Source organism: Halictus rubicundus, chromosome 5 (assembly GCF_050948215.1).
Source record: "Halictus rubicundus isolate RS-2024b chromosome 5, iyHalRubi1_principal, whole genome shotgun sequence".
NCBI lineage: Eukaryota > Metazoa > Arthropoda > Insecta > Hymenoptera > Halictidae > Halictus > Halictus rubicundus.
This window is the reverse complement of record NC_135153.1, coordinates 7,616,303-7,864,924: the sequence shown is the minus strand read 5'-3', so window position 1 is coordinate 7,864,924 and position 248,622 is coordinate 7,616,303. Positions and strand designations below refer to the sequence as shown.

The window sequence follows — 248,622 nt, the reverse complement described above, 5'->3', positions numbered from 1 at the left end:
GACGGTGTGGCGCGTGCCACGAGCCGAGGGGTCACCACACAGGAGGATCCTTTTATTTTCCAGAAGATCGGCCGAGCGCGTGACACGAGCGCGTCCACGTATTCCTTTCACCGCTGGGGAACAATGGGGTCGTGTCCACGAAGGACGTATCACCTCACAGCCAAGGGTAACCGGCACCGATAAATGATCCGTGAACGCAGCTGCGTGTGTCTTTCCGCGAACTTTCTTCCCTAGACTGGCAAACGCCTGGTCCACTCACCACAGACATGAAACAACGCATTGCGTCACTTGCTTCTCAACAATTTTTAAGAAAATTCTTCTCGCAACTTCATATCATATTAGGGGTACTCATTATTTGCAAAGAATTTGTTTTGCCTTTAGTTCTGTACCGATCGTTGAAGAGGAAACGCGTATTCTTTCACAGTTTTCGGTAAAGCAGCCTGTGTTCTAAATATTCTAAAAAGTATCATTTTTGTTTACAACCCTGTAATAAAATGGCGGCGTCCGTACCTTCCGAGGATCGTCGTTGCATACTTTTTTATTTTCATGCGGGATTTAATGCAACGGTAACAACAAAGGAAATTTGCGACGTTCATGCAGATGTATTGAAGGTCAACAAGTGTCAACGTTGGTTCGGAAGGTTTGCTGCTGGCGATTGTGATCTTTCTGACAGGCCTCGAGGTGGACGACCAGTTGAATTTGATAATGATACCCTAAAATTTCTAGTGGAAGCTGATCCAAAATTAAGTATACCTTGGATTTCTATAAGAGGGGGATTGAAAATTTGCAGAGAAGATGGCAAACTATCCTTGATAATGATGGAGATTATATAATAAATTAGAAACAAAAAGTTGGAGTTACTACAAAGTTTGTTTTACTACAAAATAATTGATTACTTACGGGGTCCCCTAATAGTTCCGGTTCCATTAACCAAGTTACATTTCAGCACGTTGAACGTTGACCACGGTGGTCGTTGGTGACCGGCACTACGGAATTCCTTAAAAATGAACATTACTGAATATAAATCTGTTAATGCCGAAATTAACTAGATTATACTGTGAGGTGAGAACTTGATTATCAAGTGACTAACAATTGTAATTGAAACGCTTAAAATTCCCGTGGAACCTTCCACCGATTAATGGACCCAATGCTTTCTTCATTCTCGTCTGAGACCCATCTGTCTCGTAAATGATTAATCATGTCCCTGGTCAGCAAGTTGCAATATTCCCGAAGAACGGAAAGATGTCCTTCGACCAGGGGTTTCAGGATATTCCAATTGCGAAATTTAGTGGCTCGTGATGTGAATAGGCGGTGTCGTGGAGCCATTAATGGCGTCGTAGGTCCATCGAGGGGGTCAAGTATAGTGTGTCGCGCTTGTGCATAGGGACTATCGGGCAAGGCCCAAGAAGCGGGGAGCCGCAACAACAAGTTGCAACCACCTGGCGAGGGTGATGCCGGCCACCCAGTGGCCTCCAGGTGCTCGGCAGACCCCCTCCACGTCCCGCATGCCTGCTGGTAACGCGGACGTGTCGCAAGCTAGGCCGTCGCGTCGTAGCGTTTTGCGACCGGGCCAGCCTTTTACTGATCTTGAAGAGACGAGGCACGGCCCTCTTCGCCGTCGTCTTTGCCTCTCTTTCCCACCAGCCGTCGCCTCCCGGTTTCTCCTCTTTCTCTCGTTCTCGCGTGCAGAGGGCAACGGTATCGTTCTGGAACACGCGCGAATCAACGTTCCAAAATCGATACGTACATCTGCCGCAACGTAGAGTCTATTGACTCCTCTCGCCGCTGCTCCCGAGCATCTCCAAGGCGACTCCGGAGAGGATGGAACGCGGCGCGTCCTGCTTTCCACGAAATTTGATAGGGAGACGAAAGGGACGTTCTCCCGTACGAACCCCGTTCAACCCCCCCCCCCCCCCCGTGCATCGTTTCGCCGGCAACGGTTTAACGGCCGGTCCCCGAGAACCATTTCCGCGGTAGTTATCGAAATTAGTGGACAACGATGTGGACCATGGTCCCACACGGACTTGCCTCGGTTATGCAACCTTTCGCGATATTGACACGCAATGGGAGCGGTCGCCGAGCATCCGAGACCTCGGCCCGACGAGTAATTGGGACTTTTGCTAAGTAGCGGCCAGACGGTCGCCGAGAGAACGTGATTAATGATTATTCGGGACTTTTCGGAAAATAAGAATTGTTTGCGTTAATTTTGTAAGACGTTGGAATTCAATAGGAATTTATTTCCGGCTGTAATGGCTTTATTAAATCGTGAAAAATGTTTTTACGTTCTCAAGTTTATCGGCTTATTCGAGTTATTAAAGGTTGAAATAATTTGATTCCAGTACCTTGCAGTTGCCACAGAAAATTCTGTATTTTGCATTTTCCGCAGTCTAATCGTTACTTTTACGAGGGATGAGTTGTGTCCAGGGTTATTGAACGCTCGATCGAATGAAATTGCAGCCCGCAAATTGAAAGCATCGATCCGAATTCGGATATTTCATATGCGGGATCTCGTGACGATGTTTTCGTGTTAATGTTTGTTCCGTTTTAATGAAACGGGGATACGCTCGCGAATCGAGCAGATTGGCTCGCAACGCTTTACATCCCCGTCGCGATCGTTTCAATGGGGTTTACGCTTTCCGCGAATATTCGCAAGCATTTTTGCGCGAGCGAACGTTGCCGTAGTGTGTGCCAACAGTTATCGTAGTGTGCGAAACGAGCAGAACGTTTGCAGCACATTTTCATGGGTCGCGAACAGCCACGGGACACGGATTGCAAATGCATCGCAGCAATAATTCTGTCGAGGGAACATGTTATTCGCATGGTAACGCGTTCCTGAAACCTTCTCCTCCATTCTTCAACCCTTAGCGAGATAAAAAAAAATAGCAAATGATTCTTCTATCGACAAGTGTATAACATTAAAATTAATTTGCTAGGGGCTTTCAGTGAAATGTACTCGATTGGAAGCGTCTCGATCCGCGAATTGGAGCGCATTAGTGCAAGTCGATCACCGAATTGCAGCGTCGACGTCCACCGTATTAATTTCCGAGATCGATGGAGACGTCACCCGACACCATCGTCCATGGGACACCGTTCATGCAGCGAACTGTAAAAAGAGAATAGATATCCGTTCATCGGCGAGGAAAAACGGTGGTGTGGGAGAATAGGGACAAGTATCGAACGGGACATTGAAATTCGCAGGACGAAGGACCTATTCATCTTTCACTATCATTTTAGAGATGACCATCGAAGAAAGTAGACTGAATTTTATTCGGGCTTGGATGTAAAATTTTTGGAGCTATCGACCGATCTTTTTATTATTACATTCGATTCAAGTACTCGTTCCGGAACAGCGACGCGAAGCGTTAAATTTAAATGAAGAAAAATTTTTAATATACCACGCTTTTAAGGACTAGAAAGTATAAAATAATTTTTCCTAGCCCCATACAAATAGTCCTGAAAAATACTTGTAAGATTTAACACTTTGATCGCCAAACTAGAAACCCCAAAAATTCCATAGAATCAGAGTAAGTTATTTAATGAAATAAAAATTGAAAAAAATTAAATGTATGATACTGAGTAGTCCTCCAACTTTCTTGCATGTTACAGATCCTAATAAAAAATGAATATATCAACGTAAAAATTCATTTTAAAACCTGGACAAATAATTCCGTCACCCACATATGGGTGACGTGGCATTCAACGTGTTAAAACGAAAAACGTGGGGCGCAAGATAATAGTAAGGAGTGTAGAGAGTAGCTGCCGTTGATTTGCAATAAAATGCAAATGATACGTGCAATAAAATTGTTAGTGACATAGGCGAACTATTCATGGACAATTATCTATTGCATGCGCCCCACGTTTTTCGTTTTAAATCGTACAAGTATTTTTGCAGCTATTAAAAATTCACAATCACAAATTTTCAGGACTATCTGTGGGAAAAATGATTTTATACTTTTTAGTCCGTCTTAAAAACGTGGTATATTAAACATCTTTCTTTATTTAAATAACTATTTTTCGCTTTTTGTGTAGCGTGTGTTGTCATTCAGTTCCGAGCTATGTGCAAAGTTTCAAATGCAAAATTAGTACCGAACAGACGAACAGACAAGAAAGCGAGTTAATAAAAACGTGCTAAAATAGGGGAGAGTAGTCTAATTTGGGTTTCCAAAAAGTTGATTCAACAAAAGACGGTGAGAACAAGCTTTCAGTTAACGTGACTGCTATTAGTAGCTTTTCAAATAATTTGTGCGACGACATTCTTCAATTCTTTAAATATATTTACAGTTCTGCTTTTCACTCATCTTAGTTTTCCCATAAACGCATAAAATCCGCAGTCTACATTAAGCATTGCGTTCGATCCTTTGCAAACCAGGATCACCTTTAATTTCCTAAAAGGGCAATATCATTCAACTGAACAGCGAAGTGTACGCAACATAAAAAACACTAGAACGGTACGGGAACCCAAGGAAGCCAGTTATCAGGTCTGTGATACTGCCACCGTTCCATTAACCAAGCAATTACAGCAGGAACGATTCTCAGGTTATTTATCTATCCTGTCCTAAACAAAACCGTCCCTTTCACGCCACCTCTCCCCTGCGCGTAGAAAACAGACAGACAGTGAGTATTACGTGTGGGGTAGAAGTAGTTGGAGGGGGTTTAGGGGCGAGACAGAGAGAGAGAGAGAGAGAGAGAGAGAGAGAGAGAGAGAGAGAGCGAGAGAAAGAGAGTCGCATGGTGGGGAGGTTGAGGAAGGAGGCAAGAGAGAGAGGGTGGAAGAAGAGAAACGGCCGGTTGGAAGGAGGGATGAAGCTAGAGGGAGCGAGAGAAAAGCAGAGAGAGAGAGAGAGAGAGAGAGAGAGAAAGAGAGTTGATGGCACAGGTCGCGGGGGTGGTTTCGAGACGTCGCGTTGCGGGGCATCGATTTCGGGCCAGGCCGATGGCATCGGCGGGGCATCGAGGGGGTGTCACGACGTGGTGAGCGCGTCGCGGCGCTGCTGCTGCCACTGGCGGCAAAGCGGAAATCCGAGCGAGCGAGGCGGAGCGAGGCGAGGCGGAGCGAGGCGGATCGAGGCAAAGGCGAGCCAGAAGCGAGCGAGCGAGGCGAACGTTTCGTTGTCCGAGACCGCTTCTACACACCGTTCGGGACACGTTCTCCTGCGGGCGGAGTTGTTCGCGCGAGAAAGAGAGCGAAGTCGCTCGCGTGCGTGCGTGCACGCGTACAGAAAAGAAGGCGAATAGAAGTTTTGCGGCCGGCGCACGAGCCCGCCACGGAGGTAGCCGAACCTGGCGGTCGTCGACGATACACACACAGAGAGGGAGAGAGAGAGAGAGAGAGAGAGAGAGACAGGCCGCGCGCGTCCCTCTGTCAGCTAAACACCGCTGACAGTGTACGGAACGCTTCGAAGGGGTACAGAACAGAGAGGTTTTGTCGGTCGAGGCGTGTGTGTCCCCGGTCAGTATACGTCCAAGTGTTCGCGGCGACGGAGCTTCTCCCCTGCCTCTCTTCGTACGCGAGATCGGCAAAGATTTCTTCCCTCGAAAGACAGCGCGAGATCGAACGAGATTTCTTTGCAGGAATCGAAAAGAAGAGCGCAACCTCCCGGACATTCCGTTGGTGTTCGCGTTCGATTGTTACTTGTGAATGTTTGGTACCTTCAGGCTCGCTCTAAGGGAAGATCGTGCGAGGAGAAGGAACCCGAGGTGTACGATTGTCGGGAAAGTTGTTGACCGAGAGAGAGAGACAGAGGGAGGTGTATCTGAGGACGGCGTGCGGCTCCGAATGGTGCTCGGTGCAAGCGGATGCGCCGGTGCACCAACAGCTGCAGCTGCCACTGCCGCTACTACCGCCACTGCTACCAGCAAACACACACCACACCGCCGGTGCTGCTGCTGCCGCCGCCGCCGCTCTGCCTCTGCCGCTCTGCCACCGCTGGTGCTGCTGCCGCTGGCAGAGCCTCGCAGAGGTGTCCACCTCGTGGCAGTCGACACTTCCTACCGGACGGTGGTAGTGTCCAGGCGCGCTGGACACACGAGCTGCAGCCGGTCGCTGCTGCTGCTGCTGTCGTTGCTCACCGAGCATAAGGATTAAGAGAGGAGGCACGACGAGCAGGAGAAGAAAGAGACGGAGGAAGAAGAAGCTGGTCTCTCTCTCTCTTTCTCTCTGTCTCTCTCTCTGACGAGCTCGCTCGCTCGCGAGGACGGTGCGGTTGTCTCGTGTCGGTGTGTCGTCGTCGTCGTCGTCGTCGTCGTCGTCGCCGTCATTGGGTTCTCTCGCGAGTATTTTACACCGAGTAAATAGTTTTGGATCCCCGGTGGTTGAAGTCAGTCTTCATCGGTCTCTTTCTCTTTCTCTCTCTCTCTCTCTCTCTCTCTTTCACTTTTTCTCGCTCGAGGAGCACGGGGAAACCGAGGACGGCAGCCAGAAAGAAGGGCCTTTGGAAAGGGGTTTCCTCGGGGTTGGAAGGAAAGAGTGCGACGAACCCTTCTTCCTCCCTTCACGAGGCGCACCACTCTCGCATACTGACGCGCGACGTGTCGCCGGTAATATAGCGTGCGCGCTTTCGTTTAGAGGGTTTCTTCCCTCCGACTACGCCGTCGTCGTCGCCGTCGTCGTCGTCGTCGTCGTCCAAGAAGAACTCCCGTGCCGGGAGTACACGCGGTGTGTCCGCGTTCCTCCTCCACCATCACCACCTCCTCCTCCTCCTCTTTTTCTTCACACGGTCTAGTCGAGTTTTCCTTTTTCTTTCTTTTCCACCCGTGAACGCACGGGGGTGGAATCTCCGTGCGCCTACCAACCAACGACGCACCGGTGCGCTCCGAAGGGACAACCACGAAGAACAGACACAGGGACGCCACGGAGGAGAATCGTAATCCGTGGTACGGAACCGAGAACGGAGAGGCTGGTACCACGCGTACGCGAATTTCTTTTTCGCCACTAGAGAGACATGAAAACACCGGAAATCTATACCGAGGCCGAGTGGTGAGCAGCAGGCAACGCGCTCGCGTGTTGGCCGACCATAAACAACGATACGATTGGACGGGCCGGCCCTTACGAGCGGGTCGGTTTGAAAATTCGAACTGTTACGTGATTCCTGAGGGAGTAGTGCGGTTCGTACACTGAAGGTTCCGTAGCGAAGGAAAAAGCAAGAAGAAGAAGAAAAGGAAAAAGAAGTGGTATTTATTTGGTGTGCCGGTGGTGCTGGTAAGATCTCGGTGGAGCCAGGTCGTGGTGATGCCTCGCGGATCGGCTAGATCGCTGGGTGTTGTTGGTTCGGACGTCGAGGGTGCAGTCCCGGTCACGTACCAGGCTGTTGCGAGGAGGATACGCTGACGAGTGCAGCCCCCGGTGGCACGGCAGTCGTCGCTCCTGCAGGCCATGTATTACGGTCCGGCAATCGACCGTACCGGCAGCAGCTGCAGTGCCAGCGACCTTCAGCAGCCGCGATCACCACGTCGACGCGGCGCCGCGACGACCGGCGTCCTGCCCGAGAACGCCGACGCCGAGGAGGAGCAGCGTCGTCTCTTCCTTGTACAACGAGGAACGATCGAGGAGCCGGCGTACATCGTACACGAGGTGCAAAACCCTACACCGACCGCCGACTGTCATGGTTCTTCGCGCGACACGACCTTACGGTCCCGGTCCCGTGCCGGTCAAAGGCCAGGTAGAAGACGGGCCGGCGGGTACGCGGTTAGGATACTCGTGCTCGCCGCGGCCGCTGCTTTCCTCGCACTCGCCGTTTCGCCGGGTGAGTACCATTCTTATTTTTACTTTTACAATCTACATACGATCTCGATCGATCCACACCTTCTTTGTCTTTATCTGCCTCGATGGTACCTGAAAACATCGGAAAATGTTCGAGGGTAATTATTGTTAAACGTTTACGTTCATCGGTTTGCGACCAGGATTTTCGATATAGCAATTCGAGATTAATTCCGAGGGCGCATTACCGCTCAAAAGTCAACGGACACTTGTGAAATATGTATTAGCATTGCATAAAAGTTATTTCAGTGCCTAAAATAAATTTTTACTAGTTTCTTGTGGAAGATCTAACGTTTTAACGCTAAACCTACCAAGCGTTAACAGTACCCGGTAAATGTTGCCTTGGAAAAATGGCAAACCTAAATTTATTAAGATTGTCCGTAATTTTCAATATAATAACTATTTTCCATAAACGAATTTTTATAGTTTCAATAATTGTAAAATATAAAACCGGTCATTTTGACCGTGGTGGGTTTAGTGTTAAATTAAAAATTACGCATGTGGAACTTACCAATACTACACTGAAGTATGCGTTTGGCTGGCGCCAGATTTTTCTTTGGAGTCTCCGCTTTGCGATCGAACAGAAACCAAAGTGTCCGAAAAATGATTCCACGATTTTATTATACGACTGCTCTTCAGAACACAGGATTCAAATTTTCTGCGTGTCTCTGCTTGACACGCTGAACAGCTTTCATTACTCGTTTGATCTTGTTTGGATCTTGTTCGTGTTTGCCGTGCTGTAGATTGTTGTCAGGTCAGTTTCTCTAGTAATTGTGTCGTCGACGATTTTTAGTGAGGTCTGCATAGCTAGTCCGACTTAATGGTTGAACATTGACGGCACTGCACGCTGAGCAAGTCATCGGATAAGCTGATTGTTCCGAGAGACTCGTAAACATGTCTGTTTATTAGCGAGTTTGTATCGAACGAACGAGGTTGCCTCGGTTGTCGAGGATTTGTCGTGTCGTTGGATCTAGGAATAGACGAATAAATTTCTAGATCGCATTCTCCCTGTCGAGATTGAAGGTTTGCAACTGACTGCTCGCAGAATTGTTGCGTTTTCTGCAACCATAGAAACGTGGAAGTTCATACTTCATAGCTGGTATTTCAAATCAGAGAAATACTTGAGCTAATTTTCTAACGCGGGTACCGGGTTTATTAAGAAACCACTGTACTCCGAAAGAGCAGGCTTTCTTTCTGATTAGTCTGCGAATTTCAAAGCATTCGTGGCACATGCAAATTTGCGAAAGACATCTCTTAAAATTTCTGCGACCTTCCGTAAAGATCAAAAGTGATACTTCTGTTTCATCTTGACCAGGAGGAATGTATGCCAGTAGCAGTTATTCCATAATAAATTCGCAACCGTTTCAATCGGAACGAACCCCGTTCACAGCGATCACGCTAAAAAGGTGAAATACAAAACAGCGACGAGACAATGGGAAAGGAAGAATCCGGCGTGCATTCGCGAGAAGTCGCGCGAAGGGGTGAAAGGACGATTGTGCCGCGATTACGTCTGCCGAAGTGGTTCTCCTTTCGCCGGGAACGGCAACCCTTCCCGTCAGACTTCTCGAAGGCATGGTGTCCCTGTCGCTCGCCTAAGTGGGCGCTCGCGAAAAAGTAAACAGCGGGGGCCGAGACGCTCCGGCGAAAAAGACCAGAAAGATATTCGCGCGGCATGTTGGCGCCTGCGGCGTGTCCACTCGAGCATGCAGATACGCGTATTATTAAAATGCTGCTCCGTTTCGCGATTCGCCGGCGATCCTCGTCGCCTTATGAGCGTTATGCGAAACCATGTCCTGTCGCGCGAGTCGGACAACACACAGTCTCCCACGGAGCCGGCTTCGCTCGACAGAGCCGGACAAACCTCCGACCTGGAATCTGTTCTCGGATTGTCGAGGAAAATTAGGTGAAATTCATTACGGGGGAAGAGGGATAGAAACGGCGCACTAATTGCGGATGATTCGCAGGCGGCGCTCGCGCGAGATCTAGGCGTGTGCATTCAGCTTTTTAGGTCGGCTTCTTACTCGAAGAACCGCTCAAGCTAGTCTGACAGTGACCATATGACGCATTGCGTCAAAATCCAGTGCCGAGGTAACTGTTGCGCGAGATCCGTTCCGTTTGCCCGTTCTCTAAGCCTTCCGATCGATTACTTTTCTTTTTCTGTCCTCCCTCCCTCCCTCCCGCCCTCTCTCTCTCTCTCTGTCTCTCTCTCTCTCTAGCTTTTCACTTCGGACCCTTTCGAACACACGGTTTTGTTTCGAACGAATGCCTGATGAGGAATCGATCTCTCCGGTCGCGTGGCTCTCGGCTCGTACATTATCCGAAACGCAAAAATATTTCACTGCTCGGATACCAGGCTACCTCTCTCTCTCTTTCTCTCTCTCTCTCTCTCTCTCTCTCTCTCTCTCTGAGAACCACGGAATCGCCCGCGTGTGTTCGATTTTGTGCACCTGGAAGCTTCGAGGCGCTCCATGGATCGATGCGAGTGCACGCTTCTCTCCGAGTTGCCGCGAATCGTTTTCTAGGGAAATCAATTTCTCCCGTGGAGGACAGAAATTCGAACGGGAAAATCCAATCAATTATTGAACCTGACCTTCTGCTTTATTGAGTGAGGCGGAACGATCCGAGAAAGCGCCTCCTCGTTCCTGGCGGATTTCCCGAGACAGAAACGATTCGGCGCGAATGCCTTCAAATTTTGACCAGATCGGTGGTTGCAGCGTTGCTATTTCGAGTGAACCTGCGAGAGCTCGACCGTACACGTTTCTTGCGCGAAATTTCGGGAGATTCACGCCGGTTCAAACGGAAATATTGTCTCTCCCTATCAGGAGAAGAGGTACGCGCGAGTATTGGCCCCAATAGGTCTATTTAGCCATATCTTTTGATAGCACTTGGATACAGAATAACTTACCCTTGTTCGTCATGTGAAATTTGACGAGGTTCGCGCTGGTTCAAATGAAAATTAGCTGTCGTTTCCGGGAAAAGAGGTACACGCTATTGTTGGACCCGATCGAGTCGTCGGGTTTCGTCAACTGCGTCTACATTTCTGTTGAATATTGGGGAACCGGATGAGGTGTGCAGGTTCTTCCTACGGGAAATTTCTCGAGGTGTTTCCCGTGGAAATAGGCTGTCCGGTATCGCGGGGCCCGTGTTTTCCTTGGCCCCCTCCTTGCCCCCTTCGTCGCTGACTCGTTCCGGTGGAAACGTGGCGTGTGGCCCGTAGACATCGCCGAGCCGCACCCACGCGCGCTATTTATCTCGTCGTCTGCCGAAGCCAAGTGCCAAGAGTGTATTTTTTCGCATACCTCCTCCCCCCTCTCCTCGAACCTTTCCTCCCTCGCTGTCTCTCTTCGTTTTTCCTCTCGCGCGTTGTCTCCGCTCCCTGTGTCTCCGACCGCGTCCGTCCTTCTCCTATTCGTCTATCCGTCTATTTCCGTTCGTCTCTCTATCCGCTTTCCATCTCGCCAACACCCCCCGTCCTCGTCGCCGCTCGCCTTTTTTCCACGATTTACAAGGAAACACGCGGGCCAGACGAAATAGTGTCGAAGGAAACACTCCGCCGCCTCACCGCCCCGCCACTTCTTAAATTTAGATATTTTCGAGCAGGAACTCCTCGGTCCCCACCCCCTCCCCCTCCCCCCACCTGCGTGCGATTTAGGAGCGCAGGGATAATAAACTCCTCTCTCGCATCGGCTCGTGGCCTTGGACGCCGGAATCTTCGGCCTCAATGGGAGAATCGCAGACCTTTCAATTATTTTTCGAAAACAGCCTAGAATCTGCAGCGGACCGACCGAAGGAGTTCGGAAAATTGGTTAAAATTAATCGACCGGGAGAAGATAGAGAATCGTTTTTATTTGATTTCTCGCTCGTCAGCTGACGCTATTGTCAGAAAATGAAAGAATTCGGGGCTTTGATGTGCTCAGAATAATTACAGAATTCACGATCAATGAACAATTGCCGAGCCAAAACGTCGCGTCGTGGAATTGGTCAATTTTTGGAGGAGATATTCTTTGTAAATTGTCCTACGTTCAACCGAGGATTAGAACTATTCTGTAAAAAATTTTCGAACGAAAGTAGGTAACAGGAGGATACTAAAAGAATTCGCTATGCGTCGATACGTGAAAGGTTACTCGTCTGTGCGACGATTTTCCAAGAGAGGCACCGAGAAGTCGACAGAAAACAACAGCCCTAATTAGGAGATCGTATCCACGAATTTCCCTGGAAAATGAGACGTCAGATCGTAGCATGATCTAACGGACAGTTCAGCGGTTCCGCGAACGTTGGCCAGCACGTGTCGGACCACGTTGTGTCGCGATAACGTGGGTGAAATGCTTCTGGGAAGACCCTGGCTTCTCTTTCGCAGTGATGCACTTGTGCTAAAGGTTAGGCGTTTGTTGCAAACGCTCCGCTCTGTTCTTACATTTTCACTGTAAACTTGGTGCGTAAACTTATCAAGAATTTTCATTGATCAAATTGTCGAATAAACGCGGGGTTTCCATGACATTTTTGCAACGGAAATCATACACTGTACGAAGACAAGGCTCTCCGTGTAATCGTTACTAATTTTTGCCGTGAAAAATTAATTAACCGGCCGGGAAATAAATTTTTAGCGATGGCGCCAGTCGGAGCGTGTTTCCGTGTCTCATCTGTGCATTCTAACGCCGTGGATTAAGAAACATAAAACAGAAAAATATGATTATTATCCAGAATAACTGGACCATAAAACCCAGAATCTTTGGTCGCCGTATTGCCAACAGTTCCCGCCGAAAAGGATCATAAAGATCCCATAAATTTCGAACGATCTTGCCAGGAATCTCCTCTCCTCGACTCTGCAATTTTTTAACCAATTTTTCAGCTTTAAATTAACCGATCGTTGTTGTGTCTGGTCACGGAACAATATTTCAGTTTCCCGCACAAGGGTAGCGTGCGTGCGCGGAAAATAGCGAAATAAATGTTGAAGAAACGGTTGTTCCCGTGTGGTCGCGAACTATGAATAGCCTCCTCCGGTTCCCTTCTTGTCGGTCATGTTCGCCATTAGCATTGCGTAATCGTAAGCGATCCCCGATTATTCCGTTGCCCCCGGGAGAGAAGAGGCCGATCGTCGCCGCGCCGGTAGCATGAGTTTTTCCCTTTGGTTCGAGTAAATGTGGACTTCTAAGAAAAACCTCGGATTTCTATGAGACCGGGTCCGCTCTCTCGCATTCGACAGCCATAATTCTTTCCCCGCGAGGAGGGTGAGTCAGAGAGAGAACCGTCACACCAATCGTTCCTCTGTTCCCCATCTTCCCGAGACACGAGCCTCTCTCTCTCTCTCTCTCTCTCTCTCTCTCTCTCGGCCGATTTTACTTTATCGTAAATTAGATCCTGCCGGCTGCCGCCTTTCGCTAGATCGATACCCATTCGTCACCGTTCCTTGTCGCGAGACCTCGATCTCCTCCTCTGCTCTCTGTTTCCTCGCGAGGATCTTAATTGACTCGTTACCCGGTACAGAAATTTAAACCTACGTCCCTTTCGACGAACCGCCTAGCCCTCCAGCTTCCGATCACAATCGGATTTCTCGTGAACAATGCCATTTGACAGAGCGTTAACCGGTCAGGTAAAAAATCCGGGTACCGTGACTTGATCTTTGTAATTAATCCTTATTTTTCGGATTCTCAGAGGAATGAAGACATTTAATTAAATGGATTAGAAACGTATGCGCAAGATATTGAAATACGAAGTATTCCATTTTTTGGGGTAGCACTATTTTTCATTCTCAAAAATTAACTACCCCTGTCGCAGTGAACAAAAGCCACTCGCAAATGTCTTTCTTGTTTTCATAATTTTAATAAGCTGAAAATAGTACTGTTTCTTGTGTTTGCCGTGAATGCATAAAATCCGCATTCTAATCGTTAGTAGACAGCGGGACGGGTTTGCGTCTTTAAGCAGATTCCAACTTTCATTGATTATTTTATACAAATTTCTGATGATAAGCGTAGAGTAAAGGTGTCATGAATGTTTCTTCATATGAATACTATAACTATAAACACATACTGATCTAATGATTGGGCTGAAAGCATTGTGACGAGAATTAACACTTTGACTGCCAAACCAGAAACCTCAAAAATTCCATAAAATCAGTGTTATTTAATGAAATAAAAATTGAAAAAAATTAAATGTACGACGTTCAGTAGTCCTCCAACTTTCTTGCATTTTACAGATCCTAATAAAATTTGGCGCGATGAATATATTAACGTAAAAATTCGTTTTAAAACCTAGACAAATAATTCCGTCACCCACATATGAGTGACATGGCAGTCACCGTTAAAAGAACTTTTAAGGATTTCTGTTTCGAGAATGTACGAATTGATTTGGCAAATGAGGGGCATAATTAGAGAAGCCGCCGATGAGACCGTAGACGTGGCTCGTTTCGGAGAGAGTCGGCGCCGCCGCGGTGCAACTTTAAAATGGAACGAAGTTTACGCGCTTGCTCGTCGCCACGGGGTGTTCCGCAGTTGTTTTGCGTCCATCATTCTGAAAAGTTTCTCCGTGTCTCTCCAGCCGCCAAAAACCCCGAAATTGTTTTCTCGGTTTCGGCCGCGGGGGAACATTAAATCGTCGCTCCGCGGCCCGTTTCGTCCGTCGCCCTCGTTAACGATCGATCACGGGCCCCCGATCCCCGAGGAGCAACGCTGTACAAACACACACACACACACACACACACACACACACACACACACACACCTCGACTATTTTCTCCTTTGTTTTCACCCGACGCCGCACTGTGGTCCAGATCGAGGAATTAGCTGTTCACAAAGATTTTAGCATTGTTTCAAGACTTAAAGCCATAGTAAAGTGGGTCATTGGATACGTCTTGACGTTAACTATAACATTATTAAGTAAAAAATATGTAGTGACGATTAAAAAATCAAGGTGACATTAGTTTTTTATCTAACAAACAAATTTGTCTTTTATTTTCTATATTGAACTTTGTAGAAGGGTAATTACGGATTCATTTTTGCTGGAAACATTTTCTTGTCAGAATACCGGAAATGTTCGAAAAATTACGATAACATGAGAATAGTGAATGACATTTAGGGTGGTTTTCCACTTTGCGCTAGAATGACACCATCGAACTCGAAAATTGCCTAATCGATATTTATTCGAAAAGGCACAAATATTCGGCAATTTGCTATTCGAGTTGCTCGTTTGGCATACTCCTTAATTCCAAAAAATGAAACGTCCAGGAAATTGGCGAAAGCATGAAGTCACCCTTTCTTTGTTGAACTATTCTCACGTTCCACGAAGGGAACACGTTGCATTTAATAAAGTCCATACGTAATTGCAATTATTCAAGTCGCTATGACCGTAAACAATCCTAATCCATTTTCCTAGATCATTTTAAATATTGTAATTATTAGACTGTGCAAAGCAGCAGACAGGTTAAAACATTTCAACAGTTTCAGTGTAGTAGTCCCAGCTTATCAATGTTATTAACATGTAAAATGCCAGAAATCAATCCCAGAGATTCTTGCAAAATCAGTGTAGTTCAATTAATGAAACCGAAACTAGACATTTAAAATGTATCATAGGGGATGCTGTCTTAACCCTTTTGAATTTTAAAGATCCTAATAAATTTTGGTTTATCTGGATATGTCACAATAAAAATGAATGTCTATGTGACTGGCGTGGCAGTCAACGTGTTAAAAGAAGAAAGAAATTTCTTTTTGGCTTCCCGTTTATTGTAATCGATGCAAACAATTTTTCTTTCGCATAAAAATCCGCAGTCCAGTAATTATTCACCCAGCTAGAGGCCTGATAGGTCATTTCACCTTCACCCCCCCCCCCGTTCCTACAAGGGAGATCGAAGCTTTAATAAAATGCTTTTAAAGTGACGCGAAGGAAGTAATAACGTTTGGCAAGAGCATGAAATTTAATGCATTGTAATATGAACACGCGAAGTCTGAGTTTTTACGAACCGGTGTATCAGGGTCATTAGCGACAGTTTAATATTTTCCCGAGTCTCGAGCCACCCCCGGCGTCGTCGCTCGCATCATTTATTGTTCGTACGGCCAACGCGCGTCGTTCGGAGTGAGCCACAAATGTTCCTTGTGCTGAAACTTTTCACGACACGTTTAAGGGCCGCCTTTGTGCGTTGCCCGGCGCCAGACCAGCCAACGGGACTGGTTTATTGTAATGGATTCGCACATTTACAGTATGATCATTGTACTGTTCCGTCGGCCGGTACCTCCATTCCGACGCGAAATGGCTGGCCACTGAATAACTAAATGGGCATAATTCACCGAGCCATAATAGAACGCGATTAGATACGGGCGGGCCGGTGTGAACGGGCCTTAATTTCGATCACGACGCCCGGGTCCTCGTAAACGAGCTATTACAGGCACATTTCGCCATTCTACTCCGATTCAAGACTTTGGGGTTTCGGCGCTTCAGATCGTTGTTATTAGGGGTATCCACAAGTAATCAATTATTTGCAAAGAATTAGTTCTGTACCGAACGTTGAAGAGGAAACACGTATTCTTTTACAGTTTTCGGTAAAACAGCTTGTGTTCTAAATATTCTAAAAAGTATACATTTTTTTTACAACCCTGCAATAAAATGGCGGGGTCTGTACCTTCATCATATTCGTCATTTCATACTTTTTCATTTTCGTGCGGGATTTAATGCAACGGTAACAACAAAGAAAATTTGCGATGTTTATGGAGATGTATTGAAGGTCAACAAGTGTCAACGTTGGTTCAGAAGGTTTGCTGCTGGCGATTATGATCTCTGTGACAAGCCTCGAAGTGGACGACCAATTTGATAATGACACCTTAAAATCTCTAGTGGAACCTGATCCAAAATTAACTATACATGAATTATCGAGAAGCCTTGGGTCCACATGGTCAATTGTACAAAGGCACATACACGAAATGGAAAAGGCATATACGCAAGGAATATGGGCACCGCATCAATTATCTGAGACCAACAAGAATATTCGTCGATCAATTTGCACTTGATTGCTATCCAGATTTCGTAGAGATCCATTTCTCAGCAGAATCGTTACCGGAGATGAAAAATGAATTCTTTATGATAGCATAAAGCGATCGAAACAATGGCTTTCTGCAAATCAAACCGCAATATCAACCCCTAAACCTAGCTTATCACTTAGAAAGGTGTTACTGTGCATTTGGTGGGACTCTTGTGGCATAATTCACTTTGAGTTGTTGAAATCTGAAGAAACAGTTACCGCTGAGTTGTATTGTCAGCAATTACAACGGCTGTATTCAGAACTATTGATAAAGAGGACATCTTTAGTCCACAGAAAAGGTGTAATACTGCAAATTGACAATGCCCGGCCCCATACAGCGAAACTCAGTCAGGAAAAAATCAAAGAATTGCAATGGGAAGTTTTACTGCACCCCCCGTACTGATATTGCTCCCTCTGACTATCATCTTTTCAGATCTCTGGAGCATTATTTAAGAAATAAAACATTCACTTCCGTGGAAGATGCAAGGAGGTACCTCGAGTCATATTTTGCTTCACGAACCTTGGATTTCTATAGAAGGGGGATTGAAAATTTGCAGAAAAGATGACAAACCGTCCTTGATAATGATAGAGATTATATAATAAATTAAGAAATAAAAACTTGAATTTACTGCAAAGTTTGTTTTAGATTTGAAAATAATTGGTTACTTATGGGTCCCCCTAATACTTGGCCAATTTTGGGAATTTTTCGCGTTTTCTCCAAGTAAGAAAATGTTTAAGAAAATGCCAAAAAATTATTTAGAGCCTGTTGGTTGCGATGATTCTCAACGCGCGGCAAGAATGGTATTGTAGGCGATACATAAACGGTGCGACGCGACGTTTGACAGATATTCAAATCGAATTCGATCGTGGACGACCTCGAGCGGAGTCGTGTTCGTCTCGGATCGGTCTATCGTTTCCAGCCGAGAGTTTCCCGCGCTCGGGTTTCGTCGGCGATACGTATTCCGCGGTTATGCAATCGAATTCGATTCTATTCGATTCGATTCGATCCGTGTCGTGGCCTGGCGTTCGGTTTTTGTCGTGGTGTCAGCAGCCGTCACTTTGAATTACTTAACTTTTCATCGAGTCGTCGACGTCGTTTCCGTGACTATGGCTCACGTGCCCGTCGTTCGATATAATTCAAAATTCGATGCATCGAACCACCGTGTCGGATTCGTCCGAACGAACGTATCCGTTTTAACTGTGCCGTGTTACCAAGCAATTGTTCGATCAAATCAATTATCGCGAGAAGGATCTTTTTATCGAAAAATCGTTCGTCACGTTTATTGTTGAGAGAATAGAAGTACAACAGATTTTTAACCGTTTGCTATCCTTTTTTATCATTTACATCGAACATACTATTACGCAGCTCAAAACTTCGAAGCGAACCAGCGAATTCAATTATTTTTAAAAACGTTATTAACGAAGGGATGTCGCTAAAAATTTATGTTCACACTGCTCGAGGTCCAGACTGGCTCGTAAAAGAGTTGCAAGTCAAAATAGGGGATGTAAAGATGTAAAAAAAAATGACCAAACCCTTGGCGAACGGAATAATTGTTAAAAACATTGTCAACGAAGGGATGTCGCTGAAAATTTATTTACATACTGCTCGACGTCCAGACTTGGTCATAAAAAAGGTGCAAGGGGAAATGGAAGGTGCGAAGGTGTAAAAAGCATGATCAATCGGAAATGGATTATCGAGGTTTTTTCAAGGAGGTTTTCTGAAGTGGTTGAAACGACTCGTTGCTCGATCGAGCGATTATAAAATTTCTTTGGGGGATTGGGAGAGGGGGGGGGAGAGGGTTGTGGGGGCGTAACGGGGGCGCGTAACTTTTCCCGTGTCGGCGCAAGGGGGGACCACTTTCTCTGAAAGGAGGCATTATCGTACCTGTCACCGAGCGGTTTCCATTCCCGGTCCGAAGGGATCCGTTCTTTTCCATTGTCAGGCCTTCCTCTCTGAACTGGTTTGAAAATACTGAAGGGCAACCCTTTCCCTCCCCGTACAAAAGACAGCGACCCAAATTCAGGACCTGGATTCGTCGCCGGTGTTCACGCGACCTCGAAACGTGAACGCACGACGTGATGCACCCCACGACGAATCCACACACGCGCGTACATACATACGTAGATGCGAGCCAACGCTCACAACCACCTACGCGAAATGACCTCACTCTCGCGGCTCTCGCTTAATTTTCCGGGATCTCGACAAAACGACGCGCTCGTCCACCAACCACAATGCCAACATAATTTATTCGAAATCCGATACTTGGGAGACTGATTCACTCTGGTTGGACATTCTATATATTCGATAATTCGCGTATCTCGATGTAAATTAATTTTTAAGATATACGAGTTATTGATTCTCGAATTAACGCGTATACCAATGACACCTAGATACTTACTTTCAATTTCTTTTTAAAACTTCTTCAATATTTTTGTTGACAGATATCAAAATTATTATAGATTTTAATGTTCACAGATTAATTTATAATAAAAATACGTTTTGGAATCAGCATGTGCAACGGCAAAGAATATCATGGAAAATTTTAATTATCGACACAGGGGTTAAGGAAAAATGATTCTAGCGGTGGAAAAATAATCTGGATAGAATATTTATTTGGATAGACATCGAGCTGCAATGTTTGTCCTAAATGTATAGAGATTTGAATCGCGATAGTAAACCGTGGTGGGTGAAATATGTAGCAGTAGAAAAGCGTTACAAAGGGTCCAAGTCGTTTATGGGCGTTTTTCGGGAACACCTTCCGTCCATTGGTTCTTTAAAAGAATTTCAGGGGGGTGTCGTGGCAAAAGCAAGTCCTCCCCGAATCCCGTATCCCCAAAAAGGCCTGCCACCCCATTAGCCAGTGCGTTAGGTCGCTAATCCCCGACACGGTGCTCCTCGATCCCAATTAGTCGGTAGTGATTCACGCGAGGCAGCCTTGAACCTTGTCCATTAATTAAATGACGCGAGTTTCGAGGGGGAAGAATAAGCGGACGCGTCGCACGAGGGGTTAGGGGGTTGGTGTAGACACCTGCGAGCCGAAGACCACGAAAAAAGGATCGAAAAATGGACGACGACAGTGCATGACAGCTGGTGTCACGGGTGGTGGTCCGACCATGTGCTCGGTGCACGCTCAACGTTCTCTCTCTCTCTCTCTTTCTGCACCCTGTTTCGTGATTATGGTGGAATAGGTATTCACGTGGCTATTGGCCACGTTCGTTATTGATTTCGTGATTAAATTCATTTCGCGGCTAGTAACGACAGAGATTACCGAACCTCCTTTTTCCGAGAACACAGAAATCGACTTCCGACGGTAATCGCAATGATCACGTGACAGAGACGGACACACACACACATGTGTCCATGTCGTAATTGCCGAGCGTTTCCAGCAGCGCGTTATGCGCATAGATATCGGCCATGTCCCTCCTGCTTTCCCACCGCCATACCTACCGACAATCGGAATTTATTCTACAGCACTGTCAACGACCACTGGCCCGTGAAACGTCAACGAATTTCTGCGCTTTCCGGGTCACTGCCAGAGCAGAAACGCTCGCTAAATATCCCTCGGTAGGCTAGGCGAATCTCTGACCGTGGATTGCCCTCTGGGGCTCTGCTCCGGCTCCGATGGGAGCGGAGGCAGCGTGACCACGCCTACTCGAACCGTTCTACACAAAGGAATTACATTTACTTTCAATTGCGATTTAAATTTTTTCCTGGTGCAAGTTGGTCTGAGGTAGGACCCCCGGAGGCAATTTTAGAGGGTCGATGACCTTGGAGAAAAGAGCAATCTTTCCGGTCTGTAGAACTGGATTTTTTAGTGGATATTCATCCACTTTGGAAATTGAAATCGATTACGAGTCGCGGATCTTTGCGCAAAATAGAAGTCGTATGCATTAATTACAGGACTTCGTTTCTCTTTTCAACAGGTTTATTACTAATAGATTATTAGGTTGTGAGATAAGACGCTGATAACCTTAAACTCGTTTCGTCTCTCTGCTGTTTGAAATTGCAGCCACCAACTTTTCTGATGAATGCACTAAACCCTGAATCATGGAAATCGTGTAATTTCTGGAGTTACATTGGGTCTAGGGTGACCTTGAGTTACACTGTCCGGCAGAATACTGCCAGGTAACAAGAAACGGTCGCTTAGAAACTAAACGAAAAAGCCCACCCCTGTACATAAGAGTTGCAAGTTGACTAATTCAGCGATTGGAATGGGACAATTTTTCCGGCTTGATTGGGTCAAGGGTTGGTCGGTCGGTCACTGTTTATGATCGCCGCAGTACTGCCAATTGAGATGCGGTTGCGATTCTCGGTGGCCATGCGATCGTGGCGTAACTGAAGTTGCCAGAGCTCGCACAACTCTGTGATAGTATAGCGCGTGTATGTATCTCTCTCTCTGTGTGTGTGTGTGTATAGTGATGGTGGCAGTGCTTCCGGTGGTGGTGGCGGCTGCGTTGGCGGTGGTGGAGTTTGTAGTTGGAGTCGGAGGTGGCGGTGGTGGTGGCGGAGGGCGCTTCGACTGGTCGTTCTGGGAGGGTTGCATAATACACCGACCATCGAGCTGCCAGGGCGTTGACTTTGCACGGCATTACGTTTCTTACGCTTTGCTTCTCTCCCCCATTGCTAATATCGGTCCCGCTGCTGCTCGTCTTTTGCGCGCCGAGAGCTCCCACCCCCCATCCCCCACCCCCTCACCCCCTCCTTCCCACCCGGATTACAGTGGCAGAACCGCGCCTCTGCTCTGGCTCGACCGTGCTTTTCCTTTGATTACCACCGTCACCATTACCATCCAGTCGCTCAGACAGTCCGACAAATTGTCCCCGTGCGCGGTTATCCTTCGTCCTCTGTCCCGTCTCGCCGGGCGAAATTTCTTTATTTCAATTACAACCCCCTTTTCTCTTGCCTCCAAGCCCTTGGAACAATGTTTCCCCCGTTTTCCTTTACATTCGTGTGCCTTGTAAGCTGTTAGAGAAGAGAGAGACAGAGCTACTTTCAATTTCAACGGAGTTGCATCACCGTCGGACAGTGAGTAACGCTCCTGTTTGTCGAATAAGGGTTGTATAACCTGATGAGCAATAAGCTTTCAGGGCGTTGAATATTTGCAACGTGTTCCCGCACGTTCGCCAACCCCTCCCCGTCCGGCAGTGTCGTTGCTCCTGTTTGCACACCCTTAATGCACTTAGCCAATGCGAAAACACTCGGTCCCATAATTCTACCCGGCGACGAATTACGAGCATACGGGACACCATCGGGGTCTGCGTCACTTTCATCGCAAAATGCAATGTATTGTCAGGTTGGCGATCGAGTTCGCGACCTCAGGAACGTTATTTGTTCAAATAATTCTTTTGATGGAAATACACTTCTTCCGCTTTGATAACTGAAAATTTCCTCTAAAGTGCACGAAACGCCCTTCTTCTAGATAGTCAGATTAAACACCATCAGGTCCATCAATGGCCGACGACCTTATTCCGTCCCGATAGTTTCGAATCGCGGTGCGCAACGCCTAGGCGGCATAGCAAGCGCGATCCTAAATTCAGGCTTATTGATTGGCGATGACGGTGTGGTTTCTTTTATAGTACGCTGCCGCGAGACGGGACTAAATCTCTCCCCGGGCATGGAATCCTCGGTGACCTCGCGTGACCCGTCGCTCTTCCTCGTCCCGCCCAAAGGAAGGATCGTTGCAATTTTCCGAGGGCGGAGATGAGACAGCTCGGTCTAGATTCGTTGTTCGAAGAATCCTCCTTCCGCCGAGAGCCGCTTCAATTAGACTGCTAAAAGCCTTCGCGCCTCGGCCCGGAAGTCTTCGCAGGACTGTAGCTCCCTCGAAGCACAATTTGAAATTCTTATAGTCGGATCACACGGTGATTAAAACGTTTCTACGCTGGCCCAGTTTCATTCTCGAAGAACCGTAGTCCCTTTCAGTCGCGGCTCTTTCAATTTTCTCCCGAATAGTCCGCTGTTCTCCAGATTATTCTAGCTCTTCGAGAGAGCTTTCACATCAAAATTTCCTAATGTTGCTGTAAGCGCAATGTTTGATAGTTGCAGGCGTGGGAGTGAAGTTCTCCAAATTATCATAACTCGTAGTTTTACGAGAGAGAGCTTTGATACCAAAATTTCGAAAGGCTGTAAGTGCAATTTTTGATGGTTGCGGGAGTGGGAGTGAAGCTCTCCAAATTATTCAAGCTCGTAGTTTTACGAGAGAGAGAGAAAGAGCTTTGATATCAAAATTTCCAAATGTGGCTGTAAGCTCAATTTTTGAAGGTCGCAGGACTGGGAGTAAAGTTCTCCAAATTATTCTAGCTCGTAGTTTTACGAGTATGTGTGTGTGTGTATGAGAGAGAGAGAGAGAGAGAGCTTTGACACCAAATTTTCTAAATGTGGTTGTAAACGTAATTTTTGAGGGTTGAAGAAAGACAGTGATATTGAGGAGAATAGCAGAGGATTGAATTTTTATTATATTTTTCCGGTGAAACTGTGGGACGGTCGGAGCTGCATTTTCGTCGTCGAAGTAGCAAGAAGCTGAAAATGCGGCGGGCAACCGGAGCGAATCGATTCCATAAGTCCGCCACATCCGTTCGAGGGCGAGCTGGTTCTGTCACGGGGCCGCGAAACGTGATATCGCACGGTCGATTTGCAAGCTCGAAGGCGATTCGCAAGCTCCGTGAAGTCAATGCCCCCCGATTACGCTCCACGATCCCGTTCCCCGCTGGAAAAACGAACTTGCAACACGCGTGCCATCTATGCCGAAGATCGCTTCGAATTCCCGAACCGCTTTAATCGAACGCAACCCCTATCCTCCCCCGCTATCCTCATCACCGTAAAAACGATTGCCGAATCAAGGAGAAAATCGAACAACGATATTCTCTTGAAAAATCGCCAGCACTCTGGTAGCCTAAACGGCTTCCCCAGGCTGTCCGAGCAGTCTCTACTCGAACAATCAGGACGAGGAGACGGGGCCGATGGTGTCCCATTAATTTCTATAGCGCGATGAAAAACGGCCGTCGGAGTCGCGGAGGGTCTCGGTGTCGCAGAAACGATCATGAATCGACGCGTGTGGGCTCCTCGAACAGGAGAGCCTAACTTCGGTGGTCCCGAGGAGAGGGAGGGGGCAAAAAAGTGTCGGGGAACCGTCTTCTCTAGCACGGGCAAGGCACAATCGACCTTTATACGCCTCGGTGACCTCCGTATATATATGTCCTCGCCTGGATGTCATATTACTTATTGATACCGACGGAATCCGATGCGTGGCTGATATATTACAGAATGCGCCGACCCTCTTAAATGGAGGCAATATTCGTCGGCTGATTTGGCAGTGGATCAAGCTGGCGGTGAATCAAGCGACGGTCCTTTGTGCTTGGGCCCGGGCCGCGCGCCGCTCGCACACGATTCGAATCCGAATTCCCCGATGGTGATGTCACGATTTCGATTGGCGAGAAGATCCACGGCCGTGAGAACCACGAAACGAACCGAGACTCTCGGCCCTTAGCCCGGACACCGTTCAATTGACCCGAAGGTACCCCCAACCGAGGCCATTTTCGAGCGACGTTCTCCGAACGGTACTTACATTAGGTGTGCAAATAAATTCGGTGCATTTTCTAGTGGTATTTAGCTTTTACTCGTAAAGGAAACATAGAACTTTTCTTCTAGTACTTTTTCCGATCTAGTTGGCAGATTTTTTCCCGCCGGGGAAATGGGTATTTGTGATCCATTTTGCAGGATATTCTTCCTTTTGAACCTAGAAAGCAAACATTTGGTTTCTTCGCTCGGTTCATGGGGGTCCCAAGAGCAAGCTCTCGAATTTTACCTATAACTTTCCAAGGCGAGGAGATATCGATTCCACGTAAGAGGGTGGTTTTAAAGCTGAAGATCGGCACTTTAAAACGCCACCAAGAGCAGGGAGAAAGCACAGTTTAAACTGGAGTTACGGACCGATTGAATAAAAAGGCACCGGGCTTATTTGCACACCTATATACTTTTCTCTGCGGAGAAAAATGGTGGTCTCGGACGATCGGCGGATAGTCGAAGCCTAATTGCTTCATCCCTCCGGAGACGGTCCCTCGAGGGGCGAATAATATTTGAACGGAAAGAAATTGCATAGGTGAGGCACACAGCTAGAGTCGAGTGACCTCCTGCCCCCGGCCTATCGCCCCTTACATCCACCGTTCTCCTCGTGGCACCCTCGTGGCACACGCCCCTCTCCCCGCCCCTCTGCTACCCCCGTTCTCCTATTCTCCCCCCTCTTTCTCCCCTTTCTCCTACGTTCTCGGCCCCGTCGGCCCCCGTTCGCCGCAAGCCCAGCTTTTTCTCGGGGGTTCATCGATCGCCCCCAATCACCCACACCTGCCATCTTGCCTCTCTCTATCCCCTTAAAAGCCCGAAAGCTTTCTTACCTCCTCGACTCCTCGTTTTCTTTCTCTTGATTCGCTTTTTCTCCTCACTGTTGCCTCCACGGACCACTTTATCGACACGTCGCGGACTCTGGTCACTCTTGCACCCCCGACACCCCGAACACCACCGTCTCGAATTTCGAATTTTTAGGGCGGGGACAATCGAATCAGCCTGCCCATTTCTTCCGAAAGGAACTTGCTCGGTTCGTTGACCCCTTGCGGAGGAAATGAAACGATTTTTCTGCAATCAAATTGCAATCTGTACGGTTCAATTAAAAGGTGGGCAGACCCATAAAATTGCCCGAAACAATTAACTGGGAACAGAAGAGTTGAGACTTATTTTACATCTTACTTCCCTCAAAAAATTAATTTTCTAAGTCTAATAAAAAAAAAAAGGATTGTGTCGCCCGCGTTTAGCTGATGCGTCAACCAAGCCGTTAAACAGACAACAAACAGAGTTGAAGCATTGCGAAAATTAGAGTGCTTGAGCGTCCCATCGAGTGTGATCCTCTCAAGGGTTGCGTCACGATCCAACAGCCCCGTAGGACTTCAGGGAGCTTTCGAAACGGCCAAAGAGATTCTCTTGTTCGGATTAATAGCGCTCGTTACGGCAAGGAAATTTCTTTTAATTGTCCCCAGGTATTTGTAGCCCCGTTGCTCTGTTTGCGCGAGGGAAACAATCGGTGTTTGAACTTTGACTCGTGTTGTAGGTGGCGCGGTGACGGCGGCGCCGTAACGCTTTCCCCGTGTTTCGCCTCGCTTTCCTCTCGCCGTTTTTCCACATTCTTTCAGTTCCTCGAGCACCATCTCGGTGCCTCGGCTCTGGTCTCTTTATCTTCCGCAAACACAAACTTTCATTTCACGGCTTTGTTCCCCTCATCCCTTATTCCATTCCCGGATCGGTCGACCGTGATTCCTCACTTTCCATCGAAATTAGTTTCCCACCTAAACCCGCGCCTCTTTCCGAAAAGAATCGCGATGCAAAAAATGCCTCGCAAATTGTCTTTCTCGTGATGCTAATTAACCTTGCCGATCTACTCAATTCGTTCTCGCCGGGAAGTTGTGTGCCAGACGTAACGGAGGAACGTTTTTTCACATGGAAAAATGTCAAATTTGCTACAGCTACAGACTCCTAACCCTTTGCACTCGCCGCTACTTTCATTCTAAAACTAAATATTTCTTCCGTCTTAGAATATTTTCATTTTATTCATACGAAACCGATCCGATTTCCACGTATAATATTTAAATGTTTAGTAATCAGTTCAATACAAATTTTGTCATGTAACAAATATTGCGTAATATTTTTTGTGATTTCTTTGAAATAATGTCACAACAATTTCTAGTGGTGCTTCACAGTCACCACTCGAGTGCTAAGGGCTAAAAGACACAATCCTCTCACTGTCACAAATTTCGCCTGCTCGTTTTTATCGTAAATGCATCAGACCTACTGTCTAGCGATGATTACGACGTACATCTAAAATGTAACTAACCAGCAAAAAAAAAACCCCCCACTAAAAATCAGTAGGTGTAATTTGAAAATGTTTATTCTGAACCATCTACGCGTGAAAAAGTGTTGCGAGATTCCCGAGAGTGCAGCTCGTAGAGAATTCCCGGGGCCTCGTAGGTGGCGAATTCGTGAGATTAGGGACGATCAAAGGCGATTGCCGAAATCGAAGTGTAACGATCGTCGGGCCTAGGTGGCGGCGGGGCCACCGACTATTAATGGACGTCGCGGCAGCTCGCAACAATTGCCGTTAATTAGCCGGGCACGCATCCTCGTCAATTGAGGCTCGTTTCTCTGCGCCACCCTTCGGGTTCGCCACCGTGCCACCGCGCTCTCTCCAACACACTTCGCTGCCGAGGCACACGCATTTGGTAAGGTCACGGTCGCAACGGCAGCAGAGCAGAGCCAGAGCAGAGAGCAGTAGCAGCAACGAGCTTCAGAAATTTCAGTCTCGGGCCGACTCTATGCCTACACGGCCGCGCCACTCCATTCCAACCCAATTCCTTTTCTTTCATAAGCTCCCCCCACCCCTCACCCCTACAGCCCCGTGACACAGCCCCTGGACGATTTCCAACCGGCCAGGCGGAAATTCATTTTCATGGGGGGTTGGCGGGGGGGGGGGGCGAATTCGGCCGCGTTCGAGCCCCTTAAAAATACGGAAATTGGAAAAAAATGGTCAGTCGAACAGCCCCTCGACGAGACTTCCGTAGCGTGGGAAATTTGTTGTATCATTCGAAATAATTTACCGGTCACACTGCTGCGGAATTTTTCGTCTGGAAATTGTACAATATGCGTGCCCTTAATAATTGATTCGAAACCAGACAATGCTCGTGAGAAATGAGTAGGAGAAACACAAGATAGAAGCAAGATGAATTTAATATTACCGATCAATTATTTACAACCGACTGAAATTATCCAGAGCAGAAATAAATTTGTATGTGACTCGATTTCTTTTTGCAAACAATTTTCATTTTGCACAGAGATCTGCAGTCGATTTATAATTATTTCTGGGAGCCAGTACAGACCAGTCACTTTTCATTTGCTTTGAATCTCTGGCACTGTAATGAAAAGCGGTTGATTACGAAACCGATGGAAAGTATTGCAAAAAGTTACTCGATAAAACGGTGTTCCATTGTGTACAATATATTGTATTCTAAATCCCATTTGAACAGAGTGTAATCGTTTCCAACATCACGTCAGTTAATACTTTACTACGATTCTATTTGCACTACGACTTAATATTTAATAATTTTCTAGAAGAAGAAGAAAGCTTGTGTATATAATGCTCAATAATATATTTTCCGAAGGCTACACAGATATATACAAAGAACAGAAAAGTAGAATTTCATTTCAGCTTGAAGGAAATTAGCCTGACTGTGATAGTGCAAGGGGTCAGAAATGTGATCTTCCTTGAAACCGATCGATCGTGCTGACTCCTCCGATGATCAGAAATAAGGTTAGACGTTAGAGGAGAGAGAATCGCTGGCCAATGAAAACGGTGCCGGTAATTTCAAGCTCGGACTCGGTTCACTCGGTTGTTTAGCCGGGAACGCCTAGAGTCAGGTGTTTGCATAGCTCGAATTGAATTAATTATCGCAGGAAGGAACTGTTGATCGACTTTGCATGTGAAATATGCAGAACGTCGGGTTCGTTCCCGCGACGAGGACAGCCGAGGTGCGAACGAGCGAGACCGCGAAATGCATTTTGCAGTTCGGAGAACCGTGTTTGTACACAGCGGGTCTCGTTCCCAAGAGACATTTTCATTCGATTGTGATTCGACGAGCGCGAGCGGCCTGCTGACGACGGAGAAAAACAGAACGATCGGCGCGGAGGAGACCACGGCGACGACAATTATGCAATCGTGACATAGTAAATCGGTTCGAAACGAAACTAGACCGCGATCGTGTGCCGTATTAAATGCGACGAGCAACGAGGAGAGGTGAAAACGGAAACGCCACGGGGACGTGATAAGCGTTAACGTTCCCCGGGACTGGTTCCACGGTGTTTCGCACACCGTTATGCCTGTCGTTCGATGAGGGTAGCAGATTTACATTTCGACGCGATAACACCTTCTGTATCACCTACGAATTAGATATGCCGGAAAAAAAAGTTTTCTTTAAAAGTTGACAGTTGTGCGAACGCTTGACGGTCACGATCGAACGGTTCGAAAACTCGCCGCGTAATCTATGGCTTTCCGGAAGTCGTGCACGGTCTCGCCAAACTGCTACGAACGCGAATCGCGATTATAAAGTTGTGCGCGATTATATAAAACTTTAAAGGTATCTACAGCCGGACGAAGTTGGTTAAAATGTTCACAAAATGTAACCAGAGATCAATGGGCCAAGGCAGCCTATAACGGTTGTTGATGGCGACCATATTGGGCTTCAAGAAACTGCTATAAACACACATCGCAATTATAAAAGTTGTCTGCAATTATATCAAACTTTAAAGGTATCTACAAAGTATCTACAAAATGTACATACAATGTAAACAGAGATCAATGGGCGAACGCAGTCTACGATGGGCGCTGATGGCGGCTAATTTAGACTTGAAGTAACCAGTTGCAAACACGTCTAATCATAATTGCACATATAAAACTGCAACAGTCTTTGAATACATTCGCAGTGGCGTGGGAACGGTTAAAAATATTGATTGCACGCAGACAAAGATCGTTAGATCAGTATACTCTACGATGGACAGTAGCTAGGCGGCCGTGTTGGATGCTTTAAACTAAAAATATCGTTCCCTTCAAGCCCTTTGGAATATGCTAAACAATTTGGAGATACCACATTTTTGTTCCGGAATGGAGATGTTGGAAATTTGTGATGGCTGCGAGACGCGGAGGACTTCCGGTCGCGGTATTCGGCGGGTCGTGATACTATATATGGCTCTTGTCCGTCACGCTGCGACGGATACGACGCACGCAATTTTCTAGGTCGACACGACGCAGCAGGGAAGGTCAGGATTGGTTCAAGTCCAAGCGAGCGATCGTCGTGGCCGTCGGCGTCGACGGCAACGCGTTCACCTCGTCGCTAGTCGAGCTATAATTAGCGAATTTCCGCGGAGCGCTCTGCCACTCGCTGGAAAGAGAGAGAGAGAGAGAGAGAGAGAGAGAGAGAGAGAGAGAGAAGCTAAGCAACGAGTTTCTTCCTCTCATCCTCTTTCGATTCGTCAAACGGGTCCCACTAAATCGTCTCTAACCCCCGAACGCGTAAATAAGTTGCTCGGAGTACCAGACCTTATCCGAAGAGTTGCTTCCACTTTTCATCTAAAAATACCTGGGAGACTTCTACGAGCCTCTTCGGACCCTAGCTAGGTCTAGGTTCGAATCTAATCCAGTCGGAGCAGGGGCTCTTGTTCCTCGGGCACTCTAATCTGTCTGTTTCGCGGTGCATGATCCACGATCATTGATCCCGAGTCCTCTGGCTGATGCTAATGGGTCCTAGAATTAGATCCTTAACCCGTGTTTAATCCAGTCGGTGAGCGTGGACGGTGTTGTCCAGGTGTTGGGGTGAGTTATTAGAATGGCAACTGGGACTCCGATCAAATCTGTGGAACCACAATGAACTGCCATAGATCTGCAGCCTTCTGCTAAGACACTGGGACTAAAAGGATCTCCTAATTCATCCCGAATTGAAACCAATCCCAAATTCGCATACGTGCGTCCAGGCCCTGCTCGAAGGATCCGAAAATATTAGGGGTACCCATGAGTAATCGATTATTTGCAACGAATTTGTTTTGCCTTTAGTTTTGTACCGATCGTTGAAGAGGAAACACGCATTCTTTTACAGCTTTCGGTAAAGCAACCTGTGTTCTAAATATTCTAAAAAGTATAATTTTACATCCGTGTAATAAAATGGCGGCGTCCGTACCTTCCGAGGATCATATTCGTCATTGCAGGAAAGATGGCAAACTGTCCTTGACAATGATGGAGATTATATAATAAATTAAGAAATAGAAACTTGAATTTCCTACGAAGTTTCTTTTAGATTTCGAAATAATTGATTACTTATGGGTCTCCCTAATGTTATGGACCACGTGTCCAGGTGTTCGGCTAGTCAAAGATGCAAGTATCATCGAAATGATCGAGTGGCATTGATCTTCGACGCAGCATCGCCTCAGCCTTGCAGCCGACACGGCAAGCTGGGAGTCCTTCGCGCGGAAGTCGTTTGGAATTCGTAAATATTTGCCGGATGGACTGATCACATCCACGTGCATATCACGAGCGCGGCACACCTTCTAGGAAAAGTAGTCGGTCGGTTTATTGACATTAGCTCGGTTCCATGCGCGTTGACGCATTCTGCTCCCGTTCCTCTGGCTAGAAAGCACCGGCAGCGCCGACTATTCGCTCGCGGTCCCTTCTTCTACTTCTTCTTCTTCTTCTTCTTCTTCTTCTTCATGCTCGCAGCAGTAACAGCAGAAGAGCAGCAGCCCACGCTGAGACTCCGCAGGTGGCCGGATGCCGCGAAAATAGAGGCCCCAGTCCCGGCGAATCGCGTCCAAGATGCAAGGCTGACTTTGATTTGCGACGTCACACAGTGCGGACAAACCTGGCATATCTCACTGTACACGTGTATACCACGATGTACGATAAATTCCTTTGGCAAAACTGCATATTAGGGAATTGACATCATTAATCATATAACGATCATTTTTATGCAGAAATATTGTTAATTTTTTTTATCATCTATTAATTTTATTGTTAGATTTCATTTTCTGTGGATAAGCACAACTACATGTACGTTAGTAGCCAAATTTAGATTTTTGTAATAAATTTTGCCATGTTCCGCACGCTCTAGAGTGCCAAAAATCGAATAATATTACATTAATTGTAGACGAGCGTTGCAATAATAATTGTGTACAATGGAAAGTGCACACCAAGGTATTCTTTTTACGTTTAACAAAGTAGATTTATTTTTTATATAAATTTTCAACGGTGGTTTTATTTATTACTTGCATATAAAACTTCAAAGTAACATATAACAAGAATGGAAAAGTTATTCTGAGATTCTTACATATTCGGATATATTACTTTGTTATAGTTTAAGAATTTTATAGTTTTGTTTGCAATTGATACACTTGATTTTATAAACTTCTTAAGAAGTGCCCATATCTTCAGGATCTATTGTGGAAAATTTGTTAATTTCTTTTTAAATTTATTAGCTGTATTGGTAAATTTCATTTTCCGTGAATAATTAACAATACATATATATATTGGTAAACAAATGTGGATTTTTGTCCAAAATTTTGCCATTTGTTCGCTACAGAGAGAAATTTACTGGAAAATTTCAATATTCGTGTATATCACGATATGAAATACATTTCTTTTGCAAAAAATGCGGTACTAGGATGGAAATTCTTATTAATAATCACATAATAATCATTTTTATGCGTGATAAAATTTTGCAATAATTATGTCAATCATTTTTATGTATTCTTAATTTGTTCTTTATATACGTTTTATTGGAAAAGTAATAAGAACGTAAGAATAGATCGAGATTGTTCGGAAGAACGCGAATGAGGATCACATTAAAAGTACTGAGAATGATTTGTTGTATATTAATTTCGTTTTAAATTTGTTAGTTTCTAAAAATAGATTTTTTCTCATAAAAATTGTTAATTTCTTGTTGTATTTATCAATTATTCTGGTAAATTTCTGTGAAGCATTACCTATATGTATACACATTAGTAACCAAATTTCGAGAAGTGCCGAATATTTGGCCATTTGTCCGCACTGTCCGTCATAGTGATCCGACGCTTTCGTTGCGCTTTCCGAGAAACACGTGACACCATGGACGAAACATGACTCGTTGTCGCGTAGGCCTCGACGTATACATGAAAATTACTAGCATCGGCTCTTTCGTCTCATAATCGCTGAAATGATCTTCTAGAAAAATTCTTCGCTGAACACGCGCATCCGTCCGCTTGTTAACCCTTTGCGCTCGAAGTTGTTTCAACGCGAAAACCAAGACGTTCCTAGAATATTTCCATTGCGCTATTACTGTATAAAGTTGAACATGAAGAGGGCATCATAAATGTTATTTTTCCGTTTCATATGAATTATGTTTATTCACTGGATAGGTCACTCTACATGATTTATTTCCTATCATGCATATTTATCGCTATTACTCTTACTTACTGACATTTTTATCAATTTTTTAGATATAGATATAGTAATGTAAAAATGATCTCAAATAACAGTATGGCAATTTTTAGTGTTGCCTTAGATTCGCCATTCACAGACTAGTCCCCTTATAGACTGCAGATTTCATACACATCCGATAAAAATGATTAGTTACAAGGCGCCAAGAACAAGTCTTCTTAATCCTGTCTCATCAATAATAAAAAGCAATTTCACCGCAGCATTAACGCTAAACCTATCACGGCCGGTCAAATTGACCTTTTCAAACTTCTACGTACAATTTCGTACGTACAACATTATCACATCGTTATTTATCTTCACGACTTTTCTTAAAGTATGTATACAATCTATTTTCCAGTATTTATTTCTCGTTTTATTATTTTTTTTTCCACGAAATATATGTATCCTGTCCTACCTATCACGGCCGGTCAATTTGACCGCACGAGATAACATGCTATTTACTCTTCTAAACCTAAACGATCAGTATAAAATTATTACTCAATGTAATAATTCTCAAACTGGCTCAAAGGCTATTCTCAATGTGGCAAGGTCAACTCAAAATAAATGAGCCACCTTATTGAATGATACGCTATCAAGTTACACACGTGCCTGGTTGATAGTACTGTTTCATGGCAAAGGTGGACGACACAGTACAGTTTTGTAAATCGAGGAGAGAGCATCGCAGTATTTTTTGTACAATTGAAATTACACGAAAATAAATTTGTATCGTCGTTTCATGGAAGTTGTTCATCTACTAGTTCATTCAGCAGCAAATTGACTATTATCTATGTTTGTATTTACAATAACTTTGTTCAAGGACCGGTCATTTTGACCACGCACGGTAGGAAGGTAGGTCGGTAGGTTTAGTGTTAACATTCCCTCGTTACAAGATTTTTCTTATTAGAAGATTATTCCTGTACGCACGGACTTGTCTTTCGGTGTAAAAAGGAGGGAGAAGGGAAAGTGAACGATGCAAGTATGCTAACAAGAACGGTGAACCGTTATTTTCGTTGTCAGTTTCGTATAAATAGAAACGTGGAAGAGAATCCGAGAGTCTTGTTAAATCTCGGTCCACGCCTTCCTCGTTTCGAGCGGTTCTGTTTTGATTCCTCCAGAAAAAGAAAATGGTGCGGAAGGCGGAGTGGAATCGAAGGATTCCGAGGGTCTTTAATTCTCTTAATTGAGCCGTGCTTCCACGGAGCTTCTCTGAAACGGTCGAGCTCCGGTTCGAGCATGGTTTCGCTCTTAATTTTTCCTTTCTCGTAGGCGAGCCTTTAATTTTCCGAAACTGTTCGAAGCTGGACTTGGAGACGAAGAAGCGACTTCGACGCGCGCACGTTACTCGCGAGCAATTTCGCGGCACTTGACCGACTCGAGCCTCTCGTAATCCTCTAAATTTACACCGGGGCCTTTGTTAAAGTATGAGTTATGGCGGCGCAGTCCTACCGGTAACGTCGACCGTAACCCCGCGAATTGTTGCAGCATTTCGTTCGAAAACGTTGCCGCGGCGCGTGCGCGCGTGCGCTCGATAACTTATGCACGATCTGTGCACCCCGTCCGTGGAAAAACCTTCGCAACGGCGTTGTTTCAGCCCACGTGGTCCTGAGCCGGTCTAATAAACTTCCCATGAATATGCCCCGAGTTACGTCTGCCATTGCATTATTCCGCGACGTTTATTCATCCGAACCGTTTTATCTCGAAAACCGGAGCTGGCCAACGCAATCGAAACTTTTCCCGTATTTCCGCAGCCCTATACCCGTCATCCCTGGTTACAATTTTTTTACATGATAAATTCAACTCTGAATTACACGCACAACAATTCCCAGCAACTTCCATTCATTGATAATGCTTCCTAAAATTATTTTTGATATTTATCTTGATAATGACACGCATCTGCTGATTTTATGCACTCGTGACAAAAATGGTAAATTCCAGTGACAGAAAGATTGAAAGAATTTTGGAATATTGGTAGGCGATTTCCAACTTGACCAAACTGTTGAAGAGAGAAATAAATATATTTTTGGCTCTCATGCCTTGCAATTTTTATTTTCCACGAAGATTCGCAAGTTGAGTGGTCAAGATCGATGGCAAAGCGGTGCGATTCGGGGATCGAGGGAGCCCGCTTACGTAAATCTGCTCGGATTCGATCGAATTTCCTGGCCACCCGGCGGCGAGGTTCTCCTACGTGTGCGACTATTACGTCGCCTTTACGATCTCCTCGTAAACGTCCAGGTCCGCGAAATTGATAGACCACTACGTTACACGCACGCACACACCGAGCCGGCACCTCGTCTCATCGAGACGTCGATGTCTTCTTCTAACAGGCCGGGGACCAGCATCGCTCCGGTCGCGGCTGGATTTCCATCGTAAAAAGGTCGACAGCCGACGGAATGACAATCTCTCCGTTCGAGTCGAACGTTTCTTTATGACGAAGGCGATCGACGAGTGGAATACCGAGCCGGGCCTCGGAGAAACGGCCGCTGCTCGACACCACGGCTACACGGATCCCAGAATGCATTTTATCTGCTTCGTTGCATAGTTCCGCGTAATTCAACCTCCCGCGAACGCTTTTCTTGTCTTGTCTGCATCCTATCGGTTTCGTCGTTTTTTCCCCGTGTTCGACTGCAACGCGGAACGAAAAGGGACGCTTATCCGACGCCATCTTGGATCCCGTGGAACTTGGGTTTGGTCTTGTTTCGTTTTACGGCGTTCCTATACTATTTTGGAACATTTGTAACAGCGATCGTCAATCGTTGCCTAATGAATAATACATACTGTGCGTATACACCACGTGTAGGTTCAAATATATTCGTGCGAGAAATATTCAAGCGAGCGCATTGGAGAAAGAAAGATGGCCGCGTCGCAATCACCGCGTCATGACACGGTCCCAATGAATGAATATTTCTCAGTCCCACGATTTCAGAGGGCAATCGTTCGATCTAAAACCTAATCTAATTTCATTTTGATTTCGATTAGAAATTGCTGTGTTAGAGTATTATTTGAACCCAAAGTCTGCAGACTTTGCGGAGGATGCTGTTTGCTCTGGAGATGAAAAATCGCGCGGTATTCCGCGACGCGCGCGATTAGTCAGGCGCGACGATGGAAAACGGAGTTTATCGATCGTCGGGGGAACATTGTTAGGGATGAACGAGCGTTCGGTGTCACGTTCAGCGCGTGAAGAAGCTTCTGAAAAGGAGGCAGAGGCGCGAGAGAGCGGACCGCCGTCGTAAGAACGAGCGTAATCGTTCCGAGCGATGATCGGATGACGCCCGGGGTGAGCGGGTTGATTATTTCCCGGTGATTTTACGAGCGGGACGCGACTCCAGACGCCGACCAGACGCGAGTGGTTCAACTGCGATATAAATCTAGCTCGCCTACGCTCGTTGAAACGCTCGGCGCCGCTTCTCGTAGAACAGGCGCGAAATGATTTGCTGCTACTAGACCCCCTCTCTCACTCTCTTTCTTTCTCTCTCTCACTCTCCGTCTCTTTCTCTCTGGCCGTTTTTATTTAAAAATACGACGATCCGAGCTTTCGAAAGCCCGCCGGTCGGACCACCCGACGATACACAGCCACGGCAGCACGAGCACGTGTAATTCTACAATATTAACCTTCTAATTATGGTTCTTGTACACTGTGACTGTGTTTACTGCTTCCAGCGAGGGATTTATGCGCACCGTGGACCAGTCGATTCCTCGGTTCTATATTTATTTCCGACGAGAAATATAAACGTATCGCGACAATTGTTTATTAGCTTCGAACTTATTCCGTGCGCCGCCAGGCGACGTTGTTTCTTCTCGGGTGAAAAATTGGTCTCGACCTTAAGGTACTGGATAAAATAAATTTCGAAGACGGTGCCACCGAAATAAGCCGACGGCAGTCTCGACCACGAGGCTTCGATTTCGTTGGACCTAAAAACATTTTTCACCGTTGGTAATAATTTTTAACATCGTAGAATCTCAGAGCACACCAATCACTGTACATCGAAAGATGAATGTCATCCGAGCAACGTGTCGACGAGGCGGATCGAAAAATTTGAATTCACGTCGCTCTGATTAATTACTCGAACGAGCTGAATGGCGACGGATGATCGCGCGCCAAATTTGAATCGCCGGACGGTTCTCGCGTCGCAAAAAAAAAAAAAGAAAAAGAAAACGTGGGGAAAGAAACTGCAGGTCGATATCGAAGGGAGAGGGGGAGAGACAAGAACAAGAAGGGAACTGTAAAGTCGTCATAATTGATTGCGTGTTCCGCGAGTGGAGAGGAGAACCTTGAAGAGGAGGCTGAAAGGAAGAAGACAGTGGATGAGGACGAGAGCCACTCGGGCCGATACGAGTGCCGTTGACATTACTACGTTCCGCTCCTCCCCGCGCGGAACCGCCTCGCGATTTTTATTCTGGCTGGCAATAAACAGATCCATCGCACCAAGCCTCCTACTTCTCTCTGGTTTTTACGGCCCTCCCGCGACAACGGGCTCTCCTGTCGTCGCGCTGGGAAATTATTAGGAGTGCGAGGGGCACGCTCCCAAACTTCCAGCTACCTTTTAATCCTCCCGCTTTCTCATATTGTTACATCCGATCCACTCGTCGCAGATCCCAACAACGACGAAGAACGTACCGAACGATTAGTACGTATGATTTATATTAGGGGGACCCATAAGTAATCAATTATTTCGAAATCTAAAACAAACTTTGTAGTATATTCAAGATTTTTTCTTAATTTATTATATAATCTCCATCATTATCAAGGACTTTTCAATACCCCTCCTATAGAAATCCAGGGTTCGTCAAGCAAAATATGACTCAAGGTGCCTCCTTACATCTTCTACAGAATGTTTTATTTCTTAAATAATGCTCCAGAGATCTGAAAAGATCAGAGGGAGCAATATCCGGTGAGCACGGGGGGTGCGGTAAAATTTCCCATTGCAATTCTTTGATTTTTTCCTGAGTGAGTTTCGCTGCATGGAGCCGGGCATTGTCAATTTGCAGTATTACACCTTTTCTGTGGACTAAAGATGCCCTCTTTTTCAATAGTTCTGAACACAGCCGTTGTAATGGCTGACAATACAACTGAGCAGTAACTGTTTCTCCAGGTTTCAACAACTCAAAGTGAATTATGCCACGACAGTCCCACCAAATGCACAGTACCACCTTTCTAAGTGATAAGCTAGGTTTAGAGGCTGATATTGCGGTTTGATTTGCAGAAAGCCATTGCTTCGAACGCTTTATGTTATCATAAAGAATCCATTTTTCATCTAACGATTCTGCTAAGAAATGGATCTCTACGAAATCTGGATAGCAATGAAGTGCAAATTGATCGACGAATATTCTTGTTGGTCTCAGATAATTGATGCGGTACCTATATTCCTTGCTTATATGCCTTTCCCATTTCGTGTAGGTGTCTTTACATAGGTTATATTATAGGTTATGTATCTTTACGTAGGTGTCTTTCATTATTTATGGGGACCCCCAAAATTATTCTTGTATACTTCATTTTGGATCAGCTTCCACTAGAGATTTTAAGGTGTCATTATCAAATTGGTCGTCCACTTCGAGGCTTGTCACAGAGATCATAATCACCAGCAGCAAACCTTCTGGACCAACGTTGACACTTGTTGACCTTCAATACATCTCCATAAACATCGCAAATTTTCTTTGTTGTTACCGTTGCATTAAATCCTGCATGAAATGAAACAGTATGAAATGACTAAAAAAGTGTTACTTTTTAGAATATTTTGAACACAGGCTGCTTCACCGAAAACTGTAGAAGAATACGTATTTCAACGATCGGCACAGAACTGAAGACAAAACAAATTCTTTGCAAATAATTGATTACTTATGGGCACCCCTAATAATTGCACGGCAAAATTCCGCTAATTTTTATGGCCACCGTAGGAACCTCGGCGATCATCGTAAAACACTAGGACACCACGTGCGACACAACAGTAAGCTGCGACCGGCTGAGTGGTTGTAAATCACGACATCGACAAGACGAGACAAGACAAAACTAAACTCTCGACAATTTTGACGACAAATTCAAACACGACGAGAACGCAGCAGAACGCTACGACACCACAAGACATACAGAATTTTTACGAACACACAACCTTGCGAAATAGTGCTTTTTACAACGAAAGTCCTCAACTCAAATAATTTATTAACACGTTAACTGCCACGTCAGTCACATATGACTGACAGTGAGTTTTGACTAGGTTTAGAAATTCATTTTTGTAGTGACATATCCAGATAAACCGAATTTTATTAGGATCTTTAGAATTCGAAAAGGTTAAGACAGCATCCCCTATAATACATACTAAATTTTTAGTTTCGGTTTCATTAATTAAATTACACTGATTTTGTGAATTTTCCTGAGATTGATTTTTGGCACTTAACGTGTTAATAAATCAGTGTTCTACGAAACTCTCGCGCCGAGTCTATTACTCCGATCGGGACAAAGACCCAACCCTTTCACGGAAAACCCTTTCGTGTATTGCGGCAACGTAACACATACTCTTTTCAAATCAATTTTTCAAGAGACTTTTGCATCTCTCGCATTGGCTTTTATTTCCTCCAAATATTGCGTTCGATACATAAGTCAATTGATTCCATTGATTTTTTGTTCCCGTACAAAGAGGAACTGTGCTTGACGAATAGACCGTAGATGTTCTTGCAAAATAAAAATGTATAAGCAATTTTCGAAATTCGATTGAATCTTAACAAATAGTCGGCTTTTTACTATAACACTCTCTGTCCGAGGAGTTACAGTTTTTTTATTCTCAATGTCGAGTAGCCGACCTTTAAACCGCTTTTACAACAGACGGTTCATGCGCAGGTTTTTATTTTCCTGGACGTCGGCTGCATTTTTGTAAAATCCACGGTGAAATTAAATCCGGCACGGTGCACGTCGCGTAAAATGCGCAGAGGCACAGCGAGATTGGGGATCGGGCTGTTTCCGAAGCAGAGGCTGAATTTGGGGATGCAAAAGTTGCGTGGAACTTTGCCGGATCGTCGAGGCGGTTTATCAGAGAGGCACGAGCGAGACGTTCATTCACTCCGGTGCTAAGTACGGGCCATGCCAGGCCGGGCGTGTCTCCTCTTCTAAATAGACACTTCGACACCGGGACACGCTCTTCGGATTGTTATTTCCGTCGAGGTTACCGGATCGCGCTTGCGGTTTTGTTTTCCCGGCTACGCCCGATGAGAAGACACATCTCCTCGCCGTCTCGCGTCGGCCGAACGCATGACGATCGATGGCAGGTGCCGTTTTTCTCTTGCCTTCGAACGTGCGAACGCGTCCGTCGCGGCGCATCAAGGACGGACGAATCGTCTTCGCGCGCGAGACCAATCCGCGAGGATCGGACGGTACAGGCTCTAGAGAACAGCTACCCTCCGATTTCGATGATTTTTCTATAGTGTGCGCTGCTACAGACGCAAAAGCGTAGACAAAACTCGGGGACACCACCGAATATCTCAGGAAACTAAGCGAGACGGTAACTGTCACGTACAAGGAAGAGTTGTTCCGTCAATAATGATCAAAATCGGAGGGTAACAAAGTAGAAAATAGTCGGAGGTCGAAACGAAGAAAATTCGATGTACAATATAAAGCAACGGTGACCGAGAGAGATCCTCCGGGGATTAGCTCGGCGTAGGGTGGAAATGTCAATAGCAATATACCAGCCTTGACATTCGTCCTGTTTATCCCCGCCATTGCAGAACGATCCGTGGGAACTCATTCCGGCTCCTCCGGCGTTCTCGAATCCTTTCTGTGAAGTGGCTATGATTGATGCCAACAGTCAGCGCCCTGGGGGGCCGACGATCTCGTTTCAAAAAGGCAAGGACGACCTCGCGGCGTCTCGTCAAGGACGATCCCTATCGCGATAATGGCCGCGAAGGATTTTCGTGAAAATACCCGCGCAAAAACACGACGAAGCGCCCTCCCCCTCTCGCCCCGGCAAATAAGATAAACCTCGTCAACGGCGATTCTCCGCGTTCTCTGTTACTGTCAAGGTTTCCGAGATTGTCAGATGGTGTGATTGCCGAGCATTATGGCCGGAATCTCCCGACCGCCCGGAGGACAATTTCTTGCGAAGGGACACAGCAGATTGGAAAAAAAGATCCTTCTGTCCTGGCGGCGATCGCGGTGATTCAGCCTGATAACGAGGGAACTAGCCAATTTTGTCCGACGATCTTGCAAACGCGAGGCAAACAGTCAATTACGCTCAATCTTTAATAGGTTCGCGTTCGAACGCAATCTCTCCGTTTTGTTTTGATCGCCTGTGGCTCCATCTCGCTTCGAAATTGCTTTACCATCGCGTACTTTGGGTCTGAAGTCCTCAAGTGGGGACAGCGTCGACGAAAACAAAGATGTCCGCTGGGAACCTCATTACGGCACAGCGAATCATCGATTACATTTCGGTTTCACGCAAATTTTTCGGTTGCTAGCGATCAGAGTGCATTGGTTCCCTTTAGAAGATACATATGTCTCCTCAACTGTAACTAAATGTTGTTCTACTGGTGTTATTTTCAACAGAGAAGTCCGCAGGTGAGCACGTCGGTATGAAACAAAGATGGCCGCTCGAAAATCTCAACCCTGTCCAACGATTAATCCACTACATGTCACTTCGAGCGCAGCGTTCCCAGTTTTCCCGTTACCGGAGGACGAAAGTTCCGTTTAGAAGCGACGAATTCGACTTTGATTCCAACTTGAACTTGTCTCGGCGTTGTGCTTTTCGAGAGAGAAGTCGGAAGTTGAGCGCGCGGCGCGGCGTGAAAGAAAGATGGCCGCGGCGAAATTACGGTCGAACGAAAGCGAGCGCAATTACGGGGGTCGTGGAAACGGGAAATAATGAATTCAAGCCCCGTTTCTCTCGTGCTCCCGAGGGATTACAGGCGCAGGGTTGCGATCGGGGGGGCCGCGCCGGCGGCGGGCGAACGGCGAGATTATTCCGGCTCGCGAAGTAAAGAGAATCTGGCAGCTATGACCTACTTCGATTTGCTCTTCCACATTCGTAGGCTCTCCACGTTCCTCGCCTCTGTCGTCTCCGGTGGCCGACGTTTGCCTTGTTGCTCGCTTCAACGTCCCCTTTCTCCCCTTTTCACCGGCACTCGTCCGAGAGACTGCCGTCGAATAATAAATTCGAGGGGAAATCATTTCTTTCGCCATTGTCGCACCGCGCTGTGCAGCGTGGGCTATGCGAATCGGTCGGCGATTCGATCGTTGATTAATCGTACCGGTAAATTCATTATTCGATTATCCAATCGAGAACGAGCGAATATCGAGGGAATAAAACTGTTTATTAGTTGACGGAACGAGCGTCTAATTTATGTGAATTCCTCGAGTGCCGCCTCCCGCGAGGCAGGTGTTGTACGAGTAGATTGCGCCGGCACACCTGGTGCCCCGCACAGTCCCCATATGACATCGGCCCCCTTCCAAATACAACAGGATCTGCAATTTCTACTTCGTTAGGACGCTAATTACAAAGACGGTTTTCTACCGCTCTTGCGGCAAGGAGGAACCATTATTTTCGTTTCGAACTCAACAACGATCTCTAGGCTACCGAAGGCAAAGAATCTGGATAGAAGTTACTAATTTATCAGGGGTACCCATAAGTGATCAATTATTTGCAAAGAATTTGATTTATCTTTAGTTCTGTACCGATCGTTGAAGAGGAAACACGTGTTCTTTTACAGTTTTCGGTAAAGCAACCTGTGTTCTAAATATTCTAAAAAGTATAATTTCACAACCCTGTAACAAAATGGCGGCGTCCGTATCTTCCGAGGATCATATTCGTCGTTGCAGGAAAGATGGCAAACTGTCCTTGATACTAATGGAGATTATATAATAAATTAAGAAATAAAAACTTGAATTTCCAAAAAGTTTCTTTTAGATTTCAAAATAATTGATTACCTATGGGTCTCCCTAAGTATTGGCTCGGGCCAATTATCCTCGTTACCGAGCATCAACGTGAACGACACCGGGACGGCAATCCAGGCTCCATTGGCGTAGCTGTGACCCGTGCAGCCGAAAATTCTGCTCAGTCTCACCGCATCGTCGGCGTCGCGTCGCGTCGCGTCGCGGCAATCGTGGCCGAGTTGCCCGTTTCGGGATTGATTTCGGGCCGCGTTTTCCGCGTAATTTGCTCGCGAATTGGTCGCGCGAGGCCGGCCTGAAATCCGATAACGATCGGCCACGCGAAACACCGTTATTGGACGCAGGTCTGGGGGCGGTAGGTGCCGAAACAGGGGCGGAGAAAGGAGGGAGAGGGCGGGGGTCTTCGGGCTCATAACAAAATCGGTGAAAAAGGGAACCGGCCCGAAGAAAAGAGGCGAGAAGGAGAACGTTCTCTTGAGAAGAAACGGCAGAAGATGCGGGCGGCCGGGTTGCGTCCGGGATTTCGCCGAGTTCACTGGCGCAATGCGGGGCGGCCAGACAACATGGCGCACTCTTCCACTGCACGTTGATTCGCACGCACACAGGTACTGTCTTTCGCAGGGTACGCTCTTTTCGAATCCGCTCGAATCGACGGAAAGCTGGTCGCGAAACGGCCGAATTTGTTTGCCGACCGTTGCACGTTTCGCTCGGCGTTTCCGGTTCGGAAAGTTGTCGAACATTCGTAGAATTTGAAGGATACTGTTTATGCATCGGAGCGTAGGGTATTGTTGGTTTTTAATATTCGCTTGATTAAAGTTATCCGAAGCCAGTGGTAATGGGATAATGGGTGGTTCACTGTGTGGAATTATTTCACGATCGTTTAGGTCGGCGCACGACTGCCAGGCACATGGGGGATCGAGGTTCACGCACCGGTACCTTTAAAGTACCTTTTTTTTTTCTTGGCACGTGGCTGGTGCGGGCCTCTTCCCCTCACGAATCCTTTTTCATCGTGACGCCGTGAAATAATTCCGAACAGGTGTTACCGCACCACGGACCATTCGCGCGCGTTTGTGGGGGGCTTGGCCGTTGATTCCTCTGCGCTAATGGTAAAACGTCCCAACCTAACACCATCGTTACAAATACACTAACGAGCAAAACTGAGTCTACACTATTTGAAGCAACATAACTTTTTAAAAATGAGATCAAATGACTTGAATTTTATTGAGAAGTTAGAAGGATTAGTTTATTAGACGAGGTGTAAAACATTTTTGAAAAAAATTTGAATTGGTCGGAATCGCAAAAGAAACAGTAAAAGTTGGTTTTTTCAGCTTTTTCGCTCGAATAAATTATATCCATGCTGAAAATTTCACCGATATTGGTTAATTCGTTTACGAGTTATAAACGATTAAAAGTGCGATTTTAAGTCGAAAATCTTTTAAGCATTTATAACTCGTAAACGAATTAACCAATATCGGTGAAATTTTCAGCATGGATATAATTTATTCAAGCGAATCAAACACATTTTTTAAATTTTCAATACAGGCTCAGATAAAAAAGCTAAAAAAACCAACTTTTACTATTTCTTTTGCGATTCCGACCAATTCAAACTTTTTCCAAAAATTTTTTTCACCTCGTCTAATAAACTAATCCTTCTAACTTCTCAATAAAATTCAAGTCATTTGATCTCATTTTTAAAAAGTTGTGTTGCTTCAAATAGTGTAGACTCAGTTTTGCTCGTTAGTGTATGTGAAGTCTACAACCTCGCAGATCACTTGCAGCTGGTTGAATTAATTTTTTACACTCCGTTGTTCAGAGTCATTTCACGCAACATAATCGGAGAAAAATACTCGGATCCGGCAACGAAATTGTTTGAATATTTCGTAAAGAAAGTATGCTGCATTTAACACTTTGACAGCCAAACTAGAAACCTGAAAAGTAAGTTATGTAATGAAATAAAAATTGAAAAGTATTAAATATATGATATCGAATAGTCTTCCAACTTGCTTACATTTTACAGATCCCAATTAAATTTGGTACAATGAACATATTAAGGTAAAAATTCATATTATAACCTGGACAAATAATTCCGCCAGCCACATATGGGTGACACGGCAGTCAACATGTTAATACCACATTTTCAAAATGAAGAGTACTCTAGCATAGACTATTTAATCGAGAAGATACACAGCGAAATAAACGCCGGTAGCGAACGTGTTAACCCTGTAATGAATTACAAAACTTGACTAAACGTTCTGTTGAGCCTAACTTTCATAATGTGAGAACGAACACACAGTGTGCCATTTTACGCTAGCACTAAAAATGTCCATATCCCAGCTACGGCTTCCTCGAGAAACCATTTCTCGCGTGTGTTTCGCCGTAGAAGTTAACAGAAACGATTTCAGTAACCGAGTACAGTTAGCTTTTACTCGAAATCCATTCGTCGCTACCAGGATTGCCTTTTAAACTCGAACGCGAGCATGCGAGCGTGCGCGCGCGCGCGCGATGGTCTTCCGAATATTGCGAAACCGTTTTGCGCCAACGAGAAAATTCGATGTTCGAAAAGTCCGCGTCCAATTACCGGGAGCAGTTTGCATTCTTCTCGAAGCACGAACAGGAGTTTCAGCCAATTGCTTCGGCCTTGACCCGAGGTTACCGGTGTACAAGAATTATTCGGTGTAAAGCGGTCGTCTGGAATTTTTAATCCCTCATGCTCGGTCTTTTCCTCGCGGGGAGGGGATCACGACGATTCTGGAGCAGAAAACTCGGTGGAAACAACGGGCACGGGAGTCCTCGATACGAGTTTATCGACGTTCGTCCGATTAACTGTCAATCATTGTCAGTGTTCCACGATATGGAGTCGATCGAGGACGGTGGACGAGCGTTTCGAGGACGTCGCCATCCCGATTCGCCCTTTAAATAATCGACCACTCGGTGGCTTCAATAATTAACTGCTCGGTCGGACAAGAGTCCATACGATGTATCTGAAACAAGTTAAGAATCGCCGAAAATAAGAATTGATAGGCTGTAGACCCCTTCACTGCAGCAATGTACAACAGTATTGCAAATTGTCAGACAAGCATCCCTAGTGCATACACATTTAGATTTCACTCTCGATGGGCACACGTGTTTTTCGCACCTTCTGCGTGGACCAAAAATTTCTGCTGGAATACTTTCAACGAAAAATGAAGGGTTAATTTTGTTTTAGATTTTAGAATGAATTGTATATTTATTATATAGATTACAGAAGTATTGGAACGGCATTAAACATAAAGTCGTCGTTTTATATTGATACAGTGGAGTGAAACGTATTTCTAGTTTGCACTATGAACTATCGCGGGCATCGAAGCTATCTCGATGATCGGATCTAGCCGGAGAGCCGTTAGCCATTAGCAATCGGGGAAAAGTCTCGAATTCTGGGGTCCCAGGACCGTAATCCGAAATTCACCTCCCTCGACGAAAAGCCCACCTAACGAACATACGGTGTCCCGTAGGAGTCCCTCGGTGGACGCGGGGGCGTATGGGGGACCGGCACGCGTCAACAAAGGGACGCACAAAAGGCTGGGAAATGGAGAGCGAATTGCTCATTATCGAGTGGTCAGGACTTGCCGAGGGGGCGCTCGGGATTTCACGGCCGCTCTCAGGGATAAAAAGACTCGGCTAACCGAAGGAGGGATGCAGGGCGGGTCTGGATGAAGGAAGTTCAGGTCCAGGAAGGGCTCCGGGAATCCTGGATTCGACGCCGGGGGAATGAATCGCGTGAAAATTGTCTCTCTTCCCCCGCCCTCCCCCCTTTAGGGGGCTCTCGAATCCTCCGTAGGGAGTTTCGCGTCTCGCATGGAACCTGAACGGTCGTTTACGACAGACTCCTGTGTCTTTGTTCGTCGGGGAGGATCAATCGAACCCCGGGGCCCCACCCCTGTCCATGGTAAATACGAAGGAGGGTGGCGAGCGAACAACGGAAGTGATTCGTACGATTTTACGAAAGTGCACAGCCTCCCCTAGCCCGTCACTCTTGACTAAACTTTCGTTTCATCCTCCTTTGTCGATGGACCGGGGAGAAATTGCCGGGCGAGTTCTGTTTCGTTTACTTTGGAGACGTTTGCTCCGGTCTGGTCATCTTCGAGACCGTGTGCTTAGCGACATTTTTCGTTTTCTTTCATTTCACTTGGCTAGTAATCTTCTTGAAGCTTTTGTGAAGTGAAGTAGTACTTACTAAAGTACACGCTGGGTTCAGTATAGTGCGGTGCATGCTGGGTGAGTTGCGCAGTGCAATTGCGCAGCGAGGTGGAGCAGCAGCCATTTCTCTAACGAGAAATCGAACTTTTACACGTAAAAGTTCTTACTGGGATGTTTAAAATCGAACGAGGACATTAGACTGCTCCTAACAGTACTGAAAATGTCTAGAAATGATGGAGAAATGGAAATACAAGTCAGATGTACCCATGGTGATCAGTAACTTTCCGAGAATAATTCAAAACTAGCGAATTCTAATCCTGAGAAAATAGCACTGCTGATTTTTAACAAAAATAGTTTAGAAAATTTACGAAAGAGTCCTACAATGATAATTTTGAGAAAGGCTATTGAGAATATTGCGCAGGGAGGGTCCTAATTCAGAAAGAACGAGGAACGTGCGTCGTTTGACGAACGAAGCATTCCTAGACGGATACACGATGTCGGATCGATGGTGGTCGGTTAATGTTTGAAGCGCATCTTGAATATTAACGTCCTGCACGGTCGTGTATCGACGGGCATACCGTAAATCCGACAGTTGCGTCGATTTTATCCACCGGCCTTGCACGAAACGTAGCGCGGGTGGCATTCTCATGTTAATGTACACTTTCAGATAAAATTCTGCCGGTGGTCGGCGAGGAGCGGCCTGATTTATGGCCGGGCCTAAAAATATCCTGAATAGTTCACACGAAACAACGGCACACGGCCGGTAAATGACTCCTTCTGGCCGCTTCCTTGTTCGCCGCCATTTTTCTTCCCTTTGTTGCTCCTCCTTTTCGCGAGACACCCATTTTTCCTGGCTCTCCGGACGATTTGCAACAGCGAAATCGATTTCAGTCTTCCATTCTTGCACAGGAAACGCATCAATTGTTCTGAAAGAAACTAACCGGGGTGTGCTTTTGCAATTTTTCCATGAATATTTAGCGGGCATTAAAATTGTGAAATAGTTGATAACGTTCGTTCAACGCGAAGCGAGACAATCGAGTTGGGTTATCACACGTCGATCGGTAATTTCGGTGCGCGCGCGACACGTCGGGCAATGACGAATTACTTTTCCGCGAGTGAGTACACTATTGCGATACTTTGCCGGGAGTGTACTTGGATATCAAAAGCCCCCGTGTGCTCTAAAGCGGTTCGCTCGAGTACGGCCATTTGGGGCTCGTTCGTACGTAAAAGGAAAGCACTTCCGGGGAAGGAGTCAATCCGGAAGTGAGCTAAAAGCCTGCTTGGAAATTGAAGCGTGGAATTCTCTTAAAATCTCCTCGGGATTACGTTTCGCGTTTGAGGGAGTTCCTGTCGAATTGAACGTCGGCTAACTATCATTCTAGCCACCTATTATTCGCTTCCCCGAGCCCTCTTTTAACCGCGAAAAATCGATCTATTTACCCAGAAATCTCGTTATCGTTTGCTCTGCAAATTTCCGATAATATTCTCGCTCGCGGATTTATTTACCTTAAAAACCTCCCGGAAATCCTCCCATTAACATTCAAATTGCGCGCTCCCTCGATTCACAATTTCAACGATAATATCCTCGGTGTTCCTCCGACACTCCGGCAACGTGGAGCACGACTACTTCTCGAGGAAATTCCGAATCGATCACAGGAGGCCCGACGATTACCTTGAGTCACGTTCAAACGAAAGTTCGAGCGCCAGGGGGTCGGGGGTTCACCGCGCAGGCCGAGTTTCTCTTTCATTTTGCCAGGCCGCGAGATTTTCCCCGATTATCCGAGCCAGCGACCGAACCGTTTCACCGCCGACGCCCTTCCGTTTTATTTCCTTTTCTTCTTTTCAACCGCAATTCCCAAGTTTCCTCGCGACGCGTACGTCGACGTCGTCGTCGTCGTCGGGTAATTTCATCCCAGTCCCTGTTTGTCCTCTTCTTTCTGAGGTGTTCTTCAGCGTCTCGTTTCCCCAGCCGTCTCCATCCGAGAAAGAAAATTAAACCTTTGTTTACTTCATCGAAATCAAAACGTTTCCGCTTGCTTGTCGGACGACGTGCTTAATTCTAGGACACACTATAGACACTTAGCACTTTGTAACTAAGCATTTCCCAAAATATTAGGGGGACCCATAGGTAATCAATTATTTTGAAATCTAAAACAAACTTTGTAGTAAATTCAAGTTTTTATTTCTTAATTTATTATATCGGTATAATTGATTAGATCGGTACAGATCTAAATGCAAAACAAATTCCTTGCAAATAATTTAGTACTTACGGTTACCCCTAATACATAACTGTGAAGGACTTTTATTGGATCGACGGTAGTTAGGGGATGATTTCTTGGATATAATTTTAGATCACCCTGTAGAATGAACAGAGTGTCTACATAAGATCGCATTTTCGACGACTACGGAGACAGACCTTATCTAGTAGACGACGTTTATTAAATAAATATACTTAGGGGGTGATTGAATAGATTTCTATTTAAATCTAGAACCCCCCGTAGACTGGAAAAATGTCTACACGGTGTGTAGAACGTATTTTCTGCAATCACGACATTGAAGCAGGCTACCTTTTTAAAATCAATGACGTGGAAGATTTTTATTGGACGAACGTTTCGCGCGTTTCGTTCGGAGACACCGGGTGGATGGAGCGAGATACCTCCAGAGTTCACGGAGGTCGGGTAAACGATTGAGTCATTGTATCGCGCGTTGCGGTCCGTCAGGATCAGACGGATCCCAACGATCCGTGCGCGCCGGTGATCTATAATTCGCGTCAGGTGCACGCGCCGTTGTAATTGGCTCGCTCCGGTTGCAGAGCCCGTTGCTCTGTCACGAGCAAAGCGATATCGTAAATTCGAGCGTGTCACCGGCAACGAGCCACCGTTTCGTTTTGTATTCGCGAGCCGTTCCTCGCTCTGTTTCCGCCATCTTGCGACTTTTTCTTCTCGCGAAGGGGCGACGGTTCCTTCCATCCTACCGGAAGATGTCGATCGATGAAGCGCTGGAATTGTTCGCCGCAAAATTGTTTGAAATTCTGGTTCGAGGTTCTCCGGCGAGCAGTCGTTCGCTTTACGGTAGTTGCGGATTTACGAGAGGCCGGGCGGCGATTATTTGGCGGTGCTAAAATTTATTGGACCCTCGTAGCACCGGTCGTTCGGTTCCGTTCGACCTCCGCGTGAATATTTGATGGGACACGCGACGAGAGTGCTTGATAAGATCGAGGTGGTTATGTGTGGGGGCCCTTGGTGCCATCGGATCGGGGCAAACCGTTCGGAACGCGTTCTGTTTACCGGCCGGCACATAAAACGCCGCGGTTCGCGCCGCGGCGAAATGAAATGTCGGCCGGGATCGAACGCCTAGGGAAATTTAATAATCGGCCGGCGCGCGAGCATGGCCGATATAGTGCTCGTCCCACACGACCAATGAAATGTGTATCGAGGTCATAGGCGGATTCGTGGGTCTCTAATAACAAAGGTTATACCACTTATTAATAGCCCCGTTACGGAGATTAAGGCTCGAACGCGAAAACACGGCGATCCGGAAACGTTAAAATAGACTCATCGATCGGCCACCAAATATTTTCGGGCTCGCTAGAGGCGTGCTCTATTTCAGCCGAAACACTCACCACTTTATTTTCCCCCTCGTGCATTCGTTCGGCATCGGGATTGAATCGTTGCATTTTTACGACCGTCACCGTGGGCTTGATGCCGCGATTATTCCCGGTTGTTCGCGTGAGAAATCGTTGTTATAATTTTGCACCGGGGGAGCGGGGGAGGGGGGAGAGTCGCGTTCCTTGCTCGAAGTTACGAGCTCTTCCGACACAGTGTCACCGCGTTTCCTCGCGGTTTATGCACAATGGAGAGGTTCGGGCGTGATTGCACTCGGCGCCGCGACGTCGGGAAGCTTTGCGAACGATTCGAATCCTATATCGACTCTTCTATCATCCACGGACTCGAGCACACTCCAATTTTCCCCTAGCCAACGCCGGTTACTAGGAAATATGGCAACGTCGAGAGGCTTGATCGGGACTGTTCCAAAGAAACTTGGGCGATTCGTTACTTTGGATCGTCGCATCGGGGAGGATACTAACGCGCGTCCTACTATATTGGAAGTCTGGAGCATCAAATTATACTTTTAGCTGTACAACAAATCAAATACTCGACTAGTTTCCCCGTTATTCTTCTCGGAAGAGACATTTTCATTGGTTTTTTCTCAGTAGGAGAAGGATCCTCCACCTCGATGCGCAATAGCTCTGCGCACATTACCCATGAACGCCGGGCTTCGAACTAAATTTCGCGTGAAATTCAAAAGGGATACGAATGACGATGTTTTCGGTTCGAGGAAACGTGGCAGAGCGGGATTTTCTGGTCGACAGGCGAAAGGTCAAACTCGATTGCGTTGCCGCGAGGCGCCAATGCGAGCGACGACGACTGAACGCTGGTGTACGGCGACAGACAGAAAAGAAACGACTCGACGCCGGGAGACGACACGGTGAGAATGCGTTTCACGGGCAACAAAAGACTTTACGAGCCGACGACTATTTTTGAGGCGTTCTCTCTCGCGAGAGAGAGAGAGAGAGAGAGAGGGTCCACTCGAACGACGCGACGCGCGACGCCCCGTTTTACGAGACGCGTCACGACGCGACGCTCTCTCTCCCAAAATGAAGGTTCCCGCGCGTTCCGGCTGAGAAAACGCCGCCCCTTCTAGGTTTCGTTCTGTCCTATTAATGGCACAATAAGGCAGTTTGTAATCCCTCTGCAACCTTTGATCTATATTCTCCTGGAAGATCGCCGAACGACACGATGACCGCACGCCATTGTTCGCGGAACCGTGTTCTCCGCGGCGGACATTTCTCGCGTGTGCTAAAACCGGACCATCGGTTAGGGTTGCTCTTGTGCCCGATGCGATTTTTGATTCGCGGACGTGTCTCGCGAGCGAACTCTCCCGCGGCTGCGAACGGCACACACGGCCACCGAATCGATCACACAAGTAAAAATACACGCCGGCCACGGGACACCATACATTTTTCACGAACGGCTTTTATGCCCGGCCGTAACGTAATCGCGGCACGCGACGCCGCCGCGCCGGAGCGGATTGCACGAGAAAAATAAATATTCGACCGGCACACGGCTCTGCCCCCGACGACCAATCCGATCTCTTTTCCGGCTCTGGTCGACCGACTCTCACGATTCCTTTACCGAACCTTTATTTTTAGTTACCCTAATACGTTCGATCAAACGGAGGGAGAGAGACGGACGACTTGTTGAACCGTGATTGAAGATGCACTGATACCTAATCGAGAGAAGACAATTTTCATTTTGGATAAAGTTTCGCAGTGGAACAGGTTTCGAAGAAATCTAGAAACAGAGGAGATTGAACTCCGTGATAGTCTTTGACTTTTCGAATTTCGGGGACTCTACTTGAGTAGCATGATGGCCAGTGTGGTCCCTTCGAAACGTCCCAAGACGCCACGGGGCCCATTGTTAAAGTATCATGAGCAAATTCCGTCCGAGTGACCGATCGAGCAACACCTCCATCAAGAATAGCCCAAGGTGGATTGAAATATCCGTGGGGGCTATCGTCGCTCGCGCGGCACCTGCCCGAACGTGTGCCGGGGTAAAATAGCCTAATCTCTGGTCGGTCGTGTGTACAATCCCGGCTTTCGGCCAAATATTGACCAGTCAGGTTAACGCGGTCGTTTAGAGTGCCGCGAAGAGAAGGGGCTTGGTTACATTGGTGCATTCCTGGTGCTCTTATCTCGTGGGCCCGTCCATCGTTCGTGATCTTTGATCAAGATCCTTATCGTTCACGGGCACGGGTTTCGCTTATCAGCTGACTCGAACAACGCTGACGACGGCGGCCGCTTCCTGTCCCCCTTTTTCTTTCCATGGGAAAAGTCCACCTCCGAAGAGAGAACTCGTCTCGCAGCTCTCTCGTTCTCGCGACCCGCCGCGGTGGTTAGGTTGCGGCCCCCAAGGTCGTGTCCAAGCCGAACCAGCCCCGTTTTAATCGCCTTTGCAGCCTGAAAAAGCCGCACGGAGCCGCCTTCAGGGTAATCCCTTCCTCAATCACGACGGCTTTTGTGCCGGCGGCCCCGATCGATCCTCGAAAACGCGATTTTCACGCGGCCTACTCGATCGATGCAGCTCTGCACGACACCTGCACCCTTCTCGGAACCAGTCGAAACAGAATGAAACCCGTTCCCCCTCTACCTTCTACGCGATGCCGGGCTCTTTGCAGAATTAACCCTTTGCACTCGAGTGGTGACTCTGAAGCACCACTAGAAATGGTTCTGGCATTATTTCAAAGAAATTAGAAAAAATATTACAATGTATTTGTTACATTAGAAAATTTGAATTTAACAGATTACTAAACATTTACATATTATATGGACCGTTCACCGCACAAATCGATTAACTCCACTTTTTGAAAAATCTTAAATTTAAGTGTCGAAGCACTCGGTATAATCATAGTTTAATGATGAAATGTTTAGTAATTTATTAAATACAAACACATTTAATAATGTGAAAAATATTTTGAATAATGATACAGCAATTTTTAGTGGTGCCTTACAGTCGTCATTCGAGTGCTGAGGGTTAATTATACTTCTTTTTAAAGCATAATGAATATTAAAAAAGAGATATTAAATTTTTTCATTAGAATTAGCTCCTTAGTTGACATGTATCATAAGTCCACAATTTGAAAAGAGTTGTACGCCATTGAAATAGAAAGCCTCACGAATGCTTATTTTATTTATCGACTCAACTTACTTATACTTCGTGTTTTTGATTACAAAAAATTAAATTCAATTTTACATCGTGAATGAAATGATCATGAAAATTTCTGCAATAGCGGCTTCAATCCAATGTTTTGGACTTGTGCGATTTTTATGTCAAGTTATACTATCATAAATACTACATTTTCAATTTATTTTCCTACAATAAAGCTACATTCTGCTCCTAAATTCTGGTGAAGTTATTACATAAAAGTTCCACTAGTGTGATATTAAGAAAGTGGACTTTATTCACTTGTCAACTAAGGGGCTCACATTATCTCTTTCTCAATATTCATTATGCTTTAAAAATAAGTGTAACTAATATCGTCACTGTAATTGGTACCCCCACAGTATTGGGGTCCCATACCCTAGTCGGTATCTTTTCAGCGATTTGAAACTGCCGAGCAGTTTATTTTTATGGGAATGTAATGGAAGAGATGAAAAATCTGTTTACAGGTCATTATACAGACTTTGAAGTTCATTATAATTTTATTATAAAACGACTACTCGTGCAGTTTCGACTATTTCTCCTGCAAAAAAAAAATCACACATCTACATGAAGTACCAATAAATCTGCGTGAAAATGTCCGATGCAAAATGTTGGATAATTTTCGCGAAAAGAATTGCTAAAGATCCTGGGGAGACCAGAATACCGACTTGACAGCGAGAAATCTGTTTAGGATTGAAAACAAGGGAATCCCGTGGTCCGCGGTGTCGGAAGGTATCGCTCGATAGGCGAGCGTAACTATGGCGACCTTGACCCTTCGGTAACCGATGATCAAACCTCGCGGCCTCGCACGAGGAGGCTGTTTTTTGTCGGCACGGCGGAATTTCTGCCAGGGGCAGAGTATTCGTTCGCTGGTGTGCGATTGATATCCGGTGGCGACACGGCGAGCTCTCCGCGGTGTCTCACGTGTCCTCCTCGCACCGGGCAAATTTCAATGATCGCGCGAAATTTCGCGCCACGCGATCCCTCACGCCACACGCTCGGCAACCGTGTCCCGTGTCCCGTGTCCTGTGTCCCGTCTCGCCTCGTGGAAATCCGATCGTGAGTGGTTTCGGCGCGCGAATCGGGACACACACGGCCCTCTCTTGTCTCAGTCGATCTGGGAGTGGCGTTGTCGATAGTGGTCGCGTTTCTGCCCGGTGCCTCGCTGTTTCTCCCAGTTTCCGGTTATGTCGGTCCTGTTCATGCCGGTGGTTGGCATCGCGTTCTGCTGGCTGATGGTCACGCCGGTCACCCATGGGCACCACGACCGTCTGCGAAGCAAGCCTGGCAACCGTGAGTACAGATCTTGTGCTCCGAATCTCGAGAAATCTACTGCGAACATTGTGAAATCGTACCACTAACCAGTACCGATCTTCTGATCCAAGTCTGTCAAAATGTAGTACAAAAGTTGCAGAATCATTTGTTTCGCGAGTTCCGATCTTGTGCTCAAAATCTGTCTAAATATAGCGCAGACGTTGCAGAATCATTTATTTCGCGAGTACCGATCTTGTGTCCAAATCTCTCAAAATTGACTGCAAACGTTGCAGAATCATTTGTTTCGCGAGTACCGATCTTGTGCTGAAAATCTGGCAAAATATAGTACAGACGTTGCAGAATCATTTGTTTCGCGAGTACCGATCTTGTGCTGAAAATCTATCAAAATGTAGCACAGAAGTTGCAGAATCATTTGTTTCGCTAGTGCCGATCTTGTGCTCAAAATCTGTCAAAATATAGCACAGAAGTTGCAGAATGATTTGTTTCGCGAGTACCGATCACGTGCTCAAAATCTGGCAAAACATAGCACAGAAGTTGCAGTAATCATTTGTTTCGCGAGTACCGATCCTGTGCTGAAAATCTAGCAAAGTATAGCACGAACGTCCCTGGATCATTTTTGCCAGAATGTTCAAAATCATCTGCTGCCAATTTAACAGAATTTACAAGAATCGAAATCATCAGAGTCACACAAGTCGGTACGTCGATCGGTCGTGAGCGAATTAGCTTCGAGGGTCGCAATCGTCGTTAACGATCAGTCATTTTACTCGCTCCTACGCCAGTGCGTTCGACGAAACAGATTAATTAAGTGTCCGAAAAAAGAGAAAATCGGTTTGGGCAAGGAGTGATTCATCCCCGTGCGTTGTCACCTAATTATCGGGGCTGACAAAGCGAACAGTTAGCAGAATTGCGTGCCGAACGAACGAATCAATATCTGGACACGATGATACTAGTTACGATTGACCGGCTGTTCCGGGAAGTTACGTGTCCAGCCGAACTTCCAAATAATGCACCATTGTACCCTCAATTATTCCGAACCTCGTAGAAATATGGACATTAAGGTGAATCTCGCGTTTCTTAGAAAACACGACCGAGTCCGTGGAACCCTGCCGTGACTATGAAACACATTTGTAATGTATAATAATCTAGAAATTTTCTTGGAGTTCTCAGAGTCGCCGCTAATTCTTAGCTTCGATGCAAACAAAACCTATAGAAAATTACATTCCCTAAGGAACATTAACACTAGGTTTACGGAGCACTAAAAATGACTATTTTACATTTCCTTATAAAAATAACATGAATATATCTATCAAAATCTGTAGCCATTTTTTAAATAATGTATACCCAGAAAAATCAATTTGTTAAATAATTCCACATGGATCCATCTTTGCAATCTCAATATTCGTGAATTAAAAATATTAGAATCCGTCATTTTGTCGAGTCCCGTAAATCTAGTGTTAACTCTTCCCTAGATTCCCAACAGCTAGAAGTCTACTTCAAAGCTAAACAACTATTTCCAGACAACACAAATTTAGCGAGAAATATTTAATTTCGGAATAGGAAATATTTAATTCAATTGGCTTTCGAAGCTAAACCAACCACGGTCAAAGGACCGGTTTTATATTAAAAAATTAACATGAAAATTCACTCGTGGAAAATGGAATAAATTTCCTAGGCTCGGCATTCAGTAAAACGAAAATTACGGACAATCTGAATAAATTCAGTGTCGCTATTTCGGTAAGGGTTTTAACGTTGGATGGGCTTGTTGTTAGCGTTAATCTAGATTGAGGTGTACGGGCGGTGCGGTTAAGGGTTCCGCGTGTCCAAGGCTCCGCAGCAGAATGGAATAATAAGTGGTAATATTCGCGCAGAGGCCGAATTAGCAAGGTAATATTCGTTACGAGGCGAAGACACCGCGAAGCAGAGCGCCGGCGAAAAGGGGGGCGTTGTAAATCGGACACGCGAGGGTCGGCGTTTTTCATTCACCGCTCGAAACGAAAGAAAATCCGCTTTCGACGAATGCCAGGGACTGCTCGAATCGATAGCACGCGGCGACACGACGGTCAGGCGGTTGTGTGTCCGCCTAGGAGAGCCGTCCTCGTGGTGCACGACTCCTCGTGGATCGATGCCGAGACACGTTCCACGAGTCCAACGAGTCCATGAGTCCACCAGCCATTCGTGTCCGCCGTCTATGGGGGTCGCAGCCCCCGGAACACCCCGATGAATTTCTGCTGATACGCACGTACCGGCCCGGAGTCGCAAAAACACTGACGAAATTGTGCACATTATTAATCATCGGACAGCGGCCCTTTTTGTTAACCCATAAGGAAATACGAAAAGAAGGCCTTTAACACCAAACTTTTCGAAAAATCATATTTGAGTACAAAAATTACTGGAAGTAAAAGAACTTCATATTTCAGCATCATAAGAAAAATAAATTGAGCGTTAAGTAAAAAATGTCTTACACGATACAGGAGCCACGTATTTCGTTGTTTGATGTCTTTCGTAAGTTGGAAATGATAGAATAATATTTTGTAATTGTTGGAATATTTTCACTCGTTTAAACTTCATCTGCTCGTTCTTGTTATAAAGTCTATTAATCACAAAGAGAAAATAATTTCAGGGGTTTTTTGGGATCGTAGAATCTGATTCTGGTGATTTGCTTGGAATAGAAACTACCCTTTCTTGGGGGTTGCTCTACTCCGAGAAGTTTTGCTGGTTTATTCGAAATGTGATTTTTAGTGATGTTTTATGGAAGTCGAAATGTTAGTATTAATAGAGGCTTTTTCGATCGAAGGTTTCGTTGGTTTCCTAGAAACAGACCGGCCCGGCCCGGCCCGGCCGGTCCGTTACTCGCCCTTGTCGCGTCGTGCATCACGCGACACACCACGTTAATTATCTTCATTAGCAGCCGGTGATTGGATTTTCGTCAACCGGCCGATCGATCGTCCAGACGCTGACTCGCGGCGTACAATCTATTAGAAACGTTTTCTCCGATAATTAACACCGCTGTTTCCATTAATTATCTCTTGGAATTTTAACTGAAACATATCCACCACCAGAGAAATAGAGATGCTCAATTTAAATTAGCGTTGCCTTCAAATTTCGTGTTAACGATATCTGTAGCTCGTTGAACAATTTCCAATAATGACAATAGTGAGTATGTTGCTTTAGTGGAGCTCGAACCAATAGCTAATGATTGAGAAACGATTCAGAATCGTTCATTTCATTCACGTATTCCCCCATTTCGCAGAAGTCTAATTTTAAATTATTAATTAGTTGGTGCTGATTGATGAGCGTGTCAGAGCAGGAAGCTGCACTATCAGAATCGGAAATGTATAGTTGATGCGGGGGTTAGGAACGAACCATCAATGTTTCAACGATAGCCAGGAAAATTGATGAACGGTTAGGATCGTTGGATTCATTCAGTGTAACACCGCGTCGCTCTTTAATGAACACATTCTACACGCGAGGATGATGACCTTTCGCATTCTCGCGCGAGAACCAGGCATTTATCATTCATAATGCGCCCACGGAATATTATCCGCGGCTGTAACAGTCATTTAACGTTATCGGATTTGCAACAGTTGTTGGTACACATTGCAAATCAGTTGTTCAAGTTTAATTGGAATTCGTGTTTGGCTTGGCTCTAGCGCTTTGATAAACTCGCCTACTGGAAATCCTGCATTGTCGAACAAACCGTGTTCTACAACTTCCTGCGGGAAAGTAGTATGCTCCAGTCACGGTCAGACACGGCAACACGGTGGCTGGCTGAAACCACGGCCTTAAAAAATCCCGCAAACTTGAACGGACTTAACCAAATTAGGACAGAAACGTTGACAGTAATCCTTGTCTTTAAATCGACAACAAACCTTTACGCATCGAAATTGACAGGAATTTTTATCTCTTTAAATTGACAACAACCCTTGCGTCTTTAAATTGACAGCAGCTCTTATGTCTTTAAAGTAATTGAAGGAAATTTTTATCTGTTTAAATTGACAACAACCCTTACGCCATTAATTTGACAGCAACTCTTATGTCTTTAAAATAATCGACGGAAATTTTGATCTCTTTAAATTGACAACAACTCTTATGTCTTTAAAATGACAGTATCCCTTATTTCTTCCAACATTTGTGTATTTCAATTGTGTATTTAAATTGATCTAGTTTTCTATTTTATTGAATCGAGAAGTAGCAAGACGACTGAAATATTATCGAATATCGTACAAAAATTTAAGAATTGTCACAAGGATAAAATTCTGAAAATCCTAATCGAACGTTTTATCAATTTTCTATTTTCCACGTGTAATTTTTGAACCCGACAAAAGCAGTATGTCTTACAAAATAAATTTCTCTTTGGCTCCTGTTTCTTGCGATTGAATTGACAGCAACTCTTATGTCTTTAAAATGACAGCAACCCTTATTTCTTTAAACATTTTTGTATGTTCTTGTTAAAAAATCGAAAAATTGATCTAGATTCCTATTTTATTGTATTAATCTAAACTATTATCGAATATCGTACAAAAGTTTAAAATCCTAATCGAACGTTTTATCAATTTTCTATTTTCCACATGCAATTTTTGCACCCGAGAAAAGCAGTACGTCTTGCAAGATAACTGTTTCTTTGGCTCCTGTTTCTTGCGATCCAAGCAGACCATTTTTCCTTCGCAGAAATATTCTAGCGCACTCATTGCATTAAACGTGGCTTTAAAATCCAACAGCAATCAAGATAGCATGAAAGAAAGCTTCCCCAGAAAGCTAGGCAGGAAGAATAAATCGTGATTTTTTGCAAGAGGAGACGAAACAGGAGCACGGACTTTTGTAATTTTCCCTGGCGTTAACGATAAATTAGCTCTGTCCTACTTGGGCGTCCAGTTGTTCCTCCTTGTTTGCGAGTTATTCCTCTCGCGGGCTCGCCCATCCCTGCGTCGTCGCCACCCTTCCTCTCGCCTCTCTCTCGCTCTCTCTCTCTCTCTCTCTCTCTCTCTCGTTCCCTCTCTCTGGCGGGTCTCTCGAACTAAACGATAATGCCACGTACGGTTCGATAGCGGGCGTCGCGACGCCCGGCAGTCTGCCACCGTTCCATTCCGTCCCGTTCCGACCGTTTTCGGACCGTGCCCTCTCTCTCTCTCTCTCTTGCTCTCTCTCTCTCTCTCTCTCTCTCTCTCTATCGCACTGTGCTATAGCATAGAGCACGGTATATAGCATCTCCGAGCGCCGCGATAGCCCGTGTGCCCCTAAGACGGGCCATAGGCGGCGCCTTTTCCAAATTTCCGACGGTTCGTTAACCCGACAACGCCGAATCGATCAGGCGTGTGCCACTTTTCCGACGCCGACGACAGGGAACGACCAAACCAGTCCGCAGTCGCATAATCGCGGGGGTGGATACACGATTATTCCGTCTGCACGCCATTGTTCTTCGCTCTGCCTCCCCCGAAACCGTAAAAAAATTTCTACGCCATTATTCTGACGATTTTCTTCGAATTCTCTTACGAGTCATTCGAAATCTTTTGATTTTAGTCGATGACAAATGCGCGCTGGGTTCTCAAGGGTTGAGATGGGAGGCTTGATTTGCGTATGAGTTGCACCACCCTCTGCAGAAAATATTTAATCAGTATCGAGAACATGATCGTTGGTGGAATTATTTAAGAGAAGCTTCGTTTCCATTTTCTTGGACATTTTAATCGAGCCAAGGATTTATAAAAATTGCGCATACGTAATGTTTGTTCATTATTGGACTTTCCATTGCGCCAACAAGGAATCCTCATTATTTTCAATTTATATCATTTTAAGATCACTCAATTCCGAAATAACATTTAATTGCCGCAATGTCTTTTTGGTTGCACGATTTGCGTCTTCAGAGCCGATTCGATATCCAAGCGAGTAAACATCGGTGGACCGTTTCAATGAACCCTACGCCAATGGATCAAAGGTGCAGCAGGTATGCGTTTGGCACAACGAACCGCTTTTAGCGGTGAATGCTGCCGCGCAACGCCATTAATTTACCGGGCGATTTGGCTCGATTAATGCTTACAAAGCTCCGCAAGCGAATACACACACACGGGCACACACACCCACACAGACACACGCGCGAGGGATTCAGAGGATCGTTTCCCCGCGAGCAATCGACTTTCCACGGTTTCCCTTTTCCGGCTTTCTCTTTGCGCGCAGATAAAGGAGAGAACCGCGATTCGCGGTGATATCAGTCTGGCTCCGGAGACGGTTGAATAACGAGCGTCTGGATGTCGCCGTTAATTGACAATTAAGATCGTCCACGGGCGCGGGATTATTAGATTAGGACCGCTCAAATTTAATGGCCACAGCTATCCCCCCCCCCCCCGGATTCGAATCGGTGAGATTCCTTTTGATTAATGCGATTGGGAAAGGGGGCTCAAATTAATGAGTGCTCATCGTTGATCCGGTTCTCTCTTGCAATAATTCTCTCCGTAATCAGAGGCTCAAGTGAACATCCATTTTCGTCGGATTTCCTTGTTAGGTTTACTTTTTTAGCGTGGAAATGTCTGTACCGAAGGATAATACATAAATTCATTACGGTTTTCGAGTAGTCTTTTTGTTGTATGCTGTTCATTTAAAAACTGTAAAAACGTTCACAGCCTAAGGGCTCAAAGAAAATGGAAGAGGGATGATTTTACAGAAAATATTACACCACGAATTGAAATGTTGGATACATAAATTTGGTCAATTTAAGTACGTTACTATCGCAGGGGTGGTTTTACAAGCCATCGAACGTTGTCAAGGGTTTACGAGAGGAAGGGGTTGTTTTAAATGATTTCAATGACACTGGAAATTAAGGGAGGTGGGCGATTTTTTACAGAAGATTGTTTAAATTATATTCAGTTATTAAATGTTATAGTAAATCAAGGAGGAAACAGCGTGAAACAAATTTAAACGTGGAAGTAGAATAGGGGTAGCAGTACAGTCCATCGAACATTGTCACGGATTCACGAGAGGAATGGGTGGTTTTAAATGATTTCAATGATACTAGAAATTAAGGGAGGTGGGCGACTTTTTACAGAAGATTGTTTAAATTATATTCAGTTATTAAATGTTATAGTAAATCAAGGAGGAAACAGCGTGAAACAAATTTGAATGTGGAAGTAGAATAGGGGTAGCAGTACAGTCCATCGAACATTGTCACGGATTCACGAGAGGAATGGGTGGTTTTAAATGATTTGGATGATACTAGAAATTAAGAGAGGTGGGCGATTATTTACAGAAGATTGTCCAAGTTATATTCAGTTATTAAACATTATAGTAAATCAACGAGGAAACAGCGTGAAACAAATTTGAACGTGGAAGTGGAATAGGGGTAGTTGTACAGGCCATCGAACCTTGCCAAAGTCTATTAAAAGAATGTGATATTAAAAATTACGAAAGTGTGATTATCTCGTACAAAAGATTGTCCACCTCAAATTCAACCCTTGAATGTTGCAACGAATCAATGAGAAGATGCAGAGAAGCGAGAAATAAACATGGAAGCAGGTAGTTTCACGGGACACCGATTACATGGGGGTTCGCGCGACCGTACGGGTTGTGTTTCAATCATTTTACAAAATGCTCATCGTGTTCAGGGTTCGTCAACCTTGTGTTGAGTGGCGGAATCAATTGGGTCTCTGGTGAAACGGGTGGAACGCACCCCCCCCCCCCCCGGGGGAGGGGGCGATTGATCCCCGTGCCAAAACGACGAATCCTCGATATTTTTCTCATTTCCACGGTTTCCGTCGCATCGCGCGGGAAAAAGTTAGCTAAAACGAGCGCGCTATAGCGATCGAGATAGAGAGAGAGAGCAAGAAGGAGGGGGATGGAGCATCAAACATTTTTATTAGCTCGGTCAACTGCTGTCGGCTCGCGATAGCCCATTGGCGGCGATCGGACAGAAGGATATTGGCAGTAGGTTGGACGCGGGTGGCGTCGGTTGACGAGGGTTGGAAAAGAAAAGCCTTTTTCCGCGCGACAAAAGGCTGGCGAGGCGGGGGTGGGTTCAATCATCGTTACGTGATCCCGACGCGACGCGACAGAGGCGAAATGGATTTTTCATATACCGAGAGAGAGAGAGAGAGAGCGAGAGAGCGAGAGAGAGACCGATCCGAAGCGGTGTTTACGGGGTTGTGCGGCGAGTCGTGCTGGAAGGGAACCGGGGGGTTCCGGGGGTGTAGCTAGTCGAGGAAGGGGTTGAAGGCCTCGCGGAAACGAGGAAAAGCGCGGAAAGGCCGATAACGACCGTCGACTGTGAAGAGTCGATCGATACCACCCCGGTTTCGAGAGGACTACCTTGTCCCTTCTTTTCCTTATCGCTTCTTCCCCGCCCCTCTCCCTTTAAGCCCCCTCTGTGTTTCCCTTCGTTCCATCCCCCTCCCTCCCCCTCAACACCGTCTTGCTATTCACTCGATGGACGCGTCGATGATGGATGCTTCTTGAACTGCTCTTAGCATTTTTTTTTTCCACCGTTGGAGAGAGTGGAAATACCGCCATTGAACTTTATTGCTGTTCGAGTAGCCGCTGTCATTCGCGGAACCGACTCGTTTAGGGTGGGGAGATGCTAATGTTCCGTCTGGAAACCTCGATCAGATGCTAATCGCGCGCCGACTCGCCAATTTGTTCGCGCGATTTGCGAAGAGGAAGCCAGAGGAAGGGGGTGGTTCTACGAACCGTCGAATACCGTCTAGCGGAAAAACAGCAGTGATTTCATAGTGAGAAATCATAGATAGAGAATAGGTGCCATTTTAGTAAAAGACATTGTCCACTCTTGAGTAAACTGTTAAATATTACACCGTGAATCAATGCGAAAGACAACAAGGAATCAGCTTGAATGTACGAATAGAAGAGGGGTGGTTTCTACAAGCCAACAGCACATTTTCATGTGTACGTTGAAATGACTAGTGTGTCTCATAAATAAAATAAATATTTAAATATTAGGAAAGAGGAACGATTCTTAAATTAGATGTAAGAGTAGAAAAGGGGTAGTTCTGCAAGCCCCATCAAGCTTGTGAGATTAGCCCCTAACGAACCAATGCCGTCATATATGCCGCCGTATATGGTGGCAAAAATCAAATTTAAATCATCTTGTTGTCCTATTAATCTGAATAAGTATGTATTAATAAATTTTCAGTAAAATATAAATATTTTCCTTTCTATACTTGATACAAAAATGTCGAGTCCACAGTTCCTGTTCTTATGAAAAATAGCTTGGACATGGTTGGAAGTAAACTTGAAATACTTCCGGACCGTTAAGAGTTACACAACAATCGTGTCGTGCAATGGTTCGGTATTACAAAATACAGGCACCAATGTGAGATTTCACACATTCGTGCGAAGGGGGCTCGGTTTCGCCGAGACGTTTTGACGTCCGGAGCGAAACAAGCCGGACGTTTGCCAGCGAGCGCCAGCCTATAGAGTCTAGTGTAACGTTGTAATTGTTGTTTGGCAGCTGGCATCCGACTTAACAAGCGTTCTCTTTGGTTTTCGCAGTGTCCGGCACGGCAAACAAGAAAGAGGAAGAGACGCCGGTGGCCGCAGCCGACGTCACAGAGGAGACCACCGGTGTCCTGTCGACGAGATCGAGGACGGGCAGCGATCCTGGCGGCGGTATAGATCTCTTGGCAGCGTTACAGCTGCACAACACGACGCGGCAGGGTGTTACACAGGTGCCGGGGCTGGTTAGGTTAAAGCCGGCTTATTATCTTCAGGGTGAGTCATGGTTTACGTGTGCACACCGAACGGGAACACCGAGTCTCGCGTTTACGACAGAGACATAATCTCCGCGTAACAGTAACCGAGGCAGAAACGGACCGCGTTTATTATTGCATCGCGTTTGTGAGCCCTTCGACGGTGCGTTGCACCCCCGCCCCCACCCCCCACCCCGGCGAAAACAGAGGTTCCTCCAGCCGAGGAAAAGAAAATTTCTGTCAGAGGTCGATGCTCCAGAAGACTCTAAATATCGTCATTCAGCTGTCCCTTTGTTTCAATTGTCGCGTATAGACTCTGGATTTCATGCGTTTATGACGTCAATCGATTGGTCAAATACAAAACTGTGGAGGCATTAACACGTTGACTGCCATGTCACCCATATGTGGGTGACGGAATTAATTGTCCAGGTTTTAAAATGACATTTTATGTTAACCCCTTAACTTGTACGCTCGAGTTAATTCGAGCGCGCTAAACAGGCCAAACTGTACACACTCGAGATAATTCGAGCGGCGTTGTATTTATGCTGCTATAATTTTTCACACTCGAATATAATCGAGAATTGAAAATAATGCGAAAGCAAAGAAAAAAAATCGTTTTACTGATATTTATCATTTACATGGGTTTGTAAGCTATAACACTTATTTATTCAAGAATAAAATATAGCCTTTTTCCATGAAACAAAAGCGCAGTATATCAAAATTCTCCACCCAAAATTGATTTTTTTTGGCCGGTTTTTTTAAAAAAAACTGTGCGTTAAGGGGTTAATATTATATATTTATTGCACCAAAGATTAAGAACTGTAAAATGCGAGAAAGTTGGAGGACTGCTCAATATCATACATTTAATCTTTTTCAAGATATATTTCATTAGATAACTTACTTTGATTTATGGAATTTTTGAGGTTTCTAGTTTGACAGTCAAAGTGTTAAAAGAGTGAAATGAATTATTGAAATTAATAGAAGAGGGAAATAGACTTTTATTTGTTTCTTAGAATAGTCTTGGACAATTTTTCTTTTGCGTAAATTCTTTCGTAGGTAATTGGGGAATATATGTTCAGGATTCGTTTCTATATGGCAATGCTTGTGTTGAATTTTCATTTCACTTTTACCGGAGACGTTCGGGAAACAGCTTTCAATTCGAAGACGCCAACAATGGTCTCGGCAAGAGTCACGTGACTCGCACGTGACACGCACGTGAGAATCCACGAGGACCATCTGATCTTTTATTCAGCACTGTACACATGTAACGAGGGTATAACAGGGCGCATCGAGCTATAGCCCGATTTATAAGCCTCGCTCAGGGATGGCGGAAATACTGTTCCGAATGGTAAATAGTAAATAGTCTGCGTCGCTTTCGGTCGGACCGACAACTGTGACAATATTTTGCTCGAGAGAGTCAGACTTTCCCTTTCAATCAAGCAGGGCAACTGTGGCCCATTTCATTTGAATAAATCATATACCATTTTATCATCCGAATGTTTTTTATCATCCAATATTTTAAATGGCAAGACAGAACTGTTTCGCCCGCCATCAAAATAGGGGTGTGTTTACATCCTACAATTTTATTTCTTGAAAATTCCCTGAACGTTTTCATCATTCAATATTTGAAATGGTAAGACAGAACTGTTTCGCGCGCCCTCAAAATAGGGGTGTGTTCACATCCTGCAATTTTATTTCTTGAAAATCTCCTGAACGTTTTCATCATTCAATATTTGAAATGGTAAGACAGAACTGTTTCGCGCGCCCTCAAAATAGGGGTGTGTTTACATCCTGCAATTTTATTTCTTGAAAATTTCGTGAACGTTTTCATCATTCAATATTTGAAATGGTAAGACAGAACTGTTTCGCGCGCCCTCAAAATAGGGGTGTGTTCACATCCTGCAATTTTATTTCTTGAAAATTTCCTGAACGTTTTTTACAATCCAGTATTTTAAATGGTAGGACAGAACTGTTCCGCGTGCCCTCAAAATAGGGGTGTGTTTACATCCTACAATTTTATTTCTTGAAAATTTCCTGAACGTTTTCATCATTCAATATTTGAAATGGTAAGACAGAACTGTTTCGCGCGCCCTCAAAATAGGGGTGTGTGTACATCCTGCAATTTTATTTCTTGAAAATTTCCTGAACGTTTTCATCATCCAATATTTGCAATGTTAGCCGAAGTATGTTTTCGGTTCGATTTCCCATGGCGTCGTGGGCATATTTTCCACGGGGGGTGATGCGCACATGGTCCCTCGCAATAAAATTCGGCGACGCGAATAATAAATCATCGTGCGAGGGTACGCCCCCCGCGTACCGGTTGCGTGCCCGTCTGTACGCGATGCAGTAAATCCACGGACGAGCAACCGAGTCGAGTCGAGTCGAGTCGAAACCACTTCGGGACTGGCTTCTCTTAACCCGAATACTGGCTGATTTGCATATCGGAGGGTCGTTTTCTAGCACGACGAGGCAATCTCCCCCTCTCCGGCAATCATTGCCAGCAGTAAAGTCGATTATTGCTTTTCGTAAATCACAAACACGCTTCCTGTACCTTCTCGTTGGAAATTAGAGTGCCGACGGAACACGAGATCCTCGAAAAGTTTCCCTGTCCGGGGAAAGATTTATCCACCGTTGTAAAAATCCTCGGCGGCTTCTTCAATTTCCTCTGATTTTCAACTGGCCGTTACTATCGTCAATTGCAACGTTACTCGTTAAACAGTCCGTAAATCTTTCTCAACTCCTGCAATTTCAAACATATTTCTAATACAGTCTCGCGAAATTAAAACTCCGGCGCGAATCAAATACTTAAAGTAACAAAATAAAATAATTAAAGTGAAGGATAAAAGCAATTATGTGGGTAGAACGTTTTCCGGTTTGGTAAATGGAACGACGGATTAAATTGAGGAAGAATTGGAGCAAGAAGCACCGAGCCAAAAATATGGAATTTTCGGAGGGGTTATTTTGGTTTTCGGACGACAGATAATGCAGCGATTAATTTTTCGGGGGCGCTGCCTGACCTCGCGAGTGCAGCAGAATTGAACCATTGACCGCGATCTTGATAACGGTTATCAGTCCTGGCCGCAAAACGAACGAACGGGAGCGATAAACTGGAAAAACAATAGGCGCTTATCAGTTGGTGTCCGATGGTTACGTAACGAGCGATTAATCGATATTGCGAAAGGTCAGTTTCACAGACCGTCGACGTTTCTTCAGCCGTGGGCCTCCGGAGGGAATTCCCTTGACTGTGAACGTCTGCTGCCCTTTCTGCTCAATAATTTTGGCGGTACCCTTTTCGCTAACACTCCCTTGTTCACGTCTCGAAATTTCCTATTTTTACACCTTGCTTTTTAAGTCGATCACTTCAACCCTTGAGAAGGTCTAGGAGCATTTAATCGAGTGTTAATCGTGATAGATCGAATCTTCTTCAACAAACCACGCTGGTATCATTACTATTGCAATGTTCGATATTTGCATAAGGCCTTCGAACGCTTTCAATAAAATATTGCAGAGATACTCCAACAATAACGACAGACAATCTCACACTTTGCATGGAGATAGTCCATGCAAATCCGTTGCATTTTATGCACGTTGTCATGAAGAAATCACTAGTCATTCCAGAATATTCAGACAGTTCACAAGTTTAAACACCTTCTGCATTTCACAGATAAAGTTCGCTGTATTTGGTAAAAAAATGTTCACAAGCGTCGGCAACGGTGTCAGAAAGAAATTAGGTTCCCGAAACTTGATTCCAGAAGAACCATTAGAAAATCACCGCTGGGTAAAGTTTCATTTCGGTCTCTAAAAACCGCCGGTAGTACAGGAAACGTAATTTGCACACTATGCACGATTAGTAGATTTTATGCATTTATGGAAAAAACTTGTACAGCAAAAGCGAAACAATCGAGGCGTTCAAAGAATTAAAGAATACTGTTGGATTGTTCGCAGCTTGTTAACCCTTGGCACTCGAATAAGGCGCCACTAAAAATTGCTGTATCATTATTAAAAACATTTTTTATACTATTAAATTAAATAAACTTAAACACTTCTAAATTGCGCCATTTTCGTATGTACAACATGAAAAAAAATATATATCCATATAGGGAAGGGAAGGGAAAGGGAAAAAAATATATATATATATTTTTTTCCTTATATATATAGGGAAGGGAAATATTGTAGGTCGGAAGAAATGTTTCGTTTCGGGGTTAAAATAGCTTCGAGTGCAAAGGGCTAAAATGATTAAGGAAGTCTGTGCAGCTCGCAACTGATGCAGACAATTTTTAATTTGTATAAAAATCCAAAGACCAATTATCATCAGCTTATTCGAATTGTTAAGGGAGGAGGCAAATGTTGATTCGATTCCAGTAGCTTGTAGTCGACGCGAATCGTTTATATTTTGCACGAAGATCCACAGTCTAATGATCAGCCGGGGATCACCTGTGGAGCGGCGAGTTGCGCCGGTTCGTAACGCGACACCCTGTATATCGGTGGAAACATGCTCGATTAGCGTTCGAGCACGGCCGATAGAGTTTCGTGGCGCGATGATCGGGGCCCGTGCTCCACCCCCGTCGTCATTTGTTGTTCAATTAGCCGGCCGCTTTCGTCCCCTGAAGGGAAATGAATTTTTCAGTTTGGTCGACGTGTCGATCGTCCAGCGAGCCGTGTGATCCGGTCCCGTGCGAACGATCGTCGTCGTGCCGCCTGCGCAGCTAAAGCGCACCGGTGCACACGCCGCTGCATGTGCCGCATTCGTAGTGCAAGATGCATGCTGCTCGATTGGTTGGCTTCTCGCGCGCGCCAACCTACACCCGTCTCTGCTCGAGTTTCAGTTTCAGACGCGCCACGGGCTTAATAAAGTAACCGGACACCTGTGTTCGGCCGAGCAATAAACAACCACCCGCTGGAACCGAGGCCGATCAATCGGCCGGGGTTCACAGTCGGTTAGAAGCTAATGGAACCCTGCAGACCCTGCGAAACGTTCTTCTTAAACTGCCTCGCCATTTTTCCTTTGGTAACGGTGAAACTGACTCCGTGGATGCAGAAGTTCATTTATCCATTTTCCTTCAACGAATTTCTCAAGGTGCTTCTTCTAGATGTCGTCTTCTTAGTTCAAGAATAGCACCCTTGGAGAACGCGGTCCAAATTTATCTATGAATTGATGAAGAATTATAATGATTGAAAGTGGTGGCCATACCGCATAATCAATCCAGAATTATTATATATTGTTGCTTTCTATTTACCGAATCAGCGAGGTTACTAGTTAATGAAAATGGTTCAAGATAAATGATGCAGGTGTATGTCAGGAATGATTAAATGTCTAGGTTCTCCTTGTCATCATCCCTAGGGGGTGAGTTTTTCTGTATAATTAGTAGACAATGTCCTACCGATAGAAGTAGGTTGTAGAACAATTTTCTGATCCGGAACGAATGAATATTAACAAGAAAATACATTTGGGAGTACCCCCAATAGTCACTTTAAGGGCCAAGGGTAGTCACGTGACTTTTGCAGAGTCAGCAGGTCGGCAAGTGCTGTATAATTTCCGTTCAAAGACTTCAGCCACTGACTCAAGATCTCCAGTTCCAGAGAATCGAGATTTTTCGTTCGTAGGCTTCGGTCGAAATAATTGCGACGAACGGTGCGTCGCATAATTAAATTTCGCATTTGCGCAGCGGGCCGGAATTTAATTAATATTTTCGGCCGAGCGTTGTTGCGCCGTGCGCTTCGAATTTGGTTCGCCAGCCCAGATTCTTCGTGGCCCTATAATCCGTGGAATGTCTCTGTCGGATTATGCGAACGTTCATTTAAGTCGCAGTAGGCTCACCTGTCCAGTAAACGAGCACTCGGCTGCGTTGAAATTCGCAAATCATTATTACATTTCTATGCATGACTGGGCTGGGTTTCGCGAAAAATTTCACTGCTCGGACGCTTCAGCCACTGACTTAAGATCCGTCTTGGTCTTGATCCGACGGGTCGTAAGTCTATGACTAAACTTTATCTTATCTTGAAACGTGCTTCAAGTTTTTGGCTTTATTTCGCAGAGAATCAAGACGAAATGTAGCTCAATTTGTAACTGGAGATATTTTCTAGTGCCCGCTGCTCTCGATTTCATTCAGAAAACTCATCAAAATGCTTGGATTTCACGGCATGCTCATCGTCAATTTTTGGCCTACTTCTGACGCTTATATTAGCAAATATCCGCATAATCTCGTCAGCTGATGACCAGCGCGCTCTGGATAGAACCTTTCTCTTTCGAACGAGCCCTTTTTTCCCAGTGAAAAATAATATCATACAAGGACAGTAAAAGTTGAGGCAGGTAAAATCATTTTTCGCTTATTTTTGTCGGTAACCTGGTCGCTCTACCTTATCGCGAATCCTCGGAGTCTTGGCTCAGGAACTTTTAGGCTAACTAATCCGACACAGTGTTCGGAAAACCAGTGTGTCTTCGAACAGATCCGTGAGGACCCGATTCACCGTGTATACGCGCGATCTATAATTGAGAGGTTAGTCAAGTACAAAGTACGAAGTGAAAGTTGGCCAGCGCAAGATCAATGGGGGAGAGTTCGAAGAGTTTCGAGCCGTTAGCGGTGGAGGAAAGTTCCATCAGTGACCCCCCGGGGCATTAATTTAGCATCCGGGAAGACGGTCAAAGCGAAAGTTGCTTCGTTTCTGAAATAAATAACGCCGTTCGCTGGAGATTAAATCAGCCGAACCCCCTGAGGGAAGGGGACCGAGAGAGAGAGAGAGAGAGAGAGAGAGAGAGAGAGAGAGAGAATCATCCTATAAGGGGTCACCCAATTCCAGAACCAGACGCCTTCCCAACCAGCGTTCCCCGCTGGCTAACAAAAGGGGGATCGCGAAATCTTGTTTTCCATGTTCCAGAGAAAACTCGGACACGTGTCCGTGGTCTCTATCGTTCGCCGCCTTTGTTCGCAGATTACAATGGGCTCCCTTGCCTGGGCTCTTCTCCCAGTTCTTCCGGGGGTCTTTGCTCGATCACCGAAATGTTCGGATAGAGAAATAACAGTCTCGCAGCTACGAAAACAACGGTGACTAGACAAACCCATAGTCCAGTCAATGCTTATATTAGGTCGTCCCATAAGTTCGTGCCGTTTACTCTTGTACCATTTAAATTCGAAAAATAAAATATGTGATCACCCTTTCGGTCCACAACCTCCTCTGACCTTTTTGGCAAAGACGTCATACCGTCACTATAAAATTTCCGCGGTTTTTCATTCAAATACTTTTCAATGGTGAATAATATAAACATATCCACGGCACGAACTTATGGGACGACCTAACAGAATATGTACCTTTTTGAGGAAGTCCAAGAGCGATACTGTTTCGATCTTTATGGTAGCTACGTGATGGTATGGTTGTTCCTGAATTTTTTCGGATTTTCTGGTGGGGTGTGTACTAGTTAAAAAATAGACAAATCGACTTTCCTTCCTTGTCGAAACAATCAAGAGATCTATCGGTTGACGTTTGCATTCGATAACGAATATTTAAAGCAACGCTTATGATTACTGCCACACGAAACACACATATATTCATATGTCACATATGACTGGGTTGAGAAATTCATTTTATGAGATATCCAGATAAACCGAATTTTATTGGAGTCTATCGAATTCAAAAGGGTTAAGACAGCATCCCCTATAATGCATTTTAAATTTCCAGTTGTGGTTTCATTAATTAAATTACTCGGATTTTGTAAGAATCTCTGGTGTTGATATTTGGCACGTAACGTGTTAACCCCATAAACGACCGCGAGAATGAAAAATGTGGTCCGAAAAGTCGATATCGATTGAAGCATATTTTTGGTGAAGCTATGCGGTGGTCGAAGGTATTGTCATATTATATTATTGCCACAGCGAACTTGCCGGTCCGCGAACAATTTGCGAAAGAACGGTTGGATAACCGGCGTTGAATAAAGTAGAACGTTACCTGTGAACTTTGGTCGACGGAGAGTCGCCCTCGGTCCGCCGGAAGCAGTAAAACAGCGAAACAGTAAAACAGGGCCCAAATTCGGTCTTGAAACGGAGCCACCGCAGTTTGCCAGGAAACCGGCGTAACAGTACGCTGGAACAATACCAAAAACGATCCGAGACTGGAACCGAAGAGAGCTACACGGCGCGAGAGAAAGAGAGGGGCGAAGGGGAAGAGAGGGAAGGGCGAAAGGGGGAAGAAAAAGTTCCCTTCGGGCCGAGGTTGGAAACCGCAGAGGTTCGGTCGCTTCCGCGAAACCGTGGCGGTTGCGAGAGGGTGCAGGAGGGTGCAGCGAGAGGCGAGGGTGGCTCCGGTAATTGAAATTTCTTTCGGGGAAAGCCACCCTTGGCCCGAGCAACCCCCGTCAAGGCGGTCTGCGCTCGCTTTTCGCGGACGTTGCACCGTCGTCCTCGTCGCCCACGCTTTCTGCCCCGGCCTCCGCGCGTTTCTCTAATACCGATCGACTGACTCTACAGGGTGTCCCAGGACGCGGGGTGCAAGCATGATTCTTGGTCTTCGTACGCGAGAAAGCACGCGGAAAGAGGGACCCAAAAATTCAAAAATTTTGCAACTTGCTTTCGTGCCGATTGCTTATGTCAAAACAATTAGTTTCTGAGACAATTAGTTTGGTGTAATCATTCGAAACAACATTCGGGCACTTTTTAACAAACGCCCGCTTTATTCATATTGGGTCATACGACTTGGACTTTTTGAGGATGTTACAACAATTCGTTTGCGAATAATAAAAGAAATAATAAAAGTTATTGGGCCACTGTTTACAGTTCCCGCAGTGGTGATCAGCTGACGCGTCTGATCATGGTCATCCAATTCTACTTGAACCTGTTCGACGAATCAGTCGAACTTTCAAACTCGATTCTCTCGAGAAGGAAGCGTCGAACGAGAAAATGTTATTCGTTCGTTTCTACTTATTTTTCCGTGTAGAATCACAACGTGTTCTTCCTTCCGAGACACCCTGTGTGTAGACGCATGGGGGACGAACGCAAGCGCACACTCAAGTGGCTGCAGCCGTTTACGCAGCTACACGAGTAATTGGACACGCGATATTACGCGGCGAATCGAAACCGAGAGAGCAAATATCGAGGCGACGATGGTTTGTCGCAATTTGTCGAGTGCGAATGGGGTGGGATCGTCAAGGGCGCTCTTTATGGTGGCCTCTCACGGGGTGTGGATCAGCTCGAATTTCTGTGTGTCGTTGTCTTTGAGAATTTGAACGGGAGAACGCTCACCAGGCTCATTTATTTGTCTAGACAAATTTACCGCGTTAAATGTAGAACGAAGATGCCGTCGGTGTGATTGTAAACATTCCTTAGTGCATCTAGAATTTTTATACCATGGTATTTTGGATCAGACACAGACTAGAATTTAATTTTTAACAGCAGGAGAAAGAGTCGAGTTCTACTAAAACGTTTACGGTACATTTCCCTGAAGATCCGGGGGAAAAATAATTCTATTGGGACGTAAAACTGTATTACTCATTACGTTGGCCCTTCTACCATATTTTTAGGGTGCCTCGTTACCCCCCTCTTGGAAGAGTTCCCAATTTCTTGCGCGGCTCCGCATCTCCGAGAAAACGAGAAAACTTCTCGGCCGGCTCGATAAAAAATGTCTGCTTCTCTGGAGAATTTAGGAGCCAATTTAGCTAATCTTGTTTCGTCACTCTGCATCTCTAAAAAATTGAATCCCGAGGGAAGAATCTTCAAGATAGCACACCATGATATACCGTAGCTTAAAAATTCACCCCAAAATATTCCTCTTCCTTCTGAATAAATTTCCTGCTTATTTACCCTCGAAATATTGCTATCTACTGGCTCCGAATTTTGACTGAAAAACACAGCAGGCATTTCGGTGATCGCGATGCATATATACAACCGTAATTCGACAGTCCAGGCCTGCGGAGGCTTCGGACTAGAAAGGGCCTCGGTTCGTTGGATCGAATTCGAGCGAACGAGTCAGCAACCACAGCCAATCGAATTTCCATGTCAACGTGATTGCGTAACCGGGAAGCGGAGCACCGTGAATCCTAGAGATCGATGTGAGCCGAGAAAAATTTCGGCTGACCTAGATCGGCCGGCTCTTTCGCTAGCAACCGTTCCCGAACTTGCGAAAAACGTTACAATTTGCTGTCATAACTTCAGGAAAGCGCAATGCCTATCCATTCAACCAAGACAAATTTGTCTCTTGTTCTGTCTCGTACAATCTCGTACAAATCAACTTTGAACTCGGACACTCGCACAACGAAACTTGTAAAACTGGTGCAAGCGATTATCTTGGAAATTGGTGTTTAAAGTAATCATTGTCCACCTATTAAAATTATTGGGACGGGAAATTCATTTTTATTCTGCAGAAAAAATCAAAGTTGATCTCGAAATCTACCGAAGGCCTCCGTTTATAAAGAAGTCATGTACACCGCATGATCATAGTACCCATATGTAATCAATTATTTGCAAAGAATTTGTTTTGCCTTTGGTTCTGTACCGACCGTTGAACAGGAAACACGTATTCTTGTACAGTGTTCGGTAAAGCAGCCTGTGTTCAAAATATTCTAAAAAGTTTACGTTTTTTTTACAACCCTGTAATAAAATGGCGGCGCACAGTGGGCAATTTGGACGAAATCGGATTCAAAATCAAAGAACTTTCGATAGAAATGAGGTAGAGAGATGAAATTTTTTTTAAATTGAAGCTGAAACTTTGTAGAATATGGGAAGAATAGGGAGATTATTACCATCCAATCATTTCAACGAAAAAATGATTTCATTAGTTTTTCTTACAAAAATCTATTTTTTGCAAAATCCTGAGGTCGTAGACAAATTTTGAGACCAGATTTGAAATCAGCGTGAAAAAAGCTATGGGAAATGATGTATAGCATGTTAAAAAAAAATTTTCCGCGCGTGGTATTGGAAAAACCACAATTTTCTTGAAATTGTGCAAGTTTAACGAATTTTCTCAAGGTTAAAAAGGGTTCGTACCATAATCTCCCTATTTTTCCCATATTCTACAAAGTTTCAGCTTTAATTTAAAAAAAATTTCATCCCTCTACCTCATTTCTATCGAAAGTTCTTTGATTTTGAATCCGATTTCGTCCAAATTTCACTGTGCGGCGTCTGTACCTTCATCATATTCGTCGTTGCATACTTTTTCATTTTAACGCGGGATTTAATGCGAAGGTATCAACAAAGAAAATTTGCGATGTTCATGGAGACGTATTGAAGGTCAACACGTGTTAACGGTGGTTCAGAAGGTTTGCTGCTGGTGATTATGATCTCTCTGACAAGCCTCGAAGTGGACGACCAATTTGATAATGACACCCTAAAATCTCTAGTGGAAGCTGATCCAAAATTAAGTATACCTTGGATTTCTATAAGAGGGGGATTGAAAATCTGCAGGAGAGATGGCAAACTGTCGTTGATAATGATGGAGATTATATAATAAATTAAGAAATAAAAACCTGAATTTACTACAACGTTTGTTTTAGATTTCAAAATAAATTGATTACTTATGGGTCCCCCTAATATATTTTAGCTGACGCGGAGACGAGTTTAACGACCTACTATAATCTTGAACCATGGGATAACGCTGAAATAAGTTTGAGCGGAAAAGAAAACAGGTTTCCAGCCAGTACGGTGGTTTCGCCGTTGATTTTCCGTATCGGGGAGACTGTCGAGTGGCTCGGTCGGGCTATGCTACCGTCGAACAATCGATGCTATTCGTACCGAGTCGCTCGGAACACGGGAGAACTATCCGCGGCAGCCGGCGTTCCGGCGTAATATGATTATTAGCGCGCCAGGATCGAGCGGAACGCAGAAATGATCGAGTTTTACTACTGTGCAGGCGAGGAGAGGGAGCTCCGACTGAACGAGGCGAGCTTCGAACGAGCGGCCACACTACTCCGGCGGGTTCCGGAATTCACTATAGCCGCCGCTCTGCGACAGGAGGAGGCCAATTCCGGGACGATCGTCGCCTTTTCACATGGGAACAATAGGTAGGACGCGTAATTTCATTCTGCGACCCGTGCGCCGTGCTCCCTTCGTTCCCCGCTCCGCTGGAATTCAAAGCTCTATCGCAACGAACAACGCGAAATAGCGTTCCAGCAATGCGCTCGCGAACAACGCGTCCCCGTGTCGTTGCCGAGGCTCCATTTATCACCGGATTCTCTGGAATATAGTTTTTGCTCGCGGAACCTCGAGCGGATGGGCATAGTTTCCGCGGGATTTACGTCTCTAGAGGGGAGGGGGTCGAGGGAATCGAGGGTCGAGCAGGCCTCGGGTCAATGCCAACCGAGACTACAGTATGTTCTCGCTCGTTACACTCCCGAATAAATGCCTGTTCTTCGCGCGAACCCGGTTTGGCCGGTTGGAGATGCTCGAGCGACACCGGCGCGAGCTGAAAATGGTAGAAAAGCCAGTCTTAAGGAAGTTACTGTGTCAATTGTTGAGCCGGGACCGGTGTAGAGCACTTAACCTGAAAGTAGTCGCAGCCTCTGTTGGCACGCTAGGCGCGCAGTCTAGTCGTTTTGACCCGGCTGACACAAATTGGATGCGCGGCACCTACGTGTCCGCGGCATTAGACGGTAATTAACACGCTCCGCCGAGCGGAAATCGCGGCCGGATCAACCGGAATTTAGCGTTGATTCAGCACGCCGGGACTTCAACTTGGTGGGATCCAAACGGATATACGGCCCCCGAAATCCCCTGGAATTCCGCGGACAGATCGATCGCGACCTTTCGCACGCCTCGGCTAAACGAATTCCAGAACGATACCTCAATGTCGCCGATTGAGAGCGGCCGAGCGACTTCGCCTCGCGATCGATGGCCAACGGGGAAACGAAAATCGTTAGACACACACGCAACCACCCACTGCCCCCTGGTTCAATCGTGTCGTCTATTTGTTGCCCTCGCGTGTTTCAATTAGCACCGATTTTCGGACGTTTGTTTGCGGTTTGATCGATCGATTAAACGATTCGAAGAAATTGACGTGTTTACCGGACGCGCGAACGTCACGCCCACCACGGACCCATTGGGAGTCGCGTCGGACGCAACGCCTGCTTCCCCCCTCCTCGAGCTCACTGTGTACTGGGAGGCGGAGCGGTGGGCGTGGCTTCTGTGGTGGGAGCTGCGACCTTGGTCGGTGAAATTTCAAGGTCGACGCTCTAGAGTGTCTACACTTCGCTGGCCTGAGACCATTTCCACCGACTGATTTGACTGTCAATCGAGCATCTCGGATTTTCGGGCGAATTCAGAGCTGTGACGCAAATGGGTTGAGCGTAATTATGTAAGCTTTCGACTGAAGTGCGTTTGTTCGTGGTTGGCAGATATTTGGAGCTGCAGAGCAGCGGTCGTAAAGACGAGCTTCGACTTCACTACGTATCACGCCGAGACGGTACAGTCCACGTGGAGGCGTTTCCTTTCCGTTTGGCGGACGGAGCCTGGCACAGGGTCGCCCTGAGCGTAAGCGGCTCGCAGGTCGAGCTGCTGGTCGACTGTCATCCGTTGTACAGGCGGCTGCTCAGGCCTGGACCACCCGACACCAATTTCACCCTGCCGCAGCTTCAGCTCTGGGTGGGGCAGAGAAACGCCAGGCACTTTCTCTTCAAGGTATTTATCAATCGAGATCAGACTTTGACACCGATAAATGAAAGACCCTCTGGATCAAAGTGGATCCACTCTATCAGTGAAACGAGATGAGTTTATTGTGGTTTTCGCGCCGCAGGGTGCTTTGCAGGATGTGAAGCTGATCCCGGGCCCCCATGGCTATCTCTCGCAGTGTCCTCAGCTCGACTCGTCCTGTCCCACATGCGGTCAATTTTCTATATTACAAAACACGGTGGAACAGCTGATGCATAATCTGAACGAGCTGACGCGTAGGGTGAGTAGCGGACACTTGGATCACGGTGATCACGTGTATGTATTTGGTGTTCGACGGTGGGTCACGGGGCTCATTGACATCCTTCCTTTTAGCTAGCCGCTGCAGAGGGCAGAATAAGCAAAGTGGAGGAGTGCGAGTGCCAAAAGTCGTGCAGGGCCAACGGCACCGTCCATGAAGACGGCGCGACGTGGGAGAAGGGCTGCCAGCAGTGTTCTTGCGTCCACGGTGAAATCGAGTGCAGGCCGACGCCCTGCGCCCCCGTCACTTGCAAGCATCCCGTCCTTCCTCAGGGGCAATGCTGTCCCATCTGCTTGAGTAAGCTCACCCTCCATATGTTCGACAGTTAACGGTAGCCTCCATTCATTAGACCATCATCCTAACGCGTTTCTCCGCAGAGCAATGTTACTTGCGCGGTGTGATCTATGACCACGGTGAAAAAGTCTCGCCGAAACAGTGCGTCGAGTGCGACTGTTTCGACGGCAGTTTCACCTGTCAGAGGTTCGACACGGAGACCAGATGTCCACCACTGCCTTGTCCGCCTAGCGAACAGATAAGCGTGGCCGAGGAGTGTTGCAAATTCTGTCCAGGTACGTGTTCCAATTTGCAGGACGGGCCCCCGGAAATCTTCCGATCGCTGCCTGTAAAGACTCGTTCATTCGTCGCGCTTTTGCTAGCTCATCTTAACTCGCATGAACCATGCAATAATTGTAATTAACACCAAGCATCGAACCCTCGGCAACGGTCGCTACCAAAAACCTGTTGCCAAGGGTTGTCCTAACTAAGCTTCTCACGAGTCGCTTGCGCCGAGTCGTGAAAGCGATTAATAAACATTAGCATGTCAGATTAACGTGAGACCAACCGCGAACGATCCAATTCCCCGATACCAAACCGAGTATGCTAATCGAATGTTCTAACCGTCTCTTCATCTGCCTGGCTAACCAAATTTAACCAGGGGTGGACTACTGCGCGAAGGGCCACAAGTGTCATGCTAACGCGTCCTGCCTGAATCTCCAGACTACCTACGCCTGCCACTGCGATATCGGTTTCCAGGGGGATGGTCATAACTGTCACGGTATCTAATGCTTTCCTAACTTACTCAACGTATCACAACCTTCTATTCGGTGTCCTGCTGGAAGCGCGAGCTTCGTCGGGTCGATGGGAAATTCCTGCTCGGACACGTGCAATTTCCGATCGACCCGACCGTGTGAAATATTTAAAGGACGATGTGTTAACACGCGGAGAACACGACTGTACACGGGCGGTACCGTTTCACGATGTCCGCGATTGAAGAATCGTACCACTGTCAACCCACCCTGGGGATGATTGTAGTTATCGAGCGACACGAACATTGTGGTTCTATACCGTTTTCAACAGTCTCCTCGTCGTTAACGACTTTTGACGCCGTTCCTAGTACCATTCGTAGCTGTACGATCGTCGCGCAATCGGCTCTTGCGATCGGTCTGACCGAATTTTTGTGCGTTCCCAACGCAGACGTGGACGAGTGCGCACAGCAAGGAGGTTCCGAGGGTCACCACTGCAACGCGAACACAAAATGTGTGAACGTGATCGGCTCCTACACGTGCGAGTGTCTTCCGGGTTACCACAGAGTCGACAAGTTCAACTGCGCCGAGCTCGACGAGTGCGCGACTGGACATCACGCGTGCGACGAGCACGCAACGTGCGTCAACACCGCCGGCAGCTACTACTGCGTCTGCAAGGAAGGCTACACCGGCGACGGATACACCTGCAAACGTACAGTATTCGATTTTCTATCAGACTAGATCGATTCCGTGTGTCGCACGGTCAAACGAGTCTTCAAACTCTGTAAAAATCGTCAAATTCAAGGTTCTAGCCTCGGTACTGATCAATTTATCTTCTCTCTCGCGGTTTAGCTGTCTGCAATCAGACCTGTCAGAACGGCGGCGAATGCGTGGCGCCGGGCAGGTGTTCCTGTCGGCGCGGTTACATCGGCAACAGCTGCGAGCTCGACTTGGACGAGTGCGCCAGCGACCTTCACCGATGCCACCAATCATCGACGTGCTTTAATATGCCCGGCTGGTACTACTGTCGCTGCAAACCCGGCTACAGAAGCGCTCTTCACGACAGCACCCAGGGCACGCAATGCCTGGACATCGACGAGTGCAACGATCAGACGATCGAGAGGAGGCACACGTGCCACCCAAGCGCGAAGTGTATGAACACCGACGGAGGGTACGAGTGTATCTGCCCGCCGCAGGAGGACAACCACACCGCGGAGGAATGTAGTCTCAGTACGTGTTCAATATGCGTCACAAAAGAAATTGACGGTTCAACCTTTAAACTTGCTCATCGATCTGTCCAGGTTGTTGGTTCGAGGACAGAGAAGTGGAGAACGGAGAAACCCTGGCGCCAGCTGGCAACCCCTGCAGAAGGTGCACGTGTAAAGACGGTGTAATCACCTGCAGGGACCCAATCTGCGACTGCAGTGCACCAGGAAGTCGCAGGGACAAGTGCTGTCCCCAGTGCGACCCTGCAGCCTCGTGCAGGCACCAGGAACTTCATCACCTGGTGTTCAGGAGCGGCGAACGATGGATATACCAATGCCAGACCTGCGAATGCCTGGTAATGACGACAACTAAGGCGGCGTAGTTGCCGATTACCCGTTTCTATTCGTTGTAGAGAACACGATGAGTAGCTGCATCCACGTAGAGTACAAGAAGACTCGTTCTTCTCAAAGTGGAAGGGAGATAATCGGTCGATTGTTCACAGTACGGCGAAATAGACTGTTGGCAAATGGAATGTCCACCAGTGACCTGTTCGAATCCCGTCACCGAAGACGGTGACTGTTGTCCGCGCTGCGAGGATGATCCTTGCGCGAGGGAACCCCCAGGAAACGGCACCACCCTTTCGATCCTGACACGACCCAGGCCCTGCAGCTACTCCGGGATCATCCACGACAGCGGCAGCTCCTGGCAGGATCCCCATGACAAATGCACCACGTGCGAGTGCAAGGTAAGGAAGATGTCCGGCCACGAACACAACGAAGGACCGAAGAAATCGTCGGTCCTTTAACCGTACAAGGCCCGCAGGATAGGATAGGGGGGTTCGTGGGAGAAGAGGGGCGAGCAATCGAGGAAAATCGATGGTCCGGATGGTGTAGAGTACGCCCACGATGCGTATCCACTCGTATCAGAACCACCAAGTAGATAGTTTGCTCGGGGAACGAGCCATAGCTATTGAGAGACGCGTTCAGGGCTTGAGGATTCGCCATGGGCGCTTCCATGACAGTTTATGCGCGCCATCTAGCCGTCCGAGTATCAACTGCAGGCTTCCATGACGCTTCTGCTAGGTGTCGCTTGCTGTCTATAACGGCTTCTTATGCCAGTTCTGCCCCGAGGTCCTTTGATCCTTTTAGAACATAGTATTCCAACCCTTTTTGGCCCTTTCCGAATTTTTCTTTTCATCTGCGCCCCCTTCCTCGAGCATATTGAAATCATAAATATGGGAAACATGTCCTGTGGATCTTCTTTGGGTCTACGTTGGGAAACTGTAATTTAGAAACATTGGAAAGTATCGTAAAATGTGATGATTCTTTAAAGAACGTCTCGGCCAGGATTTTCCTCGAGCCCGCCCTCTTTTCGCGCGAAATCAAGAGCTCAAGGTCAGTAAATGAAACGTAAATGTCGCCTTAAGTTAGACGTGGATCTGTCATGTGTCTAATCAGTTGCGTTCATTATCAACTCTGTCGAGATACGACCAGTTGCTGTGCGGCAGGCCTCCATTCAGAATACATTATGATAATACACTGCACACGTGGCAGATTAACCTTGCGTATTAACGTTCTCTTACTCTCTTTGCCTTTCTTATTCTCTCTTGTTATATTACATGCTTCTCTTGCGATTAATATACGAGCGCTCAGTTAATATCGCTTCTTGTCGATGCATGAACAGTTATCCGTGTGTAAATATCTTGGTGTTTACATACTTGAAACCAATGATCAATCGACGATAACTACCATGAGAAAGTACTCGGAGCCAATATCTACGCTTCTGCGTTGTACAGTAACCGTTTACGCAAACTGATCCCTTCGAATACTGCTTGTAAAATGTGCAAGCATGCCTCGCTGCTATTGTACATTTATTTCAAAGAAACTCGGGACTCACGTTCAGCTTTTTCAACTTAAACAAAAAATTATTGGATAATTTGCGAAGAAGAAACTCGGATTGATTTGGTCTGCCACGTGTATAAAGTCACACACACTAGCGTATATATATATACATTTTCGTTTCTCTTTTCTCTCTGTCTATCCATTTTTGTCGCTCTTGTTTAATTTGCCGTATCAGTAGGTAACCCTCGTGTAATACAAGGTACCTGTATACTGATTGTACTTTGTTTCTAGTATGCCATTCATTTCTGCGGTGTGTACAACTCGAGTCAACTGTGCAAAGCTATATTATACGCTATGATCTTGATCCATACAACGCGCCGAGAGAAATCCCGTTGAATCATTCGATCCGTCGCAGCTTCACTTAGGCCAGATTCGCTTTCGATCAACCTAGACCTTAGCAGACTGCGCGTTCAATTATCTTTCACCCTTGAAACTCGAATGGCGACTCCAAGGCGCCACTAAACATTGCTGCACTATGCTTCCACACAATTTTTACACGACTATGATTTCATAAAAGAAAGTAAAAAAAAAAATAAAAACAAAGTGAAAGTAAATCTAAATATTCTAGGTCAAGAAATGTCTTGGTTTAGAGAGAAATTTTCATGAAAATTCGCAGTCTGCTAATTAGCATCGGCTGAGACTCGTTCCCGCTTAGAAGAACGTAGCGGAACAGTAAATTTTCCAAAGTATACCGAGACAATCGTGATCGTGACACCCTGAAGAAGTAGCTCGCGTTTGCAGAAGGCTCGGAGGCTGATTGCTTAAGGCCAGGTTCTCTCGGCGTCGGCTACCGTTGCGTCGTGCTAGTCTTGTCGTTATGCGACCTTAGGCTGTATTCACCACTTGTAAATTACTCCAAGATCTGAACCGCGCGACACCAGCGTCCGAGACACGTTCAGGGGCGTCCCTAAGCTAGCCTTCAGTTTAGATATGTGTACTATTTTTGGTTGGCTGCCTCGCACGCGGCAGTGTTCATTTACTCTTTATAGTATTCCCGTCGTGGACAGAACGAAAGGTAGACCGAGTCGACTATATACATTTGTTCTGCATGTCCTAACCAGTGATCGAAGTGTATAACACCATTGTTCTAACAAGTAGCAAACGGAGAGTAAGATCGTTATGATTATGTTTGTAGTGAGAATTGGTTTTCTGTCGATCGTAATACAATTTTTGCTTTTTTGATCCTACACGCGACCAGGTGCTGAAAGAATCACTATCGCGTTCCATAACCCCATAACTCTTTGTGAAAGATGATCGAACACTGCCGCGATTATAGAACAGACTAGTTCCGAGCTAGATCTCATTCTCGATCGGATTTCGAGTGACAAAGTCTCATTGCTTCGGGTCGGCCCTGCATGGATCGTGTTCAGTACATAGCGGACCCGACCTTACAGCGAATGATCGTGCGACAAAGCCTCGATCCCGTCGATCCGTTCGCTTTCGAAAACTGTGGGTCAGCGAAGAGCGTTTTGTTGATAACTATTCCGGGTTCCTCGCGAACGGATCGACGTGTAGGGGTTGGCTGATGTGCTGAGCAACGCTGAGTAACACAGATAGCGTGTCCGAATGCCAAATAATCGTAACCCATTTGTTGTGAAATTTTAACCCCGCCACATTGCCCGTGCGACGACTAACCTGATAGCCTAACGATGGGTATCCTTGCAGGTGCCGTACTGCGCCCAATTGGTGAGCAATAGCGCGTGTTGTGTGCATCGGTAATCACGTCACTTCTACCTCACCTATAATCTCTACCCGCCTCTTCTACTTTTACTTAATTTTCGTTTTCCTTTCGTTGTTCTTTCTTCTCTGTTTCGTTTCGATTAATGTCTTTCTGATACTCTTTAGAATTATCGTTTACTTTATTTAGCCCACGACTAGTATCAAGCTCTCGAGTGCTTCCGTTTCTATTCCCCGCCTGCTTAGGGTAGCTAGCACCGGTACTGGAACCGTTTACCCGCTTACGACCTTCCCCGTTCTATCTTCTTTTCATTTGATTTCGTGCCGAAGCTGAACAACCTCGAGTAGACTGCGGACAATTTTCCGTTTGTTACCAACATTTTCAAGAAGAAAAACGTTTAAAGAATTTAATTATTCGGAAAGGAGACCTATGCAGCTCCTGTAGCTAGAAACGATTCCGGGCAATTTTTTATTTTGCATTCACCATCCGCAGTCTGCTCATTGGCACTCATAACTGTCCCCGCTATGGGGAAGAACGCGGGCGTGTCTATCAGGCCCCGTGGAGCGGTCCCATAGCGGGGATAACTCGAGACAAGCGCCAGCTAGTTGCCCAGCTCTGGTTTAGGCGAATAGAAATTCGAGTCTTCCTTCTTAGAGGTCTTATCGATCGTATGATCGCCGCACGCTGGTCACCACGCTTCCTCTTAACGATTTCTTGCACACTGATTGGTTCTTCGACCCGTTCTATGTCACTTGACAGTCTTTGTCGGCATAATTTTACTTTATTGGAGGGTTTATTGGAGGTGATTCATCGGAGGGCTTTGCGCGAGAATGTCGAGGAGGCTAGCAAGGTTATGGGAAAAAAAAACACGTGACATAGATGGACCTTGATGTGGTGTCAAGGACCTGTTAAGAGCGAATCGCGAGCACGTCGCATGCTTCATACGTTGACTCCTACTCCTTGTCAGGGGTGATCTTGATCGACAGATCGACGAGACTCGATCCGAGTATGTAATCGTAAATTGTTCAGTACGAAGAGTAAAAAATTTGAAACAAATAAGAATAATTAGACTGCGGATTACGTGCCTAAAAATGAACACCTGCTGTTTGGATCAGCAGAAGGATGAAAAGAAGATGTTGCTGTTTCTTGCAACGGACGCAGGAAATTTTGCATAAATAATAGCAGTCTGTCGATCGATCGATCAAGAGCAGCGTATGGATCCCCATAGTCTGGTAATGGCTGAGTGCACGTTTATAAGATCTCGCATGCGCCGACTCACTCACACTCTCACGACTAAAACCGACTCACCCGACTCGATTCTCTCACTGAAATGAACAAAACTAATGGAAAACGCTGTTCGCGGGCACATACACACACACACACACACACCCACACACGCACACAAGCACGCACACATACACCTCGAGACGCACAATCGTCCGCCGCTAGATCGCAGACTATATAGATCTCTCTCACTGCTGGCCGGTTATTTTCTTTGGTATATTATATCGGTTCACCTGGGAGGGGCGCACGGCGCACGTGGTGACAGACACACACAAATGAGAGAAAGAAGGAACACACAGACTGCATTTTGATTCGTTTCTTTGTTTATTTTGTTGATTATGTTTTTTGGTTACACTTGAGCCTCTTTTGCACCCTCCTCTGATCTGCATTCGAGATTCGATAGAAGCACCAAGAGTCTCTTTCTCTGTTTCTCTCTATCGAGTGTTGTCCAGCGACGATTCTGGCAGAAATGAGCGACCGTAAACGATCCTCCGTTAAAAAATTGTCGAACAATTAATCAATCGATCTTGATCAGAGATAGAACTTGTGATCTTTGCAGACCAGAGAAATGCACAGAGCAACTCCGCCGCGATCTACAAGGCCGAGACAGTGTCGGGACACTACGAAAAGCTCTCGCGAGGATCTATGGTGTGGACGGTGAAGGACTTAGTATGTCTAGCCTGGTGGAACGTCGATCAGGGTTGCTCCCGTGCCTCGCGTTGCCAGAATCGCCGCGAACGTAGTGAAAGCCTAGACACGTTGTCGTCGGGTGTCAGATACATACTATGGAAATTCATTGTTTTGTCACCCCCCCCCCCAACTGTCAGCATGATTGTCGTTAAGAATTCTTGTAACTGTGAGTCCGTGAAGCCTATCAATTGTCCGAGGGAGAACGCCGCGCCGTCGGGACCGGGGCGCAAAAGGTCATCGATCACGGGAGGATGAATATACGCAGGCGCGACGCTCAGACTGGATCGTCTCACGTCGATCTCTCCGCAGCGGAATCCCCTCAGCCGCCGAACGAAACAATGAATTGCATACTATGTGGAGGATTACCTAGTCTCCCTTCCGCGATGCGAAAAGTCTTGGGCTAGCGGCTCGCGGCGAAACAAGCCGGAGAAAGCAAAAACGTAGAATGGCACCGCTTATGGTCCCGCAAATACAATACCACGATCTCACCCCAGCAAAAGGACTTCCTGGACGAACGGGTCTTTTCCAAATTCGAGCAGTAGACGCTTCCGCAAAACGATCCTGAGGACTCGGTGCCACGAAATGTTGATCCTAGTCGAAAAGTGTTCGATCAAAATCCTGATCCTGTGAATCACTTCGGTGTATCAGACGTATATGCGAAAAGAGCTAATGGTAAAGAATATCGTTAAAATGATTAAGTCCTTACTTTTTGAGAAAAGTTTCCTGGAGGCTCGAGAAGGATTAAACCCCTCCACAAGTCACTGTTAAATTTTCAAATTTTTATCTTCGTATCAATATATATCGTGCTAGTTAGAACGACAGAGGTCCGTTTCATTTGATCGAATACATTTTGCCAGGGGTGTACACGATGTAGTTCTTTCACCGTTACACTCGACTATGCTGGCTCAGGCATGTCCGAATCATGCGCTCGTGCGATCCGATCGAGCAAAGTAGAACTTTCTCCTCCCCCTTTCTGCCATGAAACTGTCTACTTTACTTTAGCGGACGACGAGCGTCAGTTGCGGCGAATACTATGCAAATATGACGTTAAGCTGAATAACAATTCATTTCTGCACAGTAGGACGCGAAGAGCAACGCGCTAAGCAAACCACGCCTCCCAAGAGCCAGAGTCTCGTGGTGGGGGTGAGCGGTGGGCGGGGATAGCGAACGGCGCGAGTCCTGCTGTCCCCACCCTTCCGTCGCTTTGGCTCTTCTAGGAGGGGCGTTGCTCGCGAGAGCCCCTGTAGTCTAAGCTTGAGCTGCTCGGACATGCCTGGCCTAATCGTTGATCCTGAATTCTACGCGTTTTCGTCCTCGAGTGGACTCGGCGTGATATCCTCAAATTCTCGAAGGTTTGGACGATCTCCTATGGTGAAATGAATGCATTAATATCGAACTCTATGCGTTATCCCTTATGTCAATAACCACTGGGTACCCACTTTCGATTTCTTTTTCAAACTTCTTCGATACTTTCCTGGAGAAATAGCAATATAACTGTATATATTTTTTTGTCTTCGGATGATCACAGATTATTTTACAGTCGAGGCATAACAATATTAGCTGAAACTATCAAGTGCAACGTCATTGAGTATCGTCGAAAATTTTGGTTATTGACGCAAGGGTTAAATGAATACAGGGTCAGGCACTAACTATTGCCACCTACGATAACTCCGAAAGTGCGACAGTAGCGGAAAAGTTTTCCAAACAAAAGATGCATGGGACAACAGGGGCTGTAATTTCGCGTTAATCTTTTTTTCCTAGGTAGAGTCGCTTCAGAGATATGAAGGTCACCTTTGGTTTTTTTTTAAATAGAACGCTATGTTTTGGTACCTGTTTTCTGATAGCGGCTGTTGAGACTTTTGCTGTTGAGGTATCAATGAAATGCTGCAATATTCTTATCACGGATTGAGTAGTATTTCTTATCACTTCGGCACGTAAATCTGGCAATGACGAATAAACACTTCTGGACGATATCGCAGGACATAAATATTATAAGAATGGTAAGATTGATAGTCGTCACGAGAGATAAAAATCTGATTAGAACCTGATAAATTTCTTAGTCGGACGATCTTCACTGACCTTGAGACTGATTCGTCTCGATAGCGGCTATCAGAAAACAGGTACCTAAACATAGCATTCTATTAAAAAAAAAAAACCAAAGGTGACCTTCACATCTGTGAAGCGGTTCCACCTAGGAAAAGAAGATGAACGCCATATTACAGCCCCTGTTGTCCGTGCATCTTTCGTTTCGAAAACTTTTCTGCTACTATCATACTTTCGGAGTTATTGCAGGTGTCAACAGTTAGCGCCTCACCTTGTAGAAGCGAGGTAGCTGGGTCCACTGGAGAGTGAAATCGCGATACGACGAGGATAACGCGAGGCTCGCGTGGCCAAGACTTTTCGCGGTGTGCCGCAAAGAGGGTACCGACCGTGAAGGGACGAACGCGAAAGACGAAAGCGGGTCGCGTTCTATCCGCCGGTGGCTAACGCAGTGTCGAACGAACCTCTCCGTAGGACGGGCAGCTATGCTGCAGCTACGATTACGGCTGCGCTGGCGATCTGGGCGACAACAAGCAGCAACGTCCTCCAGTCGTTGTTCCTGAGCCTGTCGTACGCGGTCTACCGGGCCCTGCGGGGTCACCGATGGCAGACAGTGCACCGGAAGCAGCTGTACCAGCGGTTACCGCTCCTACCGGTGGCGCGACAGCCTCCAACAGCGGCGGCGGCTACCTTCTGTCGCCCTCGTCTTCTTCCTCGTCCATCTTCAGCGGTTCGAACCAGCCCCGAAAGTCACAGCATTGGAGCCTGCAGAACACGGTGCAGCCGAAGTCCCAGCAGCAACAGCAGCAGCAGCAGTCTCAGCTGCAGCCGAGAGACGATAGACGTCTGCGAGTACAGCAACAGCAACAGCTCGGGTCTACAGCGAAGTTCCATGTGGCTGCCGGAGGAACGACGACGTCGTCGACGGTTCAACGGTCGCCAGCGACGTCGGCGTCGTCGACGACGGCGACGACCAAGGCTTCTGTCAAGCAGCAGGAACCCAAACCGGAAGCATCGTCGCGTCGTCAACGCGGCAAAACAACCGCTGGGAACGGCAACCTCTCCGGTCAACGAACCAACTTGTCCTCGTCTTCGTCTTCGTCCCCGTCCTCTTCGCCGGCCATCTCGATGCCGGTGCCCTCCGGGACTCGGGTGGACTCGAAGGACACCGGGTCAACCAGCAGCAGCAGCAGCAGCACGGCCGCCGACGGTGCCAGCTTCGCTCGCAACGACTATCGTGAAACATCGTCGACCGGTCGTCATCGACGGAGCGACGACATCGCTGACGAGTCCGTGGCGCGCGACACCGCTACTTGAGCCAGGCGACGCTGTCGACAGCTAGAACAGACAGAAATCAGCATTGGCAAGGCATTCCAGGGGGTGTAGAAGCTACACGGGGGTAGCCGGATACGTTAGGAGCGAGCGGAGAAGCGTTCTCTATGGTCGCCTTGGTTATCCGACGGGTACGTCGTCGAGGAAAATGAAAACAACAAAAAAAAAAAAAAAGAAAAAGAAAAAAGAAAACAATTCAGAGGACGAGGGACAAGAGAGCTCGTTCGTTGAGCTCGACAGGGCATAGCCTTTCGGAGAAGAGGACATCCTCGTCGCTGGCTCGTCCTTGATCCTCGACCTCCTCGATGCTCCAGCTTCCATGGTTCATCGACATTCGTCGCAGGAGAGAGACTGTTTCCACACGGGGTCCATCGTCGACGGTGCGAGCCGACAAGATGGCGGGTGATATCGGTTCGGAGGACGATCGGTACGAGTCGGGCCCCAACTTCTAGTCCGTTTTAGAGTCGCGTCGCGAATGGCTTACGAGGGACCGTGTTTCTGTAACGAGAGGGGAGCAATCGATCCCTCGATCGGCAGGGCAGGCTGGCACTAATGCTCGTCCGAATCAGGTGCCAAACGCGAGCCTGCCGAGCCGAGAACCCGAGGACAGGTCCCTTCCGTCGACGACGGGAGGAAATGTTCTTACGAGAGAGAGAAAGCGAAGCGGACTTTTCCTGTTTGTTTTGTTTTCGTTTAGTTCCCGGTACGATCGAATGGGACCGGGAAAGAAAAAAGCCGTAACGCGCGCCGTTGTCGCCGCCGATCGTCGAGGCCTTTCTTCGATGGGTCAAGCATAAAGTTAGTCGCAGCAATAGCACAGCCAGTAGAATCGAGAAACTGAGCCCCGAGAGAATGAACAGAAGCGTCCGAGAGTTGCCCCTCTGCGCTCGTGTCGCCCGCGGCCGACGCTCGACATGCTTTCCGCAATTCCTTCTTGGCGTGTTTCATTGAACAGGTAGCGCACAATATTTGGGCCTTATAAAGTATATAAATTGTTCGATGTTCCGCTCCGCGGCGTACCTCGGCTCGATCGCGCAGTACGATTGCGCGGGCCGGAGGTTGCGAATATGTAAAAATACAGCGGTGTATAATTATCGTAAGGAATTGAATATCCCAACGAGAAGGACAAAGTTATTTAAACATAGGCGAGTTCCGTAATATATATATATATAAATATATATATATACTATAATATATACAAATATATATGTATATGATATATATGATATATATTATATATGTATATGTATGAACGAAATAAGAAAAAAATATATATATATTATATATACATGATGTATATTCGACGAGTATCACATGGGTAAAACTAAACGAAAAAAAAACCCCTATCGATGTTGAGTATGTGAATCGGATCGGCGACTAACGACTATAAAAATAAAATTATTATTGTAATTATGGATGATCATATCTCGTGACAATATAGATGACGCGCGGTAACCTTATCGGATTAAAAAAAAATGGCTATACACAATCAATTATAGCTCTCGTGTTTTCTCTGGCGAAATATAGTCTACGCTTGGAAGTAAACTTAAGGATCATTAGGGTACTGATCGGATTACGTCGAATAATCACGCAGCACAGGCGGCCATATTGGTTCAGTTTCTCTGGTTCCGGACGCTCGCCTGGTTTATGCCTGATCCAGGTGTCGAATAATCATCGAACGCGCAACCTGTGCCTCCGCGGTTTACGAGGCCTTGCACACTCGCATGACGGGCATCGGACGTGTCCGACGATCATCATCCACCTTCAACATCGATTTCCTCGCGAATCTCGGTCGCCCAACTTGGGTCTTCCCAACTTGTCGCTTCTCGGTCGGTAAAGTAGGGCTCCACCTGCGCCATTTTGGTTCCTCCGGAGCTGAAACCTACTGCAAATTATTCTCTGCAAGCTATATTCATGTTCCGAATCACTATGTTTTTGATGGCTTGATCATTCAGAGGATTAACCACTTGCATCCACGGTAATTAGAATTAATTTATCCTTGAGAAAAGAATGACTAGAAATTAGAACCGAGTCGTTTAGAAAGAGAACTAATATCGTTTGCGTTCCCATGCTTTCGCTAATGGCTCAGTATCGAGACATACAATTTTATCTCAGTTTGTATAACGTAAATTTTAGTATAATTATATGATAACAGATACGAGCAAACGATACAACGACCGGTCCAGTTAAACCAGGAACTGATGTGAAAAAAGGTGTTCAGTTCGCAAGACACGTCCGAGCGTCCGCCATGCCGATTAGGTCTCCTGTTCAATTATTAGTTGTACACCGGACGATGAACGTGCCGGCTCGCTCGAACGATTCTTTATCTCGCTCAACCAAACGCGACCACTACGACTACATTCCTCCTTGATTAACAATAAGTAGGCACTAATGAGAGAAACATATATAAAAAGGATAACGAAGGGAGGGAGGTGAGAATGAAAAGAAATTAATAAATAATTAAATAAATGGACGACTAAAAAAATGAGTAAATCTACATACATATATATACGTATATATATGTATACACGAAGAGAAAAAGAGCACGAGTATATACATATATACGTATATATGCATATATGCGTGTGTGTATGCATATTGCAAAGAAAGAGATGGAACGGTGATGTACTCGAGCGAATATAGATCTTATTATAATCGACCTGCTGACCGGAAGGGGAACGAAGTGTGTAGAGGACATTGTGTGTAACATGCATTCGAGGGTTCATCGGTAATCGTTTGTTCAATGTGCAATAACTTAATAACGGTATCGGATTTATTTGTGCAAAGAGACTCCTATTGATCGACGATCAAGACGGATTCCGTTTCAGGCTACACGGTACATCTCGCTTGGATCGCGTGGCTGTCGTTCGCCATAGTTTGCACATTCGTTGCCGCAGGACTGTGGATTTTTCTGTGTTTACAACGAACACGAGAACTCGTTAAACTCTAGAATACAATTTCTTTATTCTTCCGTTGACTCGTTCTGTCGATAGATGAACGATCTTCTGTTCCTGATCTAAATTTGCACGAACGATCGCAGTCCGGTTGCAACCAACGAATACAAAGAACAAGTGTACATCTTGCGTGGGCTAGGACTGACTCTGTCAAGGCCGGGGGCGAAGTTGCCACGCCCACCCGAGTTGCTCTGGCCATTAGGGGTTGGGTATAGTGCATTTCAGTTACCAAAGAGCAAGGTGTGTTTGCTGTAGAGCCAAAGGAACGCAAACTTGAATTATCTAGACCAGGAATGTTCACAGAATACTTTGCAGGGCGGTGTTAAATCTGCGTCAAAACCGAGAGCAAAGACGCCACGCCCACTCAAGTTGCTCCGCCCACGGAGAGTTAAGCATAGCGCATTTTAGATAACGAACAGTACGATGACTTGACCGTAGAGTCGAAGAGACGTTTGTAAAATCCGAGGGTATACAAGAGCCCGTTTTTCCCATGCCAGGTGTACACTTTTCCGTCAATTTTCCGCGATCGAACGTTACCGACCGAACTGTCCTCCAGGTCAGGCCTAAAAGCGAACAAATTGTACGACCTATTTACCTCGTACGCAACGATTAAAGTTATTCTTTGAGCATTTTCCGTGCAGTTTCTCGACTCTCGGTGTCAAAGGATGGTTCGAAGGGGCGGTGGCTAGGAAATCAACGAGATCAGTCAGCGAACAGTCACGCGACCTGTGCCCCGAGCGAGCACGAAGCGGCGGAAACTCGTCTCGCCGTTGTTTAGGTTCGATCGGCGCCTAGGATTTGTCGTTGTCGTTCCTGGTCTCCCGTTCACGAGACAATTGGCCAGGACAAAGGCGAACTGTATCGAACCTTCTTTTGTTTCCATGGAGTGTCGAAGCTCCCCTAACCTTATTTCTTGGGCATCGAATTACTGGGCGGGATTACATTGAACGCAGAATCGGTGGACGATGCATCGGGAACGAACAACGAGCTGATCGAGCAGCTTCAGAGCCTTAGGAGCCCTTCGTGCACGCGGCCAGACGACCACGAGCGTAATTAAAACGGTAGCGACACCGACCGGAGGCGTGCGACAGCCTGGATAAATCATTATAATTAATCTTAATATCGACTAATAACGCTGTGTTGCTCCTGGTAAACTGTATATAGACGTGTAATGTTCTAGTAACAGCCATTAGCGGGGCGTACGATTATATATATTATACATAACACAGAACATATTATAAAAAAAAAAAAAACATGCGACCGAGGCTATCTCGCCGTGCGAATATTGACTGCATAAACAAACGAATAAACGTAAACAGCAACGTGTAACACGAATTTAATGACGGACGGATGAATGATGCTGCTGACGCGGATGACGACGAACACCAGGGAGCGAGAGAGCCAGGGAGAGAGACCAAAGAGGATCAAAGTTTATCGAACCTAGTCGACGGGTCTTCGTCTCAACAAAATAGTCAATCGTTTACTCTCTCTCTCTTTCTCTCTCTCTCATTCTCTCTCTCTCTCTCTCTCTCTCTCTCTCTCTTTCTCTTTCTCTCTGCGATAATCACTCTTCCTCTCTTCCGTTCTCTACGCGGCGCTCCCCGTGTCCTGAGAACGTCGCGAAGAGGTCGGCGCATCGTGCCCGTAAAAACTAGTATACAATTAAACTACGAATAATAGATCGTACTACTTATTGTATTATCGATAATCGTGTTAAGCATTTACGACGACTAATCTCGAGGATCGAGGGTGGAGGAGGGGAGAGAGACCAGGTGGAGCCAGAAATCCACGGGGAGGGGGCAGGTGTTACCACTTACGGGTTTAAGCTGTTCGGGAGTTGAACCTCTTCGGGTTCGAGCGGATCCGACACCACAGGAAAAACAAGAGCATCGTCGGGAGGATTAGAGGATAGACACGAGCGAACGTAACCCAGGAGCAGAAGGCGAGCGGAATGGTTCGCAAGCCGTTTCTCACTTTGATACAAGCGTAGATTAATAAGACTGTTCTAGGGACGCGTTCAACCTTTGCAACGAAACGAGAAAGTTTCCCCTCGACTTCCTTCGGGGATCCTCTTTTTTTAGAAGCATCGCCTAGTCCTCATCAAGAACGCTCCTCGGGGGGGCTGTGCTCCCGAAGATCCGGGGGGCACGTCATCGTCGTCACGAATCCTTCGGTATAGTACTCGCCGGGCAACGAACCGTTCCCTTCGCCCTCTGTTCCGTTAGCAAGCTAGCCAGGGTCTCGTAAATCAGGTAGGTAGGATAGGTAGGTCTGTAGGTAGGGCGTAGCTCTCCCGGGATGAATTGGTCGAAGGAGGGCGGGCCCAACTGGGCGGAGTTGCACCGCCTCCAGCTTCGGGATGTTGCTTGGAGTTGCTCGAGGCAGCTGAGAAGTCGCCAAGATGCCGTTCCAAGCTGAAACTGAAAACTAGTCGGAAGCAGTGGAGATCCGATCTAGAGCCGATCGCGATAGTCTCTGCCCCGTCCTGCCGCTCGGGACAGGAAATGGGAGCAGGGAGGCGGCGCCTAGTGCCCCGCGGCCACGCCCACCGAGCTCCGTTTCGCTCAACTCATTGCGGGACAGGCGTAGGCGTACCCGATGGCAGGAGGCTAGACGAATCGCGGATCGAAAAGCGAAACCGAGCCGAACCGAACCGAACCGTGGATGAACTGTGGTAGCTTGACCCAGTTGGACGACAGCGAGGCCTCGGGAACGACGGAGAACAAAAGCGAACTCTAAACGGACTGTTAAGCAGTAGTTAAGGAACACCACAGCCTGAGGACTTCTTTTATAGTGTTACCTAATATTAATAACAGTTTACCGTTACTCCTGACTACTACTACTACTACTACTACTACTACTACTACTACTATAACTACTACTACTATTACTACTACTACTACTACTACTAGTACGCCTAATTACTGTACCGAAGTAACTACTACAACGACTACTAGTAAGCGCTTAATTAAAGAGGAAAAGAAAAATTGGAAAAAAATGTAAGGGTAAAAGAAGGGGATTCACGAAAGGGAAAAAGAGTGCGAGAGAGAGAGAGAGAGAGTGAGAGGGAGAGATGAAAGAGGTCTACTAAAGCCAGCCTAGTCCCAGTTTAATCTCTGCTAAACCGTAGACGTTACTACCGTTACTATCTACCGGCACTAATGTTACTATCATCGTCACTGTTCCGTTCGATTGCGATTTACGCGTGATCGCCGGTGTGTCCCCGGCTCGCTCCCGTGATCTCCCGTCCTCGCCGAGACATCAAGATCAAGATCCGTAAGAGCCCCTGGTCCCAGGGGACTTGCTCGATCAGGCGGTTCTCTCGATCGCGGATTCTCGGCTGTCGCCACCCGATGGGTCTCGATTGTCGGCGAGGTTATCTCAGCGATCGCGAGCAAAGAACGAAACACCTGCTCAAAGAGGTGTTCCGTTGCGCGGAAGAGGGTTGTCGCGAGGAGGAACCGGGCGGGTCGGCCCGGCCAATCGGCGAGCGTCGTGTGCACGCCCACGACACCAAACAAGATGAATGAAGCGAAGCGCTGCTAGTGTTGATCGTCGAATAGACTCGCTAGTGGCTGGCGCTATCGTCACTGCCGGGACTATCATCGTCATCTTTGTTCATTCGGTCATCCGATCAGGGTACAGGCGGCGGACGGTCGTGGACGTTCGTGCTCACAATTGTTAACCAGCGATACACACCTGACTAGGTTCCGTTTGCCTGCCAGCGTACTTTGCCCCCCGCCCCACCGCGTTCGTTGAACAACATGATTTTCAGTGACTCCGAATGTAGGGAATAGTTCAACACCGTTTCTTCAAGGACGACCGTAGAGCCTACAGTTTGCGCGGTGGGAGGGGCTGCCGAGGACGACCTTGCGTCTTCGGTGAACCTGTTGACCCGCTGTTCGATTGGAAATTTATTTGAGAGAGGAATAGAAGGTTGACAGGTTGACGATGATCGGGTCGTCGAGACTCGGTGCTCCCATTTTTGTCGAACGGTCGTGGTCGCTAGATCGCGAGCATCGTTGCCGGAGAGCTAATTAACAATTGATCCGAGGGGATTCCACGGCGACGTCCATCGTGTTTCCATGCTTGTTGTGCGACGAATGTTTCTATGTACGTGTACAACGTGTATAACTTGATAGCCTACGGGGACGGATCCAGGTTCTGAACACTGAGAGGTGGGGGAAGGATCGGCGGCCACGTGTCCCATGGTTCGGCTACCATAATCGAGCAGAAAGTGGAGGGAAGACGTGGAAGAAAAACGAGGAAGTCGTTCGTCGACGATTTTGAATAAGGCGGTGCTAGAGACACGGGGTCCCTCCTGTTTTTTTTTCTTTTTGTTTTTTGTTCGATTACACTGGTTCGCCAACGATTGGTCCACGATGGCGAGTCCCCGCCTTCCCCCCACCCGGCGCACTTGCTGGACCCGCCCTTCGCCTACGAATTATTGTACGGTAACGCCGTGTTGTAAGAGTGTAAGGGAGTTGATTTTCTAGTCAGGTACAAGTTACGAAGTCTAACTTTTGCGTTTCGGGCAGTCAGTAGTTTTTACATCGCTGTGAATATGTAAGATGATTTTTTCTTCTTTTCTTTCTTTCTTTCCCCGTTTCCGTTTCGATTTTCGTTTCCTGTTCGATTACGATTCGTCGCGTCGAGTCGGACAAGCGAATCGTGGAAATACATATACGACACACATATACGACGACGCGTATACGTTCTCACGCTCATATATACATACACACGGATGTGTACAAGCGCGTACGCGCGCGTCGAAAATCGATGCTGTCGTTGACAGTAATGTCGATAGACGACAGAGACGACGATTACGAAGTGCGATTTTGATCGATATGATTAATTACGAATTAATTCTTCTTCTTCTTCTTCTTCTTCTTCTTCTTATGATTACTGTGAATCCGCGTTATGTGTCAGTAGTCAGGGTCTTGTCAGCGATAGTCTACCGCCATTTACAGCTCGCCGCGGTCGGTAAACCCCTCGTAATTCCTGTCTCCTATGAATTATTTGTCAAGGTCACAGCGGGGAAATGCTGCCGACGAGACCGTACTATTCTTTGATGCGAAAGTAGAAAAGGACAGCGGAGCTCGAGAATTTCTTTATTTTTCATTATTTTTTTTTTTATAGGACTTCCACCAACATATTCGTGGCATTTTTCTAATTAAAATGACATCAAATGTGATGTGATTCCGATGATAATTAGTTGTGTGTAATGAACGATCAAAGTTTCGAACACAAAGAAGGACAGCGTATGGGAAAGACTGGTGTGAGCTCAGGCCTTCAAATCAAAACTTTGTAAGTTAACATTGTAATGGGAAGCACAGTGAGTTCCCGATATAAGTCATTCGCGAGGTTCTGGCGAGTGACATTTAGACGAAATCTGTGGTTTGGTACATGGTATAATGCCACAAATATATAAACAAAAATAATTGATAATAAAAACTCTCCGTGTCTCTTTCTTTCCTTTATGCGGTTCTTCTTTGCGTCCGAAACTTTAATCGTTCATTGCACAAGTAAATATCGTCGGAATGATACCAAATTTGGCATCAATTTCATTAGAAAAATGCCACGAATATGTTGGTGATAGTCCCACAAAAAAAATAATGAAAATAAAGAAGTTTTGTTATTGGATCAGTAGTGGTCATAAGCTTCGGCCCGTCACGGGATATACCCTGCGGTGGTGTGGGTAGTTCCAGTGACCTTTAAACGCGAGGCTTGCCGTGACTAATATCGGGAATTCACTGTAGCTTTCATCGTTCATTACACAAGTGAATATCATCGGAATTACATCTCATATTTGGTATAATTTTCATTAGAAAAATATTACGAGTTTGTTGATGAAAGTCCCATAAAAAAATAAAGAAGTTTTCTTATTGGATTAGTAGTGGTCTCCTGGTCTGACACCGATATACCCGACCCGTGTTATGTTCATACTCCTCGGCGGCGGCGGCTCTCGATCTTCTTGGCGCCTCTCGGGTGGTATACCCCGCGGTAGTGGGGATAATTCGACGACGGCTAATTCAGAATACTCGACGACCTATAACCCGGATTCACTGTACTATGATTACGGCGAGCCATTACGATTATGATTATGGTTATTATTGATTACTACCATCGTCGATTATTAGTTAACTATCACTAGAGTCATATAATACCTTTGTAAATGAGAATCAAGACACTGACGGCTAGGGAAAAAACTTAATAAATTGAAATTCTATTAACCCAAATGCGTTACATCGTTATTCTGTCCGATTCTCCTAATTTTCTTTCAGCTGCGGCGAACGCAAAGAAAACAAGATAATATTCATCTTCTTTTCACTTTCTCTGCATTTTAGTGATCTGGGGAAAAGAAAATTTCAAAAAGACCAGAGCGCAACGCGATAATGAACACTGTAACGTAAGGATTGCGGTGGATGCTTGCGGAATAATAGGAATCGGAGAATCTGGGGACATAGGATATATTTTCCAAAAATGTGATTACAAATGATAGGAGATAGGTTTGTTATACAAAATAGATTTTTTGCGTCAGAGAGAGAGAGAGAGAGAGGGAGAGGGAGAGGGAGAGAGAGAGTTAGCAACGAATTATTTAAAAGACGACGACGACTCGGTTTCGCCTGCTTTCTCATGTCTGTTCGGCGCGGACGGCCATCATGGCCGCCCTTTCGGAAACGTACATACGAACCAGACTCTCTACTCTACGTCTCTACTCTCAGACTGCCAGGAAGCTACCCTGTTCTTCCCTCTCGGCGGGCGACCGGCGTTCATGGCTGTCTTCTCCTCATGTATCCAGAGAGGGTGCAACCCCTCTCCTCTCCTGGATTGCTAGGCGTCCGATAGCATTGCTTCCTACTCTCCCATCCTGCGGGCGGCCGTGGTCTTACCTCGTCCTCGTCCTCCGCGATGATCTACAGGTATTTATACGAAATCGTTGCTAAGTTTACCAATAACGCGTTATTAGGGGTCTAGAAGGCCTTAACGCTATCTTGTTCCTCGTTAAAATTCTAATTTATTTCTATTGCAAATGTTATCTCGTTACAAGCTGGATTTTACAATTTTTGTCATCTACCAATCCAATAATGCTTTGTCACGTGTTTTTTCCCGCGATCCTAACTGTCAGAACCGCAAGCAATACCGGGTATTTATAGTTCACACAATTCTACACATATACAGGGTGAGTCACCAAACGTTAGCACCTCAAATATCTTTGTTGTTTCTAAAGATACGTAAAATATGGTAAGGACAAAGTTGAATGGTACAATGGGGCTGACACGATGCAAAAAAAAAATTTTGTTTTTATGTCATTTTTTTGGAGATATCAAAGTCACCTTCATTTTTTTAAACGGGACCACCTCTTTTTAAACACCTACGATGATAGTCCCTTTCATTAGTTATTCGTGTACACGGATACTCCAACAACAGTTGAAGATATGCGTCAGCGTATCATCACAGCATGTACGAATATCACGTCGGATACACTTATCAGAGTTCAACATTCCTTCAGAGCTCGTTTACAACAATGTATCGACGCAGACGGCCATCATTTCGAACATTTATAAAATACAGGTATTCTGCTTCCATATTTTAGTGTTATACGTTTTTTCTGTCCTTGACCTTGAGTGACCTTGGACTAATTATAGTCACTGAATTCGTAATGAAAGGGACTATCATTGTAGGTGTTTAAAAAAGGTTGGTTCCATTTAAAAAAGTCAAGGTGACTTTGATATCTCCAAAAAAATGACATAAAAACAAACATTTTTTTTGCATCGTGTCAGCCCCATTGTACCATTCAACTTTGTCCTTACCATATTTTACGTATCTTTAGAAACAACAAAGATATTTGAGGTGCTAACGTTTGGTGACTCACCCTGTATAGCGCGGTTCCAGTATTAATTAGCCGGTAGGAGAGGGAGGCCGAGTAGTCTGGCAAAGACAGTGATCAATCGACAGTAATGAAGACACTATCGGTGAACAACCATGACTTCACCGGTCCTAAAAACCTGTCGGACAGTACCGCGGACCAGTTGCGGACCTTCTTGAACTCGTTCGACGTCGTATTGTCAGACTGCGATGGCGGGTGTCTCATGCTTTTATTCGGTGCATCAAGCGGTCAACGATGGTGCTGTCGATGCAGAGGAATTATAACAGTGAAAAGTGAAATGATCGGTTCGATGATCGCACGGTGTTGCGAGACCCGTTTCTAAGCGGAACTGAGAGGGAAACAAAGTATTAGGGGGCCCCATAAGTAATCAATTATTTTGAAATCTAAAACAAACTTTCTGGCAAATTCGAGTTTTTATTTCTTAATTTATTATATAATCTCCATGATTATCAAGGACAGTTTGCCATCTTTCCTGCAAATTTTCAATCCCCCTCTGTCAGAGAGATCATAATCACCAGCAACAAACCTTCTAAACCAACGTTGACACTTTTTGACCTTCAATACATCTCCATAAACATCGCACGTTTTCTTTGTTGTTACCGTTGCATTAAATCCCGCATGAAAATGAAAAAGGATGCAACGACGAATATGATCCTCGGAAGGTACGAACGCCGCCATTTTATTACAGGGTTGTATACAAAATTATTAGAATATTTTGAATACAGGTTGCTTTATCGAAAACTGTAAAAGAATACGTGTTTTCTCTTCAACGATCGGTACAGAACTAAAGGCAAAACAAATTCTTTGCAAATAATTGATTACTTATGGGTACCCTTAATCAAAGATGTAGATTTAGACTGCATCGACAGGACGATCGTGAACGCTAGATGCTGAAATCAGGGTAGGGTTCAGAACGGAAAATTGAGAGGGTGTTTCTGGAGCAGGTGTCCTGAGCATCCTGGACAAACCGATTCCGGGAGCCATGGAGTCGCTGAAGAGGCTCCAGGACCTTGGGAAAAGGGTGTACGTAGTGTCGAACAACGGCACGAAGTATTTCGATCGATACAAGCAGAACGCGCAAGCCGCTGGCCTGGATTTGAAACCGGTGAATATTATTATCGTCGATGATTAACGGGATCCTGGGCATGAGGGCAGTGTCCTTTCAGGCGCGAGTGGTAAATTAGTCTGTCGAATCAATTTTTCTGATATCGCGTGGGCAATTACTCTGCAGGAGCAAGTGGTGTTGCCATCGACAGTGGTCGGCTGGTACCTGAAGAAGATCAACTTTTCCGGCGAAGCGTTCGTGGTCGCCAGCAAGCCATTCCGGAAGGTCCTGACCGACTGCGGCATCAAAATGTCACCGGACGATGTGAGTCGCGTTCTTTCGACGATGGAACTTAATTGACAATTGATTAATTAATCGATCGATGGTCCATTACAGTGGCCACCGATATTCGACGACGACCTAAACAAATCATTGGAGTCCGCGTCGAACATCAGCGCCGTCAACGCGGTAATCTTCGACTTCGACATAAGGTGCAGCTTGTCGAAGCTGGCCTACGTGATTCAGTGTCTGAAAAACAAAGACGTGTTGTTCTTGGCCGGGAGCCAGAGCGAATGGATAGTCGTTAATCACAGAAGAAGGACCCTAGGTAGTCGATCGGATCGATAATAGAAACGATCGATGATATTTTCATTCATTTCCTACGGTTTTCAGCTGCCGGAGCCTTGATCAAACTGATCAGCCATTACAGCGGAAGGACTCCGATTGGGTGCGGCAAACCCGGCGACGTTATGAAGGATTACCTTTTAGAAGTGTGCCAGGTGGATCCTGAGCGGTGTCTGTTCATCGGAGACTCGTGAGTAAATCCTGTTAGGCGAATGAATGCGTTCGTTTCAGCGAGAGGTGCGCTCCTTCGTTCTAGGATAACCACGGACATGACGTTCGCGAGCAAGTGCGGATTCCAGAAGCTTTTCGTCGAAACTGGCCTCGACACGATAGAGACAGCGTCGCGAGACAATCTGACGCGGCCAGATTACTATATTTCGAATCTAGGACTACTGTCGAAGATCGTGGACTCGCGGTGCGAGAGTTCGACGGAGCTGCGAATCGATCAACTATGATTCCGGGCGAGCTTTGCAACCTGATTCGTTACAGTGACATCGACGTGATAGTAATCTCGAGCTGGGCGCGGTTTTGTAAAGGTCATTATGACTACGTTTCGTATTAAGGTGAAAATGTAACGGAGATACAGTGTAATACACAGAGAAAAAACTCCACAGCAATGTTCTACTTTTCACCTTCTTTTTCCGAAATTGAAATCGATCGAACGGGGGAACTGTTCTCCGATTAGTAATCGGCACGTTCGGCAATGATATTTCTCTATTTGATCCCGGAACACGTGTCGCGTCTCAAATCGTATTCAAGTTGCAGCGGATCTGACCGGACGCTGGAATAAATTTGCATGAGATTAATTTTCATATGAAACAGTTACCTCGTAAATGTATATTTCTGTTTCGTAAACTTCGAATGTTCTCGCCATAAATCGTGCGGTATGGAAACAAAAAACACACGCGTTGGCATTATTCATAGATGTTCACGTTTTTCCATAACGGTAGTACAGTTTGCAGTGTCCTCGTACGCTTGTAGTCCGTCTTATCCGAAGACGCGTAGTATTTCGAGTCGTTCGAAGCGATTAGGAAATCCCGAGATAAGGATAGCCAGAGTTTCAATTTTCTTTTGCTACGTTCGCGCTACGCATGACGCGTGGCTTGCTAATGAACACGGGGATAGCCTTCGAGAAACGGTGGCAAATGGCGCGTGTCGGAGAGGCTCAGAATTTTGGCTCGGATCTCAGCTGAACGGTTGCTCCGCCCAGACAAGAAGCTATCGGCCGGTTTGGAAATGGGTTAGGTTAGAACATGGGATGAGATAACGGGCTAGATACGGCCGACCGTTTGGCGCCGTTCGGTCAGCTCCGAGTCAGCCGACATTGGTGAACAGAGCGCAAGATCGACGACGAGCAAGACCTGCGCGGATCTGCAGGCGAATCGACGCGTGGCGGGGGCAGAGAACATTGCATAATGCTCGTGGATTCTATTCGGGAATGATCGAGCAGAACCGGCGAACCTGCGGAGAGGAGGATCCATCATTCTGAGGACACAGGACCATGCAGGGACACCCGGTACGTATCGAGTCTGCTTACGCTTTGAAATTTCGAGCGATTCTTCCCCGATGAATGCATTTCAATTGATTTGAATAACCAACCAACTAATCGAAAAAAACTGAAAGCGATAACATTTCTTTCGCCGATAATAAATCTGCGAGGCTGACGCAAATACACAGTGTCGATTTGAACGTGTTTCTCGAAGCGAAGACATTTTTCGTACCGAGTTTTCCGAGCTTCGGAAGAGCAGCGAAGCGAATAATCCGCTTTAAGCCTGTTTACACGCGGAATTCGATTATGGGAGCGTCACGTGCAACGTTCGCGCTCCTCATTCTGTGCTGGGACTACGTTCTCGCGAAGTTCGAAGACGATTCTGCAACCGAATGTTTATTGTTCGCTGCAGTTTATGTTAGAAAAAGTGCACTCGAGCCTCGGGCGTGCTCGCTTGTCGAAACGTTTCAGATTCTGCATAGCACACTGTATATCGGCCGATCGTTTATTGCTGTTCGTTCAGGTGTATGAAGGATAAATAAAACATTATGCTAATTTTCGACCTGGGGAGGACGATATTATTATATACGCGACACGCGCTCGATGACAAATAAAAGCTACGGAGCTGACCGCCGTTTTTTTTTTTTAAATAAACGTGAGACCCGTGCTACTCGACCGCACTTATTAGTTTAAATTAAAATTCTTTCCTCTTCGTAAGTCAGAGAAGCTTAATTGGGACGAACCGCGCATTTCGAAAATATATGTATCCCAATATATTTTTCACATTAGTAAATTTCTTCGCATGCTATGCATTACTAAACATTTGAATATTGAATAAAAAATGAAATGTTCAGATGAAACGCTGGTCCAAATTCGGCCGCCTTCCTCCACTTTCGCGTCACTCGAAATTAATAAGGGGAAAATTAATGATCCTGTGATGGAGGGGTGATTGACCATTCTGAAAATGGTTGTTTCTCAGGATTGGAGGTCCTCCGTGGCGATAACATGCTCCCTGGCAGCGATCGTGGCAGTGGTAGCGTGGAACATGCGTAGATGCAGATCGCTGAAGAAGAAGACGCAGAAGTCGAGCGAGAGCTGCGAGCAGCCGAAGAACGTCAACGAAAATGGTCACAACAGCGTCGTGAATCAGACAGTTGATACGGCGCGTCGACGCAGCGACGAGATTCCCGAATTACCGGACCCAAACTGGGTGAAAGTGGGTCAAGTGCAAGAGCTATACGTCTATCCGATGAAATCTGGACGCGGGAGGAACGTCACCGAATGCGAGTTCACCGAGCTCGGCATCTGCATCGAGAGCGAAGGGAAATTCACTCTGCGCGATCGGTAAGACGTCATTCTTCCTATTCCGGAGCACCTCGTCAAGGCAGTTCTCACCTGGGCACGTTACGCGCCTCGTTTCGCAGATGTTTAAGATTGATTAACGCTCGTTAGTACGAAGATCCGAGGTGTTTAAGGGGGGCCGGCAGGTCGACTCTGTGTAACCACACACATACATGAAATCCATATACGTATATGAACTTGCAAAGGTCAAAATCTTGACAAATTGACGCTTCGATATTGCAATGAGCAGTTTAAAAGTGGTCACTTGGGTTTCCTAAAAGTCCAATCTAGGTCTGTCCGGAGCCCAAATTGCGAATTTCTACCTCATCGTCGAGTAATTTGCAATATTCGGCAGCATACGTATCGTACATATGTAAACCTGTAATATCGATCTGCATTATCGACCGTATTCTATCGCAAGGTACAGTGTTTGCCGCGGGGAGACCGGGGCGCTAGTAAGCGGAACCGCGAAATGGTGCGTTTTTTTCTAGACATTTTACGCCTTAAATAAGTAAGTAATCAATTAAAAATGCATACCACCGTGTTCGTACATGTCTTTGCTACGTCTGTCCAGAGCGTTTTTTTCGATACGAACACTAGATCTCTCGAAATTAAGAGAATCTCTCTGCGGCAGCCATCTTGTGACGTCATCCTTGCTTCAGAAAGCGAGATTTCTGCCGAATATTACAAATTACTCGACGATGAGGTAGAAATTCGCAATTTGGGCTCTGGACAGACCTAGATTGGACTTTTAGGAAACCCAAGTGACCACTTTTAAACTGCTCATTGCAATATCGAAGCGTCAATTTGTCAAGATTTTGACCTTTGCAAGTTCATATACGTATATGGATTTCATGTATGTGTGTGGTTACACAGAGTCGACCTGCCCTGATCGATTACTTTATTTCATACTGTAGCGCATCAATAACTTTGTCCGAGTATACTATATTTAAAAGGTCCGCGGAATTGAGGACTCCATGTAATTTTCAATTTTTTTGTTAAATTGTTAAAGGAAAAAATTCCCAAGTGGCCGCTGCGCTCTGCGATTAACGCAGACAATTTCTACTCTGCATAAAGATCCGCAAGTCTGATTATTAAGCTTCCTTTCGGTGCGGTGCAATTGTTGAAATTGAAGAGCTCAGGGCAACAAACGGTCAGTTTAATTTAGACATGACTGTCCGCTTGGATTTTCTAATCTTTCGGAGCAAGAAACAGTCAGAGCGACTGTAAACATTCGGAGCAACGAACAGTCACGAACGTCTGACGATATGATCGGTTTGTTGCATCGAACTATCGAAAAATTTCTTCTTTCGCGTCGTAACCGAGCTGATCGTTTGTTGCCCCGAGCTCTTCAATTGATAGGCTTCCGGCTAATGAAGCGTTAAGCGTCGCTGCTTGTACGCAAATCCCGTAGAACCCGTTCCCGACGGAATTGACGATGAACGTTCACTGTTCACCAGAATGTTTCTAGTGTACAACGAGGAGTCCGGTCGCTTCCAGACCGGCAGAAACTATCCGACGTTGATCCTGGTCACCCTGTCCGCGGTGGATGAGGACAAGGTGAAGCTGGAAGCCGTGGGGATGCCGAGCGTGGTCTTCAGCGTGCCGAAATGCACCGAGGAGAATATCGAGGCCGTGCAATGCACCATGTGGTGGGGAGAACCAGTAAAATGTATCGATTGTGGACCGGAGCCAGCCGAATGGCTGTCAAGGTACGCAGAAGTTGACAGGCAACTTCGTAAACTTTGTGCAAGCACGATCATGAATATTCTTCCTCAGCCCAAGTTACCCGAAACTGTTTTCCACCTTCGATCGGTCCGGTAGCCACGCCTACCCTGCACGTTCGACTCCGTTGCCACGCCCATCTACCTTCTCCGACCTCTCTGCGCCGCCCATTTCCACTTTCAATCTGTGTTCCACGCTTTCTCCTTCCGCTGGTCTCTTTGCACCACGAATTCTTCCTCTGCTGTACTTTTACCATGCGTATCTCCGCTTTCCGACCACTTTGCGCCGCCTATTTTCCCTCTCCCACCGATATGCTCCACCCATCGGCCCATTTTCGCCGCCCATTTTTACTTTTAATCTGTGTACCGCGCTTCCTCCTTCCGCTGGTCTCTTTGAACCACCAATTCTTCCTCTGCTGTACTTTTACCACGCGTATCTCCGCTTTCCGACCACTTTGCGCCGCCTATTTTCCCTCTCCCACCGATATGCTCCACCCATCGGCCCATTTCCGCCGCCCATTTTTACTTTTAATCTGTGTTCTGCGCTTCCTCCTTCCGCTGGTCTCTTTGAACCACCAATTCTTCCTCTGCTGTACTTTTACCACGCGTATCTCCGCTTTCCGACCACTTTGCGCCGCCTATTTTCCCTCTCCCACCGATTTGCTCCACCCATCGGCCCGTTTCCGCCGCCCCCTGTCCCTCCCCGGCGCATTTACTCCGCCCACTGGCCCCGGAGAACTGTTCGAGACATTGAACGGAGCAAAACGTTTCAGATTTTTAACCGGAACGAGTTCTGGGCTTCGACTGGGCTACTCGACGATGGACAGAAGAGACCTGAGCGTCTGGGGGAAATTTACCAAAGTGTACAGCACTCTTCAGACTGAAGACACTGTAACGATGAGAACGAGCGCTACCTTTAAAACATTTCCGACATTACCGCCCCTTCTGACAGGAATATATTTGGTTTTCAGGGTTTGTTCAGCGACTTGGCTAGCTACATGCTGATGAATACAAAGTCCGTGGACGCGTTGAACGAGAAGCTAGAGCGACCAGTGCCTGCGCTACAGTTCCGTCCGAATATCGTGGTCTCTGCGCCGGAGGCGTTCGTGGAGGACAACTGGGAGTGGGTGAAAATCGGCGGGAAGGTTGTCATTAGGAACGTGAAACCTTGCACGAGGTACTCAAACCGCATAACCAAATCATTTATTAAACTGCCGGTTCCGAGAGAATCTAACGAACACATCTCGTCCGACTGTTGCAGGTGCAAATTCATTCTAGTGAATCCGGAAAACGGTAATCCGGAAACAGAGGAGCCGCTCAAAACCCTGAAGAGGTACGGATCAAAAAGACAGAGCGTTTTCATCGTCGCTGTGTTGTCACCGTGAAATTTGTCTGATCGTTTCGAATGTTTAGTTTTCGATGTCACACGGATCCCGATCGACTGGCGGTCGAAGGACAAGCGCCGCTTATGGGAATACTATGCGGCGCCTACATCCCCGGAAAAGTGAGAACGGGCGACGACGTGTACGTCCACGTAGCCGAGGACTCGGCCGAGTCGAATCATCAAGAAGCATCGAGCTAGAGTCTGCCGAGCTAACCGAAGAACACGCTCATCCTCCACTGCCCTCGCTCCCGAAAATAGATAATCTATCTCGTTCATCGTTGAACTGTTCACATTTCCCTGACAATAGGAATTGGCCTACCCTGGTTGACAATACGATATACTCTATTCGATAATGACTCGTTGTCGTTCTTATTGTTGGATACGAACAAACAGAGTTTCTATGGCTATGATAATCGAACTACTCGACCCGTTGCAGAATAAAGTGTGATTTTGTACAAGCTGCGACTATGGTTTTCATTGAAACACCCAGACACACGGAGTATTCGTAAAAGTCCTACAAATCGGTCATGTCCTTTGTTATTAACTATTGCCGGAAAGTGATAGTTACGCAAATATGTAAATCCAAGCACTATATTAATCATGCAAATGCTCCTTGGTACCCTTGACCATTGAAACAGGCAATGAACGATTTACATCGTCACGATTTTTTACATCAGAATATTTACGTGAGATCATAATCACCAGCAGCAAACCTTCCGAACCAACGTTGACACTTGTTGACCTTCGATACATCTCCGTAAACATCGCAATTTTTTTGTTGTTGTTATCGTTGCATTAAATCCCGCATGAAAATGGAAAGGTATGCAATTTTATTACAGGGTTATAAAAAAAATTATACTTTTTAGAATATTTTGATCACTGAAGTTTCCTCTTCAACGATCGGTACAGAACTAAAGGCAAAACAAATTCTTTGCAAATGATTGATTACTTATGGGTACCCCTAATATAATCGATACGGTTACACTCTTCAATGATGATCGTATCGGTCATGCGTCAGCCAAGGATTCACTCTCGTTCCACCGGTTTCTGGCGCATGATGTCCATCGTACAGCACCGGAGGTGCATTTACGACAAACATCGGTTTATCAATAGGTGTTATACAACAGGGAGACGTGGGGATTTCTTCGTTGCCGTGGATCGTGTCAGTCGATCCGCGCCCTTCCACCAGGTCCGAGCTGTGCACGCACGAATGACTACACCGGCGATAGACAACCATGCCGACACCAGGCCTACGAACCTGTCGGACATGACCTCGGATCAGCTGCAAACCTTCCTGAACTCGTTCGACGTCGTCCTGTCCGACTGCGACGGCGAGTTGAACGGTTTTCTTTCGCAGCATCGTTTTACGGTTCCGACGATGCCGAAAATCGATATGCAAAGATCAATTTGCAGTTCTTGACACGTCCGCTACCACCGTTTGTTTCGCCTCTTGTCTACGCTGTTAAAGTGTTCGATTAAATGTATTTTCAGTTGGAAAGTGTATAGAATTCGATCATCTTTGGGTAAACTGCGAGAACGTAAACTGTCTGTGCACTGTAAACGTGTGCCAGTGGATAGTGAATCAGAAAAATTTCGATCACTCGGCATCGACGGAATGATCGAGCGAATCTCGTTCAGAAGATTGAGAGGGCGGTTTGACTGTTCGAGCAGGTGTCTTATGGATCATCGACGAAGCGATCCCCGGAGCCGTGGAGACGCTGAAGAGGTTCCAAGACCTTGGGAAAAGGGTCTTCCTGGTGACCAACAACAGCCTGCCGTCCTTCGATCGGTACAAGGAGAAAGTTCGTCCCGGCGGCCTGGAATTGAAACAGGTGGATACTCTATCGATTAAAGATCGATATACCATTATGATAAACTTCAGTAACTTATAATCTTAGCTTCCAAATTAGTCGAACAAGTAGACAGAGCAATCGCAGACGCGTAGAACCTAAGTCATGCGACAAGCGTTTCGTGATAAAGGCCTTCTTTTCATATTTGCTTATGATGCAAATGGGTCAATATTTAACGACTGAATAATCTTTTTATAGGTTTTCTCTGTCTGTAACCTTGAATGACCTTAGGTAATTATAGTCATTGAATTCCTAATGAAAAGGACTATCATCGTAGGTGTTTAAAAAGAGGTGGTCCCGTTTAAAAAAATGAAGGTGACCTTGATATCTCTAAAAAAAATGACACAAGAACAAAAATTTGTTGGTATCGTGCGAGCCTCATTTTACCATTCAACTTTGTCCTCAAGACATTTAATGTATCTTTGAAAACAACAAAGATATTTGAGATGAAAACGTTAGGTGACTCACCCTATATATAGAAAAAAACTTACATTATCTATATTATCTTATATGAACTTATATTAACATATGTTGGTTATTAATAGAATTATAAATATTAATATACAACAATATTATCATACAACACCACCGATCTGTCAGAGGGAACCACTAACTGACTAGACAGATTCTTTTTTATTCGGCAATGTAGTGTTAAAAAGTTTCGTTACATATACTTTTTCTATTAAAATAATAAATTTCAATATTTCAACATAATTTACAAGCAAAAATCATTTTTTCCAGCTTTTCGGTGGAAGCACTCCACCGTTGTCACAATTTTTCAATGGTTTCCAATAATCTGAGGAAAAAATGTTTTAAACAAAAGTGGAACAGTATTTAAGCATCTACAAACTACTGTATATAAAATTTCGAAAAGAAAGTTTTCTCGGCGAAAAATAAAAATCATTTTCATGTTTTAAATATTAAAATATATTTTTGATTTCATAATGTTATAGCTGACGGTAAGACGAATTCAACGACTTACTATATTATGACCCGAAGTCTACAAACAACGCTAAAATAGTTTTGTCCGGTTTTTCAAAATACCCCACGCTGTGCGTCGCGTCGCGACGAGCAGTTCAATCGAAAAAATTCATGAACGTGATATAGTGAATGTTTCTATGCCATTAATTTATCAAAAGGTCGTGTCGGTCAGAATTTGATGTTCTAAGAGATAGCATGTGTGTAAATGTTAATATGAGTGTGGAAATGTGGTTTGTGAAACGTATGTAGGAAGAAGAAATGATTATTACCCAGTCTTATATGATAGAGTTGATTATGGTCGCAGGAGCAACTGTTAATTCCGTCGAAAGCGATCGCCTGGTACCTGAACAAGATCAATTTCCGCGACGAAGTATTCGTCATCGGCAGCAAAGCGCTCCGCCAGGTGTTAGCCGACCATGGCATCAAAATGACGCCGGAATCCGTGAGCTTTCCTCCTTATCGTCGCATTTGCGTCTCGTGGCGAGTCTGCGGATTTAATAATAAAATAGTTAATGTTCCCAGCATCCTGTATCGAACGAAGACGATTTGATGGAGACGATGGATGCTGTATTTGACATCGAATCGACGAAAGCAGTCGTCGCCGATTTTTCTTTGAACGCTGACTGGACGAAATTCGCCTACGCGGTCGCCTGTCTGTGCAACAAGGATGTTCTGTACCTGACCGGCACGATGGACGAGTGGCTTATCTGCGGGAAGGACAAGAGAACACTAGGTTGTCGATCAACTATCAAAAAGAATAGATCGCGTTAAAGATTTCATGAGATTTTTAGCAAAATTGCTTCGGGCAGTGTCGATACAAAATTTTCTAGGCATTTCATTTCAAATGAACTTCTCTCATCGATAACTGCTTCGAGCAATCGAATCGGTTTTTCTTCATCGATGACAGTTATCGAGGAGTAGACTAAAAAGTAGAGAAATCGATATTTTTTAATCGTTTTATTCTTCGAATTTTTCTCTTTATATTAGGGGGGGCCCATAAGTAATCAATTATTCTGAAATCTAAAACAAACTTTGTAGTAAATTCAAGTTTTTCTTTCTTAATTTATTATACAATCTTCATCATTATCAAGGACAGTTTGCCATCTTCCCTGGAAATTTTCAATCCCCCTCTTATAGAAATCCAGGGTGCGTGAGGCAAAATAAGACTGCCTCCTTGCATCTTCTACAGAAGCGAATGTTTTATTTCTTAAATAATGCTCCTTTTCTTTGTTGTTACCGTTGCATTAAATCCCGCATGAAAATGAAAAAGTATGCAATGACGAATGTAATCCTCCTAAGGTACGGGTGCCGCCATTTTATTACAGGGTTGTAAGAAAAATGTATACTTTTCAGAATATTTTGAACACAGGCTGTTTTACCGAAAACTGTGAAAGAATACGTGTTTCCTCTTACAGAACTCGGTACAGAACTAAAGGCAAAACAAATTAAATTTCAATAATAATCAACTATTTATTACTGATTTTTATCGTAGAAAATTTTAGAATGACCGTTACTTTTTGCCTGGTCAGGGTCTCTGGAAGAAAGACATTCGCAAATGGCTGTTCCGATTTTTATTTTGCATGAAGATCGGCATTCCAGTTGCGAAACACGTCTGCGAACGGTAATCCAGACTGACCGGATTGTTTATTGTGTTTTGGTGGTTCTCAGGCTCCGGACCAATCAACGACGTGATATCCAGACAAAGCGGAAGGACGCCGATCCAGTGCGCGAAGCCCAGTAGCGTGTTCAAAGACTGCGTGAGAGAACTATGCCAGATAAAAGACCCTAAACGATGCCTATTCATCGGAGACTCGTGAGTAAATACTTCTGAATCAGCTTGTTTCAGTGTGTGACGTGTTCTATCGTGATTTTAGGACCTCCACAGATATGCCTTTTGCAACGGAATGCGGATTTCAAAAGCTCTTCGTGGAATCGGGTCTTGATAAAATCGGTGACGCAATGAAGAACCCACAGACGCGGCCAGATTACTATATTTCCAGTCTCGGAGCGTTATTGAACAGTGTCGATCAGATGCACGGCAAGAGTAGTTAATGACCACCGAAACAATCAGAGCGATGGTTGCTCGTGCGGGTCTCTTGTTCGTTTTGGAATCGAAAAATTTTGGAACTCGGAAAACGTTGGATCTTTAGGGATCGCTCCTACGATGATTTCTCTCACATACAAATCTTTCTGAAGCCTTCCTGTAACAATTAAGGAAGTTGGTATTAAATCCATTCGATTGCGGATCGAAGAGAATTAAAAATCTGTATTACAAATAAAATTGCGAACAATTGAACCGTGGCCGAACAAAACTCTGTCTAGCTGATTAGCCATAATCTTGTCGTGTATATCCGATTCAGGGAACAGACGTTGTTCTGTCTTACTCGAATTGTAGTGCTTCCGAGAAGACAATGAAATCTTGTAAAATCAGTTTGTGAAATAAATTTGCACCTCTTAAATTTTCCTAAAGATCATTTTCTACTTTGTCAAGACCCACAATTTCTCCAGACTGCTAACACTCGAGACGTAATTGCCCGAGCCGATACAGAGTGACGATGACCGGAAGCTCCAGAAGATAAAGGGAAGCAGAATATAGGGGGGAGAGTAGACGAGCATAATTGTGCAGACTATGGTGCGTTGTCAGGCGGCCTGGCGGTCTCAGTTACCGCGAGACTGTCGTCAGAATGTCAGTGTGGCAGCTGTTGCTTGTGATTCTCGGACTGCTGACGGTGTTCACTGAACAAAATGAAAGGGCGGACTGTATGTAGAACGTAAAAATAATCCTTGTTGTCGACATTAATATATAAACATTTAAGTTTAATCATGTCCATCGTCGGTGAAATGAAATGTCAAGCTTGCCACGGCCACAGATCAGAGTTGGGCAGTATCCGATGAAAAATTTATTTGAACGGCCTTCGGATACAAATTCTCTGTTCTTTTGTTTCTATTCGAAGTCGGATGAATCGCGAGAAGTTATTTGTATCTTTATTCGACGAGCGTCTGGTTTCGAGATTTGTATTCGACGTGCCTCCGGATGATTTTCTGGCTATGTTCAGGATTTATTCGGATGGTCGATTGCAACGCCCCCATTTATTCGACGGATTTATTTGTAGATACTCGGCGTCCGCCGACCATCCGAACGATTTTAGGCGTCGAATAAAAATTAATTTCAGAATGTATTCGAAGGCAGATGTCGCGGCGAAATTTATTCGTAACTTTTATTCGATATCCGAAGCTCGATGTGGCCAGACGATTTATTTGAGGATTTATTCGGGACGAGTATTTGGCAGAGATGAAAATGAAATGTATCTTTTATTCGAAATTGTATTCGATGTACGGATGGCCGACTTTTTTATCCGACGTTGCCAAGCCATAATACGTAAATACGTACCACGGTACAGTGACTACCATTAATAATCGAACACTTTTTATCGTTTAAACTTTTAACGCTTGTTTACATAAATAAATTTGTATTATTTAAACAATTGTTTAAACAAATAAATTTTTGTTATTGAAACAAATGTTTACACCAGTACATGTTTACTAGTCAAATGAAAATCGTGAAAAGTATCCGACGGATAGACTGTGGTGAATATGTATCCGAGAGAAACGAGTTCGAATAAAAAATAGATTTCATTTATTTGCATTCGAAATTTTAAAATAAATGTTTGCCCAACTCTGCCACAGATAAAAGATAAAAAATGTTTTAGCCTTTCAACGTACTCTGGGTCATTTGCGACCCCGGTCCTCAACGCAAGAGCAGGCTATAGCAGCCAGAGACGTTGCCGAGAGGCTGCTGGGCGCCGATCGAGCTAATTTATTTCTAATGAAGGTGGACCCGTTAGTAGGACCAATTGGAAAAGATACGTTCACGGTAATCTTCGTTACTGGTCGACGGACCGGTTTGGAATTCTGTTACTAGCGAGAAAATATTCGTATATAAGGACAAAAACTTGCGGCACGTAAAACCATTTTTTGCCGGTAATGTAGTCACTCTACCTTACCGCGAATCTACGAAACGAAAATCGAGAATAACGAAATTGCGTGGGTAGCTTCGTTTTCGAATTATTAAACACCCTGTATATTCTCGATTTCTAGCGGCCAAAATGGAAAAGTTTGTATGTATCGAAAATATTCTAGATCAGATGAAATGTCCTAATTTTGAAGTCGAAATAACTTCGAGAGCAAATGTTTAACGATTCGAGTGTGAGCGTTAAAATGGCTTTGTTTTGCCTCGGTCAGATCGCACAGAATTCTGACAAGAAAATCGAAATCACGGGCACGTCTGGCGTGGCTGCAACCTGGGGACTGCACTACTACCTGAAGCACTATTGCCACGCCCACGTCTCGTGGGAGGGGTCCCAGCTCGCGCTGCCTACCCCTTTGCCAGACGTTCGTGTGAACGTTACATCGAACGACAGGTGGGTAACACTTTGAAAATCATCGTTGGCAATTGCTGCATCGCATGTGGTCAACATTGAAATTGTTGGACAGGTTTAGGTACTACCAGAACGTGTGCAGCTTCGGCTACAGCTCCGTCTGGTGGAAGTGGGACCAGTGGGAAAAGCACATCGATTGGATGGCATTAAACGGGATTAATTTAGCGCTCGCTTTCAACGGGCAAGAAGCTATCTGGTACTATGTGTACTCCGTTCTCAATTTAAACGTGGCCGAGATAAACGAACACTTTACCGGACCAGCTTTTCTTCCTTGGTAAAATAACCTCCCTCTGTTTTCACTTGGCTCTTCGAGCAGGCGCGTGCGCAGATTGCTCCGTGGAGCAGTGTCTACGCTTGTCGCACAGCAAGAGCAACGTAACCACGCCCACTTAGAGCGTAGGGTACCCTATGCAAGCATGAGCCTCGTCTTAATGTCGTCGCCGTTTGGTAATGTCTACTTAGGTTTAGAATGGGAAATATACGAGGTTTCGGCGGAGGTTTAACCACCAACTGGCAAGAAACGTCGATCCGTCTGCAGCATCGGATTCTTCAGAGGATGAGAAGTTTAGGTATCATTCCTGTGCTCCCAGCCTTCGCGGGTCACGTCCCTAGATCCTTCGAGAGACTGTTCCCTAAGGCGAACATGACCAAATCCGGCGTCTGGAATCAATTCAGGGATAAATATTGTTGGTGAGTAACGCGATCCCGGAACTTTTACCATGCGATTTGACAAATTTATTATTATTACAGCCCCTATATCTTGTCACCCACCGATCCGCTGTTCCAGATTGTCGGAAAACTGTTCTTGAGAGTGGTAACAGAGATTTCTAGTTTTCCAACAAGCTGCGTTTTCGATGTATACAATTTTACGTTTGTCTGGTAGTATATCGCCGAATTTGGGACAGACCATGTGTACAATGCCGACACGTTCAACGAGAACGAGCCGGAAACAGGGGAATTGAGGTACTTGAGAGACATCGGACGCTCCGTCTTCAACGCTATGGCGCAGGTCGACCCGAAAGCAATATGGTATGAAAGTTTGTAATTTTTCAATTATCGTCTCGATTCAATGATAGACGATGCAAGTTCAATGTCCACTCTCACGACTGAGAAACATGAACATTGTTGTTCAAGGTTGATGCAAGGTTGGCTGTTCGTCCACGACCGCACTTTCTGGACCACGCCCAGGGTCAAATCTTTCGTGACATCTGTGCCAATTGTAAACAATATCACGGGAAACCCTTTCTCTCGTTTCTCAGCTCAATCAGAATTCTTTCTTTCCAGGGCAGAATGATCGTACTGGATCTCCAGTCCGAACAGTTTCCACAGTACAACAGATTCGACTCCTATTACGGTCAACCTTTCATTTGGTGCATGCTGCACAATTTTGGCGGGACACTGGGTATGTTTGGATCCGCGGGAATCATTAATCGTGTAAGTAAATCACAGCGAAATGTTACATACGCAGCTTCGCCGAGCGGAATTGAGCTCCGTGGGCGGGACTGAGGGCATTTTGGGCGGAGCCAGGAACGCCCTTCGCCCCGCCCAGTTGCGCTCGGTGGAGCAGGAGGTCTCTCGAAAGCGTACGATTCAGTCGTCTCTTTTCTCAGCGTGTTTTCGAGGCGAGAAAAATGGCGAATAGCACGATGATCGGCACCGGCCTGACACCGGAAGGGATCAACCAGAACTACGTGATCTACGATCTGATGAACGAGATGGCCTATCGCCGGGAGTCGGTCGATCTGGATAATTGGTAAAGTTGATACCGATTCTTCGTGAGAGTGGCTGACGCTGTTGTTTCAGGTTTGCGGACTACGCGACTCGAAGATACGGCGCGAAAGACCAGAACATAACTCTCGCCTGGCAGCTTCTAGGCAGATCGGTGTACAGCTTCACTGGCAACAGCAGAGTGAGAGGACGTTACGTGATCACGCGCCGACCGAGCTTGAAGCTCGTGCCTTGGGTACGTACGGTTCGAACCAATCTTGAACGCTGTTACAGTTACGATTCTGTTTGGCCTAGACTTGGTACAACCCTGCTGACTTCATAAAAGCGTGCGCGATCTTCGTGGATGCGATGAACGAAAGGAAGGCGACCACTCTCTATATGCACGACCTTGTGGACTTGGTCAGGCAACTTCTCCAGATAGAGGCTGATCCTGTTTACGTAGATCTGATGAGCTCCTTCAAACGGGCAAACGTCACTGCCTTTAAGTGAGATTTCGTTTCAGCTACCTTAGAACCTGATATACCAAAAGCCTGTTAATAGGCTTTTCAATAATTACGCTGTACCAAAAGGACCCTTAAAATCCTTCTATTATACAACAATCCTAAACGAAATGATTAGGCCAACTTGCTAAGGACGAGATGCTGGTTTACTATTGAAGTTTCTGCTGCTGTTGAAGGATCTACTATAAAATAATTTTCAAATATTAGGGGGACCCATAAGTAATCAATTATTTTGAAATCTAAAACAAACTTTCTAGTAAATTCTTATTGTAGTAAAGTTTTTATTTCTTAATTTATTATATAATCTCCATCATTATTACGGACAGTTTGCCATCTTTCCTGCAAATTTTCAATCCCCCTCTGTCAGAGAGATCATAATCACCAGCAACAAACCTTCTAAACCAACGTTGACACTTTTTGACCTTCAATACATCTCCATAAACATCGCACGTTTTCTTTGTTGTTACCGTTGCATTAAATCCCGCATGAAAATGAAAAAGTATGCAATGTCGAATATGATTCTCGGAAGGTACGTACGCCGCCATTTTATTACAGGGTTGTAAAAAAAAATGTATACTTTTCAGAATATTTTGAACGCAGGCTGTTTTATCGAAAACTGTAAAAGAATACGTGTTTCCTCTTCAGTGACTGGTACAGAACTAAAGGCAAATCAAATTCTTTGCAAATGATTGATTACTTATGGATACCCCTAATATTATGGAATAATCGCCGGTGATGTATCCACAGAGAGGAAATGAGAGTGCTCACGCCCGGGATTTTAGTGTCCTCGGTATAGTGCTGCCCCTAGTCTACTTTTTAACCTGGACCAGAACCTGCATCATCTTTTTAGCCTGGACCAAAACCTGCATCATCTTACCTGCATCATAGACAGCATATTCCAAATAATGCCACAGTCGATGCTACTTCTATGTTAAAAGAGGGTCTTGTATGTAGGCTCTGATCCAGCCTAAAAGATGATGGAGGTTCTAATACAGGCTAAAAAGATGATGCATGTTCTGGTCCAGGCTAAAAAGTTGATGCAGAAAAATGGGGACACTGTAGAAAGCCACTTATTCACTCCGTCAGATTTATCTGCTGCAGGGTTTTGGGGGACTTGCGTATGATTAGGTTGGCAACGAAATTCGCGACCCCGTATTTTCTGCCTTCTTCTTTTGTTTCACTATTCCGCCGAGGAATTGAGAAATATGGCGAAAGATGATTAGATCAAACGGGGCATATTTCGATTGAAAACTGTTAATTCTGTGACTTTGATAAATAATTCTGTTGAAGAAAATGTGATGGTTGCGAACTTGGTTGCCAACCTAATAGTTAGCTACCTAATCATCCAAATGCTCTGTCCTGTCTCGTTCAGAGCGTCCGCCAAATCAATGTTGTATATCTTTGACACACTGGAGTTAATCCTGGCCAGCAACAAGGATTTTCTACTTGGCACATGGCTGCGAGATGCCAAGAGTCACGCGGTGAACGACATAGAGGAGCAACTGTACGAATACAACGCCAGGAATCAGATCACTTTGTGGGGCCCGCGTGGCGAGATCAGGGACTACGCGAACAAGCAATGGTCCGGAATGATTGCGGACTACTACAAGCCACGCTGGGCCATCTTCCTGGACTCGTTGGACGCTGTTCTGACCAAGGGCGAACGGCTGAATATCACTAGGATCAACGAGAGGATATTCAACGAGGTGGAGAAACCTTTCACCTTCTCGAGAAAGATTTATCCGATCGAGGCGCGAGGTACGTAGACGTTCGAAATGTTTCCGATGTTGGTTTCAACGGTGTGAACTGTTTCTTGCAGGTGATCCTATGAAGGTGGCGATGAAAGTGTTGACGAAGTACGGCAACACTTGGGGTGCTGTAGGCAAGAAGTACGGTCATTGAATTAGCCGAGACGTTTAAACTTTGTAAAGATCGTTAATATTAATAAAAGAGCATTCTACCGTCGGATAGAATTACAGATTGAAACGGCGAAGATAAATTCGAGGGAGAAAGGGTAATCGTAGTAGATCTAAAGAGACGGTAAAAAGGAATTATCGTTAACGATCGAGTGTCTAACTAGATACAGGTACATCGGGCACAGTAAAAGTATCTAGACGCAAGAGAGTCGCAAAAGTATTTCCGCTCGTCGCTGACATCGTTTTTCTTTTTCTTTTTTTTTTTATTTTGTTTGTAATCGCTGGTTAAATGGCGGCGTGGCAGTAGATGATCAACGGAACCGTCTTCGACTAACCGACCGCCTGATCGCTTGTGCGATGCAAGAAACGAGAAATCATCGGTGTGATTGATTGTCGAGGGAAATCAACACGTTCGTTCGGCCCGAGAGATCTATCGCCTTTTTTGGTCGCTAACACAGTCAACGTTCTCTCGCACGACTTCCATACCGACGATCTTTAACGAATTAGACCCTCGATTGGCACTGTTCGGTTCACGCTCTATTCGAACAATTTTATTGCTTTTAGAAATCATAATGGTCGATCCGTTGAAATGAAATCCGTTAATGGCACCAGCGACGCCATCTTGTTGTACGCGCACAGCCGAGAAATTCGCGCGGTAATGCAAGCTCGAAAGTTCAACATTCCAATTTCGATTACTTCGGTCCGGTTGTCAATCGAGGGCCAGCGTTAATTACAATCGACACTTTACAATGTTATCTCTGTTAGAGTAGATTAAGGAACATAGTGCGCATCTAGCATAATATAAGGTACTAGAAGGTAATATAAGGTACAAAATATCTTGTGCAGTTTGTAAGAATATAACGTGTGAGTAACACCTATTATTATAAGAGAACAGTACAGGAAGGACGTCTGGAGGCACGCAACACCTATCTTCGTGGTTGCAATCAGCGACCGTAACATAATCCTCCTCTACTTTGGTGCATCGTTTGTTTCCTCCGTCATATTCGCTATCTCCAAATGAAATTTCTAAATAAAACACTATTCGATTCCACCTGAACCTTCGATCTAACAATTTTCCTACGTCGCGAGTACAAAAATTTGAATCGCTCCCTACGAACTCGAATCGCAGTCTCGCTCGACGGTGTTGCGTACCGTCAGAGACGCCATAAATTTGAGATTCTAGTTTTCCGAAAAACGGTACATGTACCCGTAGTAAGTTGACGGTTTTCTTGCTGCCGCACGAGATCGTTTACATACCTACGAAAGAGATTGTTCTGGATCGTGAATCGATTTACAATAGATATCCACTCTGTCGGTAGCGTCTAGAAATAGTATTCGACTAGAAGTATAGTTAACCAGCAGTGACGTAAACGGGATTGGAAATCAGTTGGCCCGTGTCGGGTTCGAACGAGTCTCTCTAGAATATTCTCGCGGGGAATCCTTGGGCCAGAGTTCGTGAGGTCGGGACGAGATATGATCATCGATTAGCATCCGGTAGTAAACTTGAAAAGCTACCGATCCTATTCATATACGTTTCTTATGGTCCCCCGGATATCTGTAAGGTCCAACGAGATCACGAATCTCACTTTGGTTGCTGTTGCTTGTTGGTCGCGTGCTTACCGAATAGGACTTAGGGCTATAAATCGTACTATAAAACAGGAGTTAATTATTTACAATCGTCTTGCGATCAATGGACGCCGCGTGGCTTCGTTGCACCGGGCCCAGAAACGACGATCGGATAGATCTTGATCCATTGTCTGCTGAATTATGCTTCTCTGTCGCCGCTAGGTACATATTGTGAGATCGTTCATTGTCAGTAGACTCGTGTCGCATTATTTAACATTTCTAATAATATCGAAGATGACTTTAACGGTTTGGACCGGTGTTGCCAAGGTCGCGAGAGCAAGCATGGTTTTAGCGGAAGCTGCGAGAGACTTTGTTTCTATTGCGCCGTTCGCAAGAAACGGATTTTTTCCGTTTCTCGCGAGGCGAACCACATACTTCTGTAACAATATGTAGGAAAGGACGTTGGAACAATCTCGCATGTATTTTTTAGGAACCACAATGTTTGGCGGTTTTTAAATTTCCAAGCGGACGCATTTTGATCGCGCGAGACGCGTACATACGACACCAGTAATTATGCCGAGAATAACCGAGAATAAAAAATGCTGGGCTTGATGAAGGACGAGAACGGTGGTAAAATTATGGCGGAATTTGTAGGGCTTCGCTCGAAAATGTATGCGACTCGCGTGCGCGACAGCGAGGACGCGTGCTGCGAAACCAAAAAGATAAAAGGCATTAGAACGAATGCCACGGCTAGGGATATAAGTTTCGAAGACTATATCGAGTGCCTTCATAATTATACGGAGAAAAGTGTTAGCAATAATCGTATAATGTCCGTACAGCATCAGGTGTATTCGGTATCCGAAATGAAATTGGCTCTGAGTCCGTACGACGATAAACGATACATTTGCAATAATTTGAACAATACTCTTTCTTGGGGGCATTATAGTATCAACGATGACGTCGACTTCCTATGAAAATAGGAAGTGGTGAAACTATTAGCACGAAGGCCGTTGCAACTGCGTTCTGATTGGGGGACGGGGACAACTTCCTTTTGAAAACAGGAAGCGGTGAAGCCGTTAGCGAGAAGACCGTTGCAACTGAAGAAATGTCAATTATTTTTATCGGTTAAGGAAGTGATAAGGCGATTAAGGTATTGTACAAAACGAGGTGTTTCGAGCGTTACGCTTCAGAAAGTATCGCACCCGCGGAGCAGTACATAGTCACGATGCGTCGCAACCAACCGAGCATGGACGAGACGAGAGCCGCCATAGTGGCGAAAAGGCGAAGAAACGTAACGTAAGTACAGTGAAGATAAAACAGAAAAAAATTGAAAACGTTCAACTTTTTAAAAACATAAAATTGATTGCAGGATTTTTCCACGATCGTCGCGGACACTGCTATTTACCACCACCACCACCGCCATCATCACAGTCCTCGTTGGTGACGAGTAGTTCACCAGGTACGAGGATTCTCACCCGAAGATATTCGCTTGCCGGCAATTACTTCAAATGGCTGGAAATTGGCGTGTGCGTCAACGCGGATATTGCTGCCGAACTGGTTATTGGAGATAACCGAGGAAACGAAATTGTGATCCCTCAGAACGCACGGATGGAGCTGATGCGTACAAAGGGGTGTTTGAACAACATGCTGTCGTCGGCGAAAAACTTGGAACAACAACAAGAAGAACAATATGTAAAGATCGGTGAAAATTTATCATTACGTATAGTGGACCTCGACGGGATGTATCTCATAAAATTATCGAGTCCGACAGTAGCATTGTACGTGACTGAGAACACCATGCAGAATTTGTATAATCTAGAGTTTTGCGTGCAAAATATGTATACGCGGTTATTAGACCAAGTTCCCATGGTCATGGAAAAATTCGTAAATTTTGCTGTTGCGGCGCAAACCGTCCCCGTCCGGAACCAATCTTTCGATCGGAGTTCGCTGATCGAGTGCGAACTGGTGGCTTTTTGCGTGGACGCGATCGAAGCGCAAAGGCGGAATTAAACAATTTTACAAAATATTGTGTGTGTGTGCGCGATGTTTTTTCCATGCAACGTTTCATCGTGGTACGACGAAAAATGGCGGGATGTTTGATTTTCTGGCATAACGCGTTGAATCTATAAACACGTAGCGGTTTACCCGTGTGTTCTGGAATAAGCTTGAATTGATTCCATCCCAAACTCATGTATCCGGCAGTCGACGATTACCTGTGCTACGGCACGTCTCGCCGATTCAAGTTTCAAATAAAAGTAACTTCGTATTCTCGAAATCCTTAAGTATTGAATCGCGAAAGTGAAATACGGCGTTCCTTCACGAAACCAGCCATTTCACCGTAACACGTACAGCGACGCGCAAATGGTTCGTGCCGAGTTTCCCATAAGATTCTTAAAATGTAAAATTAGCGCCATCACACGTAGTGGAAAAACGCTCAAACTGTTAATCAATTTTTAGTTCGACTCACTAGGTAATGACACTAGGTAAAATGATCGACTGTTGGTAACGTTTGGCTACCAGTTTCAGCGTGTCGCCGGTACGAAACTTTGTCGGAATTGGTATGTGGCGCCACCTGGGCGGGTGAGTCAAACTAACAATTGGCTAACAGTTTGAGCGTTTTGCCACTACGTGTAATGGCGCTATTTGTACATTTTCCGAAGCAGATGATTCATGCTGCTTCTTACACGGTGTCTTATGGAAAACTCGGCAAGAAATATTTGAACTTGTAATAAATCTTCAATTCTTACTATTTCCTGAACAATAAATAAACTTTTTCTATATTAGTAGGGAATATAGGCGGCTTCTAACCCATTGGGTAATTACGGGTGTAATGGGGTCAATCTTGCGGGTGGAGGGTCGCGTCTCTTATCAGGATGGCCTTATCGCAGTTTTGCACATCCGCTTTCGGGATGCCGATGTTCTTATCGGATCATCCAGATTTTGCATTTTTTCTCATCGACCATATCCTTTTTTCATGGCCGTTGAGATTTGCAACAAATGAACCCCACCACCCTCATTGCCCCATGGGTTACCCGCCTATATTAATTTCCTACTTGTGTGATATGAATGCGGAAAATTCTCCTGCACATTCCTGTATCCGCGGAATATCTTTTCAGCCCTTCAAATGTACGCGATCAGCGCGGAACTTTTGAAAGTGCTTTGTCGAGGTGGTCAGAACGAAAGAGTTTTCGTTAGTCGTCGTTGTGCTGGACCCAGCGCGGACGAAAAGTAAAAATATTCGGTTGAAACAAGCCTGAACAGTGAATCGAACGTACAAAATGATTCTCGCCGAATGTAGAAGTACGGGAAGGTGTTCGATATCGCATCGCGGAACGCGCCAGCAAACCATCGAAATCATTCTCGTTCCTACGCGGTGTGCTAACACCGGGTCTACAATATAAACGATGTCGTTGTCTCGTGTGGCTGCTCGGTCGAGCCTCTTACAAAATACAGCTAAACGTGCATACAAAATACGGCTAAGTTCATCCAGCTAGTTGGGATATCGCCTAGCTAACTGTAGTAAGTAAAACGCCGGATTGCCTCGCGACTCCCGATCGATTCTTCCAAGCGACTTCCATTGTTTCCCGGCCATTTTCGTTCTCATTTTCTTCCATTCGAACGCGATCACGGTCAATCTAAACTCGAATACCTGGTAGAATCGATTCGGAAATACATATCTCTCCTAGGACTCACGCTATACGATTCACGAATACTTCCTTCCTCTCCTTCCTTTCCTTCGATTTTCGAACGTTCCCTGCGTTCTTCCTCGGGCATTGCTGAAGGAGGATGCGCAAGACAATATTTCTACCCTTCTCAACGCGGCTCCGGTCTCGGGAATCGGGTAAGTACGTTCTTGAAGTGTTTTAAGGCGAGTTCTGCCGCGCTGATTCGGTGGATCTTTGATTATTTCTCGCAGGTCTGAAAGAACAGGATCTTCAGGGAAAAAGTTCGACGACGGATCGGGCTGCGAAGTCTCGGCGCTTCGCGTACCTTGCGCGTCAACGGACAGGTCGATGGCAAGTGCTGCTGACTGCGTCCCCGAGTTATCAGCGACATCACCGTCGTTCAGTCTCGGACTCTTGACTGGACGCTTCCGTGACCGGAGGCAGGTCAATGGATATTTGCCTGAAAACGCAAACGATTGAACTTCAATTCTTCAACTCGTAAAGGTGACCATGCCAAACCAACTTTACACCACTGTTCATATTTCATAAATTGCTATAAATGTCGGTAAAGTGTTTTGTAAGATAAATCGTCTACGCGCGAAGGAACTTCCGAGTTCTGCAGCCAGAATAGCTTCGAGCGCAAAGGATTAAAGCTGAAGGAGGAGAATGGAAGGAAGGAAGGAAGGAAGAGATTGCCATCTACTGCTTCTACTGCTCCAGGGTAGCTATCTATCAGGAAACATTGCACCCTACCAGAACCTCCAATCAAGGTACAACGTATCGAGTCCCCAATTCTAGACCCTGGAAAAACGAAACGAGGGACCAACCTGCCGTTTGTTTGCCAGTCGTAGGAGTCCGGAGCAGAGTGGCTTCTTCCGGTCCGCTGGAATCGTGCGGACTTGGCGTTCCTGGCGGATTTCCTGGACACCAGAGCCTCCTCGGTCCTGGGGGACGACGGCAGCTCCAAGCTGTCGACTGCAACGTCCGAGCAGGTCGCCTTGCCGCTCTTCCTCGGCAGGAACGGGTTCTGAAAGCGTCGCAGAAATCGTTGGGAGCCTGAAGAGACAGCGGGTAGGCGTTCACGGAGCTGTGAAACTCCCTCGAACTCGAGCGTTATCGATTGCCCACGCATCAAATAACGAGAGCCGGAGCCGTGGCGCCTGACATCTTACACCCTGACATCATCCGCAAGCCTCCCGAGGCAGGATAGCCCCGAAATTCGTGGCTGCGTCGGTCCCCTGACTCGGGATTTTGCGAGTCAGAAAATGATTCGAAGGACGAGCCCTTTATCGTGGATTAAGCGTTTCACCATGATGGCAACAACCAGAATTTTTGGGAATATTCGATGCTGCAGTAGTTTCAACCCATATCTTTATGCCTCCATTATGAATTCAGAGAATTCGTTTCTATGTTACGCAAAATAGAAATTTTCTGCATTTGTTCCAAACAGACTGCGGATTTTATGCATTTATTACAAAAATAGATTTAGATAGATCATAAAAAACGAAGAAGAAGAATTTAGTGATGTTATATTTTTATTTTCGACTAACTAAAATGCATTTTCATTGAATTAATATTTCTTATACTTCGCTCGGACAATTTTTATTATGCAGAAAGATCCGCAGTCTGGTTGTAAGATGTAGTCTGACGAGCGGTTCGCGTCTGCGAGGAGGCCTGACCTCCCGCTGGAGGATCAACTGTCGGTGCTAATTGAAATTCAGCAGTTGATACTGTCGCAGCGACGAAATCGAGCGGCGTTATTTGACGGGAGGTTTGAATGGAGCCCGCTGCCTCCGAAATTAGTTCCTTAGATGCCTTTCGGAGAGGCCGCATTCGGTAAACTGGGACGCAACGGTCGACGATTCGACAAAGGGCAATTAAGACACCTAGCCGAGGGCTTGGCAGCTTTCGAAATTAGCTGCCGGGCTGCTGTTTGATACGAAATGCGCCTCAACGACCGCGGAGCTCTACGAGACGAATTAAGGCAGGCACGAGCATATACCGAAAAATGCGAGCATACCTTCTATACGTCGACATAACGCGCATCTTCTTGTGACGAGAACATTACAAGGGTGTTATAATACCGCATAAAAAGAAAGATCGCACGAAACAAAATTCGCATAGAAAAGGACCGCACGAAAACAGGTTTGACTGTACGTGTAACTCCACACAATGAAATTTTGCAGAAACTTTAACAGCTTCTGTCTCGATAACTATTTGTTAGCGACATATGGTTCCTTTCAACCTTTTCCTTTCCTCGATGTATACAGGGTGTCCCACGCAACTGGAACAGGCTGTACCTCCTAAACGGTTGGGAATAGAGGAAAATGTTAGAAGAAAAAGTTGAATGGCGTCAGACGGTGCATACGACGCAACTAATTTCATGCACTTTTGTGCATCGGTGCATCAGAAAAATGCAACTGCACTTCTTTTTTAAATGGAAACCTACATTTTTGACTGCACCAATCGATGCAGTTTGTTGTGCTCTACTCAAAACTCTACTTATTCGTTAAGAAGTTATCGAAGCTAAAAGTTCTCTCGGTTTTTGCGGTCGGTCGGCAAGCGTTCCGCAGTACTTACGTTACAACAAGTGTTCGAATGGTCCTCCATCGCAGTCCAACCACTTTTCCATCCGTTTCTCGGTGTTGCGCAACACATTCCTCATGTCCTTTTCCGTAATCTTTGATATTTCGTGCTGTATGGATTGTCGGAGTTCCCCGAGATTAGTGATGGGGCGCGAATACACCCTAATCTTTCAGATATCCCCATAAAAAGAAGTCAAGGGGTGTGAGGTCCGGTGATCGCGGTGGCCATAAGATCGGTCCTCGTGTACCGATCCATTTCCCTTCATAAGTTTTGTTCAAATGTCTGGCAACTATCTGTGAGTTGTGTGCTGCTGCACCGTGCTTGTTGGAAGTACCTCATAATAATTCATAAGTAACTCAGTGAACTTTTAGCTTCGATGACTTCTTAACGAATAAGTTTAGGGCATAAGTACGTCAGTACTTTTATGTAGAGCACGACAAACTGCATCGATTGGCGCAGTCAAAAATGTAGGTTTCCATTAACACTTTGACTGCCAAACTAGAAACCTCGAAAACTCCGTAAAATCAAAGTAAGTTATTTAATGAAATAAAAAATTGAAAAAATTAAATGTGTGATATTGAACAGTCCTCCAAGTTTCTCGTGTTTTACAGATCCTAATCAAATTTGGTACAATGAATATATTAACGTAAAAATTCATTTTACAATCAAATAATTCCGTCACCCATATATGGGTGACATGGCAGTCAACGCGTTAAAAAGAAAGCGCAATTGCATTTTTCTGATGCACCGATCCACAAAAGTGAATAAAATTAGTTGCGTGTTGTGCACCGTCCGATGACATTCAACTTTTTCTTACAACATTTTCCTCCATTCCCAACCGTTTAGGAGGTACAGCCTGTACCAGTTGCGTGGGACATATCCTGTAGATGTAAAGAAAAACTATAACAATAATTTTGCTTTGACAAATGTCCACCGATCCGGAGGTGTCGATTCACTCGTAGAACGGACGAGCATTACTTCTTCTACACCCTGTACATTTCGCAGTATCAGTTTGGCTGCCGGAAGAAGCGATCGAGAAACGATCTCTCGGAGGATCTATTCGTCGCAGCGGCGAGGAAGTTCGCGGAGGCGAGCACAGAGCTTCTGGAATTTTGCGAGGGACAGAAACTAATCATCGAATTCCGATAATTGTTGTGTGCTGTGCGCGAACTTTCTCCTCCTCCTCGAGAGAAAGAGAGAGAGACAGAGAAAGGTGAAAGCCATTGTCGGGAGAACGAGTGTCAGGGCGCCACGCCGTCTGCATTGTTGGCCCAGCCTAATTAGACCCGTCGCGGTCGTCGTCGTCGTAATACAAAGATCAAGTTACTTACTTGGAAACTGTGCTGCTTCAGCATCGTCTTGATGAGGATCAGGGTGTCCAGCTTCGGTATCCTGGTGACCACGCTCTCCTCGCGCACCTCCTCGTCCGTGACGGTGACCGGTAGCCGGCAGTTCTCGACCTCGGTTGGCAGTGGTTCGGCACCGCGACTTGTCACCCACGGATGCTCCTTTATCTCGGATAACAAGATCCTCTCGGCGGGGTTCTTCTCCAGCATTCGCGAGATCAGGTCCCGGAGCTCGTCCCGGAGGAGTGGCTCCTCCGGGAACCTTAAGGGCTCGGTGCGGACCGCTGATTGCACGCCGATTATGCTACCGGACCCGTACCACGGCACTTTGCCCGTCACCAACGAATACAGAGTCACCCCCATCGACCAGACGTCGCATAACTGAAACACATTCGTGATCGCAATGCTTCTTCTTCGCGTGTTACATGTGACGCGGATATTTATGCAAAATCAAACATTTCCGGCGTCGATTCTATGAAATTACAGTCGTGCAGAACTTTCTTTTCTCCTTGAACAGTCTCAATAAGTTGATGGCTATTGACGTTCTTAACACTAGAACTACCGAGTAATGAATTCGACTGATGTACGTTGTGTCACTTCCGGTGGTTCGACCGTCAATGAATAAACCCTCAGATAAAGAATTATTATGAATTATTATAGAAATCCGATGATGTCACACGCGAGGGGAAATATAATACTACTTTATTACTGGCGCGACGTGTCTACTTGTACGGATTTTTGCTGTTAACAAGTTAAGGTGGACAGTTCTTAGTTTCTCAAAGATGCTGGCTCAGGAGTCTCTACCTTGCATCTTTTAATCTTCGTGATGTCTTCTGGCTAGTCTGTCGACAGGATCCTTTTACTTATGAAATCGGCGTCTGTTCTTATAGTTTGGCATAATTGGATACCCTTCCTGTTCGTTCCCAAGGTGCAACCTGATCTTCATCTGCGTATCTTGCAGGAAGATAAGCTGGAGTCTTAATCTTGATCTTATTTTATTTCCCCTCCCGTCACATGATCGGATTTCTATAATAATTCATAATAATTCTTTATCTGAGGGTTTATTCATTGACGGTCGCACCACCGGGCGTGACAATTGCTTTGGAATGATGACAAGACTAACATTTTTATTCCAACATGTGCTTCAATGACGATGTTTCTGATGAAAACATTTTTCAGTAATTGTGAATGAAAAATTAGGAACCAGTCGTTTTGACTGGTCCAGTAGTTCCTAGTGTTGAATTCATTTAATGCGTCCACTGTTTTTTGTCATAAATCCGTAAAATCTGCAATGGTTCCAATCGTCTCGCAGTTATTGTAGATGCAAAGAAATTGTTGAAAGCGAAAGCGAGTTTCTTCGTTCACTTTTCCAACTTGATTTCTCTCTCCCCGTCAAATTGTCACACCCACGATCAATTCTGACAGACAGATCAGTTGAATTTGTGAACAACCTCGTGGAAAATAGCAGGAAGGAACGAATACAGTCAAACCTGCTTTTGTGCGGTCCTTTTCTATGCGATTTTTGTTTTGTTTGGCATTATAACACCCTTGTAATGTTCCCATCACAAGAAGTTGCGCGTTTCGGATTACGACGAGTAGTATTGAATTATGTGCATTTTGAAAATTTCTCCATGTTTAAAACGAGAAATTACATTTTCTTTTAAATGTTTCCATGTGTAATTTAATTATTTATTTCGTTCGGAAAGCACTTTCTCGCTATTTCGTAAATCTTTGGTATATTTTCTAAGTGAGACTTTCTTTTATGCGGTCCCCGTCCACCGCATAAAAAAGTTTTCTTTAATATGTTGTAAAAAAATTATTTGTTACAGCAATTTGTGAAGTTTCTTTTAAAAGTTGAACTTCTATGCGGTCCCTATCTACCGCACAAAAACAGGTTTGACTGTACTTGAAATAGTTTTGATTGAGCCGGCTCCCACGTCTGGCATCGTTTACGTTCACTGGCCGATCGTTCTTGCCATAGACAGGCTAAACTAGGCGAGCCAGTGGCGTAGTCGATAAGGTCATACGACAAGTCTAAAGTCTAGACTATAATCTGCGAGATATACACGTCGCGGCCGAGACTAGGGCAAATTACACGCTTCTTTATCCGGCGGGGGTGTAATAACGCGCTACCACTGTTGATTCCGTTGTACACTCTCGTCCAGAGGAAAGATACCCGTCGCTCAGACTGCCATACTCGGAGCACGCCCGTTCAATTCCGAGTAAGATCCATTCCGGGTAATTACCGTTTGTCTCGGCCGATTTCATCGAGGACGTCGCGACCACTAAAATATTTTCCGTTCGAAAGTCGATTCTTTGTATACGGTTGCTTCTGAACTGAAAACATTCGATCCACCGCGAGCTTATTCAAAAGCTACGCCTTACAACTAGACTGCGGATCTTTATGCAAAATAGAATTTTTCTACATCTGTTGCAAGGACTAAAGTAGAAATTTATTTCTTCTCTGAATCACCTTAAAAAATTGGAAATTATTTACGGATGTTCTTAAATCGAAACCTATGTTTTTAAATCGAAACCTATGTTTTTAAATCGAAATCTATGTTCTAAAATCCTCTCTGTTCTTAACTCTTTTAATCTTTTTACTCGTTCAAATAGCACCCACTCAATTTGATCACAAATGCATAAAATCCGCAGCCTACTTAGAACAAACGACTGCAGTGAATTTGCTTGGATTTTGTGCGATTTTATTATAAAAGGACAACAAAAAATATGTATAATCGTTTCCACCGGAAGCATCGGAGTATAACTCCGACAATTACAAAATGAACATTCTATTGAATCTATCGAGTTCAATTTGTTAGAAGCGGACCATAGATTTTCGAAAATTGTGAATAATCTTCGGCACGTGACATGTTAAAAATAAACATTTAATAATTCCGGGCCTCCCAACGTCGTTCGGAGTTCGTGGAATTATCGAATTTCTTGCGGTCCCGTAGACAAGAAAATATTTTGTTATCGAGTTTCCTGCCGGCTCGCTATAGAAAATCGCGAGTTATGCGACAGAGAGAAACTTCCGTCGCGGCCACTACATTTTAACGAGGACGAGGAGCAACCGCGCGCGCGGCAACCTAATTTCTTGAGTGGCAACTTTCCGTAGTTCAAGTTCACCTGCATATTTTACAATATCGCGAAGAAATCGATGGTGTGTACCCGAGGTGTGTGCAACTCGTTCCATAAGTTTTCCCCGTTGAGGCTCGCGTACGTGCCCTAAAACTTTTCGATGGAGGTCATTCGGGCTCCCCGAAAACCTTCTCCCTGATCGTGGAAGCGATCATTTGTCCACCAACAAGGAAATACCGAGAAGAATCCGTGGCCAGAGAAAACGCTAAAGAAACGCTGCGTAATTAGCGCCAGTCTCGAGAGAATTGCAGTGATTATGTCAGAGGTGTGTCTGTCGCCTTGGACCTTTCCCGTCGCAATGATTAGACTGGTGCATACATGTAATTGCCGTTCCGAACTGTTTTACGTAACCAACTTTATCTGTTAAAAGTCGTCTCCAGACGGTATTCTATTCTTAGAAAAACGCTCGTGTCCGTGAGAAAGTTGGACATTCGGAAAATTACAAAAAGAAAAAATTCCTGGAGCTCTGGGAACATCCCCCGAACAAATTCCCGTTGATTCCGCAGCGGCTCGAATCGATGCCACGAAACGATTGTCCAAGGACGGAGAGCGGATCACCGGCGGACGTAATAATCCGACAGAGGTAAACCGCTCGCTACGAAAGTGAAAATCGATAAACCGTCCACGTAATTGGAGTTAACCGTGCGATAAGTTCGCCCCCATAAGCGTTCGCTGTTAGGGTTGCGCGCGGTGTCGTCATTCGGCTCTAATTAAAATTTGTTACAAGCGGAAATTCACTGCTCCGCATAATGGCGGCGCTGCGTCACGTCGCGTCCCGGCCGATCTCCTTCGTGACCGGATCGAGAATCCATTAATAATTTTCGCGGCGACCGTCCGAGTCGTGGCGAATGGATACAGAGCGGGTGCATTTCTCGAGAACAAGATAACCGAATTCGAGGCATGAGATTTCCATGCTAACGCATATTCCCATTTCTTTGCCATTGTTGTCGAAATTCTAGAAAGATATCGGAGGAACACAAATATTTTCATCGACGCGACGCACAGTGGTCCGCATCGAAGAATTTAGGGACATTTGTGGATCACCTTTGAACCGTTTGAGATATTGAAATGATGTATAAATGAGTATATGTAGATAACGCGCGGCGACCGTACTCGCCGCAACATTGTCAGCTTTAAACAACTATAAATTGCAAAGTAGGACGAAGTATGAAGTGGTTTTTCTACGGTTATTTAAAGGAAGTTGTACGGAAAATATTCCTCTTTGTTAGAGCCTGGCATGTGTTGGGAAAAAAGATATCCTTTGACAAATATACAAAATTTTTTAATCTGTCATGTATCATTCAACATTATTTTTTAAATATTATTAGTTGTTACTAAAAAAAATATATGATTTCTTATTGGGAGGGGAAGCTCAATATCATACAAGAAAAAACTAAGAGAAAATATGGAACGAAACGATGGGGACATCGCAAAGAGCTTAAGCAATTTTGTCTGGTGGACTATGCTACTTTCAAAACGCTCAACTTTAAATGATCGTATTAACTAAAAATATTTATTCAATTTCATTCATCTCTTCATTTTCGTGGTCTATAGACGCTTACGAAGCAATACAAATATACTTTTTGGTCAAATGTCCCTAAATTCCTCGATCCGGACCACTGTGCGACGGTTCGACAATCCAGCTGAACCGTAAGCCGCACATAATTGCGAAACCAGTCCGGCTCTCTGATTAATCATCGATAATGAATGTTCTAACGGGAAGTTAATTTGCTAATAAATAATTCATTTCGACTCGTAGCTCGTCGCTACATTAATTCGTTCCCCGCGGGACCGTTTTTACGCCGGCCTCGATTCATGTAAATTGGAGAGTTATTTATTATAAAAGCGAGTAATCCAAGCTCGACGTACGCAGAGGAGTAAAATGAATTTGCGTTGCGTTGCGTGCACTCCCCACCCGGTCACCAATATCAATTTTATTCTATCTCCTCCGTTAACCCTTGCGCAAACAGTTGAAATTTGTCGTAGTCCATTTTAAAGAGCGCGCAATTTATTAATATTACGTTCCGTTTATTCGAGAGACCGTTGAATTGCACAACGATTTCGTCGAATCGATTGCTTCGACGTGTCCTGAATTTTCGGATGTACTGGAAGCGCATAAATTCGCAGCGTAATCGTAACTCTCGGTGTTCCCGACGGATGTATGGTCGCCAGTCGAGTCTAATGGATCAGCGATCGTAAATCGTCGAAAGGAAAACCTATGTTTCCGGCGGTATTGCTTCTTCGTAATCGAACGCGCACAGGCGAATAATGGCGAATCGATCCGACGGCTGTTTTAATATGGCGAACGATACTCACGGTTCCGGAATAATGTGCGCCAGGTATGGTTGTTTCGGGTGCCGCGAACGCTGGCGTGCCGGCTGGTCCAGATAATAATTCTCCGGACGCCCTCAGTTCCGCGCTGACTCCCAGATCAGCGATCTTGATTCGACCGTCGCTGTCCACCAGCAGGTTGCTCGGTTTTATGTCCCGATGCACTATCCGCTGGTAGTGCACTGGAACGGCGAACACACGGTCGGGAAAGTTAATTAACACGCGGTGCAAATGGTTTACGGTCGATGCTGGAACGTGATTCGCAGTTAGAGCAGAATGCGAGAGGGGGGAACAACGACACAGATCGACCTTACGCGAGGCCCTAGTGTTTCCTCAATTTTTTAATATTCTGCAAATCGGTTCGGTCAATTATTTCGGTTCGGCACGGTAATCAATTATTTGCAAAGAATTTGTTTTGCCTTTAGTTCTGTACCGATCGTTGAAGAGGAAACACGTATTCTTTTAGAGTTTTCGGTAAAGCAGCCTGTGTTCAAAATATTCTAAAAAGTATAATTTATTTTTTCAACCTTGTAATACAATGGCGACGATCGTACCTTCCGAGGATCATATTCGTCATTGCATACTTTGTCATTTACGTAGATGAACTATGCACGTCGCTTGTTTGTCATACTGTACAGAATTATTAATAAAATGCTTTAGAACATTGTAAATCTTATTTATATTTATCTAAATGGTACGACTATATGCATTTTTTACACCTGCAATCTGCTTAAAAATTTAATAGACATTATTACAAGTAAAAGCTCGCTTTGGACGAGTTAGTCTCGGGCTTTTGCCAATTAATTTCCAGTGCAAGAGGTTAATTTTAGTGTATTATTGGTAAGTTCCACATACGTAATTTTTAATTTAAAACGTTAGATGTTTCACAAGTGGACTGCGGATTCTATGCATTTATGACAAAAATGGGTAAGCACAATTTAAAGCAGCGGACATATTAAACGATTTAAGGGCACCAGTGTATTGGTTTTGGCTTAATAAGGTAATTAAAAAATGAAAGAAATTTGCTATTAACGTATTAATAATAATAAGTTACACAAATGTTATTTTTAATGCGCTACAAGTTTGCTGTATACTATGTATTAAAGAAACTTATTCGTTGCTGTATTCTTCACCAGTTTCTTCAATTCTACTGGTTCTTTAATGCTTGAAAAAATGCATGATGAATTGGAGGGATAAACTAAACATTATAATAATTAGCTTAATAAAATAATTAAAAAATGAAAGAAATTTTCATTTAGCTCCTGGGTCTTGTCAATCAATGCAAATGTTCTTTATTTTGCATAAAGATCCGCAGTCCATTCATAGGAAACTAATAAAAATCGATTTTAGGCACTGGAATAACTTTCACGCGATGCTGATACATATTTCGCGAGTGTCCGGATACTTTTGAGCGGTAGTGTGTATGTATGGGTAGAAATGTATGGGCTTAGGTGGAGTTAAATCGAAGGGTGGATTTGATGGGGTCACTTACGATATTCAACGCCCATCACGACGTCGCGGAAGTTCTTCCTGGCGGTTTCCTCGTCCAGAGGTTTGTCCGTCGGAATCTGAAGTATCTCGCCCCTCTGGACCAGCTCGAAAACAAGATAGAGATTGTCCTCGTCCGGATCGTCGAGCACCTCGACCAGCTTCACCACATTAGGGTGATCCAATTTTTTCAGCAACGCGATTTCTCTGTAGACTTTCGCAAGAGGATCTGCGGCACCCTTTCTGCCGGGAGCCATTCTACCAAAGATCCCCGCCTTCTTCATCAGCTTCTTCTTGCTGAGGATCTTCATCGCGTAGTGAGTCCCGTCCTCCTCGTTGTAAGCTAATTTCACGATACCGTATGAACCCTGTGGGCAACAACCAAATTCGAATGATTCAACAACGTTTCGCGGGATTCTTCTCGTCGGAAAAGTTAAAATCTCTTTTATGCAGCACTTCTCGGTGTACATGAGATGGCTTGCCGGTGTCGTACCCCTCGCGTCCCTGTAATATTTTGCATTACAACCCCCCTCTCGATACGATTTAAAAAAATTTTCTTTTAAGAAGCTACAGAATATGGTATAAATGATATTCTTGCGAATGGAGGCGTAGAGAAGATGTAGAGGTCACCTTTGTTTTTTCAAATGGAATGTCCAATGTTTTATACTCGATTCAGATAGATTGGTGTATTCTGAGTATAAAAGTACTAAAGTGTATTTGTCCTAAAATTTACCGTTGCTGAGATATTCGACTGTTTTCGTGAAGAATGTTCTTCGTGAAAAGCATACCAATGTTCACATTTGACGTAGTCTATTCAGTATTGTTTGAAATAACCAAGATATTGAAGTGAACAGAGTTCGTGGGACACGCTGTATATTGAACGATTCTCCTATTATCAATAATTCTAATGTTTAAAACAATCCAAGCACCTGTCCAATGTTGTCCAGGAGCTTGTACTGGTTCAGCTGCAAAGCGCCCTGCCTGTTGTCGATCGACACCCTCCTGCTCTCCCTCAGCGGTCTCCTCCTGTTCCTGGGTGATCCTTGAGGACTGCCGTACGGAGAGTAAGGACAATAAGGATAGATAGGCCTGACCGTCATGGTGGAGGAGTCTCCGAGGAACTTCTGGCCAGTCGCCGGGTCCCCAGGCGAGGAGCCTTTCTTCAGCATCGTGTCCTCGGTGACCTCAGCGTAGAGGCGAGTGTTCATATCACTGGAGACACTGGCGCTGAGAGTCATGGTGCTCCCTGGCTGCGAGGACACGTCGTCTTTCGACTCGGCGGTCATCATTATGGACTGTTGGGGATCATCGTGCTTGGATATCTGCAGGGATATCCTCCTGTCGGCTAAGTACATCTCCCTGTCGGCCCTGTCCTCCGACTGGGTGGCCAGCAGCTGGTACACCTTCACCGTCCGAGGAAGAACCTTCGATTGCTCGTATTCGGACTGATCCGACTCCTCGCCCTTGACGGACAACGGAGACACTTTATCGATCGGCTCCTCCTCGATCCTGATGCCTTCGGCCGAGGGCCTAACCTGCTCGAGGTTAATGCTCAGCCTCGATCGATCCCTCGCTTGGCCAGCCTCCGCTCCTATGTTCCGATCGCACGATGGGATTTGCAGACAGACAATCGGGTTTGAAGTGCTCGCGGACGTTGGGCACGTCGAGCCGCGATCGATCGATCCGACCGTGACGCCCGCCAATGGATCTCGGCTTCGCGCAGGAGTGGCGCAATCCTTTGTCCCCACGAGGGTTTCGCCGTCCAATTTTGGGGGCGCGCGGAGGCCTGAAGAGTCTTCCGGTGGCCGACGCACCGGAGCATCCTCTGTGGGCACAAGAGTCCTTTAACAATATACCTACACCACGGTTTCTCGATTCTTCAAACTTTTGTCTTAAATGGTAATGTTCAGGACATTGATACAGCTGGAAGAAAAGTCCTCCAAGTTGGGGTAGCTAGCATATTTAGTTTGTAAACTATCTTGGAAACTAGGAGCCCTAACCTGGGATAGCACACGCGTTTGATAGAATATCTTGGGAACATTCCAACCAGCAAAATAACCCTCAAAGCTAAGATAGTTGTTCATGCGTTGAAGATGAAGGGTTTAGAGGAACATCTCGGGATGATCCACGAGAATATCTTTGCTTACCTACGGTGACGCGTTCGACGAGACTGCAGAGGCTGTTTAGGGTCTCCTTGGCGACCAGCTGGTCCCTCGGCAGCTCCTTGGCTTCCTCGATGTTAGGCATGTCTAGTCCCGCGTTGGGTAGCTTCCGGTGCAGCTCGGTGGTCGGCATTCTGTCCAGCACAGTGTCCGTTTCCTCGGTGAGGCTGCCCTCGGCTCTGCCGACGATCACTTTCGAGCTGAGTCGTTTGGATCCTACGGAGGACCTGCGTCTTTCCTTCAGGAACAAGGACAGGTCCTGCAGGGCGTCCGCCGTTGAACTCCGTCTGTCTTCGTCGAAGGTGCCCAGGTTGCTCGCGTACCCGCTGCTCTCCCTTCTAGGTCTGATGACCCTCGGTGTCCTGGACTTCAAGATTTCGCGAAGAGTAGGCAGCCCTTCGGTCTCCTCGAGGAACAGCGCGCTGTCCTTGCGAACCTCGACGATCTCGCGATCGTTACCCTCTTCGGGACTCGACGAAGACCTGGAAGAGTCCTCCTGGTCCGTGGTCTTCGCCTTGGAGTCCTCGCGAGGTAGCCTGATGGTCACCTTGCTCCCCGAGTCGCAAGATCGTTCCGGCGATCGGTCCGACGATCGATCCTTCGATGTCAATCGACCCGGCGATCTTCGTGCAAACGGTTTAGAGGTCGCAGATTCTCGCGAACGCGGCGGGTCGCGAACTTCGACCCCGAAGCCCAACGATGTCGCAGTTTTCTCGGAGTATTGGAAAGTGGTATCCGGCTTCCGCAGGTCGAACCTGCCGATGGAGGAGAAGTGCTCGCCGGAACTAGAGTCTAATGGAAAAACGATGTTCCTCGAGGCGTTCAAGGACACGTCCAGAGAGTCCCTCGAGTCCTGAGGAACCGGCAGAGACCGAGAGACCGAACCTGGCGAACCCTCGTCCACGGCGGTGTGCCTGAAACCAGAGAGATCTCTTTGTTGAATACTGTTCAAATTTCGATTTTTGCCATAAATGCATCAAATCCGCTGGCTAGTATCGTGTACGTAGCTTAGGGTATCAGGTTGTCGGGTACCAAATTCGAAATAGTTTGTATTTTTAATAGCACGACGCTGTTCCGATCGTGCGATCTCGATGGTGGCTCATTGTTTGCGGATCGCACGGGCAGAAACAGTTTGCTAAGAGTTATTTTTTCAGCTTATGAAAACTTGATCCGAGTGTTTACGATGCTCTTGGTCTATGTAGACCGGAAAGGACGCGGGATGAATAATTCATGGGCTTGTGCTTATCTCGAGTTGAATCTTCGGTGTTTTGCGCCGCATTAGCTGCGGCTTCAACGCATCAACTGCATCTCGACGACGCTCATCGCGCTCCGGAAAAAACTAAGCGAACATGAAACGATTGCCCGATGTCAATCTCGAAAACGCGAGCGACGCTTCTCACAATTTCTTTCTCGCGTCCGGAAAAGTCTGCGTCTACCAGTTTGTCAAAGGTGTCCCGAGAAAAAACAACTTGCACGATATTCTCCAAACGAATTCTTCATCATCCTCCAACATTTTTGAGATTGGTATCAAGGAGGTATTTTCAAGTTCAGTGGAGATGCACTTAGTTTTTCCACGGTGAAACGAGCGTCTCGGAAATCAGAGGATATCTAGCAAGTGACTTATTCGCGAGTTCAATTTCCTTTGATGCAAAGTCAAATATTTGTTTGCCAAGTGAAGCCATTGAGAAAAGGGGAAACGTCGCCCTTTTGGGCCAGGAATTTTCGACCCTATGAATTTGCAACCTTATTAATTTGGGACCCTAGGAATCTAAGGCACTAGGAATTTGGGACTATACGAACTCGGGACCCTAAGAATTTGGAACACCAGGAATTTGGGACCTCTGCAATTTGGGACCCTAGGAATTTGGTATCCCACGAATTTTGGACCCTAGCAATTTGCAACCTTATTGATTTGGGACCCTAGGAATTTGGGACCCTAGGTATCTAAGGCACTAGGAATTTGGGACTATACGAATTCGGGACCCTAAGAATTTGGAACACCAGGAATTTGGGACCACTGGAATTTGGGACCCTAGGAATTTGGTATCCCAGGAATTTTGGACCCTAGCAATTTGCAACCTTATTGATTTGGGACCCTAGAAATTTGGGACCCTAGGAATCTAAGGCACTAGGAATTTGGAACACTAGGAATTTGGGACCTCTGCAATTTGGGACCCTAGGAATTTGGTATCCCACGAATTTTGGACCCTAGGAATTTGCAACCTTATTAATTTGGGACCCTAGGTATTTGGGACCCTAGGTATCTAAGGCACTAGGAATTTGGAACTATACGAATTCGGGACCCTAAGAATTTGGAACACCAGGAATTTGGGACCTCTGGAATTTGGGACCCTGGGAATTTGCAACCTTATTGATTTGGGACCCTAGGAATCTAAGGCACTAGGAATTTGGGACCTCTGCAATTTGGGACCCTAGGAATTTGGTATCCTAGGAATTTTGGACCCTAGGAATTTGCAACCTTATTGATTTGGGACCCTAGGAATCTAAGGCACTAGGAATTTGCAACATTAGGAATTTGGGACTCTACGAATTTGGGACCCCAGGAATTTTGGACCCTATGAATTTGGGACCCCAGGAATTTGGGACCCCAGGAATTTAGGACCCTAGGAATTTGCAATCGTAGGAGTTTAGGATCCTAGGGACTCTGGGACCCTGATTTCCTCAGATCGTAGGAATTTGGGACCCTAGAACTTTCATCAAAAAGAAAGTCTCGATACCATGAAATTGGAAAATCAAGGAGAAAGGATTGAGAACCAATTACTCGCGGGACCATCAAACCGCACTGACAAACATAAATACTGAATTCAATTTCCTTTGATGCAAAGTCAAATATTTGTTCGCCAAGAGAAGCCATTGAGAAAAGGGGAAACGTCGCCATCTTGACGCTTCCCGGTTCCATGCCGCGACTCCTTTAATTTCGAGATCGGTTTCGAACGAAGCGAGGAATTGAATTCCCAGTGAAAAAAGAACAGATCGCCTGTTGTTTTCGGTTTAACACGAAATCCTTGACAGAGGCACAGGAACGACGGTTCAATCTGCGCCGGACGTTTGAACGATGCTTCTCGTGATCACGACCTCGACGCGTTCCTGCGTCACGGGAATCATCCCCCCGCGTTGTCGATTCGATTGTATTGTTTCGGGATTTCGCTCGTTCCCGGCCACCAGCCGCTGATTGATGGGCTCCCGTTTTAAATGGAATATTTAACGCGAGCGATCTCCGTCGAGCGACCGAAATCGACCTTGAAACCCGCTCTCGTCCGCCTCTTTTCCTTCCTGACAAAACGCCGCGCCAATCGATGAAAATCTGTTTGCAAACACGTCCGCGCCCGGCCGGAGAATCAATCGGAAAGTGATGTCGCAATTAAATTGCAAATGAACCCGTAATCGGTGTTGTCCCGTTTTTGTCGCATACGCGGTGGTTGCGGAGTCCCTCGGCGATTCGTTCGAAATAATTCGACTAAAGTGAGAACACTAACTGAATATTATATATTTATCTAGAGTCGATAAATTTTCACTTGTTCCGAATGTAAACTGGCATTGGCAGTGTCCTTGTTACAATACATATCTGCGAAGACATTGTGCTTGCGTATTTTATTACAACATTCTGAAGGTAACCTTATTGCCACACAGCGAATTATAATACAATGGTGGGTAAAGAGACCAATGCACGAGTCTCCCATTCTTCGCGACACTGATTAAAACAGTCGTATCCGTTTGAGAACTTGAATTGTCTGTCGTGGTAACGGAGTAATCGAAATTTATGATTGAAAGTTGAAAAATCCTGACGCAGCATGTTTCACGCGTTCGATAAGTAGAAAAGGCAAACGATGGTCAGACGAGTGAAACAGATCGCCGACTGATTTCAGGACGAAAGATTAATGGATCGCGTTCGTCGTTATAAGCCACCCGGTATGCATCCGCGCGCAGAATTCCGGTCCATGAAGCGGGAAACCGCGTTGAGTTTTCCAGCAAACAAGATTGGATCGGTTATTGATAATTCGATAGGAATTGTTCGCGATCCGGGTTCAGCCGGCAGCAACAGCGTGGAACAATAGTCTCAGGGTGGCAGGCGATAAATTGCTGCTGTTAACTCATTCGTGCGGTCGCGTTAATGTGGCGTAAGACAGTGCCCGTCGACGGCCACAGTTCCGTCGGACGACCGAGCTTACAACCAGAGATTATCGTGACACCAGCATTGTTACCCGTTCCCGTAGACGAGCCGTAATGGTTGTTATGATTCTTCCATATATCCTGGGACCGAAGATACAATACAGCTCGCGACGGCAGACGTAAAGGTCAAGGTTCAAGCTCTTCCTACAAAAACCTAACCTTCTCGGACCGTATAGTTTGCTTGATAAACTCGAACAAGAGAATTCTGTCTCAATTTTCGAAACCATTCAATCAACTTGTGTTCAAACAAACATTCGCTTTTGTTGTTCTAGCAGTTTTCCGATGAAAACATACAATTCCTCTGTAGGGTCGCGCGAGTGGGAGGGCCCAGAAGTCGTTGGACACGCCCTGAGCGACGCGCTGATTGGCTGGGAACGCCCTGTTGCCTTCGGATTGGATAGGACAGCTACGTGGTGGGGGTAGGACTGTGATGTTACAGACGGAACAACACAATACTCTCTCGTTTCAGCTCTAAACGCTTCCTACGTGAACGTAGATGTCAAGATCCAAGGTTTCTATTATAATTTGAGCTTCATAATTGACGATGACGCTTTCTCAGTATCAGAAAAAGGAAAAGCACGCTGACAGTTACGATGCGAGGAATTTCGAATCGAGATGACACGCGTCAAAAGTGTTCGTCAAAGCCATCGAGCAAGATGATTCCTCTGGAAAGGGAAATATTTTTCGGGCGTGTAGGTACGCCGCCGCGGCGGCCTCGTGTCTTCGCGAGGTTAGGCGGCGAACGTCATTTAAATTTCATATTTTCGTCATTCTAACCGGCGCGATCTCAATTGCAAATCACCGTTCTCTAGGAGGCATACGCTCGCTCTCTCGCAGCCCCTTCCTGCCCCGCTTCGTCGAGGATTTAATGAGCTCCGGTTCCCCGGAGGCTGAAACTTCCGTTCGGATCGCTTGCGAACCTCGTCGGAGGCCTGACAGCCGGCTGCATCCTAAATGCGAATCGAATCGTTCGCCGTTTCCTCCTCTCTCGAGCTATCCTCAACATTTTTTGGCCGACTGCCCATAATAATTCGTACTTATCGTTAATATTAGGGAGACCCATAAGTAATCAATTATTTTGAAATCTAAAACAAATTTTGTAGTGAATTCAACGTTTTATTTCTTAATTTATTATATAATCTCCATCATTATCAAGAACAGGTTGCCGTCTTTCCTGCAAATTTTCAATACCCCTCCTATAGAAATCCAGGGTTCGTGAAGCAAAATATGACTCAAGGTGCCTCCTTACATCTTTTACAGAATGTTTTATTTCTTAAATAATGCTCCAGAGATCTGAAAAGATGATAGTCAGAGGGAGCAATATCCGGTGAGTATGGCGGCTCCGGTAAAACTTCCCATTGCAATTCTTTGATTTTTCCTGAGTGAGTTTCGCTGTATGGGGCCAGGAATTGTCAATTTGCAGTATTACACCTTTTCTATGGACTAAAGATGCCCTCTTTTTCAATTGTTCTGAATATAGCCTTTATAATTACTGACAATACAACTCAGCAGTAACTCTCCAGGTTTCAACAACTGAAAGTGACATACAGCGACACCTTTCTAAGTGATAAGATAGGTTTAGGGGTTGATATTGCGGTTTGATTTGCAGAAAACCATTGCTTCGAACGCTTTATGTTATCACAAAGAATTCATTTTTCATCTCCGGTAACGATTCTGCTAAGAAATGGATCTCTACGAAATCTGGATAGCAATGAAGTGCAAATTGATCGACGAATATTCTTGTTGGTCTCAGATAATTGATGCGGTACCCATATTCCTGGCCCATATGCCTTTCCCATTTCGTGTAGGTGCCTTTGTATAGTTGACCATGTGGACCCAAGGCTTCTCGATAATTCTTGTATACTTAATTTTGGATCAGCTTCCACTAGAGATTTTAGGGTGTCATTATCAAATTGGTCGTCCACTTCGAGGCTTGTCAGAGAGATCATAATCACCAGCAGCAAACCTTCTGAACCAACGTTAACACTTGTTGACCTTCAATACATCTCCATAAACATCGCAAATTTTCTTTGTTGTCACCGTTGCATTAAATCCAGCATGAAAACGAAAAAGTATGCAATGACGAATATGATCTTCGGAAGGTACGGACGTCGCCATTTTATTACAGCGATGTAAAAATAAATTATACTTTTTAGAATATTTGGAACACAGGCTGGTTTGCCGAAAACTGTAAAAGAATACGCGTTTCTTCTTTAACGATCGGTACACAATTAAAGGTAAAACAAACTTTTGTAACTTTTTTTTTAACCCCTTTGCATCATTAGCGTATATATACGCTCAATTTTCCTGGTTACTATCACCGGAGCGTATAAATACGCTCAATTTATTTTTTCTTGTAATGCTGAAATATGTAGTTCTTTTACTTGTAGTCATTTTTGTACTTAAATATAATAAAAAAAAAGTTTGGTGATAAAGGCCTTCAAATGGGTTAATGAGAAAAATTTGATATCTCTTCTTTAATATTATAATGCTTTGGAAATAAGTATAATTAATATAGGGCACAGTAATTGGCACCCCCACAGTAATTGGGTCCCTTATCCTAGTACAGTCTTATCTGAAGGCAGAAAGATCGAGGGCAGCCACGCTTGTCAAATTCTGTTCGAGATGCTCGTTGTAAAAGGATGAAAAGTTTCCCAAGCGACCTTGACGAGCCGATTCGTTTCGCATCTTTGCTAGCATACGTCGACGACACGTTCGTTGCCACAGCCGCGAATCGTTCCATAGTTTTTGCGCCGGCACGTACGCAGAACCGGTAAGGCGCGATCGAACGAAAAGCGTAAACGATAAATGGCTGTTACGCGAATGCCCGCAAAAAGCGAGCGTTACTCGGCGACAAATTGCTTGAATAATTTTTAGCTAGAATTCCGGCGACTCGGTGAGCGCGCGTTCCCCGTATTTCTCATTCGCGCGCGTGCACGCGAGAGAGAGAGAGAGAGAGAGAGAGAGAGAGAGAGAGAGAGAGTCCATCTTTCTTCATATTTTCTGGACCCGTCGCGAGCATATGACGCTCGGAGAAGGACAACTCTTCATAAAAACTTGGAATTACGAATGAACCCGGAAAACGGAACTCTCCGTGCGGGCTCGTGAAAACAATATTCAGTCGGGCGGCGAATAACAACAATTATTCGAGAGAAGGGAACACTAATGAATTAAATAGAACGATCGAGTAAAGTACGAGAGAGCACAATGGGATAGGAAATGAATTCACAAAAGAGCGGGAGGTTCGCCGCTGCTGGATCCGATGCAATTAAATTCGACGATACAGGACGAACGGAAAGAGATAGAAGGAGATAGAAGGAGAAAGAGAGGGATTCTATCGTTCGAGTAACGCCTAAGCGGATTACGCGGTAGCTAGGATCGTGGCAGACCTTTTCGAAGCGTTGTCGCCGTCATCGCGACGACGGGGAAAAAAGTAGCCGGAGGATCGCGGAACGAAAGCGCGTCGGAAAAGCGTCGGTTCACCGTGACTGTCGCGTTTAGGTATGACGAGCACGTAACGGAGAGGAATGCGCGTCTCGCGTTCCCCTTGATCAGCACCTGTTTGACTGGCATGTGTGCACGTTGCCCATTGCGAAGCAGAACTGCTAACGCAGAAAACCGATCAGCATCGTTCCGATCACGTCATCGGCCTAATGAACTCTGTTTAGAACAATCGAACACACACACACACACACACACACACACACACACACAGAGAGGGAGAGAGAGAGGGAGACCGGTCACGTTCCAGCCTAGGATAGAGGATCTAGCTTCTTCCATCGATCCGCTGCTGGTCTCCGGCCAGGAAACAAAAGGGGGAGACGTCGCTTATCTTTGACCTTCTCGGGGTTTCGTGTCTCCGCTATAATGAACGATAATAATTCGCGTTAGCGTTAACGGTAATGTTTTTGCATACGCCGGGGTTCGACCTCGGCATTTGACGCGTGCACGCCAGATAGCCAGGAAAAACAAGACACCGCGGTGACATCACGCGGCGGCGCGTGAGATATTGCGTGAACACACGCCTCGCAACCGACTCCAGCTGAGGAACAAATATTTTCTTGGCCACGTCTGCTCGCCGTCTGTGAAAGTCACCGTTCAATTAGCGAACGTGGGCGTGAGTGGGACGCACTGTAGCCGTCTATACAGAGTCGGGATACAGTCGATTTCAAATCTACAGAAATTCGGGGTCTTAGGTCCCTACATTTATGGGACTGTACGATTCCGAGCGCTTCAACTTATAGAACTTATGGGCTCTGCGTCTTTGGGCGCCTAGACTTATAAGAATTTAGGACTCTGGGCCTCTGAGACTCTAGGAACTCTGGGGGGCCCTAGGCACTGCGGGGTCCTACGCATTTTAGGGCCCTAAGAACTCGAGGATTCTCAGGAATCTGGATTCTCAGAATTCTGGGCTATAGAATTCTGGGGCTCTAGGACTCTGGGACCCTAGAATTCTGGGGTATAGAATTCTGGATTTCTAAGTCTGTAGAAGCCCGGAATTCTGGGGTATAGAATTCTGGGACCTTAGAACTCTGGGAGCCCTGAATTCTGGGACCTTAGAACTCTGGGAGCCCTGAATTCTGGGGTATAGAATTCTGGGACCCTAGGACTCTGGGAGTCCTAAATTCTGGGGTATAGAATTCTCGGACTCTAGGACTCTGGGAGCCCTGAATTCTGGGACCTTAGAACTCTGGGAGCCCTGAATTCTGGGGTATAGAATTCTGGGACTCTAGGACTCTGGGAGCCCTGAATTCTGGGAGTCTGGACTCTGGGAGCCCTGAATTCTGGGGTATAGAATTCTGGGACTCTAGGACTCTGGGAGCCCTGAATTCTGGGAGTCTGGACTCTGGGAGCCCTGAATTCTGGAGTATAGAATTCTGGGACCCTAGGACCCTGGGAGTCCTAAATTCTGGGGTATAGAATTCTCGGACTCTAGGACTCTGGGAGCCCAAAATTCTGGGTTATAGAATTCTGGATTCCTAAGTCTCTGGGAGCCCAGTATTCTGGGGTATGGAATTCTGGGACCCTAGGACTCTGGGAGTCCAAAATTCTGGGGAATAGAATTCTGGATTCCTAGGTGTCGATGTTCCCAGATCCATAGGAATTCTGGATCGCTAGGCTCCTAGATCCCCAGGACTATTGGATTCTAGGCCCCTCATGCCATGAAACATTTAATAATGTGGATATCTAGATCCATAGAAATGTGCAACTTCTGATCCGCCTGTTTCCGTATTATTCTGGAACTACGAAGCGCAGGGGGGACGAAATACGGGTAAATTTCGGGAATTGCGAATTCGGGTGACGTTGGTCGGTTGGGTTTTCCGACTAAAGGAACAATTGTTTTAGGAAGTTCGGCGCCGGAGTGGTATTTTCCCTGCTCATCCGTGATAACATCCGCGCGCGCAGACCGGCAACGTATGTAAATTACGTCGTCGGTGAGCGTAGTCATGGTCGATATTTGTTCATTCCGCGAAATGTAACGTCGGAAAGTATTTGCTCGATCCGGATCTCCTCCCGGAGTTCCCTCTCCGCCCCTCTGGCTCTTCTTTCCTCTTGAAACCGCTTTCGCGCTATTCCCCATCGAACGCAATTTCCTTTCGACGTGTGCTGAATCGGTTAAGAGGCGAATGTGCAGTTACGGTTTAACGCGACCACGGGGATTCGACAATTGTGCAACGTTTTAGGGGTTGTCTGGTTCGCACGATGTAAGAACTGCACTACTAGGTGAAACTGCGGGACGTGATACAGCGATTCTCTGGTAAGGGAAATTTGCTGACTCCGATACTCGAGGAAATAAAGACGCAATTGTTCTCGAGATCGAAGAATCATTTACTGAAAGGAACTCCTGCGCGAATTTATTAGGGCAGCGATTTTCTTGGAAATGTCGAGGTGTCTCAATCCATGAAAAGCTAAATGCAATTCTGTCAGTGGAACCGCTAATTTTTGGGAAATTATTGACTTATCTTGAACTCGTCAGAATTTTAAATTTAATTTAAATAAATTTTCCTAGATCACCGATTCGTTTTGAACTCGAAGGATTTGCGTTTGACTTTTTTAATAGTCAGAGATGTTCGCACCTTAAGTCTCTGGTTCATCGAGGAAGTTGATGTTAACGATACCAACCATAACGCTCTGCAACATCTTCGTCCGAGCAGCTGCCCAGTTTCGTTCTCGTTCCAGGCATTATCGTTCGCTTGCGTTTTAACGCGATCGTTATCGTTCTCATTATTTCGAGTAATGGCGTCGACATTAATCTGTCCACGTCGCGGCAAGGTCGTCGATGACGCAATACCGTCCAAAAAGCGTTTGAACGAGGACAGGTAATGGTCGAAACGCGGCTGGATTCGACGTCAGCGAGCGACGCTTTCATTCGCACCGGCGATATGAAGAAATATTTATTTGTTCAGTATCGACGTTTAATGGACTGACTCGGCAGTCCGTGTGCCGTCATCGTTTACACGCCGGTAGCATGACCAAACCCTCCTAAAAGTAGAACCCTCTGTGTCCCTATATCCACCACGCAACTCCAATTCCCCATACTATCGGAGTCTATCCACCAAAAGACATGAAACGGTTGATCCACGATTTCAAAAATCCAGGCACTCGAAAGACTTCTAAACCCCTACAATTCTACAAAGCTAGAATTCCCCATGAGTCCAGAATTTAGGCACTCGAGACTTCCAAATGGCTGCAATTCTACGAATCTAGAATTCCCTATGAGTTCAGAATTTAGGCACTCGAGACTTAGAAATGTCTGCAATTCTACCAATCTAGAATTCCCTATGGCTCTGGAATTTAGGCACTAGAGACTTCCAAATGTCTGCAATTCTACCAATCTAGAATTCCCTATGGCTCTGGAATTTAGGCACTAGAGACTTCCAAATGTCTGCAATTCTACCCATTTAGAATTCCCCATGGCTCTGGAATTTAGGCGCTAGAGACTTCCAAATGTCTGCAATTCTACCAATCTAGAATTCCCTATGGCTCTGGAATTTCGGCACTAGGACTTCCGAATGGCTGCAATTCTACGAATCTAGAATTCCCTATGAGTCTAGAATTTAGGCACTCGAGACTTAGAAATGTCTGCAATTCTACCAATCTAGAATTCCCTATGGCTCTGGAATTTAGGCGCTAGAGACTTCCAAATGTCTGCAATTTTACGAATCTAGAATTCCCTATGAGTCTAGAATTTAGGCACTCGAGACTTAGAAATGTCTGCAATTCTACCAATCTAGAATTCCCTATGGCTCTGGAATTTAGGCGCTAGAGACTTCCAAATGTCTGCAATTTTACGAATCTAGAATTCCCTACGAGTTCAGAATTTAGGCACTCGAGACTTAGAAATTTATAGGGAATCCTACGAATCTAGAATTCCCTATGACTCTAGAATTTAGGCACTCGAGACTTCCAAATTTCTGCAATTCTACCATTCTAGAATTCCCTATAATTCTAGGCACCTAGCCATCCGAAACAGTAGCCGACCAAATCTATGACCCCGGACTTCAGCTTCGCCATCTCTCGACAAGATTGCCATAGCAACTACAGGGAATCCCTTGAAATGGCAATGGGATCTTGTTGTTCCCATAAATTTTCAACGAGCCTGTCGGAGTCAGGTTTCCAGATCGCAACGAGCACTGACGCAACCAGTGCGACCCATGGGACCTATCGTTACGCGACGTTGCATGGCAGCCACATAAATTTGTACGACTTCACGCGACACTCTTGAGATCCATACCGAGGTGACACTTCCACGAATCAAGCCCAGTTGCCCCCGTCAACTACGAAAGATCCTGAACCAGTTAAGAAACAAATTCCCCTTCCGGAAAGCCCTCTATCAAAAAATACTCCGCAGAAGCTAACACGTTAAGTGTGCCGGAAGTTTCGCTACGACACGTTATCATTTTACCATCAAAAGTTGCGTCTCTGGGGCTCCAACGTAGCGTAAACGTCTACCGAGTTCCCGCTCTGGGAAACTTGGCCGGTTCCTAATTCACGAGGCACTTTGCGTACCGAAGAATTTATGTCGCGGTGCCAGTGATCGTGGCCCGCGTCGGCCGCCATTAGGGAAATTCGCGGAACGCGCGCGTCGCTCCGCCGAAAACTTTCGGACAGCCTGGGAAAAGGGCGCACGTGAAAGTTCACGGCTCGTCGGCCCGTTATCCTACAACTTCCGTTTTCAAGCCATTGTTAGGCGAACTTGATGCACGGCCACTCGGGGAGCTCCTTCGATCCTCTGCATCCTCGAACCCGCGGCACGGCACGACTAAGGTCACCGTGGCGTTACAACTATTTAGGTAACCGGTCCCGGAACTTTGATGATCCTCGGTCATTCGGAAACATTGTCTTCGGCTAATTGAAACTCCTGCCAAGTACCCGGGGTACTGCGCGCGTCTTCCCATTCCAAGTGAGAGCCTGTTGGCTGGGATGTCTATCTAATTAGAAGTTTGCATTCCTAATTGACGCGCCCCCGAGGTGAATGAGAAGTAAAGGACTCTAGGAACAAAGATCTCTGGGACTTCGGGGATGCGAGAAACTCCCCTAGATTCTGGGACTCTGGGGAGCTTAGGACTCTGGGGGCTGTAGTAATCTCGGGACTCTAGGACTTTGGGGGCCTTAGAGCTCAGGGGCTCTGGAACTTGGGCGGGGGCCTAGATCTCGAAGGGTCTAGAGGTTGGGGGACCTAAAACTAGGGGGGCGTAGAGCTCGGGGGGCCTAGAACTAGACGGGCCAAGAACTCGGGGGGCCTAGAACTCGAGGGGCCTAGAACTCGGGGACCTGGAACTAGGAGGGCTTAGAATTAGGGGGGCCAAGAACTCGGGGGGTCTAGAACTCGGGGGTCTAGAACTAGGAGGGCTTAGAACTCGGGAAGCCTAGAACTCGAGGGGCCTAGAACTCGGGGGCCTAGAACTCGGGGGACCTAAAACTAGGAGGGCTTAGAACTCTGGGGGCCTAGAACTCGAGGGGCCTAGAACTCGGGGGCCTAGAACTCGGGGGACCTAAAACTAGGAGGGCTTAGAACTCTGGGGGCCTAGAACTCGGGGGGCCTAGAACTCGGGGGACCTAGAACTAGGAGGGCTTAGAATTAGGGGGCGAAGAATTCGGGGGGCCTAGAACTAGGAGGGCTTAGAATTAGGGGGGCCGAGAACTCGAGGGGCCTAGAACTCGGGGGCCTAGAACTCGGGGAACCTAGAATTAGGAGGGCTTAGAACTCGGGGGCCTAGAACTCGGGGAACCTAGAATTAGGAGGGCTTAGAACACGGGGGGCCTAGAACTCTTGGGGCTCAAGGATCCTGGGGACTCTAGGACTTTCAAAGTCTAGGGATACTGGAAGCTCAGGGACTCAGGGACCCTAGAGATTCTGGAAGCTTAAGGTCTCTGGAAGTCCACGGACTCAGGAACGCTAGGTTTCTAGAACCCAAGAAACTTAGGACTAGAAGTTCTAGTTGGAGGAAGGAAAATTATAGTTCTTCTTGGCCTGTTAACACTCAAAGTTGCAGGGTGCATTGAAGCACAAGATCGGCAAAATATTCAGATTTAGAGGTATCCGACGTCCTAATTAGACCCTCCAAGCCTTAATTAAAGGTTGCACGGTAATGTCTTCGCGATAGCAGTTGTAAACTCGGTATTTTAAGACCTCATGGATTCTAATTGCAGCTTCCAGGCCCCAATTAGTAATTCAAGTGGCTCCGCTAACAATGAATTATCAGTCCGTGGATGCGATGCGGTGATCCCCGGAGTAGTCGATGACGACAGAGCGAAGTATGTATTCGGTGCCGTATCCCCGATTCGGCCGACCTGATTTCCTAGCTTTCGTTTCCGCGGACGCTGATCCAGGTTGCGGCGCGCGAGAGTAACCGCGGACGGATTAAGTCGGATTCGCAATACGCTTATCGTTCCCTCAACTCTTGTCTGAGATTTGCTGGCGGTCCGTGTGGCTGCCACTCGAAAGCAGCATCGTGTCCGGAGTAGATACAGCGCGTTCGGCCGAAAATAGACGTCGAAAACTTTCCTCGAAGAAGAATCGACGAGAGTTCCCTTGGTTCGAAATGAAACAAGAGAAAATGCAGAAGAGACCTCGGCGACGAATTCGAAACCGTCCGACACCAAGGTGAACCGTGTTCAACAAGTTTGCAGATGGAAACTAATACGCGTAACGTTCCCCGGCACACGTAGCCTGTTCGTGCGCAATATTCTCTTAATTAGCTTCGAATTTAAATTCTAGCTCCCGCGGCGGGCCCGTCCGGAGAGATTTGTAATTGAATTTCTTCACGCAACATTCGCGGAGATTTATGGCTACGCCAACCCCGACCACGCGAGAGCATGTTCTCCGACTCGAATGGTTTCCAAACTTCGGTGATTTATCTCTCTTAGCGGTAGGTACGTCGTTCGCTGCACCGAGTTTTTCAAACCATCGGCGAAAAACGTCGACCGTATCGAGACACTGAAATTGAAGGCCCGAGGGGCCGAGCGTGGAATGTTTCTCTGTGTTTCAGAAATTTTATTGGAAAATGATCATCGATTCAGATCGCCTCTCGACTCGGCTCGGCTCGGCTCGGCTCGGCGAGCAGCTCCCTCGGAAACGGAAAATCAACGGGAACACGTCAATCTCTGTCCGCCTTTCGCAGCGAACCCGTCGATGATCGAAACGAGCGCTCGAACGGAGACGTTAATTAGCTTCGTTAATTGATCCGGTCGCGTGACAACCGAAGGTGAAAATATCGTGGTAGAAAAGCGGAACGGTGCGGTGTCGCGTTTGCGCTTTCCTTGCGAGACTTGCTTCTGACGCATCGATCCGGTGCTGATTGGATTCGTTAATTAATCGGGTCCCCCTTGACCCGGGAATCGCTTGTGACTTGGAACTAATCGCATCTGTAGTTTTGGGCGTTTCCGTTACGACCTCTGGGATCCCAAGACTCTAGGCACTGTACGCACTCTGGGTCTCTAGTCACTTTGGCACCCTAAGCACTCTGGGACCCTAAGAATTCTAGAACTCTAGCGACTCTTTGGGACCATAAGAAATTGGGAACTCAGGAATTTTGGACCCTAGGAATTTGCAACCTCGTTGATTTGGGACCCTAGGAATCTAAGGCACTAGGAATTTGGAACACTAGGAATTTGGGACCCTAGAAATTTGGGACCCTAAGAATTTGGGACCCCAGGAATTTAGGACCCTAAGAATTTGGGACCCCAGGAATTTTGGACCCTAGGATTTAGGACCCCAGGAATTTTGGACCCTAGAAATTTGGTATCCCAGGAATTTTGGACCCTAGGAATTTGGGACCCTAGGAATATAAGGCACTAGGAATTTGGAATACTAGGAATTTGGGACTCTACGAATTTGGGACCTCAGGAATTTAGGACCCTAAGAATTTGGAATCCTAGGAATTTGGGACCCCAGGAATTTTGGACCCCAGGAATTTTGGACCCCAGGAATTTTGGACCCTAGAAATTTGGTATCCCAGGAATTTTGGACCCTAGGAATTTGGGACCCTAGGAATCTAAGGCACTAGGAATTTGGAATACTAGGAATTTGGTACCCCAGGAGTTTTGGACCCTAGGAATCTAAGGTACTAGGACTTTGGGACTCTACAAATTTGGGACCCCAGGAATTTAGGTCCCTAGGAATTTGCAACCTTATTGATTTGGGACCCTAGGAATTTGCAATCGTCGGAGTTTAGGATCCTAGGGACTCTGGGACCCTGATTTCCTCTGAGATCGTAGGAATTTGGGACCCTAGAACTTTCATCAAAAAGAAAGTCTCGTTACCATGAAATTGGAAAATCAAGGAGAAAGGATTGAGAACCAATTACTCGCGGGACCATCAAACTGTACTAACCAACATAAATATTGATTTCCATGCTGGAGGTCGACCGAATTCCAGTCCAGAAACGTTCAAGAGGTATTTTAGAGGTACTCGTTCGATCTAGATTGAATTCCAATGGAATCCCCAGCGATTCATTCGACTGCTAATCGATCAATCTTCGCCATTCATCGTGCGCTTCGACGTACGAGTCCCATAACGTACGAAGTGGCACAGAATTGTTGTCGCGAACAAAGAAGCAATGATAGTAAACATGTCTGGTTAATGCTCACCGCGTCTACTGATACTGAATTTATGCAAACGTTGATAATTTTCGTTTAATTTCTAAGACGCAGCGGTCTAAATCGATATAGGAATATATTCGTTGCTTGAAAGTAGAAACAGACAGCCATGGCCAGACACTCTTTGGAATTGAATTATTCGAAAATGCAGCTCTCTAGGAGGAAAAGTTATTCTACGTTTTCGTCTCGCATTGAAAGGTGGAAATGTCCGATTATGGTTGAGACACCCAGTAGTACGGATTAGGCGTGCTGCACCGTCGGAAACGACACGTTTCATATCGATCACGCACGGGACCGTTTGTGTTTCCCCGTGACATCGTTCCCGACCCTTGACAGATTTAATAACGTTCTGTCGGTGAGCCGATTAAATTGATATCGATGCTCTGTGGTTGTTTACCGGCATGATGAGTCACCACGCGTAATTTCGATCGGGTTGCGAGCCCGCACAAAGGAACTTTCGCTCGGCGAAAGAACGACTCTCCGTCCGCCTTTCGCACGTTCAGAAAACCGGCATTTCCCTGTCAAAGAATGTCAAAGTTACACTTTAGCATATAGATCGACGGGTATACATATAAATAGGCGAGCGCGGGTAATCGGTGACCGCGTTTTGAATTTTAATTAACGGCGGCGCCGCGCGACTGTAATCGCGAGATAATGAATATCTCCCGCGAAATAATTCACCGGCCTCGTATTTTCGTCCGGCCTTTCGAAACCGCTGTCGCTCGCAATAAAACAGTATCTCGATGCGAAAGGTCGCCGATGTCTCCGAATAGAAACGTAATCTCTCCGTTTTCCAGGCAATGTTGTTTGTTATTCGCCAAATCGATTTGCCGGTCTGACCGACCGCAGCGAGATCTAGATTTGCTTGATATCAATATTCAGAGCAGTCATTGATTCCGTTGAGACAGTTGTTCATCAATTTTCTTTTAACACTAAACCTACGGTCAAATTCACCTTTTCAAACTTCTGTGTACAATTTCGTGCATACAACATTATCACATCGATATTTAGTTTTACAACTTTTCTTAAAGTATGTAGGGGAAGGTAGCCTAATTTGGACCACTATGATATCCAAAGATTGCTGAAGTCTGTGCGATTTTGGATAGGCATCTTGTTATACGTAGATATAGACGAGGTTAATGCAATCGTGTTTGTGAACAAACGCCTCGTGGTTACATTGAGATAAGGGTTATTTGTTTGACTAAGTAGAAAATTAGTTATTTCGACGTAAGAGTGAAAGCCGTTAATTCGTCTGAACGTAAATATTTACAAGTCTTATTATATCATCACAAAAGCTTACTTATTCATCTATAATTTGCAGTTACAATTTTGAGAGGTTATGTTAGATTTAAGTTTCTGTACAATATCAAACATTAAACATTAAACATTTGTTCCAATTGTCGTTAAGAAAGCTAATGGTCCAATTTAGGAAACTAGCGGTCCAATTTAGGAAACTAGCGGTTCAATTTAGGAAACCGGTTTCCTTATTTGGACCCATGACACGATTTTTTTTAATTCATTTTTCACGGTTATAAATGTTTTTTAAAATTTAATAGATGGTATTATTCTGAAGGTACACTTAGTGAGTTTCTTTTCTACTACCTAATTTTTATTGGCACTCCTTATGTATCTCTATATACTGAAACATATAAAATTGGTCCAAATTAGGCTACCTTCCCCTATTTATTTCTTGTTTAATTATTATTTTTTTTTAAGAAATATATGTACCTTGTCCTACCTATCGCGGCCACTCAATTTGACCGCACGAGATAATATGGCATTTACTCTTCTAAACCTAAACAATCAATATAAAAGAAAGGCTATTCGCGGCATGGCCAACTCAAACTAAATGAGCCGCCTTATTGAATAAGACGCTATCAAGTTACGCACGTGACTGGTTGATAATAATGTTCCATAGCAAATGCATCCAAACCGCAAAGGTGTACGACACGATACAATTTTGTAAATCGAGGAGAGATCATCGCAGTATTTCTTGTATAATTGAAATGATATGAAAATAAATTCGTATCGTCATTTTATGGAAGTTGTTCATCTACTAATTCATTCGGCAACGAATTGCCTATTATCTACGTTTAATTGTATTAACAATAACTTTTTTATCGACCGGTCATTTTGACCACGCATGGTAGGAACAGGTGTACAAGAAGTGTCGGTAGGTTTAGTGTTAACTATTGTATCTAGATCCATTTGTTTCCTTGTTGCACCGAATTGCACGACCTTTCGGTAGAAATTCATCACCGGGAGGTCAAAATGGACCCGTGTCCCGTCATCCAAGTGTTAACCGCTCGTGTCCTCCTCATTTCACGCGCACGCGATTACCATGATTTCGGAGCTTCGTTAATCATTTTTCTTGCGCGACAAAGGACCGCTTTTCAGTAAAATGGTTATCATTGTCATGGTCCGTCGAGGCAAGATGGAGGCCGGAACGAGACCCGAGGGTTCGAAGCACGATCAAATCCAATTATTGATTCCACTTTCCGTCGGGGCACGAAATACAGCGTTTTAATGGCGACCATAGAATTTCTCGTAAAAAGCCGAGCGATCCGAGAAAACACGGATGGCCATTTTTTTAGCAGTGCGGTGAAGCGACATTATCGATATCGCGCGCTCGGTCTCCGCTAATTAGTTTCCGAGGGAATCGACGTCTCTCTCTCTCTCTCTCTCTCTCTCTCTCTCTCTCTCTCTCTCTCTGTCTCAATGGAGGAGTTGTTCGAAGATAGGTACGACGCGCGACAGCTCTTGCGGAGTTTCGAGACCACGAATTTGCATCGCACCGCACGTTAACTATCCGCAACACGTGTGCCAGCGGCCACGTGACACGCTCCTACACAGCTGCGAAGGCTAAACAAACTGTTAACACCGCGATATCGATCCGGCGACGCGGCCCGTATTTGATCGAGGAAAGTTATCGTTCGGCGGGTTTCTTAATTGCGCGGCCGCGGTGTCAAAGGTTCCGCGAGACGTTCATTAACACAGCCGAACGAACTTACGGAGAATTTTTCGATTCGCGGCGCACAGTGGACTGGAAATCCTTCTTTTCCTGGCCAAAATTATTTCAGCGTTAGCTCGACTGCGGCTAGAACGTTGCGACATTGTTTCTTAACATTTAATACATCCAGGTGACCTCCAACATTTTTTATATTGAAATTTTCCAGAACGGCAAATACTGATCGACTTTCGTTGTAAACATTTTCTTGTCAGATTATCGGAAACGTCTGAGCTGCAACGAAACTGTGACGAGTTCTTGGAGTAATTTGTTTCGCTTTGAATATCTGAATTTTAAATACAAAAATTTTGTGATAAACACGAAAAATTGAATTTTTCCTACGAAAAACAGTGCGGCGTGGGAATCGAGCCCGCGTAATCCAGCCTCGCGGAATTTGCGTCGCGGGCAACTGCAAATATTGAATCCCGTTTATCAAGAGTAATCATCATTAAATCCAGTTATTTTTATCGTAATCTCTTCGACGCGGAGAGGCTAGACTCCTCTCGTTTGTTTATCCCACTAGCTAGCCGATGTTTACTATTTTTATGAAAATGTCGAAAAAATTTGCGTTCCCCTCTCTCTGTTTCTCTCCGTGGTTGTTTCCGTGTCCCGAGAATATTCCTGCGGATTTCACCGTGGTCCGGGCAAAAAGGAGCGGAGGGGGATGACGAAAAATATTTTCTAAACCATCGGGGATTCGCGAAACCCGTGCGTGCAAACGGATTCAGCGTAAATATCGTGTCTGTTTGCATTACCGGACTGGTGGTTCCGACGCAAAAACAAGCCGGCGCTCGAAATATTCTGCGAGAAGATTATATGAAAATGTATTTTATATTTTCCACCCGGACATCCGGGGGATAACGTAGCCGGAGGGACCAACGAAAACCCCATAAATCCCCGCGTTCGAGACTCCGCTGCAAAAATTACCGTCCGCGCAATATCCACCCTGTTTTCTATCCTTTAATCCAGTCACTCTAATTCCTCGTTAACGATTCCCTTAAAACGGAAAACACCGATCCAAACATTTCCAGGTTCACGGACGCGATTTAACAAAACAACACCGACTCTTATTAACAATTCCTCAACAACGGGAACGCCAACGCAACAAAAACTCCCGCATTCTGGAGTGCTGTGTTCCACAAAGTCCACAAAATCGCAACTCACTCTTTTCGCTACTCTCGGGGGATTTCTAGACCCCGTGTAAATACTCCAATTTATTATTCATAGATCGTTGAAAACAAAAATCCCAACCCACGAGAAATTCAACAAATACTCGCGTGGGAGGCACCATTATTTATAAAATCCACTGCAACCCACTCCGATATACTCCACGTTATTTGCAGGAGACTGCTGAGTTACATAGAAACACGAAGTCCAACGAATGGGAGGGGTGGTCCCATTTCCACGAAAATCCACTGCAATTCGTTATGTCTGCTCTCGGAGAATCTCTAAATGAAACGCATACTCTAATTCCTAGTGAACAGGTCCCATAAAACGAAGACACCAACGCAACGACGAATCCAATAAATTTTCAGGCAGGGCGCCCCATTGTTTAAAACATCCACCGGGACTCACCCCGATGCCAACGCCCGGAAGACCCCCGAATCGCACAGCCGCTGGACTTCTTATGAACTGAAACGGATATCCTTGTTCCTTTGAAACGGATCTCGGGCACGATGCGGTCTTAATCCACTTACATTTAGCACCCGCGTCGCGGCCGACGTCTCTGTCAGACCGGTAAAACTGATCGAGTGAAAGTCCCATCCGGTCCGAGAGACAATTATCCGAAGATCAGAGCCGAAGGACACGTGGCCAGAAGTTCAACGTCCACCGATGCGCGAAGTAGTTCTATCTCTCGATCCGAGGAGCTCGATTCGATCGTGAGAGAGGGGATCTCGCGTCGCGGCGGTTCGGCGTCCGCGGTGGATCATCATCAACTGATCGAGACACGGAGGATCCCCGTTGAATATATAGATCCCGTGTGGTTGTTTCGACACCGGGTCCTCGAGCAGGCGAGACCGCCACTTCCGGCCAGCAGCCGCACCGGAGGCAGACTCGTGGCTTCGTTGTCGCGTTGGGTCGCGATGAGTCGCGTTGTGTCTCCGCTACGGAGTCCCCGTTTCCCACCACGACCAGCACGAGCCGCTCTCGATCATCGCAGCCTGCTGTGGATCGCTGGCTATGTAGCCTAACCTAGCCTCTGACCGGGCTCGGGCCGCTTGCGTAACCGGCCAAAGGAAACACGGGGCAACTCTCTTTCTCCGAGGTAGACGCGACGCTCACGTGGGAACATATGCTCGGTTACACAAGACGATTTTGACGAAATCCTTATGGCAGACAGCGGCGAGCTCTTAGAACGGTGCACGCGTAGCTTTTTTTAGATGGCCGTCGTTTGCACTCAAGGGGTGAAAACAGCCCTTGATGGTGGAGTTGAAATTCTTTCCATTGGCCAGCTATTTCCGAGTACTAGAGGGACCCATAAGTAATTAATTACTTTGACATCTAAAACAAACTTTGTCGTAAATTCAGGTTTTTATTTCTTAATTTATTATATAATCTCCGTCATTGTCGAGGACAGTTTGCCATCTTTCCTGCAAATCTTCAATCCCCCGCTTATAGAAATCCAAGGTGCCTCCTTGCATCTCTCTATAGAAGTGAATGTTTTATTTCTTAAATAATGCTCCGGAGATCTGAAAAGATCAGAGGGAGCAATATCCGGTGAGTACGGGGGGTGCGGTAAAACGTCCCGTTGCTATTATTTGACTTTTTCCTGACTGAGTTTCGCTGTATAGGGGCCAGGCATTGTCAGTTTGCAGTTTTACACCTTTTCTGTCGACTAAAGATGCCCTCTTTTTCAATAGTTCTGAATACAGCCGTTGTAATTGCTGACAATACAACTCAATATGCAGTGACGAATATGATCCTCGGAAGGTACGGACGCCGCCATTTTATTACAGGGTTGTAAAATAATTATACTGTTTAGAATGTTTTGAACAGAGGCTGCTTTATCAAAAACTGTAAAAGAATACGTGTTTCCTCTTCAACGATCGGCACAGAACTAAATGCAAAACAAATTCTTTGCAAATAATTGTTTGCTTATGGGTAGCCCTAATAATTACCTACGAAAAAATAAAATTTGTCATTTTTGACGATATTATAGAGCAAGGAGTTAAGCTTTTGCTCCTTAACACGTTCACGGACAGTACAAATTTCAGTGAGCTGCAAAAATAGACAGGCAACTTTTCTTGAAACTAGTTGTACTATCCGAAATCTGATTAGACATAAACAATAATAATAAGTTAACTGTCATTAGTAATGACAGTTGGTCATTACTTTGAAATGTATATTAATTACAAAAACTTAATGTTGTATAAAATTAAATGAATAAAAATTGTCTTTAAAATTTGAATGCTATAGCATTCATATCATTTTGCGTCACTATGAAAATGAATGCTATAGCATTCACGTCCGCGAACGTGTTAAGATAAGCATTGTCTGATTTTTTAATCATTTAAACAGCTGAGAGCGCAATTTGCTCCATCGACCGGGAGAATTGGCTTAAGCAGTTGCATTCCTTACTAAATAATAAACAATTTTTCTATATATACCGTGGCCCTGACACGAACAGTTCCCTAGATATCCAATCCAAAATGGCCGTCTTCAGAAAGCGTTTTCTTTCACCAAACGCAGATCGTGCGAAATCAGGATTTCTGAAAGCTACTTAAACCTGCAAATATTTCGATAGAACTCCATTTCTCGTCTGAATGTTTTCCATCGGATTTCTCTTAAGGTTTCCTATTCCATGCTTCCACAGTTTCTTTCCGTTCCTCTTTGCAGCAAAAACTCGAACAAACCGTCGCGTTGCAGAAAGTGCACGTCCCTTGTGGACCCGCGTAACCGAAGAAAGCGAAGGGTAGTTGGCGAGGTGGTCGCATCGAGGGGTTAATAAAAGCCGGTGGAAGATACGGGGTCCAGTGGGTGTAAAAGAATCGACGACCATTAGCTCTCGACGCGTCGCAAGAGCGTCGTAAAGACCGACTTTAAGCTCTCGAGTCGTTTCGAGAACCTCGATCCTGGTTTCCGAGCCGAGGCACCACCGTAACTCGTTTATTTCTCCCATTGGTTTCGATCGCGATCGCGGGGCCATTGTCTTAATTGACCGATCGACGTCCCACTATAGTAAATTAATAAAGCTCGTAAAAGTCCCGAGGCTTTTAGCCAGCGGCCTCTGCTCGGGCCGCTCTCTTTTCGTGTAATTCCGTCGCGTTGGATCGAGCGAAGATTTACGGGGGGAATCGCGCACGTGGAAATTAACTACATCGGCAAAGAGAGGGGGGGGCGGTAGAGGAGATCGCGTTGCAAAAAGAAAACGAAGCAATTTACAACTCTGACCCGTTTGGCCAGGCGCCATTGGCTTTTCGGCGAGCGCAGAAAGCCCCGGGAAAACCTACTCGACCGTTGCTCCATTCACTCCGCCTTTTATCCCGATCCCACGAGGCTCTCTATTCTGCATTGTTTCCCACCTTCGGCGATCAATCATCTGAAAAATGAAATATGACGATGCTTTGTCTCGCCGGGACCGGGCCGCCGAGCATCTGTCTGCGACGATCGCCTCTAATAAATGGGCACACGTGTCGCGAAACGACTGCCATGTTCGCCGGGAAATGCGCCTCGAATCTGCGGTCCACGAGGCAACGACGATATTCGAGGAGAGAATGCTCCGAAAGAGATTGCCCTGGTTTCCCCGTTCGTTCAGTTTTAATTGCGTTCGAAACGATCTTTCCACGAATGGCTGCACTCGCCGTCCGATACAATAATGCATCGAAACTGGCAGTGAAACTGCTAGTGGAAATCGTTCGTTATTTCAAGCTATTGTGGTTCGAAATTGCGTGAAATCGCGTTTCTCCATGCGCTCGGGATAACTGACGCTCTGGACGATCTGTCGCGTCTTTTCGGAGAAAACGCTTCCCTGAACACCCACTTGCATCGTAAGGAAAGATGAAAAGAAGGTCTTTATCACCAAACTTCTTTCGGCACTCCACAAAACTTCAGAACTTCGTATTTCAGCATTATAAGAAATAATCAGAATTACTACTTTCACCTCCAACAACACCCTCCATTTCTGTTTTGCAGCTAACGAATAACGATAGTGACCAACAAAGTTGAGCGTTTATGTACGCTCCGGTGATAGTGACCAGGAAAATTGAGCGTATACAGGGTGCGGCACAAATTAGTCCCCACGATTTTTCGGATGGTCGGACAGAAAAATGTTTCTTACCAAAGTTAATCAGTATTTAACCGACAAGAAATTGCAATATTTTAAATTTAAAAAAAAATCGATTATAAACAAAAAATCAAGGTCGCTGTCATATCTTTTAATGGAACTGGGCATTTTTAACTTCATAATATTGTAGACGAGGTCGAAACAATGACTTTCAGATGACCTTGAAAGATAATATCGCCATGAATCAATTGCCAGAATATTTGAAATATTTCGACGGTACGTAATAGCAACGCCTCGCATTTAGAACGAGACGAACGAGCCCTTTCCCAGCGAAAAATATTCTCATATAAGGACCTGTCCTTTTCCCGAAAAGTTGAGGCACATAAATCCATTTTTCGCCTATTTTTGTCGGTAACCTGGCCACTCTACCTTATCGCGAACCTACGGAATCTTACCTTCCTGCGTAACAATAATTTTCTTTTACTTCAAGATACAGAAGTTAACTATACGTATCTGTGTCTAAATCATTTTGTCACGTTGGAAATGATATAACGCTATTTTTACACGTTGCTAATTTTATAAACTTTCAAAACATCCATAAAAATTGTCTGCATCGATTAAGAAATACACAAGCTACAGAGACATTTATTCCTGTTCTTAACCGTTTCAGCGAGTCGAGAATCATATAATCATTGAATCATTTGTGCCCAATTCAATCATCGGGCAGAATTTTATTCGACAAGCTTCGTTTTCGAAAGCAAAATGCACGATCGATTTCAACGGCCACAATAATTCTATGTAAAGATGGCAAAGACAATGTCACCGAAGATTGTAAAGCGAAGCAACGGGAACGTACACAATAAAGATAAACAGAATGACACTCGCCGGGGGCGGACACGTCGATGGAACTAATTATCGGCTGGTCGTTATTCAAATTAATACGTTTCGTTTCTAACCGCAAACCTGATTCCCCCGCGACCGACGGACCTGTATGGAATTCTGTTTCCATTCCCGTCGACGAAAGTATCGACGGGCTAATTATAATAGGTGATGAGGGATCGGTGTCTGCTTTGTGGTCCGCTGAATCCCCTGCCAGTCGAAACAATCACTTACTTTAATTATCGTGGCGTAGGCTGTCCCTATCCAAATATTTCTGTGAGAAATATTTCCACTGTCGAGCTCCGTTCGGCGCTTCACATTTAAATGTTAAAAGGTCAGAACGGGTTACCGAACAGATATACCGAAAAATAAAAAAGTGGATGCGTTGCGCAATAGTTGCTTTGTGCACTTTCAACAGGAAAATAGTTGACAGAATAAATTTTAACGATAATACTGCGGATCTTTATGCGTATAGTATATGTACATATTTCTAAAGTAAAAGAAAATATATATGATAACTAGACTACGGATTTTATGCGTTTATGATAAAAATGGGTACGCAGAATTTACAGCAGCGGCCGTATTGAAGAGGTTTAAGGACCTCAGCGTATTAGTTTCGGTTTAATAAGATAATTGAAGGAAGAACAAATTTTTTCTTTGCCTCCTCTGTCTTGCAGTGAACGCAGACATTTTTTCATTTGCATAAAGATCCGCGGTCCAACGATAAAAAATATCAGAGCATTTGTACTCTGCGACGAATTGTTTAGGTAATAACTTTTTCCTGACTTTTAGAAAATAAGTCAGGAAATTTCGAATTTGCACGATCCATATTAATTACGTTTTAGGACATGGGAGCGAACAGTACGATTCGATCAGGTTTCTTATTACCACCGAAATGAATTCGGTCTCGCGATACGAGCAACGTGTGTTTTCCGAATGGATCACGCGAGGCCGTGTCGCTCCTAATTAAAAACTGCCGGCGAAACGATCATTTTTAACGGGCCGCGTAGATTAATCGCAGAAACTCCCGGAGAGCAAACATTCGAGAGCACCGTGTTTCCCCGAACGGGAAAAATGGAGAGACCGGGTGTGTCGCGTGGGAAATATCCGAAGGTGTCACGCAAAGATGTAAATTCGCGAAATTCCCGCGTATCTCGATCTAACGCGACGCGCGAGTCGCGCGCGGCGGACGGCTCGTAAATTTTCATGAATTACAAGGATCATTTGCATCGGTCGCTTCGAGCGCGAACGCTACGGGAATTTATCGTACAATCATTCTTCCCTAACTGCTGCACTAGAGAAAACAGCTACAACTGCTCTTAACCACTTCGCGACCACGGACGAGTTATCTCGCGACGAAATACCGTTCGTACGATGACCACAGACGAGTTATCTCGCGACGCAATGTCGCTTGCGCCATGCCACAGACGAGTTATCTCGCGACCAAGTTTCGTTCGTTCATTATGGGGACGAGAGTTTCAATTTGAAAATATTTTTAGCAAGAATGATGTTTATTTGTCTTTTACATGAAATATTTGGAAACGTGGATCCACACATAGCTACAAGCTACATCGACGTGGCATCTCCATCTACTATCGTGCAGGACTACTTGCAAACGAAACTTGGTCGCGAGATAACTCGTCTGTGGCACAGTGCAAGCGACATTGCGTCGCGAGATAACTCGACCGTGGTCGCGAAGTGATTAATTATTGGCTCCCCTTGGCCGAGCCGGTAATTCACGCTCGATTCACGCGAATCGAGTCTTTCCTCTCTTTCTGTGGCGAACAAATCTTGTTTGCTAACACTATGGATCAATTTGATCGATTTTTAGAGCGCACGAATATTTTTCAACCAAATAAAAATGACGATCACAACGTTCGAATCTTGGGAGACGTTCAATCAAATGTTTCGAACAATAAATTCAATTGCCTCATAAATTCATGCTTTCCAATACTAGAATTATCGAACAATAAACGCGACCGAATGCTTTACAACGACGACAAGATTAAGTAGATTTATGTAAGCTTCACACGATTCTGATTACAATGTGTGCTTCATACAATCTCGTATAATTTCCATAATTTTACAATTAACAAAGTCGTCTCGACCCGACCCACAGTGGTCAGAAATTGCCAAAACGTGACCAAAATAGGAAGGAGTATTCCGATTTAGTCCAAAATTGATACTCTGGGGTTTTTCGGGTCGCTGATTATGAATCAGATGTTAAAATTACGAAAAACAAAATGGCCAATTCAATATCGCGGATGCGTAACACAAAAAATTGTTGGACTCTCTCCAAAATTAGTATTCCCATATTTCCCGTGCCGTCGAATATGAATCTGGTGTCAAAATTACGAAAAACAAAATGGCCAATTCAATATCGCGGATGCGTAACACAAAAAATTGTTGGACTCTCTCCAAAATTAGTATTCCCATATTTCCCGTGCCGTTGAATATGAATCTGGTGTCAAAATTACAAAAAACAAAATCGCGGAGTCAACATGGCGGATGCGTAACACAAAAAATTGTTAGACTCTCTCCAAAATTAGTATTCCCATATTTCCCGTGCCGTTGAATATGAATCTACTGTAAAAATTACGAAAAACAAAATGGCGGGTTCAATATGGCGGACGGGTATGTGAAAAAATGATTTGATTTCCATAAATACTTGGTAACAGTATAATTTCGGTAACTCTACGATTCTCAACTTAAAATGTCAAAAAACGAAATGATTTCAATTTCTAATTGACTCTTCTCAAATTTTCAAGTTAAAATTTTGTTAATAAGATAATTTATCGAAATTTGATGCAATGTTTCGTAAAATTGTGTATATAGTTTATGTGCAATAGAGGTTATACCATGAAAACGCTATCTTTTGGCATTTTGGCCACGTTTTAGCGTTTTCCGGGCACAGTGCGTCCGGTAATTCTAATCGTTATGAACAATGGCGGGGGTATCTAAAAGACAGAATTCACATCGTTCGCTTGACTTATAAGCGTCTGCATCCAAAGATCCGCAACTTAGAATTTCCCGAATGACAGATTCAACAGTGACAGCAAGTTCGAAACGGCAGAGGAAGTACAATTTTTCGAAAATTGCAGAATGCATGAGCTGCAGAGAGCGGTTATCTCTCCTGGTTTCGCGAAAATAGGGAACGGGAGCCGAATCGATGGGAATCTGGAGCACAGTCGTCGCGCGAGAGGCGAGAGGCGTGTTTGAATAATCGAAGGAGCTCCGCGAGACAACTTTACCTTTGTAAATCGCTTGGTTACACAGACCCGCTTTCAGAATCCGCTCTCAGCCGGACCCCATGCGTCGACATTATCCTGCACACGCACACACATACACAAGAACCATGTCGCACCTCTCTCGACAACGCGATCGTTGTTCCTTCAAGAGAGCCGGCCGGGTCTTGATGAAACACTGGCAAATTGCGAAACGTGAATTACCGTCTCGCGGGCCGCGGATTGTGGATTACTCGAAGCTCTTTCCATTAAGCTAATTGAGTGGCGAGCTCTGTGTCCGAGGCAAGGACTTCCCAGATACGAGCCGAGTTTTCGAGAAACAGCGCCGTTCTCGCGGTTTTCGTTGACCGAAACGTTCCCGGAAGAGCCACTCCTAACGAATCTTCCGAGTAAAAACGTGGGACACCTCGGCGAAACCGAAAGCAAACTATAGCTGGAAGTCGACCTCGTTCGTTTTATCGGAATTTTCAGTCAGTCATTCGGGGGAGAAGAACGAGCCGTTTGTCAGGAGTGGTTCCTCGAGCAATATTGATGCTTGTAAAGTAAGGGGGACGCTGGAATTCTTCACAATTATTTCCACAAACAGGACACTTCAGTTGAACGTTGCTCCGAGAGACTCTACGGTGTGCGTTAATTTTCCCAAGCCCCGTAAGTCAGAAAAATGAGGGAAACAACACTGGGACTCGTAAACATTTATTTTGTAGCGGACGACTTCGAACAATAATACTCGCGTGATATTGGACAAGATTGGAAATAATTCTTGCACGATTATATAGAAGAAAGTGTGCTGAACATATTCCATTTTGTAAAATTCCATGATCTCTTCTTTCTGAGAAGATATACTGAACTAATGGACAAAGTGTACTGAGGTATCCGAGAATCTATGCGCATAGCCACACGGACGCGGGCGACTTTAAACAATAATAATTTGTGATACGGGACGAGATGGGAAATAATTCTTGCACGATTATATAGAAGAAAGTGTGCTGAACATATTCCATTTTGTAAAATTCCATGATCTCTTCTGTCTTAGAAGATATACTGAACTAATGGACAAAGTATACTGAGGTATCCGAGAACCTATGCGCATAGCCGCACGGACGCGGGCGACTTTAAACAATAATAACTTGTGATACGGGACGAGATGGGAAATAATTCTTACATGATTGTGTATAAGAAAGTATGCTGAAAATACTCCATTTTGTAAAGTTCTATGATTTCGTATGATACAGAAGATATTCCTTGCGAAGTCTTAAGAATTTTGAAAATTTTCTACATTTCATTTGCTATAACATGTTTAATACATTATGGATAGTAATTTTTAATCGACAATGGTAATGTACAGCATAAAGATAAACCTTTCATTTTAAAAAAATTGGAAGGAAAATATTAAAAAGGATCGTCAGGACATCTCAAAGAAGAAAAGCAATTTTTTCCATGAGAAAGGCTATCTTCAAAACTTCCAACTTCAACCGTTTATTACAGTAATAGTATTTATTAAATTTTTTCATTTTCAAGATTGATGGATATATAGAAAGCAATAAGCATTCAACATAAGTAAATATGAGACAGTTGATTTTTTGGCAAAATGTAACGTTTCCAGATGCATTGTTTTGGGGGAGGAAACTTTCTCCATGCCTTTGTGGGGGTGGAAAACCTCACCCCTCATTTGAACGGTTTCTGGAACTTCGTCAACGCGCCCACAGAAAGCAGAAATCAGAAAGTTACGTTCGTTCTGAGAAAACCCATCGTGCTGCGCTTGCGACTTGCTCTTTCGACGTTCGTTGTAGCATTTTCCCAGTTTCCATTTTTTGTATTAAACAGTTTTGATACGACACGCGAGTTAAGTAATTTATTCTACCACGATATCTTCAAACTTCTAAAAATTTTACACTGACACTGTTCCGAGAGGCTGCACAGCGTGTGGTAAATTGATTAACAGTTCGGATCGCGTGAAATCGTTTAGGGTGAATCGAACCTGATCCAGTTCATCTCCGGACGACCATAATCGCCGCGAAAGGTGTCCCGAGGTCTGCACACCTGCGCAGAGTTGACGGACCATGGGTCCGACGGGTTTTAATCACGGACGGGCGCTAGGCGTGCCGGCGAGGTGAGCAAATAGAAAAGAGGACGAAATGCATCGAGGTTAACCGCGTGCATGTTGCGCCGGTCTCTGGTTCGCTGAGCTTGCAGTGGTCCGCGGAGCTTCTAGCTCGATGGACCGCGTTAAACCGAGCTTTTCATCGACCCACACCCTCCGGCACACACCCGGCACCCTGGTCCTCTTACTTCTTGTTCCACGGCCGAGTGACTTTCGGTCCAGAGGCTGTCGGGACGCGACACAGCTCGTAGAATACTATTTCGATAGCGGTCGTCCGCATCCGGATGGCTCGGAGTGCCCAATTACGGCACCGCAGCTCGCAACACCTCCGGTTGCTAACCTAAATTCTGCTGGAAGTTTCTTCAATTGTGGATTCTGCTAGTCCCAGAGTCGATTTATGTCACAAGCGCTGTAGAATATTAGGGGGGCCACAAGTAATCGATTATTTCGAAATCTAAAACGAACTTTGTAGTAAATTCAGGTTCTTATTTCTTAATTTATTATATACTTATACTTAATTTTGGATCAGCTTCCACTAGAGATTTTAGGGTGTCATTATCAAATTGGTCGCCCACTTCGAGGCTTGTCAGAGAGATCATAATCACCAGCAGCAAACCTTCTGCACCAACGTTGACACTTGTTGACCTTCGATGCATCTCCATAAACGTCGCAAATTTTCTTTGTTGTTACCGTTCCATTAAATCCCGCATGAAAATGAAACAGTATGAAATGACGAATATGACGAATGTACGGACGTCGCCATTTCATTACAGGGTTGTAGAAAAAATGTATACTTTTTAGAATATTTAGAAATACGTGTTTCAACGATCGGCGCAGAACTGAAGACGAAACAAATTCTTTGCAAATAATTGATTACTTATGGTTACCCCTAATATTTAGTCGTTAGGCTAAAATCTTGCTTAGGACTTGTAACGGTCTTGGTACCTAGAACGAAAAATTCACCCAACGAGATGGTCCTCCATAAAACTGGATTGCTTTACTTTCGAAGTGGCCCATTTGAATTCCAACCAGCCAAGCTTTCCGTAAAATCGAATTTTCCCTCGATGTACCGTAGGACTTGATGGTCGACAGTCTGGAATCGAGTCTACGATAAAAGGGGGTTGCTTAGAGGTCTCTCGGTTCTATAAAATAGGGTCGCCTTGCATTCTAAGTGGCTGATTCGTGTTCCAGATACGCCGCCTCCCACCAGAACCAATTTTCTCTCATGATATCACAGGACTTCGTGACTGATAGCTTAAAATTGAGTCTTGCGAGGACCGGGGACACGGTCAAGAGTCCTGCTGGTTTTATAAAATAGGCTTCCCACGAACGCTTTCTCGAAATGAAATTTCCTCTGGCTGCACCGTGGGTCTGCGCATCTCGTACTGGTATAGCATGCAGGAGAAGGTTTAGTGTCCCGAAAGGGGATTGCGTCCCCAGGTGTAACAGAGTGAAAACAAAATGAATTTACTCCAAAACAATTTAAGAACTTTAACAGTACGAACTGCAAACAATTTAACCAATAAACGGATCCGCTCTGTGTTTCACCGCCAAGCTCAACAACCCTTAATCCTTGATTAGACTGTAATCTTTCTGGCACAGCGAGAGAGAATGAACGTTTGCTTGGAAAATCGGTAAAAATCGGTAAAAATCCAAGAGAATTTGGTCGAGCCAGTTGTTGCGCCGGTAGAATTCAATTTGGCCGACCGTTTGAAAGTTAACAATGCTTAACGACGCCGGCAGCCTTCACCCGCTATCGCAACATCCCAGATACGCCGGGACATAAATCCCGAAGACTCCGGGAACCGTGTTACCCGACGGAAGCCGAGTTCTAATAGCCCTAAAGCGACGGTTTCGAGGGTCCTGTTGGCGACCGGCCAACAATCGCCGGTCCAGCGGTTCGCCAGGGACCAGAACGCCGCGCGCATTTTACAATTTCGCGAGACAACAGTCGTCGGATCGCAATAATTCACGCGCTACGACAAAATGGCCGTCCTGCGTCCCCCCGCGCTTCGCGAGTTCCGCCGAGGGCCGAGTGTCCGTCGGTTCCGCGTTTATAAACGACGCGAGCGGCTTTTCCGACCACCCCGGCGCCCACACTCGGTTTCGTAATACGTTGTTCCACGTCCCGATCCGACGCGTACGACCCCACGAATCATCCCCGTATGTCCCGCGCGGTGCTCCTGCACCGCCCGCACAATTATTGATCACGGATTATCCGAAGCGATCCCCGACCAACCCTGATTTTCACCGGTCTATTGCGATCGCCGATACGCACACCAACCCTTCCCAAACTTCCGGCTTCGAAGAATCCTTTTCCACCACTTCTACACCGCGTTCCAATATTTTTCTATCCTCCCCTTCGCTCGACTGTACCCGATGCTGGTGTAAATGCCCCTTTCGGTCGCTTCTACAATCTCTTCTAGTATTTCTCCAGCCTTCTAAGGATCCTTCAAAATATTCAGAATATCCACCTCGAAGCTAACGAGCATTATCAACTGGTCTTATAATTAAATTACATGTTTGCAATCGTCGTCAAAAGATTAGCCTTCATGTAATAGTTACTAGTTCTCCGGATATCGTGCTACGCATTAGAATGATACACGCATAAAATGAATTTGATTCTGTTCGCGCAATATACAAAATCGTCACGCATACGTGACACTGGTCGCGAACGTGTTTTTCGCCTGTTCGTCGCGCATTCATCATCGGCGGATGATTACCCAACCCTCTGGCACAGTTCTCCGTGTCGTCAGACCCCCCCCTCCCCCCTCCTCCTGGATACGTTAAGGGAGAAGGAAGAAAAGAGGAAAAATGGAACACGCAACCGCGAAGAGGTAAAAACCATCGTCCCCGATACGCTCGATGGATAACGGATCGCCGGGGAGGGGGTGGGGTAGTGAGGTCTACAAGGGACGAGAGGGGGAGAGGGGTTGTAAGCGACACGACGACGGAAAAAACATTAGAATCCCTTCTGATGCAAGCGCGAAAGAACACGAAGAGTCCCTGTGTCTGACGTCGGGGGTGGCAAAGGGGTGGAGAAGAGGAGCAATTATTTAGACGAGCTCCGTGCCGCCTTCGCGGCTATCGATCGCCTTCGAGACAAGGTTAAAAATATCTATTTGCATGTCGGGCTGCATTATGGCAGATTAGGTCGTGGTTCTTGCCTCTGCCCGTCAGATCAACCCCCCACCTCTCTTCTCCCCTGTTCGACCACCGCGCACCCCCTTTATTTTCTCTCGCGTCGACGATGGAACAGACGACGGTACCCTCGAAGGTCGGGGTTAATCGAAGCGAGATTTATGGGCGACGACGCGACGCGCGTGCATTTAGTCCAACCCCGCGCAACCCCCGCAATCGCTCGTCGAACTCCTGAAAAGACCCGCGCGCTTTTAGAGAAGCACGACGCAAGTGCACGTTCCCATATTCGTTAGCGTGCATTTCGTAAATCTACAACCGAGCCGTTTAATGAAAAAGCGGTGTAAATCTATATTCAACACCAACCAAGGGTTGAACATTAAACCTGACGGGTTTTATATTCTGCAACGACTTGTACAAATTCATTTTTCGAAAATAATAGTCTAAATTTCCTTGTCCTAGCATCTATTATACAGGGTGTTTCACGTAACTCGAGAATCTAAAATATCTCGCTTGTTTTTGACATTTTCTCCGGTTATAAAAGACAAGCGAGATATTTTAGATGCTCGAGTTAGGTGAAACAGCCTGCGTATTGAAACGTTTTTGAACTTATTTTTTCCTAGTAACGTTACTAAAGAAATATGGCGTACTCACTTGGGTATATCGCCGATCTTCGGTGGCCGACATTTTCGCGGAGGAACGTCTCCCCATACGTTGTACGCTGAAAAATAATAAAAAATAAAGTCAATTCGGCCGTTTCCCCATTAGAAACGATCCCGGTTGCAAGCGCCCGACTACCGTTGTTTTCGACAGTTTGTTGCTCCTCGAAGAATTGCAAATGGCGAGCGTCGTCTGGGGACTTTAGCCGAGACGTTCGCGCAGGAAATGAACGTTTCATCGCCGGCGTTCCGTCCCGGTTACTTTCATCGTACGTAACGGTTGTAATACGATTAGGAAACGCGGTACTTCCACCATCGGACCTTTTAATCAATTACCTCTTAGCGTGGGCGATAACGCAATAATAGGGTCTCCCCAGTCTTTGGCGGATACGGAAGGAGCAACGATACTATTATTAGATCGTTACACATGAACCGACTGTCTCGATGATTGCTACATTCCGCCCCGCGCTTGCAAACAATCATCGAATCAGCCGACACCTCTAATCCGCCGCGACGTTTCCATCAAACGCTATACCTAAACCCATTTCGAATTTGCGAGCATGCTCCCTTGCCTTCAGACGAATGTTATCGATCGAAGTATCGTACGAATAAAAATAGAGATTAGAAATACGACACGTCCAGATCAGCGTGAACTGAAAATTTTTCCATGGAGAAATTGTCCGAAGAATCCCGCGACACCGGGTATAGCGAAGCCTCGAGTTTCTTGGAGCAGTACTAACGCACCGGAGAGCAGAACTCGGCAAACTCGATTCAACCGAAGTCTAAGTGGCCGAGAGCACTCGTATATACACCGGAACCGTTCAAAGGGTGAACTTTATAATTAGTAAATGCCTGTGAAGCCGCGCGATCGATGCAATGAATGGAAGATGCACCGTCGTGCGGTTCTCGGCGTGGCGCGGTGCAACGTGGCAACAATGAGCCGCGATTAAACCGAACGCTCCGGCCAGCATCTTTATCATCCGATCGGTATTTAGTTTGCAAACGAAACTCCGGGGAACAATATTTACTGGGAACGCTGTCCACGGAAACAGCGGAAAGCATTCCTCTCCGGAAGTTCTTTTTGTCCCTAGCAATTTTTATTTTAACTTCCGTGCCAATCCTTCGTCGTAGAATAAGCGCAATTCGATGATACGGGCTGATAAAACTCTTAGAAGTTAGGGCACTCTGAGATCGAGAAATGAAAGATTCTAGGTTCAACGATTGATAATATCTATTGCTGTAGAAGGTCACTCTCGGGAGAACTAAAGATACAAGGGTCTACACAAGGATTAATCATAATGGTAACTATTGTTCAAGAAGACGAGACGCTCTAGGATCGACGAATTGGTAATCAAGGGTTGCCGCTGCAATGGTTATTATTGACAGTAATTACTCTAGCAACTATGCTTACGAGTCAAGACTCCGTAGATTCGCGATAAGGTAGAGTGACCAGGTTACCGACAAAAATAGGCGAAAAATGGTTTTACGTGCCTCAACTTTTCCTGTCCTTATACGAGAATATTTTTCGCTTGGGAAAGGGCTCGTTCGAAAGAGGGAGGTTCGATCTAGCGCGCGCTGGTCATCAGCTGACGAGATTATGAGATTATGCAAAAATTGACGATGGGCATGCCGTGGAATCCGAGCATTTTTATGCCATTGGATGGGTTTTCTGGATGAAATCGAGAGTAGCGCGCGCCAGAAAACATCTTCAGCTACAAATTCAGCTACATTTTGTCTTGATTCTCTGCGAAATAAAGCGAAAAACTTGAAGCACGTTTCGGAATTCATGATATCGATAATACAGAGCAAAAAATATGAAAAGTTTAGTCACAGACTTAACACCCATCGGATCAAGACCAAGACGGATCTTAAGTCAGTGGCTGAAGGCTGTCAACGGAAATTATACAGCAGTCACCGACCTGCTGGCTCTGCAAAAGTCACGTGACTACCCTTGGCTCTTAAGTCACACAGAGGTCGCAAACTGAGAAATGAGTGATAGAATCACAAGCTTCAGTGACCCATTCGAGAATTAATAATAATTGTTATTATTCCAGAAGGAGTTCGAGCGGTCCGAGGTCGAAAAATCAAAGGTTGAACCGTCAAATCGAAAATTCCATTTAAGTTTGCGGTCTCGGTGCAGCTGAAAAAGATTAGCGAAGGATTGAAGGGGCACCGATCGATCGGGAGATTGATAATTGTTGGATCGACGGGGAAAGGTCAAGAGTTCCTTCGACGACGGCGGCGTCGGAGTCGCGACGCGCCAGTTGATTGGAAGTAATTAAATCATCAACGAGATCAGCCCCGCGAATGAAAAGGGACGGCGAAAGCAGCCGTGGAGTCGGTGAACCAGCCTCTCTCGAATCGTGCCTCGACTTTCCCTTTCAATCTCGCTGCCGACGGATCGATTATGCCGATTTGGAACGGCAGACACCGACGCATCGTTGCCGATAAGCATCGGTTAACGAGCTAGCAAGGTAACTCGCCCGACGATCTGCGAAATTGCGAGATTCGACTCGTTACATTGGAAATCCAGTTTGCGGTAAAATTGTATTGGATTGTGACGGTTCACCTGTGATCGATATCTATTTTTGTTCATTAATACGGGGCAGATCGCAAGTGGCTTCTCTTCAATCGCGGTTATGTTTTCACATTTACAATGGGTCATTAGACTGCGGATTTTTATGCAAAATTGTTGAGTTGTGGATGCGACTGTGGTAGCATGACTGGGACGCGACATCGTACAGTGGTTCGAAAACTAAAGTCGAATTTTCAATGTCGTTGAAATTTTATAAATTCTTATATGTCTGAAGTCACTTTTGACATGCATGTGGATGGCTCTATGTCACTTAGAATTTTTTTGCAGAGCGTTGAAAACAGCGAAAAAAGAAGGATTATGCGTCCAGCTGAAGTTGGTGTAGTTGGCCTCATTATATTTTGTGATTGATTGGAAATAGTTCAAATCTACTCGCGTAGTGTGAAAGAGCAACCTTATAGCTACACGTATGTAAAAGATGAAAGCGACAACAATAATTTTAACCATTTAAACAATATCCTTTACACTTTTTAAGATTTAACTGGACCTACAAAAAATCATTTATCCTGGGTTACGATGGATCTAGCACGGATGTATTCGTTAGAACCTATCGAAGGTGATTGGGCAATAATTGGTTGCAGCCGCTTGCAGCTGCGAAAGTTATAACAACATTTGTGCAAAAATCCTACGCCTTCATCCATACGATTTTGTAGGCCCGTTAGGATACAATGGCTTCGCGAAACAGATGAAATATCAAGAAGTGAAGAAACATATATAAATAAACAAATTAAAGCTTTAAAACCATTTGGGTGGAAGATAGGTGAAATACGGTTTTCCTTGCTTCACACAATGATTGACGGATGCGGTGTTGCATTTGCAACGCTACGATTTCCCAGGTAAAATTCCCTGTGTAATAAGTCAGAAATATTGTAACAATATCCTTGAATCATTCTAACGTCTTTTCGATTTTTCATCGAAATAAATCTATCTACAAATTATCGAAATCGTACAAATTACATTATATTTGCAAAAGGACGAATTCGTGTCACAACCCAATGTTTCTACGGTTTGATGCACTGCACAATTGCAGGAACGGGACACGACCATGAAAATCTGGATTTTCCAACGAGGCTTTCGATTGGAGACCACGTCGGAAACGAAGTTTATCGTACAGCGGAGATGGGGAAGATAAAAGTTGAAAATGGTAGCGGGAACCGATCTCGAAAACTTGCCGGCTGCGAAACAAAGTTTCAGTTAAAAAACAATTTCCGAGCGCGGCGTATTTTCCGCGAATCCGCCGATGTTCCGGTGGAAAACTGTTAATTAGACAGGAACGGCTTTCAATTCGTGATATCCCGGACCGTTCGAATGTGAACAATGTTTCCTTTCGCAAATAAAACATCTCGCATGACGGGAACGTATTTTTCCAAATGAACCGGAATAATTGCACGGCGGCCAGCGCGAGGAAACTCCACGAGGAAGCTCCGTTTCATTTGCACGAATCGAGAGAGACAGAGTGAGTGAGAGAGCGAGAGAAAGAGAGAGAGAGGGAGAAAGTGGAGCTATAGTATTCCCGTTCGAGGAAAAGCGAGAGCGCGGTTTCGTAGAAATGTTTCTACGGCATCGAAGTAGCACGGCGCGCGATGCGTTTCGCGGCAATTAATTAAAAGCGCAACGACGGAAGGTTCTGCCGGCCTCGTAATTCCTAATTGCGAGCGATCGATCCGCGCCGAGCTTTCGTTGACACACTTTCACTGGAACGGTTTAATTGTTTCCGACGACACAATTCACCGAGAACAGCGCAAACGTTCTCGTTTGACACCCCACCCGAGAAACATTTCCAAAATGTTGACAACCGCGGCAAAACATACCGGCTCCGTTCAATTGTCACAGAATTGTCGCGCGGGTTTGTTTAACACCGTTCCATATGCGAAAATAAATACGCGAACTTGCGAACCAGCACTGTAACCACTTGATGATGTTTAACACACGTTGAGCAAGGTTCATCGATCGACTGAAGGATCCTTGGATGGTGTTATGGTCGTAAAAGCCCCTTTTGGAGGGGGGCAATCCACACACGAAATTAGTGACCTCGACGATCCCGACGCGTTTCTAATATTTTCCTGTACTGCGGATTTTGCGTTTATGACAACAACGAGTATAACAGCGAAGGTTTAAAAGAATTCCAGAAAATGATTTCCATTTTACCGAAATGATTGAAGAAAGGACGACAATTTTCGTTAGCTCCTGTTTCGCAGGATCGAGGCAGACAATTTTTATTCCGCATGAAAATCCGCAGTCTAACAATCACGGTTGCGCGGAATTACAATTTAATTCCTCCAAGAATCATAATTACAAAGCAATTCAATTACGTCGCGTTCAGTTGCGTTGTAATTCGAATCTCTCGTTCAATTAAAGCACACAATACCGTTTACAATACACGCAGGTTTGTGAAATATTTAAGAATAGCATGTCAATGTGATTTTGAGCTCGAGGTGTCTCGCAGCAGACGAAAGAATTGTTTGCTCGTTTCCACTTTCTATGAAACGACACGGAACAGGAATTCGGAGATCTTCTGGCTGATAAGAAAAATTTCGCCGATTTCTCTTACCTATTGTTACGTTCGGACTTCCCTCTAAATTGGTGCTGCGTTTCGCAATGCGATATGCATTATCGGGTTGCGCTTTTCCCGGGGGAAAAAAAGCGAATAACGAAAGAATTCGACTCGATCAGTACGGGCAATCTCGAACAATCCTTCGCTGATTGAATTCTCAGATTCCGGTCTCCCTTCGATCGGATTCGTTGCGACTAATCGCGTTAAAAACGTTCGAACGCGTCCTCCGGAAGTGAACCTGTTGCAGAGAGCCCGACGCGACGCGTTGCGTTGTGGAACAAAATTTCGTTAGCGCGTCGACGCAACCGACCGGCGGTAATTAAACGATAATTAATCCAGCAGAGGATCGATGGCCGTCGGAGTTGTTCGTATTTTTTGGACGGACTGCCGACGAACGTCGAATCCAATGGACAGAAAAGCGACGGCGCGTTTTTCGAGGGCCGCGGTCGCCATTTTCAATCCCTTTCGTCTCCATATCCCGCCGATCGATAAACATTTTCCAACTGGACCATCGTCGATTACAAAATTCGCATGCGATTTTTAATAAAAATTTTCTGCGATATTCAACGCATATTTTTCTGCCTCGAGTGGAAATTAATCTGCGCTCGCTGGATTACCGGTCTGTATGCGTTTATGACAAAAATGACTAGACAAAATGCGAAACCGAAAACATTTAGAGAATCTAAAAACGTTACTGTATTGCTACCAGCTGATTAAAATTATTACAAAAAGTAAATAAATATTTATCCATCTCGTGTGCCTTGTATTCAATGCATTGTATTTTGTGATCACCCAAGGACTTAAAAATCTACAATAATTTTGCTATTCGTCAACAAAAACATTAACCCCTTAACGCACAGTTTTTTTGTTTAAAAACCGGCCAGAAAAAAATCAATTTTTCATATACTGCGCTTTTGTTCCACGGAAAAAGGCTATATTTTATTCTTGAATAAACAAGTGTTATAGCTTACAATCCCATGTAAATGATAAATATCAATAAAACGATTTTTTTTTCTTCGCTTTCACATTGTTATTTTCAATTCACGATTATATTCTAGTGTGAAAAATTATAGCAGAATTCAGAAAAGATTTCAGAAAAGAGATTGAAAATGGTTAGCCGGGTGGCCGATTATTGACACAAGGATTAACGTGTTAACTCTCGCGTGAAACGTGTGCAGCCGGCACAATTTTTTCCCGGTGACACGTTCGGGAAATCTAATAAAGTCAAGGCATTGTTAACGAGGCAGCGGCATCGTGGAAAGGGTTAAGAGAAGCGGATCAAAACGATGAAAGGTCGAAAGTGGTTAAGTGGAGCGATAGGTGTCCCAAACGATTATTAATCCATCGTAGGTCTCGACATCGGGATCGATATCGTTTGTGTCAGTGGAGCAGAGCAAAACAAAACAGAACAGAACAGAAGAGAAGAGAGTCGAGCGGCGGTGAAGTTAGCCGGCACCGGGTGTAGACTGAAAAGAGGATATGACCGAGATAATGCAGACACGGGTCCGGCCGGCGCTGAAACGATTCGTGGTCCCTTGGCGATTTAACAATTGACTTGTGCGCCTGGAACGTCGTCTGCAGAGTAATTGCGGCCGACTCGATGTCGTCGCAGCTCGCCAAGTCGGCTACAGTCCCCGCTAATGGATTTCTCGATATCCATGCGCCTCGAAAACCACCCCGGCGAAACGCCTTTCCTATCCACTACCGAACACTACCTGGATCTCCCTAACAACTACATCAACACAACCAATTAACCATTAAGAGTCAAGGGCAGTCGCGTGACTTTCGCAGAGTCAGCAGGTCGGTAACTGCTGTATAATTTCCGGTCACAGCCTTCAGCCACTGACTTAAGATCCGTCTTGGTCTTGATCCGACGGGTGTTAAGTCTGTGACTAAACTTTTCATATTTTTTGCTCTGTATTATCGATATCATGAATTCCGAAACGTGCTTCAAGTTTTTCGCTTTATTTCGCAGAGAATCAAGACAAAATGTAGCCGAATTTGTAGCTGAAGATGTTTTCTGGCGCGCGCTACTCCCGATTTCATCCAGAAAACCCATCCAATGGCATAAAAATGCTCGGATTCCACGGCATGCGCATCGTCAATTTTTGCATAATCTCATAATCTCGTCAGCTGATGACCAGCGCGCGCTAGATCGAACCTTCCTCTTTCGAACGAGCCCTTTCCCAGCGAAAAATATTCTCGTATAAGGACAGGAAAAGTTGAGGCACGTAAAACCATTTTTCGCCTATTGTTGTCGGTAACCTGGTCACTCTACCTTATCGCGAATCTGCGGAGTCTTGGCTCTTGAATATTGAAATATTTAGCTGTCCGCCAGTCTACCGCCATCTTGGTCCTCTTTTGATCTTATCGGTGTCCCAGTAATCAGATACAGATTGTATTACGCGTACAATGTGAAAACCATTTTTCGCCTATTGTTGTCGGTAACCTGGTCACTCTACCTTATCGCGAATCTACGGAGTCTTGGCTTTTGGAGCTGCACAACTTTCGCTTTCGTCTCGAATCGACAATCTCCAGTGCGTTGTATAATAAAATTGAACAGGTGCAATTTAAAATAGTAGAATAGTTACACAAGAATTCAAGAACGTCGATATTTTCAACATATTAAAATTATTGGCTGATGTAGCCTGCTAATCAGCACGTGAGCAGAGGCTGTCGACCTCGCAAGTCAGAAAATCCCATCGCCGTTGACGCAATTAATTAACCGAGTAAAGAAGGAAACTGAAGGAAAAACTTGGAGACGCGGCGAAGGAAAACGGATTTGCGGAAAGGGGCAAACGGAGCAGAAATAATTGTCCTGTTCATCGGTCGGCCGTAATCGCCGGCCATATCGATTTCCGGAAAATATCCGGGGCGTCGACGTTCCGCAAACAGAGGAATCGGTGGCCAAATACTCGCTGATGAAGCCGGTGTTTACAAGACCTCGTCGAGGATCGGGGGAGTGGGATCGGAATCGCAATGGGAATCGGAAATGTCGCGTGTTTCGGCGCGATTCTACACCGGCTGTGCGCTACAAACCGGAAGCCCTCTCCGACCAGCAAGCAGGCGGCCGCCATTGTTTGCGGACCGACGCTGTTTGATCTGATAATGGAAAATTTTTCAGCGCTCCCGAGGAAAATCTATTTACTTCCGTTGACCGTAAAAGCTCGAACCAATCCGGATTGTCCTCCGCCCGCTGTTTGAACGTCGAGGACGCGACGATATCCTCGCAGATCCGCGAAAAATCAGCCAATTGACGAATCTGGACGTTCTCTGGCTAACGGATACGAATTGATGTTCAATGCCACCAATTTTATGGGATTCGTTTCTAAGCAAATTCAACAGAAATAAAATAAAATTCTGTTTCGCTCGAGTTGGTTGCCATTCCGGTGGACAATTTTTATTTTGCATGAAGATCCGTTGTCTAATTATACCCAAAAAGTTGTTTATCTGTGAACACTCTTACAACTTCGTCCATGAAATTGTTAAAATATTCAGAGAAACCGAAGTTGCTTTTTCTACTATGAAACATTACCGAGTTCCAAAGTCTCTACCCAGGGTAAACAATTTTTGTCCACGTTCATTTCCATGTGACCTTTAAGAGAGTGGTCTCACCTTTACAACGACCCCTCGAAAGTTGATCTACGATTTTTTTTTTTTTTGGTCGTTGTTTCATCAAATGTGATTAACATATTTATGAGACGTCGCGATTAAACGATTGTAGGCGTCCCTCGAACCGGAAGTTGTCGGGGATCGACGTAAAGTCGATGGAAACGCGCTCCCGTTCCCGAGAAAGTCTGAAGGTTCCGGATTAATTAATATTAGCGAATCGATCGTCCGGCGAGCGATGCGCTTGTCCGATTGGATTGCCGATAATATAATCAGTCGTGCCATTACGTATCGATGAGCACGGGTGCACGCTTGTTAATCCGACGGCGTGCACCATCGAGGAGTCCGGTCGCAGTTGATTATCTCGCGATAATTTCGCCGCGATCATGCCAAGGAGCAGTCAGGCTCGAACTCGATGATTACGCGACCCCGTGTTGCATTGACGCGACTCCCTCTAATTCGATTGGTCGGATTGCTCTCCGGGGCCCTTTAAACCCTTTGCACCCTGGCCGCGTCCCCGGGGAGCGCGTTCCGACCTCGGGAAACAACTCTGCGCGAGTAACTTTGTTCCGCGTAAGACGCGAGATCAAAGCTCCTTCGATACGAGGCGTCGGGTTCTCCGTTGAAAAAGCGCGGCTGGTTCGAAAACCGAGAAAGGCCCCCCGGGAGTCTTTGATAGCATTACTTTTGTTGTCCGCAGCTCTGACCTGGAACCAGAGTTCGATCAAGCCCCGGAAAATTACTGTGAAACGGAAAGGCAATCGAGTTTTGCAACGCTGGCCGACGAGCCGCGGTTTTTCCGAATTAAATTGCAGTAAGTCCCACCGTCGCAGTCAGTCGAATTGCACCGTAGTTTGCACACCTAACGCATCCTCGTTTCCGTTTACGAACGCGATAGAATTATCTCGACTGGATAGAGCGTTGCGTGCTTCGCGTTCAGAGTTGGTTACGCGAGTTTAGAATAAACCGTACCGCTACGTTTGATTACGTTCGCAGCACTCCAGACACGCTGCTCGAATATCTTGCTCGGAGTAGACACCGGCGGATTAACAGAGCCGTACAACGTCGAATGAAAGATTATGCTACGCCGGAGCGAAGCATCGAATTGTTAACGTCGTCGCCGCGACGAGGGACGCGTGTACGTGCAATTAATACTGGCTGCGACTAGATAGAACCCGCTTGTTGCTCGCGATAACAATTTGCCAACGCGTTTTCCGGTTTTCTTCTCTTCTCCGTCGACGTATCGCTCGTCGTCCTCGACGGGTAGATTAACCTCGCGGAAGGATAGATTCATAAGCCCGAAACCGATCGACGTCGCATCGACTGCTGATTAATATTAATAGAATTGTAGACGGAAGACTCGTTAACTTCGCAGCGGGCATGGACGGATTATGCGGCTTCAAGGTAGAAGCGATTAACCAGCGGCCGACGTATTTGCGGAGAGATAGATTGACTTCGCGGAGACACGTTCATCCTGCGAACCTGCCTTCCGATTTCTCACGTGGAATGGAAATTTCGGGAGAAACCGATTCGTGGATAATTCGGCCAAATCCGTCGGTGAATCTATCTTTCAACTTCTGACATCCAAATCTGCTTTGCATAAGGGACAGATGAAGTGAAAGCGAGCTCAATCTGTCAATGAATCTGTGTTCCAACGTGTGTCCTACAACTTCAAGGGGACAGATTCATACAGAAGTGGTCTCCATAAGAAACTATGTGCACTGACAATATCGATTAGTAACCGTCAGATTCGAATAGATTAAATTCAGTTTGTAAATTTAGAGATGACCTCTACAGAGTTCACACGATCTGAAACCATTAGAAATACAAAGCACAGATTCGGCAAAGGGCGATGAGAGATAGATGCACGATGACTGATAGATCAACACAGAACATAAGAAATTGTCTTCTATACGACTGCTCTTCGTGAACATGAAGATAGAGATAGATTGTATAGAGACTAACAACAAATAGATTTGTGGCAACGGATAGATTAACACAGATTTATCAACCTTGAACTCCAAAGATCGCAGTCAAGGAAGACTCATCACCACCACGAATGGCCTTTATAAATACAAGATGCAGATAGATTGTATAGAGATGAAAAACAGATAGATTTGTGGCAACAGATAGATTAACACAGATTTACCAACCATGAATGAACTCCAAAGATCAGAGTCACGGAAGAGTCATCTCCACCACAAATGGCTTTTATAAATACAAGATGCAGATAGATTGTATAGAGATGAAAAACAGATAGATTTGTGGCAACAGATAGATTAACACAGATTTACCAACCATGAATGAACTCCAAAGATCACAGTCACGGAAGGGTGATCACCACTACGAATGGCCTTTATAAATACAAGGTGCAGATAGATTGTATAGAGATGAAAGCAGACAGATTTATGGCAACAGATAGATTAACACAGATTTACCAACCACGAATGAACTCCAAAGATCACAGTCACGGAAGGGTGATCACCACTACGAATGGCCTTTATAAATACAAGGTGCAGATAGATTGTATAGAGATGAAAGCAGACAGATTTATGGCAACAGATAGATTAACACAGATTTACCAACCATGAATGAACTCCAAAGATCAGAGTCACGAAAGAGTGATCACCACCACGAATGGCTTTTATAAATACAAGGTGCAGATAGATTGTATAGAGATGAAAAACAGATAGATTTGTGGCAACAGATAGATTAACACAGATTTACCAACCATGAATGAACTCCAAAGATCAGAGTCACGAAAGAGTGATCACCACCACGAATGGCTTTTATAAATACAAGGTGCAGATAGATTGTATAGAGATGAAAAACAGATAGATTTGTGGCAACAGATAGATTAACACAGATTTACCAACCATGAATGAACTCCAAAGATCAGAGTCACGGAGAAGTGATCACCACCACGAATGGCCATTATAAATACAAGATACAGATAGATTGTATAGAGACGAAGGCAGATAGATTTGCGGAAACAGATAGATTAACGGTAACGTTAAGATCATAAAGGAACTACAATGAACACGGACAAGGACCACCTCCAGTGCGACGGCTCATTGGAAACGCGTGCCGACCAAGGAACAAGGGATAGATTACAAGATAGATGGATCTTACCTTCCATAGTCATGTTATCGCCGAGCTTCATTTCGATGTACGTGTTTCGGGTGGTCCCTCGTTGTAGTAGCTCGCGTGGCGCGGCGTTTGTCGCCGTTCGCAGGCACTTTGTTCGATCAGTCAGGATATCGAGGCTCGATCATCGCCCGAGCGTCGCCGGCTCGCTTCGTTGGCTCTGGATCACTGGATCACGGTGGTGGTCGGGGTACGTTTTCGACATCTACGTGGTCTCCTTTCGCTTCGGCCGACCGGTGATCGCGCTCGTTAGACGCGCGACTCGCGGATGTCCGCTCCAGGCCATGATTAACGTCGTCCCGCGAATCGAATTATCGGACGGCCAGCCGAGAGCAGCCGGCAGCCAATAAATCACGATTCCCCTCGATCGGCGAGGCACGCGGCGCCTTTGAGCCCCGAGCGGTCATCCTATCGGAAATTGGCTCTCTCTCTCTCTCACTCTCTCTCTTCCGGCGAGATGCTCCAAGGGATTACTTCGGCGAGACTGGAACAGAAAAGTCGAGCGTCGCCGTTCAAACCCCCATAGAACGTCGCCGTACCTCCAACAATCGCAATGTTGCTCTAACAGCGGAAAGTCGCTGCAGACTTCAGACTTTATCGTTCAAAAGACGTCCGATGATTTAAGAACATCAATGGGGTCCGAAACTTGGTGAGAAAATATGTTACAGTGCGGTGCTTCTCTATAGAATTCTCTATTGAACATGTAGAGAGGCACCGATATGCATTAACCCTTTCGTCCCTGAAAATTGAAATTTTAAGAATTACAGTGTGATGGATATGAGAAGTTGGACTAGAAATAATAGGTTTTCACCCTCAAATTTTTCCTATCACAGCAACGTTGAGAGTCTATCTTTCTAGGTGGTATACGTTCATTGTCATCAGTACATTTCAGCAGAGTTTTATCACTTGAAGATGACAAGAATTTATATTTTCAGATCGCACGACCTGTTTTATAAACAACTAGCCGGAGGCGTGGGTAGATTTCTCCTTTGAAAGGACAATATTTGAGGAGGTCCGACTAGGATCTTCCCGACATAATTTTAATAGGAACCATAGCGCGACGGGTCTAAGATCCACGATGCAAAGTTCTGACAAACAACAAACAAGAGGATCCCGAACCGTGGTAGAACAAAAGCCAGATACGACAAACTTCGAGGCCCTAAATCCGCCAGCGAACAAACGAGACATGATCCTGGGAGTTAGCGCACCGCGAACCGGTTTAAATTAATGTCCTATCCGACGCGAATTAATGAATTATGAATATCGATTAGGAGGCAGCTTGATTCAATGGAAAGGGCGGAGAACCGTGAACGCGTCTCGTCACTCTTCCGTTGGAATTTCGCGTATTTAGTACGTTCGAGGCACAGATCGAAGGGATACGCGAACCTGATCAGCTTGCGTCACTAGACACTCGACGGTGAAGAGGTTTGTTTCTGTCTCTGACTGTGTGTGTGTGTGTGTGTGTGTGTGTGTGTGTGTGTGTGTGTGTGTGTGTGTGTACAGAAGCATTGCGATAAACACTGTGCTGATTGAGGAGAATCGACGAGCAGCTATTAATAAAGGAACCGCTCGCTTCTGTGCGTTCCGGCGATTAACATAAACAAAATGTAACATTGCGAGTCGAGTCTCTAGAACAACGGCTTCATATTCCTTTCTGTTCTTCTAAATCCTATATACATCGCGGATATAACTGTGGATTTATTATTACAAACATTAGAAAAATTTAAGAATATCGGGTCATTCTTTCAAATCTGTTAAATTTAGACGAAATACATTTTTATTCAACTTCTGACCTATTGACACAGAACATTTTTATTTTGCATAAAGATTCCCATTCTACTTATAAGTTCGCATCGATCCACAGCAAGCACATACGTACGACACGATAAAAAAATTACAGTACCCCATTTTTAAGAAAGTGCAGGCGACCCAGAAAGATATTTAAAGAGCTTGCAGATACTTTCAAGCTGTCAGTGTAACATGTATGATTTTCTAACAATTTCTACGGTCTGATAAGAAAATAAATCCTGTTTAAGAGGTACGAGAAAATATCGTGCTGTTTAACAGAAGAGAGGTGGCACGGAAAAACATTCCAAGTGTTCCCAAGTAACGCGTTTTCAAGTTATCGCTACGGCATTGTACAATTTCTCAATACTAAACTTGCCACGGCCGGTCAAATTGACCTCTCCAAACTTCTTGCGTACAATTTCGTACATACAACATTATCGCATCGCTATTTATCTTCACGACGTGTCTTAAAGTATGTATACAATGTATTTTTCAGTATTTATTCTTCGTTTTATTTTTCTTTTTCCAAGAAATATATGTATCTTGTCCTACCTACCGGTCAATTTGACCGCACGAGATAATATGGTGTTTACTCTTCTAAACCTAAACAATCAGTATAAAAGGAAGACTATTCTCAAGGTGGCATGGCCAATTTAAAATAGATGAGTCGCCTTATTGAATGAGACGCTATCAAGTTACATGCCTGGTTGATAATACTGTTTCATGGCAAATGCATTCAAACCGCAAATGTGGACGACACAGTACAATTTTGTAAATCGAGGAGAGAGCATCGCAGTATTTTTTGTATAATTGAAATTATATGAAAATAAATTTGTATCGTCATTCTATGGAAGTTGTTATCTACGTTTAATTATATTAACAATAACTTTTTTTAAGTACCGGTCATTTTGACCACGCACGGTAGGAACAGTTATACAAGAAGTGTCGGAAGAGTTAAAAATACGTGGATTTTTCGATCGCAAATGACATCGCGAGCTTCGTTGTCAGTGTTCGCGTGGGCGCACAGTGTGACGAATGGCCTTTTTAGCTGGACAAAACTCTAAATCGCCTATTTTTCTATATCTATCGATTAATATGTTTACAGTTGTATAAAATATGAATAATTATTAATTTTTTACAACATTTAGTTGGTTTTTGTTAATTAAACAATATATTTTAAGTGATTTATAATTAAATAAAAAATACAACAAAGTTAGTAACGGATCTGTGTAACACAGAATGATTTAACAAGTAGTAGATATTATCAAAGAAGACGTCATTTTTAATTGGGGACAAAAACAATGAAATTTTGGAAAAATTATAGTACATGTTACTTTTTGGAGATTCAGATATATTCTAACGGGAAAGAATTATTCTTTGGTTTAGTATAAGGTTTCACTTTATAAATAACAACTCTGTTTCGTATTATTGTTTACTATTCTAATAAAAATATAATAACATGAAAATATAAATAAAACAAAAGAAATAACAGAGATCAAAATGAAAGTCTTCAATAGAAACGTTCGGTTGCTAAAAACAAATAACTTATATACCAATAACTAAAACTAATAACTTATAAACAAATGTAAATAGAATATATCTAAACGTATTTGTGTTACGACAAATGTTTGGGTTTACGACTGAAGAAACGAATTTTCATACGAAGAAAGTTCAGAGGAAAACTCGGGGATCTTGTCATTGTTTATTCCTTCAATATACAATGAATGAGACTAAACAAACCGCTAACAATAAGTGGCGACGACAATCGGCATCGGCTGCGTTCGAAACGCCCGGCCCGAGCTATGATTGTCACGAGCGTGTACGTAAAACGACGTAACTTCATTGTAAAAATTAGTATAGTTGCGCAACGTTGCGCAAGCCAATTTTGGTACTAAAATAAAGTAGAGGATCTCTACTTTATATTTATATGTAAAAATCATCGCGTGGGGCGACGTGGGGCATATACTAATTCATTAACGAAGAGTAGTAACATGGGCGTTTCTGTGGAAAAATAAGTACCGTCTTTGACATTTAATTTACAAAAATAGAGGAATGTTCTCGATAATTTGGAATTACTAAAGTGAAAATACATGTTTTGAGATGTTATATCCATCATATACAGGAAATTTAAACACTCCTTAGTACATTTTAACATATTTCTAGCGCGTATGGAAATGTGCCCATTCATTTATAGGTTAGGTGTTCGTCTTTTAGATGAAGTTTACACGCTCTGTAAACATACAACAAAAGAATTTTAAGTTTTAATATTCAAGGGTTTTAATACATGGTTAGTTTAGATTATATTAGCACAGTTAATTTTTTGTTGATTTGAAAGTTACTTTTGTCCAGCTAAAAAGGCCATTCGTCACACTGTGGGGCGGTTCGTCGTGTAAACACGGTAGAAAAATGTTTAAATAATCCATCCAACACCAACAATCCAACACCGTCTAACGCTGCGTGAAACCGAAGAAGCTTTCGGGTTCACCTGGGATATCTGTTTCATTACCGGGCACGGCAACATCCAGGACCGTACATATATCGGCCAAAGAAAATACGTTCTCGTTGTTTGAAACTCCGGGGCGGAAGCTCTCGCCGGAAACACAGCTTCGGATTCCCGTTTAAACATCCGTATCGCGTTTAATTAACGATTCCGCTGTTCGGCACACTGCCGCGATAACAATAACGGTGAACGACGCCGATTTTTTGCGATCTGCGAACCGGTAAACAATCTCGACGCGTTTTAACACGAATGTAGATAGTAGAGGTCAGCTCCAAATCAGTGGCCCCGAGAGAAACACCGGAAACCTAACCGCAGGTAGAGGAAACTCCAGGTGGTGGGGAGAGTTCACATTTCTTATCGCGGTTATGGCTGCAACGTTCTTATCGGAGATCTAAGTCCTTTGTGAGACCATTGCAATCGAAAGCGACACATCCGCGTGATAATAGAACATTGCAGCCAAAACTGCAATAAGAAATGAGAACTTCCGCACCACTCTGAGTCCTCCCCACACCGCGATTAGGTTTACAGGATTCCCCCACCTGCGGTTAGGTCTCCGGGGTTCCTCATGCTCCGGAACACCCAGACCGCTGAGTTAGAATCGGCCTGTGCTATCTACTGACCACAGCCGGTAACAGTGATTTATGTTGTGTCACGAAAATTGACAAGGTTGAATTTATGTACTGCTAAATTTATTTAATCATTCATCCAGGAAAGCAGCTTTAGGATTTCAGTAATTGCGAAATGAAAAATTTGAAACCGGTTATTTACAGCGTGGTAGGTTCAGCTTTGAAATTGGAAAAATTTGTCAATGTTTTAACCTCGGGAATTTTATCCCAGTGTTTCGTTTTTTCGCGCCCTTTGAACATCATTTGCCACTCGCGTAAAATATCAATTAGACGAACTTAGTATCCGACCATTAGAGACGCGCCGTGTTTCGGGATTTCTGGAGCTTGGCGCAGGAATGATAAATATTCGACGACCGGGACGAGTAATATCGTTGCCGGGTGCGTTACACAATTTTATATCCGGCCCTCGAAAACAGCATCGCGAGAGCGACGCGCGTATCGCATAAAATTTGCAAATACTTGGAAACTGCCTCGACAGGGCGGAATCCTTTTGAGCGCGGTTCGTTTCCTGCTGGGACTTGGAAAATAGTTTATTCCGGAAGCAAGAACCAACAACGTCTGGCAAGATAATTGCAAAACAATTTTTTCTTCTGAAGAAGAATGAATGAACAGAATGAATTCTGTTTCCCTATTGTAGTTTGTCCGATTAACGGGATCTCCAAAGGATCGTGTCCCTTCGGACAAAAATAATAATAACTGAGAAAATCGCGGAAACGGTGCGAGAATAACGAAGGGAAAAAATCGAGTCGATAAAGACGTATCGATCATTAAAAACGACCAGCTGGGTCGCGCGTAATTGAACGCAATTGAACGCAATTTGGGGCGCGTTTGTCCAAGCACCTGCTCCAGATTAAAAACGAGAGAAACAAAAAGAAAAGCGGGAAAAGGAAACCGGTCACGTTGTTAAGGTGATACTCGAAGAGTTCATGGAAGAAATAGGAAACGGTAATTTCAACCGCATTCCCCAACGAATGTTATACCTACCGCGAACGAAAGATTTCTTTCCCGGATAAAAGAGTTCACTTATTACCAATTCTCCCAAGACAATTGGCTTTGTGGAGCCGCCATCTTGTCGCGCAAAAGAGAGACTGAAATTACAGATTAAATAATGAATTTTCATTTTTCCCGAGAAGCGCTACACTTTGACAAAATCTTTCTTTCCCGCGGATTAAAGTATCAATTTATTTCCCATTGTGCCAGATACCGGTCGTCACGCGTCCGCCATCTTGTCGCTCAGGAAGAAGACCAAAAATTATAGATTAAGAATTTATTCGGTGGACCCATAAGCAATCAATTATTTTGAAATCTAAAACAAACTTTGAGTTTCTTCAAACAAACTCTCTCAGAGAGGTCATAATCACCAGCAGCAAACCTTCTGAACCAACGTTGACACTTGTTGACCTTCAATACACCTCCATAAACGTCGCAAATTTTCTTTGTTGTTACCGTTCCATTAAATCCCGCATGAAAATGAAAAAGTATGCAATGACGAATATGATGAAGGTACGGACGTCGCCATTTTATTACAGGGTTGTAAAAAAAATTATACTTTTTAGAATATTTGGAACACAGGCTGCTTTACCGAAAACTGTAAAAGAATACGTGTTTCCTCTTCAACGATCGGTACAGAACTAAAGACAAAACAAATTCTTTGCAAATAATTGATTACTTAGGGGTACCCCTAATATTTAGACGAACATAATTATTTCCGATTGGCCCGGATACTTGTCACGGCGTATTCGCCATCTTGCCGCTCAGGATGAAGAGGACATAATGTTTGGCGGCAGAGTGGTTAATCTTTTTCCTCGGATCGAGCCGAATCGGTTAATCCGGTGCAAACTGCGAAAAGGAAAGAACGGATTTCCATGGAAGGCAATCTCGCGACCATTCCCATTCTACACGCGCCGCGTTTTACGTGGGATAAGGATATCTGTCAGGATTAGCTCCTAGAGCACCGACGGATACGTGGCCTCGGTAAAAACCATCGTAACGGACCGGAGACGCGTTTATCCGTCCCGCTTTCCTATCACCCGACCGTCGCGTCGGACATACTCGCTCCGCAATTTTCCGTTTCTGCCAACCAATTGACGACCTCGGGGAAAATCTTATTTCCCGGTGAAAGAGTATCGAGGCAAGTTGAATTCTCGTGGAATATTATTTAGCTTCGTGCTTCGCCGTTTCTTGAGCTCTCTCTTCTCTCCCTCTCTCTCTCTCTGTTTCTCTGAACTCGTAATTGATTTAATTAAACAGTGGGGCTGCTCAAGAGTTTAAACTGTAACAATCCTGTCCGAGGATCTAGATTTGCAACGGTTTCGCCGACGTATTTAAATTCTAACGTGAAAAGAAAGTTGAAGCGGTGGCATTCTGTTTAGCTTCTTGTTTTGTCGCTTCTTCAACTTTTTTGCACTCCGAGGGATTCAATTGGACATTTAAATGCCAACGGAGCTGTCCAACCGTTTGAATTGTAGTGATCCTGTTCGAGGGTATTTCAGTTTCAATGCTTTCATTGAGCTATTTAGATTTGAACAAGACAAGGAAGTTGCCGACAAAAATGGCACGAACCGATTAAAGTTGCCGTTTTGCCGTGTTGCCGATGATTAGGATTCTCGTGACCGCTATTTTTTGGAGAACCTGTAGGCTGCTGTGGCTTTCAGCAACGATGTAAACGAAGCTTATATAATAACATTTGCGATGCGGTCGAAGCTCGTCCGACAACCCGATATTCGCTGAACAAGGTTGATAAACGCCAATGAAATGCTATTAGAATGACAAATCAGCGAACCCGTCTGCGAACTTCAAACGTTGGGAATAAACTTGGTCGCGACGAGTCGCTCTCGTTCATAAATGTTTAACGAATCGTCCGAAACTACGCGATATTGACGAATTTGAACAGACACTTTTTTTCTTTACTTATTCCCTCGGACAGCTTGACACGTCCATTTATCAACGAACCACTTCGAATATATAATTCAGCCTGTTGAAATGTTTAGATTTTAATATTCCAGTTCAAATATTTAAGCTCTATTCCATTTGAGCTTTCAAATTTTCATGGACTTATCGCGCCTACTAAATTATTGAAAATCTAACGATCCAGTTCAAATATTTAAACTCAAACGATTCATTGAAAAATTTTAATGGATTGCCTACTACTTAAATTATTTAAATTCTAATGCTCCAGTTCAAATGTTTAAACTCAAACGATTCCGTTCGAGCATTCGAATTTTAGTTGACTGACTCGCATATTCAAACTGTGGCGGACCAGTGTAAATATCTAAATCTTGTCGCGCCTATTAAATTATTCGAATTCTAACGATCCAGTTCAAAAATTTAAACTCAAACGACTCCATTTGAGCATTCAGAAATTTCAAACGATCCATTGAAAAATTTTAATGGATTGCCTACTAAATTATTTAAATTCTAATGCTCCAGTTCAAAAATTTAAACTCAAATGATTCCATTTGAGTACACAAATTTTAATTGACGGATTAGCATATTCAAACTGTGGTTAAATTTAAACGTTTAAATTTTATCGCGCCTACTATTCAATTATTCTAATTCTAATGTTCAAATTTAAATATTCAATTCCAAACGACCTCGTTTAAATATATTAAATTCTATCGCCACTGTTTACTCATTTACGTACGACTACTTCAGAAATTGACATTGTGACAAATCAGGTTGAGTATTCAAATGTTCCCTGACCTATTTAGATATGTAGATTCTAGCATCCCGGTTCAAATATTTAAATTCTAACACTCGCGTTGAAGCATTTCACTATTAATGGATCAGTTTAGATATGTAAATTGTAACGAGTCAGTTCGAACATTTACATGCTAGCAGGTCAGTTCAAATGTTTGCCGACCCACGAATTTCTCGATACGAGATTTGACTTCGGGCACGTATCAGGCACGGTCGTGTCGTGTACATACCTTTCACGATCCGACGTTAAACTTTCCCGAGCTAGAATCGTGCGATTTTGAACCTGGGACGAGAAGCAACTCCTTTGGATGACAATCGACCTCCGCCCCCGCGTTTTCACGGCATTAGCGAAAGCCACGCTCGGGACAAAGCTATCCCGAGGCGAGCTAGCATTCCGTGGAACGCTCTCGCGAAAAGCTCACGAAAGCTTGCAAAAGCTCGCGAGGAAGGTCGAACGGGGCAGCACACTTGACACGGCGCCACGAAAGCATTATGGACATTCGAGTGTTCCTCTCCGGAGAAATCCGATCATGTGAGCCCCGGAGCCCGAGGCACGCGTTGAGCCAAGACCCCGTAGATTCGCGATAAGGTAGAGCGACCAGGTTACCGACAAAAATAAGCGAAATATGGTTTTACGGACAATTATTTCTACTCCGTTTGCCCAACTCCGCAAATCCGTTTTCGTTCGCCGCGCCTCGCGGTTAATTAATTGCGTTAACGGCGATGTGATTTTCTGACTTGCGAGGTCGACAGTCTCTGCTCACGTGCACGGTGATTAGCAGGCTATATCAGGCAATAATTTTAATATGTTGAAAATATCGACGTTCTTGAATTCTTGTGTAACTATTCTACTATTTTAAATTGCACCTGTTCAATTTTATTATACAACGCACTGGAGATTGTCGATTCGAGACGAAAGCGAAAGTTGTGCAGCTCTAAAAGCCAAGACTCCGTAGATTCGCGATAAGGTAGAGTGACCAGGTTACCGACAACAATAGGCGAAAAATGGTTTTACGTGCCTCAACTTTTCCTGTCCTTATATGAGAATATTTTTTGCTGGGAAAGGGCTCGTTCGAAAGAGGAAGGTTCAATCTAGCGCGCTGGTCATCAGCTGACGAGATTGTGCAGATATTTGGTAATATACGCGTTAAAAGTATGCCAAAAATTGACTATGAGCATGCCGTGGAATCCAAGCATTTTTATACCCTTGGATGAGTTTTCTGGATGAAATCGAGAGTAGCGCGCGCTAGAAAATATCTTCAGCTATAAATTCAGCTACATTTTGTCTTGATTCGGTGATACATAGAAATGCAATAATGATTTGCGAATTTCAACGCAGCCGAGTGCTCGTTTACTGGACAGGTCAGCCTACTGCGACTGAAATGAACGTTCGCATAATCCGACAAAGACATTCCACGGATTATAGGGCCACGAAGAATCTGGGCTGGCGAACCAAATTCGAAGCGCACGGCGCAACAACGCTCGACCGAAAATATTAATTGAATTCCGGCCCGCTGCACAAATGCGAAATTTAATGATGCGACGCACCGTTCGCCGCAATTATTTCGACCGAAGCCTCCGAACGAAAAATCCCGATTTTCTGGGACTGATTTTTTCGCGAGAACGAAGCCTCAAACGAAAAAACGTTATTCTTTTTTTTTTATGTTTTCATGTAGGTTCGGAGATTGGTGACACCCTGTATAATATTGCCACCAGTTTAACAAAATGGTTGCAAGAAAAATGAAATCCGGAACCAGCTTCGGCCAATTAATGTAAGAAACTTCTATTTTGCGTGATGTAGCAAGTCTAGTAGTTAACTGTACAATTTGGCACACTTCAGATCATTTTCTGATCGATCGATCATGTCTCGAGTTATCGCCGAAGGCGGTTTCGTGTTTTCTGGTTCGTTCTGTCAATGAAGAAGAATTATTCCGGCGGATGGAAGATAAATCCTAGCGGAGAGCCGGCAGGCCAATCGCGAAGCCGGTAAACAAAAGCTGTTCCACGATGTAACACCACCCCCGCACACCCCTAACACTTTTTATATCCCGCCGTTTCCCTGCGCCCGTGTCCTTTATCGTATGGCCGGACGAGTTCTTCGTCTTTTGTCTCCATGCTCCGTTTCCAAACATCCCTTTCATCCCCTTTTATGCGAGCCACCCCCGCCCCGTCACCCTCCGACGTCCCCTAACTCGGATCTAGACGCGTCCCCGTCTCTCCCGAGTGTGTACGAACGTTTCCGTGTGTTTGCGTGTCCGTGTGTATGTGTGCTCTGCCGTCCCCTCGTATCTTTTACTGCGTACAATACTGTCAAACGCAAGAAATGGCAACGAAGAGGTCGAGGTCACCGGCTAACGTCCTCGGAACGTTATCTTTTTCAGCGGCACGTCCACGTGCACGAACTAGGCCTGTTTAATCATGGCGCCAAGCTCTCATGCTCCCTTTCCCGGCTCGGAACGTGTACCGCAATCGATAAAGATCGCCTCTCGTCGGTAATCACACGGACAATTTTCGGCGGTGGAAAATCAGAATGATACGGACGTTTCCGAAAACTGCACGGGCTCCAACCAAATTTTTAGAGGTTCCGAAAAGAGCTTTCTAGAACGCTGTACGATCTTCGAGAAGAATGTCAGAGGACCAGAAAAATTTGTAGAGCTTTCTAGAATCCTACGCGATCTGCAAAAAAATGTAGAGACTCCGAAAGAGATTGCACGGGCTTAAAAAGAAATTGTAGAGCTTCCGGATACTGTGTACAATTTGCGAACAAATTGCGGAGTCTCTAACGAAATTGTACAGTTTCTAAACAAAATTCCAAGTCCGTAGAACAAAAATCTGAACATATTCAATGGCCTACGAGAAAGATCTGAAGGTTTCAAAACAATTGCAGGGCCTCCGGAAAATTGTGAAGGTCACGGAAACCTCTGCGGATCTGCGATGCTTTGCGCGACGTAATAATAAATAAATGAACGCGTCTCGTTGGCAGGAGGTCCAAGAAGATTTTCCGAGCTGTCGGTGTTCGAAAGCAAGAAAAGAACGGGGAAGGATCGTCTGACGCCGACCGCCCGCTGCTATTGTCAATTTGTTCGTCGATCGTCCAATATTTCGAGCCTCGGTCGGGACTCGTCGGGCCGTGTTCGTTTTAATTATCCCGTCGTCCGCCGGGACGAATAAGCCGACATTTTAATTTCACTTCAATCGAAGAACGACTGAAGAAAAATACCGAGATTCCGCAGGAAGACGGGGAAACATCACAGAAGAAATGCTTTCAAAAGCGGAGAACACAGGTCGGTCTTTAGAATACACCGATGGAAATAATTTCATTTGCGCAACAGGGTACAACGGGGTACGACACGCGTGCCCGTAACCGCTCCGATCTGCACATCCGGCGTCATTAAAATTCATAAAAATCTCGAGTGCCACGGTGCTCGTACGTCGCGGCAACGAAAGACACAATTCTTCCTCCGCCTTGCTTCCCTTTAGGCGAACGCAGCCAACTGTGACTTCGGAACGCGTCGAAATGGGAGCAGGCCACACGGAGACGTCGCTTTATATCTTTCGGGTCGACAAAACAGGCTGTGATCGTTGGATCTCTGCGATCGTTGTTTCAAGCGATTCGCGTGTTCCATGTCCGACTTGATAATTCAATTATTGAAACTCCATCATTTGAATATTTCAATTCTAACGAGCCTATATTCAATTTTAATGTTTCAGGCAGAGTGTTCAAATTCCGATGATTCTTTACCTGTACTTGCGAAAGGCACCGGTGGCCGATCGAGATGAATCTTGGTGGGTATTGTGGGGGACAGGGAAGGACTAGTGTTCCTGATTTCTCAACATTTTTCATTTCTCGAGAAAATATTGGGAAACTTTTACCAAATTTTTATAAAGTGAAACATTACGCTTTTGTTTTGAAATGACTTCTTAAGAAGCATAATGCGTCTAATGTAGAATCAGACAATCTACTTCTTTTTTTTTTTGTAACAAAATCTGTAGCCGTAGAAAAAATTCTTTCATTTTGTGTGGATGTTGGCTTTATCGTATACAGAACATCCAAAAGTTGCTGAACATTGGGTGTCCTTTTTCCAGTGGACTCAAAAATTTGGAATTCTTTTGTTAGAGTCCGGAATTTATTTTCTTCTGCCGCTAAACTCTTGACACTAAATTCTTGAAGGCTGTCTGCAATTTCTAATTCTAACTGTTTTTCCAGTGATAGTTCCTCATTCTGAGAATCTGAAAGTTTTTCACTATTTTCATAAGAATCATTGTTATATTTTCCAAAAAGTCTGCTTAGAATTTGTTTCGCCATTTTATACATATCTGCCTTGGATGTTAAATAAAAAAATGTATCTTCTGAATCTTTTTGCAGAGATTCTGGATTATGCAGATATTTTATAAGGGATACAACGATCTTGTCTCTTCTTTTAGATATTTCTTCTGTAATAACAACAAGAAACTCACTACTCAATTCAGTATTCAGTTTTTCTAAAGTTTTAAATAAGAATTTAAGAGAATTTAAGAATTTATATGTTATGAAATAAATGAGATTCATAAGAATTTTCCTAGATTTAAATTTCGCGAGAAATACTGGAATTTATGATAAAAATGAGTAGGTGCAATTCAAAACAGTGAAAAGATTAAAATAGTCTAACAATGTCGATATACCATTTTTAACATATAAAAATTATTAATGAGCAAAATAAATTTTTACTTTGCTCTTATAGATTGTAATTGATGAATAAAAATTTTATTTTGCATGATAATCCGCAGTCTAATTATGAATGATGGTGTAGTGTGATCTGTTTATGTTTTCTCCGTTGGAAACGCGATGCCTACGGAATTGTGAGACAGTTCGAGTCGTATCGTGATGCGTGAGTTATTATTTAGGGTTAGGGTTAGGCTCCCCCAAAACAATAGACGACTTTCTATTTAAACAAAGTCGTGAAAGAGTACGATAACACGTCTGAAGCAAACGATCACAGTGATCGAGCGGTTTCTCTTAAAGTACCTGTATTTTTTTGACAGGTGAATTCCCGAGGTTAAAATTTTATATTTGGGGTCGTTCCACATTCCTCGTAACATACTCCAAATTTGATATCGATCGGCTACCGGTGCCATTCGGAATAGTATTTAAATCCTGAAGCCTCAGATCAAGTATCTAAATTCTACCTTTCCTGACGTTCAAACGTTTCAATTTGATTTGATTTGATCCAAGTATTATAGGGACCCATAACTAACCAATTATTTTGAAATCTAAAAAAAAAACTTTGTAGTAAATTCAAGTTTTTATTTCTAAACTTATTATACAATCTCCAACATCATCAAGGACAGTTTGTGTTGATGTTCGTGAACGATTATTAAGAATACAGGTTCTCTGGGAGAGGGACCGCGGATTTTTATGCAAAATAAACATTGTCTGTATCGACTGTTAGAGCCAGGAACCAAACAAAAATATGTGAAACGCTTTAAACATTTTCTAGAGTCGAAAGTATTGTATTATTTAAACTTTAACGTTTCAGTTCGAATGTTCAAATTCCGATGTTTCTGCTTGAATATTTAAATCGTCAAGCATCAGTTCGAATATTGAAATTCTATCGTCCTGATTGAAATGTTCAAATTCGTTCCAGTCGGTATAATTAAATTCCAACGGTCCGGTCCACACATTTTTATTCTGACGTCGCAGTCGGAACGTTACCGATCCCCTACAAACACTCCAATTCCAACTTCTCGGTTCGAACGTTTAGGTTCGGTAATGTTCGAGCGAAATATTCCTCAGACGTGATCATTCCAGTTTCAACAGTTCCGCATGAATGTTTAAGTCCGATCATTCCAAGCGAAACATTTAGTTATTATCGTTTCGGTTCGAGCGTGAATATTTGAAACGTTTGGTTGATTCTGAATAATTGATTGGGGGAGGGGAGATTGTTATCAATGGAAGCAAACATCGAGAGATGAAAGTACGCATGCCGTCCTTGACGATCGCAGCCCGAGCTTATCGATTTTCTTAAGACATCTTATTCGTTGAATGAACTGTGCGAAACTTTCTTACCAACTTGACACAGTTTGGTTTTGTTGATCCCTCCTCTTCCCGCCCTCGAGAACTTTCGAGGAGGAATTGCCAAAGCGGAAATGCGGCCCGGTAAGTGCGCGCTGAAGGGCTAACCAATTAGCACCCGACGTATTCACTTTAGCGACACTGCCAGGTTTAATATTCCGCTGCTCCTCGCTCGCTACCCTCGAGAATCCAAACTTTTCGAGAGGGCTCCGCAGAGTTTGGAAAATCAGCGTTTCGAAGTGTCAGAAATGAATGACACGGTCAACGCGTAACCGGTGTAAATTCTTTTGTTTTATCAGGAAGCGTCCGCGCGGACGCCTCCTCGCGTGCCTCATCGCCGCAGCCTAACCTCGATTTATTCGAGTAACGGCGCTGGCGACCAGCAATCTTTACACGATTGTGCTGGAATGTGTTATTAAATTGCGACGGTACGTGGAAACCAAGGAGAATGTAATATAATGCATAATTCCAATGGCGAAGCCGCTGTCTATTAATAGTTCCGCAACGAATTCGAACAAACCGCGCCCGACTGGCCAAATCCGATGCCTGACCGCGTCGTTCTTAATTAATTCAATCTCAACACGACTTCGAATATATTCAGACTGCGACATTCGAGTCTCGATAATGAAATTCAACCAACCAAACCCTGGCGGGTCAAACTTCGCCTTTCTCGGGTTTCGAAAGAGAACCACGAACATTCCCAATGGTTACGTTTAACAGACATTTTTAGAGTAGATTTCTAGAGTCGATCAAATGCGAGCCAGTGAACATATTTTAAAAAAGATTTTCCTATTATTTTCATCACACGCGAGGAGTGGCTTTCGGGAGAGAGCCGTGTCCAAAAAGGAATTTGTTCCCAACGTTCCGCCGTCATTGCAGCTGGCTTCATCAGGGTTGAAGACACTCCGATACTGGCGAGTGTCAAGGAAAACTGAGTTTACATAGGGCTGGTCATATAGGTATTTTCATCACGTTAGAACTATTAAGCAAAGAAATAAATGCAGCTCCTACACCTTTCAATTTGTGCAATTTTTATTTCGCGTAAAAATCTGCAACACGATGGAATCGGAGAGACAGGTCGATAGAGGCATAGGTTCAGTTTTGTTTATGTAAAAGAGCCGCGCCGCGGCTAGTGTTCTTCGACGTAACTGCATTATCGCGGCACGATGCGCGGCAGAGGGGAAAGGTTCAAGGATATGCAGTGAAATTCCGGACCACGTTGCCAGCCTGTCTTCACGAGTCCGTGTAGCCGAGTAGGCCCGATACGCGACAAGAGCCGATGCAAATGACGCAGCCAAGGTATCCTCGCGACCAGATACAGCTGCTGTATACCGTGTTGCGCTGTTTAACCAAGTGTCCACGAGCCGGGAGGAGACGCAGACGTCAGTCTCGCTCCTTTTCTTTTGCCGCAAGCCCCGACCAAGAGGATTGAAACGCTTGAATCTGCTTTGACTGGAAGCGGAACGTTACGTTTGCAGCCGTGCACACGGCGACACACAGGCCACCGGGCATTTCGTTATCAACGCGGCGATATCTTGCTCTCTTTATTTTTCGTTAACCCAGATACGTTCTTTTATTTCGTTCTCCTCTCGGATTCTTTCCGAGAGAGATAATCCTTTTGATCTACGGATGGATTACGCGTGGTTTGCGGCCGAGTGGAAAGGGCGTGTTGTGGTCAGACGAGAGAGAAAGAGACGATGTCCGGAATTGTTATTTCCATTTCATGGATTACGGAGCCCCGAGGGTGACTATTTTACATTATCTTGTAAAAACAACGAGAACCTGTCTATTACAAATTTTCAGCCATTTCGATATAACACAGAAATAAATTTGTTAAATGATTCCTCGTGGATGAAACTTTACAATCTCAACAACTGTAAATTAAAAATACGAGAACGCGTCCTTTGCACTCCGGAATTTTGTAAACACCTGTTAAATGTCAACGTCACGCTCGACAAAGGAGTGCAAACGGTTGAATGTTTTTGACGCTAGTAATAGCGCGTTGTGCCACTGTTATCCAAAACTGTACAGCCCCCAAAAAATTTTTCAGATCCCCAGAGAGAATTGTAGAACTTTCTGCTGCACGACCCACAAAGAAATCTAGTCTCCAGAAACAGTTTCCCGACTTTCAAAAAAAAAAAAAAAAAAAAATGTTTAGAGTTTTCAGAAACTGTTCACGATTCACGAAAAAATGGTTGAGCCTCTAACAAAATTGTACAGCTTCCAAAAAATTTGTCAGAGTTCCAGACAAGATGGCAGAGCTTCCTGGAACACTACGTGACCGTCAAAAAAGTCTAGAGATCAATTATCGAAAATTGTCTATTTAAATGCTAATTTTCCCCAGTGGAAGTCGTCAATGTTTCTTCCAAGAAGTAGAATTGGTCGTTCGTAACCAGACACAACGAAGAAATACGTCCTCCGCTGTTCTTCTCTATTTCCTCTATTTTCAGCGAATTCGCCTGAGTTAGTAATTCGTATTCATAGAAGTGAAACGGAGTGGCCCCGTATCAGACGTAGAATCAACTGCCTGGCCGGAAGAAAAATACGGCAGCGGGTTAAATTAATTGTTCCGTTCGGTGGAAGGCTGCCCTGCCAATCTGTGTTATATCGTTCCGGCCGTCGAATGGGAGAAAAACCGCGGGAACGAAAGATCAACGTGATTTCCCGGCTCCATCTCTCTGGGAGCCTCGAACGCTGTAACGGTCGGTTAGCCCACCGCCGTGAATAGACTGCATTGTTCATTCAGCAATTAAGCCGGTTTCATTATCGGATTATGCGTTAGCTTCATCCCTCCGAACTCCTCGCGGCTATTTCTTTCCTCGGGAACGAGACAAGCGCGAAGGATTCCCCGCGGCTGATTCAATTACAATTAACAAGTAGAGGAGGTTATCAACGACATCTCCTGGGTTATTTCTATTAACGTTGATCCTTAATAAACGTTTGCTCTACACGGTGGTACAATCGTGCCGCGAATCGCAGAGAACCGACGCGACGCCGCATATTTCTTCGTAGTTTATAGAGAGAAACATCGAGAGATTAAATATCGAGATTAGGCTGTGCTGCGACCGGGATTATACTGTCTTGTCAGGGCTAGGAGAAAATTGCAGAGCTTTCGAAGACATTGTGGAACTTCCATGAAAATAGTACATCTTCCAAAGACTTCATGCGAGCTGTAAAAAAATTATCGAGCTACCAGAACATTCTAAAGCTTCTGAAGAAGTTGTACACCTTCCAGAAACCCTATACAAACTCTGGAAAAAATTTAAGACTTTAAGAGAGAATTGTACGACCTCAACAAAAATTGCAGGCTCTCCGGAAGAGACTGCGTGCGATCTACAAAAAAATTATAAAGCTCCAAAAAAAAAAGAAAAACAGTACAGCCTCCGAAAAATTTATTGGAGCCACAGGAAAAATTGTGGAACTTCCAACGATGCTGTACGACCTACAAAAAATCTAGAGCTTCCAAATAAAAAATGATAGAGCTTCCGAAAAAATTGTAGAGCTTTTAGAAACTGTGTAAAACTCAGAAAAAAATTGTTGAGTGTTTAAAAAAATTGTACAACCTTCACAAAAATTGTAAGCCTCTGGAAGGAATCGTAGAGCTTCCCAACATGATAAATTAAAGACTGATAAAAAAATCTGAAGCTTCTAAAAACATAGCGATGCTTTCGGAAAAAATTGTAAAGCTTCGAGAGGCTCTGTGCGACCAGTGAAAAAAACTGCTGAGCTTTAAAAAAAAAAAATGTGTACAGCATACAATAAAATTGTGGCTCCCCCAAACGTTTACCGAGCTCTCGGATACAATAGCAGATTGTCCGAAGGGATTGTAGAGTTATAAGTTTGCGAGTGTGCCGGGATACAGAGTGATACATACAGAGCGAACGGGAGACAGAGAGGAATTCGGGGAGGGCTAATATTAATTGGAAAGTTTGCCGTCGATCGGGGAAACTAATACTTCGTGTGCGACACAGCCGGGTTCCATTTGCTCTGGGTTGTTCGCCGATGGAATCGACAACTATCAGTCGCGCGATACAAAGAGAGCGGATGCGGCGGAACAAAATAACAAATACGAAAGAGGCAATCGAAGCGCCCGCCGTGCTGTGACGGTTCTCGCCTCGCCTCGCCTCGCCTCGCCTCGTCTCGTTTTGCCTCGTTGCGCCTCGTTGCGCCGCGGGGGGCGGCCGATCGAACGGCGTTCAATTATCAATGAATTACGTCAGTACGGCCTCTTTATTTGCCGTGGCAAATGTCAAAACAAAAGACGAAGGAGGCTTGCTCGATGACGCAAGCGTGTATCGAGCACGCGACGACGACGCGAGAGAGCATCGTCGATCGAAAGGTGACTGTCCCTCGACGAGAGAACTATGAGAGAAGAAACGAAAACGAGAAAAATAGAGAAAAGAAAAACAGCAGGCGAGGGCGGCGAAGAGAGAGAGAGAGAGAGAGAGAGAGAGAGAGAGAGAGAGAGAGAGAGAGAGACCGTGGGTCGAGTGCTCGAGGATCCTTCAAACAAGTAGTTTCATCCGTGCAAGGTCGGCCGCGACTCGATAAGCCCACCGGATATGCACGTCCGAAGGTCAAGTATTTAGGGACCTTCTTTTATAATTGAATAGACTCGAGAAAACCAGTCACGAACAGGCGATTTCTCAATGGCCCCCCGACACACACGCCGATCTCAATATTTCAACCGGACCGAACGTTCAAATTTCTGAGCCATCGATCCCGTATTGGCAACGGTCACGTTCGTCGACCGGAAATTTCAACGTTTCGGACGGACCATACGAATTTTAAATATTTCAATGCGACCGCAGGAATTCGATCCTTCCACAATAACCAACTTTCTTTTGACCCGGCTGGAACTGCATTTTAAATCAATCCGCGTTGGAATCCGAACACACTCGAGAGTCCGAACGTTGGAACTTTTTCTGAGGAATGTCGAACCCGACCGTTGATATTTGGACGATTAAGTCCAACGATCGCGAACTCAACTTCGCATCTGTCCACCCGGCGCGGCGCCTGAATAATAAATGTTGACAGTTGAAATATGAATATTCGAATTTGGCCGTCGCGTCGGACAGAGACGAGCCCGAATTTGAATAATTGAATGAGATTGCGCCGCGGCCGGTTTACGTCTGCCCGGGATCGTTCAGCATAAATCAACCTGTAGAGTGTGGTGTATAGTTGGGAGGATCGTGGATCGACGGTCCCGTTTTTTATTTTGATTCGTGCGGCCAAAGGATTGTCCTAGCGATCGCGCGGGGCTTCCAAGGGAAACCTATCCATCTCGACAACCGTTACACTCGCATTTCTTCTCGCTTCCGACCGGCTCTTACGTGATACATCACTTTGTAATAAAACCAACCTCGGCTCTGACTGATGCCGCCGGGCGGCTGATGGATTTCTGATTGAACCAGCAAAACAAAGGAAACGCCATAAATCCCGAAACATTCCTTCCCGGCCAACGACAATTTTATCTCCTCCGTCGGATCAGCCGGAATCGACCTAATTCCTTTCAATTCGGAAATTCGGAAGGTAATCTCTCCGGTCGAGGCTGCTCCGACTTCGATACACGGATATTTTACCCAGGTCTGAAATGTTATTCTACGAACGACAAAAGTTCAACTTATCAAAGTAACGAGATCTCGTAACGAGATGCGACTAGCGGATCTTTATGCAAAATTTTCTGCATCGATTATAAGAAGCGGGAGTTACATGAAAATGTATTTCTTCTGCTAACTGCTTCGACGAACTCGAAATAATATTCGATTGGTAAAATATTACGCTGCGGTTACGACCATCTTGTAATTGAAATGAACGAAGAAAAGATCCGTTACGCAGCTACGGAAAAAATCGTGGGGCTTTCGAAAAACACTGTGGAGCTTCCACAAAAATTGCACAATTTCCAAAGACTGTGTACGAGCTACGAAATAGTTATGCAGCTACCAGAAATATTCGAAAACTGGTAAAGAAATTGTATCTGTTCCAGAAACTCTGTACGAGCTACGAAAAAAATCGTAGGGCTTTCGAAAAACACTGTGGAGCTTCCACAAAAATTGTACACCTTCTAAAGACTGTGTACGAGCTACGAAAAAGTTATCGAGCTACCAGAGACATTCTAAAACTGCTAAAGAAATTGTATCTGTTTCAGAAACTCTATACGAGATACGAAAAAAATCGTAGGGCTTCCGAAAAACACTGAGGAGCTTCCACAAAAATTGTACACCTTTTAAAGACTGTGTATGGGCTACGAAAAAGTTATCGAGTTACCAGAAACATTTTAAAGCTGCTAAAGAAATTGTACCTGTTCCAGAAACTCTATACGAGCTACGAAAAAAATCGTAGAAATACCCTGAGAAAAATTTACAAGAAATCCGGAGGTCCCAAAAAATTGTACGGTCTCCAGAAAAAAATTGTAGGCCTCCCGAAGAAATGGCGGAGCTTCCGAACATACTGTATGACTTATGAAAAGAATCTGGGATTCTGAAGAAATTGTGGGGCTTCGAGAATGTTTGCGAATCGAAAATTCGCAGGATTGAACGCGGGTTCCTTTGAGTTCTATTTCATTTCGTACGTTTGAAACCAGAATATTCGGAGTGGAACTATCCCTGGAGGGAATCAATGTCGCCGAATATCATCCGGAAAGGACTTCATGCTCGATGACACAGGCGGGTGTTGGTCCCGTCGTCCCGGCGAACATGGTTTCATAAAGGTTATCGTTTGCGTTCGCGTTTGTTCGAGAACGGCAAACCGCATAGATTACGTGGTCCGCGCGTGGGGACGTAACGTATCTCGGTTAGGGTACATCCGGCATACTTTCTGCTCGACTTGAGGAAAGCTATCGGTCGTTGCCGGAAACCGGATAACTCTGTAATGCTAAACTTTATCAATTTACAGTGAATTAAGCTTCGCCTTCGACCAACCACGATTTTTATCTGGGCGGCGGCGGTTGCGTGACCGGATCGAGAAAACCGCACTTAAAAAGTTTGCTCGGCGAAAAGATTTGATCGAGCTCGCCATACAATTTTGCAAATCGTGTTCTCGAACGCACTCGGAAACTTTCGGACAATCGTTCAACTCGAGACCAGTGCCAACGTGATTAGACGTAATCTTGACCGTCACACTACTCTGCACTCACAACGCGATCTTCCATGTAGTTTTCTTGCTGATTAATCCACGTAAAGATCGGGCAAAGCTGGTCGTTCTTTTAATATGCTTCCTGCAATTTGAATGCCAAGGTTTGGCATTTAAAAGACGAAAAATATAACGAGATAAGACGAAAATCGTCTACAGGCTCTGTAAAAGATGTACACCATCGCTCAAAAGTATCCGGACAAAAATAAAATATTGCGAAATATGTATTAGCATTGCATAACGTTTTAAATTAAAAATTACGTATGTGGAACTTACCAATACTACACTAAAATTAAATACGAGATTCATCGGCGTATCCACCGCGGAGTGTCCGGATACTTTCGAGCGGTGGTGTACGTGTGGAAAATCAAGTAGAAACTTATATCAAATTTGTTTTAGAACGCCTCGACCAGGTTTCCAAAAGTTTCATATCATATATTCCGAGCAGTGTTTCGTTCGCAAAGCCTTGAAAAAATGAATTCCCTCGAACGCGCTGCTCGGCGGGCCGCCATCTTGGTTTCCGGAAAGCAAACGCGCACGGATAAAGCGCGGCGATGATTTATTCAGCGCATTTTTTAATAATCTCGCGCGTCATTATCGGATTTTCGCGATGCGCTCCCCGGTATTTTTAGAAGACCGTTCGCGTTTTTCCATTCGCTGGTGAAAGATCGAATGAGGGGCAAGCAATTATCTCGCGTTAATGAGACCTTTTTCGCTTTGTGGAGTGCGGAAGCGGGAGGGAATGATTGAAAAACGGGATATTTTCGAAAGAGACTTATTACCCGCGAGAAAAATAGATCGTCGACGGATACCGGTTCGAGAGAAAGAGAGAGGGGGCAAAGAAAAAAGTAGAAAGGCTGTTCGGCGAATTAACGAACAGGTCTCGTTCCCGATGGAACTCTGTTTAACCATCGACGAAAGTCTCGACACGGTATTCAGTCGTCGCGTGACCGTGCAAATACCCTCGCCTCGCCTCGCCTCGAGTCGAGTGCCCACCCACGCCCCTACTCTTGCACGTATAAAGATTCTGTTTAGCACGGTGAAACCTTCAAACATACCGTCCCGGCTCTGAAACAGTTTGCCCGGGAGATTTACCTGCCCGAAGACACAGTTGAACTTGTTAAACTCGAGCTACAACGGATTTAAGAAATCGCCTCGAGAAAACGACCTTTGAAACGCGAGCTTCCACTCAAACATCACCGACGAACAGCTAATTCCGGAATTTTCAAACCCCTTTGTCAACGCGCTACCGAAAAGTTCATTCCAATCGTCGCATTCTATTCGTAAAAGTTCACCCTTGGCATTTACGTTGTCGATTCTGGCTATCAAAGAACATTCGAGATTTAAATATTCGGGTCCTAAAAGTTTAATTTTTCAATCGAAAATTGATGGCACTGTTAAATTTGAACTTTGTAAATCGAGCTCTCCTCTTGAATTTTTAACTTTCGAATCTGATCTCTAAACTTTGAATATGCAAGATTTAAATATTCCAATCCTACCACTAAAATTTGAATTTTTCAATCAAAAATTAATAACGCAATTAAATCACAGAATTTCATTTTCGAATCTGATCTCCAAACTTTGAATATTCAAAATTTAAATATTCGAATCCTACCCCTAAAATTTAAATTTTTCAATCAAAAATTAACGTTACAATTAAATCACAGAATTTGAGCTTCGTAAATCGAGCTCTGCCCTTGAATTTTAAACTTTCGAATCTGATCTCTAAACTTTGAACATTCGAGATTTAAATATTCGAATCCTACCCCTAAAATTTAAAATTTTCAGTGAAAAATTAACGGCACAGTTAAATCACAGAATTTGAGCTTTGTAAATCGAGCTCTGCCCTTGAATTTTAAACTTTCGAACCTGGTCTCTAAACTTTAAATATTCGAATACTACCCCTAAAATTTAAATTTTTCAGTCAAAAATTAACGTTACAATTAAATCACAAAATTTGAGCTTCGTAAATCGAGCTCTGCCCTTGAATTTTAAACTTTCGAACCTGGTCTCTAAACTTTGAATATTCGAATCTTACCCCTAAAATTTAAAATTTTCAGTGAAAAATTAACGGCGCAATTAAATGACAAAATTTAAGCGTTACAAATCAAGCTTCGTTTTCAAATTTAAAATTTTCGAACCTCATCTCTAAACTTTGAACATTCGAGATTTAAATATTCGAATCCTACCATCGAAATTTAAATTCTCCAATCAAATATTGAAGTTACAATTAAATCGTGGGATTCGCAACTCGTGCAATCTGAATTCGGCCGACGGGATTTCGATTTTCGAACTCGCGCGGAAGCGTAAAAAATTTAAATATTCGATTCCCACCATCGGAATTTAAACTTTCGGAATCGGGAATCGCATTTACATCGAAATTATCGAATTTAATCCAGAAAAGTTGCGCAGTTCGCGCGTTCGTAACGATTTTTCGCAGCGGAAAGTTCGACTTTCAACCTGGCCGCTTGGGTCTTAGCACGACGTTCGAAAGTTCCGTTTCCGCAGGAAAAATTCCTCCTTCCGTTTCCGAAAAAAAAGAACGAGCTGTCGCCAAATTGCGTTTCTGAATGAGTTACAGTTCCACTTTGTTCCTCGATGTAGGTTCTAACGCAATATTAAACTTCCCGGCGGAGCTCTTTCAGCTTCCTTCAATTTGCGCTGCTTCAAAGAATTTTGAATTTCATCGGGCGAAACAGAAAATGGAATTCGAACCGTCCAAAGCAATTTTCGACGTCGAGAAGACGTGCATTAACCACTCTCGTTGCATAGATTTCGTTCGTACACTGAAATTGTTTCAAACTTGTTCGTCGTTCCCAATGTTTCCGAAACAAATCAAGATTACCGAAAGAATTCTTTCGATGGGAAATTATGTTAAAAATTTCTATGGCGACGAGAAAAGCTTGCGCTCCGGCTGATCTCCACAGAGAGGGAGAGAGAAAGAGAGAGAGAGAGCATTGCAATGATGGTAAACTTTTTTAGTAGAAGCCTTATCGTCGCTCGTAATGATGCTATGAAGCGCTCGTTCCGACGAACTTTTTATCTTGTAACTGCTAACAGAGTCGCCATGTTTACGACGATTTTTAATAACGCTCCTGTAAACTCCGAGATTATTTTCTCATCAAAATTTGTCCTATCTTCTCCCAAGAAAAACAACCTGCCCGAAATTGAGCTTCAAGCTCCTATCTTCTTCCAAAAATTACAATTCTCTGAACGGTCTCAGAATTTTAGCAATTTTAACCCTTCGGACTCGAAAATATTTTGATTCGGGACTCTAGAAATTTCTCACGAACTACAATAATTCACACGATCTTTAACCATTCGGTACAAACAAATTTATTATTATAAAAATTGTTCTAACTCTCAGCAGCTGAGAATTTTAGTCTTTTTCAACGAGTCGAACTAAAAACTGAAGAACTCAGCGCTAGGGGTGTGCGAGAACCCGATGGTCGGGCCGGGTCGGGTCGGGTAGGGTCGGGTTCCCGAAAATTTCGAGAATCCCGACACTTCCGAGAATCTCGAAATTTTCGGGTACCCTTCCCGACCCGATATTTCGGGTTCTCGCACGGCCCTACTCAGGGCAGACGTAAGCCCAAAGAAAAATATTTGAGAGTAATTCTTTTGCCGTCGCAGGAACGTCATTCGTTCGCAAAGGTTAAAATTGTAACATGGTAATTTTTTAGCGGTGCTCCGGATTAGCCGTGGATTCAGCGAAGAAATCCGAGTTCTGCTCTGAACGTGGGCGCCGAGAAGATTTCGAGGACGTTAAAATTTCAGTTTCCAGTTACTTCATCCGCGGAGATGTTGATAGCAGCAACGGTATACCAAAAAGCACCGTCGCACGAAAGAAGAGCTTTGAAAGGGGCGAATTCGGATCTGAAAAAGACTCGGTAAAACCATGTTCGTGGGATAAAGAAAAATCGAGCGAAAAAGCTTTGGATTGCAACGGGGAAGAATGGAACGACCGGATCGCTTTTCGAAATAAAGTTATAATCCCCGTGACGCGTTTTACGACGTCGTGCCATTTCCCAGACGCCATTCAACCGCGTCGCGGCGCGACGGTCCGCAATGAAATTCCATAGCAATAAACACATCGTCGGCAACAAATGTCTCTGATTCGTTGCCGGGACGGAGGAATGTAGGTATCGACGTAGTGTATAATTTACAACGTGGAACGTTAACGGCGTCCCGTAGAAGTTTGCGACGATGCAGGATATCGCGCGGTTCTTTTATCGACGAACGACAGGCTCCTACATATTAATCAACTTTTTACGGAATATCTCCACGATCTATCTTTTATTCAGCGCTCAATCCACCTGTCTGGCAACAGCGTAGTATTCTAATTGGTTTCGCAACGCCAGACGGAATTCTATCTCGCGCATCATCGTTTTTTCATATTTGTCGCTTTCAGTCTCTGAACACGTTCGTGCCTGTGACGATTCTGTATATCACACGAATAAATTCATTTTCCGTCTGTCGTTGTTTATAATTAGACTGCGAGTTTGATGCGTTTACGGTGAAAACGAGTAAATTGAATACAAAATAGGAAAAACGTGTAAACGTGGCGGTATCTGTGCTGTGTCGTTAATAGAGATAATTTTTATTATACGTAAAAATCCGCGGTCTGTAACTTTTCTGTGACGATGCCTCTGTACATGTTGTACTATGAAGATTATTGCTGGAATAAGTGCTGATAATGCGTTAAGTAGGGTAGGGGAACCCAATTGCTGCGGGGATGCCAATTACTGTGCATAGTGAATATTAAAAAAGGGATTTAAAATTTTTTCTCAATAAAATCAATTAATATATACGTTATCTCTCCCTCTCTTTCTCTCTTTCTTTTTAATATTCAGCATGCTTTAAAAATACGTATAGTCAAAATAGGTAATTGAGTCCCTTACCCTAATTGCGTCGAATTCTCAAGCTCAACAAGCACATTTTCTTACAGATACACAGGGCGATATTGTACTGATGTATGGACGCAGAAATCTGCGCAGTAGCTCGAGAAAATTCTCCGGAATTTAATTTACAGGGTATTTGATTTCACACTCAAGCGAGAAGCGACGGTCAATGCAACAAAACTTTTGACTCGCGTGACGCAATTCGAAAGCGCGAAAATTCTGTCAAAAGTATCACGTGGCACAGGCCAACGGATAATGTTATCTTGCTCGATGATGCTTTAAAAGCGTCAGTGCTTCCATTCGATTCGAGAAGAAAATTGCTGTCTGCTCGAATAATTGAATAATCGGTGATTATTTAATGAAATAAAAAATATCGGTTTCTCCTCAATTTTATTCGAGCAAATTGATTCGAGTGGCGGACCGTTAATGAACGATTCGTTTGGCATGAAACAGTACTATTTCGCGAGGTGAAATGAAAAAGGGAAAACGGCGTAAACAATTCATTACTTTCACGCAATATTGTTCGTAAAAGCTTGATTACATTCCCGCGAGAATTTAAAAATGAATTTTCTCACATTATTTCCAACGTAAAAACAACATTTTCCTACCACATTGCCAAGATAGAATGCAATAAAACGATGGAAACGACTTGTTATTTCCAGTACATTATTTATAAAACATAAACAATCGATTCTCCTTCGCGTAATATCGCCAAAACTAACAAAACGGCGGAAACGATTTGTTATTTCCAGCACACGAATTCCAGAAGAAAAACGACCGACAATTTCTCCCGCGATATTTCCCAGATAAGGGTAATAAAACAGTGAAAATGGTTCGCCGTTGCAAAGGAACCTGCCCAGCCTTGCATGAAACAAAATTAGGTGGGTGCAGGACGGCAGCACACGTGGCCCGCAAAAACAATAACAGTGAGCTCTGCCTACCGATGGAAGACGAAATGGCCGGTGTGTGTCGCAGGTTCAATCCCAAGGCTCGATCATCCCTCGAGCTCTCCTCGGAGCAGAAACGAGAAGAACCCTTCTGCGGTCGAAAGGGAAAGGGATCGAGGCGGTCGATCAACCCAGTTTAGCCAGTCACAAACGGAAAATGGAACGCAACCGGGAAAAAGAAACTTCAATTTCGCTGGAGAACCTTTCGAATATTTCTCTTACGATCTGTCTTGTTTTTTTTTTTTTTTTTTTTATTTGATTTCGTCGGTGTCACTAGTTTATTGCTCGATTACGATCGAGAACGCACGTTCGTCGCGTGTTCCTGGAAGATAGACCAACGACCGACCATCCGCGGCCGCGTCGCTCGATCGACTGAGTCTCCGCTCCCCGTACGCTGAATCGTTTTATTCCAACCCCCCACCAACTCGCTCTCCCACCCCCATCCCCGTCGCGATATATAGGGCTGCGATCTACAGGACCACCCATGACGCGTGGCGCGAGCCACCACGAAACAACCCCGGCCACTGATCCAACAATTATTTTATTGCTCTCCGATAAATGACCGAATGAATTTTCCCACTAATCCATTTCGATCCGTGCTTCATTCAACCCTGGACAACTTTTCCCAGGTGATCGATCAAATATTCCAATTGATAAATTAACCTTTCACGAACGGGTGCCTCTGAGGCGCAATTAAAAATTGTCGTATCAATGTTCCATTGCAATGTTGCCTTTGTTTTTGTGCAACACATCGCTACAAATTCAAGCGTGTTGAATCAGTAAATAAAATAGTGTGAATAAAACTAAGGTCCGTTTCGCATGAAATGAAAGAAATATTTTGGTCGGAAGAACTATCTTGGTTTTGATGATATATATATATATTCACTACTATTCGACTTGACATTTATGAATGTGAATACCAGTTTGTCAGTTAGAATTACACGTGCGGAAAGCAGATTATTGTGGGCAAAAAATGTTTTCATAGATTGTAGAAAATTAATGTCCAGAATGATGAACGCAGGTTGTGGAACAGTCTATAGAAGATGACACCTTTGAATTTGTTAACACAGCCCCCTCGAAGGGATAGGGTGTCTTGCATCCCTTAAGTAGGGGGAGGCTTTTCTCTTCAGAAATGTACTGACGCGCGGGGGTCGATTTTCCCTGGCTAAAAATAGGTGAAATTTTCCGTAAACTTAGCACGTTCTCGCCGCGAGAATTAAACGCATTCCAAAAATAAAGCTCCAAGTACCGTCGAAGTGATCCGCATCATCCGAAAATAAAACTACGCAACTCTTCACCGGCAAGATCTATTTATTCAGCTGTCAAAGCAACGCGAAATACATCGACCAGATTATTGCTACATAATGCGCTCAAGCGGAAAATTTAGCCGCCATTGTGCCAAACTGATACGCGAAATCCACAAAAACGAACACGCGTCAACAAATAAATTCGTCCAGATTGCAAATGTATTTGAACGATTTAGTTGCGACTCGCAAATCGAGATCACAGTGAAGATAACAAATTCCTGTTACGGCTCAATATGTCATTGGACAAAATCCTCCTCCGGAAAATCATGAGCAACGCGAGGGGTTAAAAATGAACGATTTCACCCGATCCATATTTAATGAAAGTATGGGAATGCAAACATAAAATTCCCTTTCCTCCTCTGGAAAATCGCAAACGAAGAAGAGAAGGTCTAATTATCCTGGATGCACGGCAGATCACGGAGCCAGGTGTTAGAGGAACGATCTGACCTTACAGCGTCAGGTGTGAATAATCAAGGGAGCAAGGGACTGATGTCTCGCGTAATTGACGACGCAGTAACGCGGCGGCTGCGCACGCTGTTGCAACAGCAGACGAGATGCAAGCAAATTCCAGGGCAGCGAGCAGCAAGCTAGCTGTCTAACTCTCCGCTAATTCCACGCGATAATGACAGACGGGGGCGTCTTCGTTTCTCTACGTAACGCGGCTAATCCGTCGACGTACCTACTCGCGAGGCTAAGCAGCGGAACAGACCTGACTCGGCGGAACTTCCGGGGCCATTACGAGCGGAGCGCATTCGCAAGCCCCTGCCCAGAGTATTAAGACCATTCCGAGTCTCCATTTTTCGCGTTTTCAGGCTAATTGAAGGGCTCGGGCTTTTAAACCGACTGTCAACTCGCCGGCAAATTCGGAACAATTTGTTAGGGGGACCCATAAGTAATCAATTATTTTGATATCTAAAACGAACTCTGTTTTTATTTCTTAATTTATTATATAATCTCCCTCATTACCAAGGACTGTTTGCCATCTTTCCAGCAAATTTTCAATCACCCTCTTATAGAAATCCAGGGTTCGTCAAGTAGAATACGACTCAAGGTGCCTCCTTATATCTTCTACAGAAGTGAATGTTTTATTTGATGATAAATATGAAAAGATGATAGTCAGAGATCCAAACATCCGTTGGATTAAATCCCGCATGAAAATGAAGAAGGATGCAATGACGAATATGATCCTCGGAAGGTACGGACGCCGCCATTTTGTTACAGGGTTGGAAAAAGAGATTCTACTTTTTAGAATATTTTGAACACAGGCTGCTTTATCGAAAACTGTAAAAGAATACGTGTTTCCTCTTCAACGATCGAGGCAAAACAAATTCTTTGCAAATAATTGATTACTTATGGGTACCCCTAATATTAATAGACATTTGTTCAGAAATAAATTATGATTTTGTGTCTATTCTAAATAAAAATTACGAACGAAGTAGGAATTTATTTCTCTCTTCCGTGGTTTTACCAACGTGTCAGGAACGCCCTACTTTTGCAATAACAGCAAAATAGTCCCACTTCTGGTAACTGTGAGAGAACTCGGCGCAAGTGAGATTTTCAACAGTTTACTGTCAAAGCACACGCGATCGATGCTTTTAATCGCATAGCAAATGAGCCATGGATATTTTCCTGATGAAATTCTCGACGAAGTAAGAACCGTTCGAACCGTTGGAAAACATACCTGATCACTGGTATCGATTGATGCGTACGTCATTAAGACGTCGCTGTTTGTCACGCGGCACAAGGTAAACTTTGTGTAATCACCGCGGGCAGGCCATCGCGGAACGAGCGATTAGTATAATGAATTTTCGTGAAGAAACAGAAATTTTCCGCTGGGAAATACCTCAGCCGACGTTCATTCCTCTATTTTCCTTTTTTCTCCTGCTATCATAACATTGGGGTCCGTTCCGTTTTCACATTTTGAATTTAAATAATTACCATTCCGTTTGGTTTAATTTAGCTTCGTCGTGCGGCGCGGAAGGAATTGCCGCGGAGACGCCTTATTTTCCTTTTTATCTCCGCGCTTGGAATTAATTAATAAAATGGACATTGGAAACGTAAGCGTAAGCGAAACAACCAAAATTTCCCATTGAAAAAATACCTCTGCTCGTGCCTCTGCGTGTGCTGTTCTTTTATTTTGCGTTTGCACGTTTCCATCCAAAAATTGAGGTCCGTTCCGCTTTTATGTGACATTTCGAAATTTAAATAATTATAATTAAGTTTGCTCTAATTTTGCTCGAACGCTGTATCGCGCAGCGCAAACAGAATGCTGCGAATGTCAAGTGGATAAAAACTGTGGAATATTCAAAAGGGACGTGTTCGCGGATCGGGAAAGGGTGACGCAAGACAGGGCCAATAAAACGTACCTTCTCGTGGCGAGTTTAAAAACCGAAAGGGAATATACGTGGACGGAATCGCGTGAAATGTTGCGAGCCCGGTAGAATTATATTCTCGAGGCAGCGAATCGTTCGCACGGTAAATTATTATTAAATAAAGTATTAATGAAAGCGCAGGGGAGAAATGCTCGTGGTTCATTAAGCCCGTATTTTCTCCTACGCGTCCATTATTTCGTTGATGATAATTACACCGCGGAACCGCGCACGTTCATAACATGCAAAAATATTAAAAAAAAACAACTAAACACAAGAAGCTCGAGAATTTATAGCAATTTTACTCTGCATTCCGTGCACCGAGTGCGGTGGAGCTTTCCTTTAATTTCGATGCGTTCTCGTCTTGTAATATAATATAATGAAAGCTAGAATGGCGGAGGTATTTTACAAGAAAATTATTTTTAAAAAATTCGTTCTCAAAGTCTAGATAGACTTTATTAAATAATAGAGATCTGTGAATTTTTTCGTTTCTTTCATTACGTTCCCGTGGAAAGTTCTAAAAATTAGACTTGTTTCGCGTGCTCTGGACCAGCTTTACCCGCTAATGAGAACTTGCCCGAAATTGATCCTCGGGAACGATGCGCGCGTTTCCCGTGATGCGTCGCGGCCGGAGCCGAGAGGTGCGTGCACATAATACAAAATGCACCGGGCACTGGCGCCGCTCGAAACAAGAGGATTGCGGACAGCTCGTTAAAACTTTGATATCGACGCGCTTATCCTCGCGAACGCCGCTATTCCAGCCGGAAGCTGCGAGAATTTTCGCCACCGAAAATTACCCCTTTTCCCAATTCCATTTGAAACAATAGAAATCGATCTCGCAGCCACGCTCGCGGCTATTTCTTCCCTCGAACGCGGAAAATCGCTTCCCAAGCCCATAGAAATTGGCAATTCTCACACAAATTGCCGTAAGTCGGTCCGATAGCTTTTCGAACTGGAAAACTATATTTTTTTCTTCGCAAAAGAAATGGTCAAGTATTTAATTTCCATCGGTATTGGCCACTGAGCACTTTTAACCAGTTGACTGTGTTTGACGAGTATACTCGTCATGAAGAAATGGCAATATTTTGTGTCATGACGGGTATACTCGTCAAAACAGCTGTAATTCGAACAGCGGTTAATTTTTGCGACGCAACTTAGGTACACATTTTTCAAAGAGGTCGCAACAGCTAACCGGTTAAAATTGATCAAATGGAATTGTAAACGGAGAGACTCGTTTTACGAATTAATATCGGTCTTATTTCTATTAATTTAATATAAAAGCTTATTCTACAGTATGTATAATATGGGACGAACCTGAATTTATTTAAAAGAGGGGAAAGATTGGACGGATATCTATGGCCGATACGCACGATCGACTTTAAAGTATCATAACTTCCACAATTTTTAAGATATTTACAAAATTCTGGCACACGTATACCTCTCAAGGCTCGAGAAACATTACCGGGTAAAAAGTGAATCCAATTTTTACCTCGGAAGAAGTACCATAGTCTGTCGAAGACCATAAAGGTCCCACACGATTTTCGATCGACGTGCGCGATCGCCTTTGAAACATCGTAACTTCCGTAATTTTCAAGATATCGCAAAAATTCTTTCGCACACCGATTCCAGAAGGTTCGAAGAGAATTCTCCGCTAAAAACTAAATCCATTTTCGATCCTAGAAACAGCAGACAGCCCGTCGAAAGCAATAAAGAACACAAGTTTATCGATCGACATCCAGGCTCTGCTTCAACGCATCGCAGTTCTCATAATTTGCCGAGCTTTCTCTACAATTTTTCCATCCACGTGTTTCAAAAGGATCGCACGAAGTTGCCAGATAAAAACCAAATCCATTTTTTGTTCCCGGGAAAAAAATCCCACAGCGGCGGGAAACAATGGGGGAACGACCACGAATTTCGAGCATCGAACCGCGGACACCTATGCGGCCATAAAATTCTATTAAACCGAGCCGGGACCGGTGGAACGAGGGTTTCATTGGCTGGCGAATGGAACAAAGGATTCTCGGGGCTGCTCGCTGCCAAAATTTCGCGCTCGCAGCGAATGCACAGAGCCCGCAGTTTACGCGTTTCGACCGTCGACATTTCCTGCCGGTCCAATGAGGAGGGAGCGAGAGAGGACGAGAGAGAAGAGGGGGGGGGACATCTAATATCGACGTTACACGTTCCCTATTCGCCCGGGCGGATCCTTTTATCCCCCCCTACCCCCCTACCGTCGCCGTTTCGCCGCTGATAAACGAAATTCCTCTCGATATCTCGCGTTTCTTCACCGGCAACGCGTTTCCCTTGTCTTGATTTTCGTCTTTACTTTCTTCTGTAGGGCGAAGGATAGTCCGTGAGGATGCTGCCAGTTGACAAAATGGCCCCCGGACCCCCTAGAATGCCTCCCTTGTTCGCCAGCCAGCCATTTCCTCCGAAAAACCCAGCCGGCTCCAGTCGGTTCGTGTAAAATCCGCCATCGTTCACGCCTGCCACCTGCAGCAAACCGTTCCCGGGCCCGAGCTGCTTGCCACGATCAGGCCCACGTTCCCCTTGGGCCCCGCTGAGGTTCCCCAGAGACTCCTTCAACTGCACAACACGGTCCCGAATGAACGACTGTGGCGAAAACTGCAAGTTCTGCGACAGCGGGGCCAGGAACCAGGACAGCAGGTTCGGTTTCGACGTGCTCGATCCGACGGCCTGCAAATCGGGCCGTAATCCGGCCATTTTTATACTAAAATCTTTCCAAAAATGTTAGGAAGCCGAGGCATTACCCCGGTGTGCGATTTTAGGACCCCTGGGAATTTTTGTTTGGCCAGAAACTGGATTTTGCGTTCTCGAGTGAGGGTTGAAGACTTCTTGGTTTGGCTGACTATAGTTTGTTTACTTGTTAACTTGATATTTGTGCAGCTTATGGGATTTTGTTCTTGATGAAGTTTCCGGCTTCGTTTCTTTGCGACCCACGACAATTTGATCATAGATGGAAGGATTATTTAAGTTTTCAGAGATTAAAAGAATCCAAGATCGCCAGACTTTCAACTGACTAAAACTATTCAAGAAATAAATAGTTGTACGACTCCTGCGCCCTGCGATTTTGAAAGTAATTAAACAGCATCTATCACTTGCAAGTTAAATCTACCAATGCGTCCCTGCAACGATCAATGGCAGATCGAAGAGCGACTCGAAAGAAGAAAATGTAACCCCATGCTTCAAAGAATTCTATGTAAGGATTTCCAGTAATAAAAATTCAACACTCACGTTCTCGGTGACGGCGTCGGTAACGGCAAGGGAGGCCAAAGTATCCTGATCACCATTTTTCCCGCCTGAGTGGATTCCATCGTCGATTACGCCGTTGGTCTCGTCGATGGACTGATCCACAGGTTTCGAGGATATCCCGACAGCCTGGAAATTCGAATAAAAGATTCATGAACCGGGCACCGCCGTTTTCAGGATCAATGGGGCTGCACGAAACGTTACCATCAGCACGAACAGGAAAATCAACGTGGACGGCATCGCGACGACCCTCTTGGAAACAGTTGTTTGTTGTTGGCTCGAGAAACCGCGTCTCCAGAAGCTTCACGGAATTTCCGCGAGACGTGAACGCGGTACTCGATATATACCGCTTCCTGGCGTGCTCTTTATCGTATGGGGGCACCCACATGTCTCGCAGATACCGACGGAATTACCAAATTGTACGATCATCCGCCTGGGTAACTCTGGGAGCCTTGGGAACCTGTGCGTAACGCGTTCGTTTCACTTTTAACCCATTAACGGCCCCCTAATCACAACACTTCAATGAATTCTTTCCTCGCGTAAAAGTTTCTTTATTGTGAACCTCCGTGTCTTTGCGAATCACTGTCTTTAGACCGTGATTTGTATCGCTAGACAGCAGATTTTTATTTCGTTACAGTTTCAACCCATTGACGGCCCATTAATTACAAGACTCTAATGAATTCTTACCGCCGTAAAAGTTTCTTTATCGTGAACCACCGTGTCTTTGAGAATCACTGTATTTAAAACGTGATTTGTATCACTGGACAACAGATTTTTATTTCGTTTCACTTTTAACCCGTCAACGACCCCTTAATTACAAGACTCTAATGAATTCTTACCGGCGTGAAAGTTTCTGTATTTTGAACCGCCGCGTCTTTGCTAATCACTGTATTTAAACCGCGATTTGTATCACTAGATAGCAGATTTTTATTTCGTTTCACTTTTAACCCATTAACGGCCCCTTAATTACGAGACTCTAATGAATTCTTACCGGCGTAAAAGTTTCTTTATCGTGAACTGCCGTGTCTTTGTGAATCACTGTTGTCGTGTCCCGTGGTTTAGTCATAAATGACAATTAGTCGTTAATTGAATTTTTCCGACGATTTTTACGCGGGAAATATAGAATGAACATAAATGTGACCACCATTTTAAGAAAATATTATAATTATACTGTCATACGACATGTGATACGCAAAATGTCACATATGCCGTAACACTGTATTTAAACAGTGATTTGCATCGCAGCGGATTTTACATTGAAACAATGTTTTGTAATTTTCTGTGGAAGAAAATGTTTTACGTTTTGTAAAAACAGTAAAAGAATTAAAAAATATTCCTATATTATTTCCAACCTATTGAACATATTGAGAAGGAAAATCAATTTCGATTACGCTTCGATTTGTTGCAATTCGTGCGGAAAATATATATTTTGCATAACGATCCGCTGTCTATCACATTTATCTGATAGTTGGTTCTCTTTCGAGAGGCTAAAGTTTTCCACTGCTCTGCATAACGCAGTCACGTTCGATTAGCTGCACGGTGCAGCCTGCACCACACTCTCAAGACAGCTATTCAAATATAAACGATTATGCAGCACGACGTCGGTAGACCAACAGTGGTCAATATTGCTTTAACACTTCGAGCGCCGCGTCTACCAGAATTGGGAGGCAGAGTTATTCGACGAAATTTGTAAATGAGATTGGCAGTGTAGTTTCAGTATCACATATTTTGACTGTTTCACTTTGACTTCGTCAGATAAGTTACTTTTTTCAGCCAGTGCCCGTGCGGGCATCCCCTGCCCGGCGGGCATCCAGTGCCCGGGCGGTTTTGATCTTTCTCGGACGTCCGTCAAGTAAGCTTGACATTGTTTCACGACATTGAAAATGGCGTGACGACAGCAAATGGCATGAGACGAAGGAAGAAAGGTTTGGCACGGCAAAACGAGACAATTGCAAGGACTGACGTGTGAAGATCATGGGTGCGGCCCCAATTATCCACCGTGGCTCTGAGAAAGGAAAAAGGAGCACAAAATCCCCTAGGCTGTAAAGAGGATGGGGACTTATCGTTTCCTTTTCGTCCTGTTTCTTGAAATAATTTATGTGTGTATAACGATTCTTGGTCATAGTCGACTGCATAAGAGCTAATTCTTTCAAGTGGATAACTCTGTCTACAAAAAGAAATTATTTCTCACAGAATGGCAACGAAAGGCGAAAGCTATTCAATTTATATCGAGTACAGGAGTGTTACTCTTGCTTAAAAATAGTTTCATTTAGTAACATTTAGTAACTTGGGTTCTGCACTCCACAAAACGTGGAATAGCTTACAAAAGAAACGAAGACCATGTATATGAAGATGTCCCGAAGTAGAAATAATAATATGAGTCACTAAATTGAAATAAATTTGTAGTTTTATATTTACCTCCAACTGTGGAATTCATATTATTATGAATATAAAAGTATTTACAGTGCCAGGTAATCAGAACACACGTTTTCACATACACTATTTCGCGACAAGCGATCGATTAACGTATAACAATTATGCGTTATGACGCGATACTTGCGTACGTCATTTGTTTAATTGTCAATGAAACTAATACCAGAGGTCACTTTGCATCTCTGTGGGATGTGTATAGTCATAAAAAATTCACTGATACGTGTTTTCTGTTACCTTTAATTTTGAACTTTTTCCCTCCTCCTAATTCATCGACTGGGACCACTGGATTTTGCAGTCCTGTGGTCATTAACCAAGCTCAATTGAATTTCGTGGAGCATGTTAGCACACGTATGCCATTTTAGCGTCGTACAACACGCGCAACGTGTTAATGTCGACGAGACTCTGTAGATTTAAAGGATCCTTTATATCAGGCCGAATAATGCAGTTTCGCGGTGCAACCGGATGCTTTTCCGGCCCCGGGAAACGTATTATTAACGCTCTTCGGGCGAGACAAACGTGTTGACTTTGAACGGAACTAGAACAAGCAGGCGAGGCGTTAATTTGATTCATTCCATAGCGATGGAGAGAGAGAGAGAGAGAGAGAGAGAGAGAGAGAGAGAGAGAGAGAGAGAGAGAGAGAGAGAAAGCTATAAACCGTATCAAGAGGAACGAAACCGGTCCGCCTTTTTCCCTTCATCGTGTCCAATCGAGTTCCATAACTGAATCACCTTGAGGATGCAGTCCCACCTTCCTTTTCCTCTCTCCGTTGGATCGTTACCGGTGACCTTGGGCAAGGTCGCAGGTCTTTCGAGAACGAAAGTCCCGATCGCGTTCCTCCTGTCGACCGCCATCTTATGTTTCCTTTTTCCCATTCCACTCCTTCTCACTTTCGGCCAATCTCCCTCTGCGTTCATCTGTGGATCCTCGGCATTCGGTCCTTAATTCTTTTCGAGCCGCAACTGTTTTTTATTTTCATCCTCAATTCGATCAATTTGAATCGAGAACAACCTGTCAAGTTGAAGGTGGAACAATTATACAGAGATAAGATTGTTACGTATAAGAGAAATAGAATTACAGCGTCCAGAGATCGGCGATCCGGTCGTTCGCGTTCGGTTCCGATAACGGAGGTCCGCGCCGGTCCCATAAACGGCGTCGGACATCCGCGAAACTGGTTGCATAGCGGGAAACGATCGTCCGGGTTCAGGGACACGGTCGGCATACCGATCGATCGGCTCGATTTAAGTGTCACGAGAGCTCGAATCGGTTAGCTACGTCTTCGTTGTTGGCTCGCGATCGACGCTCCTGCACGGTTCGCGTCGAATATAGGCGTTGCGGCGCCGAGGACGAGCCTGGAACCGTTACGACCCGACTTTTCTGTCCAGTCCCGTGCGAACGCTCGCCCGAGATCTCGCGGATCGAGACATTCGTGAAGCGTTCAAGGGAAACCCGAGGAATCCGAGGGTTTCGCATGTTTTCGACCGGTCCCCGCTGGCCAGTTGCTGATCGGAGATCGTACCGACCTCTCCACGCGCCGATCCAAGGACCAAACCAGCTCGAGAACGACAACGGACCCTGATGGGACTGACCATTAGCCGAATCGAACGTCGGTTTGCCGTCTGTCTCGGACTTTGAGTCGGAGAAAGGATCTACCGAGTGGTGTCCGAGAGTTGATTTTGATAGCACAAGGCTTTCGGTGGTTAGTGTGTACGAGGGACGTCGTCATGAACGCTGTTCGTGGCTTCTTAGCGGCCCTCCTGGTCTACCAGGTGAGCCAAACCTTGCAGAACGTACTAGTGTTCGTTGAACTTTGAGAATTCTTCGTGTAGTCGTCGAGTTCTGTGGATCGTACGCGATGATTAGACTAAGGATCTTTATGCGAAAGAAAAGTTTACTTTGCAACGATAACTTTCAAGTGCATATAAAATAGATAAATGCATATTAATACGTGGTCTAATGATGATCGCGTTATAGTTGATGTAATTTGTGTGCTATTGTTTCTTGTTCTTCAACGAAATGTAAGTCACAGAGTATACCTTTCAAGGTGGACGGTATTGACGATTTTATGACAGTCATGATCAGCTAGATCCACTGTGAAGGCGTAAAAAGTACTGGTCCTTCCAACGTGGATGATATTGACGATTTTATGATAGTCATGATCAGCTAGATCCACTGTAAATTCGTAAAAATTACTAATCCTTCCAACTTGGATGATATCGACGATTTTATGATAGTCATGATCAGCTAGATCCACTGTGAAGTCGTAAAAAGTACTGGTCCTTCCAAGGTGGATGATATTGACGATTTTATGATAGTCATGACCAGCCAGATCCACTGTAAAGTCGTAAAAATTACTAATCCTTCCAACTCGAATGATATTGACGATTTTATGATAGTCATGACCAGCCAGATCCACTGTGAAGTCGTAAAAAGTACTGGTCCTTCCAACGTAGATGATATTGACTATTTTATGATAGTCATGACCAGCCAGATCCACTGTAAATTCGTAAAAATTACTAATCCTTCCAACTTGGATGATAACGACGATTTTATGATGGTCATGATCAGCTAGATCCACTGTAAATTCGTAAACATTACTAATCCTTCCAAGGTGGATGCTATTGACGATTTTATGATAGTCATGACCAGCCAGATCCACTGTAAATTCGTAAAAATTACTAATCCTCCCAACTTGGATGATAACGACGATTTTATGATGGTCATGATCAGCTAGATCCACTGTAAATTCGTAAAAATTACTAATCCTTCCAACGTGGACGATATTGACGATTTTATGATAGTCATGACCAGCCAGATCCACTGTAAAGTCGTAAAAAGTACTAGTCCTTCCAACATGGATGATATTGACGATTTTATGATAGTCAATACCAGCTAGATCGACTGTAAAGTCGTAAAAGTACCAGTTCTTGCTTTCTGGACGATATCGTCGATGACAGTCATGATCTCAGCTATGTATATCCATTGCGAAGTCTCGCGTATAAATTTTCCCTTGAACCTCTCTCAATGCAAATTGCTAACGATTGGATCTAGCTGCCAGAAAATCCGAACGGATTTAAAATTTTGAAAGGTTAAGGCGAAAAATTCGCAGAATTTTGTTAACGATCTAATATTGCAGTTTCGAATAGATCGTGTTCTATTTTTGATGCTCGACGTTCCCGCAGGCTATGGGCGGCCCAGTCAAGAGTCCGCCAGCTTTTTCGAAGCCCGTGTACTCGGATTCCTATCTGCCGGCGGCCATGCAGGTAAGCCACGCTTAATTAAATGAGCCTTAATCACGCCAGCCCTCGGCCAGCCCAGGCTGCTCGCGGAGATTTATGGCGCTTCATGCCCGCGAACAATTCCGTCGCGTATTATATTATCCGTCTCTCGAGAAGCAACTCTATTAACCTTTTGTTGTATAAAATCGTTCAAAAATACGGCGCTTATAATTAATGGTTAAATGACACCTGGGCGCAGGTGATATTTCACGCGGTGGATCAACTGAAGCTGGCCCAATCGGATAACGCGCGAGAAGCCATCAGCAGTACCACGCCGATCAGCCTATCCGAATCGGATGAGAAGAGTAAGGTGTCTTCAACTACTGTGGGAGCAACGACTGGACAGGCTAACGAGGAGAAGGAGGAAGACGGAGGCTCCGCGGATGTGGAAGAAACGACGAATCGCGTGGAAAACACAACCAAGGCGCTGCAACCTAGCGATGAGTCGACAAAAGGTACCTCGAGTCAGCAGGAGTTACTAGCAACTAGTCCGAGCTATCAGGAGCTACCGCAAGCTACCTCGAACGATCAAAAGCTCCTGGAAGCTAGTCTAGGCTACCAAGGGCTGCCACAAGCTACCTTGAGTAGTCAAGAGGTAGGAGAAGCTACCCCAGACTATCAAGGGCTACTACCACCAGACGTTGTTCTCCTGAGCCACCTGGAGCTCCTAGAATCCATCGCGAGCCATCACGATCTACCAGGTGCCATCTTAAACCATCCAGCGGTTCCAGAAGCTAGCCTAAGCGACGAACAGCCATTAGAGACCAGCTCGAGCCATCAGGAGCCTACGGAAGTAAGTTCGAGTCATCAGGAGCCCCCAGAGTCTATCTCAGAGCCATCAGAAGTGAACGCCGAAACACCAGAACTAAACTACGCCACGCCAGAGACTAATTACGAGACGCCGGAACTGGAGCACTCTGCGCAGGAGACGAACGAGGAGGTTCCCGAAGTAAATCACGAGCTCGACTCTTCCTCGATCGTTCCGGAAGCCAGCACGGAATCGATAGACGTCTCCGGGACGTCCTCGAGTTCGGGATCTATAATTCGGTCCGAGCAGAAGAAGAAAGAGCCGACGATCGACAGCGTGGTGCGGGAAGTGTACGAGATCGTGAAGCCTACACCTTCGGGACTTGCGGATGACGTTGTCGGGGAGTCGAAGAGCGCTATCGGTGTCTCTGTGGAGAAGTTGGAGACGCTGGAAGATGAGGACGACGAGAACAGGTCAGTAGAATTAGGAAAAATTGATAAACCGACCAATAGAAGCATTGGTATATCTAAATAAAGGTTTTTCTTTGGCTGGATAGGTTTCGCAAAGAAAGGGGGGCAACACCAAAGAATAGTAAAGCTTGATAGAATAGATTTATATAAGGTAATTGAATGTGTAAATGTGTAGAATGCTTCGGTTCAGTTCTATTGTAAAATCCGATTCCCAGCCGCGAGGCTGAACAGATAAAGATTACAATTGCAATATCTAGTGCAATTAAATAGTACATCTCGGTCAGAGGGACCGGAATTAAGTGTTAGAGCAACTTAAAGCCGAGGTTTCTTTGTAGATTCACTCGTCTAGGTGAGAGGGTAACGCAAGTGCCAAGGCCGAGCCTAACCAGCTACTTAAGACGCGCGAAAGTGCCGCCGAGCGCGACTCTTCAGCAACTGGCGAACCTCTACGATTCCCTGAGCAAGGACGCCAGGAAACAAGGGTTCGGCAAGTACACAGGCTACTCGGACGAGGTGCTGAACACCCTGGAGACGTCCGCGGAGGGCGGCGTCGCGCCCCAATTGAAGACGATCTTGGAGAAAGTCTTGGAGCGGAACGAGCTGACGAGAGAGGACGCGAAAACTAGGACCAGGCAAGCCGTCAAGGACCTGGACAACCCCTCCAGCAATCTCAGCAGGGAACTGAGGCCCCTACTACCCTTGAGATACTCGCCCTAATCGATCGGCGCCCTTGATCCCGCTTGGGATCTTTTTTAGTCCTCATCGATCGACGTCTCTCTTTAATTTCGGATGAAACATTGATTAGCGGGTTGAAATGGAACTGAAGCAAAGATGAGGTGGTTAAATTTGCAATCGGTACTCTAGATCGTCGAGTGACTCGCTTTTTAACCCTGGATGACTGATTAACCTTTGATGAGAATGATGATCGGAATGTTTGAATTTTAGGAGGACAGACGATCCGACAAATGTACTAATAAATTTGATAATAGACATGACCTTCTCATTACTAAACTGCGGATCTTTATGGAAAATAAACATTTTTGACACTAGTTGGCTACTTTCGTTTCTTCTCTAACTACCTCAACAAGTTGAAGACAATATATTACTCTTTCGAATTGCACCCGAATCTCTGTTGTTGAATCGAAGGAGTTCAGTTATATTTGCATCGTTATTCAACGTAGTCACTTCCGCGCAAGCCAATCTAATGATCTAGGGTCAATTTTGAGAAAGTGTCGAATGTTGATACAAAGCTAAGAAAGCCGAATTAAAAATGAAAGAGATCGATGCCAACGGGGATGTCAAACACCATGTATAATTAGCTCCCGATAAAATGATTCATACGATCAACCGGTTGACTCATTTAACCGCAGCGATCCTCGCAACTCGGATCGATTACGAATACAATGAAGTTGACTCACGTGTCGCGAACGTTTGAACGTTTGAACGTCGAATGGAAAATCGTATATGGACGGTGTCGATTATGATCGTACCAGATGATTTCGAATGTCGGGTTACCGTGCGCTCATCGTCGGCCAAAATTCCGCGAATTTCAGCGATCTACCTTGACCCGACGAGCGACCGGGGAGGCGATATTGTTTATTGCTGGGACGATATGGGTGGACACTGGCCGCGCGGAGCTGGCGTTTACGTGTCCCGAATAGCGATATATCGTTAAGCAATTCTGTGTCAATGGTTTCGTGTGGGGGGCAATGGCGTAGACGAAAAACAATGGGGATGCCACGAGCCAAAGGCCTCGCGGTTTTACGCCGCTGAACACCGAGCTGGTATAAATGGATTTTGAAATCAATGGGTCCTTCAGTCGTTCGTTTCTGCCATCATCGAAAGGAATAATCGAGCGGGTGACATGGGCACGCGTTTTCTGGCGCTCTGGCTCCTCTGCGTAAGTGCCATCATCCTCAATTAATTCGTCTTTGTAATCCACGATGTTTTACTCGAATCTCTCTGAAAATTCAGTAGACGATCATAATAAATATAATTTAATAAGTATAAGTAGTAATATAACAATAAGTATAATCTATAGAGGCGCTTTCATAGTAAATTACCAGGTATCAAGTTTAAAATGCAATCTTCTCCAAGGCCTCGAGCGTGTTCGAAAATTCCATCGGGAACACATTGAAAACGCGATTCAAAAAATACAGCTTCGTGGTCCCCCGCATTTCCGAGCGAGACCATCACTGAATCAACTCGATCATGCCATTTTCACGAAGCACATTTGAGCAGACAACCCACGCGACCATCCGCCTTTTAAATCTCCCCTGCGAGAGCACTTCACCGGTGCTTAACTTTTTCAATTTAAAATAAACTCCCCCATTTTCCAGAAGCATCGACTACTGTAGAGAAGTTCCGAGTTCACTTGCAAACGTTTCGTCAGTAGTGTTAATATTTGCAGCACGGGCACAGGACTGTCGGACTTCATTGATTTAATTTAGTTAGATTTAATGTGCAGCATGATTGACGCGCTGACAAATAGTCGACTATTAATCGAGGTTATCTGGGACACGTATCCGGGGGTGAGTTCTCCGGGGAGAATTCCAACGGTCGGACGATGCGGACAGTGCATTTAAAGTAATTAAATCGATGGCGGACGAAGGAAACAGAAGAGACCGACGTTTCTTTTAAAGTGCTGCCTTTTTGTCGACCCCTCTTCCGTCCGTGCCGGAAAATTCCGAGTGTGTTGCTCAACACAATCCTGAAAATAACACGCGTAAATCACACAAATGTACTAATCGTAATGGAGAACATTTTGCGCATTACTTCCATCAAAAATCGTTTACATTTTCACCCCGTATACCCGTACAGTTTTTCATTCGGGGCTCAGTTCGTGTATTGCTTTGCAACAGTGACAAGACTGTGCCCATTCAGACTTCATACAACTTTTATTGTAATATGTGCTTCAATGAAGAGGTTCCTTAAAAAATTTCCGACAAAAACATTTTTACAATTTCAGTAATTGTAAAAGAAAAAATTAGGAAGCAGTCATTTTGACTGCTCCGGTCGTTCTAGTGTTAAAACTCACCCTCTGCAATAAATAAACTCGAGCTAGCATTTATATCTCGATGAAAAGGCAAAATAGAAAAAGACTGAGCATTGCTTGGTATGCTACACTCGAAACAATACAACTTTCGTTACAACTATTTTTTCATATACCAAATTACAACTGAATCGACCTGTATAATTAAAAGCTAGTTTAACAGATGTCCGACCCTTGTTCGCGAATTCATGCGCAAAGTATATTCCGCGGGAAGCAGGCCGATTCTCTCGAACAGATACCCAAAAATCGAAAACCGTGAACAGGCACTGAAGAACCATAATTAATCCATCAAACGCCGAGGTCGATTTCCGGGAGCTAAAGGGTTGAATGTGACCCAATTTCGCGCAAGAATGACGAGCGGGAGCCCTTGAGCTCCGGCATTGTCCCGAAATGAAGCCTGACGATGCCAATTTCAATAACGAACGGTAAATCCGCGTGTTTCAGCAGCTCCTCGCGGGAACCGCGCGATCGAAGCCGCAGATAACAAAGCTGTTTCCGGTCCAGGAGGCCGTAGAGCATCCTCAGCGTGCTATGAACGAGACGAGACCGTTGGATCGGCTTCTGGGGAAATTGCGAGCCACCTACGACTTCGTTTTCCGAAATCCGGAAAACACAAGCAACGTGGAGAAAATTCTATCGAAGGACGCATCCGATCCGGACGTTGACGCCTTGAAGACGATCTGGTCGAATCGAATGCCTGACGAAAATCCGGTGAAAAAGATCGAAGTCCCCGAGAAGACCCGACACGAACACGTTTTCCGTCTAATGAACGACGACTGGGCAAACGATATTCAACCCGTGGACCAGCTGGAGCCTCTAGGCCCGCTGGAATTCGAAGATGAGGAAGGGGACAAGAAGAGCGAGGTGGAATTCATCACCCCGAGACCCAGTCTACAGTTCCCCGTCACCATAAGCAGACACCTCGTCGATTGGCTCGGATCGCTCCTCGGAATTACTTATGGAGTCTATTCCAAGCTCGCCAGAGCTATTTATAGTAATACCACGGCACCGAATAATTGATTGTAATTAACTACCGAGGTGGGAGAGAGCACGACAAGAAATTTTGTACTTGAAATATACCGTAGTTTACTCGATCTTCTAACCCGAACGTCTTTTTCATACTCTTTTGCACAGTTTTTCCTTCAGTTTGGCACCTCGCGCGACAGACTTGGATTTCAACCCCTAATTTGGAATCAATTTTTTGGAGAACTTTCTTTGACTGGATTTGTTTGAGTCATAAAAGGTAATTTTATACCTAGAGCAATTTGCAAGTTCTTCTGCTTGAAATTTCCTTTAATTCGATACGTCACACGACAGACTTGGATTTCAACCCCTAATTTGTAATCAATTTTTTGGAGAACTTTCTTTGACTGGATTTGTTTGAGTCATAAAAAGTAATTTCACACCTAGAGCAATTTGCAAGTTCTTCGGCTTGAAATTTCCTTTAATTCGATACGTCACACGATAGACTTGGATTTCAACCCCTAATTTGCCCCTTGAAGGACGAATGATTTTTGGAAAGAAGGATCTTTTCTTTGCTAGGATTTTAGGGAAATCCGAACCTTCTACAGGATCTGGATCAAGTGTTGCAGACTGCGAATCCTTATGCAAAATAAAAATGATTTCCACTAATTTCAATATAATGACAATTTGACAAGCGAAATGTTTGGTTCTGCTTCGAATTTCACTCATTTTTATTCAATGTGCATAACACCCGCAGTCTAATAATTAATCGAGATCGGACGACAGATTCTTTACACTTATTTTATTCAAAAATATCTTGGTCTGAAAAATACATGTGTTACCTTTTGTTTAATCTTCTTCTCTTTTTTTTTTCTTATTTTCTTTTTTGGCAATCATTGTTTATCATACAATAACAATCGTCCCGTCGAGTAACACCTTATTATAAATGCAAGTTCATTGTTAAAATACTTTATCATTGTATCGCCTTACGCACACGACGGTCACCGGCGGTGAGCATCGAAAATCTTACAACTGTAATTAATTAACATTATCCAGAAGGTAAACGCCGTTCCCTTAACCCAGGTGAAGAAGAGAGACAGAGACAAAGAGAGGAGGAAGAAGATTCGCCCGAGATTCGTTGCAGATTTGTTCGTGGCCTGGGTTAAGGGAATCGAGAAATCGAAAGGAGTTTAGGAAGAAGAGTTAAAATACTGCTATTCCTCGTACATTCAAAGTCTTTGGTTCTATTAAACCGTGGCTCTCGAGTCTCATGTTAGCGCCATTTGTTCTAAAGTTTACCTAATAGACGTTTGAAAGGTTTTTTGCCAGAGCCGAACGTAATCACATGTGTCGTAGTCTAGAGCGTTCTCAGAAGATTAAAACTAACGTCAAAGCCACCTTACCATCGTAAACGATACGATTTTTTAAGAAATATTTTTTCGAACGTGAATGCTACCGTTCTACCGATCTTCCATCGACTTAGAGTACCAGTACCTGGAAGCTGCGAGAGAGTATCGCAACTCCGTTGTGCTCGTACCCTCAGATCAACGAAGACGATCGTCAGCGATGTAACGCGATTCAGTTTTCGCTGCCGAATAAATTTTGAGCAATTTTTATCGTTCCGGATACACATACTCGCAGAATGTTTCAGAGTGATTCGCAAAGGCCAACGAAAAGCATTAACTCTTTCATGCATAATTCTGGAGGATCGATAAAGAAACGAGGGGTGCAAAAGTAATGGGAACTCTCGATAAAGGAACCTAAACATATATATATATTAAAAAAAAAAACAAAGGAATATATTAAAAAACGATTATTCAACCAAACCGTATTCTTTGGTTAAACCTCGAGCACCGCGACTCTATCACGCTTCTCGAACTTTGGTTACGAAACAATAGATCACGAGTGACGAATTGCTGCGAAATGAATGAACGAACGACTCACTTTGATTAATAAAAAATTCCTATTGCTTTTGCCTTGAATGGAAAATGACGGTGTGAAAACGAACGTGTGGGGAATACTGAAAACGATACGGAAGAAACCGCGCGCATGAAAAAGCTAAAAAGTATAAGATCAGTTTAAAACATGATGAGTAAGGACGCGAACGCTTATCTAAAAAAAAAAAATAATAAAAGAAACACGCGCTACGCTTCTCTCGCTAAAGATGAACACGGACGAATCAGAGATCAAGTTCGAACAACGTATCCACCGAGTCTCTTTCAGGTAAAATTTGTATCTTATCTTATGTACAGAATTATTCTACAAACTGTATAACGACGATAATCGGCAGTATACTATTACTTGCTATTGGTACTCGGTTCGAGAAGTTGTTATCCTAATGGCAGATTGGCTGTAAGTGTTTCGTTCGAGCGAACGCGATCCACAGAGGATCTACCAAGGTCCCCGTGGACCTCTATTTGATCGTAATTGTTGTGACCGTAGACTAGAATCAACAAAGAAACTATTTTCTTTAACGCTAATTTAAATAAAACGGAGGATGTGCATCTATACAAAATGATCTCTTCCCCTTTCGCGCAAGTACCGGATACAACTTAACACTTTAACCACCGAAATTCGTTAAGAGGCTCGTCGACGACCGAATTGCGTCTCAAAGATGCTCTTAAACGATTATTTCAAGAGAAATTGTTATACTACTTCAGGCAATTTGTTTCTTAGGAATAAAACTTCTATGGCTATCGCACAATTCATTAAAAAATTGTTTGATTTTTAAGAACTATTGAGTAACTTCCAGTAGATAAAGTATTAAGGAGTCGAGTGTCAATCTCGTGCAAGTAATGGAACTTACAGAGTAACATATTCAAGTTGCACAGAGGCCATTGTCAACATTTAAAAACAATCCTCGGAGGGATTAAAAATATTGTTTAATTTATCTGGGCATTTAGTAGCATAGAAAAATTTCAGAAAAGGAGAACTTTAAATATCATCTATGAGTTCCAACAAAGCCGGCTTGCGCAACTGCAGTTGTGAACATGTCCCCCCATTAGCCACAGTTCATAGCTGTTACTTCAGCGTGCATCCGCTAAGAATACAAAGTTTTAGGTACTGTTCACGGAATACTAATTGTCCAGTGGATTACAAAATATCATGGCACCAGTTACCCCCGCGGGAGGAAAAATGGCTGGCCACCAAGTCGCCCTGTACTTTCGAATTTCCGTCGTCCTACGTCAATGAGAAAATTCTTTCAACTGCACCTGACTCAGTGTTGCAGTCCCCAAAATCTTTTTCTTTCGAGTCCTAGAGTATTCTTCAATTCCTAATGTGTCTAACAAATTTTCTATTTGTGCTAACCTCTCGACACACTTCGTAAACAGCCTTTATTGCTTTGGACTTACATATCGGATCGACTTACGACTAAGACGGCATTAAGTACCTTGTGTTCTGAGGCAGGATCTCGTTCATGTTAACAGCCTGTTGCTGCAGGCTGTTCGCTTCCTTGATCGCCTGTTCCTTGAACGAGGAGAACGTGTGTATCAGATTCTGATCCTTCTGAAGGTTCTGAATGTACTGCAAAAAGCTCGGCTCCTGCTTCATAAACCCGTCCTTCAGAACCAAGGTCACCTCTTGCTTAGGCATCATGCCAGCATCGTTCGGTTTCTCGAAGGACTCCTTCTGCTCCATGAAGAAGGAATCCTTCTTGGTCCGATTCCTCCTTATCCCTAAATGCGTTTGAGTATGCTTGTTCAGGTGGTCCTTCCTCGAGAATGCCTTTTGGCACACCGAGCAAGTGAAATTTTTATCACCGGAGTGGATCACGTAATGCCTGGTCAAGTGCTCGTTCCTTTTAAACGCTTTTTGGCAAACGGGACACTTGAACGGCCTCTCGTCGGAATGGCCGCGCATATGCTGATCGAGGTGCTCTTTCCTCTTCAACATTGCGCCGCACTCTTTGCATTGATACTTTCGTTCCTGCAATCAATATCATGTTTTTCAACACTAAGTTTGCGGAACACTAACAGCGACTATTTTACATTGATTTATAAAAATAATGAGAATGTTTATCCGAATTTTTAAACATTTTTTTCAACAATATGCATTATTTTTAGGCATCCTAGCATTAAAACAGGATCCCCATAATGAATTTTTGCAACGTTGTACACACCCGTATATGAGCCTGGATATGATGATCTATTTCCGTCTTGACCTGGAATGCAAGGTTGCACTCTGGACAACAATAGTACGTTGAGCCGTCGATCCCGACGCTGATTTTAATCTCCCCAGTCTTGGCTCTAAACTTCATCTTCTTTTCAGTTTTAGGAGAATCCGTCTGGACCTGTTGCTCCACTTTTATGCTTTGCACAGTGTTCTCGTTCTCCTGATGGTCCTCCACGGGCACGTTCAGATCGTTTGGACTGATCGCTATCATCTGATCTGTGGTCATGAAGCTAGCATCATTCTGCAGCTGGTTGTTCCTGAAAACCGGAACGCTGGGAATGTTCAAAATATTATTCTGAGTGTGCTCCGGTTTCTCCTCCTCAAGTTTATCTTTCTTCGTCTGCTCTGATTGCAATTTGATCAACTGTTGCAACGTGAGCGGAAGAGTAGTAGCCTGCAACTTCTGAAAATATTCAGCCATGGTGCTCTGCTGCTGTAGCTGAACTTGAGATTCTTGCTAAAATTATTACATTCCTTAGTCAACATAACTTGTACTTAGAAATGTATGTATCTATCTGGCAGAAAAATATAATACCATGGCAGATGTCTTGGCATCAGTGTCAGTCCTCGTGTGTAGCTCCATTTTATTGTTCTCTGGCTGAGAGGTAGAAGGCAAGTACAAGTTAGGTACGATTCTCATAGGCAAACTATTGGATTGGACACCTATGATTGAGTTGTTTTGATTGTAGTTAGGAATATTGATCGCTTGGATGCCTTGCTTCTCGCAAAACTGCATCAGAGTGTTCGGGTCTGGCCAGGCGATTATTGGTCCTGCGTATTTGTTCGCTGAGTTTGCCTGCAATCCCAAGAAATAACATAGGGTTAATCAAATTCTTTATACCCTACTTGACGCTTTCAGAAACAAATACAGAATCTCTTCCTCGTACTCTTTTACTTCTACTGCTGTAACTTTGAAGGAAGTAATTTTTACTACTCCCAAAAATTAGAATACAATCTTACAATGTTAATTAATAAACCCACCAAGTTTAGAATTACTACTTGGTACCTTCCTCATCAAAAATTCCCAAAGTTACGTCAGCATCGGAAAATTGATCTGCAGCTTTTAAGAAGCCCGCAACTGTTAATCTACAATTTTTGAAAGACTAGTAAGTCAACGCAGGTAGGTAAAGTGTTAACGCAAACCGAACGTTGGGGTTTGGTTACAAGATATTCAACGAATCGATGAATTAAAAACAGTTAGATCGGTTCGTTATATTGCCAAGGTAATGAAGTCTTGAGGTAACTTCTGACAAAAGAGTCTATAAATGTGAATTAAAAAAGTACATGTACACATTGTACAAAGCTTTTCTGGCATGCTAAAAAATGTGCACGCTCTGAAAGCACGTTGGGCGAGTAGAGCGCCGTACTCAACGTATTAACAGAAAAGGGAGAACGAGTAATAGCGACTCTCACCAGCAAAGATTGCTTCTGTGGACTCTGCCCGGCAGTGGTGTAAACAGTGATTTGCTCGTCGTGAACGTTCTCGGCGCCGGTGAATTTCGGAGCGGAATCCGAAATGGATCGGGGCGTGAGCTCCGCGAACTGAGGGAGAATTCCTTGGAGAACGTTATTCCCGGAGAAATCCATTTCGCCGAGAGATAATGAGCGTCTCCGGGATTAAAACATGCGAGCGTTTCTAACCTCTAGTAATCCGCCGCCGAGTGGCACAGACCGACGATTCACGATCACGTGTCCAGACTCATATTTTCTTTGTCCCTCGAAACCGCAAGCTGCTCGCCCGACGAAGCATCGGCACGTAACCCACGAGACGGTGTTAATCAAATTAAAAAACACTTCTCCGCCGTTAGAACATCGTAACGAACGCCGCGTCCTACGCGTTACTCCAACATGGCCGCGCTAAAGCACTATCTTCGACGCTGCTCTACCTTCGACCAATTATCGATGAGTAACTCCCTCAAAATTCACTCAATCTATTCCTCTACACTCCCGTTGTAAATCGGTGTTTGTTCTCGTGGACACGTAATTCAAAAAACACCGATTTTCTTCCGATTTAATTGAAAAAAATAGACAAGAAAAAAGTTGCTTCATTGCGGTGGCCAGCCTGGTTAACGTCTTTCTGTTTACTAGAGGTGGAGCGCTATCGATGGTGCTATCGATATATATCGATGATCGATCATTGTTATCGATTGTCGCTGACATTGCACCGCAGCGCCATTAGTGGTAGGAAATGAAAGTAATAGATGTCAGTGTAAACGCAGAGGTAATATCTCTATAGAAATTTTAAACGGTGGTAAAAACATAAACATTTTTGGAATTAAAGGAAGATTTAATGTTTTGGAGTAATTAAAGAATGGTTAATAATATTCGAAGAACTGTCAGTGAATGACGTCGAGCATTGTTAACAAGGGTATTCGATTTTATTGATTTGTTTAATCGCTGTCTTAGCTGTCCTACACCTATCCGAAACCTAACCTCTACTGTCTACAATCCATCCGTACTATGTAAACATTTCCCAGTTAATCGAGTATAGCAAACAATTAAGTAGTTAGATACTCCAGAAGACAATACGAAGCTGAAAGCTCTTCTTATCGATAGGTGAATTCACAATGGCCGCATGGAGCAAAGCTTTAACGAATGCATAGAGCAATTGCGTAAAAGAAGCAGACTTCTGCTGGCCCGAGTAGATCAGAGTTCTAAGAGGGTCAAAGAAGAGTATAAGAAATTATACTCACAAAGCTTGTGAGTACCACAAGAATGAAGCAAGTAGTACCTTTAGCATTGTACATCATTCTTCATTTATAGAATATCGAGAGATAATCATTGCACAGGAAACAGAACTTCATGTGTCAGCGGGAACATCAAATCTTGGCGCCTGAGAAATGATTCCAGCGGTGTGGGAGCAGCTTTATGTATAGACTATAGTACAGACAGCTCAGGTCAATCATCCGCCTCAATGCCTAATTTAGGAACAGCTAGGAGAGTAGTAATATCTTCAAAGAAACATTCTGAGCCACTGAAGACTGTGCACAGGAAGCCTGTGAGAGAATGCTACTGCAACTCTGAGGTCAAGAAGACACAGTTGAGGTCCACGAGGACCCAGCGCAAACCTGACCCAGGCTGCAAGTATTGCAAAAGCCACATCGAGTTCAGGCCAGCAATCGTTAGAGACAGTCCCAGGAAGTCGCTCGCGAGCCCTCCAATCAGTTGCGAGACACTGAGGAGGGTCCAAAGAATAGACTATGCTCCTAAGTCGCAATTCCTCCGCAATGTGCAGAGCAAGGCCACTCTACTGCAATCTGGAGATTGCCCTGAAACGTGTCCCAAATCTCCCTGTTGCCGTAGAGCTCGGCCACAAACTAGAGAATCACAAAATGAGAACTTGACAATGTCAAGAACCGTGCCCAGAGTGGCAACGGATCTAGTGACCAGCGACGAAGAGCGAAGTTCAAAGACTCCGAAGCAGTCGAGAAAATATCTAGCCAAAAGGACCGTAACTTCTAAGAAGCCTGTATCTGATTCAAGCAAGACTAAATCTAGTCCAAAGGATTCAACGAAGAACAAACGACTTGTGTGTCACTGCTGCCATGGTAGTAAAATGGTGCAACAAGCTAGGAGCATTAAGGACAACGACGATGTTGATTCGGAAGATTATCAGCACACCGTGTGCGTCAGCAATTTGGATCAAGTTGGAAGCAACGACAAGGACATCTCGGACAACGAGCTGAGGGAGCTGAGGAAATTCCGCGAACAGAACTACTTTGATACCCACGGCTCCAGCCACACGTTACATTCGTCGAAATCCTCAGGTTCCTTGGAACAGTACCTGCTGAACGATAGACTGTTCCCTGAACCGTCAAGGACTATTCATAAAAAGGACCTGGTCGTGACGATGCCGGCCTGCGCGACGCTACAGAGGAAACGGATCCACTATTTCCCACGCTACATCGTCCGCCAGGACAAGAACAACTGCAACAATTACAAGAAGAAGCGCTGCCAGACTTGTCCTTTGACTGGTCACGCCATAGATCTTGGTGTTACGAAGATGAGGCCACCGTTGAATAGCCTGGCCTTAAAGTACCAGAAGCGACTACCTTGATGGGAGACGATTCAATAAACATTACTTAAACTACGCGTTTTATAGCATTTAGTACGATGGCTAAAAAAGTTTGGAAAGATTTTTTTATCGCATAATCACCCAGCAAAATCATGTATAGATAAATAAAGAACAGAGTTTACATTACGTTCGACTTTACTCGTAATGGAATGAAAAATGTCGCGCTATGTAGGCAATCAATGTAATTAATATGCAAAATCGCGGTATAAGTAATAAAATCGGCATGTTAATTGCCAGAGTTAAGTTCTCAATAGAGAACTTAATCTTTCGATTTTCATTTAGATAAGTTGCTCTAAAAGAGCGAGCCGAGGGAGCCCAAGGAAAGCCGCCATGTTGGTTCCAAAATGGCTGCTACATCCTTCGGTAGTTCCTCTATGAATCAACTAGGAGTAATTTCCTGATTTAAATAAAATGCAAATGTACCTCGTAAAAATGGCAAAAATGATTCAGACATCTATCTCTTTGATCTGAACGATGTCATCGACGAGCAGGAACCCGATTGCTCATTTTTCGTGGCCCCGGTGGCCTGGCGACCTCTAACGAGTTCAAGCGTGCGTTATGCAAATCGCTGTTGAATAAAGCATGCGGAACAATGCGATTTGAATAGGATTAAGCGTCGTGGACCATTTGACGGGTTCGCAGCAGCCGGAAACGTTGTTGCATGCCAGGTAGAAACAAATACCGGTTGACGCAAGTTTCGCGTCGAACCTTTTCATCTTTTCCTCGCGTTTATGGATCGTAGATCGCGGAACGTTTCAACAATGCAAACAAACAATGTCGAAACGTCGATCGCGGGCCGCTTCTTGTGCAACGACGGTCATTCTAAATGGCCAGCGATGGCATCACGGGCAATTAAGCGATCGCTAGAGGATCATCGACCTCGCCGGCAAAGACTCATCGATCGCGGCCGATGATCGACGGTTTCTACGAGTGTGGAAAAGCATTGAGAAATTTCTGCGCTAGGAATTGGTCGCTAACGCGTTCAGGTGATGGGACACTATAACGGAAGGAAAACCGGCGGTTTTCTCGAATCGTAGCGAGCATTTATCTTCCGGTTTAATTTTATGCGGACAAGAAATGGATGGTCCAACAATGCCCGTGAAGGTGCGTCGCTGTTGCATAAATTAAACCGGCGAGCGTGTTTACTTCCCTGTGAATCATTCTTAATGCACACACGCCACTTCCACAACAGTTTTTGTTTAACTAACAAGCGTTGTCCTTTCAAGAGAACCGCCTTCGGCCGTATTTAAAGCGTATTTAAACCAGTCGCTGCATATAATTAACCCCTCCAACCCGCACGACGTATACCGTACGGTGTACGTCCTGATATGTTTAATATTTTACACAATAATCTTTTGATTTGAGAGAAACGTCCATGAAAAAACCGGAATTTGAAATTGGAAATGCATCCAAATATGTATATATGCATATCGATAATTACAGAATGGAGTGTGTCGCGCGTCGGGTCGGAGGGGTAAAGACATAATTGCTGATCATACAAATGCAATCGGCTGCAAGGGAAGTTACTCGTAGCTCGAGGGAATGATTTATCCTGTTTTTGCCGCGATCGAGATTCCAAATCAAATTTTCCGGTTCGAAAGTGTGAATTGACCGTGGAGGATTTCGAGCGAAGGTGACGAATCGTTTATGGTATCCTGTCGTGGAAGGTGCCAGAGGTTCGTAAAGGTAAAGTGAAGGGACCCAGAGGGCAACGGACCAAGAACACCGTAGGACCAAGGTTGGAAGCGGTGACATTCAACATTTTGTCACTTTTACTCGGACGGTAATAAAATCTTAGGCTGGGACTACACGCGGCATGAATATGATACCATGAAAAACTGATCCGCATAATACGACAATAAAAATGAAAGAATATTCTAGCAGCGAAACGCTCGCATAGTCCTGGCCTTAGAGACGAACAGTTGTCCTCGCCTTGTCAACACGTTCGCGGGAAGCATTTTACGTTTGAATAGGTTCGCAATGTTTACCTCAAACCCTGTTTACAATGCCTCACAAGAGTAATTAACAATTAAAAGAAGTCTCTGCGATGCATCGAGTCATTCCGGGGCTAGACTGCGAACTGTTTGCTCGATTTGCTAAGACAGCAACACGAGATTCTCTCCGGAGATAATGCGTCATCTCCATGTTGGAAAATGGAGACGGTCGTTACCCAAATTGGATCTGGAGCAACCGTAATCGCTCTCGAACCAATTTCCCAGTGACCATTTTCGTGACCGTTCTCGCTCCTCGCGTTTCTACAATCCGAGAGGCAGAAAGAAGCGCTGTCCTACATCGGACATCTGCGATTCGATGGCTCCTCTTAATTGACGATCGATGTCGGTTTTCGATAGAGTAATTAGTCCCCCTAGAATATACGACGTCGGAAAATATCCCGCGGTAATTGCTCAACGGGATTTCATTTGCATCGCGAATATCACAACCGCGTCTGAATTCTCGCTAAATCAAATAACATCTCGAAGTTGATTATAGGTTTGAGACTGCATAATAATACGATCCGTATGGTGTTAGGGCTGAATCGCGCGTAATTATCTTGTGTCGGGGGATCAATAAAAATTTTTATTTCTGATCAAGCAAATTATCCACCATTTTACGATCTCAAAATTGGCCCATAAACGAGTAAATCCATTTGTAAAAACGTTTTGTGTGCAACATCCTCCTATTACATGACGACAAAATCTTTTTCTTTTGGATGAACTCACCGGGCAAAAAAAAAACCAAGACCTGAATCTTATCGAAGATCGGAACGACACTGAAACGCACAAATCCTAAAGATCACCGGCCTTGGTCTCCGAAGTTCACCGATCTCCCGCCCGCCATCTTTTTCTCAGGGTTTGGAAATTTCCTCTCTTCTTTCCTGTTGTTGTCTGGATTGCGTTCTCTTCTACAAAAAACAAACATAACGAAGTCCAGACGACAATAAAACAACGGGAAAAAAGGGCAAAATGGAGAACGCTAGTTCCCCTAATCGCGGGGAAACGGAGGAGGCGGGAAAAGGGGGCGAAATACTTTTACTTTCAAAGTGAAGGCGGCAAGTTGGCAAATAATGGAGCGACAGCGCCGCGTTCTACGATGAAAATAAACGAAAATGTTAGGGACGGGGAACAGGAAAAAACCCGAAGGACCGTCGCGGAACAAAACGAAGGGGGTATAAGCAAACTTTTGAATCGACCGTGAATAGCCAGCAGAAAAGAAAGAATTTTCCTGCAGCCCGCCGGTGGAGCCGAGACGGGCATGAATCACGTGGTGGCTCTGCCCTCGCTTAGCATAATGACCCAGGAATTTTTTTGTTTTCGCGTAATACTGTCTGAAGAGACACGTGTATGTACTTTCCGAGACTCGGCTGAATGGTGGGGCGGTCGTGCTGCTTAAATAGACTGCATCAATGACCGTTTCTTCCAGTTCACATTCAGCTGTCCCAAGTAATTTCTTCATCGACGAACCCGACCGCCGTGAACCCTGGTTCGAGTCTGTTTTTGATCCTGACATGAAGACTATCGCGGTTCTTGCGGTGGCCCTCGTGGCCGCCGTTTCTGGCGTGGTCGCGCTCGAATTGCGTGAGTATTTCTGAATTTTTCCCTTTATTCGAGGCGACTTTACTCGAGTTTAAGCGTCATTTTGTCGGCTTCATTGGAAACCGTTCCCGGCCGACACAATAGGTACACACGTAGCGGCAGTATTTTGAAAATTATTAACACACGACTTTCTTAAAAAAGGAAGTCACATCGCTGGGACATTGGACACTGAAGTCAACAGCAATCATAGTGACAGATAAAAGTGATTCGAGCTGTAGGTACCTACACAAGGTAGTGTTTAATACTACGGGACTTTTTAAATTACGATTATTGACATTGTGAAGCTACTTTGGATATATATTATAAAAAGAATTTCTGTTCTTATAAAGTAGTGTATGATAGTCACTTTTAGTGCTTCGTAAACCTAGTGCTATGATGCAACAGCATTTGCACTAAAGGAGTTACAATTTTTTGGAAAATAGTCATTTTTATGCGTCTATGGTTTCGAGTTATGGGGCAATGCATACAAGGACTAAAAATCCCCCTTAAAGCTTCAATTTCTAAAATCTTCGTAATCCAGACCGTTCCAAATTTCAACTGGTCCCCTACAATTAAGAAAACGGCACCTAACATTTTCCAGCCAATCAGAGTCCAGTTTGAGGAGACCCAGGGAAAATTTTCAGCAGGAACGTAATCGGTTGTTGTCAAACAAAATTCCTGAGGGTGTAGGGCGGGGAGGGGGGTAGGTGGGCGTGTTACGAAAGCGTTGGGACCGCTCGTTACCCATGAACGAGCGTGATAAAGTTCGTAACGATCGTTATCCGCACGCTTTTCGGCTCTGTTCAATGAAAGAGTTGACGTGAAAGGCGAGCGGGCCCGCGTTGGCCCAGACATGCGCCGTTTACGACCCCTTGAATCCTTTTTTGGGCCCGATCGGTTTACGTCAGACGCGGTGGCACGCTTCGCGGAGCCGGTCATTAAGGTCAATGTCAACGGCGAAAAATGGTCCACGGGATGGGAATCGTCGTGGTCCACGGCGGAATGTGTCGGTCGCGCGCCGATCCACAAAATTATAACGTTGTTAGACGACGCGGTGCGCCGCGGCGCGCCGCGCCGCGCCGGCCACTGAAAGAGAAAGTCAACGTGTCCCCTTGTGCTTCGGTTCGGTGTCACGGTATACCTATCGCCTGCCATGCCGCCGCAGTTTATAGGATCCCCGCTGCAATGCAAGCCGGGTTACGTAACAACGCGACCTGCGACATTTTTCACCTATTTTTTTTTTTCTCTTCTGCTTCCTTCACCGACGTTCTCGTTCCGTCTTTTTCAGCGAGCAGCTTCAAGGTGTGCAACAGGACGCTACCGGACCCGGAGTACTACCAGTGCATCTCGAACTCGGCGAGGGACGCTGTCGTCTCTCTGGCCGGAGGTGAGATCCAACATTTCTCTTTCTTTCCGTTTAACAACTTACAGATCGGTTTCCGTAAATTGATGCACGGAGACTTTATTGATATTTAGACTGCGGAGCTTTATACGAAATATATATCGTTTTGCATTAATTGCAAATCGTACGAGCCATTTCCCTCTTTAGTGGTTTTATTAGGGGAAACGTGTATTGAGATTCTTAAATGCTTTTCTGTGAAATTTTTGGCTACAGATGCATAAAATCTATATGTATCGAATCGAGATTCAATTTTGATCAAAGAAAGTTTTAGTTCAGGCAAGGTAAACTTGCCTTCCACGAAGAAAATTTGTAACAGGAGCCCGAGTCATTAGGGGCGCTGCAGGCCACTCGTGTCGTTCGGATTGTCGCCGCGATCACGCGATTATAAAGTTACCGCGCCGATGGTTGTCATTATCTGGCTGTTTAACTCGTTACATAACTATTTCACCTGACCGATCTCGCCCCGCTCCGTTCTCTAACACGGTTTTCATTGAGAAACGAGAATTTCTTCTTCTACTACTGGTCGCGCGGTTACACTTTTCCGTCGCTTTCGTTCCCGCACGATACAGCCGTGTACATATTTACAAGACTCGCCAACATTTTCCGCTGACTCTTCCAATTTTCTTTCAAGGATCGCCACGGTGTCTAGTCTACAATCAGTCTCGCCGAAGTTCGATAGTCCAAGGGAAAGTAAAGAGAAACTTCTTTGGTAGTTAGAGGGTACGGCGGTTCCGCCATTTTGTTTCCCCACGGTGATTTCGCTCGGTCGCGGTTTTCTACGAATCATCCGGACAATCGGACTAATTGTCGAGGAAATGTTTTCGCTTCGACTACGGAAGAGTCGCGGGTCGTTAGAGAAACTCGAGGATCGATTCTTTGGAAGTCCGTCGGGGAGCACGCGATTTCCGGGGAGCCTTTCGAGTTTCTTCGCGAGCGCTTCGGTTTCGGGTTTTTGCGAAGACTGCGGCGCACTTTTCCGCCGATTTCACCGGAGCAATGCGTTTCCTCGCAGCTAGGTTTCTCCGAGATAATCGCTCGTGGCAATTCTCGCAGAAGTTCTCCTTGGCTCGACGGCGATAGTCTCCCTTCGCTTTCCGTGGCTCGGGAAAAATCGTCCCGCACGAGGCGTGCGTACAAGTTCATCCTAAATCGCTTCTAACCCCGGAGAACATTTACGGAGCGAAAATTGATCCTTCGGGATGCCGAAGGACCATGAACTGCGACCGTTATTAAAAATGGTCTGCATCGTTTGCAAGAAATTGGAACAAAGTAGAAATTTCTCTCCTTCTTTCATTACTTCAAAAAGCTGAAAATAAGACATTTATACTGAAATGCTCTTTATCATTGTACGCTTCAAAATTGTATCTACCTATTTTGCCATTAAAGTCTGGAGTAGCAAGAGGGTTCAATGCTAAGGACACAGATTAAAACTTTTGCTCCGAGTTAGGCCCGGTTTCATCACCAGAGCTCCGCAGTGTCCCATAGGGTAATGTCTGCCCAATTCTATAGAAGATCCTTATTTGCTGCAGGTCTGAAGGCCTTCAAGATCCTGCCGATCGAACCGCTGGCAGTGGAGAGCGTGAAAATCGGCGAGTCTCAGGGCTCGGTGGCTCTAAGACAGGAATACAGGAACATCAAGCTGCACGGACTCACCAAGGGGCTCGTGGTGAAGAATTACCAGTGAGTATGCTACAGGAAAAGTCGATGAATATTCTTCATCGAAGCGAGCCGAACCGCATGATTTGAGTTACGACTTATTACCTTGCACGTTGGTCTAGCAATTAATGGACCATAATATAATGGCGGAAAACCTGATGGACAATTGGTGAATATAGAACGGAGAGAACGGCCAAGCCTCGTTTGCGTAATCGTTTATGTTTCACATTTACGTTTGCCTTTACAAATGAATCTCGGAATGCGCTCTCGGATGCGTTGTCGCCGGTAATTTATTGGGCGTGCGCAATCAGTGTCATTCGCATAAATTGTTCGGCCAGTGAGTCAGACGAACGTGCAACAGGCGTCATGAAAAACTGATAAAAAGTACGAACGCTGAAAAGCGCGTAATGTGAAAAATGTTTTTCCTCTCTTTTTCAGCATCGACTGGGATAAATGTCTGCTGACGTCGGAGTCGTATAATCCTCAGGTGGACTTTGTCGCCGATTACAAACTCGATGGAAAAATTTTGTTGTTGCCGGTCAAGGGATCAGGAAAATCGAACATCACCATGTGTAAATATCCGTTCGTTTCTCGGTTAACAATGTTTACAACGATTAGCATTTTGTTCTTGTTCACTGTTTCCTAGAAGATACAGAATGATAAGACACTAATTAGACGACCATTAAACAGACATAAATTAGAATACAGTTTTCCTTCGGATCGTTGTTGACTCAGCCTCTGGACTCGGTCGTTCTTAAAGGAACAGTTACGATTGCAATTAAATAACGATTACTAAGCGACGAAATTAGGATACGTGTTTTCTTTGGTCTGTTGTTAATTTCGTTGGGACGTTTTTAGACGACCTGAAGACGCAGAATAACATCTATTGCGAGAAGTACGAGAAGAACGGAGTGCCGTACGTCAGGATAACGAAGTACGACGTTAAATTCACTCCCGGTCGAGTATCGATACGATTCGAGAATCTTTTCAACGGTGATACTATTCTAGGTATGTAACAACTTCCGTATAGTTGCCCCAATTAAATGGAAAATCGATTCCAGTCGCGACTTTATGTAACCAAAATTAATGTAAAAAATTGGTCAAGGTTTATCTAAGATCTTGTAGTTCAACGATTATTAAGTCACTTTATTTCAGTATTCTCATCGTTTAACTACTTATAAGCTTACTAATCTTCTTTATAGTCGCTGAAAGCGATTCCACCTCGCATTAAAATCATGCATGATGCATAACCAATAATCACCTCATTAGCGACAATCTAATATCTTGTAACGCACCTAAATAGCATCTTTTACTTTTTCCTGCCAGGTAATGTGTGCAATGACATGTTAATTATGATGGATTTTTAATCAGCATTTCGTTTGTCCCGCAATTTTGAAGGAGGTGGCGCCATCCGTGGCGGAATGCTCAAGTTACTCGCCAAGTAGTACCAATTTCCAAACGCTAGATTGCGAAAGAGCACAATGTTAGGATATTCTTTTTTATTATATCGGCAGAGAGGAAATGAGAGTGCTCACGCTCGGGGTTTTAGTGTCCACAGTCCACACTTTTCCTGCATCATCTTTTCAGCCTGGAACAAAACCTGCATCATCTTTTTAGCCTGGAACAGAACCTACATCAACTTTTTAGCCGGATCTGAGCCTAAATAGAAGAGCCTCTTTTAACATAGAACTAGCATCCACTCTGGCATTATTTGGAATCCACTGCTAATGATGCAGCTAAGATAATGCAGGTTCTGGACGGCTAAAAAGACTAAAAAGATGATGCAGTTTCTGGTCCAGGCTAATATACCGGGGCACTAAAATCCCAGCTTTCCACATAATTATTCAAAGATATGCATCCTGTATCGTACATCATCTAATCAGCCTCTTCTCACATTTTAAACAACACTGCGACTCCATCCAGCGATGAAGGGTGATACTAATTGGCTAATAGCTTGATCGTGTTGCCACCGATGGCGCCACATACACCTTCTTCACGTGGTTACGTTCTTGTCCACTTGCGCCATCTATTTTTTAGAAATTGGTACTAATTGGCTGATAACTTGAGGGATTTACCACGGATGACGCCACTAGTATTAAACATTTATTTCATTAATCGGCAAAAAGATTGCGTCACTGGGAAATGATCTGCAGTGGCAATTTTTCCAAATATAGTTCTTTCTGCACTGTATATTGGTCGACAATTTTTTACGCTTTGCATATAATGCATTCTCGTTTCTTTCCAGGCGATCAAATGAACCGTTTCATCAACGAGAACTCCGATTTGCTGTTCAAAGAGCTCCAGTCGCCCTACGAGGAGACGTTCGGCATCGTTTTCGCGAAAGTGGCCAACGACTTTTTCAGTCGCGTTCCGTTCGAGAAGATCTTCCCGCCGACGTAAAACGCTTCGCCAGTTTCACCCTGATAGAACACTGTCCCCGATGAGAAAATGCGAACAACCGTTTTCTACGTGCCAAAAAATTGTACATACATACGTTTCCGCATAACTGTCGCGCGAAAAGCCGAACGAGGTACACTGCTTTGCACTGTTCTGTAATTTAATGTATATTCGCTATACACGCTCTACCTTAACACGAGACTCTTCGATCTATCTGTAAAAATTGAGTGAAAATACAAATACGTTTACACGAATCGACCGTAGGACAATGCCAGTCGATTCTCTAGACTCCGAGCGATCACAATAGACACGACAATGGAAACTCGGTAAATCGAGTTGACGCGATGCCTGCGAGCTTCCGATCTCGAGGTTGCCTGAATCCGGAGCAACTGGGGCACCAACTAGACCAACGAAGAAGCAAGTCACACCATAGGCTCAAAGTTTCAAGTGCCAAGAATCGCTGGCAGGCATAGTTAATCGGGTCCTAGCCCCCGGTGCTCGGAGACTTCGCTCCCGGAGGGAGTTTAATTAGAAAACGGTCCCGCGAAGCTTCTTACACCTTCCTCGGGGTGTGCCGTAATTTCTCGAGGAGATCCAATCGGATCACGCCGGTTCCGACGACCCCAAAATTAAGGATTCAATTTATACTCGAAACTCCGACCCGCTTTCTGTTTCAGCGAAGCGGTAACGGCACGCCGAGCTCGGGAAAGGTTGTTTTCGGGAGGGCCAACGGGGTATCCAGCAGTTTTCATTTTCCCCCGATGAGGATTTACGACGAGCCCTCTGCTGGGGCGTATTCTATCCGCTGGCAACCACCCGCCGCGCGTTTTATGACTAAAAACGCGACGCCGCGACCCGACCGGGGGGACGAAAAAGCGGTCGCAAGCCGAAAAAAGGCACGCGCAGGGAAACGGATAGGCTCGTTAGCGATTCGGCATCGGAATTGCTCAATTTGCAGCGGCCAGCCTGGACCTACATTGCTTTTTGCCAGCCCGTAACAGTTTAACAAGGTGACGTCCGCGAAACGTATCTCTTCATCGCCCGCCTCAAACGGTCATCTCCAAATTTTTGTTCTCCTCCTGCTTACCCAACTCACTCCGCTAAAATTGTTACTATAATTGTTATATTCCCGATCCAGTGCGTTCTAAATGGCTCTTGGGAGTGGACTTCCTTTTCCGCAAACTGCTTTTGCGTGACACCGAGACACCGTGACCGATGACAGGATACACGATTAATAGCTGAAAAATGTCACAATTTCGAGTTCACAATCATGTCTAGGTATGCGAGTTCCAGATTCTCCTGAACGTCATTTCGTTTTCAAGGAGCCGGGGCGCTTCTCACGGTAAACGGTACAAGTTCACGTTCCCCAAACGCGCACGAATACAAGATTGATGACATAATCGGCGGAGCGAGTCTCCACCGGTGTCGCACCCCGAGGATCTCGAGTAAAACGGCGATTCGTATGCGCGATCACGTCGCCTCGACGACGACGTTTTGTCCGGCGCGGCGTGCACAAGCGTCGCGTCCCCTTGCCACGGCCCACCTGCCCCGTGGATTGGACACTGGCGAAATTTCGCGGGCGAAGGCTGTCCGCGTACTTTCCCACCTTTTTGTCGCAATCCACG

General features: G+C 45.0%; 12 protein-coding genes across 18 annotated transcripts; 9 read left to right on the top strand and 3 right to left on the bottom strand.

Annotated features, from left to right (window-relative positions):
• Positions 1–5,997: 5,997 nt before the first annotated feature.
• Positions 5,998–93,014, top strand: LOC143354130 (protein kinase C-binding protein NELL1). 4 transcript variants are annotated; one of them, XM_076787915.1, is made up of 15 exons: positions 6,000–7,742; positions 64,361–64,579; positions 76,390–76,540; positions 77,870–78,152; positions 78,268–78,423; positions 78,516–78,738; positions 78,819–79,010; positions 79,376–79,495; positions 79,915–80,175; positions 80,316–80,693; positions 80,765–81,024; positions 81,172–81,414; positions 84,236–84,285; positions 88,737–92,880; positions 92,957–93,014. In XM_076787915.1, the coding sequence occupies exons 1-14, from the start codon at positions 7,373–7,375 to the stop codon at positions 89,602–89,604; spliced, it is 3,774 nt and encodes a 1,257-aa protein (XP_076644030.1). In that variant the 5' UTR covers positions 6,000–7,372; the 3' UTR covers positions 89,605–92,880; positions 92,957–93,014. The 4 variants fall into 4 exon arrangements, with proteins under 4 accessions (XP_076644033.1, XP_076644030.1, XP_076644032.1 ...); XM_076787916.1 differs by having other exon boundaries at positions 6,001–7,742; positions 84,236–84,256; XM_076787918.1 differs by lacking the exon at positions 79,376–79,495 and having other exon boundaries at positions 5,998–7,742.
• A 7,454-nt stretch (positions 93,015–100,468) lies between these two features.
• LOC143354142 (uncharacterized) lies at positions 100,469–102,748 on the top strand. 2 transcript variants are annotated; one of them, XM_076787956.1, is made up of 6 exons: positions 100,469–100,711; positions 101,384–101,544; positions 101,671–101,808; positions 101,881–102,091; positions 102,157–102,298; positions 102,365–102,748. In XM_076787956.1, exons 1-6 carry the CDS (start codon positions 100,510–100,512, stop codon positions 102,561–102,563), a joined length of 1,053 nt encoding a protein of 350 aa, XP_076644071.1. In that variant the 5' UTR covers positions 100,469–100,509; the 3' UTR covers positions 102,564–102,748. The 2 variants fall into 2 exon arrangements, with proteins under 2 accessions (XP_076644071.1, XP_076644072.1); XM_076787957.1 differs by having other exon boundaries at positions 100,470–100,654; positions 102,365–102,743.
• Positions 102,749–103,232: 484 nt separating this feature from the next.
• LOC143354141 (mitochondrial amidoxime-reducing component 1) lies at positions 103,233–108,509 on the top strand. The gene is made up of 7 exons (XM_076787955.1): positions 103,233–103,624; positions 104,577–104,941; positions 106,399–106,650; positions 107,436–107,553; positions 107,634–107,839; positions 107,924–107,995; positions 108,076–108,509. The coding sequence occupies exons 1-7, from the start codon at positions 103,610–103,612 to the stop codon at positions 108,242–108,244; spliced, it is 1,197 nt and encodes a 398-aa protein (XP_076644070.1). The 5' UTR covers positions 103,233–103,609; the 3' UTR covers positions 108,245–108,509.
• Positions 108,510–109,162: 653 nt separating this feature from the next.
• Positions 109,163–113,346, top strand: LOC143354147 (uncharacterized). The gene is made up of 6 exons (XM_076787967.1): positions 109,163–109,377; positions 109,718–109,878; positions 111,182–111,319; positions 111,400–111,610; positions 112,546–112,690; positions 112,752–113,346. Exons 1-6 carry the CDS (start codon positions 109,257–109,259, stop codon positions 112,927–112,929), a joined length of 954 nt encoding a protein of 317 aa, XP_076644082.1. The 5' UTR covers positions 109,163–109,256; the 3' UTR covers positions 112,930–113,346.
• On the bottom strand, positions 111,229–212,197 carry LOC143354133 (uncharacterized). Of its 2 annotated transcripts, XM_076787922.1 has the most exons (12): positions 211,833–212,197; positions 184,180–184,678; positions 172,287–172,353; positions 137,731–138,659; positions 136,513–137,408; positions 135,588–135,951; positions 134,081–134,277; positions 128,609–129,004; positions 125,519–125,718; positions 125,017–125,151; positions 124,720–124,944; positions 111,229–111,363 (listed from the first exon to the last, which is right to left on the bottom strand). In XM_076787922.1, the coding sequence occupies exons 2-10, from the start codon at positions 184,208–184,210 to the stop codon at positions 125,082–125,084; spliced, it is 3,150 nt and encodes a 1,049-aa protein (XP_076644037.1). In that variant the 5' UTR covers positions 184,211–184,678; positions 211,833–212,197; the 3' UTR covers positions 111,229–111,363; positions 124,720–124,944; positions 125,017–125,081. The 2 variants fall into 2 exon arrangements, with proteins under 2 accessions (XP_076644037.1, XP_076644036.1); XM_076787921.1 differs by lacking the exon at positions 111,229–111,363 and having other exon boundaries at positions 123,416–124,944.
• Naglu (N-acetyl-alpha-glucosaminidase) lies at positions 113,440–119,530 on the top strand. The gene is made up of 14 exons (XM_076787942.1): positions 113,440–113,637; positions 114,588–114,751; positions 115,120–115,298; positions 115,372–115,590; positions 115,779–116,006; positions 116,067–116,130; positions 116,200–116,345; positions 116,451–116,535; positions 116,601–116,750; positions 116,927–117,069; positions 117,120–117,279; positions 117,339–117,529; positions 118,917–119,302; positions 119,364–119,530. Exons 1-14 carry the CDS (start codon positions 113,562–113,564, stop codon positions 119,444–119,446), a joined length of 2,274 nt encoding a protein of 757 aa, XP_076644057.1. The 5' UTR covers positions 113,440–113,561; the 3' UTR covers positions 119,447–119,530.
• A 5,504-nt stretch (positions 212,198–217,701) lies between the features above and the next one.
• Positions 217,702–219,994, bottom strand: LOC143354634 (uncharacterized). The gene is made up of 4 exons (XM_076788890.1): positions 219,669–219,994; positions 218,986–219,515; positions 218,767–218,910; positions 217,702–218,208 (listed from the first exon to the last, which is right to left on the bottom strand). Exons 2-4 carry the CDS (start codon positions 219,019–219,021, stop codon positions 217,834–217,836), a joined length of 555 nt encoding a protein of 184 aa, XP_076645005.1. The 5' UTR covers positions 219,022–219,515; positions 219,669–219,994; the 3' UTR covers positions 217,702–217,833.
• A 1,968-nt stretch (positions 219,995–221,962) lies between these two features.
• On the top strand, positions 221,963–227,031 carry Impe3 (Ecdysone-inducible gene E3). The gene is made up of 4 exons (XM_076788889.1): positions 221,963–222,980; positions 224,394–224,474; positions 224,689–225,710; positions 226,043–227,031. Exons 1-4 carry the CDS (start codon positions 222,936–222,938, stop codon positions 226,422–226,424), a joined length of 1,530 nt encoding a protein of 509 aa, XP_076645004.1. The 5' UTR covers positions 221,963–222,935; the 3' UTR covers positions 226,425–227,031.
• A 383-nt stretch (positions 227,032–227,414) lies between these two features.
• LOC143354632 (uncharacterized) lies at positions 227,415–229,814 on the top strand. Of its 2 annotated transcripts, none has more exons than XM_076788888.1 (2): positions 227,415–227,607; positions 229,207–229,814. In XM_076788888.1, exons 1-2 carry the CDS (start codon positions 227,572–227,574, stop codon positions 229,777–229,779), a joined length of 609 nt encoding a protein of 202 aa, XP_076645003.1. In that variant the 5' UTR covers positions 227,415–227,571; the 3' UTR covers positions 229,780–229,814. The 2 variants fall into 2 exon arrangements, with proteins under 2 accessions (XP_076645003.1, XP_076645002.1); XM_076788887.1 differs by having other exon boundaries at positions 229,204–229,814.
• Positions 229,815–232,858: 3,044 nt separating this feature from the next.
• Positions 232,859–235,972, bottom strand: LOC143354121 (uncharacterized). Its single transcript, XM_076787902.1, has 4 exons — positions 235,309–235,972; positions 234,431–234,691; positions 233,843–234,352; positions 232,859–233,649 (listed from the first exon to the last, which is right to left on the bottom strand). The coding sequence occupies exons 1-4, from the start codon at positions 235,480–235,482 to the stop codon at positions 233,095–233,097; spliced, it is 1,500 nt and encodes a 499-aa protein (XP_076644017.1). The 5' UTR covers positions 235,483–235,972; the 3' UTR covers positions 232,859–233,094.
• A 130-nt stretch (positions 235,973–236,102) lies between these two features.
• LOC143354122 (uncharacterized) lies at positions 236,103–238,081 on the top strand. The gene is made up of 3 exons (XM_076787903.1): positions 236,103–236,263; positions 236,452–236,595; positions 236,659–238,081. The coding sequence occupies exons 2-3, from the start codon at positions 236,471–236,473 to the stop codon at positions 237,950–237,952; spliced, it is 1,419 nt and encodes a 472-aa protein (XP_076644018.1). The 5' UTR covers positions 236,103–236,263; positions 236,452–236,470; the 3' UTR covers positions 237,953–238,081.
• Positions 238,082–241,358: 3,277 nt separating this feature from the next.
• On the top strand, positions 241,359–247,251 carry Jhbp-1 (take-out-like carrier protein). The gene is made up of 6 exons (XM_076787901.1): positions 241,359–241,545; positions 242,831–242,929; positions 244,474–244,624; positions 245,039–245,172; positions 245,459–245,608; positions 246,846–247,251. Exons 1-6 carry the CDS (start codon positions 241,374–241,376, stop codon positions 246,998–247,000), a joined length of 861 nt encoding a protein of 286 aa, XP_076644016.1. The 5' UTR covers positions 241,359–241,373; the 3' UTR covers positions 247,001–247,251.
• Positions 247,252–248,622: the final 1,371 nt, after the last annotated feature.

Excerpts from the sequence above, each read along its gene's own strand:
- LOC143354130 (XM_076787915.1), top strand. The coding sequence starts at position 7,373 with ATGTATTACGGTCCGGCAATCGACCGTACCGGCAGCAGCTGCAGTGCC. Across the intron at positions 79,496-79,914 it reads GGATGGTCATAACTGTCACG|ACGTGGACGAGTGCGCACAG; the intron begins GTATCTAATGCT and ends TTCCCAACGCAG. Across the intron at positions 80,176-80,315 it reads CGACGGATACACCTGCAAAC|CTGTCTGCAATCAGACCTGT; the intron begins GTACAGTATTCG and ends CTCGCGGTTTAG.
- LOC143354142 (XM_076787956.1), top strand. The coding sequence starts at position 100,510 with ATGAAGACACTATCGGTGAACAACCATGACTTCACCGGTCCTAAAAAC. Across the intron at positions 101,545-101,670 it reads CTGGCCTGGATTTGAAACCG|GAGCAAGTGGTGTTGCCATC; the intron begins GTGAATATTATT and ends ATTACTCTGCAG. Across the intron at positions 102,092-102,156 it reads TCACAGAAGAAGGACCCTAG|CTGCCGGAGCCTTGATCAAA; the intron begins GTAGTCGATCGG and ends TACGGTTTTCAG.
- LOC143354141 (XM_076787955.1), top strand. Across the intron at positions 104,942-106,398 it reads AAATTCACTCTGCGCGATCG|AATGTTTCTAGTGTACAACG; the intron begins GTAAGACGTCAT and ends ACTGTTCACCAG. Across the intron at positions 107,840-107,923 it reads AACGTGAAACCTTGCACGAG|GTGCAAATTCATTCTAGTGA; the intron begins GTACTCAAACCG and ends CGACTGTTGCAG.
- LOC143354147 (XM_076787967.1), top strand. The coding sequence starts at position 109,257 with ATGACTACACCGGCGATAGACAACCATGCCGACACCAGGCCTACGAAC. Across the intron at positions 109,378-109,717 it reads CGTCCTGTCCGACTGCGACG|GTGTCTTATGGATCATCGAC; the intron begins GCGAGTTGAACG and ends CTGTTCGAGCAG. Across the intron at positions 109,879-111,181 it reads GCGGCCTGGAATTGAAACAG|GAGCAACTGTTAATTCCGTC; the intron begins GTGGATACTCTA and ends TTATGGTCGCAG.
- Naglu (XM_076787942.1), top strand. The coding sequence starts at position 113,562 with ATGTCAGTGTGGCAGCTGTTGCTTGTGATTCTCGGACTGCTGACGGTG. Across the intron at positions 117,070-117,119 it reads TCGGTCGATCTGGATAATTG|GTTTGCGGACTACGCGACTC; the intron begins GTAAAGTTGATA and ends CTGTTGTTTCAG. Across the intron at positions 117,280-117,338 it reads GCTTGAAGCTCGTGCCTTGG|ACTTGGTACAACCCTGCTGA; the intron begins GTACGTACGGTT and ends TGTTTGGCCTAG.
- LOC143354133 (XM_076787922.1), bottom strand. The coding sequence starts at position 184,210 with ATGAAGCTCGGCGATAACATGACTATGGAAG. Across the intron at positions 137,409-137,730 it reads CGTCGAACGCGTCACCGTAG|AGGATGCTCCGGTGCGTCGG; the intron begins GTAAGCAAAGAT and ends TTGTGCCCACAG. Across the intron at positions 129,005-134,080 it reads GCGCACATTATTCCGGAACC|TTATGCGACGTCTGGTCGAT; the intron begins GTGAGTATCGTT and ends AATGTGTTTCAG.
- LOC143354634 (XM_076788890.1), bottom strand. The coding sequence starts at position 219,021 with ATGCCGTCCACGTTGATTTTCCTGTTCGTGCTGATG. Across the intron at positions 218,911-218,985 it reads TTTTCCTGTTCGTGCTGATG|GCTGTCGGGATATCCTCGAA; the intron begins GTAACGTTTCGT and ends TCGAATTTCCAG. Across the intron at positions 218,209-218,766 it reads CCGACGCCGTCACCGAGAAC|GCCGTCGGATCGAGCACGTC; the intron begins GTGAGTGTTGAA and ends CCCGATTTGCAG.
- Impe3 (XM_076788889.1), top strand. The coding sequence starts at position 222,936 with ATGAACGCTGTTCGTGGCTTCTTAGCGGCCCTCCTGGTCTACCAG. Across the intron at positions 222,981-224,393 it reads CGGCCCTCCTGGTCTACCAG|GCTATGGGCGGCCCAGTCAA; the intron begins GTGAGCCAAACC and ends ACGTTCCCGCAG. Across the intron at positions 224,475-224,688 it reads ATCTGCCGGCGGCCATGCAG|GTGATATTTCACGCGGTGGA; the intron begins GTAAGCCACGCT and ends ACCTGGGCGCAG.
- LOC143354632 (XM_076788887.1), top strand. The coding sequence starts at position 227,572 with ATGGGCACGCGTTTTCTGGCGCTCTGGCTCCTCTGC. Across the intron at positions 227,608-229,203 it reads TGGCGCTCTGGCTCCTCTGC|CAGCTCCTCGCGGGAACCGC; the intron begins GTAAGTGCCATC and ends CGCGTGTTTCAG.
- LOC143354121 (XM_076787902.1), bottom strand. The coding sequence starts at position 235,482 with ATGGATTTCTCCGGGAATAACGTTCTCCAAGGAATTCTCCCTCAGTTC. Across the intron at positions 234,692-235,308 it reads CACAGAAGCAATCTTTGCTG|GCAAACTCAGCGAACAAATA; the intron begins GTGAGAGTCGCT and ends TTGGGATTGCAG. Across the intron at positions 234,353-234,430 it reads ATGCCAAGACATCTGCCATG|CAAGAATCTCAAGTTCAGCT; the intron begins GTATTATATTTT and ends TAATAATTTTAG.
- LOC143354122 (XM_076787903.1), top strand. The coding sequence starts at position 236,471 with ATGGAGCAAAGCTTTAACGAATGCATAGAGCAATTGCGTAAAAGAAGC. Across the intron at positions 236,596-236,658 it reads AAATTATACTCACAAAGCTT|AATATCGAGAGATAATCATT; the intron begins GTGAGTACCACA and ends CTTCATTTATAG.
- Jhbp-1 (XM_076787901.1), top strand. The coding sequence starts at position 241,374 with ATGACCGTTTCTTCCAGTTCACATTCAGCTGTCCCAAGTAATTTCTTC. Across the intron at positions 241,546-242,830 it reads CGTGGTCGCGCTCGAATTGC|CGAGCAGCTTCAAGGTGTGC; the intron begins GTGAGTATTTCT and ends CGTCTTTTTCAG. Across the intron at positions 244,625-245,038 it reads CTCGTGGTGAAGAATTACCA|CATCGACTGGGATAAATGTC; the intron begins GTGAGTATGCTA and ends TCTCTTTTTCAG.